This window comes from Urocampus carinirostris, chromosome 15, assembly GCF_059441175.1.
Source record: "Urocampus carinirostris isolate Australia breed hairy pipefish chromosome 15, RoL_Ucar_1.0, whole genome shotgun sequence".
Classification (NCBI taxonomy): Eukaryota; Metazoa; Chordata; class Actinopteri; order Syngnathiformes; family Syngnathidae; genus Urocampus; species Urocampus carinirostris.
Genome location: NC_142363.1, coordinates 32562217 through 32806531, shown reverse-complemented (window position 1 = coordinate 32806531; position 244315 = coordinate 32562217). Strand labels below are relative to the sequence as shown.

At 41.0% G+C, this 244315-nt stretch overlaps 3 protein-coding genes and 1 pseudogene across 4 annotated transcripts; 1 reads left to right on the top strand and 3 right to left on the bottom strand.

Moving 5' to 3' along the window:
* Window positions 1-5509: 5509 nt before the first annotated feature.
* Window positions 5510-77032, bottom strand: eif2ak3 (eukaryotic translation initiation factor 2-alpha kinase 3). Its single transcript, XM_088354477.1, has 17 exons — window positions 76589-77032; window positions 50578-50707; window positions 35031-35225; window positions 34365-34495; window positions 31307-31568; window positions 30596-30761; window positions 30392-30517; window positions 28258-28380; window positions 26456-26682; window positions 23088-23197; window positions 21729-22001; window positions 18484-19048; window positions 15946-16119; window positions 14858-15031; window positions 13951-14052; window positions 12867-12929; window positions 5510-10494 (listed from the first exon to the last, which is right to left on the bottom strand). The coding sequence occupies exons 1-17, from the start codon at window positions 76861-76863 to the stop codon at window positions 10300-10302; spliced, it is 3291 nt and encodes a 1096-aa protein (XP_088210603.1). The 5' UTR covers window positions 76864-77032; the 3' UTR covers window positions 5510-10299.
* Window positions 77033-81296: 4264 nt separating this feature from the next.
* Window positions 81297-92379, bottom strand: rpia (ribose 5-phosphate isomerase A (ribose 5-phosphate epimerase)). The gene is made up of 9 exons (XM_088354156.1): window positions 92085-92379; window positions 88956-89016; window positions 87984-88039; window positions 87846-87905; window positions 85894-85958; window positions 85755-85823; window positions 85536-85677; window positions 82146-82245; window positions 81297-82018 (listed from the first exon to the last, which is right to left on the bottom strand). The coding sequence occupies exons 1-9, from the start codon at window positions 92268-92270 to the stop codon at window positions 81921-81923; spliced, it is 837 nt and encodes a 278-aa protein (XP_088210282.1). The 5' UTR covers window positions 92271-92379; the 3' UTR covers window positions 81297-81920.
* Window positions 92380-98166: 5787 nt separating this feature from the next.
* Window positions 98167-221472, bottom strand: slc4a11 (solute carrier family 4 member 11). Of its 2 annotated transcripts, XM_088354529.1 has the most exons (21): window positions 221245-221472; window positions 186256-186306; window positions 185997-186113; window positions 167783-167826; window positions 161697-161925; window positions 160436-160468; window positions 149820-149901; window positions 149618-149741; window positions 145722-145931; window positions 137093-137177; window positions 133048-133173; window positions 128422-128535; window positions 122965-123097; window positions 122825-122898; window positions 120659-120887; window positions 118022-118128; window positions 114453-114618; window positions 107258-107431; window positions 106082-106277; window positions 104292-104461; window positions 98167-101032 (listed from the first exon to the last, which is right to left on the bottom strand). In XM_088354529.1, exons 1-21 carry the CDS (start codon window positions 221279-221281, stop codon window positions 100966-100968), a joined length of 2568 nt encoding a protein of 855 aa, XP_088210655.1. In that variant the 5' UTR covers window positions 221282-221472; the 3' UTR covers window positions 98167-100965. The 2 variants fall into 2 exon arrangements, with proteins under 2 accessions (XP_088210655.1, XP_088210654.1); XM_088354528.1 differs by lacking the exons at window positions 160436-160468; window positions 167783-167826; window positions 185997-186113; window positions 186256-186306; window positions 221245-221472 and having other exon boundaries at window positions 161697-161937.
* A 605-nt stretch (window positions 221473-222077) lies between these two features.
* LOC148352192 (U2 spliceosomal RNA) lies at window positions 222078-222214 on the top strand (annotated as a pseudogene).
* Window positions 222215-244315: the final 22101 nt, after the last annotated feature.

Sequence of the window (244315 nt, the reverse complement as noted above, 5' to 3'; positions counted from 1 at the left end):
TACCTGTCGCGCTCCAGAGCTCCATTTTCCCTTGAAAAATACAAAATAATCTTACACCATATTTTTTTTTCAAACGTGTTTATTTATGTAGTTTAACATGTTATAGTGTACATGTGTTTTGTTATATCATATATATTGTTAATGAACATTTTGTCGTGCGATCCTGAGTTGCTCGACATGAATGAGGTTTATTATGAAAAAAGTTCAAAAATGAAGTCGCTTGGACGTTCACTGTAGAAGGAAAACATACTTGCAAATAGAATTAAGTAGAATTTTCTTATTCAAATTATGAATTCATTTTCTGCATGAAATTATTGTTGGTAATATACTGATTAAAGGGATAACCACAAACCTGTCTTTTTTTCATTTTTCTCCTTTTATACTTCCTTTTTTTCTTAACTTCTTTATACAACATCATCATTCGTAATATAATGCATCAAAGCAAGCGAGCCGTTTGAGAGCCAGCTCTCTTTGGTGAATTGAGCCGAAAAAGCAGGTTCTCTAAAAAGAGACGGACTTCCTTTCTCTACACAACTAACACGGAATGATGCATGATGGGAAATCCCCAGGCGGCAGACGCATGCGCACAGTAGCATCAAACCGCTCACTTCGTTTGCAACGAAAAAAACGATACCGAGATAGAGGCTACCGCGACGAACTCGTTTGACTTGATTGATTTGCCGTTTGGTGATAGTCGGTGTATACCGGATGGTAGCCATAATTGCGCTTTTCCGTACAGATTTTCTCGTATGTCGTACACGTCTTAAAGTGCATAATAAACGTACTTTGTACGGCAAAAACGTACAGGTTGACAGGTATGGTAAACTGTATAAAAATGAGCTTAAAGAAATGTGAATTTCCCTTCGGGGATGAACAAAGTATCTATCTATCTATCTATCTATCTTAAAAGTGGGGTCCGTGGATTCAAACTATTCTACTCGTTGACGCCATCTTCTGGCTGAAATTGCAGCTTCTGTCAAACTACTTATGTGGCGCGTCCACGCACGTGTCTCCCTCAAACGCGCTCAAATAAACTCTTCTTCGTTTTCATCTTTTGGGGGGTTTTGGTTGGCATTGCCATTGGAACTGTATTTGAAACACAGGGTTCCTAAAAGTTAAGGCAAGTTGAATGAAAATGAATGAAAACTTCATAGATAGATAGATAGATACTTTATTCATCCCCGCAGGGAAATTCACATTTCCAGCAGCATCCCTGAGCTGAGAACAGTACAATAATAAAGCCAAAAGAATACAATATACAAATACCCAGTGTGACGTGCAAATGCCCACTGTAGCATGTTATATAGAGTAACTAAATAGTGCTACACAGAATACATATTGCAATAAGATTCGGTAATATGCAATGTAGGTGGTATGGTTTACTGTGGGCTTTTACTCTGCCGGGTAGAGTTAAAGAGCCTCATGGCATGAGGAAGAAAAGATCTCTTCAGTCTGTCCCTAGTACAAGACAGTGACAGCAGTCTGTCGCTGAAACTGCTCTTCTGTCTGGAGATAATGCTGTGTAGTGGATGCGATGGATTGTCCATGATTGACCGCAGCTTTTCCAGTGCCCGTCTCTCAGCTACTGTTGTTAGGCTGTCCAGCTCTTTGCCCACAACAGAGCTCGCTTTCCTAGCCAGTTTATTGAGACGAGAGGCATCCTTCTTCATTACGCTGCCTCCCAAACACGCTGCCGCATAGAAGAGGGCGCTTGCCACAACTGTCTCATAGAATATTTTCAGGAGCTTTTTGCAGATTTTGAAGGAGGCCAGCCTTCTGAGGAAGTAAAGTCGGCTTTGCCCTTTCCTACCTAGAGCTTCTGTGTGGTCAGTCCAGTCCAGTTTGTTGTCCAGCTGCACACCCAGGTATTTGTAGGTCTGGACAAATTCCACACATTCTCCTTTGATGGTTACAGGAACCGGGTGAGTTCTGGTTCTCCTGAAGTCCACCACCATCTCCCTGGTCTTGGTGGTGTTCAGGTGCAGGTGGTTTGCGTCGCTCCATCGGACAAAGTCCTGAATCAATTTCCTGTACTCCTCCTCCTGCCCACTTCTGATACATCCCACGATCGCAGTGTCATCAGCAAACTTTTGCACATGGCAGAACTCAGAGTTGTGCTGAAAGTCAGACGTATACAGAGTGAATAGGAACAGAGAGAGCACGGTCCCCTGCGGAGATCCTGTGCTGCTAACCACAGTGTCCGATGTACAGCCCCCCTGTTTCACATACTGGGGTCTGCCTGTCAGGTACTCCGTAATCCATTCTACAAGGTGTGAGCTAACTCCCATCTCTGTCAGTTTCCTACTCAGTAGCAGAGGCTGTATGGTATTGAAGGCACTGGAGAAGTCCAAAAATGTAATCCTCACAGCCCCCTTAGCCCTATCCAGGTGAGAAAAGGATCGGTGTAACATGTATACTATAGCATCCTCCACTCCCACCTTCTCCTGGTAAGCAAATTGCAGAGGGTCGATGGCGTGACGGACCTGTAGCCTCAGGTGGTGCAGCAGCAACCGCTCCATGGTTTTCATCACATGTGATGTGAGGGGGACCGGCCTGAAGTCGTTGAGTTCCTCAGGTCTTGATTTCTTTGGGACTGGGATGATGCAGGATGTTTTCCACAGCTGAGGGATCCTCCCCTGTTCAAGGCTCAGGTTGAAGATGCGCTGTAGAGGGTCTCCCAGCTCAAACGAACAGGCCTTCAGCAGTCGGGGGGATACTCCATCTGGACCAGCTGCCTTGCTGGTTCGCAGCCTCCTCAGCTCTCCACACGCCTGGGCTGCAGTTATCTTGAATGGGGAGATGTCTTCCGTGCTAGTGTCCAGAGGGGGAGGGGGAGGGACAGCTGCAATACTTAGGGGGTGAGGATGAGGGGGAGTGGTCAAACCTGTTGAAAAAGTTGTTCAACTGGTTGACTCGCCCCACATCTACATCCACAGCCACACCCTGCTTGGTGCTGCAGCCAGTAATTGTTTTCATCCCTTCCCACACCTCCTTCATGCTGTTGTTCTGCAGCTTTTTCTCCAACTTCCTCCTGTACTGCTCCTTTCCTTCCCGGAGCTGGACTCTGAGCTCCCTCTGTACTCGTTTTGGCTCCTGCTGATCACCATCTTTAAAGGCCCTCTTTTTTTGGTTCAGAAGGCACTTGATGTCACTCGTGATCCAGGGCTTGTTGTTGGCATAGCAGCGTACAGTTTTTATAGGAACAACATTGTCCATACAGAAGTTAATGTAGTCAGTAGTGCAGTTTGCCATCTCCTCAATGTCCCCACTGCTGGGCCCTAGCAGGACATCCCAGTCCATACGTCCAAAGCAGTCTCTCAGTGGACCATTTTCTGAAAAAGCGTGTGGTTGTTGGTAGCCTCCTCACTTTTGGTTTGTAATGAGGTTTAAGCAGAATGAGGTTGTGGTCTCCTTTCACAAGGGCAGGCAGTTATTTATTTATTATTATTTATTTCGAAGATTATAAAATAAGCAGCACGGCGGCGCAGTGGTTAGCGCTTGTGCGGCACAGTTCATGTCATGGGAACCTGTCGTGGGTTCAAATCCAGCTCCAGACTTCCTGTGCGGAGTTTGTATGTTCTCCCCGTGCTTGCGTGGGTTTCCTCCGGGCACTCCGGTTTCCTCCCACAGTCCAAAAACATGCATTTCAGGTGAATTGGCCGGTCCAAATTGTCCCTAGGTGTGAATGAGCGAATGAGTTGTCTGTCCCTGTGTGCCCTGCGATTGGCTGGCAACCAGTTCAGGGTGTCCCCTGCCCACTGTCCGGAGATGGCTGGGATGGGCTCCAGCCCCCCCGCGACCCTGATGAGGATAAGCGGTACGGCTGATGAGATGAGATTATAAAATAAAGTAAAAACAGGACCAAAACAATGACTCAATCACAAAATAATGTTAACATAGCATGTTTGAAAAGGGGGAGTAACAAGCAGATGCTTATTTTCCCTACCCCTTCATCTTCCCTATTAATTACATTCTATAGATAGCTCCTCTTTTGTGTCTAAATACAAATCAATCTCAAGTCATGTTTATTTGTATTGCCCTTATGTCAAGAAGTCTCAAAGCGCTACAGAGACCAATGAAAAGTACAGACTACTATTATGACACCATCCCCTGATCTAAAACCTACATGAGGGCAAGGAATACAATAAAAGCATATTGTTACCGTCGCTGAGCAATAGGGCCGTCACCATTCGGCAGCCAAGAGTTATTATGAACAAGGTTAAAATGATGCAAGATATATATATATTTTTTTTCCGCAAATGATTGATTGAAGAAGCGTCCAAAGTTATTTTGGGGACGAGTCTCCATAAACTATAGACTTTAACCTGTCATCCTATTTTTTTCTTTTCAGGTGACTTGTTTATTTTGTGATGTGATGTTTGTTGCAACGTGACTAAAAAGAAAAAAAATAGATGAGAAAAATTCATAAAATACAAATTTGAATAGTATCTCCCCCTCCCCCCCTGGATCCACCCACTAACTCCACTGCACCGGCTCAAGTCACGTAAACACTAAAGGGAAACCAAATTGAATTTCTCCTTTACACGGATTGAAGTCATGTTTATTTGTGACGCCTTTGATTCAAAGGAGTCTCAAAAGGTCTGCACAGACTGTTATGACACCATCCCCTGATCTAAAACCTACATGAGGGCAAGGAAAAACTCAAAAACCTTAGCATGAGGAAAATGAAGAAACCTTGAGAAGGGACTGGACATGGGTAATCCCCTTCAAGGAGGGCGAGGCCAAAATGGATGTTGCGTTCACAAACAATACATAGATATTGTCAACATGAAACATAGGTCATTCATAAACTATAGAATAGAAGTCTGTTTTGATCCTTCCACTGAGGTTGCATTCCACAGAACCGGGGCCCGGATGGAGAAATCTCTTGAACATGCGGATTTCTTCTTGGCTCTTGGGATCAATAGTAGACCAGCATTTTCAGAGCAAAGGCTCCTGACCAGAATATAAAGGGATTCAAGACTGAAGACGTTTTTTTAATGCCTTTTAAAATAAAAGTCAAGACTTTAAAACACTTGTTTTTAATGCCTTTTGAAATAGAATTCAAGACCAAGTGGGGAAAAAAACCACAACTGAAACAAAACACCTCATTAATTTAAGTTAATCTAAATAAATGTTTATGTATTTATTTATTTTAAATCACAGTTTGGTCTCGTTAAAAACTTTCCTTCTGGAATACATAGCACTCTCCAATGTTTTAGATGTGGAAACCCAAAAAAAAACAAAAAAATGATGTTTACAGTACTTCATTGATCCTAAGTGAAAACTAATTTTTGGGGCAGGCAATGTTTCAGAGTTGTCTGCCTTGGTGCCTGCTAACTTTTTCTCATGAGTTTCAGACATTGATAATGGAGAAAATGGCGGACAAAAACAAATAACCCACAAACATTTTATTCCACACTCTGAATTGAGAATTGAGTATTCCGGAAGCCTACTGTACCAACAAATAAGCCCATATGCAGGAGCAAAGCACGACACGGAGCAAACGTTCTTATTTTCCGACAGATTTATTAAAGTCAGACTTGTAAGAAGTCAAATTCTCTCGAGAATAAACGCCAACCCCGAACGGATTGAACAACAGCATAGAACATAAATAAAAACAAAAACGAACATATTTACAATTCTCTCAGGTGTCTTTTTCACCACCAGGAACGTTTTTTTCAAGCAAAGTAGGACCAAGCTACTCATGCCTTCACATTTTTCCCCCTTCTCTGCCAGAATGCGACAAAATGCAGCCGAACCTCCGCCAAAAGAACAATAAGAAGACTTTACTCTTCAACGTTGCGGTGATTGTCTTTCGAAAAACAGCGCGGAAGGCTTCGAAAACCCTCGGATAGCAATCACCGGGAAAAACAACGATAAGAAAATAAGAAAAGCTCTTATCCCCGAAGCATTAGAAAATGACAATCGCAACCGCACACGACAGGTCATGTGACTCTGAGCACTTGATCGGGTGACCAAAACGTCAGGTCCAGGATTTCACCGGCGGGGGTCCGGACGGGCTTATTTGGCCCCCGCTACTGCAAACATTTACAATCAGAATAACAAAATTTCCTTGCACAACTTGGCAAAAACTTTGGGATCGTCTAAAGGGGGATTTTTTTTTCTTCTGATGGATACAGTCATAATGGGAAAAAAGTCATCATTTACAAGAAAAAAAATGACATTTTACATTGATGGGAGGGGAAAAGTCCATTTTACAAGCACAAAGTTGAAAAAAGCCTTAATTCCTGCCTATATATTATGTTTGTGTATAGTATAATTGTATTGTACAAGCTATTTTTTGTGCAAATTGTTTTCTTATATTCATTAATGATTGATGTTTTTGTGCTGTGCCTTCATAAAAACAAACAAAGACAAAAACAATGGTTGGGTTGTTTTTTGGGGGGTCTTTTGGAAATTGAGTGGGGGGCAAGTGATTTAAAAAAGGTGGAAATCTTTCTAGAGATGAAGCCCGAATTTTCTGGAATGCAAATAGTCACTTTTTTTTTTTTTTTTTATAAAAATGAAGTTCTAAGTTGGTGCAGATCATTAGAAAAACTATTGAAGCGAGAACACTTGCAATGTGGCAAACTGGAAGACGTCTGTTGAATTAAGAAAAAAACATGAATAAATAAAAAAAAAACACTAAGAAACACAAAAAAAAAAAAAAAAAAGCCCAAACTTCCCAAAACCAATAAACATTACAACAAAAACAACAATCCCCTAAATCGAACAAAAAACAATCGCCAAAAAAAAAAAAACCTGACCAAGCCACCTCCAAAAAGAACCCTCCCCAAATCTCCAAAGCAAACACCCAAAAAACAAACAGCAGCCCCCCAAAAAACAACAAGCAAAAAACAACCCCCCTAAAACAAAAACAGAAATCAACACCAAAAGCCCCTAAAACAAACAACACCCCACAAAAAACAACCCCACTAAAACACCAACCGAAACAAACACCAAAAGTTCTAAAACAAGCAACCACCCCCAAAAAAAAACAACAAAACAAAAACAAACCCCCTAAAACAAAAACCGAGACAAACACCAAAAGCCCCTAAAACAAACAACCCCCCCCAAAAAACAACAAACAAAAAAAGCAACCACCCTAAACCAAAAACCGAAACAAACACCAAAAGCCCCTAAAACATACAACAAACAAAAAACAAACCCCCTAAAACAAAAACTAAAACAAACACCAAAAACCCCTAAAACAAACAATATCCCCCCAATAATACCCCCCACAAAAAAAAACTCCCAATTGCTACTGCGAAAAAAAATCATAACCAAAGAAAAACATAATTAAAGACGTCAATTTATTTTCATTGAGTAGTTTCTAATCATATCTTAATTCCACTTAGTCCATTTCTGTAGGCTTAAACGTCTTTGCTATTGGGCCGTGTGCACAAGCGCAAGGCTAACCCTTCACAACAATAATAACAACAAAAAAGAACAATAATAATGGCACTTGTAGCAATTTCTCAAAGCAGATCAACTCATAAAAAGCGACAGAAGGTTGTCGTGTACCTGTCTAAGCACTAGGGGGCAGTGTAGGACCTCACCATGAGGCGATTGGAAAGAAACAAATGGAGGGTTCAAGAAAATAAAATGCGGCTTTACAGATAACAAAACGGCAGTGAGAAGCGAGCGTTAGCCACACTGTGCTGACTGTTCTCGTTTTATTTACAAATGTGTAAATGCAACATGGCCGACCCGACATCCAAAAAGACCCCCTTCACACTGAAGATGAATCCAAAACTGAAAAACTGTAAAGGCGGGACTTGGGACCCCTACCCCAACAAAGATAACTGGGCTGATTTTAGTGACCTAGTTATACTTTTATATGATTTTCCATATTCAGTCTGGCAACGTAGCAGCCCGGTATCACATATGACAATTTTGGCTGGCAGCCGGCACAGCGATCTACCACTAGACTCAGTAACTACTGCATTCTCAGCAGCAGATGGCGCCGTTGTAATAGATCTAACCAGTTCGTCAGAAACGATTTCCGCTATAAGTCGCATGTCACCTGTAGTAAAATTAGTTTTCAGAAAACTGTCCTTTTTTTATAAATTGGAAAAAAAATATCATGAAAATTTAAATTGTATACACATATTTTTCTAATTTGAGTAAAAAAGGTTTATTTTTAATGCAGTAGTTTACTGTAAACAAGTATTGACAAAATCATTGTATATAGACATAAATCAGATATCTGAGACCACCAGGATGGGATGATGGTGTTTGAAGTTACTAAATCTAATATTGGTTATTCTTTTTTCAGCAATACCTTAAAAACATGTGTACAGAAAATGCTTTTTTTTCTAAATTCTATCGGAAAAGCCCTACTTATGAAGTAGTCGTTTTCCGTAAACCCGTTTTCATAAAAGTATTTATTATATTAGACTTGAGATTTATATCTGTCAGTTGCACCGATTGTGTTAAATTCTATATATTTTTTGTTAATTAAAGAAAAAAGGACGGACTTATAATGTGGTCATAATTCTGTAAACACGTATTTATGAAAGCATTAGATATTATTAGATTTGCCGTCAATATGGTTAATGGTAGGACTCAGGGGCTCTCCAAATGCAAAGGAAATAAATAGATTCCTGGCCTCATCCTGATTGAAATTCTTGTGTTTTTATATAGTTTTTCAGCAAAAAGGAAGAAAAAAAGAGCACAATAAAGAGAGAAAGGGCAAAAAGGAGATAAAAAATAGATGAGATAAAAAGAAATTGAGAAAGAAAGAAGAATAAGAGAATAGAAAAAGAGTGAGCGTGAGAAGCAGAGATAAAGAAACAGAGTGGAAAAGAGAGATAAAGTGACAAAAAAGAAGGAAAGGGGAAAGAAATAGAAAGAGGGATAGAATGAGAGGGTGAGAAAGAAAAAAAGAGAAAGGGCAAAAAGGAGATAAAAATAGATAAGATAAAATACATTGAGAAAGAAAGAATAAAAGAATAGAAATAGTCAGCATGATAAGGAGAGATAAAGAAACAGAGTGGGAAAGAGAGATAAAGTAACAAAAAAGAAGGAAAGAGAGAAATAGAAAAGAGAAATAGATTGAGAGGGTGAGAAAGAAAAAAAAGAGACAAAGGGCAAAAAGGAGATAAAAATAGATAAGATAAAAAGACATTAAGAAAGAAGAATAGAAAGAGTGAGCATGAGAAGGAGAGATAAAGAAACAGAGTGGAAAAGAGAGAGAAAGTGACAAAAGAAAAGGAAAGGGCGAAAGAGAGAAATAGAAAGAGGGATAGAATGAGAGGGTGAGAAAGAAAGCTTTCGTGACATCAAGTGGACATATTAGAAACTGCAGCTCATTTTTCTCTTGCGCTTCTCTCAATGCCGAGCCGCCTGTTTGACACCTAGGGTTAGGGTCTGAAACCGGGTTAAGACTAGGAACTAGGGTTTGAATGTAGGGTCCGAAATTGGAAGGGGCAAAAGAGGGAAATAGAAGGATAGAATGAGAGGGTGATAAAGAAAAAAAAGAGAGAGAGAGAGAAAGAGAGAGAAAGAAAAGGAGAACGAGAGAGAGAGAAAAGGAGAAGGAGAGAGAGAGAGAAAGAGAGAGAAAAGGAGAAGGCGAGAGAGAGAGAGAAAAGGAGAAGGAGAGAGAGAAAAGGAGAAGGAGAGAGAGAGAGAATTGGAGAGAGAGACAGAAAAGAAGGAGAGAGAGAGAGAGGAATAGAGAGAGGGAGAGAGAAAGGGAGAAGGAGAGAGAGAGAGAAGAGGAGAGAGAGGGAGAGAGGAAGAGAGAGAGGGAGAGAGAAAAGGAGAAGGAGAGAGAGATAGAAGAGGAGAGAGAGGGAGAGAGAAAAGGAGAAGGAGAGAGAGAGAGAGAGAGAGGAAGAGAGAGAGGGAGAGAGAAAAGGAGAAGGAGAGAGAGAGAGAGAGAGAGAGAGAGAGAGAGAGAGAGAGAGAGAGAGAGAGAGAGAGAGAGAGAGAGAGAGAGAGAGAGAGAGAATACTACAGATGCTTTGCAAGTGGCTTTAGTGGAGAACGATCACATGTAAAATAAGCTAATATTTAACACGAGGGGACTGTACAGTGTGAAGGGGGTCCAAAATAGAAGTAGCGTTAGCTTAGGCCATCCATTTAGTCGAAAGGCATTTCGGATCCTCCCAAAAAAACAGAAAAAGGAGTTACCGATCAGTTCCTTTTTTTTGGTTTCCGAAACAGGCTAAGCGGCAGAAGGTCGTACCTGAGGTGCGCGTGAAACCTTGAGAAAAACGAAACTTCCGAGGAGCGCTCGGCTGATGTCAGTAGTGTACAAAAAAGGGAGGGGGGGGGGGTTCTCGGGGTTCAGGCGGGCTGTTTGGGGGGTCGCCCTCCTCCCCCGCCCCCCGTGGAGGAGGTGCTGTAGGTACGGGAGCGTTGCCGTACGGCCGGCTGGCGCCACGGGACTTCCAGGTCCTGGAAAAGGGGAAGGCCCGTGATGTCCGCCGCCTCGGGCCGATCGGCGGGGCTGAGGGACAGCATGCTGAGCACCATGCTGAGCTGAGCGACAAACAGAAGGATAGAAAGGACGGTGAGCCGGGTGCGCTCCTCCGGGGTACCGGGGACCAGAAAAGACGAGTCGATTAGAGAGAGAAAGAAAGACAGAAACGGAGCGAGAACGGGAGAAAAGTGAGAGTGCAAGCGAGAGAACAGGGAAAGTGAGAGTGCAAGCGAGAGAACAGGGAAAGTGAGAGAGAAAAAAGATTGCAAGGAAGAGGGAAAACGTGAGAGAGAAAGAGATAGAGAGGAAAAAAACAGTAAAAAGAGAGAGTGAGAGAAAATATAGTGCAATGGAGCAAGAGAAATGGACAAAAAAGAGGAGTTAGAAAGTGAGAAACAAGAGAGAGAGAAAGGGAGAGAGAGGGAGAGGAAAAAAAGACAGAATGAGCACAGGATAGAAGGACAGAGACAGAGAGTGAGAGAGCACATGAGAGAGAGCGTGAGATAGAGAGGATGATAAAAGAGAGTGCAAGAGAGAGAACAGGGAAAGGGACAGAGAAAAAAGATTGCAAGAAAGAGGGATAACACGAGAAAGAGATAGAGAGAAAAAAAAGAGTAAAATGAGGGATAGAGAAGAGAGAGTGAGAGAAAATAGAGCGTAATAGAACAAGAGACATGGACAAAAAAAGAGGAATTAGAAAGTGAGAGAGAAACATATGAGAGAGAGAGAGAGAGAGAGAGAGAGAGAGAGAGAGAGAGAGGGAGAGGAAAAAAAAAGACAGAAAGAGCGCAGAAAAGGACAGAAAGAGCGAGAGCGCACATGAGAGAGCGTGAGATAGAGGATGATAAAAGAGAGTGCAAGAAAGACAAAAGAGAGAGACAACAAGAGGGAGAGAGAGAAAAAAGAGCACATGCGCGAGCAAAAAAAGATTGCAAGAAAGAGAAAACGCGAGAGAGAAAGAGATAGAGAGGGAGAAATGAGTGGAAAAAGAGATAGAGGAGAGAGAGAGAGAAAAAGATCATAATAGAGCAAGAGACATGGACTAAGAGAGAAAAATTGGAAGTGAGAGAGATAATAGAGAGAGAGAGAGAGAGAGAGAGAGAGTGAGAGAGAGAGGTGCTGAAAGACAGAAAGAACATAAGAAAGCGAGAACAGGAGAAAGTGAGAGTGCAAGAGAGAGAGCAGGGAAAGTGAGAGAAAGAAAACAGACAGAGCAGAGAAGGATAGTGAGCGAGAGAAGAAATGCACGAGAGCGAGAGAGAGAGAAAGTGCAGGTGAGAGTGTGTGATAGAAAGCAAAAAGAGCCCGAGAGGTAGAGAGAGAAAAAAAAGACAGAAAGAGCGCAGGATAGTAGGACAGAGAGAGACAGAGAGAGAGAGAGAGAGAGAGAGAGAGAGAGAGAGCACATGATAGAGAGGGTGAGATAGACAGGATGATAAAAGAGAGTGCAAGAGAGAGATAAAAGAGCGAGAGAAAACGAGAGAGAAAGAGACAAAAAAGCACACGCGCGAGCGAAAAAAGATTGCGAGAAAGAGAGAAAACGCGAGATAAAGAGGGAGAAAAGAGTGCAAAAAAAGATAGAGAAGAGAGAGAGAGAAAATAGAGCATAATAGAGCAAGAGACGTGGACAAAGAGGGAGAAATTAGAGAGCGAGAAATAAGAGAGAGAGAGAGAGAGACAGAGCACATGAGAGAGTGCATGAGGTAGAGAAGACGATAAAAGAGAGTGCACGAGAGGGATAAAAGAGCGAGAGACAACGAGAGAGAAAGGGAGGGAGAGAGAGAATGAGAGAGCGAGAAAAAGATTGCAAGAAAGAGAAAACCCGAGAGAGAAAGAGATATAGAGGGAGAAAAGAGTGTAAAAGAGTGATGAGAAGATACATGGACAAAGAGAGGGTGAGAAAGAAAAAAAGAGAGAGAATTTAGAGTGAGAGGGAAACGAGAGAGAGAGACAGAGAGGTAGTGAAAGTCAAAGATATATGAGAGAGTAAAAGAGAGAAAAGAGAGCAAGAGAAAGACAAAAAAAGAGTGAAAGACAGAGAGAAATAGAAAAGGAGATAGAGATACACAGAGAGAGAGAGAAAGTGAAAGAGAAAAAAGAAAGAAATGAGACATAGATATAGAAAAGGAGAGACAGAGAGAGCAAAAAGATAAAAAAGAGAAAAATAAATAGAGAATAAAAAAGGGAGCGAGAGATATAGAGAAAGAGTGAGTCAGAAAAAAAGAGAGGAGAAGAATGAAAAAAAGCACTAACCAAACCAATAAACACAATGACCAAAGCAATACTATCCTATGATCCTACTCCAAATACTAGTGGCTGTGCTCATGTTCGTAGATTTTTGCAAGGGGTTCACAGCGATAAATGAGGGATTACAGTAAAACAAAAGAGTATAACACGTGCCTCCCCTAGATGGCAGCAGAGAGCCACTCACCTCATGGAAGTTGTTTCGGGAGAAAGATTCTGGGAAGCGAAGGGATCGAACCTCCATCAAGGTCTGCAACAAAACAGGACAAATCGAAAAATGGCCGAATTCAAGCACTTTTGAAGGATTTTCAAAGCAAATTTTCTCATTTTTTCCAGTACCTTTAACAGAAAAAACCCAGTGTGAATCGTGTATTTTGGAGAGCCACAAATATGTGTGTACTTTATATATATGTACTACTTCTCTTGCCTTTCTAAAGACGTGTGATTTTTAGATCTTGAGTAAATCGCGAATACAAGTCAGAATATGTGGCTTCCATTTTCAGTTACAGGAAGTTCATCCCATTGAAATTGACCACTCATGATAGTCTGTAGTTTGTAATAATCTGTGGTCTGTGCAGCCCTTAGAGACTCTTTGTGATTAAGGGTGTCACAAATAAACATGACTTGACTTGAGATTTTTGAGTTTTTCCTTGCCCTCATGTCGGTTTTAGATCAGGGGATGGTGTCATGATAGTCTGCGGTTTGCAATAGTATGTGGTCTGTGCAGCCCTTTGAGACTCTTTGTGTTTAAGGGCGTCACAAATAAACATGACTTGACTTAACTTGAGGTTTTCCAGTTTTTCCTTGCCCTCATGTCGGTTTTAGATTAGGGGATAGTGTCATGATAGTCTGTAGTTTGCAATAGTATGTGGTCTGTGCAGCCCTTTGAGACTCCTTGGGATTAAGGGTGTCACAAATAAACATGACTTAACTTGAGGTTTTTGAGTTTTCCCTTGCCCTCATGTAGGTTTTAGATCAGGGGATGGTCTCATAATAGTCTGTGGTCTGTGCAGCTCTTTGAGACTCTTTGTGATTAAGGGCGTCACAAATAAACATGACTTGTATTCAAGTTAATGTTTGTTTTTTGTACCACTAGGAGGCACTCAATATTACACACCGTATCTTTAAACAAGAGAGAAGTTCCTTAATGGTGGAATTTATATGACCTTATATCACATTTTCTCCTCGTATCCGTGCCGGAAACCGATAGAAAACGATCGGGACGATGTTCTCCTGAGTCAGTGAAGTAAAATGTCGATAATCCCACTCACCCTCACTCGTTCCATCTGCGTACTGAAAGGGTAGAGCAACTCAAACAGGATCAGGCCCAGGGAGTAGATGTCCACTTTGTGCGAGTAGGACTGTCCAGAGAGCTTCAGAAGAAAGAAAAGGAACAAAAAAAATGAATGAATGAAAACTTTATTCGAAAAAAAAACGGAACAAAAACAATAACTCAACAAAATAATGATACATAATATGTTCCAAAAGGGGTAGTAAGAAGCAAATGCTTATATTTCCTACCCCTTCATCTTCCCTATTGCATACACCAATGATAATAACAAATATAGTCATAATATTAATAATAACAGTTATAACAAATGCAACAATAACAACAAAGTGAACCATAGTTCTAGACGCACTATTCCCAATCTCTCGTATCACCCATTTTCTTCATCTCTGTATTCCGCCAGTAATGTTTTTTTGTATTTCAATTTGAACAAGTGAATAGTTGGACATTGTTTGGTCTCGTCTTGTAAATTGTTCCAAAATTTGACTCCACACACAGACACACACATACTTTTCCTGGTGGTTCTCACCTTTGGGATGATGAATTGACTACAGCCCCGTAAGTTATAATTTCCCTCTTTCCCAGTGAATAATTTTGGGATGTTTTCTGGCACTATGTTTTTGTTGACCTTAAATAGCACTCGTGCAGTGAAAAATTTGACTAAATCATCTCATTTTAATCATTTGGACTGCAGGAATAAAATATGAGTATGGTATCGATATCCTACCCTGTGTATGTTTTATTATTGCACGTTTTTGGAGGATAAAAAGGGGCTGCAGTGAACTTTTGTAATGATTGCCCCAGACTTCTGCACAATATGTTAAGTATGGTAAAAATGTATAATAGTCGAAAAAAAAAGGTGAAAAGACGGGCGCGTGGTCGTGACTCACCTGCTCCGGGCTCATGTAGAGCTTGGTGCCCACCTGCCCGGTGTGTCGGGTGAGGAGGGTGGCCGGGGTGCGGGTGGCCTCTTCCTGCTCGTCCTCTTCGTGCTCCATGGCCGTCACCAGGCCCAGGTCGCCCACCTTCACCACGTCGTCCACCGTGAAGAAGATATTGGATGGCTGAGGGATAATAGATCCAAAAAACAAGGATTTGAATTGAATTGTCTGAATCATGGTTGATATCAGTCCCCTGCCCACTGCCCGAAGATAGCTGGGATGGGCTCCGGCACCCCCGTGACCCTACTGTGGATAAGCGGTGCAGATAATGGATGAGTGGATCAACATGGCGAAACTATTTATGTATATTGGGTAAATGCATGCTCCGATTTAATACAAGGCAAAGGGATCTTTAAATGAATTAATGCATTCATTTATCGAATAAATGTATTCATTTTATAATATAATCTTATTTAATCGTGTCAATTTATTTCATTACATTTTGAAAATCTGGTGTAAAACTGGGTCAAGTTAGTGGAAAAATATCCTTTCAAAATAAAAAGAAGACAGCCTAACCTCGCTAGTTCGCGGTTCCACTTTTGCAGGTACAGAGCGATATAACTTACCTTCGCAATAAGCCTTTATTGACTTGAGCAAGCGCGAGCTTATGTCAACTGAAGACACGGTGTGGACACTCTTATTGTGAAGGGGAGGGGGAGGCCCTGTACAATGCTTAGTCATGGTGAGTTACCGCTTCGCTCACCCCCTCGGCTTCAACTCCTCCCACCTCACCCTCTTCTTCTGTGGCGCTGTTAATCATGGATGAACTCGGCGACGCGACGGAAGTATATTCTCTTCTGTCACATTTCATATCAAGTTTGACTTTATTATACCAAAAGCGAGCGGTTGTTTGTACTACCTAAACACGGCTAACTGTGTGCGGTTTCGTGTATTTGTTGTAAAAGCCGTTCGATGCCGCTCGCTAAAGTATGTTGTTATTGTCAGAATGTAGTTCTTTCACTTTCATTAAAATGAACTGTTGTTTCCCAAAACGCTATTGAAATTTTAACAATTTAATTTCTTGAGCGGCGTTTCACCTTGAGGTCCCTGTGCATGAGGCACTTGCTGTGCAGGAAGTCGACGGCTTCTGCGATCTGGAGGAAAATATCCAGGCATTGGTTGTGCTCCCTCTGCTCGGGGAGGCAACGCTGGGCCATCCAGTCTTTCAAGTTCTCCTTGCGGCACAGTTGCATTTGGATGTACAGATAGACCTGCCAAGCGGACGGGGAATTCTCCGTCAAAAACGGGAGTTTGCCTTTAAGGGACGTGCGATACTGGACATTTGCTTTTGGCCTAGCGTGTGACGTCACCCACTCCGCTGTTGCTAAACTACAACACAGCACCCTGAGGCCATCCTGTTAATCTGTTAATAAACATCTAAAGGATACTGCTGGAAGTGTGAATTTCCTTACGGGGATGACTAAAGTATCTATCTATCTAGACATCAAGACATTATCTATCTAGACATCTATCTATCTAGACATCTATCAATCTCTATCTATCTAGACACCTACCTATCTATCTAGACATCTATCTATATATCTATCGAGACATCTATCTAGACATCTTTCGACCGATCTATCTATCTAGAAATCTATCTATCTAGACATCTATCGAGACATCAATCTAGACATCAAGACATTTATCCATCTAGACATCTATCAATCCCTATCTATCTAGAGATCTATCTATCAATCTATCTAGACATCTATCGAGACATCTATCTTTCTCTATCCATCTATCTAGACCTCTACCTATCTATTTAGACATCTATCTATCTCTATATATCTATACATCTACCAATCTCTATCTATCCAGACATCTATCTATCTCTATCTATCTATCTAGACATCTATCGAGATATCTCTATCTATCTATCTATCTATTTCTATCTATCTAGACATCTATATATCTCTATCTAGACATCTACCTATCTATCTATCGATCGATCTATCTATCTAGACATTTATCTAGACATCTATCGAGACATCAATCTAGACATCAAGACATTTATCCATCTAGACATCTATCTAGACATCTATCTATCTAGACATCTATCTTTCTCTATCCATCTATCTAGACCTCTACCTATCTATTTAGACATCTATCTATCTCTATATATCTATACATCTACCAATCTCTATCTATCCAGACATCTATCTATCTCTATCTATCTATCTAGACATCTATCGAGATATCTCTATCTATCTATCTAACTATTTCTATCTATCTAGACATCTATATATCTCTATCTATCTAGACATCTACCTATCTATCTATCGATCGATCTATCTATCTAGACATTTATCTAGACATCTATCGAGACATCAATCTAGACATCAAGACATTTATCCATCTAGACATCTATCTTTCTCTATCCATCTATCTAGACCTCTACCTATCTATTTAGACATCTATCTCTATATATCTCTACATCTACCAATCTCTATCTATCCAGACATCTATCTATCTCTATCTATCTATCTATCTATCGAGATATCTCTATCTATCTATCTATCTATATATCTCTATCTATCTAGACATCTACCTATCTATCTATCTATCGATCGATCTATCTATCTAGACATCAATCTAGACATCAAGACATTTATCCATCTAGACATCTATCAATCCCTATCTATCTAGACCTCTACCTATCTATTTAGACATCTATCTATCTCTATATATCTAGACATCTACCTATCTCTATCTATCCAGACATCTATCTATCTCTATCTATCTATCTAGACATCTATCTAGACATCTGTCGAGATATCTCTATCTATCTATCTCTATCTATCTAGACATCTATATATCTCTATCTATCTAGACATCTACCTATCTATCTAGACATCTATCTATCTCTATCTATCGAGACATCTATCGATCGATCTATCTATCTAGACATTTATCTAGACATCTATCGAGACATCAATCTAGACATCAAGAAATTTATCCATCTAGACATCTATCTAGACATCTATCAATCCCTATATATCTAGACATCTACCTATCTATCTAGACATCTATCGAGACATCGATCGAGACATCTATCTTTCTCTATCCATCTATCTAGACCTCTACCTATCTATTTAGACATCTATCTATCTCTATATATCTAGACATCTACCTAGATATCTACCTATCTCTATCTATCCAGACATCTATCTATCTCTATCTATCTATCTAGACATCTATCGAGATATCTCTATCTATCTATCTATCTCTATCTATCTAGACATCTATATATCTCTATCTATCTAGACATCTATATATCTCTATCTAGCTAGACATCTATCGATCTATCTATCTAGACATCTATCTTAACATTTATCTATCTAGACCTCTATCTAGACCTCTATCTAGACATCTATCGAGACATCTATCTAGACATCTATCTATCTCTCTCTATCTAGATATCTATCTATCTATGTATCTATCTATTAAAAGTCAAGCAGAGGATTTCAAGAACCTGTACAAAATAACTATTCAAAATGTAGGCATCGCTTTGAAAATAGAGGATTCTTTGAGTTTATCTTTAGGGATGTGGGATACTAAACCCAAAAGCGTCAAACCTTAGGAGACGGTTGAACCCGTTGTGTGGGCGGAGACAAGGGCAGCATCAGGGCCAGCGAATTTGGCCGAGGCGGCGAGGAAGAAAGCGGCGGGCCGTTCTCCAGCCGTTGAGTGCGGGACGAAGATGAACCCGTCTTCCCGGCTCCCGACCCGTCCGGACGCGCCGAAACCGAGTCGGTGTCCTCCTCCGCCTCTCCTTCGCCCCCGGCGTCTCCGTCGCAACCCGAATCCTCGAAAACGATGTCGAAGGAGGACGACGTGCAGTCGCTGGGCTGACGCGGCAGACAAAGGTCGAAAGAGTCGGGCGTGTCCGGGCGATCCGGTTCCGCTTGGCTGTCCGGTTCCGATCCCAGGCTGTTCGGGACGGGGTAGAAGGACGAATCGCCGTTGAGGCCCGAGCCGGCCGCGGCGACGGAGCGGCCGAGGGGCGACGGGTGAGGACGATGGCAGCCGTTTGTCGTCGGAACGCTCGAGTCCTTGCCGCAGGACCTCGATTCGGACACTGGGACTTTGACGGACAGCGCCTCCATGTGGTCCACGAAGCTCATTGGCGACTCGGTAACACTGTGTGACGGAAATTTTTTGTTTTACAAAGGTACTTTTATCAGGGTTCGTACACCTTTTTCATGAGCAAATTCAGGCACTTTTCAAGCACCTTCAAGACCAACTTCTTAATTTTTCCAGTACTGTCAAAGGAAGAAATCTATTACCGATCAAAAAGTGTTTTTTTTTTGTTGACTTTGATGACTAAAATAAAGACGGTATTTTGTTGCTAGTACTAACTCAGATTCAGATAAACTTTATTGTCATTCTTGTACACATGTATACGGAACGAAATGTCGATACATCTGACCCGCACAGTTTCCTTGAATGTACAGATATAAATAAAATCTTGTATTGAATTGGAGTATTGAAGTACTAATAATATACTAAATAATTATAGCGGTGAGTATTATACAGTAGTGCAAGAGTGCAAGAGGAGCAGCTAAACAGATGTGCAAAATGGGCAGTCAGGTAAACAAGTCGCTATACAATAACAATGGAGTATGGTAGTGGAGAGGAGAACAGATGTGCAAAGGAGTGGCTAGGTATAAGAGAACTGCCAGTAGTGCAAGGACACACTGGAGTACCTCCTCCCAGAGGTTAGCAGAGTGAATAGTCCATGATGGGGGTGAGAGAGGTCCCTAATGATGTTCTATGGTCGGGATAGGCAACGCTTCTGGCCGATGTCCTGAATGGAGGGGGAGAGAAGTCCCGATGATTTTCTCTGCTGTCCTCGTCACCCTCCTCACACTACCCCAGTCGGAGGCACTGCAGCCTCCACACCACACAGAGATACAGCTAGTCAGGATGCTCTCTATGGTGCCCCTGTAGAATGTGATGAGGGTGGGTGGGGGCAGGTGGGCTCTCCTCATGCTCCGCAGGAAGTACAGGCGCTGCTGTGCCCTCTTCACCAGTGATAACTTTGTCCTATCTTCAGCTGTTCGAATTGTTGGGATTAAATATCATCATGTAACATTTACCAAACTGTTCGAATGAGTTATTGGACTCCATTAACCAAACACAACCTACATTCACCCAACAATGCGCGCTCGTTTCTTGATGGAAAAATGAACAGGAAAGCCGACATTTCCACACGGGGGCAGATTTGTTTCCATGAACAATTTAACTAAGTGTACTCTATCAAAAACGGACGAATTAGTGACGTTGGAGTCTCTGGGAAGCCCTCTTCTGAAGTCCTTTAGCTTTCGACCCGGCTCCTCCCATGGGCGTGCCAAGGAATTGTTTTGCGCCCACCGTTCTCACAACACAGCGCCTTGTTCTCAAAACAATGCCTGCTGTCCTCCGTCTGGATGTGCTGATTATCTTATCAGCAGTATGTCCCGTTCTGCAAACAACATCTTCCACCACACATGCCTGCCCTGAACTTTCACTGCTCATTGAATAAAGGCACAGTCAGTAAATAACTACAGCATTAAACTCAATAAATATAACTTGTATTCAATCTTATAAAATCCTTTACAGTCAAATGTATAAAATCCTCCAATCTAGGATCTTTTTGTGTCAATGGGCTACTATAAACTGACATGAATTCTGCCATTCTGCTTCAACAATGCACGCGCAGCTTCAGTAAGTCACATTCGTTGACAAAGACGGAAAGGGCCACTTGTGATCCACATTCTCAAAATGAATTACTAAACCTAACAGCTAATGCTATTGGGCAGGTCACTGACACAAATTTGCAATGCTAGATGCTGTGCTAATGTTGCTGCAGTGTCTTTGACAATAGTGGCTAATACTATTGCTAGTTGCAGATTTGAAGTTGCGAACAACTTAGGCAGGGGTCAGGAACCTATGGCCCGTGAGCCCTATATGGCTGTTTTCTAGAATACATATGGCTTGGAGATAAAATCATGGCCATGCAAATCTCATCTAAAGCGTTTCAATTCGGGTAAGGGCAGAGTCAATTCTAGTAAGACAAAGCGTTAATGGTGTTTATGGTTTGTTCCAGTATATAATAAAAATATTCCCCACAACAGTTTACAGTCAAGGTGTCACACTAACAAACCCGGTTTTGGCCGTACGTCGCTAAGAAATCCTTTACAATGAAGCTCATTAAACAATTCAGGTTTGCTGTTGAAACACTTTATGATGAAAACCCACAGTAAAACTGTAAACAGCCAGAAACACCAGCCAAGCACAAAGAGCCATTCGATTGGGTGGGCAAAGCTATGGACACAGCATCGTTCTCTTTGTACAGCGCTGTCTGCACCAAAGGTAAATACGTCAGTGTCCTTGTTTGCGGTATTTTGTAACATTTTTACGAAATAACTCTGCTTGCACCTTGTTTTGAAACCATTATTTATGAAAAAATGAAGGTCAAAATGAGCCCCAACGATGTAAGTAACTGTGGGAGGAAGACAAGTGGTACATGTGTTTATATGGGACACAGGCCCTGGCTTTTTTTTTTGTTTCATAAATTTAACCAAACATCTCACATCACAAAGTGAAATAAAATGCCCTAAAAATTAGATTTGGTCTGGAAAGCGGGTTTGGCCAAAAAATAATAAAGAAACAAATAATTTGCTATTATGGCTCTTTGGGTCGTATAGGTTTCCCACCCCTTCACTTCCTCTGTTCAACAGCAGGGCCCGACAGCTTTGGCTGGTTTACCCCTTCTGCGTCATACAGGTGCAAGTCACAACTCACGGCAGTGTTTATTTAAAGGGCCAGGACCCCTCACCTGGTGTCTTGCAGCCACCTGTGGTCCATCTTCTCCTGCCAGCCTTCAGGGGGGCTCTCCTGCCAAGCGTTGAAGTACCGGATGATGCCTGGATGCTCCAGTTTGGCCAGGGCCTTCACCTCCCGCATGACTTTCTCCCTCGCCACCTCCCTGTTGGGCAGTCGGATCCTCTTGATGGCGTAGTTGCAGTCGTCCACCTTGTTGCGGGCTTCGAAGACCACGCCGAAGCCCCCGCGACCCAGGCACTGCACCGGTTCAAAGTCCGTCAGGTACCTGTCCGGAGTATGGGGATATCTCAGGGTTCGTTCACGTTTTTCATGGCCGAATTCAAGCACTTTCAAGGCCATTTTTTTACATTTTTCCAGTTTCTTTTATGCCAGTATAATGATCAAAAGAATTATTTTCTTTTGTTGACTTTAATGATTGAAAAAAAGTTGCTATCTTGCTGCTAGCACATACTTTGTGCTATTTTGATCTGTTCCTAACTATGATCCACAATCTTTTTGTGTCAATGGGCTTCTGTAAACTGACACAAATTCTGACATTCTGCTTTAACAATGCACGCGGAGCTTTAACACTTTTTCACAAAGGGCTCATAATTGAGTTTATACGGAAGACAGATTAAAGTACTGTATGTATAAAAAGCAGAAAAATGAGCCAAAGTTGGTCTCATTTTTATAATATTGATTACTCCAAAGCAGAGTGCTTTTGATCTTTCAATCTTAGGGACTGCTGATATTTTGCTTCTTGTTTTACTTATTTTAAATCATATTTTGTGTGTGTTTTTCAGAAATCTGTGTCTAAATTGGTTAAAATGTAATTTTAAATCGATTTTTTTCTTGAATTTTCTTATTATACTTATAACATCTGGGAATTGATGTTTTTCATTTTATTGTTTTGCATTTTCCATAGAATATTTTAATTTATATTTCATAAGTTTTTTTTAGATCCCCTGCAAAACTTAAAATGACTAATTACTGAGTAAATTGGTTTATAATGTTTTATTATTGTTGATAATATATTTGAAAGAAAAAAAAAATCTGAGGAGCTGTTTGGGAGCCGAAAGAGCCGTGCTTTCTAAATAGAGCTGTCCTCTTGGGTCCGAGCAGTATGAGACACTTGACATAGCAAAGCCATCATGACAGGCCACAAGAGCAGGCGTGTCAGCGTCATTTTCACACACTTCTTAAAATATTCATTTATTGCATGGTCTATAGAGTCAGTCTGCCAAGAAGCATGGCAATGGCAACAATATCATGCATTTTCAAGCATTTTCCTGACCTCAAAAACAAAATTCAAGCATTTTCAAGGATTTCAAGCACCCGTACAAACCCTGAATGGTAAGCGTTGATGACATACCTGGACACGTATTTGCTGGATCGCGCCTCCTCGGAGTCCGGCTCTTTGGATTCGACAACTTCAAGGTCGGTCTTGTCCGTTTGGCACTGAGTCTCGGACTCTTTACGTTGCTTTTGGAAAGAGACGCAAATTAACCACGTCAATTTAGAATATTTGACAAAATCGAGCTTTTAATACTCCAAAATCGAACTTTGAATACTCATTCGGAGAAAACAGATTAAGGCCTGATAAATGTTCTGCTATTCTCTCCTATAGTCATCAAATTGGGTAAAATCGAACAAGGACGACAACATTCATTCCACCCAAAATAGAAAAATAAACCCTAATATCTTTGGTCATGTTATCAATTCCTTTTCTTAATGTTTTACGATAAAATGTAAATTATTTGTGAGTAAAATCAGCACGTGGTGCATTATAAATCGGGTCAGGGTGACACAACACACGCTTCTGTTCAATAACAGGGCCTGACAGCTTTTCGCTGGTTTACCCCTGCCGTATCGTGCAGGTCCCTAAGAACGCGTCTAAACATCCCACTATCCTTTTACAACACCTCTCCACTCATTCCTATCACCAACAAGAGCTCTAGCTTCCACTATGTTTGGACCTCTTTCAAGAACCATAATATAATTTAAAACCCTTATCAACCACCTAACATAAGAAACATGGAAACAATTTCAAGCATTTACAAGTACTTTAAATATATTTGCTCTTTTCTGTTTAATATTCTTTAAATGGTTACAGATAACTAAATAGATTGGCACAGTTGATATTTTTTTTGAAATAGAAGTTATCAATTTTAAAAAAAGCAGAATTAGCGACTGTCAGACAGACAAATCAGGTTATTTAAAGATTTTAGTGGAAACATGAAAAAAAAAAACATTATTTTTTTAAAGTAAAATAATATTTAAATGTGCTTAATTACTTTTAAAATTTTATTTTTCTACTTTATTAGAAAACTAGTAAGACATATAGGAAAGTAAGAAAAATAATACTTCAAATGAGGTAGATTACCATTTTAAATAGAAGCTATATCAAATAAAAAGGCAAATAAATAGAGAAATAAAAATACGAAAAATGAAAAATAAATGAAGGGAGAAAAAAACTGCATGATGATATGTCTATTTTTGGGGGGAGTGTATTCCTGATCGCATTTTGACTTTTGCAAATATTCAAGAGGGAGGCCAATTTATCTCATGATTCACTGCTAAAATATAAAAATAAAATCAATTGTGTAAAACTGTGTGTTCAGCACAAAGTGACCTAAAATAAACAAAAAATTCTGATAGAGTAAAAAACAAACAAACATTGTTTTAAAATTTTTTGTAGTTCTCTCAATAATTGTCACGGTTGCCATGGCGCCCAATTGGGCACGCCCGTGTGGCACCAGCAGCGGCTCATTGACAGATTGGCTTTCCGTCTATTTAAGCTCAGTGCTCTCACTCTTCCTTTGTCAGTCCGTCAACGAACCGCTGCCCCGCAAGACGTGGGTTTTGACTCGGTCCCGTTTCCTGGTGGCATTTCCTGTCCGGTATTGTTCCCGTTTATTTTTCTCCTGTTTAATATCGGTTTCCAGTTTCGTTCCTGTCTATTTTTGTCCTGTTTATTATTCTCTCCAGTTTTCGTTCCTGTCTAATTTGTCCTGTTTAATTTCGATATCCTGTTTTGATATCAATCCTGTCTGTCCCGTCCTGTCCGGTATCGACCCCATCTACTCGGGCAATTGGTATCGACCTCGTCGGCCTCTGGGTTCCTGTCATTCCACACCAGACTGCTGCCTAACGTGCATGACTCCCTGTTTCCCGTAAGAGAAACGTCACGCGTTTGGGTCCTGATCCTGTTCTGGTTCATGGCAATAATTTGGCCTTGTACTTTACGCCTACATTGTATTGTGACATACCAACTGCAGTTGAATCCCGTTGTTAAAAAAGTACTGTAGTTTCCGGACTATAGAGTAAGTCTGGGGGTGAAATTATTAACACATTATTATTTCATAGAGTTTTACATTGTTATTACCAGTACTGTATATAATTTCACATGTTATTTTTTCATTAACCACAAGAGGGCGCTTTAGGCTTGTGTTCATAATTTCAACCTTACCCTGTTGTAAGTAGACTATTTTTCAAACAGAAGGAAGCGGCATATTATCCCAAGTTGATGGAGTTGCTTACCGGTAAAAACGACATAGAGGATGAAGATTTGATTGGAATGAGTGATTTGGAGCGAAGCTGATAGTTTGGCAAGCACGTTCTTGATACTAGAGTTATCGGAATAACTTTTAATATTTCATATCGGAAAGGAGCCCGGGGCAGCATGGCGGCGCAGTGGCTAGTGCGTGTGCGGCAGACTTCTGGGGTCATGAGATCGAACCTCCTGCCCCTCTTCACTTCATTTTCCATGATTGGGCACACTTCCACGTAATAACGTTGGTAAAAATGAATAACAATTGGCTTTGTGCACATTTATTTTCACCTCAGCTTTTGAATTCCTTTTGAGAAGATAACGGATGGATGGACGTCATATCGTTACTGTCGATCGTGTTTAAAATGTGCACGTACGTGTAACATTCGAACATTCATTTGAAATTGCCTATCAATATTACATGTAAGTATTTGGTGTTGGTTTTTAACCAATACATCTCCCCCCAGAATGTGACTTTTACTCCAAGTTGAACTTATGTGTTTTTTCCTGTTAATTATGCATTTTTCGGCTGGTGCGACTTATACAGTGAAGTCTCTGTTATCGCGGTTAATGGGGACCGAGACCACCCGCGAAAACTGAAAGCCCCTTCAAAAAGGCTTAAATAAACGTATACAGGTATACAGTATACCCCCCTGTATACAGTACACCATATAGAATACGGGTAGAGAGAGAGAGTGAAATTCATGCTATGACAAAAAAAAAAAAGTAAAATATGTTGTCTGTATACAATAACAATTGAGGGTCTAGAACACTGTTGGGCTACTGTAGTGAATGGGCCAATGGGGAGTCGAGTATTTGGCGAGTGCTGGCCAATCAGCTTGCGTTTATGCCGGTGATGCTTATACATGCATTTCTTTGTGTTTGAAAATGTTGTAAAATGATGCGATTACTAATTCTAATTGAATATTTTGTTTTCAAATTTTGTAAAATCATGTAATTTCAAATTTTAATGTAACATTTTTCGTTATTATAAATTTTTAAATATTTTTTAATATTTTTAATTTTTTAATATTTTTTAGACCAGCGAAGCTCTGAACCCGCGAGGTTCCACTGTACTCCCTAAGATACGGTAAATGACGACAAAAACTCGTTTGGCACTAAGTGAATTAACGGGTCCGAACGTTTCTTTTGTTTGCTTTTTTTGTGATCAGTGTGTTTTGTGATCTCACCCTGACGCCAATCGAGGGAGAAGGGTGGAAGAACTTGCGCACGATGTAGGTGGTGGCGGCGATGCAGAAGACGATGGTGCCCAGGATCTCCTTCCACCAGGGCAGAAGAAGCACCGGATCCTTGTTCCGGCCTCTGATGGGCTGCCCCCCGTTCCTTTTGATCACGCTCACGGCGCTGTCGCGCTTACCCCTGTAGCGCTTGTTGTAGGGGAAGTAGTAGCCGTTGTCTAGAGAGGAGGGAGGCAGGGTCTTGATTGTTGACATTTTTAAGAGGATCATAGAACATGGCATGGGTCTCAAGCAATGTTCCCTGTCATTTTCCAGGGGTCTGAGCGTTCACACAAAGTCGGTGAGCAACGCTTGAAACAACAGTGAGCAACCATAACCCCAAGTGTGGCAAGATAATTCATTATCAAAAATGTCCAAAACTTGACATCACGTTACATTTTGCGGAGTTTCCGGCAATGCAAAATGATTTTTCTCTTTTGAACGAATTGACTCATGTACTATTGCAAAGGTTGTACGGCCTACAAACGTAATTTGTTCTTACAATTCTTTCACAAAATATCCATTTCTTTTTATTTCCTGATATATTTTGTCGCATAATATTAACATTTTTGGGGGCTTATTTCGTCGGTTGCAGGATACACAACTGTACTTAATCACATTTTTGAGTGGAAGTACAATGTTGGCAACAAGATTCACTTGATATAATTGGAAATTATTTGAATGCAACACAAACTTTTTCTTCTTTTTTCCCTGTTTTTTTCTACTTTTTATTTAATTCCTTTAAAAAAAAATCTCATTGTGTTTATGTTTTCCTAGCTGCTACTTTTTTTCTATTTGTTCTCTATTTACTTTTTTTCCTATATGAATGATGATGAATAAAGTATCTATCTATCTATCTAGACATCTATCTAACTATCTATCAAATTTGTGGTTTATTGTCCCAGAAGTGTACAATTCAAGTGGCTTGAATATGAAATCGCAATCATCGATTACAGACGCTGCCCTACTCACTAACGAGATTGTTCGTAAGGTTGCTTCAGTGCTATATTTTGTATGTTTAAGGTTTATAGAAGCATGTTTAAGGCTTGTATACGTAACCTGTATTGTTTTGTACTCAAAAATAAACATTTTATAAAATAATATGCTCTACAAAGATAACTAAAGTTAAGTTCAATCTACTTTTGGAAGATGAGCTTCAAAAGTTAGGCGACTTCCTCTCACGTGGTAAAGAGTGGCCGAAAAAAAGCAATCCGACCATTTTCTCAACCGCATCAATCGTTCTTATTCCATTTTCATTTCAAAAGAAACAGATCGCCTCTTCTTTACACTTTACAACAACCATATTAAATGGATGCACTAGATATTAAGCTATAAAAATGTCAACGTTTTTAGTGCGCTGGAGATACAGTATAGAATGTTTACACACGAAAAGGAAGAGGAAGCTGATTTCTTCTTCGGGGTGGATGCTCGGTGAGCTCTCACAGTGCCACAAAAAGGTAGCGGCGGAAAGAAGCACGACAGGAATGTCCTGTACTCGGATAAAGGTGCACACAATACAAAATCTAGCTTACAGCAATGTCCGGATATTTTTCCACATTCTGAAAAAATTGTTCGTATCTACCGTTTTTCATTTGATAAAATGGCGATACTAGTAGAATCGCATTATGAATCGAATCGTGACCAAAGCATATCGTGCCTACCCTAATTATCCGGGCTTTGGGTTAAATTCGGTTGTATGAAAAAACGAATCAATGCGATTTGAATCACGGAGAGATGGCAATCCCGAGTCTCACCGTAAGGATACTGCAGGATGGACAAGGCTCCGTTGCTGTACTCATCGTGGGAGAATTTGTCGTTGTTCAGACATTTGTCGAACTCATCCGAGCCGACCAAGGCCGGGGTGCGAGAAGGCGAATCTGCGGGAGAACGGTATCTTGGTTAGTGCGAGCCGGCGATCGGGCTTAGTTTGTACTCAAAATGTAGGTATCGGTGTCAAGTGGTGTCGGCTGCTTCCTATTGGCCATTTAACAAAAAGCAGCCTGAAATGAAAGGAATCCCAATTTGAAGTTGAAGAACACTGCAATTATGTTACAATTTAAAGTATTTTTGTCAAAATATCAGTCATTATTTAAAGTATGTGTGGAATGCTCTTCCCCCTGAGATCCAATCTGCAACCTCAGTGGAATTGTTTGAATCTAGGCTTAGAACACACTTCTATTCCATAGCTTATGAATGATTTATATTTCCTGTTGACGATATCCATGTATTATTTGTTATTGCAACATCTGTTGCAGCCTGGTCGTCCTGGAAGACCTCATGTGCGGACCGTTCAGATTTTTGAGTTTTTCCTTGCCCTCATGTAGGTTTTAGATCAGGGGAGGGTGTCATAATAGTCTGTAGCTTGCAATGGTCTGTGCAACCCATTGAGACTACTTGTGTCTAAGGGCGTCACAAATGTATGACTCGACTTGGATTTCCACATGTGCAGTCCCTTCTCAAGGTCTCTTCATTTTCCTCATGTTGAGGTTTTTGAGTTTTTCCTTGCCCTCATGTAGGTTTTAGATCAGGGGATGGTGTCATAATAGTCTGTAGTTTGCAATAGTCTGTGGTCTGTGCAACCCATTGAGACTCCTTGTGACTAAGGGCGTCACAAATTTATGACTCGACTTGGATTTCCACATGTGCAGTCCCTTCTCAAGGTCTCTTCATTTTCCTCATGTTGAGGTTTTTGAGTTTTTCCTTGCCCTCATGTAGGTTTTAGATCAGGGGATGGTGTCATAATAGTCTGTAGTTTGCAATAGTCTGTGGTCTGTGCAACCCATTGAGACTCCTTGTGACTATGGGCGTCACAAATTTATGACTCGACTTGGATTTCCACATGTGCAGTCCCTTCTCAAGGTCTCTTCATTTTCCTCATGTTGAGGTTTGTGAGTTTTTCCTTGCCCTCATGTAGGTTTTAGATCAGGGGAGGGTGTCATAATAGTCTGTAGCTTGCACTCAAGCATAAATAACATGCTTATTAAACTATAAGCTTCACCCCGAATCACTAAATCCAATCAAATCTTCATCCTTGGTGTCACTTTTACCGGTAAACAACTCCCAGTAGGTCCCGGAGGTGGACAGACACCGGAATTCTCTTTGCGCTTTTACGTCACGGCCAAGGTTTAAATGATCAAGGAAGCCCTAGAGCGCCCTCTTGTAGTATAGTGTGAAAATAACGGGAAATGATATACAGTACCGGTTATAACAAGTTTATACTCAATGATAAATCGCACAACCCAGCCAATCTATGAAAAAAAAACAGACTTAATAGCAGGCTTTTTTAATTATCTTTTCAAAACAAACGTTTACTTTATTCTGATCTTCGAAATCTTTGTTCAGTGTGGAAATTTAGGAATTTCGTTTGGCAATTTGCGTACTCGGCAGCCAATCAGAAGCCTGCATCAAATAACTTCGTGCTTCTAGACAATACCAAGGCTTATAAGGTCGTGCATTTTCCAAAGTAGACGCACAGAGAATACAAAAACAATGAATAAGTAGTTAGGAATCAAGCCAAAACCTCTGCCCCATAAGAAAGATTCAAAAGAAGCAAACGAAATTTATGACGCTACAAAACGTAAACGTACATTAGAAGCATCGCGGAGAGAGGAGTTCAAATTTTAAGTGTTGTTCTGTTATATATTCAGATTTTTAATCCTTAATACTTTTTTTGTGATGAGTTGTCTTATTGTGTTTTAAGTTGTGAAAAATGGGGCAGGCGAATTTATGGCTTCAGACACTGTTATAGTCTGGAAAATACGGTAATTGTGTTAGAATTTAAAGGTATTTCTTGAAAAATATCAGTCATTCCCAGATTCATTTTGCAGGAGGATAAGATCCTGCTCCTTGTGTGCTATCAATCAGGCTTAGTTTGCACGCTCAACTCACGGATGAGAGGCTTCCATTTAACCGTAGGGACGGGAAGGATGTCCTTCTCGGACCCGATGGCTTTGGACGGGAACTTCTCGGTGATCCTCACTGAGGACTGGAGGTAGAGTTGTCCCTGGAACATCCCTTTAAACAAGTTTTGGGGAGGGGGATTGTAAAACCGGGAATTCTTCGGTGATACCGTGTACACAGGTGAGGACTTACCAAGGTAAACGCTGGATGCCGAAGCGTCTTTGGGCGTGTCCGGATTGTCGTCCTCGTCCTCTTCGTCTGTTTCCGACTGGTTGCTGTAGGCCGTGTCGTCAAAGAGGCTGATGGGGGTGACTTTGCCTCCGCCCACCAGCCAGGCAGAAGCGATTGGAGTGCAAAACTGGGACGAGAAGAGTCCAGTGTTAAAAAAGACAGGAGGCCTAAAAACGAACAGTTTTATATCCCGATTGACTAGACCACAGGTGTCAAACAGGCAGCCCTGACAACACTCAGAGAAGTGCAAGAGAAAAACAGGCTGCGGGTTGAAATATGTCCACTGGATGTTGCCAAAGACACTGCACATGTATGTATTTTTTTTTCTCTCTCTCTCTCTACCTCTTTCTCTATGTCTTAACCACCCCTTTTCTCCCACTCTGTCTCGTTCAGTCTCCGTGTCTCTCTGTTTCTCTCTCTCTCTCTCTTTCTCTATTTCTTAACCACCCCTTTTCTCCCACTCTGTCTCTTTCAGTCTGTTTATCTCTCTCGCTCTCTCTCCCCTAGCTCTCTCTCTCTCTTCCTTTTGTTCTCTCCCTCTCTCTCTCCTTCTCTCTCTCTCCCCTTTCTCCCTTTTCACCTATTTCTCTTTGGATTTCTTTTTCTCTCGCTTTCTTTCTTTCCCTCTCTCTCACTATTTCTCTTTGTATCAGCATTTGTCTGTCCCCTCACCTGATGTTCCCAGACCAGCTGTCCATCAGGTTCAGTGCTGAAGGCCATCACCTTCCAATCTGGGACGGACACTTTGATGATAAGGTCCAGATTGTGGTTCATCGCGTTGTCCGTCTGCTCTTTGGACTCCTCCGTGATAATTCTCTGACGAGTTCCTCGCCACCAGGAATCGCCGTTGGCCACCTCGCCCTCCAGGAAGTTGATGGCCGACCGGGCCTCGGGGAGGAATTTCAGCTCAAAGTTTCCCACGCTGAAGTTCCATCTAAAGACAAAAAATATAACGTATATTCACCATGTACCATCATGAAATCCGATAAATAAGTTTAAAACATCAGGGACATTCTCAATTACAGATCATTACGCAAACGTCTCAATTCTTTAGCTTTCATACAAGTTCAGCAACTTCAAACACCATCATCCGATCCTGGTGATCTCAGATAACTGAGACTATGCTGAAGGATTTTATATATTTGACTATAAAGGACTTTATATGATTGAATACAAGTTACATTTACTGAGTTTAATGCTGTAGTTATTTACTGACTGTGCCTTTATTCAATGAGCAGTGAAAGTTCAGGGCAGGAATGAGTGGTGGAAGATGTTGTTTACAGAACGGGACGTACTGCTGATAAGATAATCAGCACATCCAGACGGAGGACGGCAGGCGTTGTTTTGAGAACAAGGCCCTGATGACGTAGAAACGCTCGGTGTTGTTTTGAGTACCCCAGACATCGGGACGCTCTTCTACGAGATGGTGAAGCCCGGGGGGCTTCCTTGGCACGCCCATGGGAGGAGTCGGCGCCCCATTGTGCGGGGGAGAAGATGGCCAAAAAGAAGAGAGCTAAAGGACTTAAGAAGAGGGCTTCCCAGAGACTCCAACGACACTGATTCGGCCGTTTTTGATGGAGTAAACTTTGTTAAATTGTTAATGAGATTAAATCTGCCCCCCGTGTGGAAATGCAAATGTCTGCTTTCTTGTTCATCATTCCCAACAACGCCCAAAGAGGCAGCTGATCGATAGTTCGTCCTCTTTTTTTCTCCTCCTTGCCTCATTGCAATTTGACCAATTAAGTTCAGCACGTGTGACGTACGTTGTGACCATACGCAGCACGAGACCAAATCAACAAGTAAGCGGAAGGTTTCATATTTATGACAGGTTGGTCGTTTTGGTTGTAACATTTCTCAGAATTCACTGTGTGAATATAACTTGTTTTTATATTCCTAAATATAAAAACAATCTTTCACCCGCACACACACATGAAGTAACGTTTCAATAATCAGTCTGATTGCATCTTTTGTACGTTTATCAGTTTTGTACTCTTTTATTTTGAAGTCGCATTTCTGGTGTATTTATCTGTTTCCTGTGTGAAAGAAGTTAACTAGACACACGGGGGGCGGGCAGTGTGGCCGGAGACTCGGGGCAGAGTGGCCGGAGCCCTGGCCGGGGCGAGAGGTGATGGGCCACCGGACAGAGCTAATAAATTTATTTACCTTAATGCTTGTTTTTATTTGTTTAATTCTGCCAACATAGAGTTTATATAAGTTTTAACTTTATCAATTTAACACCATGTTTACTGGTTCTTGGGAATGAGCGTTTTTTTTTCTGTACGAGGGAATCTCCCCAAATTGACTAACATTATAGCGGGAAACTTTCTTTTTGTGCTTGTAACTTCCAGCGGTCGAAAACACCCATAATATCCGGCGCCTTCCCCTCACTTTTTTTTTCTTTCATTAATTCTCAGTGTTAATAAATTATTTGTGCCATTTTAATCGGCCTGCTTCATTGAATCCATTTTCCTGGGATTAGTAATTCATATCAGAACTCAAAGAACTCAAAGTAAACGTAACTTATGTTTTTATCAGGGCAGCGCAGTGGTTAGCGCGTGTGCGGCACAGTTCGAAGGTCTTGGGAACCTCCTGTGTGGGTTCAAATCCAGCTACCGGACTTCCTGTGCGGAGTTTGTATGTTCTCCCCGTGCTTGCGTGGGTTTCCTCCCTCATTCCAAAGATATGCATCTCAGGTGGATTGGCCGGTCCAAATTGTCCCTAGGTGTGTGAATGAGCGAGCGAGTTGTCTGTCCCTGTGTGCCCTGCGATTGGCTGGCAACCAATTCAGGGTGTCACCTGCCCACTGCCCGATGATTGCTGGGAAGGGCTCCAGCACCCCCGCCACCCTACTGAAGATAAGCGGTGCAGCTAATGAGATGAGATGTTTTTATCAGTGTAGGACATTCTAGCATCCGTCAGGGCAATAAAATGTTTATGGTGGAGCACAAGCAACAACTAGAGGCAAATTTTACCAATTGAAATAAAGAATAATTCGTTCCAATTCTAACGATTTTCGAAATCAAAGCTAGACAAATCTTTACAAACCCCCCAAAAAACGTATATAATCCAAAACTTTAGGTATAGATGCATATGACGAGTTACGTCTTTATCAAGCCTGCCTGCCATCATATCATCATATCGAGTGCTGTTCTGCTGTTGGTGTGCGTCAATAAAATACAGATAGGCCATTGGCTGAAAACCCTCCCATAATGCCTTTCTTTCTCTGTATCCAATTCAGATTCTCACGTGAAGACTTTGTGAGCGGCCGATAAAATACTGTATCTATTTGCTATGAGTCCCACGGCTTGCGGCAATGCTAAAAACATGAGAACAATGAAATCGAAGCTTGCAATCAACAAGTGATACAAAGCGTACACGTGCATCGTTAACCTTGCAAAATATCGGAACAATTATTAAAAATAAGCAAGGGATTAAAGCCAGAAAATCCTCTACGAGTATTTCGATCCTCACGAGGGGAAGTTTAAAAATCAGTTTTCAGTTAAATCGACCATCCGTGTGTGTGTCCCCGCATCCACCAGGTAACTCTACTCTACCAGCTCAAAGTCACTTCACACAAAAAGTAAATCAAATCCGATTTTTGTTTTTAGTACGCGTGTCGAGTACTGAGTATATACCATTTTGTGTCGTATCTCAAGGGGCCCACTGTACCTGATTCCATGTTTTAATCGCATATGTAATTCAGACGGATAATATTATCAACATCACGCACTTTTCCATCCCGGATCGAGGCCTGATGGCTCGAACGGTCTTCTGGGTCCTCTGAAGAAGGAGCACGTCTTCGCCGTCCGTTTCTTCGGCCCCCCAGCGACTGCAGCCCACCGCCGAACAGATGTAGCGCAGCTAGAGAGCGGTCGACAAAGAAGTAATCGTTAGAAACCTGAAAAAGAGATATACGTTTCCTATTCATTTGGGAGGTCAAATTTAAGCACCTTCAAGGCCAATTTTATTTTATTTTTCTAACACCTTCAAAAAAAAAACCTAGCACCGATTAAAATAACATTTTTTGGTTGACTTTGGCGACTAAAATTAGGTCGCTATCTAGCCGCTAGCACATACTTTGTGATATTTTAGGCCGTTTCTACCGTGATTTACTGTCACGACCAGGACGGAATCAGGACCCAAATACGTAGCGTTGACCACAAGTTAAAGGGCAGCCCGTAGCGGGAGATAGTGGTGTCAAGAACGGAAAAACCTGTTTAATGGGTAGTCTATCAAGAGTCAGAATCCCATGCGGCGATTGGCAACAATTCCAAGCATTCTCAAGCACTATTGCCCGAAATTCAAGCATTTTCCTGACCTTGAAAACACACGATTGAAATCCCAGCTTTTCCAAGGATTTCAGGCACCCGTACGAACCTCGAATACGATTCCTTACCTTTCCGCTGTATGCGCCCAAGCCGTAGGTGGTAATGGATTTCCCGCCGACCAGGACGGTGTCGTCCCCGATGCGGTACGAGGACTCCAGCAAGGACTCCACGCTGAAGGGAACGGCCTCCATGCTCTCGCGATCTCGGTTCCACTGGAAGAGGGCGCCGTCTAGAGACGGGATCACCATCTTGCTGCCAAACACCTGAAAGGGACACCGGCCGCGGAAATGAAATCACTTGAATTTTTCATTCCATTTCTGGTTAAAATTTAAAGTTGATTTCATATATCTTTGCTTCTTTTCTTATTTCATTGTTCATTTATTGGAATTATTATTGTAATTCATTTTTTTAAATAAGTTTATCTTATTTAATTGATAACGTTGGCAAGAGTTGATTTTATCCAAGGATGTGCCATAGGGTTAGGTCCCCAGTTCGAGACGGAAACTTGTGTTGGAGAGGGATGGGCGCTTCGGAGTTGTACTTGCCCAAGACACACCACAGGAAATGGTGCCCCTATCACTCGTGTGTTGAAGGGATCGAGAGACATAGAGAGAGAGAGAGAGAAGGAGAGAGGGAAATGGAGAAGGAGAGAGAGATGGGAGAGAGAAAGAGAGAAAAGGAGAAGGAGCGATAGAGAGAGAGAGAGAGAGAGAGAAAGAAAGAGAGAGAAGAAGGAGAGAGAGAGAGGGAGAGAGAAGGATAGAGAGAAAGAGAGAGAAGGAGAAGGAGAGAGTGATAAGGAGAAGGAGAGCGAGAGGGAGAGAGAAGGAGGAGGAGGAGGGAGAGATGGGGAGAGAGAAAAAGAAAAGGAGAGATATAGAGAGAGAGTGAGAGAGAGATAAAGAGAGAGAGAGAGAAGGAGAGAGGGAAAAGGAGAGAGAGATGGGGAGAGATAAAGAGAGACAGATAGCGAGAGAGAGAGAGAGAGAGAGAGAGAGGGAGAGAGAGAGAGAATGAGAGAGAAAAGGAGAGAGAGATGGGGAGAGAGAGATGGGGAGAGAAAAAGAGAGACAGATAGAGAGAGAGAGAGAGAGAGAGAGAGAACGTGAGAGAGAGAAAGAGAAGGAGAAGGAGAGAGAAAAGGAGAATGAAAAAGAGAGAAAAGGAGGAGAGAGAGAGAGAGAGAGAGAGAGAAGGAGAAGGAGAGAGGGAAAAGGAGAAGGAGAGAGATGGGGAGAGAGAAAGAGAGAGAGATGGGGAGAGAGAGAGAGAGAGAAAGAGAGAAAGAGAAAGAGAGAAAGAAAGAAGGAGAGAGAAAAAAGGATGAGGAGAGAGATGGGGAGAGAGAGAAAAGGAGAAGGGGAGAGAGAGAGAGAGAGAGAGAGAGAAAGTTATTAACATATTTAATTTAAAACACAATCAACATTTTTATCTTTTTAAATGTTTATAATGATATCGAAATATCTGATTTTTTTTATTTATTCTTATTTTATCATAATATGAGTAAGTACCTTTTTGATTTTGTTCAAAAAAATTAAGAATTAAAAAATATTTTCGTATTATATTTTTAAAAAGTTTATCATTTTACTGGATTGTAACTGGACTGATTAATCTTCATTTTATAATTTTAGAGAAAATTGAATTCAAAAAAATAAAAAAGCTTCCGTTATGGCCGCTGTAAAGTAGCATACTGTTAGCATTAGCGTCGGGAGCTAACACGAAAGCAGGAAGTTCCAAGTTGGTGTTGTTGATTTTCTCCTATAGTGATTAAGCCTCTGCTTTGTCTCTGATTCAGCACGCTAGCATCATGTTGTTAACAGAGCTAAGTTTGCGCTAACATAGCTATCCCCAATGTAAAGTTGCCACTCAACCGTACACGCTAGCATCATGTTGTTAACAGAGCTAACTTTGCGCTAACATAGCTATCCCCTATGTAAAGTCGCCACTCAACGATACACTCTAGCATCACGTTGTTAGCAGAGCTAACTTTGAGCTCAATTCGCTATCCCCTATGTAAAGTCGCCACTCAACCGTACACGCTAGCATCACGTTGTTAGCAGAGCTAACTTTGCGCTAACATAGCTATCCCCTATGTAAAGTCGCCACTCAACAATACACTCTAGCATCACGTTGTTAGCGGAGCTAACTTTGTGCTCACATAGCTATACCCTATGTAAAGTTGCCACTCAACCGTACACGCTAGCATCACGTTGTTAGCAGAGCTAACTTTGCGCTAACATGGCTAACACCTATGTAAAGTCGCCACTCAACGATACACTCTAGCATCACGTTGTTAGCAGAGCTAACTTTGTGCTCACATAGCTATACCCTATGTAAAGTTGCCACTCAACCGTACACGCTAGCATCACGTTGTTAGCAGAGCTAACTTTGCGCTAACATAGCTATCCCCTATGTAAAGTCGCCACTCAACAATACACTCTAGCATCACGTTGTTAGCGGAGCTAACTTTGTGCTCACATAGCTATACCCTATGTAAAGTTGCCACTCAACCGTACACGCTAGCATCACGTTGTTAGCAGAGCTAACTTTGCGCTAACATGGCTAACACCTATGTAAAGTCGCCACTCAACGATACACTCTAGCATCACGTTGTTAGCGGAGCTAACTTTGTGCTCACATAGCTATACCCTATGTAAAGTTGCCCCTCAACCGTACACGCTAGCATCACGTTGTTAGCAGAGCTAACTTTGCGCTAACATAGCTATCCCCAATGTAAAGTCGCCACTCAACGTTTCTAGCTATTTTTGAAAATGTATTCCTCTGACCTTTTGTTTTCATCTAACTATAATTTTGTTATATTCTTTATCCTCTGGCAAGAGTGGATGTTATCCGAGTGTGTTAAGCTACAAAGAATGACATCATCGCTAACAAACTGACCCAAATCCTGGCGGATAAACAGCTTATAAAGGATTGTACCTACAGGACTAATTCAGTCACACGATCTCACTGTTCAAATTTGTTATAAAATGTATTTTTAAGACAAGCTAGCATAAAAAAATCAATAAAAACAATACATTTCTTTGTCAGTGGCCCAATTTTGCTAACAGTGAGCTACAGAAAGAGATTGATGGTGTATTGAAAAGCGCCAGACGACTGATTTAGCGGCAGGCTGGCAGAGTTGATGTCATCGCTGCGAGATGAGGAGATTTAGAGCGCTAATAAATCGTGTCTTAACAATGCAAAACGGTTAGCTTGCGCGTGAGTCATCTAGCCACCATTGCTTTGCTCAAACCGGATCTCTTTTAATCGATTGATAGGGTCTGTCGGACTGAGAAAGAAAATGGTCTCAATAAGGGCTCGGATACAAATCGATTGATAAAATTTGATCATTTTGATCAGGCATGTCCAATGGCCGGCCCGGGGGCCAGTTACACCCCTCGATCACATGTTTTAAGGCCCGCGGCCTCGATCATAAAAGAAATGATATGTGGCCCGCCGGTAATGTTAGCTGCAGTGTGAAATCAAATTGGACAAAATAAAAATCGGCAGTTTCACCAGATGATGGCCGCCATGCCCACCCCATTTCCAACATGGCGACCGCCGCTTCCAGGACGAGTAGTATATTTTCCATGAAATCCAAAACCACTGCGTCTGCCCGAATTGCCAAAATACTGGTTCAAATATAATATCGAAAGGCAATCCCAGATGAAACAAAAAGCTAAATTTTAACGAACGCTGTGAAAAGGTGAAGCAACCGGAAGCTGTTTTAACGACACGGCACGGCTTTTTCACGAGAATCAAATGAAAATGCGACAAAGTCGGGCTACGAGGTCCCGACTCTAAAAAACGTTTTTATAAAACAGTTTTTACATTATCTAAATATTTGTTTTTTATTGAACAACGCATCGTTACGAACAAAATTGACACAAAAACTTTAACTTTATAGTATTTGTTTCATCGTGAAACAAAGTTATCCATTTTCAAGGGAACGGACAGAAATACAGAGAAAAACAATCAGAAAATAAGTTTAAAATAAATCAAGTAAAAAAAAAAACATTAATAATGACATGTTTAACTCTACAAGGATCAGATTCTTAAGCCTATTATGTATATCATTTTCATATTGAGAATGTTAATTATATAATAATAATAATATTATATGATTTAACCAATAAAAATAAACACAGTCGTCCTATTTTGTTTCAAGTTGAGAAAAATGGAACAACTTTATGGCTGGGCAGGCAACTTTTCAGAGTTGTCTGCCCTGCTGTCCGCTAACTTTTTGGCATGAGTTTCAGACACTGGTAGAAATACTTATTAGTTGCAGCTCTATATCAGAAATATATAAACACTAATTTCCTTGGTCCAAGAAACCTCTTAAGAATGATCGGTTCATTATTTTGTGTTTAGATGTCAAAGGCTCAGATTGAATTGCCTTTTGATCATTCCCAGGGGCATGCATGAAAAAAATGGAAATTGGAACAAGTAAGGAAATGGTAGTATGTGCTAAAAATATGCCCAAACGGAAGACAAATGACTTGCCAGCCGGTGCTCCCGGACGCTCGTCCATCACCTTGCCCTATTCTTTAATTTTGTCTTACGCGATGACATCATCCCTGGTCCAAAACCATTACCTCACTCTCCTGATCACACTCTCCGGCGTGACTCACTCTGATCGGATTGACAACCCCCCCTCGACCTTCCCACCCGCACACGACAAGTGAAGCGAAAACAAACACACACGAACCTTTATTTTCTGCAGACAAAGCGGTTTTGTGTTTGCCGATCTCAAAAAGAGCAGTTTAGGAAAAAGAGAAGGAGAAAACGGGGGTGCACCGCGGGGGGGACGCAGCAGGTGACTGGCTGTTTCTTCTGACGGCGCGTCGGGGGGCCAGCCAATGGCGTGACGGCAAAACCCTCCCCGACGAGACCCTAATCACTGAGCAGACTGTCTGAGCGCAAGCGTGGCATACATTAGAGAGACGCGGTGGTGTAACGGAGTTCGCTGGGGCCGGTGGTGGACAGGCGGATGTCCAAGAAAACAAGAGCACTATTATTGCAAGAACACTGAACGTATGCATGAACGGTACATGAAATTTGCAAGAACCTTTAGCAACCCCCATGTTTCCGGTCATCATGACCATCCTGCGCACGTGCAAGAACGCATATATACATTTTATAACCCCCGAAATTATATTCTATTTTATACAGTTTTATCCACTTATACTGAAAAATAGTTGTCCTAAGTTTGACCTCAGCCTTGAGTGCAACTTCTTAAAAGGGTGTCTAAACCGCCTGTGTTTTGGAATGTGTCTTTTATTTCAGTCTGTGCGGATAAAAATGACTTATCACCTCGTCTGGGGGGTTAGAATATGTGTGTCGTGCCCCATTCTGTCTGGAGGGCGATGACCTATCACCCTTCTCCCAAGCTTCAAAGGACTATTGGGAAATTTGCATCGACGACTGCGGACCAATCAGCCAGAGGCTTGGTCATGGGGCGTGAACATTTCATCGGCATGAATTATAACAGAAGAAGACCCTGAAAACCTGTCGTTTTTCTCCACACGATTGTAATAGGCAAGGAAGAAAGATCCGATTTAGTCAACTCTTTGATTCGGCTAAATATATTAATATGTGGACCATATTCGGCACTCGGCTCAATCATTCCTCGGAATTTAGAACATGCTCCAATTTTAAGGGATTAGACAAGACACAGGAAGTGTCTTCAGAGTCAGATTTCAGTTTACACTTGAAACGAAAGTTTCAGGTTACTAAGTAACTGAACGGGAAAATATTAACTCCAGTTACCAAGAAGTATCAGGATATGAAGCCAAAATTACAGTACGCGCTGCTGTTAGCGGCCCCCAAGAGTTTCTCGCATGTAAACCAGTGGGCTGCGTGTAACCCAGCATGCTCTTCGTGTCACCGTCACGGTTCAGAGACAACGAGGAAGGTTTCCGACAAGATGGCCGGGAGGAGGAAGCAGCTATCATTCAATCAGCCTAAACTAAAGACATTTTAACAAAGTTCCACAGAGTCTCGGAATTTGTGGGAAAGAGTCGCACAGAAAAAGTCGGGCTACCAGGGCAGAACGGCGGCACAGTGGTTAGCGAGTGTGCGGCACAGTTCTGAGGTCATGAGATCAAACCTCCTGTGAGTTTGCATGTTCTCCCTGTGCTTGAGAGTGAGTTGTCTCCGTGTGCCCTGCGACTGGCTGGCAACCAGTTCAGTGTGTCCCCTGCCCACTGCCCGATGAGAGCTGGGATGGGCTCCAGCACCCCCACGACCCTACTGAGAATAAGCGGTGCAGATAATGGATGGATGGAAGTTGGGCTATTGCCCATTATGTCTGCCTCGCGCTATCCCTATGGACTGACAAAACCCAGCAACAGCAGACGTCATTGGTTCAGTTTTTTAAGAAACTGCAAGGCAAAAAGGTAATGGAACTATTTATCATTACCCATATTCTTTTTTATATATATATAAATTAAGTGCCTCTCATTTATGTTTGTTGTGTGGTAATCTAATATTATCATGCATTTGTTTCATGTTCAGATAATTTTTTTTTATAATTTATTAAAAAAAAAAAACATCTTGATGTATATTTGCAGGGCTTGGAACGGATTAGCACATTTACTTTTAAAATACTCTACTTACAAAGCTACTCCCAGAATGAATTACATTCGTAAGTAGGGGTACCACCGTATAATATATATTTTTAATAATTTTGTATAGTTTATTTATGATGCCCTTTACACCATCCCCTGATGTAAAATCAACATGTGGGAAAGGAAAAACTCAAAAACCTTTGAAATATTGTACTGTATTGTAATATGTCACACATTTTCCTACTTTAATCCCCATTTCAATTTATTTTGTAATCAATCAGTTCCTTTTTTACATTTCATCAGAAAATGTGCGCTTTTTCGAATGATGTATTTTTAAAAATCCTTCTCGTATCACAATAGGTATTGATACTATGTTCTAAACGTTACTATGGCAACAACCCTTCCACTTTTACACTTGAGTCGAAAATCCATCTTTGAATGACTCCTGTCGAGTTTGTCGTTCTAAATTTAGAAGCTCCAGTCAAGATTCAAAAGGGTCTCTCCTGTTGCTCCTGTGCGGGCTCCTTAGAGGTTCCTGAGTGTTAAACCCCCCCAAGTGAGCTCGCAGGCAAACCTGCTTTAAATCTCGGGGCCAAAGTCACCTTGAATAAAAACTTCTGCTACATGAAAACATACGTCATCCTACGGTATTATTTAAACAATTTATTGAAATATACCTGGCAGAATTCAAGTTTATTGGTTCTCGGTTGTTTTCAACCCAAACACTGTTATATTTTCCAACCATAATCAGGGTTTTTACACTATTTTCATAGCCAAATTCAAGCACTTTTTAAGGACTTACAAACCCAATTTTCCATTTTTTCCCTTACCGTTAGAAGAACACCAGCGCCGATAGAAAAACCGAGAGCCTAAACCTCTTTTCAACCTTATTTTGGAACCCTAAAATGGTTTTAAAACCCTAATTTGCAGCCCAAACCTAATCTAACCCTAACCCAAGTGTAACCCTTGCTCTAAACCTATTTTGGAACTCTAAATTCAGTTTCCAACTCGAACATGGACCTCAAACCCTAGTTCCTAACTCTAAACCTACACCTAACACCAGCGCCAATAAAAAAACAGAGAGCCTAAACCTCTTTTCAACCTTATTTTGGAACCCTGAGACGGGTTTAAGACCCTAATTTGCAGCCCAAACCTAATCTAACCCTAAATCAAGTGTAACCCGTGCTCTAAACCTATTTTGGAACTCTAAATTCAGTTTCCAACTCCAACATGGACCTCAAACCCTAGTTCCCAACTCTAAACCTACACCTAACACCAGCGCCAATAAAAAAAAACGAGAGCCTAAACCTCTTTTCAACCGTATTTTGGAACCCTAAAATGGTTTTAAAACCCTAATTTGCAGCCCAAACCTAATCGAACCCTAACCCAAGTGTAACCCGTGCTCTAAACCTATTTTGGAACTCTAAATTCAGTTTCCAACTCTAACATGGACCTCAAACCCTAGTTCCTAACCCTAAACCTACACCTAACTCTAGCTGTAACCCTAGCCTCAACCCTATTCCAGAACCCTAACTTCCGTTTAATACCTTAATAAGGAGCCTAAAAGATCTCTGTTTCTATCTCTAGCCCTATTCCTTTCTATCTATCCATCTACCTATCATGTCACTCGGTTCAGGGTGACGCAACACACTCTTCTGTTCAACAGCAGGGCCCGACAGCTTTCACTGGTTTACCCCTGCCGCATCATACGGGTCCAAAGATCCCACTATCCTTTTACAACACCTCTCCACTCCTTCCTATCACCAACAAGAGCTCTCGCCTCCACTATATTTAGACCTCTGTCTAGAACCATGAAATACTTTAAAACCCTTCTCAACCACCTAACATAAGAAACATGGAAACAATTTCAAGCATTTACAAGCACTTTAAACCTTGAAAACAAAACATCAAAATTGTAGCATTTTTAAGGATTTCAAGCACCCGTACGAACCGAACCCTGTTGATGCTAACATCTTCAAAGCCCATGTCAAAAAAACAAATAAACTACTCCTAGATTGTCAAATTTGTTTGTTAAATTTCTGAATGTACACAGCTTGTGTGTGTTTTGTACTGCTTTGAAAAGAGAAGGTTTTTAATTAAATATTGCTCAGATGACTAAAAATCATCATCAAGAGGATTAAAGCGCCCGTGAAATCCTGCTTTACATCCTCAGATTATCATTAAAGGACCAGGAGCGTTTTTTGGGGAAATCTTTACAAAATATTTGACAAGATGTGGGCGAGGGAAGATAAAGAACGTATAGGGTACAGGTGTTAAACACGCGGCTCGCGGGCCAGATCAGGCCCGCAGATGGATTGAATCCGGCCCGCGAGACAACACCCAGAGAAGCGCAAGAGAAAAACAAGCTGCAGGTTGAAATATGTTCACTTGATGTTGCCAAAGCCAGGTGCCTCGAACAAAGACACTGTACTTGTATGTATTTTTTTTCTCTCTCTCTACCTCTCTCTCGCTTTCTTTTCCACCCCTTTTCTTTTTCTGTCTCAGTGTCTCTCTTTTTCTCTTCCTTTGTTGCTCTTTGTCTTTTTCCCCTCTCTCTCTCTCTTTCTTCCTTTCAATGCTCTCACTCCATTTGTTCCTTTCACGTGCTCTCTCTCTCTATCTCTCTCTTTCTTTCACATGCTCTCACTCTTGCTCTTTCTCTCTCGCTCTTTCTCTCTCCATTTCTTCCTTTCAATGCTCTCACTCCATTTCTTCCTTTCACATTCTCTCACTCTCTCTCTTGCTCTCTTTCTCTCTCTCTCTCTCTCCCTCCATTTCTTCCTTTCACTCCATTTCTTCCTTTCAATGCTCTCACTCCATTTCTTCCTTTCACATGCTCTCACTCTCTCTCTTGCTCTCTTTCTCTCTCTCTCTCTCCCTCCATTTCTTCCTTTCACTCCATTTCTTCCTTTCAATGCTCTCACTCCATTTCTTCCTTTCACATGCTCTCACTCTCTCTCTTGCTCTCTCTTGCTTTCTCTGTCTCTGTCTCTCTCTCTCTCCATTTCTTCCTTTCACATGCTCTCACTCTCTCTCTTGCTCTCTCTGTCTCTGTCTCTCTCTCTCTCCATTTCTTCCTTTCACATGCTCTCAAACTGGTTGCCAGCCAATCGCAGGGCACACAGGGACAGACAACTCATTCGCTCATTCACACCTAGGGACAATTTGGACCGGCCAATTCACCTGAAATGCATGTCTTTGGAACGTGGGAGGAAACCGGAGTGCCATCTTGAGCAAATTGTCCCCATAAGAAGACACTGAAAACCAATCAATCCGTCCCAAAGCCTCCTAAAAGCATCCAAGTTAACCCTAAATAACTATAAAACACATTCAAATAGTAATAGAACATAACAAATACAGTAATAAGACAAATAATATGATATCAGCTAAATATAATGTAAGTTTATTCTATTTAATCCTTGAAAACACATAAAAAAATGGTTTCGTATTTTCATAGTATTTTTGTACTGTTATAATATTATCATTTTTTGTAGTATAACTGAAGTATTTTTTTTTTAGTATTTCCATAGTAGTGTTTTTGTTACATTAATCTTTGTAGTATTTCACTTGTAATATTTATGTAGTAATATTTTTTTATTGAAGTATTACTTTAATCGTATTTTTGTGTTATTTCTGTAGTATTTTTGTCATAAAATTTGTGTTGTAGTATTTCTGTATTATTCCTGGCATAGTGTTTTGGTAGTAGTATATCTTTAGTAGTATTTTTGTTTTGTATTATAATGGTCGTAGTTTTTTGTAGTATTTCTGTTCAAATCCAGCTACCAGCCTTCCTGTGTGGAGTTTGCATGTTCTCCCCGTGCTTGAGTGTGTTTCCTCCCACATTCCAAAAAACATGCATTATCAGGTTAATTGGCAGGTCCAAATTGTCCCTAAGAGTGAATGAGCGAGCGAATTGTCTGTCCCTGTGTGCCCTGCGACTGGTTGGCAACCAGTTCAGGGTGTCCCCTGCCCACTGCCTGAAGATTGCTGGGATGGGCTCCAGCACCCCCGCGACCCTACTGAAGATAAGTGGTGCAGATAATGGATGGATGGATATTAAGGTGTCAAGCAGACGTTTCATTAGCTGGTTCGTCTTCCCGCCAGGGACCGGGATTTCTCCTTCCAGCGCTGGGTGGAAACGCATCTCTGGAGATGTTATCACGCGACATGCCCCTCGACCGCGCCCCCCGACTCCGCAAAGACGTCGGTTATTACCAGGGTTGGGTAGGGTTACTTTAACTGGATTACTTTCAAGGACTTTTGGATGACTCCAATACCAAATATGCTAATAAAAGACAAAATATGAATCAAATGATAGATAGATAGATAGATATAGATAGATAGATACTTTGATGACTCACAACACGTGGTAAGCTTTCTCTCCTGGCTTTGATCTCCGGCAAAAGTAACATAAAATGCGACAGAAACAAAATGAAAATGAATCCAAACAGCTTGCCAACATCATTTTACCCGTTCCATGTATTCCGTTACTCCCCAAGCCTGCACAAAATGTTGTCATTTTATTTATATTTAGTTTCTTTGGTCTTTTATTACCATATTTGGTATTGGAGTAATCCAAAAGTAATGGAAAGTAATCCAGTTAAAGTAACCCTACCCAAACCTGAAATGACCATAACTCCGCGACCATTAAACCAAATTGGATCAAGTAGTTCTTCAAAACACCCAAAAAGTGGCAGCAACTTCCCGCAATGGTATCTCACAGGCATCCACGTGTGGCAATGGACCAATCACAGGCAAGAAATGACACAGGGCGTAATATGTCATGCATTTTATTTGCATTTTTGTTATTAAAAAAAGGGTTTAGTAATACATAGCTATCAGGGTTGGGTAGGGTTACTTTAACTGGATTACTTTCAATGACTTTTGGATGACTCCAATACCAAATATGCTAATAAAAGACAAAAGAAACTGAATATGAATAAAATGATGACTCACAACACGTGGTAAGCTTTCTCTCCTGGCTTTGATCTCTGGCAAAACTAACATCAAATGCGACAAAAACAAAATGAAAATAAATCCAAACAGCTTGCCAACATCATTTTTGCCGTTCCATGTATTTCGTTACTCCCCAAGCCTGCACAAAATGGAGTCATTTTATTCATAAAGATCAAAGCGGCGCCGCCACCGAGCGGCTGCCTTTCCAGCAGCTCCCCTGATATCTCTCACTTTTTGTGATTTTTTTGTTTTATTGTCTGCTCCTATCTTCGGTGTTTTTTCTTCCCGTTTTGACAACTACACTATGGATTACTTCTATCCTATGGGCATGGGTTTTAGCGCACAAAAATGCGTTTATTCAAGGAATCAACTCCTTGCCTTGAAGAATTCTCGTGCCGGCGTGATGAAGGGGCCTATTGTGGAAGAAGAGCCGGAGCTAGCTAAGCGGCTAGCGGCGTTATAAGTCTTCGGTACCATCCGGAATCATGGTAAATGTGAACTCACTACCAAATAAGACCGACGAGTGCTGGTGGAAAACATCGAAGTGCACAGGGAGCGCAGTTGCTGTGTTTTGCGGAAACGTGGCTCACGTTTAGCACCCCGGACGCTAACGTGTAGCCACCCAGCTACCCGGAGCTATCCGGCTTCAGCGCCGCTATACAGAGACACGGAATCCTGCGGGAATCGGAGAGGAGGCGGACTTGCTAACACGAGGTGGTGTATCCCTGGACACAAAGAAAAGATTTTTATCTGCCGCAGGGATGTCGAACTTTAGGACTAGCGTGTGACGTCATCCACTCTGCTACAAGCACCCCTAGGGCATCATGTTAATCTGTTAATAATCAACAGGGTAGACTGTGAAGTGTGAATTTCCCTACGGGGATGAATAAACTATCTAGACATCTATTTATCAATATAGATATTGAGTTTCTTTTGTCTTTTATTAGCATATTTGGTATTGGAGTAATCCAAAAGTAATTGAAAGTAATCCAGTTCAAGTAACCCTACCCAACCCTGGTAATTACGACGCCGGGTTCACACGAGAAGCGAGCGCCGTCTGGCTGCTGCGGAGTGGGCGGTTTAAGCTGCCGTGTTAGCGCTTGGGTTCCAAAGCGGGGCTGCGTCTCTGTGTGTAAACATCGGCGAGTGACAAAAGCGGATTATCCTGCGGGCCAAAACGCCTCTCCGAGTACAACTGTGAGGGGGGGGCGGTGGAGGGTCTCACTTGGCATTCTCGGCGTGTTTACATGTCAGGGATGTAAGCAACGCCGACGCCGATTCAAAGTGCAGCGAGTTCAGCCCCTGCTTTTAAAAGGAAGGGCGCCCCTAGGGGATGGGGGGAGGAGGTTCCTTGGAGAAAACGAAGCATCCTTGACCTCCAGTTGGAAAAAGAGAACAGCAAGGCCTGTTGTTGTTTTTTCCAATGTTGAAAGCAAACATCTGATGTGCTTCAAAGCTGTTTTGATGAAAACAATAAATCTTTTACAGTGGCTGAAACCATTTCACGTTTTTGATATTTTGTTAGTGTTAACTTGGGTTAATGAAGAATTCAGGATGGTAGTGCCGAAGCAATGTTCCCTGTCATTTTCCTTACGGGTCTGAGCGTTCACACAAAGTCGGTGAGCAACGCTTGAAACAACAGTGAGCAACCGCAATCCCAAGTGTGGCATCTAAGTCATTATCAAACATGTCCAAAACTTGACATCACGTTACATTTTGCTGAGTTTCCGGCAATGCAAAATGATTTTTCTCTTATGAATGAATTGACTCATGTACTACTGCAAAGGTTGTACGGCCTACAAACCTCGTTTGTTCTTACAATCCTTACAAGATATCCATTTCTTTTTATTTCCTGATATATTTTGTCGCATAATATTAACATTTTGGGGGCTTATTGAGTCGGTTGTAAGATACAGAACTGTACTTAATCACATTTTTTACTGGAAGTACAATGCTGGCAACAAGATTGGAAATTATTTGAATGCAACACAAACTTTTTCTTCTTTTTCCTTGTTTTTTTTAAAAATTCCTCTAAAAAAAAAAATCTCATTGTGTTTATTTTTCCCGAGCTGTTACGTTTTTCTTTTTGTTCTCTATTTATTTTTTTCCTATATTTCTTTCTTTTCTTTTTTTCTGGCTTTTTTCTAAAATTTTTCCTTCTTTTTTCTCTTCCTTTTGTTTCTTTTTTTTTCTCAGCTTTTCACTACTTTTTCAGTTTGGTATTTTTTTTCTTTTTTGGTTCTATTCCCCCAGTCATTTTGTGCATAATTTTACATCATATTTGGTCATGTTGGGATGAAAGAAGCAAAAAAACAACCCGAAGAGCCGTTTAGGACCCGAAAGAGCCGGTTCCTTTTAGTGAGCCGAGCCGAAGAAGCCGGTTCCCCGACAAACTCTACTAACTTTAATCAACTTCGTTCTACTTTGACTCGACTTCAAAATACCGCATTTAGGACACAACGTCAGGGGAACCCGTGTATTTTGACCTTCATGCACTCTAACTTTGACTTAATTGGCTTATTAATTAGCAATTTTGAGCCCTGATTTTTGTGCGCTGGCTCGATTTTCTTGTGCGCTGAGAATGTGCGAGCAGTGCGCAATTGCGCACGCGCGCAGCTTAGAGGGAACACTGGTGGCAAGGTGTTGATACAATAGGCTCACGTGACTCTTTTAGCAATACGATACTGTAAGTACTCTTGCGACGGTAAATAACATTTAACAAGTTGAAAGCTTTAGGTACTTAGGTTGTGATGTGGCTGCAGTTGTTGGAATGGAGTGTATTGCACAGAGTCAATCAAGAAAGCAAGGTTTTGGATGCTCTGAGGAGAGTGATGAGTAACAAGAGTATGAGTATGGTTGTTAAGAGGGGACTGTATGAGAGTGTGATTGTGCCGACTGTATTGTATGGTGCAGAGACTTGGAGCCTGAACGCAGATTTGAGAAGGAAATCATATGTTTTTTAGATGATTAGCTCAGGAGGTATAGCGCTCGTCTTGGGATCAAGAGATCGCAGGTTCGAATCCCGGCTCCCAGGTGTTACATGTCAAAGTGTCCTTGGGTAAGACACTGAACCCCTAATGCCCCCAATAAGCAGGTTGGCGCCTTGCATGGCTGCACGGCCGCTATTGGTGTGTGAGTGTGTGTGAATGGGTAAATGTGAAGCACATTGTAAAGCGCTTTGGGAAGCTTTCATTGACTTGAAAAGTGCTATATAAATGCAGATCATTTCATTTCATGAAGTGTTTGAGGGGTATGTTAGGAGTGACAAGATTGGATAGATTGAGAAATGAAATTGTGAGGGACAGAACTGGAGTAGTAGTGGAACTGAGCAAGCGTGTGGATAAGAGAGTACTAGGATGGTTTGGGCACATGGAGAGGATGGATGAGGAGCGAATGTTGAAGAGGATCTACAGAGCAGAAGTCAATGGAAGGAGACCAAGAGGAAGGCCGCAATTGACGTGAATGCATGATGTTAGGGGTGCACTGCAGGAAAGAGGTCAAAATATAGTGGAAGCTAGAGCTCTTGTTGGTGATAAGGATGAGTGGAGAGGTGTTGTAAAAGGATAGTGGGATTTTTGGACGTGTTTAAGGGATGGGCAGGGCACCTGTATGATGCGGCGGGGGTAAACCAGTGAAAGCTGTCGGGCCCTGCTGTTGAACAGAAGAGTGTGTTGTGACATAGCCGCTTTCTTGTGTCCTGTTTCATCTGGAGGGACAAAAGCATGACCGACTTGGGTGCCGAGGTGCTTAACTTGTTTGGGTGTTTTGGCATTTGGGTTGGCCATGGTCCAAAAATGTTTGTGTGTGTTTTTGCTACTTTTTCCCTTTTTATTTTCTTTTATTTTCTTTATTTTTGTATGTGTTGTCTTGCTGTCGGTCACCCCTCTCAAGGGATATGACCAGGGTATAGATTCCTCAATTTTGGTCCATACAGTTGGAAAATGACCAATGTTTTATCTACGATAAAGACAACGTGAACCACTCACAGGCACGAATAGTGCCGATCTTTAATGTTACTCGAAAGAATCTAAACTTAAAACTGCAAAAAGAAAAAAAGAGAATAACGGTTGATATCATGAGTGGTTTGTACCTCAGGTTTGCTGAGACTGGAGGACACCAGGCAACCCGAGCCAACATCCAGGTCCCACTGCTTGCGGCCATGGTTGTGAGGGTCCAGAGCCGAGATGCGCCCATCCAGGGTGCTGATGATCACCAGGGACCTGCGCACAAAGTCCGACCACACGTCTTTGAAACCCAAATTCCTTCGATCAGAACCTTCACCGAAATGAAGGACCTCAGGTTCGATGACCATTCACAAATTTTACCCCTGCGTTAAATTGAGTGGTGCCAGTTTCTCAGACCGATACTGTCATCGATACTGACACCAAATATCAATGGTACATTACATTGCGTTTCCTCAAATACACATAAAAAATCCTATTTGAAACTGATCACTTTATTTCCCAATGTATTTTTCTCTAGATTCAATTTTAGGTTGTTATATGGTCACTAGAACAAAGCAGACAGCTACAATTTCAAGTACTGATACCTTAAAAATGATTTTTTTCCCTGTACTGAGACCAAACACCAATACCAAGGGTACATTAAGTTCCGTCTGACGAAAAAAAAATTATATTGTAATAGCCATTTTGTAAGTAATACCCGAAAACTCCCAAAATATATTCCCGGTGAAACACTTGATTGATTCATTTTTAAAAATCTCGTGGGTCGAGATATTTGTATCAATTTTACATAACATGAACATATTTGTCTGCCATCTTGCTGCTACAGGTCCCCGAAAAAGCAATAACGTCACGAAAGGCTAGGCAAAAAAACTAAGAAAAATGGTGATTTAGGGTCACTTTGAGTATCGCAGTTTCATTTCTTCCCTGTGCTTTTTAGCACTCGTTTTCCGTTGCACGAGACAATACAGCGACATCGAGTGGTCCAAAAGGACACACTGTCCCTTTTATTTTGCAAAACAACTGAACAGGAGCTAGAATCTATACCGGGCCCGGTGCGCCTTATAAATGAAACAACCAATACACAAAGGAATAGTTTGAGGCTGTGCCTTATATTCCAGTGCACTTTATACCCCAGTGCCCCTTATATATCAAATAAATAAGGGATATTTAAAGGGTGTGCCTCATAATCCAGTGCACTTTATAGCCTGGTGCGCCTTATATATGAAACAAACAACACACAAAGGAATAGTTTGAGGCTGTGCCTTATAATCCTGTGCACTTTAAGTCTGGTGCGCCTTGTATATGAAGCAAACAACATGCAAAGGAATATTTTGAGGCAGTGCCTCATAATCCAGTGCACTTTATAGCCTGGTGCGCCTTATATATGAAATAAATAACAGCCAAAGAAATATTGTGAGGCCTTGCCTAAAAATCCAGTGCACTTTATAGCCCGGTGCGCCTTATATATGAAATAAATAACAGACAAAGGAATAGTTTGAGGCTGTGCCTTATATTCCAGTGCACTTTATACCCCAGTGCGCCTTATATATCAAATAAATATGGGATATTTAAAGGGTGTGCCTCATAATCCAGTGCACTTTATAGCCTGGTGCGCCTTATAAATGAAACAAACAACACACAAAGGAATAGTTTGAGGCTGTGCCTTATAATCCTGCGCACTTTATAGTCTGGTGCGCCTTGTATATGAAGCAAACAACATGCAAAGGAATATTTTGAGGCAGTGCCTCATAATCCAGTGCACTTTATAGCCTGGTGCGCCTTATATATGAAATAAATAACAGACAAAGAAATATTGTGAGGCCTTGCCTTAAAATCCAGTGCACTTTATAGCCCGGTGCGCCTTATATATGAAATAAATAACAGAAAAAGGAATATTTTGAGGCTGTGCCTAATAATCCAGAGCACTTTACAGCCCGGTTCGCTTTACATATGAAATAAATAACAGGCAAATGAATATTTTGAGGCTGTGCCTTATAATCCAGTGCACTTCATAGCTTGGTGCGCCTTATATATGAAACAACAAAGGAATAGTTTGAGGCTGTGCCTTGTAATCCAGTGCAATTTATCGTCCGGAAAAAAAACAATTATTTTTTGTTCACAACTCAATTTATGGGATAGATCGTATTTTCTCCTTTACTGCTCTCTACCTGGTAACAGAAGTTTCACGGGAACTGCTTCCCTGTCGGCGGCCAGGACATAGCAACAGTGCAGATGGTAAGCCATCAGTGCGCATTTAAGCGACTTTTTACGGGCCATCTGATAAACACCCTACTCCGGATTCGGGACCCCAGCCGCTCTGCCCTTTGCTAAACCACCGACTGTCAAATTAGCCGCAGGAAGCGACTATCGATCGGCGAAGGCATTGTCGTTAACGTTCCCGGGGACGGGGTCAGCCATCGAATAAGGCATCAATCGGGATAATTAAAGAGTCCGACTGAGTTTTTAGGGAGGAATCTATAAATGATTAGGTTCCATTTCGGTGGGGATGTCTATTATCAAAGGACAAAATAACCCATCAAGATTTTAAGCTCAAACAGAGTCAGGGATTTTGGTTCGCAGTAGACCGATATGTGCAGATACCGATTATTCGTATTAAGAGGATGTCGATAACAGACATTTGGGGGCGATATTTAATCGTTGTAATTCTCTGAATTTTAGTAAGTAAAATTCATATGTTTTTGTGCCTTTAATAACAAAAGATTATTTCCTGTTGAATAGAACATATTAAACTTATTATGGGAAGACATTGGGAAATTTTGTGTGTGTTTTATAAAAATCCCTAATTCTGGACAGTATTTATTGATGCATAATTGACAAATGATCGATTTGGGGATTTTCATTAATTCAATGTCATGTTTATTTGTTTGAGCCCTTAATCCCAAGGAGTCTCAAAGGGCTGCACAGACCACAGATTATTGCAAACCACAGAGTATTATGACACCATCCCCTGATCTGAAACCCACATGAGGGCAAGGGAAAACTGAAAAACCTCAAGGCAAGTCATGTTTACTTGTGAAGCCCTTTATCACAAGGAGTCTCAAAGGGCTTCACAGACCAAACTATTGCAAAGCACAGACTTTTACGACACCATCCACTGATCTAAATCTGCATGAGGGCAAGGGAAAACTCAAAAACCCCAAGTCAAGTCAAATTTTGTGACACGCTTAATCACAAAGAGTCTCAAAGAGCTGCACAGACCACAGATTACTGCAAACTACAGACTATTATTCCACCATCCCCTGATCTAAAACCTACATGAGGGCAAGGGAAAACTCAAAAACCTCAAGTCATGTTTATTTGTGACGCCCTTAATCACAAGGAGTCTCAAAGGGCTGCACAGACCACATATGATGATTAAACCATCCCCTGATCTAAAACCTACATGAGGGCAAGGAAAAACTCAAAAACCTTAACATGAGGAAAATGAAGAAACCTTGATTAGGGACAGCACATGAGGTAATCCCCCTTCCAGGATGACCAGGCTGTAATTGATGTTGCATCGCCACAGTTCCCAGTCCAGGAACATCCGAGACCGAGAGACAGTCTTTTTCCAGAGCTATCAAATCCTTCCCCATATATTATCATTGGAGGTTTTGGATTGTACAGCAATTTGATTTATTTTGGGGAATAAAACTATTTGATTACCTGAGTTTCCAAGCAAATGATCATCCCCCTTCATATATTATTGTATAATATACACATATTATATTCCGAATATATTAAATATAAATAATATTAAAGCTTTGCATTATATTAGTTTGTACTTAACTACTTGGATAGAAAATCAATATATATCTTTTTCCCCATACTGCCTTTTCTTCGATTTATTCGAAAAAGCGTCTCCAAAAATGAGCTGAGTAGTCCATTTCGAGTGTGTTTCCTGCAGGGAAAACATGCTTCTTAATCAAGGGAGTGCACCATCGTTCTAAGAAGCCGGGATTGATCGGAAATAATCTGTCATTGATCAGGAGGAGGGGGTGCGGGTGTGTCGGAGGATGTGTCGGCCTGAGAAGACTAAAACCGGGATTAATCTCGATCAATGAGAGGATGTTCCCTCTGTTTTTTTGCACGGCGGTCTTTCGAGAATTTATCATGAAGAATTTATTATTACAATAAGAGGTAGATCGATTACCAATCGATGGCGCCGATGTTTGGGAATTATTCAGGCTAAGATACAGCCAAACCTCTCTCTCTATCCTGCTCCTGTATCTCACGCGACGCTACCCAGCCGTGGCTTCTGATTCCAGCCTGGTTACCTGTGGTGTTCCGCAGGGCTCAGTACTTGATCCCCTTCTTTTCAGCATTTATATGCTTCCGTTAGGTGAAATAATTCGCAAGTATAAAATCAGTTTCCATTGCTGTGCAGGTAACACTCGTATTCTATATCTTATGAGTGGCCTAAATTTAATTTTAGCAATTTCTGCTTATTATGACATCCTGGAAGGGGGATGGCCTCATGTGTGGTCCCTTCTCAAGGTTTAGTAATTTTCCTCATGTTGAGGTTTTTGAGTTGTTCCTTGCCCTCATGCAGGTTTAAGATCAGGGGATGGTGTCATAATAGTCTGTGGTTTGCAATAATCTGTGGTCTGTGCAGCCCTTTGAGATTCTTCGGGATTAAGGGCGTCACAAATAAACATGACTTGACTTGACGTGAGGTTTTTAAGTTTTTCCTTCCCCTCATGAAGGTGTTAGATCAGGGGATGGTTTCATAATAGTCTGTGGTTTGCAATAATCTGTGGTCTGTGCAGCCCTTTGAGATTCCTTGTGATTAAGGGCGTCACAAATAAACATGAATTGACAAGGTTTTTTTTTGTTTTTTCCTTGCCCTCATGTAGTTTTTGGATCAGGGGATGGTGTCATAATAGTCTGTAGTTTGCAATAGTTTTTTATCAGTGCAGCTTTTAAGACTTTGTGATTAAGGACCAAATAAATAAACATAACTTGACTTGACTTGATTGGAGAAGCAAACCGGGGCGGAGACACTGAATCATGAAGAATAATGTTCGAAAGGCAGCTCTGCTCTGCTAACTCATTCCAACATACCTGAGATTCAACACCGCTCGTAACACTGAGATTCAAAATGTCTGTAGTAAAAAAGCGTGTGTGTGATTAAGGGACTGATATATTAGCTCTTATCATAACATAAGTCAATCAAGGGGTTTGTGCTTAAAGGAGCATAAAAAGCACGCTTCAGTGGAAGGCTGAGTGATTAGCTGTTAGCATAACATCAGTTTGTAAATCAGTTAAATTTGCAAGTCTTTTGGGGTTTTAGTGAAAGAACAGTCATGTTTGATGAGTTGAAATTCGATTGTATCGACTATAAAAGGTTTCAGAGCGCTATTTAAGTTTTATTGAAAATTCTAAGAAATACTCTTTTCGGCATTAAAAAATCTTATGCCAACTTTTAAGCTGATGAATATTCGCTCCACATCTCAGTTGTCGGCCTCTCCTGAATACTAAAAATCAGTATCGGCCCTGAAAAAACGATCGCTAATTAGAACCATTTACACTTTTTTGCAACAACACCCAAAAATGCAAAGAGGGTAATAAACCATCAAAGAGAAGATGTTCGCCGCCTCCCCGCTAAAAAAAAAATGCCCCTGGCATGATCAGGCGTGCTAAGAAAAACATTGTTTTTTGCGTCTCCTGGCTGCCAATAAAAGAAAGCTTCCCATTGGCTGCGGGGCCCTTCCAAAATCAAGCGAATGGGCTGTTGCTAAGCAGTGGGTTCGAGGCCCCGCCCCTTTCCAGTCTTGCCGAGAAGGAAAAAGTCAAAGAGTACAAGTCGAGATCAGAAGCTTGCCGAGACTGCTGAGTGCTGATAAAGGGAGCGTGAGGCGAGAGGGGGGACGGGCATTGTAGCATCATTCTAAACATATGGCCCGAGGGCCGGATCTGGCCCGACGACAGATTGAATCCGGACCACAAGTCAATGCTAAGAGAAGCGCCAAGCCAGAAGCCCCTCATAAACAACTGGAACTGTATTTTTCCCTCTCTTTCTCTCTCTTTGACGGTCGTTTTTTTCTCCCTCAATCTATGTACTGCTTTCTTTATCCCTCTCTCTTACTCTTTCACTATCTCGACTGTTTTTACGGATTCTCTCACCAGTTCACTCTCCTTTTTCTCCTTCTCCGTTTGTCTCTCTTGCCATTTTATGTCTTTCTCTTACTTTCTTTCTTTCCCTCTATTTTTTCTCTATCTTTCCCTTACTCCTTCTTTCTTTCCCTCTCTTTTTCCTCTATTTTTCTCCTACTCTTTCTTTCCCTCTTTTTTTCCTCTATCTTTCTCTTACTCTTTCCCTCTCTCTCTTCTCTTACCCTTACCCTTTCTTCTCTTACCCTCTCCCTCTCTTACCCCCTCTCTCTCTTCTCTTACCCTCTCTCTCTCTTCTCTTACCCCCTCTCTCTCTTCTTTTACCCGTACCCTCTCTTTTTTTCTGACTCCTTCTCTCTGCTCTTACCCTTACCTCTCTTTTTTCTTACTCTCTCTTCTCTTACACTCTGCCTCTCTCTCTCTCTCTCTCTCTCTCTCTCATCTTCTGTCATTTTTCTCTATCTTTCTCTACCTCTGTCTGTTTTCTCTGGTTTTACCTTTTCTCTCTTGTTTTCACTCATTCACACTATTAAGCTCTCTGGCCCTCATTCCATATCTCTTGTTGTTTACTTATTTGTCTTTCTCCCTTTCTGTCTCTCTCTCACTATCTTCTATCCATCTCTTCTATGTATTTTTTCTCTATACATATGTATTTTCTCTCGTTCTACTTTTCTCTTGTATTCTCTCCCTTCCCCCTTTCTATTTTTCGTTCACTCTTTTTCTCTGTCTTGTTCTTTGTCTTTCCTCAACCTCTCTCTCTCTCTCTCTCTCTCTCATTTTTCCTCTATATCTTTATCTTTTTTTTCTGGTTCTCATTATTTCTCTCTTGTTTTCTCTCATTCACTCGATTAAGCTCTCAAGCCCTTATTCCATATCTCTTGTTCTTTGATTATTCATCCTTCTCCTTTCTCTTTTCTCTGTCTCTCTCTCATTATCTTCTATCCATCTCTTCTATGTCTTTTTTTCTCCCTATATGTGTACATTCTCTCGTTCCACTTTTCTCTCATTTTCTCTCTTCCCGTTTTTATTTTTCTTTCACTCTTTTTCTCTCTCTCTTGTTATTTGTATCTTTATTTTGTTCTCTTTCTTGCTTTTTTTCGTTCTCTCTCCCTCCCTTTTTCCATCTCTCTCTTTCTCTTTAATTAACTAGTCCGGCCCCTGTGAGCATGTTTTTTTCCTACCATGTGGCCCCTGAACTCAAATGAGTTTGACACCCCAATGCTAACGGATTGAATGAGCAGCACAATGATGGGTCATAAATCAAAGCCTTGTATTGTTTACAAGCGCGCTGATAAAAGCCGAAGTCATAAATCAAACGCTCGACGCGATACGAGACGATTGTTGAAATAGACATTTGATTTTTCGTTCAATCGGAATTTGTATATTCACAAGAAGGACGTTTTGCCGGGTCCTAAATCAAATGCTTTCTCCTACGAGAGATGACTGATTGTCATGGATATTTGGCGTTTTTATTGAAAACAAAATTTGGATATTTACCAGAAGAAAGTTTTGCTTGTGATAAAGAGAACATAAAAAGCACGCTTAAGTGGAGGGTTGAGCGATTAGCTGTTAGCATAACATCAGTTTGTAATCTTACATTTTTAACTTTTTTGTTCTCTTTTTGCGACTAGGGTTTATTAGATACGCTTTTTCCCCAGGGATACACCCGTACCCAAATCTTGAGTACCGTAATTCATGGGTATGGGGCACAACGGGTGATGGCGTACAACTTTATATAATCTTTGGCGAAATATTGTCCATGTATATGGTGCACTGGACTGACTATAAGGTGCATGAAATTGGTAAATGGTAAATGGTCTTCATTTATATTCAAACTAATCTAAAAGCTAAAAAGAAAAAGAGAAAAAAAATCGTAGAATATAAACATTAGGAAATGTGCTTCCTCCAGTCAAATTAATTGATTATTTCAGAAATAGTTTCCATATGTAATAACATTCCTTTGTAACTGCATTCCCAATTTTACTGACCAGATTTTCCATTTTGAAGGCATCCTTATTTATTGTATTAGGTGCGCGCAATAGTCTAGAAAATACAGTAGTCTGATACCAATAGCAGTGTCTGAAATATTAATAAAATAACTAAATACTCGGCAGCCAATCAGAAGCCTGCATTGAATAACTTCCTGCTTCCGGACTTTCCCGAGCGTTAAAAGGTCGTGCATTTTCCAAAGTAGACGCACAGAGAATACAAGAACAATGGATAAGTAGTTAAGAATCAAGCCAAAACCTCAGCCCCATAAGAAAGATTTAAAAGAAGCTAACAAAATGTATGACGCTACAAAACGTAAACGTACATTGTAATTATATTCTGATTATCAATCCTTAATACTTTAAAACAATGGCAACTTTTCAGAGTTGTCTGCCCTGGAAAATGATTTTAAAGGAATACCTTTTGTACTTGAAAGTTGTGTCCCTAACTTCAAAATATTCTACTTGCCGATGCCATCTCCTGGCTGAAATCATCATTGCGGCTCATGCTAGCTGCTCGTACGCCACATCTTAGACGCACTCGGATTGACTCTTCTTTTTGGGAGGGGTTGGGGTTTCGGATTACCGTACATTTGAAAAAGTATGCATCTTCCATCCATCCATCCATCATCTGCACCGCTTATCCTCAGTAGGGTCGCGGGGGTGCCGGAGCCCATCCCAGCTGTCTTCGGGCAGTGGGAAGGGGACACCCTGAACCGGTTGCCAGCCAATCGCAGGGCACACAGGGACAGACAATTCGATCGCTCATTCACACCCGGGGACAATTTGGCCCGGTCAATTAACCTGACATACATGTTTTTGGAGTGCCCAGAGGAAACCCGAGCAAGCACGGGGAGAACATACAAACTCCACACCGGAGGTTCGATCTCATGACCTCAGAACTGTGCCGCACACGCACTAACCACTGCGCTGCAGTGCTGCCCAGTAAGTATCTCGCTTTCACCATTTCCTCCTGGAATGAAAGAAAGATGTGACCACGCACTCCCATTGCCGCAACCCGGGTTCGGTTCCTGTTGCACCCTATGCTTTGTGATCGCGGTTCGCCAAGTTTTCCGATGGAGAAACCATTTCGGGAATACGCGTCACACTTGAATAAATACAGTCGACACTCTGTTTTATGGACAACGTTGACATTGATGAATATTTATCCAGGTCCGAGCATTTGAGCTAGCGCCCCCCGGCGACGGAGAAGAGACGGAAGAAGACAGATTGAGGGGGTGGGGGGCTAGGGGGTGCCAAACGCCGTCTCGTTAGCCCCTTTGTTAGCGTAACGCCGTATTATAACGACGGCGAGCGCTTCTCCAGTCGCGGCCGAGGGGCAATTATCGTCGCCTCGGCAGCTCCTCGGAGACGAGCCTCGCTCGCGGGAGCTGTAAACACACTCCGTTGAAAGAAACAAGCGGCGTGTTTACATACGCCCGGTCTCCGAGGAGAGACGCGTCGGCCAATCCGGCGCGAGCGTACGCCGGTGCGCGGCCAATAGGCCTGTGTTGTTCCCCGGCGCCGCGGCCAATGGGAGGGCGGCGAGGCGCCGGGCCCGGCCAATGGCGGCGCGGGGAGGCTTGTAACCATGCGACGGATCGAGGAGCAACAAAAATACGAGCGCGTGGGGAACACGTGGTGGGGTGAAAGTTCTGGAGGCGCTGATCGGGCGGCCGCGCCCCGATTTTAGCAGCAGGACCACGAAGATTTCAAACAAGAATGGGAAGTTGTTCTACAACTCTCTTTCCCTAACGTGGAGGAGGAGGTTCTCGTTTCTTTTACACACACACACACACACACACAAAGTTACCCTGAAATTGGGACTATAAGGCGCGTCTGATTATAAGGCGCACCCAGTACATTTTAGAGGAAAAACATTGTGTACATACATAGGCCACACCTGACTATAAGCCGCACGTGCCCGCATTAAAACAAGGGATATTTGCAAAGAAAGACGGTACACAGTAAGAGTTTTAAAATGGTCTGTCTTTCTGTCCTTCTTTCTATTATCTCTTGCTCATTTTCTTTCTTTCTCTTTTTTCTCTCTTTCTTTCTTTCTCTCTTGCTCATATTCTTTCTTTCCCTCTTGCTCTTTTTTGTCATTGCTCTTTTTTCCTTCTTTCACTCTCGCTCTTTTCACTCTCCTCTTTTATCTCTTTTCTCTAATCCTTTATCCTTCTTTTGCTTCCTTCCTTCTCTATTCCTTCATTGCTTCTTTCGTCCCTTCATTGGTTTCTCTCTTTCTCTATTATTTTTTCCTCTTCATTCCTTCTTCCTCTCTGTATCTCTTCCTTCTTTCTCTATTCCTACCCTCCTTTGATTTTTCTTTCTTCCTTTGATCTTTCTTTCTCTCTTCTTTTTTTTCTTTCTCTATTCCTTTTGTCCTTTCTTTTTTCCTCTCTTCTTTTTGTCATTTCTGTCTCTCCTTCTTTCCTCCTGTCTTTTCTCTCTCTTCCTTTCGTCCTGTTTTTTTTCCTTTCTCCTGTCCTGTCTTTCTTTCCTTTGAACCCTTTGAGACGCCTTGTGATTAAGGGCTATACAAATAAACGTGACTTAACGATCCGACGGCCCCCTAAAAATACCATACCAAAAAAAGGAATAATCAACATAAATATGTATTATTTTGACAAAATATACCATAATATAGATATTTTAATTTCTCAAAATACAATGCACCAAAATAGGAAAAGTATTTATGTAAACAAATAGGTTTGTTATTTATTTAAAATATCAATGCGTTACATTAAAAAATTACAATTTACTAAAATAAGAAAATTAATACTTAAATGAACCAAATAAATTGCGATTTTGATCTTTTTAGGAAGACTTTTTTAAAATAAGTTAAATTTTAAGGATACTTCTCAATTTACCCAAATTTTTTTTCAATATTTCGCTTTTATAGAAAAATATTTTAAATTGGAAAAACTTTCTCTCGGCTTCAGAAAAATGTATATGGAACTCTGCTTTTATACTCGTTTTACTTACTGCAGTATAACGAAAATGCCAGTCTACTAGTGATCCCAAGAGCCAAGAAGAAATCAGAAAGTTTGTGAGTGTTCTCCATTGTTTGTTTTTTTTTTTCAGATTTGACCTGCAGCCTTAGCGGAACTGTTTAAATCTAGGCTTGAAAAACACTTCTTTTCAATAGCTTATGTATGATTTCGACCTCAGGACACTATCCCCCGGACATTCTGTTATTACCTATATTTTATATTTATGATGTCTGTACAGCTATTCTTATGATTAAAGGCTGTACAAATAAACAAAACTTGCCTAAAGTCCATAAAAGACGCAAAGATTACGTTCTGGAAAAAGTTACTCAGGTTTGGATTTTGTGAAGTCATATTTAGAAGTAAGCTACTTAGCTGATGTATTAGCTCTTATCATAACACATTTTAAGCCATATAAACTGTAGAACTGCAGGACTTATGATTATTACATGATTACAAGCCACCGTTTTATCACCACATGACATCGTTTTGTCAGTTTCTAAAGGGAACAAAATCATCTGTCAGTCAGCCTCGCTCTTCATGGTCTCAGAGGAGATCTTTCAAGAACATCTCCGCGTCTTTGTCTAAGCGGGAGAGTCGAGGCGACTGCAGAGTCAAGGGTGTGGTTTTTTGAGCCGCTCTGCAAAAGAAAAACAGACTCGACTTGTGCTTTTTTTTTCAGTGCCGGGCTCCTCTCCATCCCTCGCCCGCTAGCACGTGCTCAAATCCAAAGCGCGTGGCGCCACGCTGCCGGCAGCCCATTGGTGGAGACGCCCGCGCGCTATTGGTTGTTGCCAAGCAGTGAGCGCGGCGAAAACAAGACAGCGTGGTCCGGCGGAGCGCTTGTTTTTGCTCCTTCTGGGAGAGTCGCACCTTCTCTTTTCTTTTTTTTTTTGTGAGTCCGCCCCACCCAAAGTGCTGCAGTGCTGCGGGATGAGTCCTGCGGCCGACCTGACAAAGTGAAGCCTGCCCTTGTAAAATCTGCGGAAACTTTGCGAGAGCATGGAGGACGTCTTCCAACTTGGAAGTTGGACTTTTTCGTCGCTTTGATCGTCATTGACACACCGGGCAGTTGAAATACCGTATTTTCCGCACTATAAGGCGCACCGGGTTATAGGGCGCACCCCGAAAAAAAACAGTTTTTGGTCCTATTTTTGACATACATAAGACGCACCGGATTATAAGGCGCTACAATGGGAACGTGGACAAAACAGTCAGATAGTTCAGTCCAACTTATTACCCCCTTAACATTCCCAAAGCTTGCAAAGACGCAAATACGTGTCGAGAACACGTGCGGATGCGGTGTCCGTACGATGTCACTCAAATGCATCGTTCCATCATTCGGAAGGTTAAAGTCTTGGGATTCAAGAAATGCCAACCATTCCTTAGTTTCTATTTTCTTTTTCGCTCGCAACTTTACTGTGCATATGACAATAAACACATGGAATTTAGTTTAATTTAAAAATAGACACTTGATTCCATCCATTATCTGCACCGCTTATCACAGAAACATCGAGTTCAGTCTGAAACAAGATACAGGGACAATACGGTAATCTAGATTCTAAGAATGGTACCAAAGCTAAACAGGTTTCTTCTAAGGCAAAACTGTAGAGCTCTCAATCATCCATTTTAGGTCATGTGAGACCAATCAGGCAGAAGAAAAGAGGCCGGTTATCGTTCAGCCAAATCATTTATATGGACCAGTGACGCTCGACCAAATCATGCCTCTACGGGCGTGGTCTTATATATCTGATACACGCAGTATCAGGTGACGGTGCTTGAAATGGTGATAGGTTGGTCGTTTTGGTTGTAACATTTCTCAGAATTCACTGTGTGAATATAACTTGTTTTTATATTCCTAAATATAAAAACAATCTTTCACACACACACACATGAAGTAACGTTTCAATTATCAATCTAATTGCATCTTTTGTACGTTTATCAGTCTTGTACTCTTTTATTTTTAAGTCGCATTTCCGGTGTATTTATCTGTTTCCTGTGTGAAAGAAGTTAACTAGACACACGGGGGCGAGTAGAGTGGCCGAAGGACTCGGCCGGGGCGAGTGTGGCGGCCCCGATGGGCCACCGGACAATGCTAATAAATGTATTTACCTTAATGCTTGTTTTTATTTGTTTAATTCTGCCAACATAGAGTTTATATAAGTTTTAACTTTATCAAATGGCTAAACTTGTTAGAAAGTCAAAGAAGTGAGAAATTTGGCTTTTTTCTGGAAGGGGGATGACCTCATGTGCGGTCCCTTCTCAAGCTTGTGTTTCAAATTAGGATTTGAAACTGGGAATAGGGTCCAAATCAGTCTTTTAAACCGAGACTATGGTTCAAATTTGGGCTTTGGGGTAGGTTTTTGATCAAACAGGATTTTAAACTAGTTATAGTGGGTACAATTAAAGTTGTAAATTAGGAAAATGGCTTCATATTAGGCTTTTAAACGAATCCAAGGGTTTGAACTAGGGTTTTAAGTAGGATGCGTTTAGCCTCAATTTACAGATAAGGTTTCAAACTAAGGATAGAAGGTTCACACTAGATCTTTAAACTAAGCCTAGGGTTAAAGTTAGGGTTTTGGTCTCAATGTAGGGTTTGAAACTGGGAATAGGAATTCTGATTAGGGTTTGAAACTAAACCTAGGGTTAAAGTTAGGGTTTTGGTCTCAATGTAGCGTTTAAAACTGGGAATAGGAATTCTGATTAGGGTTTGAAACAAAACCTAGGGTTAAAGTTAGGGTTTTGGTCTTAATGTAGGGTTTGAAACTGGGAATAGGAATTCTGATTAGGTTTTAAAACTAAGCCTAGGGTTAAAGTTAGAATTTTGGTCCCAATGTGGGATTTGAAACTGGGAATAGGAATTCTTAATAGGTTTTGAAACTAAGCCTAGGGTTAAAGTTAGGGTTTTGATCTCAATGTGGGGTTTGAAACTGGGAATAGGAATTCTGATTAGGGTTTAAACTAACTAGGGTTAAAGCTAGGTTTAAGTTTTAAACAGAAGACACCGTTTCAAGCTAGTGTTTGAACATAAACCTAGTGTTCAAATTAGAGTTATTTAGTAGGGTTTTTTGTAAGCCTGTTCTTGATTGACGTGTTTACTGAGTTGCGAGGTCAAACTGGTTGGTGTGCGGCAGAATTTTGGGTCAGGTCACAGTTCTTGTGACAGGTTTATTTGCTTTTACCACACTAATAAACTCGATTCCTAAAGAACAACAAATTCAACAAAAACAAGGACACAATGGACTACATGAAATAACATGACGTCATCTTATTTAAAAGGCAAAAAACATGTGCTAGAAAACTTCCCCTCACACTTCTGTTATTTTGAGGACAGCTTCTATTAATAAAACCTCCCCAGTTGCGGGAGACGTCTCAAACTAAGTCATCAGGACAAAATCGCACCAAAAAAAAAAAAAAGGAAAAAAAATCAAACTCGTCTTCCTACTCCTCTGCAAACTAACTATAGACCAACCTGTGTGGCCGGTCCCCGGCTCGCCATTGGCCGAGGGGACGGCCGGGGACGGCTTATTGGCTGTTGCTAAGCAGTGGGGGCTGTGGCGCGGCGGATGCCTTGCGGGGTAATGGGGTGGGGTCCGAGGATGGGGGTGGGTAAGGGCGTCGGTACAAAGGGAGGTGGGGGAGCAAGTTCAAGCTGCTCTGTGGTCCTCTTACCTCCTGAAGGTGTAATTAGAAGTTAGCTAGTTTTCTTCATACCTTGTTGTGTAATAAATGGTAAATGGTCTGTATTTATATAGAGCTTTACAAGTCAATGAAGACCTCCCAAAGAGCTTTAAAATGTGCTTCACCCTTAACCATTCACACACACACTCACACACCAGTAGGGAGTGGGCCTCCAAACGTTTTGAGGATAATCAAGATGCTAAATGGTAAATGGTCATCATTTCTATAGCGCTTTTTAAGTCAATTAAGACCTCCCAAAGCGCTTTACAATGTGCTTCAGACTTACCCATTCACACACACACACACACACACACACACACACACCAATAGGGAGTCGGCCTCCAAACGTTTTGAGGATAATCAAGATGCTAAATGGTAAATGGTCTTCATTTATATAGCGCTTTTCAAGTCAATGAAGACCTCCCAAAGAGCTTTACAATGGGCTTCACACTTGCCCATTCACACACACACTCGCACACCAATAGGGAGTCAGCCTCCAAACGTTTTGAGGATAATCAAGATGCTAAATGGTAAATGGTCTGCATTTTTATAGCGCTTTTCAAGTCAATGATGACCTCCAAAAGAGCTTACAATGTGCTTCACACTTACCCATTCACACACACACTCGGACACCAATAGGGAATCAGCCTCCACCTCCAAACGTTTTGAGGATAATCAAGATGCTAAATGGTAAATGGTCTGCATTTATATAGCGCTTTTCAAGTCAATGAAGACCTCCCAAAGCGCTTTACAATGTGCTTCACACTTACCCATTGACACACACACTCGCTCACCAATAGGGATTCAGCCTCCAAACGTTTTGAGGATAATCAAGATGCTAAATAATAATAATAATAATTTCCTTGTATTGTCATTCTGTGTAACAATGTACACAGAACGAAATGTCGATTGCACCTGACCCGTTGTAGCGAGCCGATGCAGTCGCAGCCAACAGAGGGCGCCGCTGACCACTTTTTAAGTCTTAGGAATGACTCGGCCGGGGCGCGAACCACCGACCTCCCAGTCTCAAAGCGGGCGCCTTACCATCTAGGCTACTGAGCTGGTATGGTAAATGGTCTACATTTCTATAGCACTATTAAAGTCAATGAAGACCTCCCAAAGCGCTTTACAATGTGCTTCACGCTTACCCATTCACACACACACTCGCACACCAGTAGGGAGTCGGCCTCCAAACGTTTTGAGGATAATCAAGATGCTAAATGGTAAATGGTCTGCATTTATGTAGCGCTCTTTAAGTCAATGAAGACCTCCCAAAGCGCTTTACAATGTGCTTCACACTTACCCATTCACACACACACCAATAGAGTGTCGGCCTCCAAACGTTTTGAGGATAATCAAGATGCTAAATGGTAAATGGTCTGCATTTCTATAGCGCTTTTCAAGTCAATGAATACCTCCCAAAGTGCATTACAATGTGCTTCACACTTACCCATTCACACACACACTCACACACCAATCACAGCATGCAAGGCACCTATCTGTCCCTATTTAAATCCACTCCTATATGTCCCCTTTTGTCAGTCCAACTGCGAACCTCAGTTAGGGATTCAGTGTCTTGCCCAAGGCCACTTCGACGTATAACACAGAGCCGGGAATCAAATCTGCGACCTTTTGATCCCAAGGCAAGCCCTCTACCTCCTGAGCTAATGCCATATAACACACTAACCCAAATTTTGGAAAGAGCCAATAGAGACCCAAAAACAAATACAGGGTGTTCCAAAAGCACCTCGGAAACAATTAACTCATTTGATGCCATAACGTATAAATGAGTTTTAGAAGCATTGTCCCAGAGTGCCAAAACGTAAAAACAAGTTTTTCATATTTTATTTAAAAAAAAAAAAAAAAAAACGATATAAACGGTTAGGGTTAAAGTTAGGTAGCCGGGGGACAGACAGGAGCGAAAAACAGGTGGGAGTCCGGGTCAAAAAAGGCTTGCCTAGTGTCATCTGAGGTTCGCAGACGGACTGACAAAAGGGGACAGATAGGAGTGGGTTTACATAGGGACTCATACATAGGGACATAGGGCTCATTGGTAAGTATCAAGGCTCTGGGAATGATTTCAGTATGATAAATCACAAAAATACACGACAAATCATATAAACGTGAAATGTAAATGGTAAATGTTCTGCATTTATATAGCGCTTTATAAGTCGATGAAGACCTCCCAAAGCGCTTTACAATGTGCTTCACACTTACCCATTCACACACACACTCACACACCAATAGCGGCCATGCTATGTCCCCGAGTGCCAAAACGTAAAAACAAGTTTTTCATATTTTATTTTATTTTTAAAAACGATATAAACGGTTTGGGTTAAAGTTAGGTAGCCGGGGGACAGACAGGAGCGAAAAACAGGTGGTAGGCTTGCCTAGTGTCAACTGAGGTTCGCAGACGGACTGACAATAGGAGACAGATAGGAGTGGGTTTACATAGGGACTCATACATAGGGACATAGGGCTCATTGGTAAGTATCAAGGCTCTGGGAATGATTTGAGTATGCTAAATCACAAAAATACACGACATATCATATAAACGTGATTTTTTTTTTTTTAAAAGACTCGGAATTTGCAATTCTTTTACATAAACGTCTGTAATCAATCTTCTTTGGGTACCCCCCCCAAAAAAAAAAAAAACCTTACAAAAGGCCGTGCAAAGAAACAAGAAGAAAACGCAGCAGCCTGGTCACGTGGAGTCTTTTTAGTACTCGTTTTCAGTTGCACGACACAATGCAGCGACATCTAGTGGTCACCTCACACACACTGTCCCTTTAAGATTCTCACCCATTTAAAAAACAAAACATTACCACGCGAGTGACTGATTCAAGGCGCCGACGGGACGACTGAACAAACAAGCCGTACACAGGGACCGTGCCGGTGTTCAAAACGCATGCATGATTCATGCGCGTGCATGTCAAGGCGACATCTCTAGGGCCCCGGGGGCCCCGGGGCCCCGTAGAATGCCACGTTTACAGGTGAGCAGCTGACAGGAGTCGTGATCAAAAGCGTTGGGCTGCAATATTCATGGAGGACAGGAAATGCGGGGCACGGGATAGAAAAGAGAATGACAGCTAGCAAAACTTTCTGACTAAATTTGAATCGATTCGTTCTGTTAGCGTCAGTTGAACTTGGTATTACGAGCGCTAAAACAACCTCCTTTAAAACGACAAGACAATTGTTATGTTGAATAATGCTATTTGCGAACAAAGCAAGCTGCTAAAGCTAATAAGCTCACTAGCAATTAGCAATGTTAGCATTAATATGGCTAGTCACTGTTGACTTTGTATTAAATTGATGGTCTAGTTGTGTTTGTTTGCTTAATAGCAGTGTCTGAAATAATGTCTGCCCGAATGTCTGCCGTGCAGGAGGAGTTCAGAGACAACAAGAAGGAGGATGCTGCCATTATTCCAGCAGCCAAAATTAAAGACATTTTGGCAAAAGTCTTAGAAATATGGAAAGGAATCACACAGGAGAATTGCAGAAGGTCGGCATATCGCTCATTATTAAGACATCCAAAGATGACAAAAGCAGACGTCATTGGATCAGTTTTTCAAGGAACCTGGGACCAGTAAGCAAAGATTCAGTTTATTTTACATGATATGCCTCTTGTTTTAGGTTTATTGTGCAATAATCTGATTTTAATATGTATTTGTTTCATGTTCTGATGCTCTTACATTTAAAAAAAAAAAACATTTTTTGCGGAACTTTGAACTGAATATGGCATTTACATTCAAATAGTGTCTCTACTTACAAATGATTTACAAAACTACTGTCAGGATAACCGATTTGAATCCCCTGTGCCCGCTGATTGGCTCCCTGTCCCTTTTTAAACCCAGTCCTGTCACGCTCCGGCAGCGAGTCCGGCAACAAACCTTAGCCCCGCAAGACGTGGGTTTTGACCCTGTCCTGTTTCCTGTTGGTATATCCTGTCTTTCCCCTTCTCTCTTTCTATTTCTCTTTCTCACGGTTGCCATGGCCCCCAATTGGGCCCGCCCCTGTGGCGCCAGCTGCGGCTCGTTGACAGATTGGCTTTCCGTCTATTTAAACTCAGTGCTCTCACTCTTCCTTTGTCAGTCCGACAACAAACGTCTGCCCCGCAAGACGTGGGTTTTGACTCGGTCCTGTTTACTGTTGGTATTTCCTGTCCGGTATTGTTTCTGTTTATTTTGTCCTGTTTAAAATCGGTTTCCAGTTTCATTCTTGTCTAGTTTGTCCAGTTAAATTTCAATATCCTGTTTTGATTTCAATCCTGTCCGTCCCGTTGTTTAATATCGGTTTCCAGTTTCGTTCCCGTCGAGTTTGTCCCGTTTAATTTTGATATCCTGTTTTGATACCAATCCTGTCTGTCCCGTCCTATCCGGGATCGACCCCATCTGTCCGATATCTGCTCGGGCAATTGGTATCGATCTCATCTGCGTCTGGCTTCCTGTCATTTTTGCTTTCCCCTTCTCTCTTTCTATTTCTCTTTCTCACGGTTGCCATGGCCCCCAATTGGGCCCGCCCTTGTTGCGCCAGCTGCGGCTCGTTGACAGATTGGCTTTCCGTCTATTTAAACTCAGTGCTCTCACTCTTTGTCAGTCCGTCAACGAACGTTCGCCCCGCAAGACGTGGGTTTTGACTCGGTCCTGTTTCCCGTTGGTATTTCCTGTCCGGTATTGTTTCCGTTTATTTTGTCCTGTTTAAAATCGGTTTCCAGTTTCGTTCCTGTCTAGTTTTTCATGTTTAATTTCGATATCCTGTTTTGATATCAATCCTGTCCGTCCCGTTGTTTAATATCGGTTTCCAGTTTCATTCCCGTCGAGTTTGTCCTGTTTAATTTTGATATCTTGTTTTGATACCAATACTGTCTGTCCCGTCCTATCCGGGATCGACCCTATCTGTCCGATATCTGCTCGGGCAATTGGTATCGATCTCGTCGGCCTCTGGCTTCCTGTCATTCCACGCCATACCGCTTCCTAACGTGCATGACTCCCCATTTCCCGTAAAATAAAAGACTTGTGTGAGAAACGTCACGCGTTTGGGTCCTGATCCTGCCCCGGTCTTCTACGATAGTATCCTGTTGCTATTGTGACTAGGGCAATCCTCCCGACAGATGGATGGAAAGCTGGAACGCGTGGCAACCCCGGAGGAGTTTCCACCAGGTTAGCAACGAGGTGAAGTGGGGGTAGTTTGCGGTCTACGGTGGGGGTGTCGATAACAAAGACAACGTAAAGTCTTGCTTGCGTTCAGGAGACCCAAAACGAGACATCCCCGACGACTCTATCGTAAAGAAACGTTTCCTTCCATGTCTTTCGGAAATAATTCCCTGGTTCCTGAGGTCGTTTGATCCCCGTGATGGGCAGAGTGTTTGTTATTGTCTTTGTTGTTTTTATGCCATTGTTGTCTTCTCTTCAAAAGTTTTGATCTTGCGAAAAATTCCGAGGCTCTGCTTGATAAACAGATGACGTGTTTTTGATCATTCTGTCAAGTCGAGTCGCGGTTATTGGTGATGCCCTTCATCACAAGAACTCTCAAAGAGCTGTACAGATCTGTCAACAAGCTGCACGGGTGGAGCCAATTGGGCACCATGGCAACCGTGACAGTACTAATAAATGTGATAGTTTGGTTACTTATTCCTCACCCTTATGTTATTGTTTGCCCGCTATCCTCATTTATACATAGAAACCTTTAAATATGTTTGCGTATTTTGTTAAAGTGGACACTGGTTTTGTATTTGTGTGATTTTGACAAAGATTTAATCACATTTCACGATGTTTTCATGCAGAAATGAGAAAAAGTTCCAAAAGTTTTCCATACTTTTTCATATTACTGTGGGTGTGTTATGCTTGAATATTTCAGGGAGGTGTAAAAATGTTCTTTTTCCGACGCCCATCAATTAGTGGATTTTTACGACACACACAATTTAATATCAAAAGGAAAAAAGAGTCAAATTCCCTTGAAATCGAGTTCGACGGTAAAGTTGTACCACGAGTGGAGCGAACCGACGTGAGATAAAACAAATCCGAATCTCAGCCGGCGTTAGCGTAGCCGAACGCGACCACGCTCCTGGGGTTCTTTACACGGGGAGACCTCGTCCATAAAAAAAGTCGGACAGGAAATTGAACGCGAGTTCAATACGGTGGAGACGCCTTCGAAAACCTTTTGATCCGTTTTTTTTGATCCCGGCGAAAAAGACACGGACAAGCGGGCGTGTTTAAAATACCACACAGAGAATAATTTAACGGTGGAGGGAGATTTACCCCGGGGGTGAAGAGAGGGTCGGCGGGAACAACACACTGCGGCAGACGGGAGGCGAGCGACGGGCGGGATTGAATCGATGCCCGAGTGGAGCATCTCACACCTCGTAGAGGAGCTATGTTTTGGAACTTTTTGCACTATAAACTTGAGATTCTGAATAACTTTTTACTGATGATAGTAATGATTCCCATTTTTAATTGATAAACAAAATACAAAACAAGACTGAGGTTGCTAGTAAGCATTTATAAATGAAAACGGATTAAATCATTTGAAAATATAACAAAACAAGTTTCAAAAGCAGCGTAGCTATAAATGCTAAGGTGCAGATTTGTACAAAACTGTTTTTTTCATGGCTACTTGAATTTTTTTGTATCCAACTTAACTCTCTCTAGGGAGTATTTTAAGCAACTGCTATGACAATTTCACAAAATTTTGCCAAAAAAGAGCTCCAGAGAGAAATTCTAATACTTTGTTTTGGACCGTGTCATTTATGGGTAATCAATTATCTAAATGGATATTGCACACAATGTTTTAAGTATTCATGACTAAACATTTGGAATCTAAAATCGCATAGTTGTCATGATTACTAATGTGACTCACTGTGCCCGCCTCTTTGGCACCAATTGCCTCGGACTCTGATTGGCTCCCTGTCCCTATTTATACCCACTCCGACCAGCCCCCTTTTGTCAGTCCGTCTGCGAACCTCAGTTTACGCTAGGCAAGCCTTTTTCAACCCCGACTCCCACCTGTTTTTTGCTCCTGTCTGTCCCCCGGCTTCGACCCGTTTTTGATCCTGACCACGTCAACTCTCCCGTCCCGGCTTTCGACCTCTTTTGTCCCCGAACATGTCTACTCTCCTTTCCTGGCTTACGACTTGCTTACGTCCCCGACCACATTTTTGCTCTCCTGTCCTGGCTACTGACCAGTTTTCGTTCCCGACACCGCCATCGCTCGACATGGAAGATCCACTTCTGCGTTCAGAGCGACCTGCTTCCCGCGTCCAGCAATCACCGGATCGTGGGCACACCCTTTCTCTTTCTTCCAATGAAACTTGTGAGAAACGCAACGCAAGTGGGTACTGTTTCCGTTCTGGTCCTGACAATAGTATTGGTTATTCAACCAAACCAGTGACTTTAATACTTGGAATTGTCTTTTTTTTTTTTTTTAAATGACGTTAATAGGTAGACGCCAACCAGAAAAAAAAGTTGGGAAAAAAACGTTGAAAAGGAGTTAAAATGTATTAAATATTATTCAGGATTTGTTAATTGGTTATCAAAAGATCATACACACAATTATCATTGGAAATTTTCCTCATGTTGAGGTTTTTGAGTTTTTCCTTGCCCTCAAGTAGGTTTTAGATCAGGGGATGGTGTCATAATAGTCTTTGGTTTGCAATAAGCTGTGGTCTGTGAAGCCTTTTGAGACTCCTTCTGATTAAGGGCGTCACAAATAAACATAACTTGACTTGAGGTATTTGAGTTTTTCCTTGCCCTCATGTAGGTTTTAGATCAGGGAATGGTGTCATAATAGTCTGTGGTTTGTTATAATCTGATGCAGCCCTTTGAGACTTCTAGTGATTGAGGGCATCACAAATAAACATAACTTGACTTGAGGTTTTTGAGTTTTTCCTTGCCCTCATGTAGCTTTTAGATCAGGGGATGGTGTCATAATAGTCTGTAGTTTGCAATAATCTGTGGTCTGTACAGCCCCTTTACACTTCTTGAGATTAAGGGTGTCACAAATAAACATAACTTGACTTAACTGGAGGTTTTTGACTTTTCCCTTGCCCTCATGTAGGTTTTAGATCAGGGGATGGTGTCATGATAGTCTGTAGTTTGCAATAGTATGTGGTCTGTGCAGCTCTTTGAGACTCCTTGGGATTAAGGGTATCACAAATAAACATGACCTGACTTGAAAAATACATTTCTCAAGACATTGAAAATAACTTTTGAGGAGCTAAATTTTGACCACATTTAGAGCCAGATCGACCAACTGAAGTTATGATAAGAGCAAATCACTTCCTCTATAGCATTCTATTTTTGCTCTCTCTCAATCACAAACACACACGCTTGATTGAATGAATGAAAACCTTATTCGAACATTAAAATAAAAAACAAAACGAAAACAATAACTCAACAACAAAATAATGTTACATAATTTTCGAAAAGGGGTAGTAAGAAGCAAATTGCCTATATTCCTGACCCCTTCATCTTCCCTCTTAAATACACCAATGATATAACAATAGAAATAGTAAACACAACAACAACTACATTTATTTATTTTGGCCAAATTATTGGATGGACTAAACTACCTAATGAATTATAGACCTTTATTTTTGCACTAAATCTTGTCTAACCCTGACCAAAACCCAACATCCAAAAGGAGTCCAGTGCTGGGTGCGGACAGCACTTCTTAAGCATTCAACTTACATCAGTGTTCCCTAAATTAGCTCACGAGGTAGAGCGCTCGTTTTGGGATCAAGAGGTCGTAGGTTCGATTCCCGGGTCCTCCGTGTTGTATGTCGAAGTGTCCTTGGGCAAGACACTGAATCCCTAATGCCCCCAATAAGCAGGTCGGCGCCTTGCATGGCTGCATGGCCGCTATTGGTGTGTGAGTGTGTGTGTGAATGGGTAAGTGTGAAGCACATTGTAAAACGCTTTAGGAGGTCTTCATTGACTTGAAAGGCGCTATAGAAATGCAGAACATTTAGCATCTTGATTATGCTAAAAACGTTCGGAGGCCGACTCCCTATCGGTGTGTGAGTGTGTGTGTGAATGGGTAAGTGTGAAGCACATTGTAAAGCGCTTTGAGAGGTCTTCTTTGACTTGAAAAGCGCTATAGAAATGCAGACCATTTACCATTTAGCATCTTGATTTTCCTCAAAACGTTTGGAGGCCGACTCCCTATTGGTGTGTGTGAGTGTGTGTGTGAATGGGTAAGTGGGAAGCACATTGTAAAGCGCTTTGAGAGGTCTTCATTGACTTGAAAAGCGCTATAGAAATGCAGACCATTTACCATTTAGCATCTTGATTATCCTCAAAACGTTTGGAGGCCGACTCCCCACAGTAACTATTATGCATGAGTACAATTTAGGTTCTAGGTCACAGTTGTCAAACAGGCGGCTCGCGGGCCGGATCAGGCCCGCTAGGGGATTGGATCCGGCCCGCGAGATAACGCTCAGAGAAGCGCAAGAGAAAGAGAGCTGTAAGTTGAAATAGGTCCACTTGATGTTGCCAAAACAAGGTGCCTCTCACAAACGCTGCACTTGTATTTCTCTCTCTCTAATCTCTCTTTCTCTCTCTCTTCCTCCATTTTCCCTCACTCTCTCTATCTTGCTCTCTTTCACTCGCTGTCTCTTTTTCCCTTTTTTTTGTTCCTTTTTGTCTACCTTTTGTTTACCGTCTTTTGCTCTCTCTTCATTTTTTCCTTTACTCTCATTCTCTCTCGCTTTCCCCTTCCATCTTTCCCCTTTCTCACCTACTCTCCTCTTTTTCTCTCTATTTCTCTTTGGATTACATTCTTTGCCCCTCTCTCACTATTTCTGTTTTTATCTCTTGTTTCTCACGCTCTCTCTTCCTTGCCCCACCTTCTCTACCTTTCTCTCCCTATCTTTCTCTTATTTCTTTCTCTCTTTTTTTCTTTCTCTCTAATCTACTAAACCGGCCCCCGAGAGAATGTTTGTTCTATCGTGTGGCCCCCCGCGCTTAAATGAGTTTGACACCCCTGCTCTAGGGTAACATTACAAAAAAAGTATCCTTTTCCTTATAACTTGTAACCGAATGGATGTGCATACATCAAACGACAATTCAGACACTAATCACACTTTTCAATAAACCCCATAATCAGGGTTGGGTAGGGTTACTTTAACTGGATTACTTTCAATGACTTTTGGATTACTCCAATACCAAATATGCTAATAAAAGACAAAATAAACTGAATATGAACAAAATGACTACATTTTGTGCAGGCTCGGGGAGTAACGGAATACATGGAACGGCAAAAAAGATGTCGGCAAGCTGTTTGGATTTATTTTCATTTTGTTTCTGTCAAATTTTATGTTCGTTTTGCCGGAGATCAAAGCCAGGAGAGAAAGCTTACCACGTGTTGTGAGTCATCATTTTATTCATATTTAGTTTCTTTTGTCTTTTATTAGCATATTTGGTATTGGAGTCATCCAAAAGTCATTAAAAGTAATCCAGTTAAAGTAACCCTACCCAACCCTGCCCATAATTTAAATAAGTAATTCCATAATCACTGATTTATAGAATGGGCTTTGCTCGTGAAGACGCCCCTTTTAAGTGTTATAACATTACAAATACAACTCAGTTTGCTCTCAATTTACCGCCGAACAGTTGTGCATACATTAAACCACAGTTTTATTTTACAATCAAACTCCAAAACCTTAAAAAAAGACACATTTGAATAAGCTATTTCAAAAATCACATATTTAACTAACGGGCTTTCGCTGCTAAGACTCTCCGTGCAGCGAAGGCGACATTAAAATACAAATTATCTCTTAATCCACCTCGGAATATTTGTGCATATATTAAAGCACAATTTAGTGTATAATCAGACTCTTGAACTTTTGAAAGAAAAAAAAAGGGAAATAATTCATTTCCAAGACTTGCCTGGACTTGTTACTGTCGCCTCATCCCTGCAGCCACATCACCCACATTTAGTGACCACAACAAAATGCATAAAATACTTAAATTAGGACATTTGCAGCCCAAAAAAATGAAAAATGTGTTCGATAAATTCTTGAAAATGTGAATTTGGTTATTTACTTCAGTTATTGAGTGACGTTTCTCCACCGTTGCCTATACAAGTACACAAAATTGTGAAGAAAAGGACAAATCTGATTGTATTTCCTTTGCAAATTCAGGTTATGTTTCTCTACACGCATTTTGGAAGTATTTTGCTGTTAGTTTATGTTATGGGACTAGTTTTTGTTGCAATTTAGGAAAGTCAGCAAGCCCCATTTCAACTTATTCGTCTCTATATAGAAGTCCTTTATTACAGGTCTATCCTGGAGTGTCACGTCTAATCTCGTTGTAAACAATATTCCCTTCGTAGTTATCAATAACAATAAAATCCGTGATTCCTACCTCCTCATGGGGGCACTCGGTAGTCGTCTCCCCCCGCAGGAGCCTTCGTCCTCGGAAGACGGTCCCCCGCTCTCGTCGTCCTCCACAGTCACGTCCCCCGCGACGTGGTCCGGGCGCAGCTTCACCGCCCCATGGCTCGAGCCCCGGCCGGCCAGTCGGGGCTCCGTGCCGACGAAGGCCGAAGGGTCCCCGGTTCCCAGTCCGACCGTCGCCTTGAGGAGCAAGAGAAGCGCCAAAGAAATGCTCACTTTTCCCAAAAGAAGCTCCCTTTCCATTTGGAAGGCTGGCTCATTAGTGAAGTATTTCCTTTTACATGCCACACGTCGGCGGTGTAAATCTTCACATACGAAAAAAATAATATTTATAAACTTAAAGTAGTTTATACTATAGTCGCCTTAATTTCTTCACATTTATATCAACGCCAGTTAGGAAGAGAACGCCGTGTTTTCCTCTATATAAACTCGCCCAGGTTCCAAACCGAAGCCCCGCCTTGTTTCCATGACCCAATTGGACGAGGAAAACCATGCGTTGGTTGAACCCGACTCCAATTGGAGGATAAAATGTCAATCACGGAAGTGGTGTACTCAGCACAACCCAATTGGACCCTGTACGTGTCACTCAAAGGGAAGCGCGGAAACAGTCGGGTTTAATAACAGTGAAGCGGATTGGTCGTGTTGTGGAGTGACGCGAGCATGTTTTAGGAAGTGTTTAATTGGCTGAATTGTGGACCAATTGTATCGACGGTCGTGGTAAACAACCCCGTGATTGGTTAAGGAGTGGCTTTGTTTACTATAGAGACGAGATGTCATTGGATAGTTCGGTTGTCGATCATCGGCGTTGTTAAGTGGCTTGACGCGAAAACACCAACGTGGCTCCCCAGTGGAATGAAGCGTCCACTTCCTGGTCACGAGATGCGGTTAAGTTTAAAGACGATTAAAATACGTCATTGTTTCCGTTACTGAGATAAAAATGGGAAATAATAAAAAAAAAAGCTAAATCGAGTACACAAGTTAATAACTTGGTACGCCTCAAAATAAATTTGGAGTCAGACATGGGCTTCCAATAGTTTTGCAAATAATGATGTAAGATTGACTAAGACGAGTGTGCTCAACACCAGGAATCAAATGGAATGAACCATTTCAAGGCAGTGGTGTGTTTCTGACGCAAACTTGTTCACATTTTTGCTTTACTATTTTCTATCACCATCCATCCATCCATTATCTGCACCGCTTATCCTCAGTAGGGTCGCGGGGGTGCTGGAGCCCACCCCAGCCATCTTCTGGTACCCTGAACTGGTTGCCAGCCTGTTGCAGGGCACACAGGGACAGAGAAATCACACCTAGGGACAACTTGGACCGGTCAATTAACCTGAAATGTTTTTGGAATGTGGGAGGAAACCGGAGTGCCCAAGGAAACCCATGCAAGCACAGGGAGAACATGCAAACTCTGCACAGGAAGGTCGGTAGCTGGATTTAAACCCATGACCTAAGAACTGTGCCCCACACGCGCCAACCATTGCCTATTATCACATTAAAGCCTATCTTGTCCTTTATTAAGGAAAATAGTTGGGGGTGCTTGGGCACCCCCAAACACGAGCTAGTTACGTCCATGCTCAACCCTGTACTATACTGAATTGTACAGCATTTACCTTTTTGTCCATTTCTGTGGCGTTATCTGATAAGTTGGCTTTGAGGCGCCACCGTGTGGCATAAGAGTAGATTACGTTGCACTTGCGGTTTAAATTCGAATTGCCTATTTGTCATTGATAACAATGTGGTGAATGGTAATATTTCAAAGCGCCTTTCAGAGCACCCAGTCACTGTACACGGAAAAGAAAAAAAAAAGAAAAAAAAACAGACTAAAACAAAAGGCAATACATAAGACAAAAATAAAAATATTACAGTGTAAAAAAATGTGTTGGGAGTTTATTCTAGAAAGGCATGTCGGTAGATATGGGTTTTGAATCCGGACTTGAAGATGGACAGAGTAGTGGAATTCCAGAGTTCAGGTGGTAACGAGTTCCAGAGGTGAGGGGCAGAGCAGCTGAACGCTCTGCTCGGAGACAGGCAGCAAGTATTGTATACAATGAGGTTAGACGCGGCGCTTCCGTATAAGCATGAAATGAAAATACATCTATAAAAACACAATAGGATAGCATTATGTGCAAAATAGTTCAGTTTTGAAGTATCATTTTTGCTGCACTTACAGTTTTGGCTGATAAATGGTGCAATTACATGAGCAGCAAGCAACATATTTTTAGTATAAAACGAGAAATAGAGAATATGAACACCATTTTTCTATCCATTTGTAACAGGTGTAATAACTTTTATTTTGTTGAAATTCCTGCTGAAATATGTATAGTTTGTGTATAAGTGTCCTGCAATGACGAGTCCAACAGTGCCACCTGCTGGTATGGGGTAAGGTTTAGTTTAGCCTCTGATTTTATGACTGGCTGCCAACTGTAAACCACTATCTTTTAGTGTTCCGCAAAAAGTCAATTAAAAACATTAAAACCCCAACTGACAAATCTTGCAACATACTCAGTAATGTAATTGAGGTAGTCAAGCCGTTTGGATTTATTTTCGTTTCTTTTCTGTCGCTATTTGTTAGTTTTCCGTACGTTGAATCAACTGAAATGTTAATTTAGATAGCTATTGAGAACCAGCGGAGGTGCTAACCACATGGTGTGTGTATGTTGTGTTGCTCATTACAGGTAAATTGTTCCTGTTTTTATACTTGTGATTGTAATTATTTCTATTTTTACAAATATATAAAAAGGATGATGTTGGTTAAAATTCAGATATGTTGAGTTGACTTTATTGTAAAAGTTAAAACCACTATATGATCACCTGTTAAATGTATGTACCGTATTTTCCGCACTATAAGGCGTACCGGGTTATAGGGCGCACCCCCAAAAAATAGTCTTTGGTCCTACATTTTTCATACATAAGGCGCACCGGATTATAAGGCGCTACCATGGGAACGTCGAAAAAAAGAGTCAGATAGTTCAGTCCAACTTATTACCCCCTTAACATTCCCAAAGCTTGCAAAGAAGCAAATACGTGTCGTAGACACGTGCGGATGCGGTGTCCGTACGATGTCACCAAACAAACATTTCTTAGTTTCCATTTTATTTTTTTGCTGGCAACTGTGTGGACAGCAAAGTAAGAATTTTATTGTGCAGGGAAACGGGGTTCTTTACTGTGCATATGACAATAAACACTTTGAATTGAATTTAGTTTCAAAATAAACTCATCACAGAAACATCAAGATCGTTCTAAAACAAGATACCGGGAAAATATAAAGCCGCATAGCTCACCTAAGTTCTCTTGCAGCCATCACGTTCAATAATGATACGTAACCATGGTCTTCTTACAACCGTGAGTGTAGTAAATCCAGGAGTCAAATATTTACAAATACAGAATAGTATAACATGTTTTCTCTATGCCGTAGTGCAACCCAACCTGTGATTCACATTCATCTTTTTCAGCCAATTGCAGGCTTTGTTTCTCCCCTTTAGCCTATGCGAGCCTGTAAATGATAAAAAGGATCCGCCCCCTTTACCTCCGAATAACTTTAGCCAATAGTGATCGATTCAAATGATGATTGACACATTGGTTAGGAAATGAAACGCCGGTATATAAATCCCAGCATTCACCGCGGACGACTTCGCCTTCGGGGGGAAATCTAGTCGGCGGCTGCTTGCCTTAGTTGCAAGACTTTGCCACTTAATATTGATCCATATATAAGGCGCACTGTATTATAAGGCGCATGGTCGGCTTTTGAAAAAAATAAAGGCTTTTAGGTGCGCCTTATAGTGCGGAAAATACGGTAAAAATTATTGTAATGGTTGATTTTCTTAACTGTATTGTATGTCAACTGTAAAGAAAACTGTTTGATATCCTTTGAGCAGTCTCCAGCAAGCTGCTAGCAATGTTCAAAACCAGCAGAGGTGCTAACCACATGGTGTGTATGTATGTTGTGTCGCTCATTGCAGCAACTGTAATAAATGCCTCATCATCCAGTCCAGCCTGAATGTGGATCCTTGGTGGGACGGGTACACCGCAGTTACACATAGGCTGGTTATATATTTTTTTTAGTTTGTGAGCTTGTTTAAGGTAGTGTCAGCAGGTCAAAAATTAGATGAGTCCTCACTGTTGTCAGCCCTTTTGTGGTATTGAAAGATTGCAATTTCCTCCAGACTTGGTAGAAATAACATAAGATTTTCTGGCCTGTGTTGATGATCCCAGAATACCACACTTCCATGTCAGATGCCAGTATGCCAAGCACATTTGGAACCAGGGTTGGGTAGGGTTACTTTAATTGGATGACTTTCAATGACTTTTGGATGACTCCAATAGCAAATATGCTAATAAAAGACAAAAGAAACTAAATAGGAATAAAATGACTCCATTTTGTGCAGGCTTGGGGAGTAACGGAATACATGGAACGGCAAAATTGATGTCGGCAAGCTGTTTGGATTAATTTTCATTTTGTTTCTGTTGCATTTTATGTGAGTTTTGCCAGAGATCAAAGCCAGGAGAGGAAGCTTACCACGTGTTGTGAGTCATCATTTGATTCATATTTAGTTTCTTTTGTCTTTTATTAGCATATTTGGTATTGGAGTCTTCCAAAAGTCATTGAAAGTCATCCAGTTAAAGTAACCCTAACCAACCCTGTTTGGGACACAATTGAAAAAACTATAGACTCCAATATGATATTGTTTATTTGAATCGTTAAAGCAGGCACATGCATGATTTTGGTCCTGTGTGCTTTAAACAGAAAGACAAAAACAGAGAAAAAAACGCCCGGTACAGTGAAAAGCATTGGTCACAGTCTCATCAGAATAATTAAAAAGCTGGTGCAAAATACACTTTGGCGTAGCGGAACATGTCAATGGCACAGGAACTTAAAATGACAGAATAGAAAAATAAAAACTTGATTTGCTAAGTTAAAGGTGAGGACACAGGAAAGTCTACATTGACATCCATGGCTGTTTTTGTATGATGACATCCAGTGTCTTCATTTCCTTGAAAACGCAAAAGCAGCTACTCCGTAAAGGCACGATAGTTTTCGGTATTGTATCGATGACGCGCTTTTTCACCATTTACCGATCGTTTGGTTGCAAACATCCTAATTAAGGTGAGTTAAAATCCAAAGAATGAAACATGGACCACACGTACTGGACGGATAAAAGTAATCTCATTGGTAAAATCGAAAAATAAAAAGGGGACGGCAAAATTGCCCTTTCCACCTGCGTCAAAACCCCTCGGAATAAAAAAAGACGTGTCCATTTGACTCTCGGGAAGAAGACGGGTCAGAGTTGCCGTCCTCACTTGGCGGGCGCGTCGCGTACCTGCACGCTGCCCTCCTCCATCCCGAAATAGGCGCGCTCGGCCATGCCCACAAACAGTCCCGTCTCCACCACCCCTGATGCAAACACAAAACCCCTGCATGATGCGGTTGCAAAAGTGCGCACACCCTCTTACCACTGAGACCTTAACAAACCAAGCCCAGCTGTTCGGGAAGGCTTCTAATGACATTGACGAACGCTCACCTGGAATCATCTTGATGGCTTTGTTGACGTCCTCCCAGCAGTGCGCGCGCTCGAATTTCCAGTCCAGGATGAAATTGCTGTTGTCGGTCACCACGGGACCCTGAATGACACAAAACAGATTAATTAAACACCAGGAACTAGGGCTGAAACTAATAGCCAACTAGCTACCGACAACTGAAACCATTAGTCAAATAATGGGATTTTTTCCCCCCCTCCTTAAATTTAGTAGAACGTTCATTTAATTATGTGGCAATTGATAATAAAAACAAAACGGTACAATGGAAAAACACTTTTTAATGAACATAATTCAATAAAAATATATAAAACCAGCTGGGCACAGTAGACATAAATCCATAATAAAAACCTCTGGTAAAGGCAAACTACACTAGAAAGGGTAATTGTTTTTGTATCCCTGCCAACCAAGAAAAGGATCATTCGCAGCAGCAGAACAGTAAATAAAACAATCAGGTGCATTTTATTAAGAACATTCAGTGGTCAACTCCAAAGTTTGTGGCAAAAGAACTCAACAGTTTAAAATGAAACAGTTTTAACAACTAAGGCTTGTCGTTTTCAACATTTTAAGGACTGCATTTGATCTCAAATACGTTTGGCGGCTGTCTTAGCAGAACACTCAATCTTTGATATAGTAGATAATAGTACGTGTTCATAACATGTGCAATGCATGTCATCAAAACTATTGATTTAATGATACATGAATCTTACAGAGGCGAGTCAGACTCCCTTCGATTCTACTTTCAGAAATAATGTATCTTCGTATGTTAGTGCATCACAGAGGTACTGCTGTTTTACACAAGGTCTGCTTTGGAAACTTTTCAAGTAATGTATTTTCATGACTAAAAGGCGAACATAAAAGTCACGGATTTTCTTCATTTTGTGTGGCGTGCCCTATCGTGAGGTGCGCCCTGTGTGTGATGTACAGCGGAGGACACCAGGAGGCTGTGTGGGAAGTGTGGGTGTCACCGCTAAAGGGTGAGGTGTGTATATAAGGCTAGGTTCACACTCCAGAGCTTAATGCTCATTTTCCAACTAAATGTGGCTTGTATGTGATCTTCTGTGACTTAGACAAGTGTTCCACTTGTGCAGAGGAAGCTAATACCTTAGCATATCTAGATATTGGAAAGTTATTGTGCTACCGCAGGCTGAAGAAAGTTGTCCCTCCCAGATATACATTAATTCCAAATCCTCACTTTCCCTCCATCCAATGCTTTCAGTTTTCATCCGCTGTGATGTGTTGATTTCAACGCTATGTGGAAGAACATGGAAACGGAGCAGCCACGAGAACTGAAGATGAATAAATCGATGGTTCGCCAGTGGAGAAAGCTTGACAAGTTTTTATCCGTGTGTTTTACTTTGTAATATATACTCGAACAAACCTCAACCAAACTCAGCTTAGCTCCCGCTGTATTTTAAGATACGCGTGGCAGCTGGAGCAGAGGGCACCCACGCCTGCCCCATATATGTGTTAAATACAGAAATAGAACCGGCTACAAAAACTGTACCTTTAGACACGATGCACCCTATCGTCGTGAAAATATGGTCGTCTTTTTACTCTCTATATCCATGCTAAAATGCTCCCAAACCTGAAAAGTTTTGCTACGTGTATGCAGTGTTCATTTGAGCTGTGAAAAGTGATGGGTCCCGGGGACTCGCATGCTCAAAAATCTATGGGTCCCAACAGAGATCTATGGCTCCCCAAAATTTAGTGTTATCCAGGTGGAAATCGTAAATCAGCGACAAATATATAATATCTATATATTCATTCAGTTTTAATAATCAAATTATGAATTCATTTTCTGCATCAGATTATTGTCGGTAATATACCGATTAAACTGATAACCACAAACCTTTCTTTTTTATTTTCTCCTTTTATACTTAATTTATTTCTTAACTTCTTTATACAAAATAATTCGTAATATCAATCATCAAAGCAAGTGAGCCGTTTGAGAGCCGGCTCTTTTTAATGAGCTGAGCCGAAAAGCCGGTTCTCTAAAAAAAGACGGACTTCCTTTCACTACACAACGAGATCTCGTTGTCCGAGATCGGCGTGCAGATGAAAACTCGAACCGCGAGACCAAAACAACAATGGCGGATCTGCCCGACGAAAAGTCTGGAGTGCGGTAAATCATTGTTAAGAAAATGTAATCGGGTAATAATGACAATTTTGTGGCAAAAAGGTTGCGTCCCGGGGACGCACGTTGATTTGAGACGATGCGTCCCCAGCAAAAATAATGCATCTAGGACGCAGGGACGCGGGCAAACCAGAACACTGTGTATGTTACCGCTTGAGACAGACGCTATTGCACATGAGCGACTGTCTCTGTGTAACAGAGTTCAATTAAAATAATGCCCAGTTGCCTTACATTCTTTTGTCTATCTAAAAAAAAAAAGTGAATTTCCCTGCAAGGATGAATAAAGTATCTATCTATCCATCTATCATCTATCTATCTAGTTGAAATTTGATTGTTTTGAGTTTTTTTTTATTCTCACAAAATCTGTTTTTGTGGCATTACTGTCAAAATTCTGGTACCGCATTCATTTGTTAAGCCGTGGGCGTGTGCGACTGTCTTTTTTCGTTTAGCACTTTATGGGCTTCTGCGCTTGCCGTACCTTCAGTTCAATCACCTCGTGCTGAAGGTAAGCTGTGGCCAATATCAGTTCGGGTAAAAGTTCATATTTTGCTAAATATAGGAGCTGCTTTCACGAACTATTTTTGTATATAAATGTATATAAGTTGTGCTAAATGATTCATAAAAAAAGCACTAATTAAAAGTAAAGTAATGCAGCTTGAAACGATAATTAAGGTGATGCAACATGTTTCAATGCAACCATTCCACGATGTGCGGCATGTTGAGTGATGTCCTGTTTTTGTATTTTTGTTAATGTTTTAGATGTATACAGTCGTGCAGAAGCCCTGACTTCTTTGTATTGTTTATTGAACGCAGGTACGTGGGAAAGCTATGTTCATTGTTATTACTAAGGTTTCACTTTCAATGTGCTCGCATGTTGTTTGCTTGGCGTACCGTCAGTTCAATCCCCTCGTGCTAAAGATGTACGCAGTCGTGCACAGACGCCCTGACTTCTTTGTATTGTTTATTGAATGCAGGCAATAAAACGAGTGACTGTGAACCCTTGTGTCGCGCATGATTGAGGGTCGTTACATCTGCTATAAACATGTAAGATGTCACACCCCGTTATAAAACCATGTCTGGCAATAATAGTCGACAATGGAATTGATTGTCTGCTATTAAGTTCCATAATTAAATTCATTGACGCTGTTTCTATTATCGATTTTGGTTGACAACGTCGACTCAAATTTGCAGTCCGAGCGGGAACCAAAGTACAATATGATTTTTTTCTTTAAATACTTACAGCTTTACTGACGCCCATACGCAAGTTGACCTCCCCCTGGAAAAGTTGGACGATCCTCCTGGAGACGGGGACGTGGGCCATGGGGACCACCTCGATGGGAACGCCCTTCTTCCACTGCTGACCTAGCGCTTTAGAGTCCTTCCTGCGAGGTCAAAAAAAGGCAGTTGTTTGTTCCTTTTCCCTTAAAATGTCCGTAATCACGTCGCCTAGGATACAAACCTGTAGTCAGCGATGACGACGAACTGTCGAGCGCAGCCGGCGACGATCTTCTCCTGGGTCAAGCAGCCACTGAAAAAGGACAGGTGAGACCAATGGGAACAGGGAGAAAGGTGCGATAGACTTGTGGGGTGGAACTCACCCTCCGCCTTTGATCAGAGTCAGGTCGGCGTCAACTTCGTCTGCCCCGTCAATGGCAACATCAAGCTGACAAAAATATATATATATATATATATATATATATATATAAATAAATCAGACTACCTGGGCTAACTTTCCACTGACACGGCGTCAAGAAACACTAATGAGGCCCCCCTCCATTCTGTGCCAAACAGTATATGAATATACAGTGGAACCTCGGTTCTCGACCATTATCCGTTCCAGAACCCTGTTCGAAAACCGATTTGGTCGATCGCGGAAAATCGTTTTTCCCATTAAAAGTAATGTAAAATCATTTTAATCCGTTCCAACACCCTGAATATTTAGCAAGAACGTAAACATGAAGCTAACCCAGGCTAATCGTACGTTCGCGTTAGCGTAATCTTCCGTACGAAAGATTACGCTAACATGAACGTGTAAAAATCAGGTCGTTTACACGTCATTTAGCACCCGGGTCTCCACAACAAGTGGTGAAAGGTTAAAGAATAAAGAAAATAATTATGAATAGGATTTTTTTTTACCTTTGTGGTGCTCAGCAGAAGCCATGCTGTATGTATAGCAAGATCGGAAACTCGCACACCTTCATATTTTGCTATTATTTCTTTCTTAAATGCAATAGTTGTACGCACTACTCTTCTTTTTTCACCTGTAGCAACTTAGCTGCTTGCACCGAACTTCTTCCGAGGTATAATTAGGGGTTAAAACACTCCGTTCACCGATATTCAAAACTAAAGCAAAAAGAAGTGTGCGCTCACGTGACAACAGTTCTTCACGAGGGGTGGGGGCAATCTACACCCGTACGCCGCTCAGCATCACCCCTAGCGTACCGGCGTTCGAACTCCCATTTTTTGAGCGAAAAGCGAAGCAAGAATTTCTCAAAATTTTTGGTCTAGAACCGATTTGTTCGAACTGAGAGGCGTTCGAAAACCGAGGTTCCACTGTATAGATTGTATTTTCAGTTGCAGGAAGTTCTTACTATTACAATACTTAAGCAGGGTTCCTACATCTTAAGACAGGTTCAATTCAAGACTTAAGACTTTTTAATGCCTTTGGAATTAAATGTAAGACCTAGTCGACATAGGAAACAAAACAAAAATATTTATAGCACACACTACATGGTGCCTCGTACACATAACCTGGCACATATGTTTGCCAGACAGCCATTTATCTCGAAATGCACCCTTTGGTCCAAAGTAACCGTCTCCGTCCGAAGTTATTATGCGTTTTATGGATAGATGCAAGACATGCATCTGCTCTGAAAGGCCCGACTGAAACCACATCACCGTTTTGAAAGTTATTGTGGTCACGCCATGTTGCTGCGAAAGTAAATAGGTGAATTATTAAAAAAATGGATAAATGTTTCAAAATCAATCAAAAACAAATATAAATCTTATGAATGTGTTCACAATTTTAAGACTTTTATAAATTGGATTGGAGGACTTATTTTTAGAATATTGAAGTCAATGTCTTTTAAAATATTTTCAAGGATCTGCGAGAACCCTGTTAAGTAAATCGGTGAAGTATTAAAAAACAAAATCTTCTTAGTTCAATCAAATATAAATCTTATTAATGTGTTCACATCTTAAAGACTTGGATTTAATACATTTTAGTTCCAATGAAGGCATTGCTTTTAGAATCATGAATCACACGCCTTTTAAGATTTTAAGGATCCACGAGAACCCTGTTGGACATTTTTGGGGCTTAAATGATTTTCCCCCGAGTAAAATAAGTAAAAAAAAAAAATATTTGAAATTGTCAAAATTAATTGCCAGCTGAACAAATATTTTACAAATATGACTTCAACTTTTTCTCTAGGTTAAATCAAGAAAATTAGAAACACAGCTCTAAGCATCCTGGTCACATTTGACACTTGTTGAAAGTCAAAGTCGCAACCTCCCCCCGCTTTTAAAAAAACAGTCACGACGTTAATCATACCTCAGGGTGTCTGTCCAGATCCGACAACATTAGCCCGTGCTGCAGAATGAGCTGACGGGCCTGAAGGACAACACCAATGTGAGAAATGAAAACTAATGGTGCCCGATTGGATCTCAAATGAATAGATGAGGAATTAACCTGGAAGGAGGTGGGCACACAAATGACATTGAGCTTCTCCTGACGTACTCTCTCCGCTTAAAAAGAGAAAAAGAAGAAACTTTAGACACAGTCCTGTTATTGATGAGAACAGAAAGCCACCGATGAAAATGAAGGAGCTCAATATGACAAAATACAAATTTTGTTTCTCGACAACAGGGTTCACAAATCTCATTTGAGTACCGATATGTGCAAAGGCCAACCAAAATTTTTGAAATAACCAATTATCGGGCGGGCCGAGTATCAGCACCGTTCTTCAGTAATTTGACGGTTATCGGTATTTTATTTATTCGGCGGGATGATTATACAGGCTTATTTGGGGCAGGGGTCGGTGTGGTCAATTGGCCCCGTGTCCCAGTGATGGTCATCCTGGTGGCGTTGCTCTGGGCCCTTGGGCTGGCTCTCCGAGAGGTGCTGCTGCCAGGGGTGGGATTGGCGTGGCGGATATATTATAAAAAGCGCAAATACGTTAGCTTTGCCAACTCTTTTTAAAGTCGGCTTAAACGTATTTGCTCAAGGTGAGTATTTCTAACCAATTTGATGTTCTCTTTTGGCGTCTCTCTCCATGTCTTTGTTTGAAGGTGTTGGTCACTTTGCAGGAGGAGGGGGGGGGGGTGATCTTTTATCTTTTGCCTTGTGATCTCAATAAAACACAAAGGCAGGCTAGGGGAAAGCCAGGCCAGTGAGACGGTCCTTCTCCGGCTGCAATTGTAAAAAACTAAACAAGTCTTTGCCTGAATTTCCTTCCACAGTTAGCCAATATATATTTTTTTTAGCTCTCCCACACTTCAGTAGTCATTTTCGATCCAACACTCCTTAGTCCAACATTAGGCTGAGGTGCATTGCAATCTATTCCAGGAAACTGACCCCAAATAATCAATTTGGATGATTAAATAATCAATGATGACAATAAACCCCTGACATTTTTTTCCTCTTTTTAAATGATCCACTCACCTAGTCTGTGCACCGCATAGACGATGGTCGAACCACTCCCGACTCCAACCACCTGATTATTCTGTTGGAAGACAAATAAACTGTAAATACAATAATACATTTCACTTAATAATTTGTAATTGGACTTTGTTCAGCCCTTCTTTACTGCATTCCCCCCACTATAAGACATCGACAAAGAATCCTTTTGTATTCCCAAAAAACAGGAAAATTAAATCTCAGTTGTGTTGGTGCTTATGATGAATAACTGTCTGCTACAGGTCGACGCCATAAAAGATGCTTTTTTGCTATGAGTTTGAGTCACAGGATAGTGAAGATGCAGATATCCTATTAGCTGAACTCCTTCCCACATTGCCTTTCTCTTCATTCAGTGCAAAATATCATATTCTTTTTTAAAACAGGTTGGCGACACAATACTGTATATTTTGTACTGTATTTATTCACTATGGGCCCAAGGTTTGAAGTCATGCTAAAAGGAGAAGCAAATACATGATAACCATGGAAACAAAGCTAGCAATTATCAAGAAAGACAATTATAGCACAAAAATCGTTACCTTCGCTAAGTTAGAAGGTTGGAACATATCTTCAAACGGGATTATTATTAAAAATGAGGTTATTAAAGCAAAGGAATCTTCTGAGGGTGTGACAATCCTTGGAAGTGCAAAGTTTTGAACCAGTTTAATTCTTGATCCACCATTCCTACCACCCACCTGGTACTCCACTCGATCAGCTCCAGTGATGTCACACTTAAGGTAAAAAACAATTTATCCACCTCTTACAGGTTACCAATTTGTGATGTTATTACGTATTACTAATATGTAACGGGAATATCGCCGTTATAAAAAAAGGCAGTTACGTAATGGCGTTATATTTCAGTGACGGGGAATTCTAACAAATTATTTATTTGACATTAAAAAGCGGTTACTGAAGGTCAAAAGTGGTATGTTACATAGATAGATACTTTATTCATACCCATAGGGAAATCCACACTTCTAGCAGTATCCTTGTGTGTTGCTACGGAAAATACACACTGTGTGTGTGAATGGGTAAGTGTAAAGCACATTGTAAAACACTTTGGGAGGTCTTCATTGACTTGAAAAGCGCTTTATAAATGCAGACCATTTACCATTTAATAAAAATAGGGTAATACGCAAATCTAGGGGGGGGATTTAATGTGGGCTTTTACTCCACCGGGTGGAGTTAAGGAGCCTCATGGCATGAGGAACAACATGAGTTAACGTACATTTTTATGTGTATTGATGTAAGTTTCCGTGTACATGCCAATTGTATTATATTGTTATTGCACTTTATCTGGAGTATAAATATTTATTGGTGAGGTGCAATAAACATTAAAGTTCCTCTATTCAACTGACTTGAATACAGCTCAAACATTTTCAAATTTTTGGACATAAAACTTTTTAAAGTAATGGAAATAGTTACTATTCTAGTAACTGGTTACTTTTTAAAGGAAAGTGCCTAACACTGGTTATCTCAATGTTTCAATCTGGGGTACCAGGAGTTCAGTACCAATTCATTACGCATCATCATGAGTTGGTATCCCCTGCCATAAGCAATTACATCTCAAAATGGATTAAAATCCATCCATTATCTGCACCGCTTATCCTCAGTAGGGTCGCGGGGGAGCTGGAGCCCATCCCAGTTATCTTCAGACAGTAGGCAGGGGACAGAACCGGTTGCCAGATGGTCGCAGGGCACACAGGGACAGACAATTCGCTCGCTCATTCACACCTAGGGACGATTCGGACCGGCCAATTAACACGACATGCATGTTTTTTAGAATAAGGGGAGGAAACCCGCAGGAAACCCCCGTAAGCACGTGGAGAACATGCAAACTCCTAACAGGAAGGCTGGCAGACCTCAGAACTGTGCTGCATTCACGCTAACTTTTCAGCCGTCGTGCTGTCGGCAAACAATTTCTGTAGAATCATTGCTGAAAAATCAATCGAAAATCAAAATATGTTTTTAGCATCATTAAACCAAGTTTGACAGTTTTCTTTGTAAATATACGCTACAAAATATCTTCCTGTTTCCCGAGTAAACTTCTCGAGAACCATGGTAACAATTTCAAGCATTTACAAGCATTTTCCAATCTGCTAAATCAATTAAAATTTAAGCATTTTCAAGAATTTAAAGCACCTTTAAGAACCCTACATGTTTGACATAGATTATATGGAGAAGCCATTGCAGTTTGGAAAATTCCTTGACTCCTTGGAGGCTTGGACTATTGATGTGAGTGGCGTTGCAACCAGACAAGGAATTTAACAAGGTTGTGGTGAGAATTTGATTATTCCTTTGGTCTTAACTGTGGAGCACTAAACTTTTGAGAATCGACATGAGATTTTAGCATATACCCATGGATTTGGGATACCCTAAATTGGAGAACATCTAAGTTTTTTTGATTTATTATTGTATTAACCCCATTTTATTTCATCGGAATGGTATTGGTTGCCCTGCGACCAGGGTTGGGTAGGCAGGGATCAGAATGGAGATTTTCATTTTCAGCTGAAATAGCCAGGGTCCAGGAATAAAGCAGGGCGGACGTGATCAAAGCCAGGAGAGAAAGCTTACCACGTGTTGTGAGTCATCATTTTATTCATATTTAGTTTCTTTTGTCTTTTATTAGCTTATTTGGTATTGGAGTCATCCAAAAGGAATTGAAAGCAATCAAGTTAAAAGTAACCCTACCCAACCCTGCCTGCGACTGGCTAACAACCAGTTCAGAGTGTCACCTGCCCCCTGCCGGAGGATGGCTGGGATGGGCTCCAGCACCCCCGCGACCCTACTGAGGATAAGCAGTGCAGATAATGGATGGATGGAATGATATTGATGAAAAGAAAGTCTGTAGTGTCTAAAGCCCTTTGAGACTTCTTGTGATTAAGGGGATCATAAATAAACAATACTGACAAGTGTTAAATTGTTATACAGCGGCAGATTACATTGGGATAGCAACAGGAATACTAAAATTCTGATTGGATAAGACCATTTAAATTGTGTGTGTTGCTAGTGGTGCTAGCATAGCCAGAGCAAGCAGCTAGTTAGTGTAAAAGCGATTTCAAAATAACTCGTTTATGGACAATTAATAGAGTTAACGCAAAATTAACTATAACTCACCTGTACGTGGTTGTCTACAGCGGCGTAGGCGGCTTGTTTCTTCGCCTCCTCGGCCATGTTAGCAACACACGTGCTGGTCTTGGGACTGGCGGCGAAGACGAGCGGATGACGAAGGCGAGCGGACGGCAACGGGAGGAGGGAAGCGGGCGGGAGTTTAGCGAAGGAGACCCAGCCCCGAAGCTTCATGTGCCCGGCCCACAAACACGCGGTCTCGCCCCAAAGTGTGCTCCGCGCGCTGTCATTTCCGTGTTAGCTTCCCGGCTACATGCTAACTTCCGGTGGCGAAGTACTGCGTTGGAGATTTAGAATTATATGAAGTCAGCGTTAATGACATCAAGCACTTCCGTTTAGAAATAGAAGCTAGAGTACCTGTTTCCGGTCTCTATTTTTTAATGAAACACGCCGTTTAAACATTTATTGGGCGAGAAAATATGATTTTTCAAAATAAAACACAATTCTTGAATCTCCCTTCCACCAATAACGGAAATGAGAACAGGGGAAAAACGGATGCTCCATCGTGGTAAACATGCAGTTTGTTTAAAGACCTGGGGGTGGCGCAAACGTGCCTTTTAAAACGAATAGTAAGCGACTTAGTTTAGGATGGTTTTAATACAGTGGACCCCCGCTTGAACGCGGTTCTTTTTTTCACGGTCTCGCCACTTCACTCGCATCGTGCCTTGTGTTCTAAATTTTCAATACCCAATAATGAATAAAATGGTTATTTATCAGTATATTTTGAAAAGAAAACAGCATTTATACAGTTTTCATTTACGATAGTGTGGATAGAATGTAATATTTATTGCTTCCTAGTAGTACAAAAACCTTCATTCAGTAAAAATCATAATATTAATTTTTATAAATATTCATAGTGAAGGATTTTATATGATTGAATACAAGTTTCATTTATTGAGTTTAATGCTGTAGTTATTTACCGACTGTGCCTTTATTCAATGAGCAGTGAAAGTTCAGGGCAGGCATGAGTGGTGGAAGATGTTGCTTACAGAACGGGACGTACTGCTGATAAGATAATCAGCACATCCAGACAGAGGACGGCAGGCGTTGTTTTGAGAACAAGGCCCTGATGACGTAGAAATGCTCGGTGTTGTTTTGAGTACCCCAGACATCGCGACGCTCTTCTCCGAGATGGTGAAGCCCAGGGGGCTTCCTTGGCGCGCCCATGGGAGGAGTCGGCACGCCATTATGCGGGGAGAAGGTGGCCAATAAGAAGAAAGCTAAAGGACTTGAGAAGAGGGCTTCCCAGAGACTTCAACAACACTAATTTGGCCATTTTCGATGGAGTAGACTTAGTTAAAATGTTAGTGAAATTAAATCTGCCCCCGTGTGGAAATGTCAGCTTTCCTGTTCATCTTTTCCGTCAAGAAACGAGCGCGCATAAATTGTTGGGTGAATGTATGTTGTGTTTAGTCAATGGAGTCAGATAATTAATTCGATCAATTTGGTAAACGGTACAATTTGATATTAATTCCCAACAATAGGTAGAGAAATTGTTATTTATTTTACCTTGCAGAATCCATACCCAGTAGTCGCCGCCATATTTGTCTTGCATCTTGCTGATACCCCATGCTCATTTGCCACGGGTTTCCGTTCACATTGGACAATACAGTGCTATCTTGTGGTCAAATAGTAAACAATGTACCTTTAAAACCAAAGAACAAACTCTTTTTCCAGGCTTGAGCATTTGTTTAGAGTATAATTGAGTATTTGATTGTCTAATCTTTTTAAATAATTGAACTATCCATAATGCAAATTATTCAAAGGTTCATTTTAAAGGGATGAACTCAATGATTAATAATTAAGTGTTGATGAATTGGATTGATGCTATTGTTGTGTGGATTAAGAGGTCTTAGACTTGCGGTTCTCCGACCATTTGTGGCCCGCAAGATGCTAGTTTAGGGCCCCCTCCTAAATATTAAAGCCTGATGCTAGCACAGATTTTATATGGAAGCTAGCTTTGTGGTAATTACGGTAGTTAAACAAGGCTCAAACTGCACACGCTAATGTATGAAAACGATAACTCAACACCCTGGGATATGATTGGCTAGCTACTTCCTGGTTTGACCCATGGCAGTACATACAGATCACAGATTAAAGCTTTCGAACTACTGTAAATTCCGGACTATAAGCCGCTACTTTTTTCCCAAACGTTCAACCCTGCGGCTTATTCAGTGATGCGGCCAATTGATGTCATTTTTCTAACGGCTGCCAGCGGCGCTCGAGTACAAAAGGTAAGATTTAGACCGGTGGAATATATGCACCGAAGAAGACTGCAACTTTTTGGCTTGTGCATAAATTCAATTAGCGTAAACATACCCTCATCATGCAAAATGAAAAAAGAAAGGCTCATCAAAAAATCCACCATCACCAACGGGTTCCGAAAAGCCGGTCTGCTGCGTGGCGGAGAGGAGGGCACAGAATCAGGAGTGGATGAGAGTTCCAGCGACAGTGACAGGGCGAGTGAGGCTGCGGGAGCGTGGGACAACGTCTATATGACAAAGTTTCTTTCCGACACTGAGGAAGACGACTTTGATGGCTTCATTTATAAGGAGGAAGATGAGGACGGTTTACCGTGATTTTTACAAGTACGGTATGTTTTTTTTTACCAGACCCGTTTACTGTGTTGCTAGCGTGTTGCTACCATTAACTGCCCTGTCACAGGCACCGTTTGGAATGAAAGTTATATTATTATTATTAAAGCTTTGAAAACTCTTTCGGTGTACCGTCTTTCTTTGTAAATATGTGTAACCATGTATAATATGTATTTGCAACTGTATATTTTTGTAATGTATTTATTTCAGACACTTATTCTGATATGTTTTGCACGGGCGAATAAAAAAGAGGGGGCGAAACAAACGTGGGGTGACGGGAAGTGGGGACCGGTAAAGGTGAGTGTTTGTGGACGCGGCGGACAATAGTGGATATATATTTTTCCCACCCTTACCTTTGGAAATATACACTTTTTTTCCTTGGATTACTTTCAACAGGACCCGGACTCTGCAGGTCTGCATTAAACCTTAAGTACCGGTATCATTTTCCGTTCATTTTGCCGGCTGTGATTTTTGGACTGTGTACTTTTATGAAGGAAATTCAGTTTCAATCGCATGACCTAAAGTCAGGTTTGGGTTAATTTTGTGTTTGTGTTACATTTTTTTAACGTGGGCGCATGCGGCTTATATACAGGTGCGGCTTGTATAAGTACAAAATCGTTTTTCCTCCTAAAATATGGTCGGTGCGGCTTATAATCAGGTGCGCTCTATAGTCCGGAATTTACGGTAATTCGCTAGATAAAGGAATCATTTTTTGCAATGTAATCGTGAAATTTTCTATTTAAATTGAAACGTGGAAAGAGGGGATGCTGGGGCTGGAAGGAAAATGTTCCCTGCTGTTGAACTGAAGCTTTAAGGATCGTGGACACATCTCGCACATAACTTGAGGTGACTTTCTGCCCTTGAGCCAAGTTATTGACCAAGTATTACACAGGCCGCTCTGAATTTTTTGGGTTATCTTGGCCATGAGAGATCAAAATTCTGAGACTTTTTTTGGCTTTTTTCTTTTTCAAGACAACCCAAACTTCAATATCTGGCAATATCTACCTTAACTATGTGTTAAGGCAATGTAATAACAGTTTAAAATTAAAAACAAAAAAGACTTTGATATGTAGGGACCTATGCTCCACCATAAATCTTTTTTTCACTGAAGGATGCTCGACTTTCCTACACTGAGAAAATTAAATGATGTAATTACTGGAGTTCTTTGAGTTCTGATATGAATTACTAATCCCAAGAAAATGGATTCAATGAACAAGGCCGATTAAAATAGTGCACGTAATTTATTAGTCATCAGGAGACAGATAACCATCAATGATTAAGGTTTGAAGGTGTGCGAGTGTCTGATCCTCTCCCCACCGTCCACCTGTGCCTTCTGCTGACCTCCACAAAGGTAAGAAATCCTATGCATGATTCTTTTCTTTATCCTTTTAGTTTTATTTTTACACGTTCATGTTAGCATAATCTTTCGTACGGAAGATTACGATAACGCGAACGTACGATTAGCCTGGGTTAGCTTTATGTTTACGTTGAACATTCAAGGTAAACATTCAGGGTGTTGGAACGGAGCCCAACATTGAGGATGTTGGAATTGAGCCCCCTTTCCAATGAACCGCTCACCACTTGTTGTGGAGACCCGGGTGCTAAATGACTTGTAAACGACCTGATTTTTTTATTTTTACACTTTCATGTTAGCGTCATCTTTCGTATGGAAGATTACGCTAACGCGAACGTACGATTAGCCTGGGTTAGCTTGATATTTACGTTAAACATTCAGGGTGTTGGAACGGATTAAAACGATTTACATTACTTTTAATGGGAAAAACGATTTCGGTGATGGAACAAATCGGTTTTCGAACAGGGTTCTGGAACGGATTATGGTCGAGAACCGAGGTTCCACTGTACTCCCCTCGACCAAGGATCTCCGGATCGAGTGTGCAAATCCCCAATAAAAATGTGAGTAACGTTACGCGAGTGGGTCCCGTTTCCTCTTCTGGTCTCTGACAAAACGGAGTTTGTGACCTCTGATGCAGAGAAACAATGACATATTTTGAAACACAAAAACAAAGAAACAAACTCACACCCCAACATGACTACTTTTTATTTGGCAAACAGCTTGAGATAGTCTCTTTTTACCTTTATATATATATATATGTTCCTTTTTTTTAATATACTATGTAATAAAACAACACAATCTCTTAAGATATTTTTACATCATATCCCAGCTTACAAATATAGCTGATCTTTTCCAACAACAGAAAAAAAAAACTCTTCAAGACATGACATTCGTGATTAGAAAAGTAGGCTACAAACATGAAAATAAAAACAAATAAAAATCGGAATGTCAGGGAAAAATCAAAACGGGGACCGTGAGAACAAGAAATCCACAATAAAACATTTAAGAGTCAAGAATGCAAAAAAAAAGACTTTGGAGATGATGAAAAGTTTGTCCGAGTGAGTCCTCGTTTTCCTTTCTTCTACTGTTTCCGAGGATTATGCAAACGTCTCCCCGTCGGTTTAGAACTTTTTTTCCCGGGGAGCTTTTTTTATCTTCTTCTTCAAAAATAGAGCTCCGGGAGCTTTTTTTTTTTCTTCTTCTTCGTAATATACAGTATTGCTGAATGGTCACGTGTTGCGTTCGAGGACCGTCTGTAAATAGGGCGATGCGTTGTAGGAAAAGAAAGCGACGTGCTGAGGGATCTCCCGGTAGCGCACCGTGTTCACCTAAATCGAGTTGTGAAGGTGCTAAAGAGATGCCATCTAATACCTTTTATTTTGAAGGGGAGAAGAACATTTCTTTTAAACTGGAAACACGAGAAGCCAAAACAGTGGACGGAAATTCCAAAAATGAGAAAGGATGATGGTGACAGAAGCTAGGTAAAGAAAACTATAAATAAATATCCATTGTTTTTTTTTTAATGCAATAATACAGAGAACTGTTGTAAAACCACATGTTTTTGTTGCCATTTTCTAAATCATTACACACAATATCTCTCTCATATATATATATATATATATATATATATATATATATATATGTGTATGTATAGAGAGAGAGAGAGAGAGAAAGAGAGAGAGAGAAAGAGAGAGAGACAGAGACAGAGAGAGAGAGCGAGAGAGACAGAGACAGAGAGAGAGCGAGAGAGACAGAGACAGAGACAGAGACAGAGAGAGAGAGACAGAGACAGAGAGAGAGAGAGACAGAGAGAGAGAGAGAGAGAGAGAGAGAAAGAGAGACAGAGACAGAGAAAGAGAGAGCGAGAGAGAGAGACAGAGAGAGAGAGAAAGAGAGAGAGAGAGCGAGAAAGAGAGAGAGACAGAGACAGAGAGAGAGAGCGAGAGAGACAGAGAGAGAGAAAGAGACAGAGAGACAGAGAGAGAGAGAGAGAGACAGAGACAGAGAAAGAGAGACAGAGACAGAGAAAGAGAGAGCGAGAGAGAGAGACAGAGAGAGAGACGGAGAGAGAGAGGGAGACAGAGAGAGAGAGAGGGAGACAGAGAGAGACAGAGAGAGATAGAGACAGAGACAGAGACAGAGACAGAGACAGAAACAGAGAGAGATATTGCGGGACACAACAAGAACTGATAGAATTAAAGTTATTGTTCTGATGGAAAAGGTTTCTACCGAAGCCCAGGAGTGCTAAATTTCAATAAATGAAAAATATTTTTTTAATGAAAATTTTATTTTTTTAAAATATGGTTTCATTTTTATATAATTATAAACTTAAATATATTTTAATTTTTAAAAATATCACAATTTTCATTTGGAAGTGTTACAGTCCTGCACTCAGGTCTGGTTTCCTGTCCTGGTGAGGAGAAGAGCCCCTCGGCCGCGCCCAGATTCCTGTCTGGGCGCCGAGGAGAAAGCCCCTCGGCCGCGCCTAGTTTCCTAGGGGCAAGAACCTTCAGCCGTGCCGTTACTGCAGCCTGCCTAGATTTGTTTTCTTCTCGCTACCAGGACACGAAACCAGGCGCAGCCGAGGGGCTTTCTCCTCGCCGCCAGGGCAGGAAAGCTGACCTAAATGCAGGACTGTGACATTCAGAACATCATATTTTTATAAGAGTGTCTTTTATTTATTTCCGTTTATTTTTATTGTTTTTAATGAAGAATTTTTAAATTCAAAACGGGCCTTTTTATTTAAGAACGACCATTTTCGTCGATCAAAGTTGGTAGTTTGGGCTTGTGCTCAATCCTTAAGATCTATTAGTCAGGTCTGTCTAGAATGTTCAAATTTGGACAAACATTTGGGAATGAAGAAAGGTAGGTTTGGGTGATATTGCTAACTTTATGGTTCAGGACAGCATATCGAGTGTTAGGGGGCGGAACTAGCGGTTAAGAGGTTTGGGACAGTAAAAGCTAAGGGGATGGGGTGAGAACAGATAAAGAATCTGCAGGTAATGGTCAAGGTTAAACTGAAATTTTGAAGTAAAGGGACATGACCAATAGGTTCAGGTGATATGCCTACGTTTATGGTTCAGCACAGGGCTTTAAGCACTAGGGGGCGCAGCTAGGCTTAGGAGATTTGGGATAGTGGGGCTAGGGGTTCTGGTTGAGAACAGATTTTTAGGGGGCTGCAGAGAATGCTCAAGGTTGAACTGAACAAGTTGAGTAGTTATGAGACAGGTAGGTTTAGGTGCTAAGGCTAACTTTATGGATCAGGAAAGTGCATCAAATTCTAGAGGTAGGAGCTAGGGTTAGGAGATTTGGGACGGCAAGGGCTAGGGGTTCTGGGTGAGAACATATTTTTAAGGACCTTATAATGGTCAAGGTTGAACTGATCAAGTAAGGTAGTAATGCGATAAGTAGGTTTATGCGATAAGGCTAAATTTATGGATCAGGACAGGGTATGAAGTTCTAGGGGGGCGGAGTTAGGGTTAGGAGATTTGGGACAGCGAGGGCTAAAGGTTCTGGGCGAGAACATATTTTTAAGGACCTTATAATGGTCAAGGTTGAACTGATCAAGTAAGGTAGTAGCGAGACAAGTAGGTTTAAGCGATAAGGGTAACTTTATGGATCAGGACAGGGTATGGAGTACTGGGGGCGGAGTTATGGTTAGGAGGTTTGGGATGGCGAGGTCTAAGGGTTCTGGGTGAGAACATATTTTTAAGGACCTTATAATGGTCAAGGTTGAACTGATCAAGTAAGGTAGTAATGCGATAAGTAGGTTTAAGCGATAAGGGTAACTTTATGGATCAGGACAGGGTATGAAGTACTGGGGGCGGAGTTATGGTTAGGAGATTTGGGATGGCGAGGTCTAAGGGTTCTGGGTGAGAACATATTTTTAAGGACCTTATAATGGTCAAGGTTGAACTGATCAAGTAAGGTAGTAATGAGATAAGTAGGTTTACGCGATAAGGCTAAATTTATAGATCAGGACAGGGTATGAAGTCTAGGGGGGCGGAGTTAGGGTTAGGGGATTTGGGACGGCGAGGTCTAAGGGTTATGGGTGAGAACATATTTTTAAGGACCTTATAATGGTCAAGGTTGAACTGATCAAGTAAGGTAGTAATGAGATAAGTAGGTTTACGCGATTAGGCTAACTTTATGGATCAGGACAGGGCGTCAAGTACTAGGGGGAGGAGCTAGGGTTAGGAGATTTGGGATGGTGAGAGCAAGGGCTGGTTGAGAACAGACTATTAGGATCCTGCAGAAGATGGGAAAGTTGGATTAAGAAATTTGGGTTAAGGGACAGGATTAGGATGAATAGGTTTAGGCGATATGGCTAATTTATGGTTCGGGACATGGCATCAAGCGTTAGGGGGCGGAGCTATCCCTAGTTATGAAGTTGAAGACAGTGGGAGCTAGGGGTTCAGAACGTAATTCTTTCTTCTTTAAATACGAGATGAATTTGTGGATCGACGGCTCGAAAGCGGGCAGTTGTCGAGCACGGACGTCAAAAGGACCTAATAAGGTGCTAAACAACCCGCAACGAAGCAAAACGTTAAAGGGAACGCTTTCAAGAAGAGGAAAGGAACAAAAACACGTCCACGCTACACTTTTGGGTCTAGTATTCAACTACTCATCAGCACAGTGTAAGTACACGTCACGTGGACCAAACACCACCAGTACGGTGTTGAAATTAAAAAAAATAGAAAGGGGGGGAGTTGCCGTCCGGGAAAAAGGAAGTCCGTCACTTACACGGCATTAGTGAGTAGATCGAGTACTCTGAACGAAGGACACCCATTTCCGTTTCGCCTTTGAACCGTTTGGCGTTTAAAAAATAAGAATACGGATGAAAATGGAACTTCTTTACGCTTGCCGTTTTTGCGGCGGGCTCGAAGTGTTGCATCCGGAGGCGCTTTTCGTCCTTCTTCGGCTACATGTGTTGGGCATCCATGATGTCCAAGTATTTGGCCTCAATGATGTGAGGAAGCACCCTGTTCCTATAGACGCATAAGCACACAAACGCACACGGGAAGTGATGAACAGTTATGCCTGGGCGATACGACAAACATTGGTATCACAAGTCAAGTCATGTTTTTTTTAAAGCCCCTGAAGTTATATACTATTTTATACGCTGTTTTATTCCACTTCTACTCAAAATACTTGTCCTAAGTTTGACCTCAGCCTTGAGTGGAACTTTCTAGGATGTCGTAAAACGCCTGTGCTTTGGAATGTTTTCTTTGGTTTCAGTCTGTGCAGATAACAATGACTTATCACCTCGCCTGGGGGAGTTAGACTGTGTGTGTTGTGCCCCATTCTGTCCGGAGGACGATGACCTATCACCCCTCCTCCCATTCTTCAATCATGGTTGGGAAATTTGCATTGACAGCCGCGGACCAATCAGACAGCGACTTGGTCAAGGGCGTGAACATTTCATCGCCATGTGTCATAAAAGTGGGGAACCCTGGAAGCCCCCGTCGTCTCCTGCACACGATTGTAAAATTGGCACAGGCAGAGATCTAATTTGTTCAACTATTTGATTCGGCTAAATAAATTAATATTTGGACTATACTTGTCGTTCGGCTGATTGAATTTCCCTGAATTTAGAACATGCTCCAACTATTTCAGGAGTAGTTGTGTCGTTTCCTTTATATAAAGGCTCTATTGACTCACTCATGAATGAGTTTAATGCTACCCTGGCTAGTGTCCTGGATTCCATAGCACCCCTACTGACGAAACTGTTTTCCTGTTGGCATTTCCAGTCCGGTATTGTTCCCGTTTATTTTTGTCCTATTTCATTTCGGGTTCCAGTTTTGTTTCCGTCTCTTTTTGTCCTGTTTGTTATTTCCTCCAGTTTTTGTTCCCCTCTAGTTTCTGCTGTTTATTTTCGATATCCTGATTCGTTATCTATCTTGTCTGTCCCGTCCTGTCCAGTAACAACCCCATTTGTCCGATATCAACTCGGGCAATTGGAATCGATCTTCTCGGTCTCTGGCTTCCTGTCTTTCCACCCCAGACCGGCTGCCTAACGTGCATGACTCCCCATTTCCCGTAAAATAAAAGGCTTGTGTGCAAACGTCACGCGTTTGGGTCCTGATCCTGTTCTGGTTCCTGACAAAAATTACAAAGTTGTAATAATTATCTATTATCTTTTATTATTATGACACTTTTCAGTTTGATTTATTGAGGAATTCACGGTTGTAATATGTCACCCTTTTGTTGTTGAAAATAATTGGTTCTGTTACTTCTTTTTGAATATATAAAAGTAGATATTTTTGGAACAATTAACGAGTACTTGAGGAAAGTTCTTTGTCGATGTCCTTGGGAAAGCTCGTGTTCTCAAAAGTGAACGTGCGAGCGCTGGCACGTGTACATCTTTGAAGTGCAAATCTTCATTTCTTATTGAAAAGGAGAGCGCCTCCGTATACAATGAAACCTACGACTACTGTATAGATTATCATGCATAATGCAGGGAGAACATCTGCTAGCTTTCGAGTCGTTTTGGAAATAACGGGATAGCGCTGTTTTCACCTGAAATGCAACAGAATGCCCCCTCCTCACCTTCACCCCAGAGTAAGATTGCACCAAGTTGTCACCAAAGGAATACAAAACAGGGCAGCTGCATTTATTTGCGTGTACATTCGATGTACTGTAATCCCTGGCTACTTTCCGCTTCGTATTCCGCAGGTTGAAAAGTATTCCCCGATCATTTATTCCTAACCGTGCATTTTTGACGCGCCTGGAGGCTCTTTTTTGCCGTTCTGTCAACCAAAAGTGGACTGCCACTTTGCTGCTGCATTCCATTATCCCCGGTCGCATGTGGCTGTGAGCAGGGATTGTCGAAGTGTACTTTTGTCAGCCCTGGTGGCTTTTTGGGCCGTTCTGTCCACCAAAAAGTGGACTGCACTCATGCGGGAGCGTTCCATTATGCCCGATCGCATGCGGCTGTGAGCAGGGACTGTCGGAAGTGTACTTTTGTCAGCCCTGGTGGCTTTTTTGGCTGTTCTGTCCACCAAAAAGTGGACTGCACTCATGCGGCCGCGTTCCATTATCCCCGATCGCATGTGGCTGTGAGCAGGGACCGTCGGAAAGCACATTACATTATCCCCAGTCTACTATTGCTGAGAGCAGAAGCCCGCACAACGCATTTATTTTTAAGTTTTGGCCTCTGAAGCGTGCCATTTTTACCTGACTAGAATGAACTGCACTGCTTTGGCTGTTACTCATTTTCCACAGTCGACTATTGCTAAGAGCAGGGCCTAAGAAAGTAAATTTGTGCCATACTGGCGGCTGTTTTTTTTCCATTTTTTTCTGCCTAAAATGAACAGTGTCAGTGTGGCCATGATCCATTTTTCCAAGTCGATTTTTGCTACAGGCGAGAGCTGGCAAAGCGCATTTTTTTCGGTTTGTGCCACGGAAGCATGCCATTGTGGCCTGCCAACAATAAACTCCACTGGTGGGGCCGTGATCCATTATCCCTAGTCAGCTTTTGCTGAGAGCAGGGGGCTGCGAAAACAAATGTGTGTCATGCATGGCAGCTATTATTTTCAGTTCTTTCTGCCTAAAATGAACAGTCCCAATGCGGCCGCAATCCATTTTTTATTGTGTGCTATTCTTGAGGATGGGGGCTTGCAAAGTGTATTTTTTCTCTCTCTGTTTGGGCCACGGAAGTATACCTGCCCATAATGAACTGCACTGGTGGGGTCGTGATCCATTATCATCCCCAGTCGCCTGAGTGCAGGGATCGGGAGAGAGAAATTGTGTCATGCATGGCCACTCTTTTTGCCATTCTTTCTGCATAAAAAGAAATCCATGGTTGTGGCCATGATCCATTATCCCTGGATTGACTATTGCTTGGAGCAGAGGCCGAGAGAGCACATTTGTGTCACGCGTTGATGCTCTTTTTTTTTCGGTTCGGGCTGGTGAAGCCTGTCATCGTGGCCCGATTAAAATCAACTGCACTGTTTTGGCCATGATCCATTGAAAATAAATGAATATTGCCAAAAGCAATGTCAAAGAGAGCTCATTTGTGTCATGCATGGCATCTTTTTATCCCGTTCTTTCTACCAAAAACGAAAAGCACCTTTGTGGCAGCGATCCAATATCCCTGGTTGCCTATGGTTGCGAACAGGGAGCCTGGAGAGTGCGTGTTAAAAAAGGGGGGTACTTGATACATTTTTGTATATTGCGGGGGGTTTCAAGTCTCCCTTAGCTACCATAAAGGAAGGATAACAGTTCTTGAAAATGACGGTGCCTCACCTGAGGGGGATGAGCAGGATCATGACCAAGGGGAAGATCATCTTCATGTAGGGGATGGGGTACATGCCAAACGTGCACAACACCAGCAGCTGCATCATCTGCAGGAAGGTGAAGTAATGGATCTTCCTCTGGGGCACTTTGCGGATGTAGTGGGTGGGCGGGTACGACGTCTGCAGGGAGAAAAGAAGGCGGCGGAACGTCAAAAACTGTCCGGGACAGGAAATAAACCCCCTTCGGTCGTACTGGGGATGTTTGATGCGGGTTTTGACTCAGATACTTAACTTTTGAAGTCATGGATACCAGATATCACTAGGATATAACCCCACACAAATAAATATTAAAAAAAAAAAAAATGTGACTGAGCGAGTGAGTTGTCTGTCCCCGTGTGCCCTGCGATTGGCTGGCAACCAGTCCAGGGTGTCCCCTGCCCACTGCCCGATGATTGCTGGGATGGGCTCCAGCATCCCCGTGACCCTACTGAGGATAAGCGGTGTAGCTAATGAGATGAGATGTATTGAATTATTTAAAAAAATCAGGAGCAATATACTGTATTATTCTTCTGATTTATGGTTTTCAATTGTCAAACAGCCACTAGAGGGCAGGAGGTATTGATATCGGCCGCCGGCGTGGTTACTGAATTTGATGGTATAGCTTAAGTATCTCGGAATGAATAAAAATAGAAAAAAAACAAAAAAAACCTTATTAATGAAAAATGAAAATAATCATTACAAATAAATTACAAATCAATAAAAATATAGAATAAAAATTTAAAAAACAATAAGTTTATACAAAGAAATATTTAAATATATCAAATTACTATATTACGAAAAGTAAATTGAACAAACAAATAAAATATAAATTAACTTAAAAAAATGAATACGAAGAAAGTAATAAAACATAATAAGATCAATTAAAAGTAATTCAAAATAAGTATAGAATAAATCATTTTCATAAATGAATGTATGAATAAATACAAACATCAAAAAATAATAAAAAATGAAACAAAAAAATTGAAAATTGAATACATCAAAAATGCAATACTAATAAATATTCAAATAAATAAAATAAAATAAAAATATATTAAAATTATACGAATAAAACATGGAAAAAAGTTATTTAAAAAAATAAATACAATATGAATACATAATAAAATGAATACCAATAAACAAATTAAACAATTGAAAGATCAATACAATAAAGACCTAAAAAAATAAATACATAAACAAAAACATGGAATTAAAAATATCACAAAATATGTCATTTATCAATAAATCAATCCAAAATAAATCAATAAAAAACACATATATAAATAAACAAATATTCAGCAATGAAAAATAAATATTGAATAGAAATTACACCAAAATATTTCAACAAATAAATCAAATACGTATGAACTAGAAAATAGATATAAAAATGAAAAACATATCCATTTAACCCTAACGTAATTGGACTTACATGTTTCTAACATAAGGGTTAAATCATTCATTCATTCATTATCTGCACCTCTTATCCTCAGTAGGGTTGCGGGGGTCCCGGAGCCCATCCCAGCTGTATTCAGGCAGTGGGCAGGGGACACCCTGAACGGGTTGCCAGTACACAAGGACAGACAACACACTCATTCCCACCTAGGGACAATTTAGACCGGCCAATTAACCCGACATGCATGTTTTTGGAATTTGAGAGGAAACCCACGCAAACACGGGGAGAACATGCAAACTCCGCACAGACCTAGGAACTCTGCCGTACACGCGCTAACCAGGGTTAAATCGATAAAATCTTAAATCCTGGACCTGTTCCTTGAGCAGCAGGGCCATGCGGTCGCACATCTGGTTCCCGTCGATGGAGGTGAGGGCGATGTAGAGGAAGAGTCCGTAGAGGACGGGCTTGGGGATCCACTGCAGAGGCAACGGCAGCAGGAAAACCGAAGCGCCGATGAAAACGTTGGCCGCCAGCGACGTCACCCGCGTCTCCTTCACCTGCACGATACTGAGCGCAGACTAGATCACGCCGTGGCCGAGAGATAAAATCGACATTCCGGTTAAAACATACGGCAGGAAATATTAGGGGGTCTGTTCCAGTGTTCCCTCTAAGCAATTGCGCACTGCTCGCGCATTCTCAGCGCACAAGAAATTCGAGCCAGCGCACAAAAATGAGGGCTCAAAATGACTAATTAAGAAGCGAATTAAGTCAAAGTTACAGTGCATGAAGGTCAAAATACACGGGTTCCCCTGACATTGTGTCATAAATGTGGTATTTTGAAGTCGAGTCGAAGTAGAACGAAGTTGAGTAAAGTCAGTAGAGTTTTTCGAGAACCGGCTTCTTCGGCTCGGCTCACTAAAAGGAACCGGCTCTTTCGGGTCCTAAACGGCTCTTCGGGTTGTTTTTGCTTCTTTCATCCCAACATGACCAAATATGATGTCAAATTATGCACAAAATGACTTAAAAGAAGGAGGGGAATAGAGCAAAAAAGAAAAAAATACCAAAATGAAAAAGTAGTGAAAAGCTGAGAAAAAAAGAAACAAAAGGAAGAGAAAAAAGAAGGAAACATTTAGAAAAAAACCAGAATAAAAGAAAAGAAAGAAATGTAGGAAAAAGGTAAATACAGAACAAAAAGAAAAAAATAACAGTTCAGAAACACAATGAGATTTTTTTTTTAAGGAATTAAAAAAAAAGTAGAAAAAAAACCACAGGAAAAAATGTTCATTTGTTTTCTCTTGGTGCAGTAGTAAATACGTGCTCGACTTTGTATTTGACATCTTGAATGGTCATAAGATCTGAAAACACGTGACGTAATCAACTTGGAGCAGAACTGAAAAACGACAAAGCTGTCTGAAATGTCAGTAATGTACCCGAATGAGTTCAATTTCATGGCTATTTAGGCCCGCGGCTTAAAATCCAACGCGGCTTATACAAAGACATCATTGAGTTTGGTTCTTGGATTTGAGGAGGGGCGTGTCGCGACTCACGTTTCGTAGAGGTGTCCTCCCTCCACGCGTTGCTCCACGAAAGCCAGCTGGCGTACGTGCAGAGTGGAATGCGGGAAGGCGGCGTGCATCCAGGGCAGACCCAGAACAGACATCAGGATGTTGATCAAGCCTGACAGCATCAGGTCCCAGTGGTACGCCGTGCCCTTCAGCAGCCTACGCGCCCGCCCCACAAAAGAAGAAGAAAAAAAAACATCAAGAATTGGTACACAGAATGGCAGGTGAAGGCTCGCGTTTAGGTACAGAGTGCCAGGAAACATTTCAATCTTGAAAAAAATCGACAACCGATTACAAGCGAAACCGGCGGCGTGTTTTATTGGAAAATGAGTTTTGTCACGGTGGCCATGGCAGCCAATTGGCCGCGCCCGTGTGTCACGATTGCCATGGCGCCCAATTGGCCCCGCTCGTGTGGCGCCAGCTGCAGCTTGTTGACGGATTGGCTTCCTGTCGGTATTTGAACTCTGTCCTGTCAGTCCCCTTTTGTCGGTCCGTCTGCGAATCTCCGTTTATACACAGTAAGCCCTTTATCGCCTGTCCTGTTTTTTGCTACTGTTAGTCTCCTGTTACAATCTGTTTTGAGCTAGACCACGTCTGTTCTCCCGCCCCGATTAACGATAATTTTTTTTTAATCTCAACAACGTCTACTCTCCTGTCCTGGCTTTCGACTTGTTTCCGATCGCGATCACGATTTTTGCTCTTCTTTCCCGGCTATTGAGACGTTTTTCTGTTCCAGACACCGCCATCGCTAGCCAAGTAAGTCCAACAGCCGCGTCTGAGCAACCTACTCCCCACGATCAGCGATCTCCGGATCGTGTGTGCGCTCCTTTCCCTTCCTCCCAATAAAACTGAGAAACGTTACGCAAGTGGGTCCTGTCTCTGTTCTGGTCTTGACAGGTTTGTCTTAGGTTTCCTCCCACATTCCAAAAACATGCATGTCAGGTCAATTGGCGGGTCCAAATTGTCCCTAGGTGGGAATGAGAGTGTGAAGGGATGTCTGACTGTGTGTCCCCAGCACCACCGGGACCCTACTGAGGACAAGCGGTGCAGATAATGGATGGATGGATGAAAGTATGTCTTCTATAGTCGGCATTGACACAGAGTGTGTTGAAATATATATAATATAATATATAATATATATATGCTAGAAGTGAGCGAGCAATACTCACTGGTCGACACCACCAGGATCTACAACAGTGGTGTCAAACTCATTTTAACTCGGGGGCCACACGATAGAACATTCTCTCAGGGGCCGGACTAGTAGATTAGAGAGAAAGAAAAAGAGAGATAGAGAAATAAGAGAAAGATAGGGAGAGGAAAAAAGAGAGAGAAAAGAATGAAAGAGCCAGAGAGAAAATAGAGAACGTGAGAAACAAAGATAAAAAGAGAAATAGTGAGGGAGGGGTAAAGAGAGAGAAGAAAAGAAATCCAAAGAGAAATAGAAAAAGAAGGAGATAAAGAGAGAAGGGGAAAGCAAGAGAGAGAGAGAGAGAGAGTGAGAGAGAAAAGAGAGAAAAGAAAAAAGGAAGGGATGGCAAACAAAGGTAAAAAGACACAAAGAGAGAAAGAGAAAAGGAGGAACAAAGAAAGATTAAAAGAGAGAGAGGGATAGATAGAAAGAGAGAGCAAAGGGAGCAAGAGGGAGAGAAACAGTGTTAAAAAGATAAATAGTGAGAGAGGAAGAAAGCAAGGGAGATTCCAAAGAGTAAGTTAAAAGAAAGCAATTCCTGCCTCTATTTCCCAGGCCACGATGACCTTGACTTAAGAGTAAACAAATTTTGCTCACTAGTGTCGATAAACCTTAGGAACTGCTTTATGACTTTACTTCCTGTTTCACTTCGGTACCGACACTTAAAAGCAGGCAATTCCTGCCTCTATTTTAAGGCCTCGATTACCTTGACTTAAGAGAAAACAAATTCCTGCCACTATTTCCAGGCCAAGATTGACCTTGACTTAAGAGTAAACAAATTTTGCTCACTAGTGTCGATTCTTTCTTCACACGTCCGAAATTTAAACCTTCAATCATGCTAATTCTGGCGTGGTGAAGCCGGTTTCTTCAAGGTAAGCCATAAACCTTAGGAACTGCTTTATGACTTGACATCCTGTTTCACTCAGGTACCGACACTTAAAAGAAGCCAATTCCTGCCTCTATTTCCAGCCCTCGATTACCTTGACTTAAGAGTGAACAAATATTGCTCACTAGCGTCAATTTTTTTCTTCACACGTCAGAAATTTGAACCTTAAATCATGCAAATTTAGAACTGCTTTATGACTTGACTTCCTGTTTCACTCTTAGGTACCGACACTTAAAATAAGGCAAATCCTGCCTTTTTTTTCTAGGCCTCGATTACCTTGACTTAAGAGTAAACAAATATTGCTGAATAGCGTCGTTTTTTTCTTCACACGTCGGAAATTTAAACCTGAAATCATGCTAATTCTGGTGTGGTGAAGCCGGTTTCTTCAAGGTAAGCCATAAACCTTAGGAACTGCTTTATGACTTCACTTCCTGTTTCACTCTTAGCTACAGACACTTAAAAGAAGCCAATTCCTGCCTCTATTTCCAGAACTCGATTGCCTTGACTTAAGAGTTAACAAAAATTGCTCACACGTCGATTTGTTCTTCACACTTTAAATTTAAACCTTCAATCATTTCACGTAATTAGCGGCTCATAAATCTCGAGATACAATGAATCGATGATCTAATGAGCCGCCAACGCTTTCGGTAATCGATGAGTTGTTGCGGCACTTATGTCAACAAATCATTATTTCTCTTCACGCGTCATCTGCGAACCGCATTGGGTTCATTTGCCGACCGACCGGGACGAAAAGTTTGAAGCTCCGCAAAAAGTCTAGCACTGACATTGACAAACGCGACAGGGAATGGGAACAGACGACGCGCGGCCGACGTTCTTTTACGGCGTAGAAGAAGAATTCGGAAGTATTCGATAGGATCCAAGGTCACCGTCTCGCTTTGTTTTATATCCTTTTATGACGTCGCAGCCTGGAAATAGAGGCAGGAATTGGCTTCTTTTAAGTGTCGGTACCTGAGTGAAACAGGAAGTCAAGTCATAAAGCAGTTCCTAAGGTTTATGGCTTACCTTGAAGAAACTGGCTTCACTACGCCCGAATTTGCATGATTTAAGGTTTAAATTTCCAAAGTGTGAAGAACGAATCGACACTAGTGAGCAATATTTGTTTACTCTTAAGTCAAGGCAATCGAGGCCTAGAAATAGAGGTCAGGTCATAAAGCAGTTCCTAAGATTTATGGCTTACCTTGAGAAACTGGCTTCACCACGCCAGAATTAGCATGATTGAAGGTTTAAATTTCGGACGTGTAAAGAACGAATCGACACTAGTGCGCAATATTAGTTTACTCTTAAGTCAAGGCAACTGGCTTCACCACACCAGAGTTAGCATGATTTCAGGTTTAAATTTTGGACGTGTGAAGGAAGTCAGGTCATAAAGCAGTTCCTAAGGTTTATGGCTTACCTTGAAGAAACTGGCTTCACTACGCCCGAATTAGCATGATTTAAGGTTTAAATTTTGGACGTGTGAAGAAAAAAATGGACGCTAGTGAGCAATATTTGTTCACTCTTAAGTCAAGGTAATCGAGGGTTGGAAATAGAGGCAGGAATTGCCTTTTTTTTAAGTGTCAGTACCTAAGAGTGAAACAGGAAGTGAAGTCATAAAGCAGTTCCTAAGGTTTATGGCTTACCTTGAAGAAACCGGCTTCACCGCGCCAGAATTAGCATGGTTTAAATTTCGGACATGTGAAGAAAAAAATCTACGCTTGTGAGCAATATTTGTTCACTCTTAAGTCAAGGTCATCGAGGCCTGGAAATAGAGGCAATTAACCTGAAATGCATGTTTTTGGAATGTGGGATGAAACCGAATTGCCCAGGGGAAACCCACGCAAGCACGGGGAGAACATGCAAACTCCACACAGGACGTTCGATCTCATGACCTCAGAACTGTGCTGCACACGCGCTAACCACTGTGCCGCCGTGCTGCCCTATATATTGGAATAAACAAAAAAATAAGATGGAATAAGTGTTGAAGTGTCCTTGGGCAAGACACTGAATCTCTAATGCCCCCAATAAGCAGATAGGCGCCTTGCATGGCTGCATGGCCGCTATTGGCGTGTGAGTGTGAGTGTTAATGGGTAAGTGTGAAGCACATTGTAAAGCGCTTTAGGAGGTCTTCATTCACTTGAAAAGCGCTATAGAAATGCAGACCATTTACCATTAAGCATCTTGATTATCCTCAAAACGTTTGGAGGCCGACTCCCTATTGGTGTGTGTATGTGAATGGGCAAGTGTGAAGCACATTGTGAAGCGCTTTGAAAGGTCTTCATTGACTAGAAAAGCACTATATAAATGCAGCGATTTACCATTTAGCATCTTCATTATCCTCAAAACGTTGGAGGCCGACTCCCTATTGGTGTGTGAGTGTGAGTGTGAATGGGTAAGTGTGAAGCACATTGTAAAGCGCTTTGGGAGGTCTTCATTGACTTGAAAAGCGCTATAGAAATGCAGACCATTTACCATTTAGTATCTTGATTATCCTCAAAACGTTTGGAGGCTGACTCCCAATCGGTGTGTGAGTGTAAGTGTGAATGGGTAAGTGTGGAGCACATTGTAAAGCGCTTTGGGAGGTCTTCATTGACTTAAAAAGCGCTATAGAAATGAAGACCATTTTCCATTTAGCATCTTGATTATCCTCAAAACGTTTGGAGGCCGACTCCCTATTGGTGTGTGAGTGTGTGTGTGTGTGAATGCGTAAGTGTGAAGCACATTGCAAAGCGCTTTGGGAAGTCTTCATTGACTTGGAAAGCGCTATATAAATGCGGACCATTTACCATTTAGCATCTTGATTATCCTCAAAAGGTTTGGAGGCCGACTCCCTACCAGTGTCTGAGTGTGTGTGTGAATGGGTAAGTGTGAAGCACATTGTAAAGCGCTTTGGGAGGTCTTCTTTGACTTAAAAAGCGCTATAAAAATGCGGACCATTTACCATTTAGCATCTTGATTATCCTCAAAACGTTTGGAGGCTGACTCCCAATCGGTGTGTGAGTGTGAGTGTTAATGGGTAAGTGTGAAGCACATTGTAAAGCGCTTTGGGAGGTCTTCATTGACTTGAAAAGCGCTATAGAAATGAAGACCATTTACCATTTAGCATCTTGATTATCCTCAAAACGTTTGGAGGCCGACTCCCTATTGGTGTGTGAGTGTGAGTGTGAATGGGTAAGTGTGAAGCACATTGTAAAGCGCTTTGAAAGGTCTTCCTTCACTTGAAAAGCACTATAGAAATACAGACCATTTACCATTTATTAAGCCAATTTGGACAAAAGCACATGCAAGTGATAAAATGGCCCAAAATGGTTCATTCCAAAAAAATAAAAATTCAAAATTGGGGTGCATTCTCGAGTTTAGCTACCAGGAAACTTAGCTCATGATTTTGTTGCCACGTTATTTATATCTAAAAAATGGCTGCCGACCCACTTCGTCGTATTTACTCGGCCGCTATGCGCAAACTCCTTCCTATTTTCCTACTTTTCACGGAGAAGTCCATTTTGTCTTGGTCATCCTATTTTATCACCGTGGGAAAAAGGTTAGACTTCCTGTTTCGGATTCTTGACTCAGATGTCAACTTTTGCGGCTCACTTGTGGCTAACGTGCCGGAAATTGCCAAAGGTCCTCCGTGGCTTTTTAAACGGGCCGTGGCGGCCATCTTACGATTTTCATTTAAAAAAAATAAACAAATATAAAATGTTGTGAATAGAAAATGTCACTCTCTTTCTCAGTCTCTCTCTTTTTCTATCCGTCTTACTCTTCTTCTAGCTTGTTCTTTCGGTCTCTCTCCCTTTCTTTTCTCGCTTTCACTTTTTTGTTCATTCTCGCTTTCCCACGATTTCCCTCTCTCTCCCTCGCTGTTTTGTTTTCTCTCCCTCTCTGTTCTTTCATTTCCTGTTTTTTCTCGCTTTCTCTCACTTTCTCTTGTTCACTCTCTTTTGTTCTCGTTTTCTCTCTCTTTTTCCTTCAGTCTCTCTTTTGTTCTATCCCACTCTTCTTTGATCTTTATCTCATTGTCTCTCCCTTTCTCCATCTTTTCTCTCGTTCACGCTCACTCTTTCTCAATCCCTCTCTTTTTCAATCCGTTTTACCCTTTTTCTCGCCTGTTCTCTCCTCTCTCTCTCTCCCTCTTTTCTCTCTTTCACTTTTTTGTTAATGATCTCTTTGCCACATCTTCTCTCTCTCTCTCCCCCCCCGCTCCTTTGTTTTCTCTCCTTCTCTATTCTTTTATTGCCCGTTTTTTCTCTCTTTCTCTCACTTTCTCTTGTTCACTCTGTCTTTCGTTCTCGTTTTCTCCCTCTTTTTCATTCAGTCTCTCTTTTGTTCTATCCCACTCTTTTTTGCTCTTTTTCTTTCTTTATCTCATTGTCTCTCCCTTTCTCTTTACCTTTTCTCTCTTTAATTCTCACTCTCTTTCTCAGTCTCTCTTTTTCATTCTCTTACTCTTTTTCTCGCTTTTTCTCTTCCTCTCTTTTCTCTCTTTCACTTTTTTGTTCATTCTCTTTCCCACGTCTTCCCTCTCTCTCTCCCCTGCTCTTTTATTTTCTCTCCCTCTCTATTCTTTTATTTCCTCTTTTTTCTTGCTTTCTCGCACTTTTTCATTCAGTCTCTCTTTCGTTCTATCCCACTCTTCTCGTTTTCTCTCTCTTTTTCATTCAGTCTCTCTTTTGTTCTATCCCACTCTTTGCTTTTTTCTTTCTTTATCTCATTGTCTCTCCCTTTCTCTCTATCTTTTCTCTCTTTCACTCTCACTCTCTCTTTTTCATTCTGTCTTACTCTTTTTCTTGCTTTTTCTCTCCCTCTCTATCTCTCTCCCTGTCTTTTCTCTCTTTCACTTTTTTGTTCATTCTCTCTTTCCCACATCTTCTCTCTCTCTCTCCTCCGTTCTTTTGTTTTCTCTTCCTCCCTCTCTGTTCTTTCATTGTCTCGCTTTCGCTCACTCTCTCTTGTTCACTCTCTCTCTTTCGTTTTCATTTTCTCTCTCTTTTTCATTCAGTCTCTCCTTCGTTCTCCCCCACTGGAAGGTACTAGTCCTGCACCCGTGCGAGCTCATTTCCTACCACGTGTCCCCATAGCCCCCCCTTTGAAAGAATTTCCAGACACGGTACCTGTTCTCGGGCGCGTTGGTGAGGGAGACGACAATGTTCTGGTCGATGAAAATGAGCAAGGCCAGGAGGAAGCCCAGGCCCATGGCGCACACCACGTTCAAGGCCGACAAGCGCTCCAGAGGCGCCACGCTGAAGGCCGGCTTGTCGTGGACTTTGAAGACCGGAACTGCGGACAAAATCCCAGAGTTTTTGTCAATACGTCGGATTTTACGGACGATGAGGCTCGACCTTAAATTGGCCAGAAATCTCAAGGTGCGCCTTATAACCCAGTGCGCCTTATATACCAGAAAATATATTAGGTAAAATTGTAAATGCATCGTTAACATATTTTCCTGACTAGGTCGCCATATACTCCGTTGCGCCTTATATAATGAAAAATGTGGGCAATGAAATGGGAAATATGTAGTTACCATATTTTCCTGACTAGAAGGCGCACCTAAAACCCCCAAATTAGCCAGGAATGTTAAGGTGCGCCTTATAATCTAGTGCGTCTTATATACCAGAAAATACGGTGGGTAAAATTGAAAATTCATAGTCAACATATTTTCTTGACTAAAAGACGCACCTAAAACCCCCAAATTGGCCAGAAATTTCAAGGGGGGGGCCTTATAATCCAATGCGCCTTATATACAAAAAAATACGTTGGGTAAAATTGGAAATGCATAGTTAACATATTTTCCTGACTATAAGGCGCACCGTAAAAACACAAATTGGCCAGAAATTTCAAGGTGCGCATTAGAGAAAGGAAAATACTAAGAAAAACTTTGTAGTTACCATATTTTCCTGACTATAAGGCGCACCCAAAACCCCCAAATTGGCCGGAAATTTCAAGGTGCGCCTTATAATCCAGTGCGCCTTGTATACCAGAAAATACGTAGGGTAAAATTGGAAATGCATAGTTTTCATATTTTCCTGATTATAAGGCGCACCGTAGAACCACAAATTGGCCAGAAATTTAAAGGGGCGCTTTATATACCGGAAAATACTATGAAAAACTAATTCATTACCATATTTTCCTGACTATAAGGCGCACCTAAAAACTCCAAATCGGCCAGAAATTTGAAGGTGTACTTTATAATCTGGTGTGCATTATACACAAGAAAATATGTTGGGTAAAACTGGAAATGCATAGTTAATATATTTTCCTGATCAAATTGGCCAGAAATTTCAAGGTGCGCCTTATAATCCAGAGCGCCTTATATACCACAAAATATATTGGGTAAAATTGTAAATGCATAGTTATATTTTCCTGACTATAAGGCGCACCTTAAAACCACAAATGGGCCAGAAATTTAAGAGTGCGCCCTAAAATTTAGTACGCTTTGTATACGAAAAAATACGTTGGGTAAAATTGGAAATGCATAGTTAACATATTTTCCTGACTATAAGACGCACCTAAAAACTCCAAATTGGCCAGAAATGTCAAGGTGCGCCTTACACTCCAGTGCGCCTTATACACCAGAAAATATGTTGGGTACAATTTTAAATGCATAGTTATATTTTCCTGACTATAAGGCGCACCTTAAAACCACAAATGGGCCAGAAATTTAAAAGTGGGCCCTAAAATTCGGTACGCCTTATATACCAGAAAATACTTTGGGTAAAATTGGAAATGCATAGTTGATGTACCGAAAAACCCCAAATAGGCCAGAAATTTGAAAGGTCGCCCTATACTCTGTTGCACCTTCTATAATGAAAAATGTGGGTGATAAAATTTGAAATATGTAGTTAGCATATTTTCCTGACTATAAGGCGCATCGTAAAACCACAAATGGACCAGAAATTTGAAGGTGCGCCTTATAATCCAGTGCGCCTTATATAACAGAAAATAAGTTGGGTAAAATTGGAAATGCATTGTTAACATCTTTTCTTGACTATAAGGCGCACCTAAAATCTCCAAATTGGCCAGAAATTTCAAGGTGCGCCTTATAATCCAGTGCGCCTTATATACCAGAAAATACATTGGGTAAAATTGGAAATGCATAGTTAACATATTGTCTCGACTAGGTCGCCCTATACTACACTGCGCCTTACATACTGAAAATTGTGGGCGATAAAATTGGAAATATGGAGCTTGCATATTTTCCTGACTATAAGGCGCACCTAAAAACCCCAAGTTTGGCAGAAATAGGCGTCTCATAATCTGGGCCACCTTATAGTGCGTAAAATATGATATCTATTTTTAAAATTAACTTTATTTTTTGAAATACTGTTCAACTCATTTCCAACCAGCCAAGTCGCACAGTTTTTCCTAGCAATATACCGTCATAAATATCTTATCACCTGAAGAAAAAAAAAACAGGTTTTAATAGAAATCAGGGAAAGTCCTTGAATCGGCAAAGATGAAAAGGTATGGTTTTACGTGGGTTGTTTTTTTTTCAATGAGGTGGAGCGGAAATAGCCGTTTGTAGGCCAGCGAAGCCTTGAGGTGGGTCTGGAGGGAGAGCGCCACAGACGCTCACGTTTCCCCTCCATGAAAGAAACATTTTGGCAACAAAACAAACATCAATAATATCGGATAGTGTTGCGTTCCCTCGGCTCGCTGTGCCCCACTTAAGCGGACTTCCTCACTTTGTTTTTCCTTTGACGGATTTTTTTGCGTGCGCCTGAACGTATCGCAACTCAAAACAGGGCGTGGGTCTGTAACACTAGGGCACAGGTGTAAAACATACGGCCCGCAGGCCGGATCGGGCACGCCAAGGGTTTCGATCCGACCCGTGTGGCAATGCTGAGAGATGCGCAAGAGAAAAACAAGTTGCATTACTAAATATGCCCACTTGATGTCTTCAAAGACAGGGACTGGCTGCATCTCTCTCTCCCTCAACAAGCAGTAGTTGCCTTACATGACTGACGCTGCTATCGGTGTGTGAGTGTGTGTGAATGGGTAAGTGTGAAGCACATTGGGATGTCTTCAGTGACTCGAAAAGCACTATATAAATTCAGACCATTTACATCCCTCTCTCATTGTTTATTTTCTTTTTCCTCTCCTATTTCTTCTCTCTTTATTTCTCACTCTCTTTTTTCTAACCTCCTCTCTTTCTTGTTCTCTTTCTTTATTTGTTTTTTTTCTCACTATCTATCTGCTTCTCTCCCTTTTTCCCGTTTCTCTCTCATTATCACTCTTTCTCACCATTTTCTCACTATCTCTCTGTCCTTGTCCCTTCCTCTCTCTTATTTTCTCTTCCACTCTTTTTTCACTGCTCTCATTTTTTCTCTCTTTATCTTTCTCTATCTCACGTTGTCTATGAATCCTGCTCTTTTTTCTCCTTTCCCATTCTTTTTCTCTCTATCTTTATCTCTTCCTCTCTCTTTCTGTGTGTCCTCCTACAGAAAAATAGATTCTCCATTAGAAAGTAATGATAATAAGCAATACAATACAAAATAATTTCTTATTTCAAATAATAACACGATAATATATCTTGTCATTGAGATAGTATTTATCATTTATAAATACTATTTCCTCCAATGAAAGAGGGGAGAAGAAAATAATAAAAATCCCACATTTGTGACATTTTTGCTCTTTAAAATCAAAATTTGTGTGACGGGACGAGACAGGAAGTGGTACTTACGCTCGATGTCGCTAAACAGGTATGAACCGATGAAGGAGAAGAGAAGAACGGAGATGGGCAGTGCGCAGTCCGACAACACCTCCCTCACTTTGGCGTGCAGGAATGGACTAAAAAGGGACACGAAGACACAAATCGTCAGACCTAGTCTATCAGGCCTGACGAAGCATGGCTTTGATATAGGCAGTGACTCTATCAAGCCTGACGATAGTTTGATACAGGGTTCCAGATTGTTTATATACTCTTTGCTTGTGAAAGGTGATTTAAAGCCATCAAGTCCAGGCTCGACTATGCAGTAAGTCTATCAGGCCTGACGAAGCATGGCTTTGATATAGGCAGTGACTCTATCAAGCCTGACGATAGTTTGATACAGGATTCCAGATTGGTTTTGTTCTTTTAACTCATGAAAAGTGCATGAATTTAACTGAGTCCAGACCCGACTATTCAGTAGGTCTATCAGGCCTGACGAAGCAGGAGTTAAACGTAGGCAGGAAAACTATCAGGACTGACAAAGATTTAGTTTAATATAGGCTTCCAGATTGTTTTTGTTCTTTTTACTCATGAAAAGTGCATTATCCTAATTGAGTCCAGACCCGACTATGCAGTAGGGCTATCAGGCCTGACGAACCAAAGCTTTGATATAGGCAGTGACTCTATCAAGCCTGACGATAGTTTGACACAGGGTTTCAGATTGTTTATATTCTCTTTGCTTGTGAAAGGTGATTTAAAGCCATCAAGTCCAGGCTCGACTATGCAGTAAGTCTATCAGGCCTGACGAAGCATGGCTTTGATATAGGTAGTGACTCTATCAAGCCTGACGATAGTTCGATACAGGGTTCCAGATTCTTTTTGTTCTTTTAACTCATGAAAAGTGCATTAACTTAACTGAGTCCAGACCCGACTATTCAGTAGGTCTATCAGGCCTGACGAAGCAGGAATTAAACGTAGGCAGGAAAACGATCAGGACTGACAAAGATTTAGTTTAATATAGGCTTCCAGATTGTTTTTGTTCTTTTTACTCATGAAAAGTGCATTAACTTAACTGAGTCCAGACCCGACTATTCAGTAGGTCTATCAGGCCTGACGAAGCAGGAATTAAACGTAGGCAGGAAAACGATCAGGACTGACAAAGATTTAGTTTAATATAGGCTTCCAGATTGTTTTTGTTCTTTTTACTCATGAAAAGTGCATTATCCTAATTGAGTCCAGACCCGACTATGCAGTAGGGCTATCAGGCCTGACGAACCAAAGCTTTGATATAGGCAGTGACTCTATCAAGCCTGACGATAGTTTGACACAGGGTTTCAGATTGTTTATATTCTCTTTGCTTGTGAAAGGTGATTTAAAGCCATCAAGTCCAGGCCCGACTAAGCAGTAAGTGTATCAAGCCTGACAAAAGTTTAGTTTAAAATAGGCTTCCAGATTGTTTTGTTCTTTTTACTCATGAAAAGTTTATTAACTTTATTGAGTCCAGGCCTGACTACGCAGTAAATTCATCAAGCCTGATAAAGCATCCGTTTGATATAGGCTCCTGAATTTGTTTTTCGAATTTTTTCATTTCTCATGAAAGGTGCATTATCTCCATTGTGTCTATCAGGCTTGATATAGGACTCTGGATTGTTTTAATTGTTTTTCTTAATTATATTGTGCATTAATGTCATGGTCTCCAGGCCCAACTATGTCTATCAGGCGTGACAACGCAATTGTTTGGTATAGACATAAGATTTATCTATCTATCAGTTTGATCCAGTCCATCAGGGTTGAGGAAGCATCAGTTCTACACGGGTTTTCGTATTCTTCTCATTCATTCTAATCATGAAAATTATACTAACCTCATGGGGTCCTGGCCCGATTATGCAGTAAGTCTATCAGACCCGACTAAGCATCAAATTTATACAGGTAGTCAGTCCATCAGGGTTGACGAAGCATCAGTTCTACACGGGTTTTGGGATTCTTTTCATTGATTCTACTCATGAAAATTGCACTAAGTTCATTGGTTCCAGGCCCGATCATGCAGTAAGCCTATCAGACTAAGCATCAAATTCACACAGTGAGTCAGTCCATCAGGGTTGAGGCAGCATCAGTTCTACACGGGTTTCCTGATTCTTTTCATTCATTCTACTCATGAAAAATGCGCTAACCTCATTGGGTCCAGGCCCGACTACGCAGTGAGTGTATCAGACCCGACTAAGCACCTAATTCATACAGGTAGTCAGTCCATCAGGGTTGAGGAAGCATCAGTTCTACACTGGTTTTTGGATTCTTTTCATTCATTCTACTCATGAAAATTGCACTAACCTCATTGGGTCCAGGCCCGCCTAGGCAGTAAGTGTATCAGACCCGACTAAGCACCAAATTCACACAGGTAGTCAGTCCATCAGGGTTGTCTACACAGGTTTTGGGATTCTTTTCATTCATTCTACTCATAAAAGGTCCATTATCTTAATTGAGTCCAGGCCCGACTAGGCAATAAGTGTATCAGACGCGACTAAGCACCAGATTCATACAGGTAGTCAGTCCATCAGGGTTGACGAAGCATCAGTTCTACACGGGTTTCCTGATTCTTTTCATTCATTCTACTCATGAAAATTGCACCAACCTCATTGGTTCCAGACCCGACTATGCAGCGACGGCACTTACCTTCTCTTGAACTGGTAGAGTGTGTATCCCATCCACAGCGTTCCCATCATAAGCAAAAGACACAGGACAGGTCGCTCTCGCGTGCAGTGGATCAGCGTGTCGGGCAGGGCGTTCAGGACGGAAGCCACGCCCGACTCGCTCCCGTTCCCACCCGTCATGGCGGCGCCAGGCGACACGTCGGGAATGCTAGCATTGCTTAGCGTGGGTGGGTGGTAGTACCTCTGGAAGACTGAAGAGGGGAAAGAGGAACAAGGTTGGTATTGTTCAGACTAAGAAGGACGCTTTTTCAAAATGGCGTCCTAATGTCTCCGATCCATCAGCCCGAAAGGACGCCGCCCTGTCAGGTCTGATTATTAAAAAAGATGGCGCTCGTTCATCAACGTTGAAAAACGCATCAAAAGGCAGCCGGGAATTAGCATGGGCGGCAAAGGGGGTTAATGTTATGCTAATAGCCGACCGGAAAGCGTTTGAGGAAATTAAAACGGCGTGAAATATTTATGAAGGGCTGAGACGGGAAGCGGAACGTTTGGGTTGGCCAAATCTCATATCAGCCTTTTTTTTGTCCTCATGAAATGCTAATAGATGCTAAAACAGGTTTCAACTAGTCGGCCCAGTAATTATTAGCATTAGCTCTGTTAGCGGATTCATCGGTGTTAGCGGTGAGACGACTCGGATTCTAATTTTAGCATCGGCCCACAGTCGATAGCTAATTTCCAGCTAGCTTTAGCATCAGTTAATCAGTAAGCGTGATTTGTGTAGAATTGTTTTGCCTTTGTTTGATTTCGTCCCGTTGATTTACAGCCAAAGCCAAATGTTAGCATCTTAGCTATTTAGCATAAAAAACAGTACAAAGTGCAGTAAGAGTAGAGAGTAGAGTTAGCAACACTGTTTTTGTTAGCGAAATCAAGCTGACCTAAGAGATGAGGACCAAGTTAGGCATAATAGCGGACCTTTATAAGATATACCTTAGTGTTAGCACCACAGTTTAATTGAGAATATTTGGATGTTAGCATTAGCATTACTGGTAGCTGCCATACCCTCCCAAATAATCTGAAGTATCAAATGGAATTTAGCAGTACAAGATGAAGGCCAAAGTGAGCATAATAGCTGAATTAAAAATACATGCTAGTGTGGGGTTGTTAAACATGAAGAAGGCGGGCTGAATCAGGTCCTCCAAGGGTTTTAATCCAGCCCGCAAGACAATGCGAGAGAAGCACAAGAGAAAAAATGAGCTACACTTTAGAATACGTTCGCTCGATGACGACAAAGCCAGTTGCCGACTGCAGAGCAATTTGAAAACTTTCTCTATTTCTCCCTTTGACACTCTTTCTCTATTTCCCTTCCCTCCCTTTTACCCATCTCTCACTTTCTTTCTTTCTCTATATTTTTTATCTTTTTAACTCTCTCTCTTTCTTTCTCTATATTTTTATCTTTTTATCACTCTCTCTATCTTTCTTTCTCTATCTTTATATCTATCTCTCTTTCTCTCTCTTTCTCTATCTTTATCTTTTTATGTCTCTCTCTTTTTTATCTTTTTATCTCTCTCTGTTATCATCTTATCTCTCTTTTTATGTTTTATCGCTCTCTTTTTATCTTTTTATCCCTCTCTATTTTCATCTTTTTATCCCTCTCTATTTTCATCTTTTTATCCCTCTCTCTTTTCATCTTTTTATCCCTCTCTCTTTTTACATTTTAGCTCTCTCTCTTTTTATTTTTTTTATCTCCCCCTCTCTCTCTTTTTTCTCCCATTCTTTCTTTCTCTTAGTTCCCTCTCTTTTTTTCTTTGTCCTTATTTCTCTTTCCTTCTATCGTTCCCACTTTTCCTCCCTCTCTTTCTCTCTTCCTCCTCCTCCTCTTCCTTCTTTTTCTTTCTCTTTTTCAGGCTCTCCCTCTCGTTAATCTACTAGTCCGGCCCCCGTGAGCTTTTCTTTCCTCCCTGTGGCCCTCAGGCTCAAAGGAGCTAGTGTTAGCATCACAGTTTAAACAATTTTCATGTTAGCATTAGCATTATAGCCTAGTAGCTGCCATGCCGCCCCCTACACGTCAGAACTATACATTTCAATATAACGTTGGCATAACAGTTTCTAAGAGTTACTGCGTCGATGCTAGCATTAGCATATAAAAGGGATATTAGCATGAATGCTAAAATTAGCATCGGATACTCACTTTTCACCGTTCCTTTGACAGCGTCCACGACAAACGCGGTTGAGATAAACAGAGCTATGACTTCCTCTGTTGACCTGACAACAAAACCATTAAAATTGAGTTTTTACGTTTTTTTAAACGATTTTTGTACGTGCAAAAACCTTTTGAAGAGCTTCATGACCAGGCTGAGGTTGAAGACTCCCCCCAGGATGAGAAAGAAACAGTTCCACAAGCCGATGCAGGCGTAGAAGGCCGGGAAGTCCAGCTGGTAGTCGTCGCAGATCCCGCGGATCACTGCCGACAAATACAATGGCGTTTTTCCTCTAATCAAGCCCGACTACGCAGATAAGAACTGCGTTTGGTGAGTTCAGTACACGATTGTGGTTATCAAAGTCAGTAGGGTTTACTGGTCGTGTGAATAATTTTGATCTCATGGTCCTAAAATTGTTGTCATCAGACCAAACTAAGCAGATTGTTTTTCATACATGACCATACAACAGTGTAAAGTAGGCTTAAACGTATTTGCTCAAGGTGTGTATTTCTAATCAGTTTGATGTTCCCTTTTGCCGTTTCTTAGTCTTCCGGTCTTTGTTTGAAAATCAAGGGCCTTCAGTTGGTACAAAATGCTGCAGCGAGGCTTTTAACCAAGACAAGAAAGTTTGATCATATGACCCCGATTTTAGCTCACCTGCATCGGCTCCCTGTTAGCTTAAAATGTGATTTTAAGCTTCTGTTTGTAGTATACAAAATTATGCATGGACTTGCTCCCTCATATCTTTCAGATTTAATTTCCACCTATGTTCCAGTCCGGAGCCTTCACTCTAAGAATGCTGGTCTACTCGTGATCCCAAGAGCCAAGAAGAAATCCGCAGTTTCGATAGTGTTCTCCATTCGGGCCCTGGTGCTGTGGAATGCTTTGGCCCCTGAGATTCCATCAGCAACTTTAGTGGAACTGTTTAAATCTAAGCTTAAAACACACTTCTATTCTATAGCATGTGAATAACCTATATTTTTTGTTGACAATATCTGTGTATCATTTGTAATTGCAAAATCCATTTTGTCTGGTCATCCGAGAAGGCGGATTACCTCATGTGCGGTCCCTTCTCAAAGTTTCTTCATTTTCCTCATGTTGAAGTTTTTGAGTTCTTCCTTGCCCTCATGTAGGTTTTAGATCAGGGAATGGTGTCGATAGTCTATAGTCTGTAATAGTCAGTGGTTTGTGCAGCCCTTTGAGACTCCTTGTGATTAGGGCGTCACAAATGAACATGACTTGACTTGAGGTTTTTGAGTTTTTCCTTTCCCTCATGTAGGTTTTAGATCAGGGGATGGTGTAATAATTAGTCTGTGGTTTGCAATAATCTGTGGTCTGTGCAGCCCTTTGAGACTCTTTGTGTTTAAGGGCGTCACAAATAAACATGACTTGACTTAACTTGAGCTTTTCCAGTTTTTCCTTGCCCTTATGTCGGTTTTAGATCAGGGGATAGTGTCATGATAGTCTGTAGTTTGCAATAGTATGTGGTCTGTGCAGCCCTTTGAGACTCCTTGGGATTAAGGGTGTCACAAATAAACATGACTTAACTTAACTTGAGGTTTTTGAGTTTTCCCTTGCCCTCATGTAGGTTTTAGATCAGGGGATGGTGTCATGATAGTCTGTAGTTTGCAATAGTATGTGGTCTGTGCAGCTCTTTGAGACTCCTTGTGATTAAGGGCGTCACAAATAAACATAACTTGAATTGAGGTTTTTGAGTTTTTCCTTGCCCTCATGTAGGTTTTAGATCAGGGGATGGTGTAATAATTAGTGTGTGGTATGCAATAATATGTGGTCTGTGCAGCCCTTTGAGACTCTTTGTGGTTAAGGGCGTCACAAATAAACATAACTTGAATTGAGGTTTTCGAGATTTTACTTTACCTCATGTAGGTTTTGGATCAGGGGATGGTGTAATAATTAGTCTGTGGTTTGCAATAATCCGTGGTCTGTGCAGCCCTTTGAGACTCTTTGTGGTTAAGGGCGTCACAAATAAACATAACTTGACCAAACATAGTCCAAATATAGATTCAGATGTGTTCTACTAGTCATGTTCATAGTTTTATCGTAATACGTGTTGAAAAAGCAGCACTAAGCAGTCCGTTTTTCTTACATGTCAACTAGCGTGTGGTTTTAGCTCCTATTTCCAGACCGGACTTTGCAGCCAGCAGTATTTTCCGGCTCATTTATTAGTGTTATCAGGCCTGACCCTGCAGGCGGCTCGCTTTGGGTCTGTTAGAATGGCTGTGGTGGTGCTGCCAGGACGCTTTAGATTCCAGGGAAAACCACCGTAGCCTTAAGTGAGTGTTTGCCGATGTGCGTGTGCACGCCGATGGCCGGCGTGCCAACCGGCAGGCTGCCCAAACGGGCTGTTACGTAACAGAGCAGATTTTTACTTAACGTGCCGCTATCGTTATGCCGACCATCACCAGCAACATTATTGCCATTAAATCAGGGGTGTCAAACTCATTTTAACTCGGGGAGCCACACGATAGAACAAACATTCTCTCGGGGGCCGGCCTAGTAGATTAGAGCGAAAGAAAGAGAGAGAAATAAATAAGAGAAAGGGAGGGAGAGAAAAAGAAATGGGGTGGGACAAAGAAAGATGGAGAGATAATGTGAGAAACAGAAGAGATAAAAAGAGAAATAGTGAGGGAGGGGGAAAGAAAGAGATAAAGAAAGAAATCCAAAGAGAAAAAGAGAGAAGGGGAGAAAGTGAAGTAAGCGAGAGAGCGTGAGGGAAATGGAAAAAAAAGTAAGAGAAAGCAAACGAAGGATAAAAATAGAGAAAAAGAGACAAAGAGGAACAGGGAAAAAGAGAGACAGACAGAGTGAAAGAAAAAAGGGAGGGAGAGAGTAAGAGAAAAAAGGGAGGGAGAGAGAGAAAAGAGAGAGTGAGAACGTGAGAAACAGAAGAGATGGAGAAATAGTGAGAGGAGGAAGAAAGAAAGAGAAAGAAAGAAATCCAAAGAGAGAGAGAAGAGAAAATGAAGAGAAAGCAAAAGAAGGTAAGACACAGAGAGAAAGAGACTGAAAGAGAGAGAGAGAGTGAGAGAAAATGGAGGGAGGGATGTAGACAGAGAGAGATAGAGAGAAAGTAAAACAAGTACATCGTTTGTAAAAGGCCCCTGGCTTTGGCAACATCAAGTGTACATATTTCAACCTGCCGCTCGTTTTTCTCTTTCGCTTCTCTGACCGTTGCCTCGCGGGCCGGATTCAATCTCTTAGCGGGCCTGATCCGGCCCGCGGGCCGCCTGTTTGACACCCCTGCATTAAATTAAACGGGGTTGGTCTTGGTGGGGAAATAATAACAAGGAATTAAGATTTTTAGGTGGGGGTGTTAAATTCAGGAAGCTAATTACACATGCAAGAAGTAATTTCGCGAGCGGCAGCCTTTCCAGCAGCTCCGTGTGATTTCGCTCTTTTTGTGATTTATGTCTGCTTCTATCTTCGCTGTTTTTCGTCCCGTTTGACAACTACACTTTGGATTACTTTCTATCCTATCGTTATGGATTTTAACGCACAAAAATGCGATTATTCAAGCGGCAAATCAATCAAGTTAAACGAGTTCGCCGCGGTAGCCTCAATCTCGGTATCGTTTTTTTTTTGATGTAGGGAATGGAAGTCAGTCTTTTTTAAGAGAAGCGGCTCTTTCGGCTCAACTCATTCAAGAGAGTCGGCTCTCAAACGGCTCACTTGCTTTGATGCATTATATGACGAATTATTATTGTTGTGTAAATAATAATAATAATAATTTCCTTTGTATTGTCATTCTTTGTAACAATGTACACAGAACGAAATGTCGATACACCTGACCCGTTGTAGCGAGTCGATGCAGCCGCAGCCAACAGAGGGCGCCGCCATTATACCAATTAGGTATGACTCGGCCGAGGCGCGAACCAGCGACCTCCCAGTCTCAAAGCGGGCACACTACCATCTAGGCTACTGAGCTGGTAAGATGTTAAGACAAAAAGGAAGTATAAAAGGAGAAAATGAAAAAAGACAGGTTTGTGGTTATCCCTTTCATCAGTATATTACCAACTATAATTTAATACAGAAACTGAATTCCGAATTTGAATAAGAAAATGTATTATTCTACTTCATTCTATTTGCATGTATTTTTTCCTTCTACAGTGAACGTCCAAGCGACTTCATTTTTGAACTTTTTTTTGATAATGAACCTCATTCATGTCGAGCAACTCAGTATCTCACAACAAAATGTTCATCAACAATATATATGATATAACGAAACACATGTACAATATCAGTGTTCTGGTTTGCCCGCGTCCCCGCGTCCTAGACGCATCATTTTTGCTGGGGACGCATCGTGTCAAATCAACGTGCGTCCCCGGGACGTAACTTTTTTGACACCAAATTGTCATTATTACCCGATTACATTTTTTTAAACAAAGATTTACCGCACTCCAAATTTTTCGTCAGGCAGCTCCGCCATTGTTGTTTTGGTCTCGCGGTTCGAGTTTTCGTCTGCACGCCGATCTCGAGTTGTGTGGTGAAAAGTCCGTCTCCTTTTAGAGAACCGGCTTTTTCGGCTCAACTCATTCAAGAGAGCCGGCTCTCAAACGGCTCACTTGCTTTGATGCATTATATGACGAATTATGATGTTGTATAAAGAAGTTAAGAAAAAAAGGAAGTATAACAGGAGAAAATGGAAAAAAAGACAGGTTTGTGGTTATCCCTATAATCGGTATATTACCAACAATAATTTGATGCAGAAAATGAATTAATAATTTGATGATTAAAACTGAATGAATATATAGATTTTTATTATATATTTGTCACCGATTTAGAATTTCAACCTCGATAAGACTAAATTTTGGGGACCCATAGATCTCTGTTGAGACCAGGGTTGGGTAGGGTTACTTTAACTGGATTACTTTCAATTACTTTTGGATTACTCCAATACCAAATATGCTAATAAAAGACAAAAGAAACGAAATATGAATCAAATGACTCCATTTTGTGCAGGCTTGGGGAGTAACGGAATACACGGAACGGCAAAAAGCTGTTTGGATTTATTTTCATTTTGTTTCTATGGCATTTTATGTTCGTTTTGCCGGAGATCAAAGAGATCAAAGCCAGGAGAGAAAGCTTACCACGTGTTGTGATTCATAATTGTATTCATATTGAGTTTCTTTTGTCTTTTATTAGCATATTTGGTATTGGAGTCATCCAAAAGTCATTGAAAGTAATCAAGTTAAATAAAGTAACCCTACCCAACCCTGGTTGGGACCCATAGATTTTTGAGCATGCAAGTCCCCGGGACCCATCACTTTTCACAGCTAAAATGAACACTGCAATATAACCTGTTAAACTACATTAATAAACACGTTTGAAAAAAAAAAAATATGGTGTAAGATTATTTTGTATTTTGTAAGGGAAAATACGACAGTTTGGAAGGGCACGGAGCCCTGGAGCGCGACAGATATGCATACCAGGAGTTCGGAACGCACAAAATAAAAGGTTTGAACCCCCCACCTTACAGCAGTTTTACTTAGTACTTCCCACCTCAGGACAGAAAACTACCGTATCCTGGGGATTTGCTGTAAATGTGAAGGAAGGAATCGAAGCCTACCGCTTATGAAGATAGCTAGAGGGGCCGTGGTGAGCGGGATGACCAGTGGTGAACCGGCAAAAAGCGAGTAGACCACGCCGCCGATGGACTGCCCGATGATGGTCTTCCTCACGTCTGTGAGATGAAACGAAGAAGGTGGGAGACGGAATAGTGAGAACCATAAACTCTTGAGGATTATCGTCACCAAGCCCGACTAGGCTGCTAGTCAGGGTTGATGCATGGAGGGGGCAGTCAGGAGTCCCGACTACCCAGATAAGAGTTTTTGAATACAGGGTCCAGACTATGCAGTTACTCAGTTCTACTGAAAAAATAAATAATTTTTGATGTCTCAGTCAGTGGTGTTTTCTTTTAACCTTCTTTGGCAGTGATGTAAGAGCTTTAACTCTTGCCTGCGCTTTAACTCAGAGTTAAAACTTTAAACCTTGTGTTTCTAAACTACAACACAGCACCCCGAGGCCATCCTGTAATCTGTTAATAAACAACAAAAGGATACTTCGGGGATGGATAAAGTATCTATCTATCTATATCTAAAATCATATTCAGAGCTTTTACACTGAGGGTAAAACATTCACTCAGAGGTTAGGGTTTTAAGGCTGAAGGTAGAATTTAACTCTGAAGTTAATGCTTAATGCTGGGTATAAGCTTTACATTTTGAGTTAAAGCAGCTAAAAAGCTTCATAGGTTAATGGTTTAAGACTGTGGGTAGAAATTTAACTCAGAGGTTATTGCTTTAAAGCTTCAGCTCCGAGTTAAAGCTTTAAACTTTAAGTTAAAGCAGTTTGAAAGCTTAAACACTAAGGATACATTTTTAACTCAAAACTCAAATGAAATAGCTCTGAGGTTAATGGTTTAAGACTGAAGGTAAAAATTTAACTCAGAAGTTAATGCTTTAAGGCTGAAGGTAAGAAGTTAATGTTTTAAGGCTGAAGGTAGAAATTAACTCAGAAGTTAATGCTTTAAAGCTTCATCTCTGGGTATAAGCTTTAAATTTGAGTTAAAGCAGCTAAAAAGCTTCATAGGTTAATGGTTTAAGACTGTGGGTAGAAATTTAACTCAGAGGTTATTGCTATAAAGCCTCAGCTCCGAGTTAAAGCTTTAAACTTTGAGTTAAGGCAGTTAAAAGCTTAAAAACTGATGATACATTTTTAACTCAAAACTCAAAAGAAATAGCTCTGAGGTTAATGGTTTAAGACTGAAGGTAAAAATCTAATTCAGAAGTTAATGCTTTAAAGCTTCAGCTCTGAGTTGAAGCTTTACATTTTGAGTTAAAGCAGTGTGAAAGCTTAAAGACTGAGGATACATTTTTGACTCAAACAGTTAACTCAAAGGTTAAACCTTGAGTTTAAAACTGTTTTAACACTAAGGGGTTAATGGTTTAAGACTGGAGGTAAAAATTTAATTCGGAAGTTAATGGTTTAAAGCTTCAGCTCTGGATTAAACCTTTAAATTTTGAGTTAAAGCGGCTTGAAAGCTTCAACATGGGGGTTACATTTTTACTCAAAAGTTAAACCTTGAGTTTAAAACTACTATAACATTGAGGGTTAAAAAATATCTCAGAGGTTAATGGTCTAAAACTGTGGGTAGACATTTAACTTAGAGGTTATTGCTTTAAAGCGTCAGCTCTGAGTTAAAGCTTTAAACTTTGAGTTAAAGCAGTTTAAAAGCCTAAAGACTGAGGATACATTTTTAACTCAAAAGGTTAACTCAAAGGTGAAACCTTGAGTTTAAAACTGCTTTAACACTGAGGTTAAAGAAATAACTCAGAGGTTAATGGTTTAAGACTGAAGGTAAAAATTTAACTCAGAAGTTAATGCTTTAAAGCTTCAGCTCTGGGTTAAAGCTTTACATTTTGAGTTAAAACAGCTAAAAAGCTTCAACACTGAGGTTCCATTTTGAACTGAAAACGTTAAACCTTGAGTTTAAAACTGCTATAACACTGAGGGTTAAAAAATATCTTAGAGGTTAATGGTTTAAGACTGAAGGTAGAAATTAACTCAGAAGTTAATGCTTTAAAGCTTCAGCTCTGGGTTAAAGCTTTACGTTTTGAGTTAAAGCAGCTTGAAAGCTTCAACACGGGGGGTTACAATTTTGTGAGTTTAAGCTTTAAACCTGCTTTAAAACTGCTCTTAACTCAAGGTTTAAAACTTTAACACTGAGGTTTCAAAACCTTTAACGCTTGTGTTCTGAGTTAAAGCTATAAACATTGAGTTAATGCAGCTTGAAAGCTTTACATTTTTAACTCAAAGATTAATGCTTTAAAGCTTCAGCTGTGTTCTAACCTCAGGGTTAGAGTTGTCAAGCTGCTTTAACTCAGAGTTTAAAGCTTTAACTCAGATGCTATGAATTAAGGTTTTATACTTTCAAGTTTCAAGCTCATGCTTTAAACCAGGGGTGTCAAACTCATTTTAACTCGCGGGCCACACGATCAAAAGAACATTCTCTCGGGGGCCGGACGAGTCGATTGAGGAGAAAGAAAAAAGAGAGAAAGAAATAAGAGAAAGAGAGGTAGAGAAAAAAAGAGTGTGGGAGAAGGAAAGAGAGAAATGGAGAAAGAGAGGGAGAGAGAGAAAAAGACAGAGAGAACATGAGAAACAAAAGAGATACAAAGAGAAATAGAAAGAGAGAAGGAGAGAAAAGAGAAGGAGAGAAATAGAGAAGGGGAAATCAAGAGAGAAAGAGAGAGAAGAGGAAAAAAGGAAGGGAGGAAAATGAAGGCAAAAAGAGACAGAGAGAGAAATAGACAAAGAGGAACAAAGAAAGAGAACAGAGACAGATGGTGAAAGAGAGAGAGATAGAGAGTGAGAGAAACAGGGAAGAAGAGAGAATGAGAGAAATAAAGACAAAGAGAACATGAGAAACAAAAGAGATACAAAGAGAAATAGAAAGAGAGAAGGAGAGAAAAGAGAAGGAGAGAAATAGAGAAGGGGAAATCAAGAGAGAAAGAGAGAGAAGAGGAAAAAAGGAAGAGAGGAAAAAGAAGGTAAAAAGAGACAGAGAGAGAAATAGACAAAGAGGAACAAAGAAAGAGAACAGAGACAGATGGTGAAAGAGAGAGAGATAGAGAGTGAGAGAAATAGGGAAGAAGAGAGAGAGAGAGAAATAAATACAAGTACAGCGTTTGTGAGAGGCACCTGGCTTTGACAACACCGGTTGGACATATTCCAACCCGCAGCTCGTTTTCCTCTTGCGCTTCCCTCAGCATTGTCTAGCGGGCCGGATTCAATCCCTTAGCGGGCCTGATCCGGCCCGCGGGCCGCCTGTTTGACACCCCTGCTTTAAACGTTTCATTTTAAAGGTTTTAGGTTAGATGATTAAAATGTACTCTTTTAAACACTTTAGAGTAAAACCTGCCTCAATTTGTTGTGTTTACCCAAAACCTCAAAATTTCATTCTTTAACTGAGCTTTAACTCAGAGGTTAATTGGCTTTAAAGCGTACTTTAAAGTTTTAGGTCAAAGATTAGGTTTATGGCTCTAAAAGTACTTCAACTTACAAGATAAACCTACTTTAATTTGATCTAAAACTTTATCTCTAAAGTTCAATCTTCAAAGATAAATTGTAAGAAAAAGCGTCCTGAATAATTATTGTTACTCATATTCAGGGATCCCTGGAGCGCATGGGTCGTCGGGGCACCAATGAGGACACAACTCTGGACAGCTTTTCCGCTGCTGATTGACCCTGGCCTGTTCTTGGGTTGGCACCAGTCCATTCCTCAATCTTGTGGGCTCAGTTGTTCTTCTGCCCCTGTTGGACTGTGCCCTGAAGAATCATCTTGGCCAGTCCTGATGATCTTGTCACGTGACCATACCACTGAAGTTTTTGACAGTTCTTAGTAGGGTCCAATGTGTCCTCTCCTCTGATGGTGTTGCACACCGTTTCATTTATGGGCCAAGTAGTGAAGTTATACACTATTTTGTTTTATCTTACGTAAAGTCAAATATACTTGTTCCAAAATATGACTTCAGTCTTTGAGGGCAAACTCTGAGAGAAGGCTGTCGTAAACCCCTGTGCTTTGGAATGTTTTCTTTGGTTTCAGTCTGTGCAGATAACAATGACTTATCACCTCGTCTGGAGTGGTGGAGTATGTGCCTGGTACCATTCTCTCGGGTGATAACCCCCTCCTCCCATTCTTCAAATCATGGTTGGGAAATTTGCATCGACGACCGCTGACCAATCAGCCAGAGGCTTGGTCATGGGGCGTGAACATTTGGTCGGCATGGGAAGACCCTGAAGTCCCGTCGTCTTCCTCCACACATGATTGTAATTTCGGCACAGGTGGAAAAACCCAATTTGTTCAACTCTTTGATCCGGCAAAATAAATTGATATGTGGACTATACTCGTCGTAGGGCTGATTAAATTTCTTCGGCTTTTGAATATGCTCCAACGGTAAGGGTTTAGACAAGTGAAGTGTCTTCGGAGTCAGATTTCAGTTGAATAAATGTTGAAACCTTACAGTAGCGAATGCCTAGAAGTTTCCTGTAGCATGGCCTCTCCATGGCCTGGATGTTCTTTTCCAGTTTGAGCTATCCTACCCATGATTTCTTACTCATATTACTATTAATAAATGCATATAAAATGTATAAATTCTAATTATCAGGCCCAGTTGATTGTGAAGATAATTGTTACCGATCTCTCCCCGCGTGCTCTCGTCGTTGAGCGAGCCGAGCGCGATGGCGGGCAGCAGGATAGCGATGTAAAGGAAGATGGCCGTCGTCAAGTATTTTAACAGGGTCTTGTTGTTACCTACAATGCCTGCAGGGGGAGACACACAAACGGAAACGTTCAAACAAGAAGAAAATGCTAGCATATGCCGCAGTGCTTCTCGATTGTTTTCGGTCACGCTCCCCCTTCAGAAGAAGAAATCCTCTCATGCCTTAACCAACCTCATCTGGGTTATTTATTTTGTTTTTCTGTATGGGGTCTAGTTCACTTTGTATCTACACTTAATACTCAATGTGCTATATTCTGGAGTTTCAATTTACCGTAAATTCCGGACTATAAGCCGCTGCTTTTTTCCCCAAACGTTCAACCCTGCGGCTTATTCAGTGATGCGGCCAATTGATGTCATTTTTCTAACGGCCGCCAGCGGCGCTCGAGTACAAAAGGTAAGATTTAGACCGGTGGAATATATGCGCCGAGGAAGACTGCAACTTCTTGGCTTGTGCATAAATTCAATTAGCGTAAACATACCCTTATCATGCAAAATGCAAAAAAGAAAGGCACATAACGCAGCACATGAGGAATATGAGGACGGTTTACCGTGATTTTTACAAGTACGGTATGTTTTTTTAACAGACCCGTTTACTGTGTTGCGAGCGTGTTGCTACCATTAACTGCCCTGTCACAGGTGCCGTTTGGGATGAAAGTTAAATTATTATTATTAAAGCTTTGAAAACTCTCTCGGTGTACTGTCTTTCTTTGTAAATATGTGTAACCATGTATAATATGTATTTGCAACTGTATATTTTTGTAATGTATTTATTTGTATTTAATTTAGACACTTATTCTGATATGTTTTGCACGGGCGAATGAAAAAGAAGGGGCGGAACAACGAGGGGTGACGGGAAGTGGGGTAAAGGTGAGGAACAGACAGACCTGTTTGTGGACGCGGCGGACAATAGTGGATAGATATTTTTCCTACCCTTACCTTTGGAAATATACACTATTTTCCTTGGATTACTTTCAACGGGACCCCTCTGCAGGTCTGCGTCAAACCTTAAGTACCGGTATCATTTTCCGTTCATTGTGGACTCTAATGAAGGACATTTAGTTTCAATCGCGGGACTTGAAGTCGGGTTTGGGTTAATTTTGTGTTTGTGTTACATTTTTTAATGTGGGCGCATGCGGCTTATATACAAGTGCGGCTTGTGTAAGTACAAAATCGGTTTTCCTCTTAAAATGTGGTGGGTGCGGCTTATAATCAGGTGCGCTCTATAGTCCGGAATTTACGGTAAACAAAACACTAGAGATGAGAATGCTACTGCTCCCTAGTGTAGTGGAGGTGCAATTGCACTTGATTCTTTGAAAAGTAAAAAAAAAAAATGTGCCGGCGTCCCCCTTGGCGGTACCTCGCGCCCCCCCAATATCTGAAAACCCCAGCAATAGGCAAATATGGCTAACAGGGGCTCGCTGATTAAGTTTGTATGAAATTCATATCATTCTCATTTAGTTAGCATCGTTTAGTTCAGGGGTGTCAAACTTACTTTAGCTCGGGGGTCATTTGTGACTCTCGGGATGATAGTTTGAGGCCCCCGCCTTAATAAGACTGTTAAAGGAACAGTGTGTATGATATGACCACTAAATGTTTTAGTATTCTGTCACGCCAACCCAAAACAAGTGCTACAAATCACAAGTAAGAATGACAATTAAGGAGAGTCAAAGTGACCATAAATCATCATTTTTCTTCAATTTTTCTTGAATTTCACCTGTTTTTTGGAGTACCCGTAGTAGCAAGATGGTAGACTTATGTCATCTTCTAGGTGAGCCTCATGTTATATAAAATAAATACAACTCTCTCCACCCAGTTTTTGAAAAATCGAAAACTATACGATGTGTATTTTTGCGAATGTTTGAAATCATAAATCAATCATTTTTCTAACACTAGGAGGCACTAAATCTTACCTACCTCATTATGAAATCATTCATGACTGATTTATTGTTGTTTTTTTTATTTATAGTTTTTATTTAAGGATATTTGAAACCAGTGCAATGTTTTTTTCTCCCCAACTTTTTTGTGGAAAACCCAATTCGGCCCGAACTTACCCAGGGTAAGCATTAAAATGTGATAGCTTGAGAAAGACTTCCTGTTTAGTTTTAATTGAAATGTTATCGCTGACAGTAATCCATTGTTTTTCGCAGGGTTTGTGTTTCCCTCTCTCTTTTTCTCTCCTTTCTCCTTTTCTTTGCCTTTCTCTCCCTTTTCTCTCTCCCTTTCTCTATTTTTTTGTCTCCCTCCTTCCTTCTCTATTTGCCTCTTTTTCTTCTCTTCTCACATTCTTTTTTTCTCTTCCATCTCCTATGCTCTTTATCTATTTCTCCCTCTCCCTCCCTTTTCTTCTCTTTTTCTCAATATCTTCTTTATTTTTCTTCCTGTGTCTTTCTCGTTTTCTCTCTTTCACAGTTTACTCTTCTTCTTCCCATTTCCTTTCTCTGTATCTCTCTCTTTTCTTCCTTCCTTTGCCTTTCCCTCCCTTTACTTTTTCCTCTCTCTCTTTCTCTATTTTTGTCTCTCTCATTCTTTCTCTATTTGCCTCTTTTTCTTCTATTCTCACATTCTTTTTTCTCTTCTGTTTTGCTCACACTCTTTTTCTATTTCTCCGTCTCTCTCCCTACTCGTTTTTTCTCAATATCTTCTCTCTTTTTCTTCCTGTGTCTTTGTTTTCTCTCTTTCACAATGTAATCTTTTTCTTCCCACTTACTTTCTCTGTATCTCTCTCTTTCTCTATTTCTCTCTGTTTTTCCCCTCTTTCTCTTTGTCTCTTCTCTCTCTCTTTTCTCCCTTTCTTTGCCTTTCTCTCCCTTTTCCATTTCCTCTCTCACTTTCTCTATTTTTGTCTCTCTTTCTCCTTCTTTCTCTATTTGCCTCTTTTTCTTCTATTCTCACATTCTTTTTTCTCTTCTCTCTGTTTTGCTCTCACTCTTTTTCTATTGCTCCGTCTCTCTCCCTTCTCGTTTTTTCTTCTCTTTTTCTCAATATCTTCTTTATTTTTCTTCCTGTGTCTTTCTCGTTTTCTCTCTTTCACAGTTTACTCTTCTTCTTCCCACTTCCTTTCTCTGTATCTCTCTCTTTCTCTATTTCTCTCTGTTTTTCCCCTCTCTCTTTCTGTCATCTACGAGTCTGGCCCCAGAGAGCTCGTTTTATTTGCATATTGGTAATTGTACTTATTTTATCATCTATGTTACTTTTAAATTCTGCATATTTGCACTTTTTAACCTCTCTCTCTCTCTCTCTCTCGCTCTCTCTCTCTCGCTCTCTCTCTCTCTCTCTCTTTTCTGCCCCTTTTCTCCCACTCTGTCTTTGTCTCTTTCATGCTCTGTGTCTCTCTTTTTCTCTTCCTTTGTTGCTCTTTGTCTCTTTCTCTGTGTCTTTTAACCTCTTTTGCTCTAACTTCCTTTTTCCCTTTTCTCTTTCTCTCTTCCTACCCTTCGCGCTTTCTTTTCTCTTTTCTCTCCTTCTGTCTTTCTATTTTTCTTTGGATTTCTTTCTTCCTCTCCCTTTCTTTTACCCGTCTCTCACGACTTTTTATCTTTTGTTTTTGTCACGCTCTCTCCCTCTCTCTCTTTCTTTCTTTGTCCTACCCTCTCTCCTTATCCCTCCCTCTTTCTCTTATTTCTTTATTTCTCTTTTTCTTTCTCTTTAATCTACTAGTCTGGCCCCCGACAGAATGTTTGTTCTATCATGTGGCCCCCCGAGTTAAAATGAGTTTTTACACCCCTGATCTAGTGACACAGGAAAGGATTACGCGTTGATGCGTCGATATTAGAATAGAATAGAATATACCTTTATTGTCATTGTTACAAAATGGGTGGACATATTGTGACAACGAAATTGGGCATGGCACTCCAGTTTCACACATTAGCGTCAGGCTAAAAGGCTAACGTGCCGTTTAGCACAGATGCTAAACATAGTTTAGCTTCGCAAGACTTCATTTTGGCATGACGGCAATCCTACCGTCTGTGAAGTCCGAGGCGTAGAGCGGGAGTCGGCGACACAGGTCCTCGTAGATGCCGCGGCCCGCCAGGAAAAAGTCGGAGCACTTGGAAAAAAAAAACGGGCGACAAAAAACACGTCAGTAACGAGGTCGGCGCGACCCGAGGGTACGAGACGACCCGAGCGGCTCGGTATCGTCGACATGGCAACCGTTAACCGAGAAACAGCAGATACCGACGCTTCTATTTTAGTCGGGGGGAATTCGATAAAGACCGTTTCATCAGGGGTGGAATTAATTATTTTTAAAGCTAATTTTCACAATTTCTTAGGTACACTTATTTTTATTTCAGTTGGAGGATGATTTCAAATTATTTGAATCGGACATAACATTTTCAATACAATTACCATATTTTCCGCACTATAAGGCGCACCTAAAAGTCTTCATTTTTTTCAAAAGCTGACCATGCGCCTTATAATACAGTGCGCCTTATATATGGCTCAATATTAAGTCGCAAGGTCTCGCAACTTACGCAACAGCCGCCGACTCGATTTTCCGCCGAACGTGGAGTAGTCCGCGGTGTATGCTGGGATTTATATACCGGCGTTTCATTGGCTAACCAATGTGTCAATCATCATTTGAATCGATCGCTATTGGCTGAAGTTATTCGGAGCCTCGGATAGGCTAGAGGGCCAAAACAACCCTGCAATTGGCCGAAAAAGATGACTGTGGATAGCAAGCTTGTTAAAGTACGGCATAAAGAAACATGTTTCATTAGTCTGTATTTGTAAATATTTGACTCTCCTGGATTTACTTCACTCACGGTTGTAAGAAGACCATGATTGCGTAGAACTTAGGTGAGTTAAGCGGCTTTATATTTTCCCGGTATCTTGTTTTAGAACGATCTTGATGTTGCTGTGATGAGTTGAGTGAAATCAACTCAATTCCAAGTGTTTATTGTCATATGCACAGTAAAGTTGCGAGCGAAAAAGAAAATAGAAACTAAGGAATGGTTGGCATTTCTTGAATCCCAAGACTTTAACCTTCCGAATGATATTTGGAACGATGCATTTGAGTGACACCGTACGGACACCGCATCCGCACGTGTTCTCGACACGGATTCGCTTCTTTTTGGGAATGTTAAGGGGGGAATCAGTTGGACTGAACCATCTGACTGTTTTGTCGATGTTCCCATTGTAGCGCCTTATGATCCGGTGCGCCTTATTCATGGAAGATATAGGACTAAAAACTATTTTTTGGGAGTGCGCCCTATAGTGCGGAAAATACGGTAAATAAAATATTTGTGATCATAATGTAAAAATGTATTTTTTATAATGTATCTATTTTAGATTATGTTTTATATTTAAATCAATCTTATAATGAGCATTTTATTAATATTGAAAACAATAGGTTTGATATGAAATCAATTTTCTTTGTATATATTTGTTGATTGTTATTTCTGATCATATCCTATATTTAAATGAATCCAAGATTGTTCCTTAACAAAGTTTAAATAAAACATTTAAATGTAAAAAAAAACATAATAAAGAAAAATTATGAAACAATAAAATGAAAGTTAGATACATTATTTATTTCTGGTATTTCATATTACATATAAAATGATTTCAGTATCTCTTCTAAATAACATACTAAAAATATTTATACAAGAAATAAAATGAAATGAAAAAAAATACAATAAATAAAATAAAAAATATATGAATTGTTTGTTGATTGCTATTCCTTTAGATAACATATTAAATTAAAATTATTTCAGGATTTTTTTCTAAGTTGAAAAAAAAACAACCTTTAAATGTAAACACAATTAAAAAAAATGTAAAAAATCAAATAATAAAACAAACAAAATGAAAGTTAGATAAATTATTTGTTGATTGCTATTCCTTAAGACTACTTACATAACAATTGTCCTAAAAATATTAATATAAGAAATAAAATAATATGAAATAAATAAAACAAGAAATAAAATGAAAGATATATATAAATTGTGCGGGCAGCACGGCGGCGCAGTGGTTAGCGCTTGTGCGGCACAGTTCATGTCATGGGAACCAGCTGCGTGGGTTCAAATCCAGCTCCAGACTTTCTGTGCGGAGTTTGTATGTTCTCCCCGTGCTTGCGTGGGTTTCCTCCGGGCACTCCGGTTTCCTCCCACATTCCAAAGACGTGCATTTCAGGTGAATTGGCCGGTCCAAATTGTCCCTAGGTGTGAATGAGTTGTCTGTCCCTGTGTGCCCTGCGATTGGCTGGCAACCAGTTCAGGGTGTCCCCTGCCCACTGCTTGCTGGGATGGGCTCCAGCCCCCCCGCGACCCTACTGAGGATAAGCGGTACGGCTAATGAGATGAGATGAGATATAAATTGTGTGTTGCATTTCCTTTAGAAGACATATTAAATTAAAAGACACAGAGAGAAAGAGACATTGAATAAAGTTAAAAAAAACATAATAAAATAGGTTAAAAAAAAGAAATAATTAAAATAAATTAAAATTTTGTCAAAAAAAAAATTATAATTAAATTATTTGTTGATTGCCATTCCTTTAAAATATATATTGAAAATTAAATTATTCAGAGTAAAATCTAACTAAAGTTTTTAAAAAATCATAATAAAATAAAACAAGTTAAAAAAAAAGAAATAATAAAAAAAAAAAATAATAATTATTAAATTATTTGTTGATTGCCATTCCTTTAAAATATATATTGGAAATTAAATTAGTTCCGGATGATCTCCTAAATAAATTTTAAGAAATGCAAAATAGAAAATAAACGTAATTTTTTTTTTTAAAAACAAATACAAAAATTCAAATTACAAATGAAGATAAAATGATAGATCCAATCACCTGCAGTAGATTGACTGAATATTATGTATTTATATCACGAATCAATGGCCTTTGTATGTATTTGTTTATTTCTTAGGATTTTATCTTAAATCATAATTATTTCAGAAAATAAAATTAAAAAATAAAAGTAGATCAATTAAAATGATGTCGTCTCTATTCCAGAAAAATATAACATTAAATACACACGTGTTATCATTTCATTTTGTTTCATATTTTGTTGTAAGAATTTCTAAAAATTGGAAAAATGATCAAATAAAATACACGTTTTTTTCCCAATCCAAATTCAATTTATGAGGTTTGTTTTTTTTTTAGCCTCGGAAAGCTCGCCATCCTTTTCCTCCCCTTTCAGGTCACTTTTTTCTTTTCTTTGTTTTTCGGGGGCCCTGGGGAGGACGCCCGACAAATCGCTCGAGTGGGGAAAAAAAAACCACGAGTGGAAAATGTCTGCAAGGCCTCAACTGTCAAAATGGTGCGTTTGAGTGCATGTGTGCGTTTCAGTGCTGTGAGGGATGTAGGGTGAGGTCTTTGATGCTGATTGATTGTGTGCTAAAAAAAAAAAGAAAACTATTTTACAGGCCCTTAAGCATAGATTGGCTCCAAAAATTTGAAATATATTTTTGTATCAATATTAACCACTGGGGGGTACGTGGGTGCACCATTTTGAGGGGGTCTCGGACGGTGTGCATGGGTAAATCTTCACTTGAGCACAAGAGGGCAGTGGTGCGCCACTATCTAAAAGGAATTGAAGGAGGGACGATCTAGGAGATTACAGTACAGCGAAAAAAAGTGGGTGAAAAAGAGAGAAAGTAAAAAAAAGAGAAGTAAAGAAAAAGAAAGGAAGAAAGGGAGAGAGAAATAAAGAGAACACACTATAGAAAGGGAAAAAAGGAGAAAGTAGGATTTGAAAAAAGAGAAAGACATAAAAAGGTAGAAAGCGAGACAAAAGGAAGAGAAAAAGCAAATAAAAGAATGAGAGAAGAGAGGGAGAAGGAGACAGAGAAAAAGAGAGTGTGAGTTACTGAGAGAGAGGGAAAGAAAAAGAGTGTGGAAGAGAGAAAGTGAGAAAAAAAACATGGCAAAAGAGACAGAAAGAGAGGGAGAATAATAGAGAAAGTGAGGAAAAAGCAGTGCAAAAGAGAGAAAAAGGAGAAAGTAGGATATGAAAAAAGAGAGAAAGACATACAAAGGTAGAAAGCGAGACAAAAGGAGAGAAAAAGCAAATTAAAGAATGAGAGAAGAGAGGGAGAAAGACAGGGAAAAAGAGAGAGAGAGAAAGAAAAAGAGTGCGAGAGAGAGAAAGTGAGAAAAAAGACATGGCAAAAGAGACAGAAAGAGGGAGAAAAATAGAGAAAGTCAAAGTGGGGAAAAAACAGTGCAAAAGAGAGAAAAAGGAGGAAGTAGGATATGAAAAAAGAAAGACATAAAAAGGTAGAAAGCGTGACAAAAGGGAGAGAAAAAGCAAATAAAAGAATGAGAGAAGAAGAGACAGGGAAAAAGAGAGAGAGAGAGAGAGAGAGAGAGAGAGAGAGAGAGAATAGGAGTGAGGAAGAGAGAAAGTGAGAAAAAAGACATGGCAAAAGAGAGAGAAAAATAGAGAAAGTGAAAGTGAAGAAAAAAACAGCACAAGAGAGAAATGAAAAGAGAGTGAGAAAGAAAGAAAAGAGTGAAAGCAAGAATGAGAGAGATAGAAAAAGAGAGTGAAAAGTGAGAAGAAAATGAGAGAGCGTGAGAAAGACATAAAATGAGAGGAAGAAAGAGACCGCTCCAGTTGTTTTGTGAGTGGCACCGGGCTTTGGCGACATCTAGTGGCCATATTTAAAACTTCAACTCATGTTCTATTGTGCTTCATTTTGCAGTGTCTCGCGGGCCAGATTAAAAACTTTGTCGGGCCTGATCGGGCCCGCGGGACACATGTGCCCTACCCGAAAAAGAATGTCTTTAATAGAAAACCATATTGATTTGAATCATAAGCAAAAAATAAATGAACTATCATAAATATGTTTTTTTAACATACTTTTACTTTTTTTTGGGGTGGAGAAATTTATATTTATTTGACAAAAGATGAGGATCACCTACAGGGAGCTGACATATTGGTTGGCCATCTTGCTGCTAACGGTACCCCCAAATAAATGTATTTCTTTTTTGTTTTTTCTTCCGTTGTCTTTCATTTAACTAACATTTTTGAACTTTTTTATTCTTTTTTCTTTATTTTTTACTGTTTTTCATCCATCTTTTTTTCCTTTTCTTCAGTTTTGTTTTTTATTCTTTTTTTTTTGTCAATAGTTTTTCTCCCTTTGCTTCTTTTTTCCCCCTCCTTTTCTATTTTTTCATTTCTTATTTTCCTTTTCTTTTTATTTATTTTTTTGCATTTTTTTGCATAGTTTTGGGTGAAGAAGTTTTTATTTATTTGACAAAAGATGAGGATCACCTACAGGGAGCTGACATATTGGTTGGCCATCTTGCTGCTAACGGTACCCCCAAATAAATGTATTTCTTTTTTGTTTTTTCTTCCGTTGTCTTTCATTTAACTAACATTTTTGAACTTTTTTATTCTTTTTTCTTTATTTTTTACTGTTTTTCATCCATCTTTTTTTCCTTTTCTTCAGTTTTGTTTTTTATTCATTTTTTTTGTCAATAGTTTTTCTCCCTTTCCTTCTTTTTTCCCCCTCCTTTTCTATTTTTTCATTTCTTATTTTCCCTAAATAAATGTATTTCTTTTTCTGTTATTTCTTCCGTAGTCTTTCATTTGACTTTAACATTTTTTTAAATCTTTTTTTATTCTTTTTTCTTTATTTTTTACCGTTTTTTTTTCATCCACCTTTTTTTATTTTCTTCTATTTTGTTCTTCCTTCATTTTTATTTGTCATCAGTTTTTCGCCCTTCCCTTCTTTTTTCCTCCTTTTTTTCTTTTTTGCTTTCTCATTTTCCTTTTCTTTTACTTTTTTTTTTGCATAGTTTTGGGTGGAGAAATTTATATTTATTTGACAAAAGATGAGGATATCCTACAGGGAGCTGACATATTGGTTGGCCATCTTGCTGCTAACGGTACCCCCAAATAAATGTATTTCTTTTTATGTTTTTTCTTCCGTTGTCTGTCATTTGACTTAAACATTTTTGATCTTTTTTTATTTTTTTTTCTCTTTATTCTTCTCTATTTTGATTTTTCTCTTTTTTTTTTCTTTTTTTTCTACTGTTTTTCATCCATCTTTTTCCTTTTCTTATATTTTGTTCTTTCTTCCTTTTTATTCATCTTCAGTTTTTCTCTTTTTTTCCTCCTTTTTTATTTTTTGCTTTCTTATGTTCCTTTTCTTTTTCTTTTCTTTTTTTTTTTTTTTTGCATAATTTTGGGTGGAGGAATTTATATTTATTTGACAAAAGATGAGGATATCCTACAGGAAGCTGACATATTGGTTGGTCATCTTGCTGCTAACAGTACCCCTAAATGAATGCATTTCTTTTTTTAGTTTTTTTCTTCCGTTGTCCGTCATTTGACTTTTTGATCTTTTTTTATTCTTTTTTTCTCTTTATTCTTCTCTATTTTGATTTTTCTGTTTTTTTTTTATTTTCTACTGTTTTTCATCCATCTTTTTTTTTATTTTCTTCTATTTTGTTCTTTCTTCCTTTTTATTTGCCTTTAGTTTTCCTCTTTTTTCCTCCTTTTTTTATTTTTTGCTGTCTTATTTTCCTTTTCTTTTTTTTTGCATAATTTTGGGTGGAGGAATTTATATGTATTTGACAAAAGATGAGGATATCCTACAGGAAGCTGACATATTGGTTGGTCATCTTGCTGCTAACAGTACCCCTAAATGAATGCATTTCTTTTTTTAGTTTTTTTCTTCCGTTGTCCGTCATTTGACTTTTTGATCTTTTTTTATTCTTTTTTTCTCTTTATTCTTCTCTATTTTGATTTTTCTGTTTTTTTTTTATTTTCTACTGTTTTTCATCCATCTTTTTCCTTTTCTTATATTTTGTTCTTTCTTCCTTTTTATTCATCTTCAGTTTTTCTCTTTTTTTCCTCCTTTTTTATTTTTTGCTTTCTTATGTTCCTTTTCTTTTTCTTTTCTTTTTTTTTTTTTTTTGCATAATTTTGGGTGGAGGAATTTATATTTATTTGACAAAAGATGAGGATATCCTACAGGAAGCTGACATATTGGTTGGTCATCTTGCTGCTAACAGTACCCCTAAATGAATGCATTTCTTTTTTTAGTTTTTTTCTTCCGTTGTCCGTCATTTGACTTTTTGATCTTTTTTTATTCTTTTTTTCTCTTTATTCTTCTCTATTTTGATTTTTCTGTTTTTTTTTTATTTTCTACTGTTTTTCATCCATCTTTTTTTTTATTTTCTTCTATTTTGTTCTTTCTTCCTTTTTATTTGCCTTTAGTTTTCCTCTTTTTTCCTCCTTTTTTTATTTTTTGCTGTCTTATTTTCCTTTTCTTTTTTTTTGCATAATTTTGGGTGGAGGAATTTATATGTATTTGACAAAAGATGAGGATCACCTACAGGGAGCTGACATATTGGTTGGCCATCTTGCTGCTAACAGTACCCCTAAATGAATGCATTTCTTTTTTGTTTTTTCTTCCGTTGTCTTTCATTTGAAATTAACTTTTTGATCTTTTTGATTCTTTATTTTTTACTGTTTTTCATCTTTTTTTTCCTTCCATTTTGTTCTTTCTTCCTTTTTATGTCTCTAGTTTTTCTCCCTTTCTTTCTTTTTTCTCTTATTTTTTCCCCCTATTCTATTTTTTGCTTTTTTATTTTCCTTTTCTTTTTCTCATGAATGCGTTTAATGCTACCCTGGCTAGTGTCCTGGATTCAGTAGCGCCCCTATGGCTTAAATCACGACCTAAGAGACGCACCCCTTGGTTTACTGATGAAACTAGATGGCTTAAACAAGACTGCAGGAAATCTGAAAGAAAATGGCACGCGACCAAGCTTGAGGTTTTTGTCAAACCTGGTGTGACGACTTGTATAAAGCAGCCCTTGCCTCTGCAAAATCAGCCTATTTTTCGAAGGTGATTGCGGCACAAAAGAATAACCCCAAAATCCTTTTCGACACTGTAGCATCGCTAACGAGGCAACAGATTTGTGATTAAGGGCTATACAAATAACTAGACTTTACTTGACTTTTGCTGCACCACCAGATAATTAACTTTAAAACAATTGGCATACTGTGGCATACTTTCAGGAGTGCTGATTTTAAACAGGGTTGGGTAGGGTTACTTTAACTGGATTACTTTCAATTGCTTTTGGATTACTCCAATACCAAATATGCTAATAAAAGACAACTAAATATGAATAAAATGACTCAATTTTGTGCAGGCTTGGGGAGTAACGGAATACATGGAACGGTAAAAATGATGTTGTCAAGCTGTTTGGATTGATTTTCATTTTGTTTTTGTCGCATTTGATGTTCGTTTTGCCGGAGATCAAAGAGATCAAAGCCAGGGAGGAAAAGCTTACCACGTGTTGTGAGTCATCATTTGATTCATATTGAGTTTCTTTTGTCTTTTATTAGCATATTTGCTACTGGAGTCATCCAAACGTCATTGAAAGTAATCCAGTTAAAGTAACCCTACCCAACCCTGATTTCAAAGGTGCTAGAAATGTAAAAGTGGTGAGTGTCCCCAAATTTTTTTGGGGTGTGTTTCCTAAAAAGGTTTGATTCGTTTTTAAGGGTGTGAAAAGAACAAAGGAAATACAATTTCCTTTTGAGTGGGTTGGATGGGGTGAGTAAGGAAAATGTCTAAACTTGAGTTTTTCAAACAAATATCAGAATTTAAAGGTAAAAATGGATCCATGTACCTTAAGTGGCTTGTGTCGGCGAGGGTCGCTCTCCTCGTTGCCCAGAACGGTGGGCTGCTGGTTGGCTGCCGTCAGCTGGTGGCGCTGGAACACAAGAGCCTCCTTGAACTCTTCCTGGGTTTTGGTCTCCAGGAGTTTTTGACGGAAGGAAATGTCGGAGAAGAGCGTTCCGAACGTCCGGCCCAGCTCCATTGCGGTCTTGGTGCTTTTCTGTCCGACGAAAGACAAAGGGTTAGCGTTAAAAGTATCTTCTTGAAATTGATGTAAAAATGTATTGTGAAATTATAAAATACATTTTATGTCAATTGAAAAGAAAGCTCTTGGGCAGTCTACAGAGAGAGCTGCTAACGAGATCAAAGAGATCAAAGCCAGCAGAAAAGCTAATGTTGTGACTCATTTCATCTGCAGTAACTGTAAACCTCATCATCCAGTCCAGTGAATGTGGATCTTTGGTGGGACAAGTACACCACAGTTACATTGGTGCCGTGACAATAATAAAGCACAGGGAATACAATATACAAATACCCAATGTGACGTGCTAATACCCACTGTAGCGTGTTGTATAGAGTATTTAAATAGTGCTACATAAAATACAGTAATATGCAATGTAGAGTAAAGGTAATGATCGAGTGGGTGAGTGAGTAAAGGATTGAGTGACATGAGGCTCTTGAACTCCACCCGGGGGAGTAAAAGCCATGATTTAACCCCACCCCCACAGTTGCATATTATCCTATTTTTATTACAATGTGTATTTTTCCGTAGCACTAATTAAATACTCTATAGCAAAACATTATATTGGGTATTTTTGTATTCTATATCTTTATTTTATTCTTTAATTTTTCAACACAAGGAGACTGCTGGAAGTGTGAATTCCCCTACAAGGATGAATAAAGTATCTATCTCTCTATCTACTGGATCTTTCTATCTATCTATCCATCTACCGGATCTATCCATCTATCCACTGGATCTTTCTACCTATCTATCTACTGGATCCATCTATCTATCTATCTATCTATCTATCTATCTATAGGATCCATCTATCTATCAGTCTACTGGATCTATCTATCCATCTATCTGTCCATCTATCTACTGGATCCCTCTATCTATAGGATCCATCTATCTATCTACTGGATCTTTCTATCTATATAGCTATCTATCCATCTATCTATCTATCTACTGGATTTTTCTACCTATCTGTCTATCTACTGGATCTTTCTATCTATCTACTGGATCTATCTACCTATCTATCTACTGGATCTATCTACCTATCTATCTACTGGATCTATCTATCTATCTATCTATAGGATCCATCTATCTATCAGTCTACTGGATCTATCTATCCATCTATCTGTCCATCTATCTACTGGATCCATCTATCTATAGGATCCATCTATCTATCTACTGGATCTTTCTATCTATCTGTCTTCTGGATCTATCTATCTATCTATCTATCTACTGGATTTTTCTACCTATCTGTTTATCTACTGGATCTTTCTACCTATCTATCTATCTACTGGATCTATCTATCTATCTACTGGATTTTTCTACCTATCTGTTTATCTACTGGATCTTTCTACCTATCTATCTATCTACTGGATCTATCTATCTATCTATCTACTGGATCTTTCTACCTATCTATCTACCTATCTATCTACTGGATCTATCTATCTATCTACTGGATCTTTCTACATATTTATCTACTGGATCTATTTATCTATCCATCTAGTTCCTTGCAGCTCATTTGAATGTAGCCAGTCAGATATTTTTGAAACAAATCTTCCAAACAGGCACAACCCGGACGACTGATTTCTAAGCAGCCATGTTGCGACTAATTCGGATTTTGCATTTGCCGGTGGAAAAATGAGCCCGGAATCCCTCGCGGTCAGGTAGAGCGCGCGAGAGCTCGCTTTGTGAAATGCGACACGACGCTTTGCTACACCGGGATGAAAATAATTGCCGACGTGACCGGGCGGGATCCCCGTCCCGTTTTAATTTCTTTCAGCTCCCGTCGGAATACAAAGTGGCCTCCCCGGTGCCGAAGAACCCGTGAGAAGGAATCCGGCGGACTCGGGATCAAAACACCCCAAGGGATAACAACGAGATTCAAAAAGGCCTTTAAGAGATGAGACCGAAAATGTGGCTATTTTTCTCGATATATTTTGACGTTGCAGTGTCGGGATCAGCAAAAATATGACCGTCTGCGGTGCAGCAATTCCTTCATCGGGATTTTGTTCGCTAAATTCGTTTGCGCTAACGAGACCGAAAAAGCGTCGGCGTCCAGCAGAGTGCCGCGGAAAAAATAATCAGCCACCCGAGGGTAGGACAGTGATTACGTCGCTTCGCTGTCCTCAAATGTGTGGGTGTCAAAATATGTGGCTGAAATTACCCCGCAAAAAATATATGTTCTAAAATTATATAATTATATCTATCCATCTATATCTATCTATCTATCTATATATCAATCTATATATATATATATGTTTTGTACACCTTTTTCATGGCCAAATTCAAGCACTTTTCAAGGACTCTCAAAGCCAATTTTCCAATTGCTTCAGTAAAACAGAAATTTGGTTCCACATTTAAGCCATTTTTTGGTAAGTTCCATTTTAAAAGAGGTTGAGGTTTTTGAGTTTTTCCTTGCCCTCATATCGGTTTTAGATCAGGGGATGGTGTCGTAATAGTCTGTAGTTTGCAGTAGTCTGTGCAGCTCTTTGAGACTCCTCGTGATTAAGGGCGTCACAAATAAACATGACTTGACTTGAGGTTTTTGAGTTTTCCCTTGCCCTCATGTAGGTTTTAGATCAGGGAATGGTGTAATAATCGTCTGTAGTTTGCAGTAGTCTGTGGTCTGTGCTACCTTTTGAGACTCCTTGTGATTAAGGGTGTCACAAATAAACATAACTTGAGGTTTTTGAGTTTTTCCGTGCCCTCATGTAGGTTTCAGATCAGGGGATGGTGTTAAAATAGTCAGTAGTTTGCAGTAGTCTGTGGTCTGTACAGCTCTTTGAGACTCCTTGTGATTAAGGGCAAGGGCGTTACAAATAAACATAACTTGACTTGAGGTTTTTGAGTTTTCCCTTGCCCTCATGTGGGTTCTAGATCAGGGGATAGTGTCATAATAGCCTGTGGTTTGCAATAATCTGTGGTCTGTGCAGCTCTTTGAGATTCCTTGTGATTAAGAGCATCACAAAAAAAAATAACTTAACTTGACTTTAGGTTTTTGAGTTTTTCCTTGCCCTCATGTAGGTTTTAGATCAGGGGATGGTGACATAATAGTCTGTAGTTTGCAGTAGTCTGTGGTCTGTGCAGCTCTTGGAGACTCCTTGTGATTAAGGGCGTCACAAATAAACATGACTTGACTTGAGGTTTTTGAGTTTTCTCTTGCCCTCATGTAGGTTTTAGATCAGGGGATGGTGTTAAAATAGTCAGTAGTCTGTAGTAGTCTGTGGTCTGTACAGCCCTTTGAGAGTCCTTGTGATTAAGGGCGTTACAAATAAACATAACTTGACTTGAGGTTTTTGAGTTTTCCCTTGCCCACATGTAGGTTTGAGATCAGGGGATGGTGTCATAATAGTCTGTGGTTTGAAATAAACATTACTTGAGTATAGTATGGATATCAGTCTGTAAAAAAAATGGTATTTAATATTACGTACTAAAAAATTAACAATTTGTTGAAACAAATATATAGTAACAAATTAAATACATGAAAAATAATAAAAATTAAAAAATGAAGAATATGAAAGTAAATCTTAATGAAAAGGCTAAAAAAAATGCATGCATATCATAATCACAGCCTCGGTTTTTTTTTTTAATATGAACTAAAATTCATAAATTGTTCTTTCAACCCCCTCAATTAAACCCCAGGATTAAATGGATGGAATATTCATCTCTCTCACCATCTTGAGCGGGGCCAAGACCAGGATGACGTAACGGACCTCGCAGCAGTTCTCCCCCCAATTCTGAGGCCTCTCCAGTCGCGAGATGCACACATGGCGACGCTGGAGGTTCTTTAGGTTGCACCTACACAAAAAAAACGGATGCTGACATGACTGCACTCCTATCTCGATGAAGCAGCATGTGGCTGAGTGGGTTTCTCACAGAATGCAGAGCCAGGACTGCTGGTAGTGGACCCCCGTGTCGGTGGCCGTCACGCCTTGGATGGTCTCGGACAAAAGGTGAACTGCTCGGGAAGACAAAACGCATTATTAGTAAGGCGGCGAAAATACGATAATGTAGCTTGAACATCACACATGTATGTCCGCACTCACACACGCAATCTCGATTTCTTAACACTTGCTTGAAACCCTAACTCAAAACCCTACCCTAGCTCCAAAACCAGAGTTGGAAACACTAACCAAGACTTGAAAACCTATTGCAGGGTTGAAAACTTAAAAACCTTCACTTATTTTTTAGGAACATTGTTTTGAAAAAATATTGAAACCCTAACTCAAAACCCTACCCTCACTCCACAAAACATGAGTTGGAAACACTAACCAAGACTTGAAAACCTATAGCAGGCTTGAAAACTTAAAAAACTTAATTTGTTTCTTTGAAACCTTGCTTTGAGAAATTATTGAAACCCTAACTCAAAACCCTACCCTCGCTCCAAAACTTGAGTTGGAAACACGAACCAAGACTTGAAACCCTATTGCAAACCTGAAAACTTAAAAACTTTCACCTATTTTTCAGTAACCTTGTTTTGAAAAATTCTTGAAACCCTCACTCAAAACTCTACCCTCGCTCCAAAACCTGAGTAGGAAACACTAACCAAGACTTGAAACCCTATTGCAGGCTTGAACTTAAAAAACTTCATCTGCTTCTCTGGAACCTCATCTCATCTCATCTCATTAGCCGTACCGCTTATCCTCAGTAGGGTCGCGGGGGGCTGGAGCCCATCCCAGCAATCATCGGGCAGTGGGCAGGGGACACCCTGAACTGGTTGCCAGCCAATCGCAGGGCACACAGGGACAGACAACTCATTCGCTCATTCACACCTAGGGACAATTTGGACCGGCCAATTCACCTGAAATGCATGTCTTTGGAATGTGGGAGGAAACCGGAGTGCCCGGAGGAAACCCACGCAAGCACGGGGAGAACATACAAACTCCGCACAGAAAGTCTGGAGCTGGATTTGAACCCACGACAGGTTCCCATGACATGAACTGTGCCGCACAAGCGCTAACCACTGCGCCGCCGTGCTGCCCCTCTCTGGAACCTTGTTTTGAAAAATTATTGAAACCCTCACTCAAAACCCGGACTCTGGATCCAAAACCTGAGTAGGAAACACTAACCAAGACTTGAAACCCTATTGCAGGGTTGAAAACTTAAAAAACTCAATTTGCTTTTCAGGAACCTTGTTTTGAAAGATTATTAAAACGCTAACTCAAAACTCAGACTATGGCTCCAAAACCAAAGTATAAAACACTAACATCGGTTTCAAAACCTATCGCAGGGTTGAAAGCTTAAAAACCTAATTCTTGAAACCATAATTCAAAACTTCATTTGGAAACACTCACCCAGACTAGCACACCGCATGGTTGAAAGCATAAAATCAATCACTCTTTCCTCAAACCTTTACATGATTCTCTGAAACCTGTTTTTGAACAATCCTAAAACCCTAACTCAAAACCCTACCCCTGACTTCACAACATGGGTTGGAAACACTTGAAAGCCTAGCGCAGGGTTGAAAGATTAAAAACCTTCGCTCTTTCTTGAAATCTTAATTTGCTTGTCTGAAACCTTTTTTTGAAATTTTCCTTAAACCTTAATTTTTAAAATGAAAATAAAAATGAAAGCCTTATAGAGTTACTCAAATTTAAAAACATTAACCTAGAAGTCATTTGTTTCAAAACCATAAAACTTCCATGGTTAAAGCTTAATTTTGAAACCCAAACCTCCATTTTAGAGCCCTAATTTGAAACAATCCATGCTTACTTCCATAAACATTACTGTGAAAACCAAATACAAGGTTGATTTTATCCAATGAATGAAATCACCTTAAAATCCCTATCCTCTATTTGACGCCCCCAAGCCTTAATTTAAAACACATACTGTTGCTTTAATTTGAAACCCAAATGTTTGTCCAAAATCCCAAATCGAAACCCCTGAGTTTGAAACACTAAACCAGAATTTAATCATATCGCAGGGTGTAAATGCCCTTACTCTTAATTAAGAATTAATTTTGCTTCTATGAAACTTTGTTTTGAAACCCTAATTTATATACATGTCATGATACTTACATTTAAAAACCATAACCCTTCCAAATTAAAACCAGAGTAAAAATCACATTTTAAAACCTCATTTTAAAACTTATTTTGAAACCAAAGCCCTTCTTTTAGAATCCGAATTTCAGACAACCTGTATCAAAACCAAATCAAATTCTTATACTAATCCTTGATTGAAATCCACTTTGAAATCCCCAACCTGCATTTGAAGCCCTAAAAACCTTACTTCAATTCACTGATTACAATTCTAATTTAAATCTCAAAATCCTAACCCGGACTTCCTGACCCAATTTGAAACCCTAACAATAGGTCGGCAACACTGACTTTGTTTCAAAATTCCAATCACATACCCTAACTCAAATTTGAAGCCCTAATTTGAAATCGACAGGCAAAAGACGTGGATTCCGTTTGGATGAGAGATTCTTGAAGCTTATGAATATTCCCGAATCACTCTTCATTTGTGACTATTTTGGTTTGGGGTCGTCCTCCATTACGTGCGCCCGTCTCGACCAATCGAACGGCTCGCCGAGATGGCGGAAAATGACGGACGTCGCCATAGCGACCGCTGCCGAGAAGCGGGAATGAGGCGGTAGCCGATAAAAGACGAGCGGGAAAAAAAAGGGATGCGCCAGGAAAAGAAAAAATTGAAGAAGCGAAAAAGCTTCAATTCAATTATTGGCGAACGGCAAAAGCTCGGTCGGGGAATCACCAAAGAATTGAAGCCTTACTCTGAAACGACTGTCCCTTGAAACCCCAACCATCTTTAAAATCCTAAATTAAAACCCTTATTCTTCCCTTAAAACCCCAATTTGAAACCCCAAACTTGAAACACAATTTGAAAAACCCTACAATACCCCCAAGCTCCCAATCAGAAACCATAATTCTCTCTTTAGAACCAAGATTGAAAGCCTAAGCCAATTAAAAAATGTTTTAATGAAACTTGAGACCTTTTGATACCTTGTTGTAAACTGTTAAAACCTTAACATGTTTGACTGACTTACAAACTCTAAATTGTTGTTTAAGTTTATTTGAAACCCAAACTTTACCCTAAGCCTGTCCACATTCATGAAAAACAGACCACCACTTTGATACTTATATTTTTAAAAACCTTATCAAATACCCAAATTTCCTCTTGAAACCCTAATTATAAAGTGTGGGTTTTATTGTGACTACTACTCTCATTAAAAACTCAAACTCTTAAAATCTAAACATCAGACATTAGGATTTGCAATATTTCCAAAGAAAAAAAAAAACTCTTTTGAAAATGCTGCCCTGTTTTGAAACCCTACTTCCACTTTTTCCAGCGGTGTTGCGAAGTAAGTGAACAATGACCAATTAGTCACGTGGGGCATATCGGTTTTTAAGGTCACGGCGCTCTGCGAGCGCGCAAACTCCAGAGAAGAGAACAAGAGCACCTCACTACAAAAGACCAAACCCTGTCTTTTTTGAGAGAAAGCTAGTTTGATACCTTAATTTTACTCAAAGTCCTAATTTGGAACTAATCTCAGTCTTCAAATCAGATATGTGTATTGACCTGTTCGCTTATATCCGCTTTATATAAGTGCCTATTTTTAGTTTGGTACCCTAATTTGGCAAACTACTTTGGATTTAAAACCCTAATTAAAACCCAGACTTGAAACCATGGCCCTGACCATGACCCTACACTCCATTGGGACCCTAATTTGATACCCGATCCCCATCGTCAAGCCCTAATTCGAATTCCTTGCTTTGCTTTTAAACACTTTTTTATCCGAAATCTGACCTTACATTCGGACACTAATTGGTTGAATGAATTTAAATTTAAAACCATAATTAAAACTTGGACATGAAACCATGGCCTTGAATTTGAATTGACACACTACTCCAAAAAAATGTGTTAAATTTTATTTGGACTACTCAGACAATTCTAAAGATACAGTTAAGAACCTTATCACTTCATTGAGAACCTATTTTGAAACCCAAACTCTCTTGTTGAGCAAACCAAGTCGGTTTCCAAACCTTAATCAAAATCCTGACTCTAAACCATCGCCCTAAATTTGAATCAAAATGTATTTATTCAAACGCTGACATTCACTTGCTATTTTGGAACCTGACCTCAGTCTTCAAACCTGACCTTCAGGATCTAATTTAAAACCCTAATGCATTTAACCTGCATTCGTACAACATACATTCAATATTAAAAATAAACCAATTAAAACCCATCACACTCCCTTGAAACCTTAATTTGAAACTCTACCTGAAACAAAACAACTTAGACACACCATCTCCAACTTTGCCACCTAACTTTTTGATAAATGACCTCCAAGGCCTACTTTAAAACCCTTATCTGTTGAACCAGGATTCAGACCACATACATTTCACAATCAAAACCTTAACACTGCCATGAAACTTTAGTTTAAAACCCTACCTGAAACAAACTTAACTTTGACGCACCATTTCCTACTTTGACACCTAACCTTTTGATACTTGACCTCCAAGATGTAATTTCCAACTAGAATCCATTTACCAGCATTCAGAAAGTTCAAAAGACACCAATAATAACATTAACACTCCTTTGAAACCCTAATTTGATACAAACTCGACTTTGACACAAAATTGTCAACTTTGACACCTCACCTTTTTGATACCTGACCTCTAAGACCTAATCTAAAACCGTAACCCATTCACCAAGCATTCGGCCCATATACAAAATACAATTAAAAGGACAACAATAAATACCCTAACACTCCTTTGAAACCTTCATTCAAAAATAACTAAACATTGACACACCATCTCCATCTTTGACACCTTACCTTTTTGATACTTGACCTCTAAGACTTAATTAAAAAGCTTTATCCGTTGAACAAGCATTCAGACCACATACGTTCACGAAACCAAACAAAACCAATAAATACCTTAACACTTTCTCAAAAACGTTATTTAAAACCCTACCAGAAAGAAACTCAACTTTACCAGACCGTTTCCAACTTTGACAACTAACCTTTTGGGAAACTTGACCTCCAAAACCTAATTTAAAACCCAAATCCGTTCAACAAGCATTTGGACCACATAAGTTCTCGGAACCAAACATAACCAATAAATACCTTAACACTTTCTTAAAATGCGACCAGAAAGAAACTCAACTTTACCAGACCATCTCCATCTTTGACACCTAACTTTTTGGAAAATTGACCTACAAGACCTAATTAAAAACCTTAATCCATTCAACCTGCATTCGGACCTCATACATTCCAAACTAGACCCATAAACACCTTAACACTTTCTTGAAACCCTACCAGAAAGAAACTCAACTTTAATGGACCATCTCCAACTTTGACATCCAACCTTTTGGAAACTTGACTTCCAAGACCTAATTAAAAACCTTAATCCGTTCAACAAGCATTCAGATCACTTACATTCACGAAACCAATAAATACCTTAACACTTCCTTAAAACCCCAATTTAAAACCCTATCTGACACAAACTCAACTTTAACAGACCGTCTCCAACTTTTACACCTGATCTTTTGATACTTGACCTCCAAGACCTAATAAAAACCTTAATCCTTTCAGTACGCATTAAGACCACATACACTCACCAAACCAAACGAAACCAATAAATACCTTTACACTCCCTTAAAACCCCAATTTAAAACCCCACCTGACACAAACTCAACTTTAACAGACCGTCTCCAACTTTGACACCTGATCTTTTGATACATAACCTCCAAGACCTAATTAGGAATCTTAATCCGTTCAACAAGCATTCAAATCACCTACATTCACGAAACCAAACGAAACCAATAAATACCTTAACACTTCCTTAAGACCCCAATTCAAAACCCTACCTGACACCAACACAACTTTACCACACCCTCTCCAACTTTGACACCTGACCTTTTGGGAAACTTGATCTCCAAGACCCAATTAAAAACCTTAATCCGTTCAACAAGCATTCGGATCACATACATTCTTGAAACCAAACGAGACCAATAAACACCTTAACACTTTCTTGAAACCCTAACAGAAAGAAACTCAACTTTACCAGACCACCTCCAACTTTGACATCAAACCTTTTTTAAACCTGACCTCCAAGACCTAATAAAAACCTTAATCCTTTTAATAAGCATTCAGACCACATACATTCACGAAACCAAACGAAACCAATAAATACCTTAACACTTCCTTAAAACCCCAATTCAAAACCTGACCTGACACAAACTCAACTTTAACAGACCGTCTCCAACTTTTACACCTGATCTTTTGATACTTGACCTCCAAGACCTAATCAAAAACCTTAATCCGTTCAACAAGCATTCAAATCACCTACATTCACGAAACCAAACCAAACCAATAAATACCTCAACACTTCCTTAAAACCCCAATTTAAAACCCGACCTGACACAAACTCAACTTTAACAGACCGTCTCCAACTTTTACACCTGATCTTTTGATACTTGACCTCCAAGACCTAATTAAAAACCTTAATCCGTTCAACAAGCATTCAGATCACCTACAATAACAAAACCAAACTAAGCCAATACACTTCCTTAAAACCCCAATTTAAAACCCTACCTGACACCAACTCAACTTTACCACAAAGTCTCCAACTTTGACACCTGACCTTTTGATCTCCAAGACCTAATTTAAAACCCTAATCCTCTATTAAAACCTTAACTCAACTTCAACAGACCATCTCCAACTTTGACATCTAACTTTTTTGAAACTTGACCTCCAAGATCCAATTTAAAATCTTAATCCGTTCAACAAGCATTCAGATCACCTACCTTCACGAAACCAAACGAAACCAATAAATACCTTAATACTTCCTTAAAACCCCAATTTAAAACCCTACCTGACACAAACTCAACTTTAACAGACCGTCTCCAACTTTTACACCTGATCTTTTGATACTTGACCTCCAAGACCTAATTAAAAACCTTAATCCGTTCAACAAGCATTCAAATCACCTACATTCATGAAACCAAACAAAAGCAATAAATACCTGAACACTTCCTTAAAACACTACCAGCAAGAAACTCAACTATAGTGGACTATCTCCAACTTTGACATCTAACCTTTTGGAAACTTGACTTCCAAGACCAAATTAAAAACCTTAATCTGTTCAACAAGCATTCAAATCACCTACATTCATGAAACCAAACAAAACCAATAAATACCTGAACACTTCCTTAAAACCCCAATTTAAAACCCTACCTGACACAAACTCAACTTTACCACACCGTCTCCAACTTTGACACCTGACCTTTTGGAAAACCTGATCTCCAAGACCCAATTAAAAACCTTAATCCGTTCAACAAGCATTGGGACCACATACGATCTTGAAACCAAACTAGACCAATAAACCCCTAACACTTTCTTGAAACCCTACCAGCAAGAAACTCAACTTTAATGGACTATCTCCAACTTTGACATCTAAACTTTTGGAAACTTGACTTCCAAGACCAAATTAAAAACCTTAATCTGTTCAACAAGCATTCAGACCACATACGATCTTGAAACCAAACTAGACCAATAAACACCTTAACACTTTCTTGAAACCCTACCAGCAAGAAACTCAACTATAGTGGACTATCTCCAACTTTGACATCTAACCTTTTGGAAACTTGACTTCCAAGACCAAATTAAAAACCTTAATCTGTTCAACAAGCATTCAAATCACCTACATTCACGAAACCAAACGAAACCAATAAATACCTTAACACTTCCTTAGAACCCCAATTCAAAACCCTACCTGACACCAACTCAACTTTACCACAAAGTCTCCAACTTTGACACCTGACCTTTTGATCTCCAAGACCTAATTTAAAACCCTAATCCTCTATTAAAACCTTAAAAAATACCCAATAATCCCTTAGGGGCGTCCCAAAATCCGCCTCATATTACAAAGGTGCTTAAAATAATCCCAAATGCGGCATCTAATATGCCTTGCATTTGCTGCAGGTGTGTTGGGGAGCATCTTTGGAGGTGACCTCAATAAAACCTCGCAATCTTATGCAGCCTCGGAGATTAACTGTCTGTCACGCGCACACAAAGACACACTCAAAGACACACACCAAGACACACTCAAAGACACACACAAAGACACACGCCCCCAGGAATGATTGGTTTCCCTCTCGGCCCGGTGAAGGAGGTGATTAAATGAGTCGAGGTGGCGGATGAAACACTTATCCTATACGGAGGCGCATACTTAACGGGCCAATCAGCACGCAGCATGCTGATGATGTCACACCACGCCAATGGGGGGGCAGGATGTATGGCGGGGGTGTGAATTCACAGGGGCGGCGATCGTAAATGACAGCGAGGTCGAGTGGTGCCGACACGCTACGCTAAATTGCGGTTACGTAACTTTGTCGTGCTAGCGAGACCGCGTACGACGCGGAAATTGCTAACGCTAAAATATTCTGCGATAGGTATGTTCGTGTTTTGTCTCCAAAACCCAAAAAACTTATGAGAAACTAGCATGTGACAAAAATTTGACGGCGTTCCAAAATGAGCGCACGACACAAATATGCTAACATGTGAGGCTAACTCTCCTTTGCAAACGCATGCCCAATGTAGCTAGGAAACAAACACAATAAATAAGACGCTACGTGTCATGCTAACTAGCTACATTTTGTATTATTTGCAGAAAACCAGGAACTAGCCTGCTAACATGTCAGTTTAATACCTGCGATGCATTCAAAATGCTAAGGAGATACATTTTAATTATTTCTCCAGAAGTATCCAAAGTAACTTCCAAACTAAAGCTAACATGTCAGTTTAATACCTAATTAAAACACGTAAACATGCTAGCTTGTAAACAGACATAAAACAAATGGTGAATAAGATGCTACGTGTCATGCTAACTAGCTACATTTTGTATTTTTTGCAGAAAACCAGGAACTAGCCTGCTAACTACCCTGTGATGCATTCAAAATGCTAACGAGATACATTTTAATTATCTCTCCAGAAGTATCCAAAGTACCTTCCAAATTAAAGCTAACATGTCATCTAATACCTAATAAAACACAAAACATGCAAGCTTGTAAACCGACATGAAAAAAATGGTAAATAAGACGCTACGTGTCGTGCTAACTAGCTACGATTTGTATTATTTGCAGAAAACCAGGAACTAGCCTGCTAACTACCCTGTGATGCATTCAAAATGCTAACGAGATACAATTTAATCATTTCTCCAGAAGTATCCGAAGTAACTTTCAAATTAAAGCTAACATGTCAGTTAAATAACTAATAAAACACAAAACATGCTAGCTTGTAAACCGACATGAAAAAAATGGTAAATAAGACGCTACGAGTAATGCTAACTAGCTACATTTTGTATTATTTGCAGAAAACCAGGAACTAGCCTGCTAACTACCCTGTGATTTTTCTATTAATCTTAAAGAACCAGGAACTAGCTTACTTACTACCTTGTGATGGACTTAAAATGCTAACACCCATTTCAAGCTTCTTTACAAATTAGCAAGTCTCTCCCAAACTTGACACGTTCTCTTTTAATGTTAAAAAAAATGAACATGCTAAGATGCTATGCTAACTAGCTAAGAACGCCACGTTGTTCTCTTCTCAGAGAATCAGGAACTAGCTACCTAAGAACCACGACACAAACAAAAAATGCTAAAAACTCTTGCTAAAACCCATTTTAAGTGTTACTCATCGAAACAGGACGTAGCTCCAAAATTAGCTTACAACAAAAAAAGCCAATATGTCAGGCTAGCGCTCATTTGCAACACATTGTCAAAGAAAGAGTCCGAATCCCGAAAGTAGCTTAAAAACTGACATGACATAAATAAAAAATATGACGCTAGGTGTGACGCTAACTAGCCAAGGACGCCACATTTTTCTATTAATCTGAAAGAACCAGGAACTAGCTTACTTACTACCTTGTGATAGCTTTAAAATGCTAAGAACAATTACAAATTTCTCCCAAACTGGACACATTCTCACGGGACAACAGGAAATCTCCATTTTTAATGTTATTCCAAAGAAAAAAATGAACATGCTAAGATGCTATGCTAACTAGCTAAGAACGTTTTTCTATTCTCGTAGAATCAGGAACTAGCGACCTAACAACCATGACACAAACATAAAATGCTAAAAGCTCTTGCTAAACCCCATTTTAAGTGTTACTCATCGAAACAGGAAGTAGCTCCAAAACTAGCTTACAACAAAAAAAGCCAATATGTCAGTCTAGCTAGCGCTCATTTGCAACACTTTGTCAAAGAAAGAGTTCGAATCCCGAAAGTAGCTCGAAAACTGACACGACAAAACAGTAAATGAAATGCTACGTGTCAAGCTAACGAGCTAATCAACCCCCATTTTGTGCTACTCCCGAAGAATTAAGAACTTCTAAGTATCCTGTGATCAAATAAAACGCTAAAAAGAGCCATTTTATGTGTCACAAAACAGGTGGATGGATGGATAAAATGGAAAGATACGGTGATGGTGATAGGGTTACCCCCCCAAAATTTTCTTCTTTTGTTGTTCTTACCGTCATCAAAGAAAACAAAACTTTGAGACATGTCTGCATGCCGTGCGAGGAAGAAGGAAAAGGAAGAAGAAAGAGGAAGAAGTCACATGAGAAGATATTTTTAGGTTAATACAAAATATTGCCGACCCGGGTAAAATGTGAGCTTATTCAGCGATACGCACACATCGTTTGTTAGCACGCTTAATGTTGGCATGCACAGCGTTAGAGTTTTAGATATTCTGACATGAGTTAGAAAGAAAGAAAGAGACAAAGAAAGAGACAAAGAAAGAAAGAAAGAAAGAGACAAAGAAAGAGACAAAGAAATAAATAGAAAAAGAAAGAGATACAGAAGAGATAAAGAAAGAGAAAAAGACAAAGAAAGAAGGAAAGAGAGAAAGAAATAAAGGGAGACAGAAAGAGAGAAACAAAAAGAAAGAAAGAAAGAAAAAAAGAAAAAGCAAGAAAGAGAGAAAGTAAGAAAGAAAGAAAGAGAAAAAACAAAGAAATAAATACAGAGAGAGAGAGAGAGAGAGAGAGAGAGAGAGAGAGAGAGAGAGAGAGAGAGAGAGAGAGAGAGAGAAAAAGCAAGAAAGCAAGCAAGCAAAAGAGAAAGAGAATGAAAGAGCAAATGAAAGACGGACAGAAAGAAAGACAAAAAGACAAAAAACAGATCAAAAGAAAGAAAGAAATCGAGAAATTAAGAAGGTAAGAAAGAGAAAGAAAGAGAGAAAAGAAGGAAAGAGACAAAGACACAAAGAAAGAGACAAAGAAAGACAGAAAGAGATAAAGAAAGAAATAGAGAAAGAGAGAGAAAAGAAGAAAGAATGTGACAAGAAAAAGACAAAAAAGAAAGAAAAGACAAAGAAAGAAGGAAAGAGACAAAGAAAGAAAGAAAAAGAGAGAAGAAAAAAAAAAGACACGAAGAGAGAAACACAGACGGAAAGAAAAAAATAAAAAGCAAGACAGAGAGAAACAAAGAGAAAGAAAGAGAAAAAAAAAACAAAGAACAAAACAGAGAGAGAGAGAGAGAGAGAGAGAGAGAAAGAGCAAATGAAAGACAGACAGAAAGAAAGACAAAAAGACAAAAAACAGTAGCTCTGAAGTTAGCAAGTATGCCAACAACAGCGCGCTAACTCTTCCTTTGTCACGGCCGGCCGCCATGTTGGAGAGGCGGCGACTTCAGGCAATTCTCACTTGTCCCACATGGGGGCGCCACGTGAGACCCAATTTCACAAAACAGGAAGTAGCTCTGTAGTTAGCAAGTATGCTAACGTTAGCTCACCGTTGACGTCCTGAGCGCCGGCGTCGGTGAAGAGAAGACTCATGACGTCCTCGAAGTCGCAGGACGGTTCGGGAGCGGTGTCGTCCTGCGCCACGTGTCTCAGCATTCTCTTCAGGACGTCGTCCAGCGACGCCGCCGTCTCGTCCAATAGGATGCTAGCGCGGGCCAGGAAGCCGTCCAGGTCCCGGTGCGCGCGGATTTCTTCCTCGAAGTTCATGAGCTGCACGTACTGGGGGCGAAAGTGGAGTTCGTTGGCGATCGGCGACACACTAGCAAAGGTTTGGTGTACCGCGTTAGCATTTTTAGCGTTTTTACATATTCCCATACGCAAGAGTAACACGATATTAGCATGTTTTATGCTAGTTTTTTCAATTATTATAAGTCTGTCTCTAGTTGCTAGCTTGAAATGTATTAGCTTTTTAGCGGAACACGCGGAATGATAGCATGCTTAGCATTTTTAAATAACCGTTAGCATTTCTAGCGTTTTTACATGTTCCAATAAGCAAGAGTAACACGATGTTAGCATGTTGTTATGCTATCTTTATTCAATTATCTTCAGTCCACAGTTGCTAGCATGAAAAGTATTAGCTTTTTTAGCAAAACACGCAGAATGATAGCATGCATTTTTAGACAATCGTTAGCATTTTTAGCGTTTTTACATAACAATAATAATAATAATTTCCTTGTATTGTCATTCTGTGTAACAATGTACACAGAACGAAATGTCGATTGCACCTGACCCGTTGTAGCGAGCCGATGCAGCCGCAGCCAACAGAGGGCGCCGCCGACCACTTTTTAAGTCTTAGGAATGACTCGGCCGGGGCGCGAACCTCCGACCTCCCAGTCTCAAAGCGGGCGCCTTACCATCTAGGCTACTGAGCTGGTTTGTTCCGATACGCAAGGTTAACGCGATGTTAGCATGTTTTTATGCTAGCTTTATTCAATTATCATCTGTCTCCAGTTGTTAGCATGAAAGGTATTAGCTTTTTTTGCCGAACACGCAGAATGATAGCATGCTTAGCATTTTTAGATAACCGTTAGCATTTCTAGCGTTTTTACATGTTTCGATACGCAAGATTAACACGGACGCAAGTGGAGTTCGTTAACGATCGGCGACATGCTAGCAAACGTTTGGTGTACCGCGTTAGCATTTTTAGCATTTTTACATATTCCCATACGCAAGAGTAACACGATGTTAGCATGTTTTTATGCTAGTTTTTTCAATTATTATCAGTCTGTCTCTAGTTGCTAGCTTGAAATGTATTAGCTTTTTAGCAAAACACGCGGAATGATAAGGTGCTTGATAGCATTTTTGGATAACCGTTAGTATTTCTAGCGTTTTTAAATGTTCCCATACGCAAGAGTAACACGTTGTTAGCATGTTGTTATGCTAGCTTTATTCAATTATCATCCGTCTCCAGTTGCTAGCCTGAAATTAGCTTTTTTAGCAAAACACGCAGAATGATAGCATGCTTGATAGCAATTTTAGATAACCGTTAGCATTTCTAGCGTTTTTAAATGTTCCAATACGCAAGATTAACACGATGTTAGCATGTTGTTGAGCTAGCTTTTTTTAATTATCATTTCAAATTACAAATGAATACTGCCTTTACCAGTATTTTTCTCAGGTTGCTAGCTAGAAATGTATTAGCTTTTTTAGCAGAACAAGCGGAATGATAGCATGCTTGATAACATTTCTAGCATTTTTACATATTCCCATACGCAAGAGTAACAAGATGTTAGCATGGTTTATGCTAGCTTTATTCAATTATCATCCGTCTCCAGTTGCTAGCCTGAAAAGTATTAGCTTTTTTAGCAAAACACGCAGAATGATAGCATGCTTGATAGCATTTTTAGATAACCGTTAGCATTTCTAGCGTTTTTACATGTTCCCATACACAAGAGTAACACGTTGTTAGCATGTTGTTATGCTAGCTTTTTCAATTATCATTTCAAATTACAAATGAATACTGACTTTACCAGTATTTTTTTTAGGTTGCCAGCTAGAAACGTATTATCTTTTTTAGCAGAACATGCAGAATTATATCATGCTTAGCATTTTTAGATAACCGTTAGCGTTTTTACATATTCAGAAATACGAGATTAAACCAACAAATAGTCAAAGTCTGATATTTAAGATGCATGTTATAAAACTAGGTTTTTCAATTATCATTTCCTAGCTTGAAATGTATTAGCTTCCTTAGCAGAACACGCGGAATGATAGCATGCCAAGCATTTTTAGATAACCGTTAGCATTTTTAGCGTTTTTACATATTCCGATACGCAAGATTAATACGATGTTAGCATGTTTTATGCTAGATTTATTCAATTATCATCAGTCTCCAGTTGCCACGTGGGGGCTTCCCTGGCACACTCATGGGAGGAGCCGGGACACCATCTTGCTGAAAGACGTGGGCCGCGAGGAGAAGGCTGGAGGACTTGAAGAGAGGGCTTCACAGAGACTCGAGCGACACTAATTCGACTAATTCGGCCATATTCGATGAAGTTCACTTAGTTCGATTGTTAATGAAATTAAATCTGCCCCCGTGTGAAAATGTCGGCTTACTTGTTCATCTTTTCCATCAAGAAACGAGCGCGCATTGTTGGGTGAATGTAGGATGTGTTTGGTTAATGGAGTCAGATAACTAATTCGAACAATTTGGTAAACGATACATTTTGATATTTAATTCCCAACAAACCGTAGGTAGCACTTTACTACGGAGGGAGACCATCAAAGAGCGGCGTGATCGCTATGTTATAACTGTTGGCAGCGGACAGCATGAAGCCAAATAGGTCAAGATGTCGATTTTGGCATGGATGGAATCGTCATGTTAGCACCAATATTGAGCAATATTATGTCTCATCTCATCTCATTAGCTGTACCGCTTATCCTCATTAGGGTCGCGGGGGTGCTGGAGCCCATCCCAGCAATCATTGGGCAGTGGGCAGGGGACACCCTGAACTGGTTGCCAACCAATCACAGGGCACACGGGGACAGACAACTCACTCGCTCCTTCACACCTAGGGACAATTTGGACCGGCTAATTCACCTGAAATGCATGTTTTTGGAATGTGGGAGGAAACCGGAGTGCCCGGAGGAAACCCACACAAGCACGGGGAGAACATACAAACTCCGCACAGGAAGTCTGGTAGCTGGATTTGAACTCACTCAGGAGGTTCCCAAGACCTTAGAACTGTGCCGCACATGCGCTAACCACTGCGCCGCCGTGCTGCCCAGCAATATTATGTGATCACTAAAAAAGAAAACAAATCGATCTTGAGGGGGCGCGAGAGGATTTCTTCTTCTGAGGGGGGTCGTGACTGAAAAATATTTGAGAAGCACAAATATATGAATGTAAACGTGTATACAAATTATTCCTAATTTATTATCTTTTCTTACTGCCCTAAAAAAATGAAAAAATACGTAAAAGGACAGCCCGAGAGTCTGAGAGACGCTTGAATGGACGTCCGGATGATTACGGTTCGATACGGAGCGCAGAAATTCAGCCCGCCCCCCCCGGAGTATCGATCGAAGGATCGACACACAGAGAAAAAAATAACCAAAGACGGGGTGGAAGCCCCCAACCGCTCTTTGCAAAACACGAAAGGACTTCTTCTCTTTCTTTTACGTCTTTATAGACGACGCAGCAACACGCCGCATTGTCGTACTGTGTTTGTTTGGTGACGGGGAGGGGCGGGGGGTCGTCTATTTTGGGATCTCGTCAACCGCGCCGATTTTATTTTGGAAATAAAAAACGTCCCGGGATCAGAAACGGCGAGCAGGACGCAATTGCGGCACCGGGGGTATGCGGGCCCACGTTTCCGGGAGTTTACGAGCGACGGGGAGGAAAAACGATTAAAGATAAGTCGGCATTGGGCAGCACGTACGGGTTAATCCAGAATGGAAATCTAATCAATGAGAATTACCTCATTCAACTAATAAACCTCTTTTTTGACAATTGATAAAAAACTTCATTTTAGGTCAAGGACCACAGGATAGAAAAAAACATCCTCTCAGGGCCGGACTTAATTGATTATAGAGAAAGAAGGAAAGAAAGAAAGAGAGAGAAGAAGAGGGAGAGAAAAAGAAAACAAAACATAGAAAGTGAGGGAGAGAGAAAGAGAAAGAGAAACAGAGAAAGAGAAAGAGAAAGAGAAAGAGAAAGAGAAAGAAAGAAAATATTGAAAGGAGAAGAGCGAGCAAGAAAGAGAGAAAAAGTCAAAAGAGGAAGATGGAGAGGAAGAGAGAGAGATAGAGGGAGAAAAGAGAGAGAGAAAGAATTTATGGAAAGGAGAAGAGAGCAAGAAAGAGAAAGAAAGTGAGAAAGATAGAACAATAAAAGAGAGAGATAGAGGGATAAAGAGAGAGAGAGAGAAACGGAGAAAGCAAATGTAAAAAAGAAAGTATGGAAATGAGAAAAGAGCAAGAAAGAGAAAAAATGAGAAAGAGAAAGAAAGAAAATATAGAAGGAGAAGACAGAGCAATAAAGAGAGAAAGAAAGTGAGAAAGAGAGAGATAGAAAGAGAGGGAGAAAGACGAAGAGAAAAAAAGAGAGAGAGAGAGAGAGAGAGAGTGAGAGAGAGAAACGGAGAAAGCAAAAGAAAGAAAATATGGATGAGAAGAGCAAGAAAGGAAGAAAAAAGTGAGAAAGAGAAAGAAAGAAAGAATATAGAATGGAGAAGAGAGAGCAAGAAAGTGAGAAAAAGAGAAAGATATAAAGAGAGGGAAAAAGAGAGGCAGAGAAAGAGAGAAACGGAGAAGGAGAAAGAAAGAATTTATAGAAAGGAACAGAGAGAGGAAGAAAAAAAGAAAATTAGAGAAAAAAATAGAAAGAGGGAGAAAGAGAGAGAGGGAGAAAGAGAGAGAAACTGAGAAAGCGAAAGAAAGAAATGAAATTTGAAAATGAGAAGAGAGCAAGAAAGGGAGAAAAAAGAGAGAAAGAGAAAGAAAGAATATAGAAAGGAAAAGAGAGAGCAAGAAAGAGAGAAAGATAGAAAGAGAGGGAAAAGGAAAGATAGAGTAAGAGAGAGAGAAGAGAAAAAAACGAATAGGAGAGAAAGAGAGAAATAAAAAAGACACAGAAAGAAAGTGACGGATAGAGTTAGATCAACCAGAGAAAGAAAGAAAATAGGAGAGAAAGAAAGACAAAAGAGAGAGACAAAGAAAGAGAGAAAGGAAAAAAGAGAGCAAGAGAACAAGACCAAAAGAAAGTAATATAGACAGAACAATAGAGAAAGAAACCTAAAGAGAAAGAGATAGCGAGGGACACAAAAAAAAGAGACATAGATAAAAGAGATAGCAATAAATACAACTTATTTTGTGAGTGGTGCCTGATTTGATTTCTGGACTTTTCTTTTTAGTTTATCTCTCTCACATTGGACATGCACCTACCATGAAAATTTCAGACTCCTCTGTGATTTCTAAGTGGGAGAAATAGCAAAATAGCGGGGTGTTGAAATATTTATTTGCAGCTGTATCACACGAATAAATCGTTAAAAAAATCATGCATTGTGATTTCTGGATTTTTCTTTTTAGTTTATCTCTCTCACAGTGGACATGCACCTACCATGAAAATTTCAGACCCTTCCATGATTTCGAAGTGGGAGAAATAGCAAAATAGCAGGGTGTTCAAATACTATTTGCAGGTGTATCACACAATAAAAAAATCATGCATTGTGATTTCTGTATTTTTCTTTTTAGTTTATCTCTCTACGATGAAAAAGTGGGGAAAATGGCAAAATTGCAGGGTGTTCAAATACTTATTTTCCTCACTATATAAATGCTCAAAATATTTTGCAATTATGGCTCTCTGGGTCAAAAAGGTTCCCGACCCCTGCTCTGGAGGGAACCATTATCCCCTGGTAGCCCCCCAGAATCTTGAGTATTTATTGTAATTCCTCAGCTTCATCAAGTAATCGACGAAATAATCAACTAAGAAAATAATCGTTATCCGCTACCCTAGATGCTCATTGCAATCAGTTCTTCCTCGTCCCTGATTTGCCACCCTTAGCGCCTTGTCGCTAACGAGCGCTAGCTCGTTAAAACTACCCCTTTTTTTTTGTGAATGGAGTATTTTTAAGCTTACCCTTTTGGATGTGTTGAGCAGCACGCAGCCGGAATCGTCGCTTGCTGCACGGGAAGCAAAACAAAAGACAATTAGCGAAGACGTCAAGGTCGGAACCATAAGATGGCCGCGTGTGGTGAGGTTTTAAAGAACTGCTATGGAACCTAGATGCTAAAAATGATATTAGGGACATAAACAACCGCATGCTGATGACGGAGTTTCTTAAGCTAGAGAGGAAGGCGGCCTTTTGAGTCAAGGTCATGTAAGAAACTGAACAAGAAATTCGAGCAATTTTTACAGAGCTATTATTGCTGCCCCCTGCTAATAGTCGTCTGTGGGTAATGGATTGTGGCCGAAACAATGCAGTTCATTTATAGGCGGACCACAATGGCACGCTTCGAATGCCCGAAGTGATAAAAAAGTATTCTGCTGTCTCCTGCAGTCATCAATACTTGACAGGTGATAATGGATAGTGGCAGACACAAGCCATTCAATTTAGGTGGAAAGAATGGGAGAAGAAAGCCGGCACGCGTGATAGAAATTTGTTGCCTCTGCCCACGCTCTGAGCAAGTCGACTTGAGATAATGGATAGCAGCCAGAACCGTGCAGTTCACTTTAGATGGGCTAAAATTGTAACGCTTCAGCAACCTGAAACGGAAAAAACTTTGCTGACCCCGACTCACAGCAATAGTCAACCGGGGATAATGGATCATAGCTGCATTTGTGAAGTTCTTCTTTTTAGGAGTAAAAGAAATAAAAAGCCGCCATGCATGACAAAAATTTGCTTTTTTATCCTCTGCTCTTAGCAATATTTGTCTGGGGGTGATGGATTGCGGCCATATCAGTGCAGTTTATTATAGGTGGAGATCATGGATAGCAGCCAAAACCGTGCATTTCACTTTTGGTGGGCTAAATTTGTCACGCTTTAGCAACCTGAAACGGGAAAAAAAACTCTGCGAACCTCGACTCACAGCAATAGTCAACCGGGGATAATGGATCACAGCTGCATTTGTGAAGTTCTTTTTAAGAGTAAAAGAAAAATAATGGCCGCCATGCATGACACAAATTTGCTTTCAAATTTGCTTTCTTAGCCTCTGCTCTTAGCAATATTTGTCTGGGGGTGATGGATCGCGGCCAAAACAATGCAGTTTATTATAGGTGGGCCACAATGACACCGTTCAGCAACCCAAACCGAAGAAATTACGCTCTGCTGCTCTCCACTCATAGCAATAGTCGACAGGGGATAACTGATTAAAGCTGTATGTATTATGTTGATTGTAGGAAAAATAATGAAAAAATAGCTGCCATGCAGGACATAAATTGGCTGTCTTAGCCTCTGCTTTTTAAGTAATATTCGAATGGGGATAATGGATCGCAGCAAAAACTGAGCAGTTCATTATAAGTGGACAAGAATAGTACGCTTCAGCAGCTTGAACCCAAAAAATGGAGTCTGCTAGCCTCCACCTTCAGCAATATTGAACCGAAGATAATGGGTCACAGCTTTGTTTATGCTGTTCATTTTAGGAACAAAATAACCAGCATATCCCTAAGCATATCCCTAAGAATAAGGAGAAAAATAACCGCCACACATGCTTCAGTGGCCTGAACCCCCCAAAAATGCTTTTTGCCAGCCCTTTCTCTCAGAAATAGTTCACCAGAGATAATGGATTGCGGCCACAATCATGCATTTCATTTTAAGCGGGTCACAATGGCATGCTTCAACGGCATGTTCTGAAAAAAATGGGACTCTGCCGGCCCCAGGTCCCATAAATAGTCAACTGAGGATAATGGATTGCGGCCCACAACTGTGCATTTTATTCTCGGCGGGCGAGAACAGCATGCCTCCAGAACAAAGTGTCCCCACCACTTGCAATATCGGGTTGGGGAAAATGGATCACGGCTGCAATTGGCAGTAATACAAAAAGAGCTGCCACAAATTACCGAAAGATTCACTTTTGGCCCCCCCACTCTAAGTAATGACTAATCATGGATCAAGGCTACAACAGTGCATTTCATTCTAGGCAGGCTTGCTGTGGCATGCTTTGCGACAAAAGTGCCTCTTTGCCGGGATCTGCTCACAGCAATATAGGACTGGGGATAATGGATCACGAGTAAAGTTATTTTTAGGCGGGGAAAAAAACATGAAAAAAAGTTGTCAGCCCTGACAAAAGTGAGCTCTGTTGCAGCAACATGTGATCGGCGATAATGGATCCCGGCCGCATGAGTGCAATTCACTTTTTGGAGGACAGAACTTACAAAAAAAAGACAAAAATTCCCTCAGCTGATCCCCGCTTGCAGCAATATTCTACTGGGGATACCGGTTCGCCGAATATTTTTCAATCCGCGATGCGCTGAGGCTGCAAAGTAGTTGTATTAATTGTATCGAAATCCAAAGCACAAACACATCTCAGGCGGGTCAACATTCTCGCCTTCGGCGAGGACTTCCCTCAACAAGAGCTCCGATAAAATTCATCCTAATTAGAGCAAATCCGTCCGCCACGGAGAAAAGTCTTTCTCTCTGAAAAGCGAGACGAGGGGGGGCAAGGATGGAGAGCGACGGGAGCGCTCAAAGATGCGGGGCCGCCTTCTCCGATAACGCTTTTTAATCCGCACGTGATTCCGAGGCTCTGCGGTGATAAAAGAAAAAAAAAAAAGGAGACTAGTGGGGGAAAACCTTTCATGCCGGGCGCCGTTATATAACGGCGCTTAGCGTCTAGTGGGGACGACGTTATTAGCTTTAGCGCGGGCTTTCCTTGGCGGCCTGTCGGGGAATCAATGGGGGCTTATGGGAGATGTCGTCGCTGCTGCGTGACCGGGATGTTTGGTATGGGGGATAATGGCTTTTGCACGTGGCCGGTCGACACCGAGCTCTAATTATTGTTCGGCGACAAAGAAGATCATTTTAACTGCTGTAAAAATAAAAATGAAAACAATCGGGAAAATGGAGGACGACTAATGATATCGGGGCTGCAACCGACGTTTACTTTAATAATCGATGAATCGGGGTTTTTGTTAAAACACAATTTTAATTTCTTCCTATATTCAAATATAGCAGTCTATGGCAGCCTAGCTAAAATGGATCTTTGATATCTATAGCCATCTAAGGCGGCCTAGCTAAAATGTATCATCAAAATATATAGCCATCTATGGCAGCCTAGCTAAAATGGATTTTTGATGCATAAAGCATCAGCGGGAGCTTAGCTAAAATGAATTTTGATGTTTATTGCATTCTATGGGAGCCCAGCTAAAAAGAATCTTTGACATATATACCAGGCCACTATTGGTGTGTGAGTGTGTGTGTGAATGGGTAAGTGTGAAGCACATTGTAAAGCGCTTTGGGAGGTCTTCATTGACTTGAAAAGCGCTATAGAAATGCAGACCATTTACCATTTTATGACAGACTAGCTCAAATGGATTTCTGATGCCATAACCCTGCATGCCTTTTGACATCTATAGCCATTCATGACAGCCTAGCTAAAATTGATCTTTAATGTCCATAGCATCTGTGGCAGCCTAGCTAAGATTAATTTTTGATGTCTATAGCCATCCATGGCGGCCTAGCTAAAATGTACCATTGACATCTATAGCATCTGTGGCAGCCCAGATAAAAGGAATATTTGACGTTTATAGCTATCTATGGGAGCATAGCTAAAATGAATCTTTCATGTCTTTAGCCATCCATGTCGGCCTAGCTAAAATGTACCATTGACATCTATAGCATCTATGGCAGACTAGCTAAAATTTATCTTTGATGATTATAGCCAATCATGGCAGCCTAGCTAAAATGGATCTTTCATGTTTATAGCCAATCATGGCAGCCTAGCTAAAATGGATCTTTGATGTTTATAGCCAATCATGGCAGCCTAGCTAAAAGGAATCTTTGACATTTATAGCCAATCATGGCAGCCTAGCTAAAATGGATCTTTGATGTCTATAGTATCTGTGGCAGCCTAGCTAAAAGGAGTCATTGACATTTATAGCCATCTATGGCAGCCTAGCTAAAATGGATCTTTGATGTCTATAGCATCGTGGCAGCCTAGCTAAAAGGAATCTTTAACATTTATAGCCAATCATGGCAGCCTAGCTAAAATGGATCTTTGATGCCTATAGTATCTGCGACAGCCTAGCTAAAAGAAAACTTTGACATTTAAAGCCATCTATGGCAGCCTAGCTAAAATGGATCTTTGATGTCTATCGCGTCCGTGGCAGCCTAGCTAAAAGGAAAATGTGATGTCTATAGCCATCCATGGCAGTTAAGCTAAAAGGGATCCTTGACTTATATAAACGTCTATGGCAGCCTACCTAAAATGGATCTTTGACGTCTATAATAGTCTATTGCAGCAAATAAGTTCAATCATTCAGAATTCTCAATTTTTTTTAGTTCATCTGTTTCAAATCATCGATTTTTATTCAATTAGAATAAAAAAACGATTATGAGCGCTAATTGCTGTGAGGCGGCCGTGCTAAGAAGCTCATTTTTACAGCCGTCAAAAAAAGATTAGAGACAGAGTGATCCTTTTTCAACAATCGGGACAATAGAGGGCGCTCATCAAAAGGGGAAACGACTGATGATGCATAATGGATAAAATACCCCCTGGGATTTGGCGACCCCTCCTTACAACGTTTTCACTTTACAGTGGCACATCAGTCCAAATCATTTTCCACACTTCAAACTTTGCGGTGTTTATACATATGACAAGTTATGTCTCTAAGATGCCTGTCTGCTATTGGTTAATGTCATGAAAATGCTGGTCTCCTATAGGATGAACAACTTCCCACAATGCCTGTGTCTCCATTGTGTTCGGAATCTCATGTGCTTTGTAAGGATTTTGCGAGTTGGTGTGATACAATATTGTGTTTTTGGTACCATATGTCTCCACTATGGCTTGTGGTGATGCTAAAGGTAGAAGCAACCATCTATAGCCATGTATAGCAGCTCAGCTAAAATTGATTTGTAATATCTTTAGTCGTCTATGTCAGCCGAGCTAAAATAGATTTTTGATATAGCCACAGTTGAGTTTTGACGTCTGTAGCAGTGTATGGCATCCTAGCTAAATTGGATCTTTGATATTTACAGCTGTCTATTGTATTTAAGCTGTACTGAATCATTGACATGTATAACCATCTATGGCAGCCTAGTTGAAATGGATCTTTGATGCTTGTGGCAGTTTAGCTAAAATGGATCAATGACATTTATAACAGTCTATTGCAGCCTAGCTCAAACCCTTTTTTGTTTACAAATAAAGACACACATAAGATTATTCCCAATATGGTTATTCGTCTCTGACCTTTTGATAGGCACCGCTCTCGGCCAATAGCAGGCTTTTTTTCACGGTCCACAGCCCACGTCGGCCCATTTAGTAAAACATATATCATCTCCGATAGGTCCAAATATCTTGAGCCAGGATTCACTGATTCCAATGAATATTCACACATTGGTTAGTCAATAAAGTTTCCAACCTAAATGTATACAATTGTCCGATGTGTATTCCGAATTTAAACGTGCGCAACGCAATTAGTGATTCATTTTTATGCACCATTCTTACCTGTGCACCATCATTGATTTGAAAGAGAAGTCAAACATTTACAACTCTTTCACAATATCTAAAAAAATGGCCAAAGTAAAATACACGTTTGCAAATGTTTGAGTGTTGTAAACTGGTCGTCTCCAAATGGCCTCTTTTAGAAATTGCTAAACCTCCTCTTTAAAAAATATGGAAAATACAATGTTTAGTTTCTCAGACGGTGATCAAATTTGACATGGTACCAGTTAAGGCTTCAAGAGAGAAAAAAACTTCTATTTTTGTGTTTCAAGTCTGATCAGTCAATAGCTAAAATTGATCTTATACGTCGTTAGCAGTTTATTGCGGCAAATGCATTTAATTATTCCTTTTGTACAAGGATTTCTCCAAATTCTGCTTTTATTAGATTATGATAGATCTATTATAAGAACGCTACAATTTGTATAAAACATAATGATAAAATGATGAATAGAGTATAAAATGAGTTGCCGATTAAACTAATGATAAATACGTTGCGATTAATCAATTAGCTATTGCACTGCTACTGTAACTATTTGCAATGAAGCTAATGTCAGAACCAGAACAGGAGAAGGACCCAGATGCGTAACGTTTCTCACACAAGCTTTATTTTACCGGAAATGGGGAAGTCATGCACGTCAACACAAATGCCAGTGATTAGGCGATCGCTGGGTGGAAGAAGTAAGGCAGAAGTAAGGCAGAAGTCTGGCGTGGAACAACAGGAAGCCAGAGGCCGATGAGATCGATACCAGTTACACGAGCAGATACCGGACAGATGGGGTCGATACCGGACAGGACGGTACAGAGAGGATTGATATCAGATTCAGGAGAATGGAGACATATCAGACAGGACGAGACTGACGGGATTGATAACAGACACTCGTGATCGATAAATAACAGGACGAGATAGACGGGGCCGATACCCGATACTGGAGATTGTAGCAAGGTGACAGACAGGGCGAGACAGACGGGCTCGATACCAGACACTGGAGACTGGAGTCCAATAACAAGCAGGACGAGAGAGACGGGAACGATACTAGACACTGGAGATTGATATCAAACAGGACGAGATAGACGGGAACGATAACTGACACTGGTGATCGATATATCACAGGACGAGATAGACGGGGACGATACCCGATACAGGAGATTGTAGCAAGGTAACAGACAGGGCGAGACAGACGGGATCGATACCAGACACTGGAGACTGGAGTCCAATAACAAGCAGGACGAGAGACGGGAACGATACCAGACACTGGTGATCGATATATCACAGGACGAGATAGACGGGGACGATACCAGACACTGGAGACCGGAGTCCAATAACAAGCAGGACGAGAGAGACGGGAACAATACCAGACACAGGACATCATATCAAACAGGACGAGATAGACGGGGACGATAGCCGATACTGGAGATTGTAGCAAGGTGACAGACAGGGTGAGACAGACAGGATCGATACCAGACACTGGAGACTGGAGATCGATATCAAACAGGACGAGATAGACGGAGACGATACCCGATACTGGAGATTGTAGCAAGATAACAGACAGGGTGAGACAGACGGGATCGATATCAGACACTAGAGACTGGGGTCTGACAACAAGCAGGACGAGAGAGACAAATGAAATGAAATTAAATGAAATGATCTGCATTTATATAGCGCTTTTCATGTCAAGACTTCCCAAAGGAACTATACCAGACACTAGAGATCGATATCAAACTGGACGAGATAGACAGGAACGATACTGGACAGGATACACCAGCAAGAAACCGGACAGAGTCAAAACACACGTCTTGCGGGTGCAGAGGTTCGTTAACAGACTGACAAAGGGTGAGTGAGAGCACTGAGCTTAAATAGGAGGGAAGCCAATCAGTCAACGAGCTGCAAATGGGCGGGGCCAGCTAATTGGACATTTGTTAGCATTAGGTGTCTAATATTATGAATAAATATTCATAATTAATATGAACAATATAAACTCTATAAAAGAATAATTCAACAAATTGGTCACGCTAACCGCGTAGCGGCAGGGAACTGAGGGGAAGATGACCAAATCCCAGGTGGTCATCTAAGACGCTGAATAGGAATAGTAAGTGGACTTTAGGGGAGATTTATTCATGCGTCGACCTTTAGGTAAACAATAAATCAGAGCGCAACGAAGCCAAGCTCGAAAAAAAAACAAAAAAATGATGACTCAATCATATTTGACGAAACGAGGAGTCAATAATATTTAACGACTCTCGTACCGACGTCCTACCTTTGACTCGCCGCCGTTAATCTCGGAGACGTAGCGTCAGAAGGACGGGAGGTGATGGAAATTTTACGACGCCAAAAACAAAAACGATCCTGTCCTATACACTGTGATCCATTGTTTATCGCGTGAATAGGCAACGGAACCGCAATATACGAAAACCCGCCAAATAACGTGATGAAAACGGCAAAATAGAGCTGCCAGGCTTGAAAAATATAAGCTCTGCTAGCCCTAGCTCACAGCAAGTTGAAATTGGGTATAATGGAAGGCCACACCACAGGTGCAGTTCATTTTAAGTGAAAATAACAGGGGAAAAAAGAGACAAAAAGCATTACACAAATGTTTCCGTCAGCTCCGGCTCACAGCAATAGTTGACCAGGGATAATAGATTGCCACCACAAGAAAGTAGTTTACTTTGTGGAAACAGAACGGCAATACAGAGCCAGCAGGTCCGACACGAATGTGCTCTGCCGGTCCCTGCTCGCTGCAACATGTAATCAGGGATAATGGTTTGAAGCTGCATGAGTGCAGTTTATTTTTTGGGTGATGGAAACAGCAAAATAGAGCCGCTTGGTCTGACAAATATGCGCTATGTTGGGCCCCGCCCGCAGCAATATGTGATTGTGGATAATGGAAAGTGGCCATAAGAGTGCAGTTCAAGGGAAAATGTGCTTTGCCTTTCACCAATCGCAGCAATCTGCGATCAGGGATTATGCATCGCAGCTGCACAGGTGCAGTTCGCTTTTTGGTGAGAAGAACTGCAGAAACCACCCGCCAAGCTTGAAAAATATGCGCTCTCCTAGCCTTTGCTGTCAGCTAGTTGAAATCAGGTAAAATGGAAGGCCGTCCAACAGGTGCAGTTCATTTTAAGTGACAATGACAGAGAAAAAGAGCCAAAAAGCATTACACAAATGTTTTTGTCGGCTCCCGCTCTCAGCAACAGTTGACCAGGGATAATAGATTGCCACCACAAGAAGAAAGTTTACTCTGTGGTGGACAGAACGGCAATACAGAGCCAGAAGTTCCGACAAAAATGTGCTCTGCCGGTCCCTGCTCGCAGCAACATGTAATCAGGGATAATGGCTCGAAGCTGCAAGAATGCAGTTTTTTTTTCGGTGATGGAAACAGCACCAGGACACCCTAGGCCGTAGTTCGATGATCGACTTTGTCATCGTTTCGTCGGACCTGCGGCCGCATGTTCTGGACACTCGGGTGAAGAGAGGGGCGGAGCTGTCAACTGATCACCACCTGGTGGTGAGTTGGCTTCGATGGTGGGGGAAGATGCCGGCCCGACCCGGCAGACCCAAGCGTGTTGTGAGGGTCTGTTGGGAACGGCTGGCAGAATCTCCTGTCAGAAGAAGTTTCAATTCACACCTCCGGCAGAACTTCGCCCATGTCCCGAGGGAGGCGGGGGACATTGAGTCCGAGTGGACCATGTTCCGCGCCTCCATTGTCGAGGCGGCTGATCGGAGCTGTGGCCGCAAGGTAGTCGGTGCCTGCCGCGGTGGCAACCCTCAGACCCGTTGGTGGTCACCGGCGGTGAGGGATGCCGTCAAGCTGAAGAAGGAGTCTTATCGGGCCTTCCTGGCCTGTGGGACTCTGGAAGCAGCTGGCAGGTATCGGCTGGCCAAGCGGAATGCGGCTTTGGCGGTTGCCGAGGCAAAAACTCGGGCATGGGAGGAGTTTGGCGAGGCCATGGAAGCCGACTTCCGAACGGCTTCGAGGAAATTCTGGTCCACCATCCGACGTCTTAGGGGGAGGAGGCGGTGTGCCATCGACACTGTGTATAGTGCCGATGGGGCGCTGCTGACCTCGACCCGGGACGTTGTGAATCGGTGGGCGGAGTACTTCGAAGACCTCCTCAATTCCACCGGCACGTCTTCCTCTGGGGAAGCAGAGCCTGAGGACTCTGGGTTGGGCTCTCGTATCACTGGGGTTGAAGTCACCGAGGTTGTCAAAAAACTCCTCGGTGGCAGGGCCCCGGGGGTCGATGAGATCCGCCCAGACTTCATTAAGGCTCTGGATGTTGTGGGCGTGTCATGGTTGACGCGCCTCTGCAACATCGCGTGGACATCGGGGACAGTGCCTCTGGACTGGCAGACTGGGGTGGTGGTTCCCGTCTTTAAGAAGGGGGACCGGAGAGTGTGTTCCAACTACAGGGGAATCACACTTCTCAGCCTCCCTGGTAAGGTCTATTCAGGGGTACTGGAGAGGAGGGTCCGCCAGGAAGTCGAATCTCGGATTCAGGAGGAACAGTGTGGTTTTCGTCCTGGCCGTGGAACACTGGACCAGCTCTATACACTCTTCAGGGTCTTTGAGGGTGCATGGGAATTTGCCTGTCCGGTCTACATGTGTTTTGTGGACTTGGAGAAGGCATTCGACCGTGTTCCTCGGGAGGCCCTGTGGGGGGTGCTTCGGGAGTATGGGGTACCGCACAGTCTTATCCGGGCTGTGCGGTCCCTGTATGCCCGGTGCCAGAGTCTGGTCCGCATTGCCGGCAATAAGTCTGATTCGTTCCCGGTGAGGGTTGGGCTCCGCCAGGGCTGCCCTTTGTCACCGATTCTGTTCATAACTTTTATGGACAGAATTTCTAGGCGCAGCCTTGGCGGGGATGGAGTCCGGTTTGGGGGCCTCAGCATTGCGTCACTGCTTTTTGCAGATGACGTGGTGCTGTTGGCTTCCTCAGCCCGTGATCTTCAGCTCTCGCTGGAGCGATTCGCAACCGAGTGTAAAGCGGCCGGGATGGGGATCAGCACCTCCAAGTCCGAGGCCATGGTTCTCAGTCGGAAAAGGGTGGTATGCTCCCTCCGTGTCGGGGAGGAGGTCTTGCCCCAAGTGGAGGAGTTCAAGTATCTTGGGGTCTTGTTCACGAGTGAGGGTAGGATGGAACGGGAGATCGACAGACGGGTCGGTGCAGCGTCTGCCGTCATTCGGACCCTGTACCGGTCTGTCGTGGTGAAGAGGGAGCTGAGCCGAAAGGCAAAGCTCTCGATCTACCAGTCCATCTACGTTCCTACCCTCACCTATGGTCATGAACTTTGGGTCATGACCGAAAGAACTCGATCCCGGATACAAGCGGCCGAAATGAGTTTCCTCCGCAGGGTGGCTGGGTTCTCCCTTAGAGATAGGGTGAGAAGCTCAGTCATCCGGGAGGGACTCGGAGTAGAGCCACTGCTCCTCCGCGTTGAGAGGAGCCAGTTGAGGTGGCTCGGGCATCTAATAAGGATGCCTCCTGGACGCCTCCCTCGGGAGGTGTTCCGGGCATGTCCCACCGGCAGGAGGCCCCGGGGGCGGCCCAGGACACGTTGGAGAGACTATGTCTCTCGGCTGGCTTGGGAACGCCTCGGGGTCCCGTCGGATGAGCTGGAGGAAGTGGCTGGGGATAGGGACGTCTGGGCTTCCCTTTTAACGCTGCTGCCCCCGCGACCCGATCTCGGATAAGCGGAAGACAATGGATGGATGGATGGATGGATGGAAACAGCAAAATGGAGCCTTCGGTCTGACAAATATGCGCTATGTTGGGCCTCGCTCGCAGCAGAATGCGATTGGAGATAATGGAAAGCAGCCACAAGAAAAAGTGTGCTTTGCCTTTCACAGCTCGCAGAAATATGCGATCAGGCATTATGGATCGTTGCTGCACAGGTGCAGTTCACTTTTTGGTCATGAGAACTGCAAAAAAAAAAAACACGCCTGAAAAATATGCGCGCTGCTAGCCATGGCTGACAGCAAGTTGAAATTGGGTATAATGGAAGGCCGCCCTGCAGGTGCAGTTCATTCTAAGTGAAAATAACAGGGAAAAAGAGCCAAAAAGCATTACACAAATGTTTCTGTCAGCTCCCACTCTCAGTAACAGTTGACCAGGGATAATAGATTGCCACCACAAGAAGGTAGTTTACTTTGTGGTGGACAGAACGGCAATTCAGAGCCTGCAGGTCCGACAAATATGTGCTCTGCCGGTCCCTTCTCGTAGCGATATGTAATCGGGGATGATGGATTGCGGCCAAAACAGTGGAGTTCATCTTAGACTGCCCAAAATGGCATGTTTCAGCAACCTGAACCAGAAAAAAGGCACTCTGCTGGCCCCTGTTCTCATCAATAGGTGACAGGAGATAACGGATCTTGTCCACACCTGTGCATTTCATTTTTAGCGGGCCATAACGGCACAACTCCCAACAAAAGTCTCTTCCGCCAGTCCTGTGTCGTAGCAATCTTGTATTGGGAAAAATGGATCACGGCACCATGAGTGCAGTTCCTTTTAGGCAGAAATAAGAGCCGCCAGGCCTAATAACAGTGCGCTCTTCTAGTGCCCATTTGCGGCAATATGCGATCAGAGATAATGGATCACAGCCACATGAGAGCAGTTCACCTTTTGGTAAATGAAAGGAGAAAAAAATTGCCAGGTACTGCAAAAATGCGCTTCGATATACGATTGGGGATAATGGATGGCGAATTATTGTTTAACCCGAGCGTCATTCTTCTTATTTTAGCCGAGCGCAAGACGTCAGGTTCCAAGCTAGCGGACGTCTGTCGCTCCCAGGGTGCACCTGGGACCGTTACCGTGGCAATGGTTGACCCGGGAGGGCGGGGTAGGGTGGGGTACGAAGAGGGGGGCTCCCCGGGTCCAAATGGTGTGCACCTGCAACTAGGGAGCTGTCAACACCTGCCATCCTGTCGCTATGGAAACAGGGTAGCAAACCCGCAGGGAGGATGTCAACATTTCTTCTTTTTCTTTTTTTGGGGACGGATGACACTTGTTCGGAATTAGCAATTAACTCCTTCAAAACAAAATCGAGCAGATCAAAAGAACGTTTTTTTTACTTTTATGATTAAAATAAAATTGCTATCTTGCTTCTAGCACATACTTTGTGCTATTTTGAGCTGTTTCTATCCAGGATCTTTTTGTGTCAATTGGCTGCTATAAACTGACATGAATTCTGCCATTCTGCTTCAACAATGGCTATGTCACACTTGTTTATAAACAAAGAAAGGACTCTATCTGTCATGGTCGCCTTGGCGACCGGTCTGCCCCGCCCCCTGGGCACCAGCTGAAGCAGTTCAACTAATCGCGTGTCTGCTATTTAAGGCTGGATTGTGGGCTTTGCGGGTGCTGGCTCATTATATACCTTTTCTGTTCTGTCATGCCTTGTCCTGTTTAGTTGAGTTGGAAGAAACCTGTGTTTGCACGTTTTTGCTAAAGCCTGTTTGTTCTGTCTTGTCCCTGAGTTATGGACGACTTTTATTTTGGTAAATAAAAGTTTTGGATCGTCACGCAATTGAGTTCTCCCTTCCTGCCTCCGTTCTGGTCCGGTCACCCCTTCCACCCCATCACGTGACACTAGCGGTGTTGGGTGATAATAGAGTTCAATACAGGGGGGACAAAACAAGAAAGAACGTAGTGTATGTAGAGAAAGATTTATTTATTGATTTATTGATTATTTATTTATTGATTGCTCGAAGCGAAGTAAGTTCAATCTTTCGATCTTTTTGATCTTTGGCTTTTTTGTTTTCCTTATTTTAATTTCTAGCACTGAAGAGTTAATATGTTTTTGAGTATTGTATTTTGAGTTGTTTGACTTTAAATATGTTCACTGTGTAAAAAGCTAAATTTGTTTTGTATTTTAAAAATATTTTTGTATATCTGTGAATATTGTAATCGATATTTCATAAACTACCAATTACTAAATAAATAATAAATGAAAAAAGATAGTATGCTATAAAAAAATCTACAATATAAATATTAGAAAAACACTACTACAGAAATATTACAACAAAAATACTACAATCAAAATATTATCATCATAACAATAACTATTATTATTCCAGAAATATAACAACAGAAATACTACACAAACACCACTACATAAATATTCCAAAAATACTTAAATACTACAAAAAATATTTTTTGAAAATGCTACTTCAGAGATATTACCACTAGTCATACTATAATACAAAAATACTACTACATGAATATTAAGACAGAAATGCTGCAAAAATATAACTACAGTAATACTACAAAGGTATTTAAGATTATATGCTCCAAAAAATCTACAACGGAAATACTACAAAAACACTACTACAGAAATATTACAACAAAAATACTACAAACAGATAGTATGCTACCAAAAGTCTACTATGGTAATAGTACAAATTAATACCACGGTAACACTACAAAAATACTACTGCAGGAATACCACAGAAAAAAATGATAGTAATAGTACAAAAATACTAAAGAAAGTATGCTACAAGAAAATCTACTATGGAAATACTACAAAAATACTATAAAACTAAAAATCCAGTTTGGTGCATAATAACAGCGACTCAAAATACTATTATTATTATTATTATTATTATTTCAGAAATATAACAACAGAAATACTACACTAACACCACTACATAAATATTTCAAAAAATACTACAAAAATGCTGCTTTGCAAAATTTAAAAAAAAATGCTTCTTCAGAAATATTACATTACCACTACTGTCATACTATAACACAAAAATACTACTTCATAAATATTAAGACGGAAATGCTACAAAAACACAACTACAGTAATACTACAAAAGTACTAAAGATACTATGCTACAAAAAATCTACAATAGAAATACTACAAAAACACGATTACAGTAATGCTACAAAATTACTACAGATAGTAAAAGTCTACTATGGAAAAATAATACCACAGTAATTATACAAAATTACTACTGTGAAAATACTACAAAAATACTACTGCAGGAATACCACAGAAAAAAACTATGTTAATACTACAGAAATACTACAAGAATCTGACGGCAGAAACACTAAACTATACAAAACAAATATAAGTACACTAATAGTATAACATTAAGTAAAATTTAGTGCTTAAAACAGGAAACTTATATATTATGTTGCAAGTATTTGATTTAACTTATCTATTTAAAAACAAATATAAAGAAATATAGCATGAAAATTTATTGTTAATTGGTCTCCAGGACCGGCCCTTGGCCACATTTTGGAACCCAATGTGGCCCCCGGCTCCAAACAGCTGCCCCTTCCTGGTTTCTTTCACTGGTCCGACACTCAATGAGTCATATCAACGAGTGCATGTGTCCGTGTTTCTGTTTCTACTTTTTCGGCAGAATTTTGCCAACAAACACACTTTTATTCAAACACCGACCCGCATACCTTGTGCGACATCACACAGCGCTTAAAATAGCATCGCTAATTTTACTAGCGTCACTCAGACTACGGCGACGACAATTTTGATCAAACGCATCGATGGTGTTTAAAAAAAAGAACTCTTCGAAAGGTGGCTAACGTTAGCGTCTCTACTGGTGCTACTACTGCAAAGTGTGTTAGCATTTTCGTGTGTAGCGACATCTCCAAATGCTATTTCTGTGTGTTTGTGTTAGCATCCCAACGAATAGATTAGCATCTCGAAATGTGTTAAAATCTCTGACTAAACATGTCTCACGCCTGTGTTAGCGTGAATATGTGTTGAAGCTAATTTAACATCCATTAGCATCAATATGCTAATACAACATCTGTTAACGTCTTCAAACCCTTGTCTAAAGAAAGATACCTAATGTAGCTAATTAGACACCTGTTAGCATCGATAAATGACCACGGGTATTTAACAGCTGTAACGATTAGCGTCTTCAAACCCCTATCTCAAGAAAGTGTTAGCATCGATACCTAATGTAGCTAATTAGACATCTGTTAGCATCTATAAATGACCAAGCATATTTAACATCTGTTAGCACGAGCTTTTTGTAGTAAACAACTTCACATCTCTGACTGAACATGTCCGATGAGTGTGTTAGCGTGAATACGTGATGAAGCTAATTTAACAAAGTGTTAGCATCGATATCTAATGTAGCGAATTAGACACCTGTTAGCATTGATAAATGACCACGGGTATTTAACATCTGTAATTATTAGCGTCTTCAAACCCCTATCTCAAGAAAATGTTAGCATCGATACTTAATGTAGCTAATTAGACACCTGTTAGCATTGATAAATGACCAAGCGTATTTAAAATCTGTTAGCACGAGCTTTTTGAAGTGAACGACTTCACATCTCTGACGGAACATGTCCGATGAGTGTGTTAGCGTGAATATGTGATGAAGCTAATTTACCATCCATTAGCATCATTATGCTAATGCACATCTGATAGCCTTAACGTCTTCAAACCCCTGTCTAAAGAAAGTATTAGCATCGATACCTAAGCTAGCAAATTAGACACCTGTTAGCATTGATAAATGACCAAGCGTATTTAACACTAGTAAGCACAAGGGTTTTGAAGTGAACAACTTCACATCTCTGACTAAACATGTCTCACGCCTGTATTAGCGTGAATACGTGTTGATTGATTAAGCTAATTTAACATCCATTAGCATCAATATGCTAATACAACATCTGTTAACATCTTCAAACCCTTGTCTAAAGAAAGTGTTAGCATCGATACCTAATGTAGCTAATTAGACACCTGTTAGCAACGATAAATGACCAACCGTATTTAAAATCTGTTAGCACGAGCTTTTTGAAGTGAACAACTTCACATCTCTGACTGAACATGTCCAAAGAGTGTGTTAGCGTGAATACGTGATGAAGCTTATTTAACATCCATTAGCATCAATACGCTAATACAACATCTGTTAACGTCTTCAAACCCTTGTCTAAAGAAAGTGTTAGCATCGCTACCCAATGTAGCTAATTAGACACCTGTTAGCATCGATAAGTGACCAAGCGTATTTAACATCTGTTAGCATGAGCTTTTTGGAGTGAACAACTTCACATCTCTGACGGAACATGTCCGACGAGTGTGTTAGCGTGAATACATGATGAAGCTAATTTCACATCCATTAGCATCAATATGCTAATACAACATCTGTTAACGTCTTCAAACCCTTGTCTAAAGAAAGTGTTAGCATCGCTACCCAATGTAGATAATTAGACACCTGTTAGCATCGATAAGTGACCAAGCGTATTTAACATCTGTTAGCATGAGCTTTTTGGAGTGAACAACTTCACATCTCTGACTGAACATGTCCCAAGAGTGTGTTAGCGTGAATACGTGATGATGCTAATTTTACACCCATTAGCATCAATATGCTAATACAACATCTGATAGCATTAAGGTCTTAGCAAGGTATTCATATCAATACGCTATAAAACTAATCAGACACTTGTTAGCATCAATAAGCGACTAAGCTAATTTAACATCTGTAATCATTAAAGTCTTCAAACCGCTGCCCGTTAGCATTGATAAAGCAATATGGCTAATCAGACACGTGTTAGCAACGATAAGTGACCAAGCGCATTGAACATTTGTTAACACAAGCTTTTTGAAGTGAACAACTTCACACCTCTGACTGAACATGCCCGATGAGTGTATACTACCATGTTAGCATCAATACACAATGAAGCTAAGTGAACAATGGATAGCGTTAGCTTTTGAAAGTTGACATCTTCACACCTCTGCCTGAGCAGACCAAGTGTCTTGGCATCAAAACACTATGAAGCTACTTTGACATTGGCTAGCATCAATAAACAATAAAGCTAATGCTAACCTGTTAACATGACTGATGAGTGTTAAAAAAATGAAAAAGAGAAAGAGACAACGAGTGAGAGGGGAAACAACAAAAAACAAACAAATCTAAAGAGAAATAGCAAGAGAAAGAGAATGACAGGAAAGAGAGAAGGGGAGAAAGAGATAAGGGAAAAGCAAGAGAAAGAGAGAGAAAAGACAGAGAAAAGTAAAAAACAATAGAGAGCAAAAGAAGGTAGAAAGACACAGAGAGAGAAAGACACAAAGAGGAACAAAGAAAGACAAAAACAGAGACAGAGTGACTGAAAGACAGACAGATAAAGAGTGAGAGAGAGGGGAAAAGAGAGAGAGAGAAATACAACTACAGCGTTTTTGTGAGAGGCACCTGGCTTTGGCAACATCAAATGAAAGTATTTTAACCTGCAGCTCGTTTTCCTCTTGCGCTACCCTCAGTGTTGTCTCGTAGGCCGAATTCAATCCCTTACCGGGCCTCATTCAGCCCGCGGGCCCCTTATTTGACACACCTGCTCTGAAGCACGCTATTCTTTTCTACCTAAAATGAACTGGACTGTTTTGGCCCAAATCAATTATCCCTGGGGTTTGGGACGCTAAAGTGTCCCATTGTGGCCTGCCTAAAACGAGCTGGACTTTTTTGGCCACGATCCATTATCCCCGGGCGACTATTGCTGAGAGTGGGAGCCAGTAGTATAGATGTTTAAAATGGACATGGGGTGTACTTCATAGGATTTTCGCTCTAAACGAGGAATAGGAGTAATTACTTCTGCCCATTGTTTATTCCGGAAGTAGTTCCAAAATTGACAACTAGGTGGCAGCAGATTGTGTCAATTTCATTGAAGCAGGGTTGATTCATGGCCAAATTCAAGCACTTTTTAAGGACTTTCCAAGACCATTTTACCTGGTCCAGGCATGACCTGGTTGTCGTAAAGCTGGACATCGTCGGCAGAAGTGATGGGCGAGTCCTGGACCTCCTCTGGGCCCTCGTGGTCCTCGTCCGGCTCCACCTCCCTCTGCTCTGAGGACACCAAAAAGCGCAGTTAGCATTTTTAGCATCATGCTACATTTTTTTTTCTTTAGCGTCAATAATCTTAGCCGTTTCGCTTTTTAGCTTCAGTATTTACTTAATCGGACCTGACAAAGTTCTGTTCTCAACTCACCCATTTCCTGAAAGTAGTAGCCATTCTTGGACATGCCACAAGGAGGCGCCTCTGTTGAGAAAAAAATTACAAAAAATAAATCACTAATGTGATGACATCATCATTTTTATTATAAATAGATTAAAACAATAATAGAATGCTTACTATGGCTATGAGATAAATCAGAAACATAATTGCAATACACTTGCATACCATAGAAGAAGAAAAAGGGATTGAATTCAAAACATCACAATAATGGAATATTGATCCATCAAAATATAAATCGAATCATTTTTTTCCTCCACAATGAATCCCTGAGAAATAACATGTAAAATAAATATATAAAATCTGTTACTTTTGGCAAAATACATTGTCATTTGGCTAAAAGTGTCACGGTTGCCATGGCGCCCAATTGGCCCCGCCGTGTGGCGCCAGCTTCTGTCACGGTTGCCATGGTGCCCAATTGGCCCCGCCCGTGGGCGCCAGCTGCAGCTTGTTGACAGATTGGCTCCCTGTCAGTATTTAAACTCTGTCCTGTCAGTCCCCCTTTGTCGGTCCGTCTGCGAATTTCCATTTTTACACGGCAAGCCCTTTTTCGCCTGTCCCGTTTTTGCTCCTGTTTGTCTCCTGTTACGATATGTTTTGATCTCGACCACGTCTGCTCTCCCGTCCCGAATTACGACCTGTTTTGATCTCGACCAAGTCTGTTATCCTGTCCTAAATAAAGACCCATTTTCTGATATCGACCACGTTTTTGCTCTTCTATCCCGGCTACGGAACCGTTTTTTTCCGTTCCTGACACCGCCATCGCTCGCCACGGAAATACCACTTCTGCGTCTGAGCAACTTGTTCCCCGCGACCAGCGATCTCCAGATCGTGTGTGCAATCCTTTCCCTTCTTCCCAATAAAACTGAGTAATGTTACGCGAGTGGGTCCTGTCTCTGTTCTGGTCCAGACAAAAAAGATAACAATGTACAATAGACAACAAAGATCCAATTTAAATTCAATTCCATTGACCGTTTTAAAGATCAAATCCTCCATTTTCCTTAAGTAGGCTGGCAAGGAGGTAACTTGGCTGGCAGCTCATTAGAAAAAGAAAATTATTATGATTTGAGTCTTTATCTAACATTTAGTTATGCATTTATTTATTTTCACCTTTAAATATTTGTTTCATTCTGATTATTTAATTATAATAATAAGGGCGCTGTTCATTTTTGGCTGAAGGAACGAAAGAAAAGAGCTGCCACGCTTGACAAAATTTCCTCTCTCTGCTTTCGCTCTCAGCAATAGTCAACTGGGGATAATGGATCACGGTCAAAACTGTGCTGTTTATTTTAGAAGGACCACAATGACAAGCTTCAACAGCCTGAAATGGGAACAAAGGCCCTCTACTGACCCCTGTTCTCAGCGATAGTCAATCGGGGATAATGGATTCCACCCTCAACCATGCATTTCACTATAGAAAGGGAAAAGAACTACCAAGAGCGCTATGCCTGTCACCCGCTCGCAGAAATATGTGATCAAGGATAATGGATCTCTGCTATATGAGTGAAGTTCGTTTTAGCAAAACTTAGCGAAATATCGGCAAAAAAATCGGACAGGCCCAAGAAAAGTGTACTCTGCCACGGCAATAAGCAACCGGGGATAGTTGATTGCGGCCACACGAGTCAAGTCACGTCATGTTTATTTGTATAGCCCTTAATCACAAAGAGCCTCACCCGAAAAAATTAAGCACTCTGCCAGCCCATGCTAGCATCATTCAGGGATAATAGATCACGGCTGCACGAATGCATTTCACTTTTTTGGGGACAGAACAGCAAAAGGAGCAGCCAGATCTGACAAAAATGCACTCTGCCGGCACCTGCTCGTAGCAAAATGCGAATGGGGATAATGTAGCGCGAGATATTTTTCAACTTGCTATGCACAAAGTAGAAAAGCGCAAAGTAGCAGGGATTAATGCAGGGACTAGTAGATTAAAGAGAGAGAGAGAAAGAGAGAAAGGGAAAGAGAAAAAGATAGAGAAAGAGAAAGAGAAAAAGATAGAAAGAGAAAGATCAAACAGGAGAAAAATAGAGAACGAGAAAGAGCAAGAGAAAGATAAAGAGAATGAGATAGAGAAAGTGTGAAAGAGAAAAAGAACCAAGCAAGACAAAAATAAAAATAAATAGACAAATAGAGGGACAAAGAGAGAGGAATAAAAAGATACAAAGAGAGAAAGAGGGAGAAAAATAGCAAGAGATAATATAATGAGAGTGAAAAAAGAGAAAGGGGAAAGAGAAAATAGAGACAGAAAGATAAAAAGAGACAAAGCGAGAGAAGATAGACAAAGAGAGAAAGAGCGAGAGAGAAAAAAAGATAGAAGGAGAGAGAGAAAAGGAGAAAAAAAGAAAGAAGAGAGACAAAAAGAAGAGACAGGGAGATAGGGAACAGACAGTGGAGGAGAGAGAATGAGAGGAGAGGAGTGAGAGAGAAAGAAAAAAAACTCCAGAAATAAGAAAAAAAAGAGGGGAGACAGAGAAAGAAAAAGTGAAAGAGAGACAAAGAATATATGAGAAAAAGAAAGGCAGAAACAAGGAGGAATAGACAGAGAAAAAAATCAGATCCAGAAGGAGTGAGAAAGAGATAAATAGAAACAAAGAGAGAAAAAGAAAGGAATATAGCTCCAGTTGCTCCGTGAGTGTCATGGCCAGGCTTTGGCAACATCAAGTGGACATATTTCAAAGTGCAGCTCATTTTCCTCTTGTCCTTCTTCTTAAAACCCTCTGCGGGCCTGTTCTGGCCTGCGAGCCGCACATTTAACACCTAGCGATTACACTTTTCACATCATCGATAACCAATCAATTACACTGCTTCACCTAAAACATAAATATCATTTCCTATCACCCCTATTCTGAAACACGAGTGGCTAGAGAAGGAAACATAAAATGAAATGAAATGATCTGCATTTATATAGCGCTTTTCAAGTCAATGACTTCCCAAAGCGCTTTACAATGTGCTCCACATTTCCCAATAGCAGCCTTGCAGGCGCTAACCTGCTTATTGGGGGTATTAGGGGTTCAGTGTCTTACCCAAGGACACTTCGACATGTAACACGGACGAGCCGGGATTCGAACTGGGATCCTTTGATCCCAAGACGAGCACTCTACCTCCTGAGCTACTGCCGCCAAGAAAATTAGATGATCACTCGGCCTTGAAGTGCTAAAAGTACCACCGGGAGACGCTAACTTTGCAAAATGGACATTTGGGCTTCCGTAGTCCTAAGATGGCTGCCAAACATGTCCTTTTCCTCAAAATCTTATAGTTGTGAAGACTAATATCTCAAACTGGTCCTATTTATTCCCCGTCACTCATTACTCACGCGGAAGAAACGAGCCCGAGCGCTAAGCTAGCACGACGGCTAATGTCGCCTTAAATGTCGCCGACCTGGAAGGTGACATTTCACAAATGCCAAAAAAAAAAAAAACCCAAGCTTGTCATTTTCACCTTAACCTCGCAGACGTGTCATATCTTTCTCACAGGACCCCGCTGATGACAGTCAGACTCACTCAAGCTAAATGACTCCGTTCGGTAGATTAACAACATTGTGGGATTCCGCACAGGAAGCAAACAACACTGGGGAGCAATCATTTGTCAATGTCCACTCCGCTCATATGTCAACTTTGCTCAGACTTGCGCATTAATATACACAACAGTGTGGAGCAAACAATAGAACAGGGGTGTTCATTTGACCTGTGAAAAGTGATCAGTGATCCCTCTAAGCTGCGCGCGTGCGCAATTGAGCACAAGAAAATCTAGCCAGTGCACAAAAATCAGGGCTCGAAATTGCAAATTAAGAAGCGGATTAAGTCAAAGTTACAGTGTATGAAGGTCAAAATACACGGGTTCCCCTGACGTTGTGTGCTAAATGCGGTATTTTGAAATCGAGTCAAAGTCGAATGAAGTTGAGTAAAGTTAGTAGAGTTTGTCGAGAACCGGCTTCTTCGGCTCGGCTCACTAAAAGGCTCTTTCGGGTCCTAAACGGCTCTTCAGGTTGTTTTTGCTTCTTTCATCCCAACATGCCCAAATATGATGTAAAATTATGCACAAAATGACTTAAAGGAAGGGGGGAATAGAACAAAAAAGAAAAAAATACCAAAATGAAAAAGTAGTGAAAAGCTGAGAAAAAAAGAAACAAAAGGAAGAGGAAAAAAGAAGGAAACATTTAGAAAAAAGCCAGAAAAAAAGAAAAGAAAGAAATGTAGGGAAAAAGTAAATAGAGAACAAAAAGAAAAAAGTAACGGCTCGGAAAAAATAAACACAATGAGATTTTTTTAAAGGAATTTTTAAAAAAGTAGAAAAAAACAGGGAAAAAGAAGAAAAAGTTTGTGTTGCATTCGAATAATTTCCAATAATATCAAGTGAATCTTGTTGCCAACGTTGTACTTCCACTAAAAAATGTGATTAAGTACAGTTCTGTATCTTACAACCGACTCAATAAGCCCCCAAAAATGTTAATATTATGTGACAAAATATATCAGGAAATAAAAAGAAATGGAAATCTTGTGAAAGAATTGTAAAAACAAATGACGTTTGTAGGCCGTACAACCTTTGCAATAGTACATGAGTCAATTCATTCAAAAGAGAAAAATAATTTTGCATTGCCGGAAACTTAGCAAAATGTAACTTGATGTCAAGTTTTGGACATGTTTGATAATGACTTAGTTGCCACACTTGGGATTACCGTTGCTCACTGTTGTTTCAAGCGTTGCTCACCGACTTTGTGTGAACGCTCAGACCCCTGCAAAATGACAGGGAACATTGGTCCCAACAGAGATCTAGGGGTCCCCAAAATTTAGTGTTATCCAGGTTGAAATTGTAAATCGGCGACAAATATATAATATAAATCTATGTATCCATTCCGTTTTAATTATCACAGTTTATTGATAATACAAATCAGTTATCACTTCAAAATGTTTCAGTTCACAACAATATTGTACATAATACAAAATAATATTGCTGAAATAATTATATGAACCTATTATTTCATGCAGTTTTAATCATCACAGTTAATTGGTAATACAAAGCAGTTATCACTTCAGATTTTTCAGTTCACAATATTGTACACTATACAAAGTAATATTGCTGAAATATTTATATATTCATGCAATTTTGATCATCACAGTTAATTGGTAATATACAAAGCAGCTATCACTTCAAATTTTTCAGTTCATATATTCTTCGTGATTTGCTGTCCCGCCACAGTTGTAATGCTTTCTCAAGGTCCAATCCATTATCACCCTCCTCATAGCGTCACCAGGAATATCATTGAGTCCATTTTGGCAGAAAAGTCATTTTCTTGCTAGGAGTATTCTTTTGTTTATTTTCTTTCGTGGAATCGTTGGCTTCAACACACATGTTTTCCTTGCCTTCGCGATCTTCCGAAGAATTTCTCCGCCGTTTTTTCGTGCCGGAATTATTGCCGTTGTTCTCACTTTCTGCATTAGGTTTGGACTTATTACTGAGACTGAAGAAATGACCAATTTTGTGTTTATTTTCACCTTAAATCAACGACAAGCACCACAACAATGACGTCATCTCGAAGCAACAAGATCTCATTGGCCGAGATCGGCGTGCAGACGAAAACTCGAACCGCAAGACCAAAACAACAATGGCAGATCTGCCTCACGAAACAGTAAATCTTTGTTAAATAAAAGTAATCGGGTAGTAATGACAATTTTGTGTCAAAAAAGTTGCGTCCCGGGGATGCACGTTGATTTGACACAATGCGTCCCCAGCAAAAATGATGCGTCTAGGACGCAGGGACGCGGGCAAACCAGAACACTGCATTAATATACACAACAGTGTGGAGCAAACACTAGAAGGATACACACAATGTTGTGATGCATCCCTGAATCAGACTTTGTGGGAGTGTAAACATAAGAACACAAAGTTATGGTTAAACAATATTACAAGCAACAATAACAAGTATGTACAAAACATTGTGCAGAGGCCCAAAGTCGACCAAAAGTACACAACGTTGTGGGATTTACTCCAACTTTCATCAAAGTTAACTGTGATGTGACCTTAGACCACAGGTGTCGAAAAGGCGGCGATTGAATCCAGCCCGCGAGACAACACTCAGAGAAGCGCAAGAGAAAAACAAGCTGCAGGTTGAAATATGTCCACTTGATGTTGCCAAAGCCAGGTGCCTCGAACAAAGACACTGTACTTGTATTTATTTCTCTTTCTCTTTCTTTCTTTTCCACCCCTTTTCTCCCACTCTGTCTCTGTGCCTCTCTTTTTCTCTTCCTTTGTTGCTCTTTCTCTCTCTGTGTCTTTTAACCTCTTTTGCTCTAACTTCTTTTCCTTTTCTCTTTCTCTCTATACCCTTCGCGCTTTCTTTTCTCTTTTCTCTCCTTCTGTCTTTCTATTTCTCTTTGGATTTCTTTCTTCCTCTCTTTCTTTTCCCCCTCTCTCGCGACTTTTTATCTTTGTTTCTCGTGATCTCTCCCACTCTGTCTCTGTCTCTCACTCTCACTCTCTGTGCCTCTCTTTTTCTCTTCCTTTGTTGCTCTTTCTCTCTCTGTGTCTTTTAACCTCTTTTGCTCTAACTTCCTTTTCACCTTTTCTCTCTTTTCTCTTTCTCTCTTCATACCCTTCGCGCTTTCTTTTCTCTTTTCTCTCCCCCTGTCTTTCTATTTCTCTTTGGATTTCTTTCTTCCACTCTCTTTCTTTTCCCCCTCTCTCGCGACTTTTTATCTTTTGTTTCTCATGCTCTCTCCCACTCTTTCTTTTCCACCCCTTTTCTCCCACTCTGTCTCTGTCTCTTTCACTCTTTGTGTCTCTCTTTCTCTTCCTTTGTTGCACTTTGTGTCTTTCTCTCTCTGTGTCTTTTATCCTCTTTTGCTCTAACTTCCTTTTTTCCTTTTCTCTTTTCTCTTTCTCTCTATACCCTTCGCGCTTTCTTTTCTCTTTTCTCTCCTTTGTTCTTTCTATTTCTCTTTGGATTTCTTTCTTCCTCTCCCTTTCTTTTCCCCCTCTCCCTTTCTTTTCCCCCTCTCCCTTTCTTTTCCCCCTCTCTCACGACTTTTTGTCTCTTTTGTTTCTCGCTCTCTCTCCCTCTCTCTCTTTTTCTTTCTTTGTCCCGCCCTCTCTCCTTTTCCCTCCCTCTTTCTCTCTTTTTCTTTCTCTTTAATCTACTAGTCCGGCCCCCGAATGAATGTTTGCTCTATCGTGTGGCCCCCCGAGTTAAAAATGAGTTTGACACCCCTTCTTTAGACACACTCAAAATTGTGGAGGAATCAGATGTCTGAATCTGCAGGACACTTCGAATATTGTTATGACAATAACAAGCCTAATTCAAAATCTACACAACATTGAGGAATGATCATACATCAGAGTCTACTGAGTTTTGAATGCACAAGATTGTGGATCAACCACTTTTTGATAAAAATAGGCAAAAACGCCTACAATATACACAGAAAAGACATGCTTTCCTACTCAACACAACATTATGGAGCAACCTTACGTGTGAAAACCGTGTTTCACATTAACGTGTTCACAAGTCACAGATAATTATCTACGGCAGGGGTGTCAAACTCATTTTAACTCGGGGGGGCCACACGATAGAACAAACATTCTCTCGGGGGCCGGACTTGTAGATTGAGGAGAAAGAGAAAAGGAGAAAAAGGAATAAGAGAAAGAGAAGGAGAGAAAAAGAGAGTGGGACAAGGAAAGAGAGAAAAAGAGAAAGAGAGAAAGAGAGTGCAAAGCAAGTTCAATTCAAGGCTCTTTTAAGACTTCTTGAATGCCTTGGATATCAAATTTAGGACCAAGTCGACCAGAAAAACCTGAAATTGAAACAAACAAACCAAAGGAGGTCATTTTAAACAAATCTCATTCTCATCTCATTCGCTGCACCGCTTATCCTCAGTAGGGTCGCGGGGGTGCTGGAGCCCATCCCAGCAATCATCGGGCAGTGGGCAGGGGACACCCTGAACTGGTTGCCAGGGCATACGGGGACGGACAACTCGCTCGCTCAGTCACACCTAGGGACAATTTGGACCGGCCGATTCACCTGAAATGCATGTCTTTGGAATGTGGGAGGAAACCGGAGTGCCCGGAGGAAACCCACGCAAGCACGGGGAGAACATACAAACTCCGCACAGTAAGGCCGGGAGCTAGATTTGAACCCACACAGGAGGTTCCCACGACCTCATAACTGTGCAGCACACGCGCTAACCACTGCGCCGCCGTGCTGCCTTCTTTTTCATTTTACACAAATGTTTATTTTTTTAATCAAATTTGAAAAACGTTCCCTCTGAAAAACATAGCGCTGTCCAAATTTTTGGACGTGGAAAACAAGAAATAAAAAGGATGTTTACGGTACATTATTGATCCACAGACAAAACTAGCAGATTTTGCTGCAGAGAAATCAGAAATCCAGCACCAGAAGACATCCGAACAGGTGGCCAAAAAGATTCTTTAATAACCCAACTTCCAGGGTTGGGTTATTCGACTATTATTGAGAGCTTGCACACTGTTGTTCTTTGTTTTGACTATTAAACATGTGCAGAGAATTTTGTTTATAATGCTAGGGCTGGGTTTTTTTGACCATGGAAGACTTTTTCTTTTAATGCCAGGGTTGAATTATTTGACTATTATTAATCACTTGTGCACTGTTCTTTATTGTGACCTATGAACAAGATTTTTTTCTCATAATACCAGGGCAGGGTTATTTTGACTATTAGTGACTGGCTTGTGCAATGTTGTTCTCTAACTATTGGACATTTGCAAAGAAAGTTGATTGTAATGCCAGGGTTAGGTTATTTTGACTATTATTGAGCACACGTGCTGTTCTTTAATTTGATGAATGAACAATTGCATAGAAGATTGCTTATGATGCTAGGGTTGGGTTATTTGCACACTGTTGTTCTTTATTTGGACCGGTGATCACGTGCAAAGAAGTTTGCTTATATGTCAGAGCTGGATAGTTTTGACTATTAGTCAACGACCTGCGCAATAATCTTCTCTACATTAACTGATAAATGTTTGCCAAGAAGATTGCCTACAATACCAGGGTTGGGTTATTTTGACTATTATTGAGCACTTTTGATCTTTATTTTGACTATTGAACACTCGCAAAGAAGATAGCTTATAAGGGTTGGGGTATTTGTCTATTACGGAGTGCTTGCGCACTGTTCTTTATTTTGACTATTGAACACTTGCAAAGAAGTTTGCTTACAATGCCCTGGCTGGATTATTTTGACTATTAGTTAACAGCTTGCACAACGGCGTTCTCTACTTTAGCTATAGGACATTTTCAAAGAAAATTGATTAAAATGCCAGGGTTGGGTTATTTTGACTATTATTCACCACTTTTGCACTTTTGTTCTTTATTTTGACTATTGAGCACTCGCAAAAAAGTTAGCTTATAATGCCAGGGTTGGGTTATTTGACTATTACAGAGTGCTTGCGCACTGTTCTTTATTTTAACTATTGAACACTCGCAAAGAAGATGGCTTATAATGCCAGGGTTGGGTTATTTGTCTATTACTGAGTGCTTGCGCACTGTTCTTTATTTTGACTATTGAACACTTGCAAAAACGTTTGCCTACAATTCCCTGGCTGGATTATTTTGACTGTTAGTTGACGAGTTGTGCAACAAAGCTTGCTTATAACGCCAGTGTTGGGTTATTTTGACTATTATTAAGGTCTTGCACAATGTTTGCATCACTGTCACTGTCTTCTAATCGTGTTTCTTTGACTACCACACCTTGTTTTGCTTTTTTTGTCATTGAAAGTATTTGACAAAAAGGAGAGAACCTTTGGAACAAGTTGGTTTTTTACATTTATCCATTCATCTATTGTTCTCCTTTGAAGTTGAAAAATCATTGATGTCTCTTCTCCTTATATTGAGTGTCTATTAATATAAACGCATCCCTGCGTGCGACTCTCGCGTTCTTCTCTAGTGTAAAAAGACGTTTCGGGGTTTTTTTACTCAGGCATTAAAGAAGACGACTTCAACCTAAAACAGGTTCTTAAAGCAAAACCTGGTTTTTACGAGGAAGTATTTACAAGCTTTCCAGTTGCGTTTACGAGGATGTCCACTCACGTTGAGTGGGGCGATGCCCTTTTGTGGGCGTATTTCGCCAGGGGGGCCACGCCTCCAGAAACGCCGCCACTCCTTTCCGTAATGTGTTTAGCTCATTTAAGCAGAGAGACACGTTTTAGCTTGGGGCAACGCCAGAGCGCTAACATGCTAACTGCACACGTGCATGTTTTAGCCAGATGTGAAAAGAATTAAAACATATTTATGAAAGAAATTTTGTAAATGTAAGCGGGACAAATGATGTACTAGACCAGGGGTGTCAAACTTATTTTAACTCGGGGGCCACACGATAGAACAAACATTCTCTCGGGGGCCGGACTAGTAGATTAGAGAGAAAGAAAAAAAGGGAGAAAGAAGAGAGAAAAGTAGATAAGGTGGGACAAAGAAAGAGAGAAAGGGAGAAAGAGAGAGAGATAAAAAGAGAAATAGTGAGAAAGGGGGAAAGAAAGAGAGCGAAAGAATGAAATCCAAAGAGAAATAGAAAGAGAGAAGGAGAGAAAGAGAGGAGAAAGCAAGAGAGCGAGAAAAGGAAAAAAAGAGAGCAAAAGAAGGTAAAAAGACACAGAGAGAAAGAGACGAGGAGAAACAAAGAAAGAGATAGAGAGAGTGAGAAAAAGAGACAGAGAGAGGGAGAGAGGGAGAGAGAGAAATACAAGTACAGCGTTTGTGAGAGGCACCTGGCTTTGGCAACATCAAGTGGACATATCTAAACCTGTAGCTCACTTTTCTCTTGCACTTCTCTGAGTGTTCTCGCGAGCCGAATTCAATCCCTTAGCGGGCCTTATTCGGCCCGCGGGCCGCCTGTTTGACACAGGTTTTACTAAAACATGGATGAATACAATCATGTACAGAATCATAAATGAAAAATTGAAAAAAAGAGAAGGAGCAGGGCAAGGACGAATGAAAAATGGGGACTTTTTCAATGCAGTGTGGTCCCATTTAAAGCCCGAGTGTGTAATTTTTGACCACTAGATGGCACTGTGAACAAAAACCAGTGTCTCAGCGTGCAATAAGACGACATACAAGCATGGCGCCGACTTAAATGAGGATTCCACTATGTAAAGGAAAGAGTTTTCTCGATTTTTTAAAAATTGGTAGGATACTTGAGGTATTTTAGCCTAGTATTCAAATCAACGATTTTTTTTAAACTAAATGAAAGTGTTTTTGTACCACTAGGAGGGGCTTAATATTACACACTGTCCCTTTAAGCATTGTTGCAGGAAAGAAGGACTGGGAAATAAATCAAATTAGCATGCTATTGTTGCCTACCTAAAATGAACTGCACTATTTTGGCCACAATCCACTATCCACGGTCGAACGTTGCTTTTCGACCCTTTGAAGTAGTGTTTTTCAACCAGTGTGCCGGGGCACACTAGTGTGCCGTGGATACTTTTCGAGTGTGCCGCTGGAATTTTCTCCAATTTTATCTTTCCAAAAAATCAGGCCATTATTCAGTATTTTTGCTATCTTCAGACGAGGAACTGTAATAGTCATCCATACCAGTAGGGGGCAGTAGATTTTTATATACTAATTACCCGCTCATGAGGGAGCACAGTACATTTAATAACTTAATTTGTTTAACAAAGCAGTTAAAAAGCGGTTTAAAAAATACGAACATAAAGCATACCATTTTTTTTATTTTAAGTATTATTTTTATATACTAATTACTTACTTATGAGGTAGTACAGTGAAATATTTGACATAACTTAATTTTCAAACATTTTCAAAAGACGCTGTGCCTCCGAAATTTTTTATAAATAGGAGTGTACCTTGGTTCAAAAAGGGTTGAAGAACACTGCTCTAAAGCATGCCATTATTTTGTACCTAAAATGAACTGCACTGATTTGGCTGCGATCCATTATTCCTGGTCAACTATTGATGCTTGTTTTTGGTTTGGGACGCTAAAGTGTGCCATTGTGGCCTGCCTAAAATGAACCGCACTTTTTTGGCTAAGATCTACTATCCCCAAGAAACTATTGCCGGGAGCAGGGGTCGTCAGAGCGCTTTATTTGGGCTGGGACAACTGATGCATGCAATTGTTATCTGCCTAAAATGAACACACTGTTATGGCCACGATCAATTATCCCTGGTTGACTATTGCTGTGAGCAGGGGCTGTCAGCTAAAGTCAACCAGGTCTTTCAGAGTCCATTTATTTTCCATTTGGGGCCGCTAAAGTGTGCCATTGTGGCCTGCGTAAAACGAACTGCACTGTTTTGGCTGGAATACACTATCCCGGGTCAACTATTGCAGAGAGCGGCAGCCAGTAGTACGCATGTTAAAAATGGCTGTGGGGTGTACCTCATGGGATTTTCACTCTAAACAAAGAATTACTGTTATTATTTCTGCCAATTGTTTATTTCGGAAGTAATTCTAAAATCGACAACTAGGTGGCAGCACATTGTGTCAATTTCATTAAGGTAGGGTTTGTATGCCTTATTCATGGGCAAATTCAAGCACTTTTAAGGGCTTTCCAAGACAATTTCCCAATTTCTTTGCACTGATAAACGTTTTATAGTGTCCCGTTTAGGTGTAGCATGCACCCGTCCTCTTGGGCGTGACCCATAGGGGGCGATGACACTTCCCATGTGGCCATACAAACTATTGCCAGCTGCCGTTAATCACGAGGGAAGAAGAAACGCAATGGCAAGGTGAAGCCTCCAGAGACCAATGTCGACTCCCTTCTGCAGCAGACTCGGTAAGACACATGGCCACCATTTCAAGCATTTACAAACACTTTAACCAAAACTTAGAAATCGTTGAAGACATCTGAATTCAAAGATTTCAAGCACTTGTACCTGACAAACATGAGCAAAAACAAAGTGCCTGGTTTTCACGGCAGGAAATGATAATCCTGCTTTTTCCCTGACATTTCATGTCCTGCACGGTTGTCATGGCGCCCAGCTGGCCCTGCCCCTAGACACCGGCTGACCTGCATTTCCTGATTACTCCTACGGGTACTTAAACATGCCTTTTGAAACTGCCCTTGGTCAGATCGTTGTTTACCCTTGTTGAAAACCTTGATACCCGTTTATTCTTGTTGTGCTTGTTGGACTATGTTGCACTTTGGTGTAACATTCTTTGTTTTGTTTTCGGTCCGTTTGTGTGTGTTGGGCAACTTTTCTTTCTCAATTAAAGTGACAGATCATCTACGCCATTGAGTTCCAACTTCGTGTTTCCCGCTCCCTTTCTTGACATGACAAAAAGAAACAGCGAGTTTTTTGTTTATCTTTAACAACCCAGCATTACTTTTTCTAAAAGCAATTTCTGAAATAAATCGCTTCAAAACAAAAGAAATCGAAGCGGTATTGACACAACCTTATACCGCTTCCCACGCCACGACAAGAAACAATAAAATCGCGAAAACAGGTATCGGACAAAAGAAGATGGAAGACGATGACGCGGGGCGGCTGTATGGTCGCCACGGCAACCTTTCGCTCCGATGACGTTTTTCGAGGCCGAGGGTTTTTGCGGTTACGCTTTTGTTGTGACGAGCATGGCCGCCCGCCACATTATTTTACGGACGTTTCCAACTTTCGAGTGCCGTGATTCACCGCACAAAAGACGGAAGGGAAGAAAAAAAATCATAAGGATAAAAAAGTTTTGTCATCATCGACCGGACGACGCGGTCTCACGGCTTATGCAAGATTCCCGGAGGGCGAGCACTTATTAAATAAAGAGTGTCTTATTGTCGTTAGGTTTGTTTATAAAAAGATTGATTTTATTGAAGCGCTTGTATAGAGGTCAAAACCATTTCATAAGCTTTCGGTTTAAACGTGATAAAACGAGATTCTGCTCCACACATTTGCTGCTGAGGTTTAAGACTGCATGTCTAATTAAGCTTGAGATTTATCTAATTCTAAGATTTGGAAGAAGGGGAGGAAATTAATCCTGCAGGAAAAATCTGTCACTTACCGTATTTTCCGCACAATAAGGCGCACCTAAAAGTCTTAATTTTTTTCAAAAGCTGAACATGCGCCTTATAATACAGTGCGCCTTATATATGGCTCAATATTAAATCGCAAGATCTCGCAACCTACGCAACAGCCGCCGACTCGATTTTCCCCTGAACGTGGAGTAGTCCGCGGTGTATGCTGGGATTTATATAACGGCGTTTCATTGGCTAACCAATGTGTCAATCATCATTTGAATCGATCGCTATTGGCTGAAGTTATTCGGAGCCTCGGATAGGCTAGAGGGCCGAAACAAACCCTGCAATTGGCCGAAAAAGATAACTGAATAGCAAGCTTGCTAAACTACGCCATAAAGAAACATGTTTCATTAGTCTTGTATTTGTAAATATTTTACTCTCCTGGATTTACTTCACTCACGGTTGTAAGAAGACCATGATTGCGTATAATTATTGAACGTGAGAACTTAGGTGAGCTATGCGGCTTTATATTTTCCCGGTATCTTGTTTTAGAACGATCTTGATGTTGCTGTGATGAGTTGAGTGAATTCAACTCAATTCCAAGTGTTTATTGTCATATGCACAGTAAAGTTGCGAGCGAAAAAGAAAACAGAAACTAAGGAATGGTTGGCATTTCTTGAATCCCAAGACTTTAACCTTCCGAATGATATTTGAAACAATGCATTTGAGTGACATCGTACGGACACCGCATCCGCACGTGTTCTCGACACATATTTCCGTCTTTGCAAGCTTTGGGTATGTTAAGGGGGTAATCAGTTGGACTGAACTATCTGACTGTTTTGTCGACGTTCCCATTGTAGCGCCTTATAATCCGGTGCGCCTTATCTATGGAAGATATAGGACCAAAAACTATTTTTTGGGGGTGCGCCCTATAACCCGGTGCGCCCTAGAGTGCGGAAAATACGGTAAATTCAAGACTGAGCATCTTATTCTTATGTTAAGCAGTGTTCTGGTTTGCCCGCGTCCCTACGTCCTAGACGCATTGTTTTTGCTGGGGACGCATCGTCTCAAATCAAACTTTTTGACACAAAATTGTCATTATCATTTTTTAAACAAAGATTTACCGCACTCCAAACTTTTCGTCAGGCAGATCCGCCATTGTTGTTTTGTTCTCGCGATTCGAGTTTTCGTCTGGACGCCGATCTCTAGTTCGAGTTGTGTAGTGAAAGTCCGTCTCTTTTTAGAGAACCGGCTTTTTCGGCTCAACTCATCAAAGAGAGCCGGTTCTCAAACGGCTCACTTGCTTTGATGCATTATATTACGAATGATAATGTTGTATAGAGAAGTTAAGAAAAAAAGGAAGTATAAAAGGAGAAAATGAAAAAGGACAGGTTTGTGGTGATCCTTTTTAATCAGTATATTACCAACAATAATTTAATGCTGAAAAGGAATTCATAATTTGAATAAGAAAATTCTACTTCATTCTATTTGCATGTATTTTTTCCTTCTACAGTGAACGTCCAAGCGACTTCATTTTGGAACTTTTTTTATAATAAACCTCATTCATGTCGAGCAACTCAGTGTCTCGCAACAAAATGTTCATTAACAATATATATGATATGAGGAAACACATGTACAATATAACATGTTAAACGACATAAATAAACATGTTTGAAAAAAAAAAAAAAAAAGTGTTTTTGTATTTTGTAAGGGAAAATACGACAGTTTTTTAAGGGCATGGAGCACACTCAATTTTGGGGACCCATAGATCTCTGTTGGGACCAATGTTCCCTGTCATTTTCCTTACGGGTCTGAGCGTTCACACAAAGTCGGTGAGCAACGCTTGAAACAACAGTGAGCAACCATAATCCCAAGTGTGGCAACTAAATCATTATCAAACATGTCCAAAACTTGACATCACGTTACATTTTGCTGAGTTTCCGGCAATGCAAAATTATTATTCACTTTTGCATGAATTAACTCGTGTACGATTGCAAAGGTTGTACGGCCTACAAACGTCGTTTCTTCTTACAATTCTTTCACAAGATATCCATTTTTTATTTCCTGGTATATTAAGTCGCATAATATTAACATTTTGGGGGGCTTATTGAGTCGGTTGCATGAAACAGAACTGTATTTAATCAAATTTCTTAGTGGAAATATAATGTTGGCAACAAGATTCACTTGATATCATTGGAAATTATTCGAATGCAACACAAACTTGTTCTTTTTCCGTGTTTTTTTCTACTTTTTTTGAAATTCCTTTAAAATAATCTCATTGTGTTTATTTTTTCAGAGCTGTTACTTCTTTCTATTTGTTCTCTATTTACTTTTTTCCTACATTTCTTTCTTTTCTTTTTTTCTGGCTTTTATCTAAATTTTTCCTTCTTTTTTTCTCTTCCTTTTGTTTCTTTTTTTGTTGCTTTTCACTACTTTTTCATTTTGGTATTTTTTTCTTTTTTGTTCTATTCCCCCCTTCCTTTAAGTCATTTTGTGCATCATTTTACATCATATTTGATCATGTTGGGATGAAAGAAGCAAAAACAACCCGAAGAGCCGTTTAGGACCCGAAAGAGCCGGTTCCTTTTAGTGAGCCGAGCCGAAGAAGCCGGTCCTCGACAAACTCTACTAACTTTACTCCACTTCGTTGTACTTCGACTCGACTTCAAAATACCGCATTTAGGACACAACGTCGTGTATTTTTACCTTCATGCACAGTAACTTTGACTTAATCCGCTTCTTAATTAGCAATTTTGAGCCCTGATTTTTGTGCGCTGGCTAGATTTTCTTGTGCGCTGAGAATGTGCTAGCAGTGCGCAATTGCGCACACGCGCAGCTTAGAGGGAATACTGCTTGACAATGACATATTTGCAGAGAATGATTCATAAATGTTTGATAAAATTTTACATTTTAAAAAGTGACATCGGATCATTTTTCACGCCACACCTGACGATCTCTCACTAGTGTGCCGCGGCACAGTGGTTGAAAATCACTGGATTAGATAATCAAAACAAAGGAGTGCCAAGTTCCTTCTCCGAGATTTGTTTTTTTTTGTTGTGCACGAGAGATTTCTATCCCGTACCGGCACGCAGGCAACGCGTGGGGCGCATGACAACATGCGGCATTTAGCCCTCATGGGAAGGAAGGCGGCGCGGCACAAATGAAAAGCGGCAAGCGGGGGAGCCGCTCTTGTTTTGTGCTGGTAGGGTTTTGGAGAACAGAGAGAGAAAAAGAAAAACAAGAACGCAACAGAGGCACGAGGACGCCGCTGCTGGCTCCTAGATTTGTTCGAGGTGAGGGAGGGAGAGAATGGGTGAGGGAAAAGAGATCATTTGTGTCATGCTTTTCATGTCTTTTATCCCGATTTTTTTCCACCGAAAATAAACATCACTTTTTGGGCCTGGATCCATTATCCCCAGTATTGGTGAGAGCGACAACCGAAAGACCAAATTTGTGACATTCTTGTGAAATTTTTCATTCTGTACTTTCCATCAAGTTTTATTTTTCCTTCCTTTTTTCAACCTAAAATGACCTGCACTGTTTTGGCCGCGATCCATTGTCCGCAGTGGACTATTGTTGAGAGCGAGGATCTGAAGTCTAATTTGCGTCATGCTTGTCGTGTCTTTCATCCCGTTCTTTCAATCTAAAATAAATGTTACTTTTGGGGCCTGGATCCATTATCCCCAGTAATGGTGAAAGCGACAACCGAAAGACCAAATTTGTGACATTCTTGTGAAATTTCTCATTCTGTACTTTCCATCATGGTTTTTTTTCTTCCTTTTTTCAACCTAAAATAACCTGCACTGTTTTGGCCGTGATCCATTATTCCCAGTCGACAATGTCAGAAAATGGAGGCAGAAAGAGCAAAATGGTGTCATGCCTGTCAGGTCTATTTTACATTCGTTTTATTTAAAAAGAACTTCACAGTTTTGGCCACGATCCATTATCCCCGGACGACTTTTGCTGAGAGCCGGGGATTAAAGAGCAAATGCGTCATGCTTTTCATGTATTTCATTATTTCATTCTTTCCACCTATAATGAATTGCACTGTTTTGACCGCTATTTGTAATCCCCGGTCGAATATTACCGAGCGCGGGCACTAAAGGCCCAAATTTGTGTCAAGCTTGTCAAGTTTTTTTAATTTCCTTCTTTCAACCGAAAATGACCTGCACTGTTTTGGCAGCGATCCATTCTCCCCAGTGGACTATTGTTGAGAGAGAGGATCTGAAGTACAAATTCGCGTCATGCTTGTCAAATTTCTTGTTCCGTTCTTTTACACCTGCATGACGTCAGAGGCATCTAAAAGGGAAGAAGCAAGGGGAACCCCCTCCCTCCAGGAGGTAGATGGTTTCAAGTATTTTGGTACATATACATAGTGCAGGGGTGTCAAACTCATTTTAACTCGGGGGCCACACGGTAGAACAAACATTCTGTCGGGGGCCGGACTATTAGATTAAAGAGAAAGAAAAAGAGAGAAAGAAATAAGAAAAAGAGGGAGGGAAAAGGAGAGAGGGCTGGACAAAGAAAGAAAAAAAGAGAGGGGGAGAGAGCATGAGAAACAAAAGATAAAAAGTCGTGAGAGAGGGGGAAAAGAAAGGGAGAGGAAGAAAGAAATCCAAAGAGAAATAGAAAGAAAGGAGAGAAAAGAGAAAAGAAAGCGCAAAGTGTATGAAGAGATTAAGAGAAAAGAGAGAAAAGGAAAAAAGGAAGTTAGAGCAAAAGAGGTTAAAAGACACAGAGAGAGAAAGAGAGAAAGAGCAACAAAGGAAGAGAAAAAGAGACACAGAGAATGAAAGAGACAGAGTCAGAGTGGGAGAAAAGGGGTGGAAAAGAAAGAGAGAGAAAAATAAATACAAGTACAGTGTCTTTGTTCGAGGCACCTGTCTTTGGCAACATCAAGTTGACCTATTTCAACCTGCAGCTTGTTTTTCTCTTGCGCTTCTCTGAGTGTTGTCTCGCGGGCCGGATTCAATCCCTTAGCGGGCCCGATCTGGCCCGCGGGCCGCCTGTTTGACACCCGTGAGGTAGTGGTTTGGAAGGGGGAATGTGAAGAAGAGGGTGGTCGAAGGGTGATAGGCAACGGGTGTGCCGAGCGGATTGTTCAAATGTAGAGGATGCAAAGCGAGGATTCTATGAAGGTGTGGCGGTACTAACAGTGATGTATGGCTCGGAGGCTTAAGAGTAAATAAGCGTAATGGATTAAAAAAAAACAGCGAAAAGTAAGAACGCAACGGAGGCAGGAAGACGCCAGGATTTAATTGAGGCGAGGCAAGAAGAGAATGTGTGAGCAATTAGCAGGAATTCCCTTGCCTTGGCTTGCACGTGCACTCTCACACACACACACTCTCACACATTAAACCTTTATTGCTAGCACAGGCGATGTTCTAAGTCACACTTTTAATATTCTTAACTGTCACACCAGCATAAAAATGAGTTCGCCGCTCTTTGTTGTAAAAGGGGATAACGACAAAGTTAAATCGGGAAGTTTCATTAGCTTTTATTTACACTTGGGTTATTTTAATTTTGTTACAAGTATTAAAATGCATTGTGGCAATGGATTCACAAAGAGGCGTATCATCCATTATCCCTCTCGCTCTCTGTTATTCTATCACATTCTCTATCATTTATCTTAATCCCCTGTGAGTTTTCTCTTTCATTCCTTCTCTCTTATGAAGTTCACCCATATTATCTTTCGTATCCTCTTATTTTCTCTTATGACATCATCATGACATTTCTCCTTTGTCATCCATTTTTTTCTCTCCCATTCTTTCATATTCTCTCTCGTCATTTTCTCTCTCCCTCATTTCCATTATTTCCCTTGTGTGCTAATATTGTCTCCCTCCTAGGGTATTCTCTATTTATCTTATTCATACCCCGTAGCTCATATTTTTCTCTTGTAGTTTTTATTCTCTCTCTTTCTCTCTCCTTTCTCCCTTTTCTCCTATTTCTCTTTGGATTTATTTTTCTCTCGCTTTCTGTCTTTCCCTCCCTCTCACTATTTCTCTTTGTATCTCTTTTGTTTCTCACATTCTCTCTCTCTCTCTCTCATCTTTTTCTTTGTCCCACCCTCTCTCTTTTTCTGTCCCTCTCTCTTATTTCTCTCTCTATCTCTCTCTCTCACTTCCTTTTGTTCTCTCTCTCTCCCCTTTCTCCCTTTTCTCCTATTTCTTTTTCTATCGCTTTCTTTCTTTCCCTCCCTCTCACTATTTCTCTTTGTATCTCTTTTGTTTCTCACATTCTCTCTCTCATCTTTTTCTTTGTCCCACCCTCTCTCTTTTTCTGTCCCTCTCTATCATTTCTCTCTCTCTCTCACTTCCTTTTGTTCTCTCTCTCTCTCTCTCTCCCTCTCTCTCCTTCTCTCTTTCTCCTTTCTCCCTTTTCTCCTATTTCTCTTTGGATTTCTTTTTCTCTCGCTTTCTTTCTTTCCCTCCCTCTCACTATTTCTCTTTGTATCTTTTGTTTCTCACATTCTCTCTCTCTCTCTCTCTCATCTTTCTCTTTCTTTGTCCCACCCTCTCTCTTTTTCTGTCCCTCTCTATTATTTCTCTCTCTCTCAAGTCTGTCGCTCACAACCTCTCGCTATCATTTTTTCTCATATTCTCTCCTTCCCATATATTCTCACTCATTTTCTCCCCCTTTCTCTTCTTTGCTCACTTGTTTATTCTCTCTCTGGCTCTCTCATGTTCCATCTCATTCTCCCGTTCATATTCTCCGTCCATTAATTTCACTCTCTCTCTGGATTTCTTTTTCTCTTGCTTTCTTTCTCTCTCTCTCTCTCTCTCTCTCATAGGTTGTCAATCATATTCTGTATTGTTTCTCTCATTTCCCCCTCTGTTTCAGAAATTTGCTGTCTGCCTCATTATTTATCTCAATTTGCTCTCTTTCCCGCTCTCTCTCCCTCTCCCTCTCCCTCCCTACATCTCTCTCTCTCTCTCTCTTGATCTCTCTCTCTCTCTCAACATTTCATTCCCTTTCCCACTCACTCTTTTTAACGCTCATATTCTTCGTCCATCATTTTCACTCATTTTCTCTCTACCTCTTTCATATTCTCTCTCTGGCTCACTCGTAGGTTTTTCCTTCATATTCTGTATTGTTTCTCTCATTTCCCCCTCTCTGTCCCTTATATCTCACTCTCTTTACCATTGCCCTGATATTCCCTCTGTGCCTCATTATCTCTCCCCCTCTCATTGGCTCTCCATTTGCTCTCTCTGTCATTTTCTCTCATAGTCTATATCAGTCTCTATCATTTATCTCTCTCTCCCTCTCTCTCTCTCTTTCTTTACCTCTTCTCTTACATTCCCTCTGTGCCTCATGATCCCTGTCACTTTCTCTCTCCCTCGCATAAGTCTGTCGCTCGCAACCTCTCGCTATCATTTTTCTCACATTCTCTCCATCCCACATATTCTCACTCATTTTCTACCTCTTTCTCTTCTTTGCTCACTCGTTCATTCTCTCTCTGGCTCGCTCATGTTCCATCTCATTCTCTTTCTCCCGCTCATAATCTTCGTCCATTGTTTTTACTCATTTTCTCTCTCCCTCTTTCATATTCTCTCTCTCGCTCATAGGTTCTCCATCATATTCTGTATTGTTTCTCTCATTTCCTGTTTCAGATATTTGCTGTCTGCCTTATTATTTCTCTCAATTTGCTCTCTCTCTTCCTCTCTCTTCCTACATCTCTCTCTCTCTCAACATCTCATTCCCTCTCCCACTCATTCTCTTTTTAATGCTGATATTTTCCGTCCATCATTTTTACTCATTTTCTCTCTCCCTCTTTCATATTCTCTCTCGCTCGCTAATAGGTTCTCCATCATATTCTGTATTGTTTCTCTCATTTCCTGTTTCAGATATTTGCTGTCTGCCTCATTATTTCTCTCAATTTGCTCTCTCTCTCTTCCTCTCTCTCCCTACATCTCTCTCTCTCTCTGGCTCTCTCTCTCAACATCTCATTCCCTCTCCCACTCATTCTCTTTTTAATGCTCATATTTTCCGTCCATCATTTTTACTCATTTTCTCTCTCCCTCTTTCATATTCTCTCTCTCTCTCGCTCGCTAATAGGTTCTCCATCATATTCTGTATTGTTTCTCTCATTTCCTGTTTCAGATATTTGCTGTCTGCCTCATTATTTCTCTCAATTTGCTCTCTCTCTCTTCCTCTCTCTCCCTACATCTCTCTCTGGCTCTCTCTCTCAACATCTCATTCCCTCTCCCACTCATTCTCTTTTTGATGCTCATATTTTCCGTCCATCATTTTCACTCATTTTCTCTCTCCCTCTTTCATATCCTCTCTCTGGCTCACTCATAGGTTCTTCCTTCATATTCTGTATTGTTTCTCTCATTTCCCTCTCTCTGTCCCTTATATCTCTCTCTCTCTACCATTTCCCTGATATTCCCTCTGTGCCTCATTATCTCTCATTTTCTCTCTCCTTCGCGTATCTCTCTCGCTCATAACCCCATGTTATCATTTCTCTCAAATTCTCTCCTTCACACATATTCTCCGTTTCTCTCGCCCCTCTCTCATATGTTCTGTCTCGCTCATATTCTCTCTCTCTCTCTCAGGCTCTCTGATGATGCAATTTCAGGCGTGTGCGTCTCTTTATATTCCGTGCGCTTATTTGCATGCGTGCGTTTGTGTGTGTACTGTATACTAATTTGTAAATAGGCGCGTTTTTGCCTGCGCGCAGATGGGTGCACGCCGGCCGCAGTGTGGTGAGGTGCCAGCGGTGAATACTGATCAGGGATCAGTGTCACGTTGACACAAACTAACACACACGCATGCAAATATACACACTGGGAAAAAACGAGGCGTTCAGGAAAGTACACATTTTGACAAGTGCTGGTTACAAAGTACTCATATTGTTATTACCCCAGCACAAAAACACACACGGTGTGTCAGTTTGACAGGTGACAATGTGACATCAAGTCTCAAGTCACCAGTAGGGGGTGCCATCATGTTTATATTCATGTTGTATATATGTTACATACACAAGTGTGCATAAAGTGTGTGTGTGATTATAACTGGCAATGACCTTGACGAAGAGTCAATGACATTGAGATAAATGAAGCCTCCGTGTGTGCGTTTGACCTTAGATAGGGTTCGAATGGCTTTTTAAGGGATAGATTCAAGCACTTTTGCAAGCAATTTTTAAGGCCAATTTTTCCAGTACCCAGTGTTCATTTTACCACTGAAAAGTGATGGGTCCCGGGGACTCGCATGCTCCAAAATCTATGGGTCCCAACAGAGATCAATGGTTCCCCAAAATTTAGTCTTATCGAGGTTGAAATTGTAAATCGGTGACAAATATATACCGTAAATTCCGGACCATAGAGCGCACCTGATTATAAGCCGCACCCATCACATTTTAAGGCAAAAAACGATTTTGTCCATACACAAGCCGCACCTGTATATAAGCCGCATGCACCCACATCAAACAAACACAAGATTAATCCAAGCCAGACTTTAAGTCCCGCGATAGAAACTAAATGTCCTTCATTGAAGCACACAGTCCAAAAATCACAGCCGCCAAAATGAACGCAAAATGATATAGGTACTTAAAATTTGTTGCAGACCTGCAGATTCTGGGTGCCCGTTGATAGTAATCCAAGGAAAAAAAGTGTTTTTCCAAAAGTAAGGGTGGGAAAAATATATATCCATTATTGTCCGCCGTGTCCACAAAAACTCACCTTTACCGGTCCCCACTTTCCCATCAGCGTTGGCGTTTGCTCCGCCCCTCTTTTTTAATTTGCTCGTGCAGAATAAGTGTCTCAAGTAAATACATTACAAAAATATACAGTTGCAAATACATATTACACATATTTACAAAGAAAGACGGTACATCGAGAGTTTTCAAAGCTTTAATAATAATATAACTTTCATCCTAAATCCCAAAATGCCTTTGGGAGGTAGCCTCACGCTACTAAAAAGACGCCCGCATACCTGCAAATTAGTCTGTTAAGGAGATAAATATCGTCGAAGCCGGGAAACAGACGGGAACAAAAACAGGTGCGGGTGAGGGTCGAAAAAAGCTTGACTAGAGTACATTGAGGTTCACAGACGGACTGACAACAGGTGACAAAGGAGTGGGTTCAAATAGGGACAGGGAGCCAATCAGAGTCCGAAGCAGTTGGCGCCAAAGGAGCGGGCACATGTGCATCACATCGGCAATCATGACGATTTGATGACTAAAACTAAGTCTCTATCTTGCTGCTAGCACATACTTTGTGCTATTTTGCGCTCTACTCTTTTTATGTCAATGGGCTGCTATAAACTGACATGACTTCTGCCAAACTGCTTCAACAATGCACGGCAAGCTTCAATACGTCACACGTGTTTACAAACACAAAAAGGGCTAGATAGGTGCTGGGTAATAATGGAGTTCAATGTGGAAGACAAAAAAAAGAATGTACCGTATGTATAAAATGCAGAAAAATGAGCCAGATTTGAACTCATTTTAATGATGCTGATTGCTCCAAAGAAGAGTGCATACATTATTTCAATCTTATAGAATGCTTTACTTATTTTATCTTGTTTTTAGCCGTGTTTTTCAGAGGATCCGTGTCTAAAATAATTAAAATAGAACTATAAATGTTTTTTTTGCATTTTTTTGGCCGCCATCTTGTTGACAATGCTACCCTCTTAAAACCTGTCTTTTTTTCATTTTTTGCACATCATTTTAATTGTCTGGAAAAAAAAAACTGGAAACGTTTAAAACTTAGTAAAATATGTTCTTCTGTAAGATATTTTAGTGTTTTTCCTTTTTTCTCTTTTCTTTCTTACTTTCATTTTTTCTTTCCCCCCTTCTCCTTTTTTCCTGGTCCTTTTTCTCTTTTCATCAGTTTTCTTTCTTTTCCCCTTTTACTTTTTCCTTCTTTCTTATCTTTCCCCTTTCCTTTAGTTATTTTTTTCATATTTGCCCCTTTTTTGCAATTTTAATATTTTATTCTTTCACTGAATCTCCGTGGTTTGTATTCTTCCTTGTGCTTTTTAGCACTTTTTTAGTTGCACAGCACCATAGAGAGACATATAGTGGTCAAATATTACAATTTTCATTAGGATTATAAGCAAAAATACATTATATAAATGTATTAATGGGTCTCGAAGGTGGAGACATTTCTATTTGTTTTACGTAGGATGAGGATCAACAACTGGGAGCTGACCTATTTGTCGTCCATCTTGCTGCTAAGCTACCCTTCAAAAAACAAAAACCTGACTTTTTTAATTCTTTTTACTCTTTTTCTTCTCTTTTTTTCTTTTTGATATTATCAAATATTACACACTGTACTTTTAAAAAATAGTATATTTCTGGGGAGTTAGCGTTACTAAAGATTTAAAGCGAACAGATATATAGATGTCTAGATAGATATATAGATAGATAGATAGAGAGATAGATGTCTAGAGAGATAGATAGATAGAAAGAGATAGATGTCTAGTGGGATAGGGATAGATAGATGTCTAGTGGGATAGAGATGGATAAATGTCTAGTGGGATAGAGATGGATAAATGTCTAGAGAGATAGAGATAGATAGATAGATAGATGAATAGAGAGATAGATATATAGGGATATAGATATATAGGGATAGAGATGTATAGGGATAGAGATAGATAGATAGATAGATAGAGATGTCTAGAGAGATAGATATAGATAGATAGAGATAGGGATGGATAGATATAGAGAGATAAATAGGGATAAAGATATATAGGAATAGAGATAGATATATAGAAATAGAGATAGATATATAGGAATAGAGATATATAGAAATAAAGATAGATATATAGGAATAGAGATAGATATATAAGAATAGAGATATATAGGGTATATAGGGATAGAGATAGATGGATAGAGATAGGTGGATAGAGAGATAGAGATAGATGTCTAGAGGGATAGAGACTGATATAGATATGTAGATAGAGATATATAGATAGAGCTATATAGATGGATACTTTATTCATCCCGTAGGGAAATTCACACTTCCAGCAGTATCCTTGTGTTGAAAGGTAAAATAAAATAAAAGATATAGAATACAAAAATATCCAATATAATGTGTTGATATAGAGTATTTAAATAGTGCTACATAAAATACACACTGTCATAAAAATAGGGTAATATGCAATGTAACAGCACTATTTTATGACTTTTTTGTTAAGCTATGCAAATATATAATGAACATTTTTATTTGGCGGCTGTAGCTCAGGAGATCCTGGGACAGAGACGTCGCAGGTTCGATTCCCGGCTCCTCTGAGTTAAATGTCGAAATGTCCTTGAGCAGGACACTGAACCCCTAATGCCCAAGAAAAGCAGGTAGGCCCCTCTAATGGCTGTCGCACCTATTAGTGTGTGAATGTCTGAATGGGTAAGTGTGAAGCACATTGTAAAGCACTTTGGGGACGCATATTGCTTCTGTGACTTGAAAATTGCTATAAAAGACCTTGTATTGTTTCTCTTTTTCCCCGATGAGAACGACCAGTTCGAATGTGACGCATTAGCAGGGTTGGGTAGGGTTACTTTAACTGGATTACTTTTAATTACTTTTGGATGACTCCAATACCAAATATGCTAATAAAAGAAAATAAACTAAATATGAATCAAATGATGACTCACAACACATGGTAAGCTTTCTCTCCTGGCTTTGATCTCTTTGATCTCTGGCAAAACGAACATCAAATGCGACAGAAACAAAATGAAAATCAATCCAAACAGCTTGCCAACATCATTTTTGCCGTTCCATGTGTTCCGTTACTCCCCATGCCTGCACAAAATGGAGTCATTTGATTCATATTTAGTTTCTTTTGTCTTTTATTCGCATATTTGGTATTGGAGTAATCCAAAAGTCATTGAAAGTAATCCAGTTAAAGTAACCCTACCCAACCCTGCAGATTAAATTAGATCAAATCAGAATCAACAACCTACTCTTGTTCTGCGCCACATTCTGACGTTCCGAGTCGAGCTTTCAAGGGGAATAGAGGTCAAGACCACCTGCGGATGTAGGGGGCGCCGACGCTAGCGCTAACGAGACGCGTGGCTAACGTTAGGGCTCGTCTGTGGTGAGTGGTATGCAAATTGGGCTAATAATTGGACATCTTATCCTGCGGGGGACGGACACGCTTGTAATCCTTTCACGCAAAAACACACAAGGTATGGCGGCATGTCGAGCAAAGCCGACGAGGCAGACACACACATATCATCAGATTAGAAACGCACAAGAAACAAACAAATCTTAAGACGCACACAGGCACACATTTATAGGATGACGCAGTATTGACACACAGTCAAGTGGGGCGGCACGATTTTGGAAAAAAAACTAATCTCATCTCATCTTATTAGCTGCACCGCTTATCCTCAGTAGGGTCGCGGGGGTGCTGGAGCCCATCCCAGCAATCATCGGGCAGTGGGCAGGGGACACCTTGAACTGGTTGCCAGCCAATCGCAGGGCATACAGGGACAGACAACTTGCTCGCTCATTCAAACCTACAATTTGGACCAGCCAATCCACCTGAAATGCATGTCTTTGGAATGTGGGAGGAAACCGGAGTGCCCGGAGGAAACCAACGCAAGCACGGGGAGAACATGCAAACTCCGCAAGGTAAGTCCTGTGGCTGGATTTGAACCCACAAAGAAGGTTCCCAAGACCTTAGAACTGTGCCGCACACGCGCTACCACTGCGCCGCTGGAAAAAACCTAATTGCCTTTTTCAATTTTACAAGAAAAGTGAATTTTTGTGCTTGTTTTGTTTTTGGGGAGAATTTAGACAGTGACATGAAAATTTACATCGAGATGACGCCCTTAGAGACTGAGAGTATGCGACTGTAAAAAAATATCAACCATAGATGTACAAGTAAAAACAGAATTGCAGTTGAATAAATTGTCTTTATTGTCATTTTACCAAAGTATAACAAAATTAGTGTCAGGACCAGGACTGGACGCAGAACCCACTCGCGTAACGTTACTCACAGTTTATTGGGGAGAAAAGAAAGGAGCGCACACTTGATCCAGAGATGGTTGGGATTAGATTGCTTGGAACGCGGAAGTGGTCAAAATCAAACGAAAGCAAAACAGGAAAAACAGGAAAAAAAAACGGACATTCACAGGGCTTGGCAAAACAAGAGCAAAACACAGGGAAAAAAACTGAAATTCTCAGGGCTTGACATGTCAAAACAGAGTTTCGCAGGTGCTCTGACCAAAGGCGACTCACAGCACAGCGTTTAAGTAGTGCCAGGGAGCAATCTGTCAACAAGTCTCAGCTGGTGTCCATGGGCGGGGCCAATTGGGTGCCCTGGCAACCGTGACAGAAGCTGGCGCCACATAGCAGGGGCCAATTGTGCGCCATGGCAACCGTGACAATTAGAGGGATACTCACTTTCAGAGTGAGAAAGCAATTAAGAGAGAGGCTGGCTAGCTAGCTACACGCTAGTGTTGGGTAACCGCAACTTCTGCAAGGTCTTTGTGATGATTAAAATACAAGTTCGTCCGTTGCATTGGTAATGGTTCCGTCACGGTTGCCATGGCGCCCAATTGGTCCCTGCCATGTGGCGCCAGGTTCTGTCAAGGTTGCCACGGCGCCCAATTGGCCCCGCCAATGGACAACAGCTGAAACTCGTTGACAGATTGCTCCCTGTGACTACTTAAACGCTGTCCTGTGAGTCAACTGGTGTCAGAGCTTTTGCGAAACTCCTGCTAAACTCTGTTCTGATACGTCAAGCCCTGTGAATTCCCGTTTTTGTTCTGGTTTTGCCAAACCTGTGAATCTCTGTTTTTGCTGCCGTTTTGTTCTCACCCAGATTTGTTTGCTTTTGACCACTTCCTCGTACCGAGCATTCTACTTCCGCGACCAACGATCTCCGGATCGAGTGTGTGCTCATTCCTCATCTCCCCAACAAACTGTGAGTAACGTTACGCGATTGGGTTCCTTCCTGTTTCCTGTTCTGGTCCTTGACAGGTTCTGGCATTGGTGGTGGCTTAATAGTTGTTAGCCGTTAGCTTTAGATTCTGACACTGCCTCTGTCAATTCCAGGACATGATCAAAATCCAGGGGAGCACCCGCTGGTGATCAACTTTTCTTCGCACTCTTCTAACTTTCCTCAGAGTCCGATTTTAATGATTTATTCATTTTCAATTTAACGAGTCGCTAAAGTTACGATCTGTCATGTTTGGTTTTTGGGCCGGGTGTGCTCCCTGCTCTTTGACTGGGTGCTTACAGCAGCCTATCAAAGTCGTGCACGCAGGTCTTGTAAACATTGCCTCGCCTTTATTGGCTGGTGCCATTGAAGTCTGCTTCTGAATGGCTGGAGCTGTTAGACCCCGAAATGTGAGAATTCTCATTGGCTAAACACTCAATCAACTTAGATAACTGGAATTATAAATCCTTCAAAAAAGCAGTGTTTTGCGGATACACTAACGCACTACGTCACATCCTGATATTGATAAGATTTCGGTTAATCATGCAGCCCTACATTCAAGGCCCGAATTACACACACACACACGCAAAAACACAAATTCCGAAAAAAACAATATAAAACAAAATAGCCATTACCATTGAAAAAACACAAGTACATAATCATTCCGACACGTACACAAACCCTAACACATACAATCAAACACACTGTCACAATTGCCATGGCAACCAATTAGCCCCGCCCGTGTCACGGTTGCCATGGCGCCCAATTGGCCCCGCCCGTGGGCACCAGCTGCAGCTTGTTGACAGATTGGCTCCCTGTCAGTATTTAAACTCTGTCCTGTCAGTCCCCTTTTGTCAGTCCGTCTGCGAATCTCCGTTTTTACACAGCAAGCCCTTTTTCGCCTGTCCTGTGTTTTTGCTCCTGTTTTTCTCCCGCTACGATCTGTTTTAAGCTAGACCACGTCTGCTCTCCCGTCCCGAATTATGACCTGTTTTGATCTCGACCTCGTCTGGGCGGCATTAGCTCAGGAGGTAGAGCGCTCGTCTTGGGATCAAAAGATCACATGTTCGATTTCCGGCTCCTCCGTGTTATATGTCGAAGTGTCCTTGGGCAAGACATTGAATCCCTACTCTCCCCAATAAGCAGGTCGGCGCCTTGCATGGCTGCATGGCCGCTATTGGTGTGTGAGTGTGTGTGTGAATGGGTAAGTGAAGCACATTGTAAAGCGCTTTGGGAGGTCTTTATTGACTTGAAAAGCGCTATAGAAATGCAGACCATTTACCATTTAGTCTGTTCTCCTGCCCCAAACAATGATGGGTTTTTTTTTTTATCTCGACCACGTCTACTCTCCTCTCCTGGCTTTCGACTTTTTCCATTCCTGACACCGCCATCGCTAGCCTCGGAGGTCCCACTCCCACGTTTGAGCAACCTACTCCCCGCGACCAGCGATCTCCGGATCGTGTGTGCGCTCTTTTTCCCTTCTTCCCCAAAAAACTGTGAGGAACGTTACGCGAGTGGGTCCTGTCTCTATTCTGGTCCTGACACACACGCATATTGCAATATATCCTCCTCAAAAAACAAACAATACCCATAACCGTTTGAAAAAACGCAACTACACAAACGCTTGGACATAAACACGCAAACAAACACGTTCTGGAACACGCACACTGACAAACATTCCCATCCAACATCGCAAAATATTAGATTAGAAGCACAAAAGCAACAATCACATCACAGACACACATAAATAGGACCTCTGATGCACAACATTGACACACACTCACACTAATTGCTCACACACACACAGGAACACACAATATCTAAAAAAAACACACAAACACAATAGCCATAACTGTTGAAAAAAAACCAACTGCAGAAACAATTGAGCAGTCTGAAAGGGCTGCACAGACCAAAGATTATTGCAAACTACAGAGTATTATGACACCACCCCCTGATCTAAAACCTACATGAGGGCAAGGGAAAATCTAAAAACCTCAAGTCAGGTTATGTTTATTTGTGACGCCCTTTATCACAAGGAGTCTCAAGGGGCTGAACAGACCACTGATTATTGCAAAACGACAGACAAATAATACACCATTCCCTGATCTGAAACTTACATGAGGGCTAGGAAAAACTCAAAAACCTCAACATGAGGAAAATGAAGAAACATTGAGAAGGGACCGCACATGAGGTCATCCCTCTTCCAGGATGACCAGGCTGCTTCCCAACAAACATGTACTAGCACAGGACCAAAGATACACGACATTGACGCACGCTAAAATCCATCACACTCACAGACATGAACACACAAATCTCCCCAAATTTTTTAAAAACTGACTACTGTTAGATTTTAATATTAAAATGTAGCGTTTACCAAATTGTTCGAATGAGTTATCTGACTACATTAACCAAACACAACCTACATTCTCCTAACAATGCGTGCTCGTTTTTTGATGGGAAAAGATGGACAAGAATAGCTGAAATTTTCACACGGGGGCAGATTTAATTTCTTAAATAATTTAACTAAGTGAACTCCATCGAATTAGCCGAATTAGTGTCGCTCGAGTCTCCGTCAAGCCTCCTCTCCCGATCTTTTGCCTTCCTCTCGACCCACGTCTCTTCCGCAAGCTGGTGCGCCTCCCATGGGCGTGCCAATGAAAGCCCCCACGTGGGGTGCACCCCCTCGCCTCGATGTCCGGAGAAACTCAAAACAACACCGAGCGTTTATCAAAACAATGCCTAACGTCCTTCGTCAGAGTTCTGTTATCAAAGTTCCCCAGCCAAAACATTCCGCATTTGGAACAGCTTGACCTGAAGCCCATCTCATCTCATTAGCTGCACCGCTTATCCTCAGTAGGGTCGCGGGGGTGATGGAGCCCATCCCAGCAATCATCGGGCAGTGGGCAGGGGACACCCTGAACTGGTTGCCAGCCAATCGCAGGGCACACAGGGACAGACAACTCGCTCGCTCATTCACACCTAGGGACAATTTGAACTGCCCAATCCAGCTGAAATGCATGTCTTTGGAATGTAGGAGGAAACCGGAGTGCCCGGAGGAAACCCACGCAAGCACGGGGAGAACATACAAACTCCGCACAGTAAGTCCTGTAGCTGGATTTGAACCCACACAGGAGGTTCCCAAGACCTTAGAACTGTGCCGCACACGCGCTAACCACTGCGCCGCCGTGCTGCCCGACCTGAAGCCCACTCAGTGAAAATCTTCATTGCACTCGATAACTTGTATTTAATCGTATAAAATCCTTTATAGTAAAATGTATAAAATCCTTCACTACACAAACCTTTCCACACGATGCAACAAACAGATGCAACATGCAAGCTGACAAGCACACAGACATACATAACATCGGATTACAAACACCACAGCTCTCAAGACATGCGAGACTTTTGATACACAACATTAACACACAATAAAGGCTGCAACTGCACACGAGCATCATTGCCCCCCCCACCCCCCCACACACACACACACTAATTGCGCAATATCCTCGAAACAGGAACAGAATATCTATGACCATTTGAAAAAGCGCCACTTCACAAACATTTCGATATACGCAACATTAAATGGATAGTGTGTATTATTTGGTGCCTCCTAGTGGTAAAACAATATTAATTTAAAAGGTAATAATTTTGATTTGTGTCCTGAGCAAAAATACATCAACTATTACATTAATGTGCATTTCTTAAACACTTGTAGGTGGAGACATTTTTTACCTATTTGAGGTAAAATGAGGATCACCAACTGGGAGCTGACATATTTGTCAGGCACCTTGCTGCCAAGGGTACCGCTCAAAAGAAAAAAATAACAAAAAAAGGAAAGAAAAAGAAAACAAGTTATCGGTTTTCTTCTGTTGTCTTTCATTTGTATTCTCTTTTCTCTTCTTTCTCCCCTGCATTTCTATTTCTTTCCTTTCAATTTTTTATTTTCATCTTCAGATTCTGTTTTTTTTTATATTTTTGCTTCGTTTCATTGTTTCTTCTGTTGTCTTTCATTTTACATTTTTGTTCTCTTTTCTCCCCTGCATTTCCATTTTTTTTCCTTTCATTTCTTTTTTCTCTCATCTTCAGATTCTGTTGTTTTTTTATATTTTTGCTTTGTTTTTGCTTTGTTTCATTGTTTCTTCTGTTGTCTTTCATTTTACGTTTTTGTTCTCTTTTCTCCCCTGCATTTCCATTTTTTTTCCTTTCATTTCTTTTTTCTCTCATCTTCAGATTCTGTTGTTTTTTTTATATTTTTGCTTTGTTTTTGCTTCTTTTCATGGTTTTTTCGGTTTCTTTAATTTTCTACCGTTTCCTTAGTTTCACCTAAAGTTTTTATGCTTTTTCCCCCTCTTTTATTCACAAACGGCTGGGCATTAAGAGAAGAAGGAAAAACGGTGCTCTATGATCATTTGAGTCCTTGTAGTTTGTATTTTGCCTTTCAGCACTCGTAACTGTTTCACAACACAACAAAACAACATCTGAGGTCAAATATTACACAATATCCATTTAACACACACACTCGAAGCCTCAATTACACGAAGGAGTTTCACAACACATTATCACACTTTAGTGTCAAACAGGCGACACAACACTCAGAGAAGTGCAAGAGAAAAACAAGCTGCAAGTTGAAATATGTCAACTTGATGATGCCAAAGTCAGGTGCCTCTCACAAAGACACTGTACTTGTATTTATTTCTCTCTCTCTCTCTCACTCACTCTTTCTTTTCCACCCATTTTCTCCCACTCTGTCTCTGTCTCTTACACTCTGTCTTTTTATCTTCCTTTGTTGCTCTTTGTCTTTCTCTCTCTGTGTCTTTTAACCTCATTTGCTCTAACTTCCTTTTTTCCTTTTCTCTCTTTTCTCTTTCTCTCTTCATACCCTTCGCGCTTTCTTTTCTCTTTTCTCTCCTTCTGTCTTTCTATTTCTCTTTGGATTTCTTTCTCCCTCTGCCTTTCTTTTCCCCCCTCACTCACGACTTTTTATCTTTAGTTTCTTACGCTCTCTCCCTTTCTCTTTTTCTTTCTTAGTCCCGCCCTCTCTCCTTTTCCCTCCCTCTTTCTCTTATTTCTTTATCTCTTTTTTTCTTTCTCTTTATTCTTCTAGTGCGGCCCCCGACAGAATGTTTGTTCTATCGTGTGGCCCCCCGAGTTCAAATGAGTTTGACACCCCTGCTTTAGTACAATATCCTCATTGAATTCAATACGGTTGAAAAATGTGAATGCACATAAAAATTCTACGCACGTGCTCGAACACGCACGTTCATATCTGACACATGTTCGATACCCTTGATGCACGATATTAACACACACTCAAGGCCCCAACTCCACGCATGAGCATCGCACCCAATATTTCCCCAAAATAAATACCCCAAACCATTGAAAAACGCAACTTCACGCACATTTTTTACACGCACTACACGTTGGATACATAAAAGCAACAAACACATACACACACTAGACCCCTAATACACACCCAAGGCCCCAATTCCACTCAATGACGCACACAATTTGCGCACAATCCCCCAATTGAAAAACTCCACTCCACAAAAATTACTACACGCACACGCTATGCAAAAAAACACTCACGCACGCGCAGGACCCCCGAATATACGACCATAACACACACTCGCGGCCCTAATTACACTATGAGCATCACGCACACTCCGTCGCAAATTGCGCAATCTCCCCGAAACGCGCAAACCCGATTCCCATTGAACTCATCACTATTGCAAAACCCCACGACACGAAAATTTCTCCACGCCGCGCACCGAGCACGTGCGAGAACTCGCACGCGCGTAGTGAGAAGCGCGCGCACGCCAAAGTGCCTTATTGGTTTTCGGTCCGCATTCCAGCTGCTCTCCAAGGCCAGGTAGGACTTTTGTGGGGGGGGGGGGGGGGGTGTAGTTGTGTGGGGGGGCTTTCTTTCAATAAATTAATAAAGGGGGGGGGGGTCTTTCTGGAGGAGGACCTCTAAGCAGGAAAAGTCAAACATGAGTCAGTTGCGAATGGAGAGAATCAACTAACATCTGGAGGAGAAGTGCGCAAAAAAAAAAGGGGGGGGGGGGGGGGGAGTTCTCCCCGGATTGAGGATCGAGGGAACCCCGAGGTTCTCCCCTATTGACGGGGGGAGGCGGCAGCGGCGGCGGGTCTTGGCGGACTTACCCAGCGGCACGAAATGCAGAACTTTGTTAGTCTCCATGGCTGAGCGCGTGGCGTGAAAGACCCACGCGTGCGCGCGGACACGCACTTCCTCTTTTCCGAAGGAGCGACCCAGCAGCGAGCGCCTGCCTCCGTGCCTCCCTCCGCCCCCCAAAGCGCGGGCCTCCGGTCAACCCATCATGTCGCCGTTCTCCTCCGCGCGCGACATCACCTTTTCGCTCGCTCAACTCCGACTGCCGCGCGCGCACACGGGCGCGCGCAGTGACTCAGCCCAGACACAGACGACGGCCGTTGACAGGGGGGAGCGCTCCGCGGGTCCTAGTGCCGACCCGTTCACGATTTACGGTCTCTGCTTGTCACGTGGAGAACGTAGGGCTACGTATCGCGTACCTGTCGCGCTCCAGGGCTCCATGCCCTTACAAACTGACGTATTTTCCCTTACAAAATACAAAATCATCTTACAGTTCTGAATTTGAATAAGAAGGAGAATAGAAGAATTTACTTTTATTGTCATTCTTTTTTAACAATGCACACAGAACGAAATCTCGATACACCTGACCCGTACAGTTAAACTGTAGCGAGCCGATGCAGCCGCAGCCAAACAGGGCGCAGCCATTTTAGTCATGAGGTGACCAAACCCCCCAATTCCAACTCTTAATGCTGAGCGCCAAGCAGGGAGGCAATGAGTACCAATGTTGTAAGTCTTAGGTATGACTCGGCCGAGGCTTGAACCAGCGACCTCCCAGTCTCAGAGCGGGCGCCCTACCATCTAGGCTACCGAGCTTCCATATGTATCGAGATAGAGTGATGGACGGGTCAGGACCTTGACAGGGGAGATACCATGATCATGAAAGTGGTTCTCCTCATTTGATTCAGTTTGATTTTTGCAATTCGGAGATGGAATAAGAGCTTGCTCTGTCCACTCCACGCATCGGCCCGGTATTGCAGTACCTCCGGGAACGGTGCCTTCGCACTGATCGCTGCATGGCTCTGTGGCTAGGACCTTGACCCGGCCTCTTGGCTGAGAGCAAGTGTCTCGGCCCCTTGGCTTTGTAGCGTATTATGTATTGACCGATAACGGATAATTGATAAAGAATATAGAACAATAAACCTTACAAAATCCCCCTCCACCATATTTTTTTTCCAAACGTGTTTATGTAGTTTAACATGTTATACAGTAATCTCTCGGTTATCGCGGTTAAAGTGAAAAGTGAAAATCCGCGAAGTAGCGACGCCCCTTCCAAAACGCTTAAAAAAAAATGTTTTTTTTTAAAAATTATTTTATTTTATTATTATTATTTTCCAGACCTGCGAAGCTCTGAGCCCGCAAACGTGGAACCACGAAGTAGCGACGCCCCTTTAAAAATGATGAAATTTTTTATTTTTTTTTATTTCATTATTATTATTTTCTAGACCCGCGAAGCTCTGAACCCGCGAACGTCGAACCACGAAATAGCGAGGTCCCACTTGTATTGTACACGTGTTTTGTGATATCATCTATATTGTTAATGAACATTTTGTTGTGCGATACTGAGTTGCTCGACATGAATGAGGTTTATTATCAAAAAAATGAAGTCGCTTGGACGTTCACTGTAGAAGGAAAAAATATATGCAAATAGAATTAAATAGAATAATACATTTTCTTATTCAAATTATGAATTCATTTTCGGCATTATATTATTGTTGGTAATATGCAGAGGCCGACGAGATCGATTCCAATTGCCCGAGCAGATATCGGACAGATGAGGTTGACACCAGACAGGACGGGACAAACAGGATTGATAATGAAACAGGAAATCGAAATAAACAGCACACACTAGACAGGAACAAAACCTGGAGATAATAATAAACAGGACAAGAATAGACGGGAAAATGGAGACCGATATTTAACAGGACAAAATAAACAGGAACAATGCCGGAAAATAAATACCAACAGGAAAACAGCACCGAGTCAGAACCCTACGTCTTGCGTGGCAGAGGTTCGTTGACGGACTGACAAAAGGAGAGGGACAGGACTGGGTTTAAACACTGATCGGTATCCAATCAGAACCCGCGGCGGTTGGCGCCATATGAGCGGGGAGAGCTGAGTAACATCAATAATCATGTCAGAGTCGGCATCATTTTCACATACTTAAAAAAAAAATTAATTTATTGCGTAGTCTATAGAGTCAGACTGCCAAGAAACCTGGCAAGATTTTCAAGCACTTCACTCATATTTGAAGCAATTCCTGACCTTGAGAACACAACATTAAAATGTTATTCTTTTAAATCTATCATATTATCATTATTGAGAATTTGCGTGTCAAATGATTTGTTGTAAATATTATATCATCTCATTAGATGCACCGCTTATCCTCAGTAGGGTCGCGGGGGTGCTGGAGCCCGTCCCAGCAATCATCGAACAGTGGGCAGGGGACACCCTGAACTGGTTGCCAGCCAATCGCAGGGCACGCAGAGACAGACAACTCGCTCTGTTTCTGGTTTATACTGGCTGAATAAATACAATACAATACAAGGATTTCAAGCACCCGTACGAATCCTGAAGAAACCCACCAATCAGTTCATTGTAATGCGTAATTAAAATGAAAATATACTGTATATTTTATACTCAGTAAGTAAATGGCGAGCCTCTTTGAGGGTCTTTCAAGTGTTAATTGCGACACGTTCGAGGTCATGCCACCGATTGGACTTCATCTGCCAAAGACGATCGTCATCATCATCGATAATAAGCCTTGGAGGAGGTATCAGAGAGCAAGGGATGCTTGCATAAGTGGGTGCCGGAACTCACCAGCGCGCATCCCCGTCAATGCATCACGGATGAGCGAAACGACAGGCGGGCGGGCGGGCCGCCAGCACGGGTAACCCTCGGAGGGTTTCCCCCGCAGCTGAAGTGTAAGGAGGCCTGCCCAGTTCCTTTATTAGGTACGCTTAAAGACAATAATTGTAAAATCATAAAAGATACAACTACCGGTTGCCTGTAGAGACAGTCTCTCTGTCTTTTCCTAATTTTAATTCCCTGTGTGAATATTTCAGATAATTTTGCGCGTTGAGCGTTGTCACCGGTGCTAAATCCCCTCCTGGACGCAGCTGCTTGCTAGCGAAAGGTCGCTCATTTGCATCCTCCGCATATAGAAAACGTCCGCCGGCTCTGCTTTGCATTTTGGACCGTTTGCTGCCGCCGGGGCCCCGTGCGTCAGCGGGTTAGCGTTAGCTAGCCACGTGTCGGAACGTGTCAGCTAGGTACGCTACCTGGGCACCAGTGACTTGACAATAGGGATGGACCGATATGGGTTTTTCGGGGCCGATACCGATAGTTAGTATTAAGAGGAGGCCGATAACATATTTGAAGCAGATATTCATTTACTGTAAAAGCTTAAAAATGTTACAATAATGCAAAACAAAAATAGGATATCTGTTATTCATTCAGATAAAAAAAAATGTAATAGCTTTCTGAAACCTCTTACAGTAAATAAATTAGAATTTTAAACTAACATGACTCTTTTTTTACTTCAACCAAAAACTAGCACTGCAGGAAATGAAATTAGGCTTAGAAGCAACCCGTATAATGGTCAAAATCCTTACATAACTTTTTACAATACACCAAATAAAGAAAATAAATTACAACCAACATGACTGAAATTAACTTAAAACAAAAATTGGAATTTCAACGGAGCTCACATATTAAAAAGGTGTGGCCACTCCTGTTTTAGAGGCAGTTTGACGAACTAACGTTATGATAAGAGCTCATCACTTTACCAGTTTAGTGTGCTTTTTATTCTCTCTCCCAATCACAAACAGATATGCTTGAATGACAAACTAATGTTATGAAAAGAGCTCATTTATAAGTCTCCACCTGAACATACCTCTCTAAAACAAGTTAACTACACTTTGTGGGTAGCAGGAAAAAGCAAGAGGAGTGGGGAGGAGTAGGAACAAGAGAGAATGAGTCTTGGCGGCATGACACGTGATAACAGATACAATATCAGTCAAAATTCCCTGTTGAATATTTGTTGGTAGGTGGTGCCTACTTGCTTTGTACATTAATAATAATGATTATATACACAAAGGAGCCATATCCCCCAAGTGGGAGGTGGCTAGATTCAAGAATACATTCACATTTTTGACTCTTTCAGGGAGATTGATACAGAGGAGGGGATTCCCAGCCCCCTCACTCAACCCAAGTGATGTGTTGCAACATCTCAACATCTCAAACCCAAGAATTCCAAACCCTAATACCGAGCGCCAAGCAGGAAGGCAATGGGTACTGATGTTGTAAGTCTTCGGTATGACCCGGCCGAGGCTTGAACCTGCAACCTCCCAGTTTCGGGGCCCTACCCCGAGGCCACTGAGCTGATTTAAGTTTCACGATATTCAAATTTCAACATGTTGGATTTTATAAACAGTAAACTTGTATGTCATTTAAATACAGCTTTACGCACAATCTAAATAGCTTTCCTCTGTAATTGAAGAAGACTTTCTACATAGAAGAGCAGCTTCAGCGACAGACTGCTGTCACAGTCTTGTTCCACGGACAGACTGAGGAGATCATTTCTTCCTCATGCCATGAGGCTCTTTAACTCCACCCGGGGGAGTAAAAGCCCACATTAAAACCCCAAACCCACATTTGCATATTAGCCTATTTTCATCGCGGTGTGTATTTTCCGTAGCACTATTTAAATACTCTATATCAACATGTTATATTGGGTATTTTTGTATTCTATGTCTTTTATCTTATTTTTCAACACAGGGATACTGCAGGAAGTGTGAATTTCCCTACGGGGATGAATAAAGTATCTATCTTGCTCTTGTATGTATCGCCAATAATTTCTATACAATACTCCAAATAAGGCATAATTTAGGAACTGTACATGATTTGAAGTGTTTTCTGGTCAAACACATCTGCTTCTAACTCATAATTGCAATGTTCTCTGCTCATTTAGATAGTATGCTATTTATACGGGGTCTCAAGATACGTAATAGGGCTAATAATCATTCTAAGAAACTTAAATCTTAACTTTTTCTATTCTGACAATATCTATCTTATATTTCACTGTCTTTTAGATAAAATGATGCACAAGAAGAAGCTGACATGCTGCTGCGGCTACCTAAATATTTAGTAATAAAGTGTTAGACACAGGTTTTCATTTTATATGGGCCAGAACCAATTAACTCATACGAGAAAAATGAACCATGACCAATTCAGATCTCGACCTCCAATCTGAAACAGATTGAGGAACTTCTGTATCAAAGTTATTGTTTGACAAAAATGAAATCTGGTTTTTGTTTTTTTCCACCAATTTGTAGGACAAACGCTCTGCACGTTTTTCCAATTCCTATTCTTCCAATACAGCTGATTACTGAATAGGGCCATTATCAGACGTCTCTAGAGCTTGTTGTCGATGGGTTGCAGCTGTTGGAGGAAGGAAATATCAAGAACCACCAGGAAGGACTGGGTTCCCCAAAACTAAATTATATATATGTATATTGTTATTTTTTTCGATGGACCCAAACGCAGGAAGAAGGAAACTTACAGTGCTCAAACAATGAATGTATTTAATAACAAAAATGCTTAATGAAGTAACAAACAAACGGCCAAAAACAACAAAGATGTCTGAATCATAAAACAATAAAACAAACCTCAGAAAGTGGGATGAACTGGATAAATGTGATGAAAAATGAAGGTGGAAATGAAAATTACCCGACACCGAGTGCTGTCCCAAAAATATGACTTCCGTTTTGTTAAGGTGACACGTTTATTCTGTTTCATGGGACGGCAGTTCCTTATTTTGACTATTATCGCCATTTTTGTTTTGACTATTGCATCGTTATCACTACAAGCCAATCCTGTTGTTGTTCTTTAATTTCCACAACCTTTATGGCTCATCTCTTTTTTGCAACTTTTAGGATTTAAAAAAAGGAGCTCAGGGGAGGGCTTCAAAATATGGGAATTTAATGTTTTGTACGTCTCCCTGGTCACCTTGCATGTTCAAAATCCACTGATGTCTTCTCTCCTTATTTTGAGTGTCTCCTAAAGTTTAAACATAACATTGAGTAAACAATATTCATGTAATAGGTATGACAACAAAATTACAATATTTTAAGGGAAAAAATGATCTCATAGGAATAAAGATTTTTTACAAATAAAAAAAATGTTTTTTCTTAAAAAATAAGGAAACCTAATTTAGGGATTTAAAACGGTATACTATAATCTCAGATTTATCTCAGGAAATGGGGATCAGACTCTCCCCGCAATATGCAAAAATCCGCAAAGTAGCCCTCCTCCATTTTTAGCATGCACTCTGCCGGGCTCTGCTCACATCAATAGTTGACCGGGAATAATGGATCACTGCCAAGTGGTTGCTAATCATTTTAAGTGGAAAGAAGAGAAAAAAGCCACACATGGCACACACTTGCTCTCGCAGTCCCTGCTACCAATAATAGTCCACAGGGGCTAATGGCTCACAGCCAAAAAAGTGCAGTTCATTTTAGGTGGGCCAAAATAGCACGCTTCAGAAGCGAGAACCCCCCCCCCCCCCAAAAAGCGCTCTGCTAGCTCTCAGCAGTATGGAATGGGGATAAAAGATTGTAGCCTGCAAGTACAATTCATTTTAGGTGGAAATATATCCATCCATCCATCAATTAACTGCACCCCTTATCCTCAGTAGGGTCGCGGGGGGTGCTGGAGCCCATCCCAGCTATCTTCTGGCAGTGGGCAGGGGACACCCTGAACTGGTTGCCAGAGCACACCGAGACAGACAACTCACTCCCTCATTGACACCTAGGGACAATTTGGACCGGACAATTAACCTGACATGCATGTTTTTGGAATCTGGGAGGAAACTCACACAAGCACGGGGAGAACATGCAAACTCCACACAGAAACGTTCCATCTCATGACCTCAGAACTGTGCCGCACACGGGCTAACCACAGTGCTGCCGTCCTGCGCGGAGGAAATACAGTAAAGGGAAATAAGAACTTCCAGGCCAAGTGCTCTCTGCCGGTCCCCACCTGCAACAATATGTAATCAGAGATAATGTATCTCGGCAGAACGAGTGCAGTTCACTTTTTGGTGAATTGAAGAGTAAAAAAAAGAGCTGCCAAGCCGGAGAAAAATGTGCTCTGGAAGCCCCTCCCGCACAAATATAGGATAATGGATCGTGAAATATTTTTCAACCTGCAATGAACCGAGGCCGCAAAGTACAAAACAACAAAGTAGCGAGGGCTATTTATACCCGTGCTTTCATGTTTATGGACGTTGGATCCCGTCACTACAGAAAGCGTTGAAAAAATGTCCCTCATAAACGGTGACGTCCTGAATTGACCTTCCAGAAGGCTTTTCATGCTTCTTGTTGCTTATCCACGCCAGCCTGCGGGCACATTTGCCGCTGTGAAGAATCCCGTGAAAAAACGTTAGCGTCGCGGCTAATGTTATCCCGTAAAACCACTTGAGAATATTCCAATATGTCGACACGAATTACGGCCGGCGCTCGCTCGTGGAGTGCTTTTGCATGCAACCCTCGGGAGGGGCGGCGCACGAGCTAGGTGGTTCGGCAGAGTTAGCTTTGGCCGTGCGACCCGGCCTGCCGGCACCAGCTGCCGTTAAGTGGACCCTCGCTGTCGTTTTACCGTCTCCTCGTATTGTCAGTCGACAGACAGGAAGCTCCTGGAGATGATTTCTAAGCCTGTCAAGTGTCTCTCATGTCAGTTGGACAAATCAGTCTCATTAACCACATCTTGGCAAAAATCAAGTTGAACCAAAGATTGAGTTTGTTGTTATTTCATACCCGTCAACCTGTACGGTTTTGCCGTACAAAGTACCGTATTTTCCGCACTATAAGGCGCACCCCGAAAAAATAGTTTTTGGTCCTATTTTTGACATACATAAGACGCACCGGATTATAAGGCGCTACAATGGGAACGTGGACAAAACAGTCAGATGGTTCAGTCCAACTTATTACCCCCTTAACATTCCCAAAACTTGCAAAGACGCAAATACGTGTCGAGAACATGTGCGGATGCGGTGTCCGTACGATGTCACTCAAATGCATCGTTCAATCATTCGGAGGGTTAAAGTCTTGGGATTCAAGAAATGCCAACCATTCCTTAGTTTCTATTTTCTTTTTTGCTCGCAACTTTACTGTATATATGACAATAAACACTTGGAATTGAGTTTAATTTAAAAATAGACACTCCATTCCATCCATTATCTGCACCGCTTATCACAGAAACATCGAGTTCAGTCTGAAACAAGATAGAGGGATAATATATATAGCCAAAGTAGCTTACCGAAGTCGTTGTGTTCATAATAATGTGCAGCCGTGGTCCTCTTATACCCGTGAGTTTAGTAAATCCAGGAGAATAAAATATTTACAAATACAAAATAGTAAAAAAATGCTTTATGTATGCCGTCAGCCACGTGCTATACGCATTCATCTTTTTCGGCCAATTGCAGGCTTTGTTTTGCCGTTTAAGCCAATGCCAGCCTGTAAATGATAAAAAGGATCCGCCCCTTGACCTCCGAATAACTTTAGCCAATAGTGATCGATTCAACTGATGATTGACACGTCTTTTTTGGCCAATTGCAGGCTTTGTTTTGCCGTTCAAGCCAATGCCAGCCTGTAAATGATAAAAAGGATCCTCCCCTTGACCTCCGAATAACTTTAGCCAATAGTGATCCATTCAAATGATGATTGACACATTGGTTAGCCAATGAAACGCCGGTAAATAAATCCCAGCATACACCGCGGACTACTTGGCGTTCGGGGGAAAATCGAGTCGGCGGCTGCAAGTTAGTTGCAAGACTTTGCGACTTAATATTGATCCATATATAAGGCGCACTGTATTATAAGGCGCATGGTCAGCTTTTGAAAAAAATAAAGGCTTTTAGGTGCGCCTTATAGTGCGGAAAATACGGTACGTTTATTATGGTAATCATGACACTTTCGCTTGCTTCATTGAGTTCAGAATCTCGTGTGACTCGTAAACACTTTGCGAGTCGGCGATACAATACTGTATTTTCTTTCCTGTATATATCCGCAAAGGGTCCCAAAGCAGGGCAGCATGGGTTCAAATCCAGCTCCAGACTTCCTGTGCGGAGTTTGTATGTTCTCCCCGTCCTTGCGTGGGTTTCCTCCGGGCACTCCGGTTGTCTCCCACATTCCAAAAACATGCATTTCAGGTGAATTGGCCGGTCCAAATTGTCCCTAGGTGTGACAGAGCGAGTGAGTTGTCTGTCCCTGTGTGCCCTGCGATTGGCTGGCAACCAGTTCAGGGTGTCCCCTGCCCACTGCCCGATGATTGCTGAGATGGGCTCCAGCACCCCCGCGACCCTACTGAGGATAAACGGTGTAGCCAATGAGATGAGATGGGTCCCAAAGCAAAAATATGATAACTGTTAAAGGAAATACTATTATCAAGAAATACACAGAGGGCACTTAAATCACTATCTTCACAAAGTTGTATGGCCGTAACCAATCGATGATCGGGACTATTATTAAAAATAAGGAGGCGATTAAATAATGACAGTGGAAGGTTGAAAAGCAGTTTCAAATATGAATCCCTCCCTCTGCATCCACCCGGTACTCCACTTGACCAGTTCAAGTCATATCAGAACATAGCTGAATTAAATGCTTTTTTTTTTTATTTTATCAGGAGTGTAGCCCGCATGAATTATGGTTTAATTCATGACTGATTGAAAGATTTATTTTCATAATAATTCTTTATATATGTACATAAAGATATTTAAGAAAATTGGAGTGTTTTTATCAAAGATTTTCTTGTGAAAAAAAAACACCTAATTTAGCAAAACCTCACTCAGGCCCTAGCTCCGGCCTACCAAATACAGTAATTTGTTTCTAAGACCCCTGCTTTACATCTCTATTTATTTATAATGCAATTTAAGCATATACACATTTATTATACAGAAGAAGTACTTACTGTATATTATTTTTTGATTTTGATGTTTTTATCTGGGCTATTTTGGGATGCATTGTATAACACTTTACCATAGGTTTCTACATACCTGTCAACCTGTACGTTTTTGCCGTACAAAGTACCATTCATTATGCATTTTAAGACGTGTACAACGTACAAGAAAATCTGTACGCAAAAACACAAATTTGTCAATTATGGGTACCATCTAGTATACACAGACTATCACCGGTGTATCACCAAATCAATTAAGTTAAACGAGTTCGCCGCGGTAGCCTCTATCGCGGTATCGTTTTTTTCGTTGCAAACGAAGCGAGCGGTTTGATGTAGTGAAAGGAAGTCCGTCTCTCTTTAGAGAACAGGCTTTTTCAGCTCAACTCATTAAAAAGAGCCGGCTCTCCAACGGCTCACTTGCTTTGATGCATTATATTACAAATGTTTATGTTGTATATAGAAGTTAAGAAAAAAAGGAAGTATGAAAGGAGAAAATGAAAAAAGACAGGTTTGTGGTTATCCCTTTAAACAGTATATTACCAACAATAATTTAATGCAGAAAATGAATTAATAATTTGAATAAGAAAATGTATTATTCTACTTAATTATATTTGCATGTATTTTTTCCTTCTGCAGTGAACGTATAAGCTACTTCATTTTCTTCTTTTTTTTATAAACCTCATTCATGTCGAGCAACTCGTTATCTCACAACAAAATGTTCATTAACAATATATATGATATCACGAAACACGTGTACAATATAACGAGTTAAACTACATAAACATGTTTGAAAAAAAAATATGGTGTAAGATTAGTTTGTATTTTGTAAGGGAAAATACGACAGTTTGTAATGTGATTGGTAAGGACGTACCAGTTGCTTATAGTTGCTTTGATGGAATGAACAAGTTAAATTGGGTGGGTTAGACCAGGGGTCGGAAACTTTTCGACGCTGTCAGAACCAGGACACAATCAGGACCCAAATGCGTGACGTTCTCACACAAGCCTTTATTTTACAGGAAATGCGGAGTCGTGCACGTTCGGCGTGGAAAGACCGGAAGCCAAAGACCGACGAGACTGATTCCAATTGCCCGAGTTGATATCGGACGGATGGGGTCGATACCGGACAGGAAGTGACAGACAGGATAGATAACGGATCAGGATATCGAAAATTAACAGGAGAAACTAGACTGAACCAAAACTGGAGAAAATAATAAACAAGACAAAAAGAGACTGAAACTAAACTGGAACCTGAAATTAAACAGGACAAAAATAAACAGGAACAATACCGGACTGGAGATATCACAGGAATACAGGACCGAGTCAGAACCCACGTCTGGTTCATTATATAAACAGAAAGTCGATCTCTCAACGAGCCTCAGCTGGCACCACACGGGCAGGGCTAATTGGGCACCATGGCAACTATGACACACAAAGGCGGGGCCAATTTCGGCGCCATGGCAACCATGACAGATGCATGCAGCAGTAACAACAAAATATTCCGATTTTTTTTTTTTTTTTTTTAAAACAGCCATACCATGTATATTAAGACAAGCAAAACCGCCAAACCTGCTCTCCAGACAAAAGCTAGTTTTTCAGCACATTTTATTTCACTATTACATCCAAAAATTTGATGAATTGTATAAAACATTAATTATTTCGGAGCCTGTGTTCCATATCAGTAATATATCTTCTAAAATGTGTCTCCCTCCCGTAAGAGTGTAAAGGCTCCTCTTGACTTTCCGTTCAGTCCTAAATAATGGTTTCAAAACAAGGTGCGAGCAAAGTATTTTGTAAATATGTCCCAAAATGCTGCAAACTAGGATTCCAACGTATTTATCAACGAACATACCACTTTTACTTAAGATTGTTGAGGCTCATTTTGACTGTCATTTTTGTTGCAGATAATGGTTTCAAAACAACGTGCAAGAAAAGTTATTTTGTAAAAAAATGTCACCCAAAAACTAATAGATGCATTTTCAATAAGCGCAGTGTGAGGGAGAGTGCTGTGTGTACTGCTCACCCAATTAAATTGCTCTGTGTGCTTTGCTGGCGTTTTGGTGAGGTTTCAGTTAGTTCTATGGGTTTTTAATCATGAAGTTTCTTGACAGTGAACATACATTATTTAATGAGCTTCCATATAAAGGGTAACTTAGCGGCATACAGCCAAAACAGGGTCTCTTGGTGTCACACCTTGACTGTAAATTGTAGTCGAGACTGTGCCCTTTAAATACTAGACTATACCGACTCGTTTGGCAGCATTGCTTCAACGTGGCGCTTATCGGATTTGGAATGCGATGGAGGAAATTTGCATAAGTAGCATTTCATCTCTGAGCCATATGTACTCATGAAAAGAGCCATAGGTGGCTTGAGCCGTAGGTTCCCGACCCCTGGGTTAGACCGATGGGATTTATTTGGGTTGTTAGTTCACAGTGGTATATAAACTTTGGGTAGCACATGTTGGTTTCTTAAGACTGATTGTACATAATTACTTTATTTGGATTTGTTTATTTGGTTGGTTGGTTAAGATTTACTGGGGTGGTTTTTGTTAGTGTATTGGCTGGCTGTTTTTGTTTGATGAGTTAGGAATTGGTTAGACATGTTGGCTTGCTTAGCCCGGTTGATTAGTGAAAAAGACCCGTTGGGCTCTGTGGCCTGGTTATTCTCATCTGATTGCAAGTGAGATGTGTTAGACAGGGTTTGCTTATTTAAGTATATCGCTAGGGACAGGTTAGACAGGTAAAGTAAGACTAGTACTCTCATCAGACTAAAGAGGTTGGTTATTTGAACAGGTTTGGTTGGATGTTTTGGTTAGTTGGACATACAGTAATGGATTAACAAATGTGGTCACAGTTTGAAGAGTGGTTGAGGTGATAGGATTTTCTGAATTTGTTGAACAGGTTCTCTCTTAGTTGCTTAATTAAAAGCTTGGTTTGTTAGCCTGATTGTTAGTTCGTAAAGCTTTGGGTGGTTGGTTAGCTCTAAATAGTGTGATGGGTTGGACTGGGTTTACTTGTTAAAATGTATCCCTAAGGACTTGTTAGACAGGTTAAAATGAACTGGTTGGCTTTGTAAAACAGATCTAACCGGTAACGTTAGTTATTTGAACAGGTTTGGTTGAATGTGGACATACAATATTGGATTAACAAACGTTGTTAGTTGGAAAAGTGGTTTAAGAGTTACGAATTATGGATTGGATTTGCTAATGAACTCTTACAAGGTCAGTCACTTGATCAAATGCTTGTTCTTAGGCCCCATTTCACTCATGTTCTCTGTTTTAGTTTGTTGACTTTGTGTTATTGTTAAACCATTAATAGTGTGTTATGTTAGACTGGGTTGACTAGTTTACGTAAACCACTGAGTTCAAGTTGGCTTGGTAAAAAAGATCAGACTGGAGAGGTGGTATTTGAATAGGTTTGGATAGACATTTTGGTAAATTGAACATTATGGATAACAAAAATGGTCAGTTGTAAGAGTTGTTACAATTTCTGGATTAGTTGTGATCTTCTACTGGCAATGGAATCCAGCGCTTCATCACTCATGCTGCTACTGGACCTTAGTGCTGCCTTTGACACTGTGGACCATATAATCTTACTAGAACGGTTGGAAAAATGGATTGGTCTCTCAGGAACAGTCCTCTTATGGATCAGATCCTACCTCTCAGATAGGACGCACTGTGTTAAATATGGTGAAATGACATCTGAGCCCTATAGTGTTACCTGTGGTGTTCCGCAGGGTTCAGTACTTGGCCCCCTTCTTTTCAGCATTTACATGCTTCCATTAGGTGATATTAATCGCAAGTATAATATCAGTTTCCATTGATACACAGATGACACTCAACTATATCTTCCGATGGAGAAATCTGTAGAAATTTGGAGGCCTGCCTCACTGAGATAAAAGAGTGGATGTCACTCAACTTTTTGCGCCTTAACTCTGAAAAGACCGAAATGTTAATTATTGGTCCATCTAAATGCCGCGACTTATTCTCAAAAACTACTCTGAACATTGACAAATGTAATATCACCCAGAGAGACTCAGTCCAAAATTTTGGTGTCATATTTGACCCCAATCATTTCAAACACACGTTAAGAATATTACAGCTTTTTTCCATCTTCGCAACATTGCTAACATTCGCCCTATGCTGTCTCAGTCGGATGCGGGGATTATAATTCACGCGTTTGTTACCTCCCGTCTCGATTACTGTAATGCCCTACTCTCCGGTCTCCCGAAGTCCAAAATCAAGAGCCTTCAGCTAGTACAAAATGCTGCAGCGAGGCTTTTAACTAAGACAAGAAAGTTTGATCACACAACTGTGCAGCCCTTTGAGACTCTTTGTGATTAAGGGCTATACAAATAAACAGGGTTGGGTAGGGTTACTTTAACTGGATTACTTTCAATGACTTTTGGATTACTCCAATACCAAATATGCTAATAAAAGACAAAAGAAACTAAATATGAATAAAATTACTAAATTTTGTGCAGGCTTGGGGAGTAACGGAACACTGGAACGGCAAAAATGATGTTAGCAAGCTGTTTCGATTTATTTATTGTTTCTGTCGCATTTTATGTTAGTTTTGCCGGAGATCAAAGCCAGGAGAGAAAGCTTACCACGTGTTGTGAGTCATCATTTTATTCCTATTTAGTTTCTTTCGTTTTTTATTAGCATATTTGGGATTGGAGTAATCCAAAAGTAATTGAAAGTAATCAAGTTAAAGTAACCCTACAAATAAACATGACGTGACTTGACTTGTCCTGGTTATCCCTTAGTGGGGTAGTTGCTAGGTCAAATACTTGATTGATTTAGGTCATTTGAGGAGAACCATTGTTTCGGAAAATTAGAATTTGAGTGGTTGGTTAGTAATGGATTCATCATTCGACTCATCATTAAACCAACCAACAAAATAAACCATACAGTAGGTTAGCTAGCAGGTCCTAAAAAAAGAACATTGATATGGAAGGCATGTACCGAATGCAGTACATCAAAGCATCGCATCAAATATGAATTGTTCCCAGGAACAGGAACATGTTTTTTTCATCTCAAATATTTCAAGTGTGCCGTTGAAAAACCGAGCAAAACAAAAAGACATACAAATGAATGCGCCGCATGCAGTCATGTGAGCGTTTCATTTCCATCTTCTGACATCAGCATCACATGAGCCCTAACGTAGCGCACAAGTTAGCCTTTAAATCCACTTTTATCACGCCTAAACACATCAGCGGCAGCGCGTGAGCTACTGCCCGACGCCTTCATATCCTGCACCGGGCTTTGGCTGATAACGCCTCGGTCGGGAGAGCCGCCTGCAGCAAGTGGTCGACAGCGGGGCGCGTGCGGGATGCCCCAGGCTCTCGCCGAGTGTGTTAGCCGGCGTGATGAATCACCGACGCCGAGAGAAAGCAATAAGGTGCGCGGCCGGACCTTTGGATACACGCCTCCGGAGACGCCGTGTGACCCCGATTAGGACCAAAACAAACAGGGCCCGCCCCAAAAAAAAAAAGGAAAAAAAAGGCACCATCAGCAAAGAGAAAAGTGCTTATATGCGCGCGATAAAAATCTAACAAGTACACAAAATAGTAAACATCTCATCCTCTGCACCGCTTATCCTCAGTAGGGTCGCGGGGTGCTGGAGCCCATCCCAGCAATCATCGGGCAGTGGGCACGGGACACCCTGAACTGGTTCCCAGCCAATCGCAGGGCACACAGGGACAGACAACTCACTCGCTCAGTCACACCTAGGGACAATTTGGACCGGCCAATCCACCTGAAATGCATGTCTTTGGAATGTGGGAGGAAACCGGAGTGCCCGGAGGAAACCCACGCAAGCACGGGGAGAACATGCAAACTCCGCACAGGAAGTCCGATAGCTGGATTTGAACCCACACAGGAGGATCCCAAGACCTTAGAACTGTGCCGCACACGCGCTAACCACTGCGCCGCCGTGCTGCCCTATATATATATATATATATATACAAAACTCAATTCCAATGAAGTTGGGAAAGTGTGTTAATTGCAAATAAAAATTGATCCAAGTAAATTGCAAATTCTTTTCAACCCATATTTAAATGAATGCACAGCAAAGACAACATATTTATTGTCTTCACTCATAAACTTTATTGTTTTGGGAGAAAATCATCAACTCTGTAATTTGATGACAGCAACACGTGCCAAAATAGTTGGGACAGGTGTCAATAACTACTCAGAAAGTGGATGAATGGAAATCAACCAACTATTTGCAGGTGAACAGATGAATTAGGAACAGGTGAGAGTTGTTACTGGGTATAAAAAAGGGAGACCCGAACAAGCTAAGTCATTCACATGCAAGGATGGGGCGAGGTTCACCTCTTTGTGAACAACTGCGTGAGCAAATTGTTGAACAGTTTAAAAACAACATTCCTCAAAGTACAATTGCAAGGAATTTAGGGATATCATCATCTACAGTCCATAATATTGTGAAAAGGTTCAGGGAATCTGGAGAAATCACTGTGCGTAAACGGCATGGCCGTAAACCATTATTGAATGCCCGTGACCTCCGAGCCCTCAAGCGGCACTGCATTAAGAACCGACATCAATGTGTAAAGGACATCACCACATGGGCTCAGGAACACTTTGGAAAACCACTGTCAGTCAATACAGTTCGACGCTATATCCGTAAGTGTGGGTTAAAACTTTATGTTGCAAAGCGTAAGCCATTCATCAACAACATCCAGAAACGCCGCAGGGTTCTCTGGGCCCGAGCCCATCTAAAATGGACTGATACAAAGTGGAAAAGTGTTCTGTGGTCTGATGAGTCAGTTTTCCAAATTGTGTTTGGAAATTGTGGACGTCGTGTCCTCCGGTCCAAAGAAGAACAGAACCACCCAGACTGTTATGCACGCAAAGTGCAAAAGCCAGCATCTGTGATGGTATGGGGGTGCATGAGTGGCCAAGGAATGGGTAACCTGCACATCTGTGAAGGCACCATTAATGCAGAAAAGTACATTCAGGTTTTGGAACAAAGTATGTTGCCATCCAAACAGAATCTTTACCATGGGCGCCCTTGCTTCTTCCAGCAGGATAATGCCAAGCCACACACTGCACGTCTCACGACAGCGTGGCTTCGTAGTAAGAGGGTGCGGGTGCTTGACTGGCCTGCCTGCAGTCCTGACCTGTCTCCCATTGAAAATGTGTGGCGCATTATAAAGCGCAGAATAAGACAAAGGAGACCCCGGACTGTTGAACAGCTGAAGCTGTACATAAAGCAAGAATGGGAAAGGATTCCACTATCAACGATTCAACAACTAGTCTCCTCACTTCCTAAACGTTTATTGAGTGTTATTAAAAGGAAAGGTGATGTAACACAATGGTGAAGAAGCCCCTTTCCCAACTACTTTGGCACTTGTTGCAATTATAAAATTCTAAGTTTATCATTATTTGCTTATGGAAATAAAGTTTATGAGTTTGAACATGGATAATCTTGTCTTTGTGGTGTATTCATTTAAATATGGGTTAGAAAAGGTTTGCAAGTCATTCTATTCTAATTTTACTGACATTTTAAACTTTTTCCCAACTTCAATGGAATTGACTTTTGTATATACACACCTTATTTTCCGCACTATAAGGCGCACCGGGTTATAGGGCGCACCCCCAAAAATTAGTTTTTGGTCCTATATTTTCCATACATAAGGCGCACCGGATTATAAGGCACTACAATGGGAACGTCGGCAAAACAGTCAGATAGTTCAGTCCAACTTATTACCCCCTTAACATTCCCAAAGCTTGCAAAGAAGCAAATACGTGTCTCAGACATGTACGGAAACAGTGTCTGTACCATGTCACCAATTACTCAAATGCATCATTCGGAATGTTAAAGTCTTGGGATTCAAGAAATGCCAAATATTTCTTAGTTTCCATTTTATTTTTTGTTGGCAACTGTCTGGACAGCAAAGTAAGAATTTTATTGTGCAGGGAAACTGGGTTCTTTACTGTGCATATGACAATAAACACTTTGAATTGAATTTAGTTTAAAAATAGACTCATCACAGAAACATCAAGATCGTTCTAAAACGAGATACCGGGAAAATATAAAGCCGCATAGCTAACCTAAGTTCTCTTGCAGCCATCACGTTCAATAATGATACGTAATTATGGTCTTCTTACAACCGTGAGTGTAGTAAATCCAGGAGAGTAAAATATTTACAAATACAAAATAGTAAAAAATGTTTTCTCTATGCCGTAGTGCAACCCAACGTGTGATTCACATTCATCTTTTTCGGCCAATTGCAGGCTTTGTTTTGCCCCTTTAGCCTATGCGAGCCTGTAAATGATAAAAAGGATCCGCCCCCTTTACCTTCGAATAACTTTAGCCAATAGTGACTGATTCAAATGATGATTGACACATTGGTTAGGAAATGAAACGCCGGTATATAAATCCCAGCATACACCGCGGACGACTTCGCCTTCGGGGGAAAATTGAGTCGGCGGCTGCTTGCCTTAGTTGCAAGACTTTGCGACTTAATATTGATCCATATATAAGGCGCACTGTATTATAAGGCGCATGGTCAGCTTTTGAAAAAAATAAAGGCTTTTAGGTGCGCCTTATAGTGCGGAAAATACGGTATATATATATATATATATATATATATATATATATATATATATACATACCAGAGCCATATCCCCTTACTGCACAGGTGTCAAACAGGCGGCTCGCGGGCCAGATCAGGCCCACCAATGGTTTAAATTTGGCCCGCAAGACAACAGTGAGAGAAGCGCGAGAGGAAAATGAGCTGTAATTTGAAATATTTGTCACGGGTGCTAATGAGTCGGACTGCCAAGAAACATGGTAATGGCATCAATTTCAAGCAAGTACTTCACCCAAAAGTCAACGTTTTCCTCACCTTGAAAACACAACATTAAATTTCAAGCATTTAAGGATTTCAAGCACCCATACAAACCCTGCCTTATAAGAAGGGGAAAGAAATTAACAAAATGCATATAAATTTATAGAAATTTGATAAACATTACACACTGTGGGCATCACGGCGGGGCAGTGGTTAACGCGTGTGCGGCACAGTTCTGAGGTCATGAGATCAAACCTACTGTGTGGAGTTTGCATGTTCTCCCGTGCTTGCATGGGTTTCCTCCGGGCATTCTGGTTTCCTCCCACATTCCGAAAACATGCATGTCAGGTGAATTGGCCGGTCCAAATTGCCCCTAGGTGTGAATGAACGAGCGAATTGTCTGTCCCTGTGTGCCCTGCGATTGGCTGGCAACCAGTTTAGGGTGTCCCCTGCCCACTGCCCGGAGACAGCTGGGATGGGCTCCAGCAGCCCCACGACCCTACTGAGAATGAGAGGTGCAGATAATGGATGGATGGATGAATGGATTACACACTGTATTGCAAAATCAGGACAGATTTGGTGCACCCTAACGAAATAGGACAGAATCCAGACCATTTCTTTCAAAAGCCCCCCGATAGGTTGGGGCATCACCTTTAAAAATGAAAATAACAATCCACAAACACTGACAAACATGGTTCTTCGCTTTTCCAAAAGTCCAAAAAGGAACACTCTATAAATCCCCAAATTCACACCACCTCTTTAAAATCCGCTAAAATGTTGGAAAACTGTTAGACACACTCCCTAAATATACCCACTCCGCACAGCAAAATCCCCAGCGATTTAGCGCACCCCCTTTTATCATCCCCAGAGGATTGAAATCCTTACTTTGCTGATCTCCGTCCACTTACACAACGATTTCAAAGCATGAAAGATAAAAACTGATGGCGAAAGCGGATTAGAAGTTGCGAGGATATCGCACAGTGGAAACGTTGACGTCCCTTCGCGCCATTTTTGGGTGAGAGAGGGTGGGGGGGGGTAGCTGCTTTGAGAACGTGTGACGGTTCCAAGGCTCTGAGTTTGTCGCTTCTGTACAATACCCAAAATCGATCAGCAGTCCAGACGGGGACTGCGGAGTTGTGCTGTCCTTTTTGCCCTTGCGGCGTGGGGGGGTGGGGGTTGCTGGAGGACGACGCGCACCCCTCATTAGGATGCCAATGTCGTGGCGCATTCGGAATGGCCGCCCCTGTCGTGTTCCCGGTGTGGCAGTGATGGCAGATATGGCTTCCCAATGGCTCATCAACAGTGTTGGGAGTAGCGTGTTACAATGTAAACGAGTATCAATGTCAGGACCAGGACAGGAAAAGGGAAGCAGAACCCACTCGCGTAACGTTACTCACAGTTTATTGCGGAGAAGAGGAATGAGCGCACACTGGATCCGGGGATCGTTGGACGCGGAAGTAGATTGATCGGAACGAGGAAGTGGTCAAAATCAAACAGATCGGGGCGAGAACAAAACAGGAGCAAAACACAGGCAAAAACGGGGATTCACAGGGCTTGGCAAAACAAGAGCAAAAACACAGGCAAAACGGGGATTCACAGGGCTTGACGTATCACAACAGAGTTTAGCAGACGCTACGACACCAGGCGAATCACAAGACAGCGTTTAAGTAGTCAAGGACCAATCTGTCATCGCGTTTCAGCTGGTGTCCATGGGCGGGGCCAATTGAGCGCCGTGGCATCCGTGACAGAACCTGAGCCATACAGCGGGGACCAATTGGGCACCATGGCAACCGTGACAATCAAAGTACCACTCAATACAATTACAGTGGCTCTGTCTCAAGCACAAGAGTACAAGAATTTCTCCCAACTCATATTCTCCCTACCATATACACGCATCAAAGCTGTATTTACCACTATACGAGTTAAAATACTGAAATCAGGGGATCTGCTTAAATGCACAAGTTTAGTTGTGACCGCAGTACCGAATGGGAGGCAGTGCGTGCGGAGGGGGCGTGGCCTATGCAGGAACAACAAACTCGGGCTGCAATTAACGGTGATTTTAATTATCGATTAATCTGTCTATTCTTGTGTCCATTTTTTAAAAATGGTTATTTCTTTTTAAATTGAGTAACTAGTAGGCCTGCCTGATTACCGGAATCAAATCACCTTTCACCTCTTAATAATCTTATAAAAGTCACCTAAAAATCTCAAACCAAGACGTATCTAAGTAAATTGAATGCTGGTGTTGGTCTCTTTTGAAAGGTAACACTCTGAAGTGTTGTCCCAAACTGAAATCATCACTGCAAGTGCGACTGACACGCGCAATCTAAGTTGGAACACACAGAAATAGTAGGCTTTTATTCTCGCCTGATATTTTTTTTGCAATCACATGCAAAATGAAGGCGGCACGATAGGTGTGTGCTAAGTGCGCAGCCCCACGGTGCGGAGGTTCAGGCTTCAAGTCCAGTTACCGCAGACTCCTTGTGTGGATTTTGCATGTTCTCCTGCCTGTGTTTAATCCGGGCACTCCGGTTTCCTCCCACATCCCCAAAACATGCATGTCAGGTTAATTGGCCAGTTCAAATTGTACCTAGGTGGGAATAAGTGACTGAGTTTTCCGTCTCTGTGTACCCTGCGACAACCCTGCCCACTGCCCGAAGATGACCAGGATGGGCTCCAGCACCCCCGCGATCCTACCGAGGATAAGCGGTGCAGATCATGGATGGATGGATGGACATGCAAGATGAGTGTAGCATGGACATCTTAGCTGGAAAACAGCTGGTACAAATGCATAAGGCCTTACCTGGTCCCAGGTCAAATTTGGTGACAATCTGAAAAAATAGTATTTGGCACATTTTTCTAAGAATTTCTAAGCGTTCCCAAAAAGACCAGTGACTTGTGACATCATACAGACACGCCTTTGCTTGCAGGCGGGTTAAAGCATGTCACTAGTATGAAATGAAATGATCTGCATTTATATTGCGCTTTACATTGTGCTTCATATTTCCCAATAGCGGCCGTGATCTGTGCAGCCATGTAAGGCGCTAACCTGCTTATTGGGGGGTATTTTAGGGTTCAGTGTCTTCCCCAAGGACACTTCGACATGTAAAACGGACAAGCCGGGATTCGAACTGGGATCCCTTAATCCTAAAACGATCGCTCTACCTCCTGAGCTACTGCCGTCCGTTCTCGTCTATTTTCTGTCCTGTTGAACTACTTGCTGCATGTATCTATTTGCTTAGCTTCTGCTTCAACCTACTCCTTGGATGCATTAGTGGGATCAAAAATTAACCCATGGGCTGTTATTCTCCAAAATCTTTAAGTATCAAACAGTTGTAATAATGTCATATACGGACATCAATAGTATAATTATCCCCCTCCCCTTAGTAATTATCGACCCCACTCATGTAAGACCATATGTACTGGCAAGTCATGCATCGAATGTTTAAGTACCGTATTTTCCGCACTATATGGCGCACCATGTTATAAGGCGCACCTTCAATGAATGATATATTTTAAAACTTATGCCATACATAAGACGCACCCCATTATAAGGCGCTATAAGTGCATGCTGGTTTAAGATCAGGTAATTGTGCAATTTTGTAATTGTAATCCTGTGCAGTCCTTCGAGACATTTTTGGGATTAAGGGCTATTTACGGTAAATAAATGTGACGACTTGACTACAGTAGAGAATGTAGTTACTTCATGCAACCTCTAGATGTTGCCACGCTCAAGGGAATGTCAACAAAATATTCAAAAAGGTCAAACTTTATTAACAAACAAGCTTTCCACAACTCCATTCACTCCCAAAATAAATAAACAGCCGTTTTATTATTTTCTCTGAGGTAAAGCATTTTCGTGACACATCTTTGACATCTTTGAACAACATCGACATATCATTTTATTTTTTGTCCATTTAGTCAACACGCAAAGAAAAAAACGTCTGATACTGTTATTTTAAATGAAACGTTAGTGCAATCGCAATAAAGTGACACTCGTAATGTGCAAAAACAACGAGTGCAAAGCAATAACATAATAACTGTAAAATGTAAAACGTAAACACACAAAAGAAAAACAAAGATCACTCTATAAGCTCCTCATCGACGAATCCCTCGAATTCTTCTTCTGCTGTGTTCGAATTGACCATATCTCAGTGAATGGGCCATCCAACACGTCCGGTGTTTTTGTGCCAGCGCTGTTGCCTTCATACGTATAGTTATCGTACTGACACTTCTGCTTGCCGCTCTTTGTTGAACAACCCACTGTTCAAGTGTCTCCTCTAACTCTGGCCATCTTGCTTTATTGCCACGGAAACTTTGTTGAGTTTTCCTTAC

Excerpts from the sequence above, each read along its gene's own strand:
- eif2ak3 (XM_088354477.1), bottom strand. The coding sequence starts at position 76,863 with ATGGAAAGGGAGCTTCTTTTGGGAAAAGTGAGCATTTCTTTGGCGCTT. Across the intron at positions 30,762-31,306 it reads AGCTGGTCTGGGAACATCAG|TTTTGCACTCCAATCGCTTC; the intron begins GTGAGGGGACAG and ends TTCTCGTCCCAG. Across the intron at positions 16,120-18,483 it reads GGGTTCAACCGTCTCCTAAG|GTCTATCTGTACATCCAAAT; the intron begins GTTTGACGCTTT and ends TCCGCTTGGCAG.
- rpia (XM_088354156.1), bottom strand. The coding sequence starts at position 92,270 with ATGAAGCTTCGGGGCTGGGTCTCCTTCGCTAAACTCCCGCCCGCTTCC. Across the intron at positions 85,959-87,845 it reads ATCTGGACAGACACCCTGAG|CTTGATGTTGCCATTGACGG; the intron begins GTATGATTAACG and ends TATTTTTGTCAG. Across the intron at positions 85,678-85,754 it reads GTCGTCATCGCTGACTACAG|GAAGGACTCTAAAGCGCTAG; the intron begins GTTTGTATCCTA and ends TTGACCTCGCAG.
- slc4a11 (XM_088354529.1), bottom strand. The coding sequence starts at position 221,281 with ATGGAGACTAACAAAGTTCTGCATTTCGTGCCGCTGG. Across the intron at positions 149,902-160,435 it reads TTTTGTTTTCTTTGATGACG|TTCACCTTTTGTCCGAGACC; the intron begins GTAAGAACAACA and ends CTTCCCGAGCAG. Across the intron at positions 114,619-118,021 it reads CCTGTTTAGCGACATCGAGC|TTCCGGTCTTCAAAGTCCAC; the intron begins GTAAGTACCACT and ends TTTTGTCCGCAG.